Raw genomic sequence first — 286,449 nt, 5'->3', positions numbered from 1 at the left:
AAAAAAAAATCCAGATCCACCACGCCAAATATCAGTTTGCTCAATTATATAGATATTTCTGAGGAGGGAACCATTTTTGTCTTGAATTTTCTCATTGCTTTACTGATCTTGTAATGGGGATAATTATTTTAAGTGGTGGCAGCAAAGTCTTATCAAAGAAAAACCCATCTTGGGGTTGATGCCCTCTTGCACGGAACGGCAGTTTTCAGTGACTCCACCTCATCGAGGAGCCCCGGGTGCCATATGCTGTAACCAGAGATGCCAGTCTCCTATGTCCTCTCGTGTTGAATCCCTGGTGCTGCCCCACAGTGGTCGCAGGCTGCGTCGTGCCTGCTATGCTCACACTGTCCTCTGACATTCCTCGAGCTCCCTGAGGGTGCTGGATGCAGTGCGGAAGCTGCTTCCGGAAATAAAGGACCACGTGCTGACAGCTCTCCAGGTAGCGCTGTAGGGAACAGGTGCACACACCGTCGCCTCCACCTGGGAACCCCCGGGTGCTGTTACGTTCATAGTAAAGTTGCCTGATATCCAAGGGCAGAAGGGAGGGAGCTAATTCATTGGACATCTGCTTTGTGCCAGTTACTGTATGAGGCGTTTTAAGTGTCTTATCTGAAAGCTTAAATTAAATAGGTCATGGCAGTAAATTATCCTTACAGAATTTGTGTTTGTCCAAGTCTGTTTCCCGAGTTATCTTGTTTGGTCTTTTCTTATTCCGATGCTGGGAAGAAAGTGGAGTTGACGTCAGAAGATGAGGAGGCATGAGGTCCAGAGGAGGAAGCAGAGCTGGAATGCATGTTATTGTCAGAGTTATCAGAAGTTCATTCTCTTTCTCCCCTTTTCACACACACACACACACACACACACACACACACACACACACACACACACACGGCTATTCCTAGCTGAGGAATGGCTCTGAAGCGTTCTCTTAGTCTGTGGATGGTCTTGGAGAGGCTGAAACGTTCTCCCTCAAAGGAAAGACGGAGCCTGTGCTGCTCCGACCATGGCCCTCGCGTCCATCCTCACGAGAGGGAGGAGTGTGTGGTCCACGCTGCTCGGCTCCCGTGGGCAGCCGTGGCCTCACGGCTCCGTCGCTGCGTCCCGAGGTGACAGGTGACTGCCCAGGCATCGTGAGAAGGCTGTGACGGGGCACGACTGCCACAAGGGGCAGCGCCACGAGCTGGGGCGTCACCAGTGGAAGCGCGCTCACAGGAGGAGGGCGCGGCGGTGCAGGGGGAGAGCGGCAGGGCCCAACGCCAAGTCCGAAGGCAACGTGGAGGCGGGGCGTGGAGGGGCTGGGCTGGACACGACTGCCCGGGCGGCCTCTCCGCCCGCGGCATCCATGCCGCTGACGGCTCGACGTGGCAGCACATCCCGGTGACGTGCCCCGTGTGACGGCTTCCATGCACGTTGCACGCGGCTCCCGTTCCAGCTCTGTGATGGCCACTCTTGGCAGCCGCGGCGCCTACCGAGCCCAGGATGCCTGCGCCGGACAGCAGCGCTCCACCCAGCAAGAGGGAGCCTGCAAGAGTCTGACCAGCTTGTCTTTGGATGTTGAAGTGAGAATTATTCGAGGAAGTAACACGTTTTAACTTGGAAGAAAAACGAAGCCACGCTCCACAGCTCAGCCCAGGACCCAGCGCCTGATACACGTGGGCTGAATTTACCTGACACGTGGTCATTTTCACAAGTCTGGGATGGCAAGGTCTGGGGCATCAGTTTTCTCCACTGCCAGTCAAAGACAACCAAGTTCAAAGTGGCTTCAACAGGCATTGCTTGCTAGGAAATGGCCAAGCCCTGGCCAGGCAGGCTGCAGGCGCTCTGTCCACCTGCAGTCCTCCAGGCGCTCTGTCCACCTGTGGTGCTCTAGGTGCTCTGTCCACCCTGTGGTCCTGAGGACTCTGTCCCCCTTGCAGTCCTGAGGTGCTCTGTCCACCCTGTGGTCCTCCAGGCGCTCTGTCCACCTGTGGTCTTCTAGGCGCTCTGCCCAACCTGCAGTCCTGCAGGCACCCTGTTCCCCCTGTGGTCCTCCAGGAGCTCTGTCCACCCTGCGGTCCTGAGGACTCTGTCCCCCCTGTGGTCCTGAGGTGCTCTGTCCACCCTGTGGTCCTCCAGGCACTCTGTCCCCCCTGTGGTCCTCCAGGCGCTCTGTCCCCCCTGTGGTCCTCCAGGCACTTTGTCTCCCCTGTGGTCCTGGGCTGCAGCTCAAGGTCGCTGCCTCCACTACTGCGCCCAAACACGTCCTCGGTCACATCGAGGCCACTTCCCCCGCAATCCGACCAGATTCCTCAGCTCGCTCAGGGGCTTGGGGCCACCGGCTGTGGTGGGGAGGGGCCTGCCCCAGCTGCCCACGCCTGCCCCCATGTGCCCCGCAGGGCCAGCAGAGGGACGTCGATATGACAGGGCCCAGCCTGGAATTAGGCCAATTCCAAACGTACATCTCCAACACACAAAGAATGGGTGGACAACTGACACGCCCTACGTCCAGTCGCCATCCAGCCTGAAAAGCATGAGCCCTGGAACTTGCTTCCATATAAAAATCCTCACCAAATTTCTTTTTTTTTTTAAGTTTTATTATTTTTATTTTTTATTTTTAAAGATTTATTTTATTTATTTCTCCTCCTTACCAGTCATTGTTTGCTCTCTGTGTCAACTTGCCATGTGTTCTTTTGTGTCCGTTTGCACCCACGGGGGCACCGGCAAAATGCATCTCTTTCATTGTTGTTGCTACGTCCTCTTGCTGTGTCAGCTCTCCGTGTGTGGGGCCCCACTCCTGGTCATGCTGTGCTTTTTCAAGCAGGGCTGCTCTCCTTGCAGGGGGCACTCCTTGAGTGCAGGGCACTCCTTGCATGTGGCACCTCTGCGTGCGGGCCAGCTCATCACCTGGGTCAGGAGGCCCTGGGGATCGAACCCTGGACCTCCCATATGGTAGGCGGATGCTCTATCAGTTGAGCCACGTCTGCTTCCCCCTCACCAGAGTTTAAGACAGCACAGGGCATAGTCTACCTGCACCCACAAGATAACTACCGAGTTAATATTTAAGTAACATTAAATGAGGCAATAAAAAATTTGTTGCTTTTATACTTGTAATGATTAATCTTATTTGTATTAAGAGAATCATAGCAATACAACCGCACTGAGGTTTGGTGACATAATGTTCGACAAAGGGTGGCCTTCTCAGACATTGCTAATAGAGAAAATTGCTACAAAGTTTTGAAGGGAAATTGCCAATGTTTGTCAAAATTAAAACTGCATTCACCCACCCACCCCCTAACTTTTTCAGCAATTCCACCCCGTGGGGGGTCTGCATAGGTGTGAAAGAATGAAGGACCGACAGCAGGTGCCGTCATAGGGGCAGGTGGCTGAAGCGTGGAATCCCTGCCGAGCAGCGCTGTGAGATGCAGGCTGCGCGCTCTCTGCCCCGCTGCAGAGTATCTATCTCCCCAGGGAACACAAATCGCTGTGAGTTAGCACACCAGCCTTGGGGAAGGGGGGTGGTGTCTCAGCATTAGATGTTTTACGTCTTCCTACAGACTTTCCATGTATGAATCACATGAATATACTGCTGCTCCAAAATTAAGTCATAATAAAAAGCTACTACAAAACCAAAATATGTGTTTTCCTCAAACTTTCCTTAGGAAAGACTTCACGGAAAGATCTCTTAACCTGGCGTTTTACCCTCACCGGTTGTATGCGAAGTGTTGACTCGAGACCTCTGAAGCAGCAAACAGATAAGAGTCTTGTTCTTGTTGTTATTTGGTAATCAGAAAACACGCCGGGGTTCAATCTTCTTTCTCAATAAACATTTTGGAGTTGGTTCCTTACATCATTCTCGTCAGTTTGATATTTTGTTTGTGTGTGTGTGTGTTTGTTTTTTCTGTACTTTCCTCAGAACGAATTCCTTTTTTATTCCCATCTTTGAACCTTTCCCAAATGCTCTTCTTCCTTTCCCTTTTCACAGAAACCAGTATATCCCACTTACCACATTTAAAATTCTATCTTTTGTGTCATTTTATATTTGTTTTTCACACTATCTAGACTAAGCTTCATGAAGGCAGGCACGTATTTATTTGTTCAGAGACGGTTGAGCCCAATAAATATTTTCACGTTGAATGAATTACATAGCTGTTGACACAGTTTGAAAATTCCGAGTTATTACACTATAATCAGAAACAATAACCAAGTAAATATTTGCACTAAAGAGAACACCCCAATTTTAAGAATATGGGGAGCTGTTTTTGAGATGCTGAAGTGGATCTGCTATAACCATGCACTTGGTCCAAATTCTTTCCCCTGTAGTACGTCTGTACCTGAGCTTGACTTGGTCCAGTTGTCCACCCTTGAGCCAGCTGCAAGCCCACACTCACGGAGGCAGCTGCTGTTTTGGGGCAGCACCTTAGCTTGCTCCCCTCATCTCCATCAGCCTTCCCCATCTGAAATCACTCCAAATAAATATAAAACTATGTACTGAGTGTTTTCTAGGCAAGTGCAGCTTGCAGCTCCGTCTCTGAGTTCCCACTTCTGTGGATTGTTCTCCTAACCCTTCCTATGGGAAATTCTGGGCTGTCTATGCACACTCACTCCCCACTTGGCAGCAGGACTGATTTGAAAAATACATATATTAAAAAGCAAGAATTGCTGACCATTCTGGGAACCGGCCACTGAATTCAGTCAACTCCCTCCTTTACAAACGAAATCCGCTCATGGGGTGGGGCATATGTTCTTGCGAACTGGCCGTGTCCTTGCCCCCTTCTCTCCCACTGCCCATTTTTCATTTCACAAACACTTCTGGTGGTTTCTTTTATCAGTTCTCTCTGATCCATTGGTGCCACTACTTGATTCTTTTCTGGTTTATCTGCCTATGTAGTAATCATAAAAAATATCACATTATAGTAGTTCCATGGCTCAGTGAAAGTGTGACAAAAAGCAAGAGACTGGATGCAGGAAAAAAAACTATGATTGTCATAGAATGGGCGTTTGGCAGACCAATATGTCAAGCCCTCGATATTATTGCAAGTTATTCTAAATCTTATTCTTAAAAAATGAAAACTTAGTGGTTACCATAAGTTCCGAGGGGAGGGAGATGAAAGAATAGAATAGATGAAAATAGGGCATTTTTAGGGCATTAGAATTATTCTGCATTGTCTTGCAATAACGGATACAGGCCATATTAAATTTCATCCAAACCTATAAAAGTATATGATCCAAAATGTAAACCATAATATAAACCATTGACCATGGTTAGTAGCATCACTTCAATATTTGTCCATCGCTTGTAAAAAATGTACCATCTGCATGTAAATTGTTATTAATAAGGGAGAGAGGGAAATGGGGGAAGGTGTTGGGTATATGCGAGTCAGCTGTATTCTGTATGTGACTTTTCTGTATCCTAAAGCTCCTTTGAAGATACAATGTAAAAAATAAGACACTGGGGAATACATGGAAGAAAATGTCACTGTCCATACAAGATAACAGATCTTACAGTGATGAAAGACATAATGTCTAAAAATTTTTTTATATTATTTCAATTTTTTTGGTATTTTATTTATTTAAAAAATTATTTCATTTTCTTATTAATTTGATTATTTTTTTGGCACATTTTTAAAGAGGTTTTGCATCACAGAAGTGTCACAGCTGTAGCAGGGGAGGACCGCTGGTGTGGATGTCAGTGATGGGGGGATGCGTGGGGAAGGGTGCACCTGGGACACGCCTCTAATGCAGATGAATATGTTCAAGTGTTCATGCGGCATTGTCTCGGTGGGTGGAGACTCACACAATAGCCAAAAGAATATTGAATTCCCATCCTGGGGAGATGTAGCAGTTTCATATAATTGATGAATTCCAGAAAGAAATATTGGATTATACTTATAATCTGATCTGTACCTTGGCATGATTGAGTTATGATTAGGGCATTGAGTCCCCACTCCTTGGTGGGTGGGGACTCACAGAAAAAAGGCATGGTGAAGAACAGAACTGAGGGTTCTCTGATGTTGGAGTTTTGATGTTGGAGTTTGATGCTAAAGACTTAAGCTGGAGCCCTGGGAAGTCAGCACGTAGAGGAAAGAGAAGCCAGCACCAGGAAGGAAGGAACCTTGAACCCAGAGAAAAGCAAGCCCCAGGAACGTAGGAACCCAGGAAGCCTGAACCTTCACAGATGTCGGCAGCCATCTTGCTTCAAATAGACTTTGGTGAGGGAAGTAACTGATGCTTTATGGCCTGTATCTGTATCTGTAAGTGCCTACCCCAAATAAATACCTTTTATAAAAACCAACCAATTTTTGGTATTTTGCATCAGCACCCCTTTGGCTGACTAATAAAGAGACTTGCTACATTCTCTAATAGAGTGGCAAGAATCCCCCAAGTGCATGGGCAGTGCCTAGTGAAGGAAGACAGACCATTATGCCAGGCCCTTGATATTGATGATTGTACTTATGAACCTTTTCTTGTGAAATTGAAACTTAGCTAGCATTATATATTGCCTAAGAGTTACCTCCTGAAAACCTCTTTCATGCTCAAATGTAGCCTCTCTCTAAGCCAAACTTAGCATACAAACCCACAACCTTCCCCCCAGCATGGGACAAGACTCCCATGGATGAGCCTCCCTGGTACTATCAAACACCAACTAGCAATGCATTTGGAAAAAGACCTTGACCAAAAGGGAGAAATATTAAATACAAATGAGTTTTTATGGCTAAGAGAATTCAAAGTGAGTCAGAAGGTCATTCCAGAGGTTATGCTTATGCACGTCTCATCAGGAGCTCATTGATTGCCATAGTGAACAGTGCCTCAAACAGTGGGGCTCCTAAGGGCACTAGAAACATCCAGACACTATAAGCAGGGCAGACAAGCCAGGAATTCAGCACCCTATCAGTGGGTCTTACTTTGGGATTTATGCTCCCCAGTGTAATAGTTAGATTCATTTATAATTTCCCTATATATGGCTTTTCTGCCCCTTTTATTTGAACCTATAAGCACTATACTTATTAAATATATGTCCCAGAGACCTAAATCTTTGTTCTGTCCATGTGCCAATTGAGCCCTGAATTTCAGCAAAATTGCAACACATACCCTCCAATTCATTGGACTCACCCAGGACAACTAACAAGGAGATGATGATGGACAATGACCATCCCAAGGAACAGAAGAGTGTCTGCAACTGCAAGACAGCTCCATCCAACTGCTCCATGGGATCTAAGTCCCTTCTCAATCAGAAACAGAGTAGACATCACCATCCCCAAATCCTCATGATTGGGGAATGAACAAAGGACTAAAGTAGACTTATTATTATTCTGTATAAACTTTATTATTCTAACAATGGAAGAAATTTTATCAATGATAGAAAGTCAGTGGCCATGTGAGGTTCTGAGGGGAGGAAGAGGGAAGAATAGGTGTAATATGGGGCATGTTTGGGACATTGGAATTGTCCTGCTTGACATTGCAATGGTGAATACAGGCCATTATATATTTTGTCATAACCTGCAAAACTGTGCAGGACAGAGTGTAAACTATAATGTAAACTATAGTCCATGGTTCATAAAAATTCTTCAATACATGTTCATCAATTGTAACAAATGTACCACATTAACGAAGGATGTTGTTACTGTGGGAAAGTGGGGGATGGGGAGAGGGTAGAGGTGGGGCATATGAGAATCCCTTATATTTTTTATGTAACATTGATGTAATCTAAAACTTCTTTAAAAATAACAGAGTGGGAGTTTGGAAAAGGACAGTTTGTTTTCTTTTCGTATCTTCTTCTGATTTGTCAGTGCCTTGTTGTCGTTGCATCCTATGGAGGGAAATGACGGCGGTTTCTTCAGTGGAATCAAAGCCCCTTCCAGGGCACATTTGCTTTGCTCTCCATGGAGTCAAACCTCATCTGGTGCTCGTTCGGGATGCTTGAGTTTTCTCTAAAATCCAGTCCACGTACTCGATCACATTGGTGTAGACGCCGGGCCGTTCCCTTTCTGCACAGCCTTCACCCCAACTTGTGATGCCCACCAGATACCATACCTCGTTGTATTTACAGGACAGGGGCCCCCCAGAATCGCCCTAGGACGAGGGGAGGAAAGGAGAGGCATGCAGGTCAGTCACACACTTCTCATTCTGTGATGCAGAACCCGACTGACGGCTCTCACCCGCCTATTCACTTTAGTGCCTGTTCACTGCGCCTCTGCTCATTGGCAAAGGCTGTTTTTAAAAAAAATATCTCAAGCTTTCAAATCTGAATATGTTCAATTTGTTAAGAGTGCTCGGTACCTTACAGGCATCCTTGCCTCCTTCTTTATAGCCAGCACAGACCATCTTATTGGTTATTTTATGCCTTTGGTATCTTGTCTGGCATTCTTCATTTGGTACCAAAGGAATCTTGGCTTTCTGGAGAGTATTTTGTATCTTGTCTGGAAAGAAATCAAACGTTTGACATGTTACTGTAATAACACATGTATAGTTATGAATATCTATACACACAAAATACACATGTGTCTATACATACACACGTAATTGTATATGCACACATATATTTATTTCTACATAAAATCAAAATCATGTCTATAGAAAACCTAAAGAGAAAGAATATTAGGCTTACCTCATAGAAAGTTTATGAAGATTAAAGCGCATAAAGACATTTTTCCTACTATCGTGTGTGCCATTTTGTTAACATTAATTAAGATCAAGAATTACCTATGGGTCTAACTGGAATTACCTCCCAGAGAAAACAATTAGATAACAGGCTAGGACATTTACTGAGAAGCACTAGCTTTCACATTAAACCTCATTAAAAAGAATTACTTTTTAAAAGGATTCAGAGTCACATTTAAAGTTTGCACCAAGCAGACATGCTGTCATCCACACTTGGAGATCTGTATTTTTCCATCTTAAGAACACGCTTCCTGCAACTGCAGAAGCTCTTTTCCTGACATTTCAGTCATATGACTTGATCCAGCAGAACGTGTTGTAGTGAACTGTGTTCTTTATCTTTAGGAAATAGAGACAGAACTTTTACCTCTTAATTTTCTGTACCCCCATCCAGTCACCCAGCAATCAGTGTACACTGCATCTCTATCCCCTTTCGAAGGTAGACAGATGGGCCGTTGAGAATCTAGGTTTTAAAAATCATTGTCTAGTTATCAAAAGCACAACATCTCTCCTTCCCCAGGAGAGTCTCTTGTCCTTCACCTCACATTATTTAGTGTTTTCTCCACTTAGAGTCATTTTTGCTTCATTGTCATCACTGGACAAGAGAGGGCCCAGCCCAGCCCTCCCCTCCTAACTTTGTGACCCTGTACGAATCTCTAAAAGGGAGGCATTAGACTAGGGCATCTGTTGTCCTACCGTATTAAAAAACTGTGCATTCACAAGACACCAGCATTAAACTGATGACCTCTTAAACTTCCAAAGCAAGACTCAATAATCAGGAAAGAGTGTCGGTCCTAAGGAATGGGAAGTAGAGGTCTGAGAGCCCCTCCCTCTCCTGCCGAGGTGGACACGCACCGAGCAGCGTAAATATCCTAACGCTGGGGCCGCATTGCCCCAAGCTGCCCAGCGACAGGATACATACCAGTGTAGTTCATCGCCGTCTCGAGTTTCAGCAAGGCAATATCATACCCGCTCTCTGCCTTTTCATACTTATCATGAATTATTATTTCTTGAACTCCAAAGTAGGGCAGATCCTCTTTTATTTCTGACTGGTTTAAAATGCCTCCATAAACACGCAGAATTTTAGGCGAATCTACCCTAAGGAGGAAACAATAGAGGAAAACACATTCCCTTTTTCAAAATAATTCTCCAGCAGTTTGAGCTATATGTCATTTAACCAGCGATCACTAAATATCTTCCTCCCTCCCTCCCTCTCTTCCTTTTTTTTTTTTTGGCAGTGGTGGGCTTTTAGTGGAAAGAAGAGAGTTCATGAATTTTTCAGCCTTGTATTCCTCTTCTGTAGGAGAACCTGGCCAGCACCCATTGTGCACCGATGCGATGAATGCCCTGTCCACCCTCTCACACACATGTGCACACTGCCTGAAGCGCTCGGAGTTCCAGTCTCAGCCCTGCCAACGGCCAGCTGTGACCTTGGAATATCTGCTTGGAATTTCTGGTCCTCCATTTCCCATTTGTAAAAGTGACCAATTGACCATGAGGGATAGCTGCGATAATTAGGATGATGTGTCAACTAGGTCAGGTAATGGTGCTCAGGTGTCTGGTCAAGTAAGCACTGGGCGGATTGTGAAATAAGGTATTTATGGGCTATTATGTATCTGGAGACAGAGTTGAAGCAGACAAAGGGGTGGGGAGGGGAGGGAACTGGACTCGAGGTCGGGAAGGCTCTGGTCTAGGTCTGGGCCCGATGCAGGACGCTGCGCTTACGGGGAACATGGGGCGCCCTGGGTGTGTGCGCTGGGTGGGTGTTTGTTTGTGGACTGGGTGGCGCCAGCAGCCCCTGCTCTGCTCTGCGCACGCCTCCTCCCGTCACTGAGGACGTCTAGCTCAGTTAGCCGCTCGCAGGTACTCTGCGTGTTTAACACACACCTGGGCAGCCCCCCCCAGCCACCCACGGGGGGCGGTACTGACTCGTCAAAGCAGTGCGCGGCGCTGAGGACCCACTGCTGTCCAACGATGGCGCCTCCACACAGGTGCCTCTGGATGGGCGTCGTGACGTGCAGCGACACCTGCCACGGCCACTCGCCCGGCACAGATGCGGTTCCTCCCACGATCCTGGACTTTATTTTGGTGGCGCACACTAGAACAGAAGGTTTGCTGTGAGCGGCACCCCCATGTCTTCCTGTTCCTTCAGGCACAGGCTGCCTTGCTGTGGCCTGGGCCCTCCGTCCGTGGACAGACGTGCACAGACCTGCCCTGCTGATGTCCAGGTAAGCTCCCCACCCAGGCCCTGCTAAGCCCTGCACTCCCCCTCGTCCTGCAGGGACAACCCTGGAGCCTCCCGGGACCGCAGCTGGCGTGGCCCCTGCCCGCAGCGGCTCCTGGAGCTCCTTAGAAGTGCACCAGTGGCCTGGACCCTGGTGTGTGCCCGCAGCCTGCCGAGGCGGACCCCCCACCAGGGTGCAGCCGGCCCCCCTCCCCACCTGAGCGTGGGCTCCTGACCACGGCTGCTCACGGCAGCTCAGGGACTGGGCCGTTTGGGAACTGCCTCTGCCCCTCAGCCTCGCTGCCTTTGGGGTACTCTCGGGTCAACCCTGGGCCTCGCTGCCTTTGGGGTACTCTCGGGTCAACCCTGGGCCTCGCTGCCTTTGGGGTACTCTCGGTCAACCCTGGAGACTCTCCAAGGACTTTATTACACTCACAGCCCTGCTTCTCGCCTCGCTTGGCTGCCCGGGCAGGAGAGCCCACCCGACTTCCATTCCTCGCAAGAGCCCCCTCCTGGACACGTCCGTGAATCGGGGGGGGCACACAGTGCAGGGCTCCTCGGCCTTCAGCACAAACGCAGGCCCCCCCGGAGGCTCCTCAACGCCACCCCGAGGCCGCAGGCTGGCCGGCCTGAGCCTTCCTACTGACCGCCCACCTGAGCCAGCGCCCTGGCCCACACCGCAGACCCGAGTCCAGAGGCCAGCGGGGGTCACTGCCGGAGCTGGAGCAGAAGACGCGGAGTCAAAACCCAGGTCCTCTGGCGCTCTCCCTAGCTCTGGCTGTGACCCACTCTCCTCGCGAGGAACATGCGTGCATGATTCTGGGGCACGGCTTGACTAGAAGGAGGGACGGGGCGAGGGGCTGGAAGGAACCGGCACAGGACGCTCCCCGTGCTGTGGAAGCTGCACGGGGCGTGCTGAGAAGAGGGCTCATTGCAGAGCGAGGGGGAGGCTCCACTTCAGAAGGCCATTTCGAAGATTTTGACTATATTCTGGAATCATTGGGGAATGGTAATTTAGAAGCTAGGAAGTGGCATGGAAAGCAGTTTAAGAAAATTAATAGATCAGCAGAAACTAAAATACATTATCAATAACCCAATAAAGCTCTTATGGGGGATTAGTCAAAGGCATTAAAGTTCATTCTGTTTTGTTTCTCAGTGGAAACAAAATTCTGAACTCATCTGTATTTAGCATCACGTCTGTGGTGAGCAATGTTCCTTGGAAGGCATTCGTTGTTGTATCTTCAGAAAATTAAGTTATATTTATAGCAATGACAATACGAGCTGCAACAAACATCCCAGTTAGAGTCCTCTTCTTTTACTTCATCCAATAATCTGGTATAGTGCAGTAAAACCTGATTATCTAGTTTCACCTAGTTCAGAAGGTACACTAAAAAGCCCTAAGATTTCTTTTCCTTTATCTCCTATTTTCGGCTTCAGCTATCAATCTATACCTGATCTATTTTGTGAACCGCACAGGCCACAATCTAAAAATTTAACAGAAGGGAACTTACTGAAGAAGGGATGGTGGAAAATGGATTCTGCTATTTATCAAGGAATAAAGAAGTTCCCACATTTTAAACTGTGTCAGCCTCCCTAGCAACAGAAATTGCCACGTGTCTCCTCAGTTGCTGAGAAGCAGAGTTAAGGCGACAGAATCATTTTGAATGCCTCAATGCTTCTGCTTGTCTTAGGTAAATTTACTGTGGAAAAATCAGAGGATGTCAAAAATAAAACTTAATTGGCTGACTTCTGAAAGAGGATTGGGTCATCCAGAGTGTCCCGAAAAGAGCTCCTCAAAATGCTAGGAAGGCACTGATTCCCAGTTAGAGGATTAGCCTTGAACATGATGTGACATCTGCATGTTCTGTGAAAGGTCTCAGATTGGGTCACCTTCTCAGGACAACAAATTCTGAGACATTGAAAGATTTTTATGATTATAAAATTTGTGCAAAGTGTGATTATCACTTCCATTGTGTCCATCAATTCCCAGTTCCATCTTAATTTATAGTGTTACAATACAGGAATCAAGCAATAAAGTTACAGATTAAAAACGTGGAGATTTATGTACATCAATAAATACTAAAGCCATCCTAAGCCAGTTTGGTAATTCAGGGAGGGGTGTTGTGGCACCTTCTTTCCTTTTTGGGTAGTTCTATTTGCCTACAAACCATCCCTCGTTATAACTCTCAGAGAGTTGACACTGGGCTGGAAACACTGCTGACCTGACTTGACTGTACTTTTTATGTTATTTTAGGTTTTATCTAATCTCAGCAACTTTATTTCCACCCTACCACCCTTATTGTGACAAATAAAGGTGGTTTTTACACAATTTGGCCAACATTCACAGTAGAACGGTGGCAGAAAATCTGAGAGAATGAAAGCCTTTAAAAAGAGCTTGTCTAGTATTTCTCGAATAGGTTCATAATTTTTCAAACATTTGATGGTTATTTATGTTTCACCTAAGATCAAGGAACAGGCAATGGGAAGAAAATGAGTAAATTGATGAACCGAGATGCTGGCTGATATTTTAACTATAAAGGAGAGCATGAAATAAAGTTGCCCTTGAAAACAAACCAGATACAAGAGTGCCTCGGAGCACGCATCTCACCATGAACTGCCAGCTGTGCAAGTGCATAAAAACGAAAACATAGGTTCAGTTGATACTCATCAAATGAGAGTTTAATCAAGGCCCAATATCTTACCTTTAAAACATGACCGGCCTGGGTGATGGCAGTGAACACGACAAAATTGCATGGTAAAGTCTTCGTTACTAATTGCTTTCACCCGTGTGGCTAGTGCTGATTCTCTTAGTCATGCCACATGCAGTGTAGACCCCTTCCGATGCAATTGTTCACGTGACATTACACTCACCGTTATCCATTTTACATAACCGTAATGTGTATCCCGAGATGCCTCCTGTCCCGTGGAGTATTTTAGTTGGGGATCCGTTGGAAGAGAGCTTTAGGTAGCATCTACCCCTGCAGACAGGACAGAAGCGCATGAACATTTCACCCTTCCCTGGGAGCCGGGACATGGCGTAGCCGTTAGTGTCTTACTTCTCTTGAGAGGGGGCATAGGTGAAAAACTGGCAGCGGACGCTGTCCGTGCACGTTTTCTGGCAGGCTTCATGCCCTTCTGCATCGACAATGTCCAGCTCTTCGCCCAGGAAGTCGGTGTCGTGGTAAAATGAAGTGTGGCAAAGCACTGGGCGTAAACCACGGGTCGGATGTGAGACACGTGACCTGAGCCCCTCTCAAGCCCCCCAGGATCAAGCTCAGTCCCAGGAAAGTGCTTGCGCTGCTCACCTGGGACGCTGTGCCTGCAGGTTTGCAGCCCGAAACCCGACAGCGCGCCAGCCCTTCTAATGCGAGTACTCGGCAGTCCACTTTTAGATGTTTTGAGAAGACACAGATTTCTAGCAGAAAGCAAATTAAGGGCTGTACAGTGAAATATATCGAAGAGAAATACGCTAAAATATAAACTATAGATATACAGACAGCTGGTGGAGAAGCGCGGGTTGGCCCACACTGGCGTTACTAGTGGAGACTCGCCTGTGTGCTCGTCCTCTGACCAATCTCTGTCTCGGACTCCCTGATCGTAGGTCATGGACAAGCTCTCTAAGCTGAACCACCTGACTGCAAACGTACTCTGAGACAGATTTGCTTTTAGTGCTCCTGGTGTCACTTATTTCCTTCCTTCCCACACTCCCAGGCGAGCTCAGGGATTCAGTACTTTTCGTGCGACCCAGCAGTCTTCTATTTGGGCGTGAAGCCGAGGGAGTGAAATCCAGCCCGGGCGCCTCAGGAGCGTCTGTGCAACGGGGAGTCTCTGTTCCTCGTCAGCGCGAGGGCCAGGCCAGGGCAGTGGTGTCCAGCAGAAGCTTCTGCAGGGACGGAAACGTTCTATTTCTGCACCAGCCAATACAGTAGCCCTGAGCCACATGTGGCAACCGAGCATTTGAAATGAGGCTCGTACATCTGAGGAAGTGAATATTTTGCTTTATTTAAGGAACTTAAAACTAAATAGCCAAGTTTTGATGTACGGCAGCCATGTTCCGATCACACTCTGTGGTGAGGACCAAACATGTTATTCCTTTCAGAGGTAACGATTAATACTTTTATAAAAAGAAATAAGAGGAAAGTGATTGGTTGACCAAAAAAATAAGTTATAAAGACATCTTTATGTGGTTTGCAGCTTTGTACCCCAAAAAGCACATTCTCAGACTTGGTCCATTCCAGTGGACTTTGTAAATAGAACCTTCTGACGAGTTAGGTCAGCTGGGTGTGGCCCCGCTGCATCAGGATGTGTCTTTTTCTTCTTCTTCTTATTCGTTATTTTCTTTCAAACGTTACATTCAAAAAATATAAGGTCCCCAAATACCCTCCACCCCCCATACCCCACTCCTCCCACATCAACAACCTCCTCCATCATCGTGGCACATTCACTGCGCCTGGCGAATACCTTTTGGACAGTGGGATACACTGCCCCACATGGACAGTGGGATACACTGTAGTCTACACTCTTCCCCCAGTCCACCCTGTGGGCCATGGCAGGACACCCAAAGTCCAGCATCCTTCCCTGCAGCACCACCCAGGACAACTCCAAGTCCTGAAAGTGCCCCCACGTCACATCTCTTCTCCCTCCTGTCCCTGCAGGCCTGATGGGGAAGGTTACGGAGAGGAAGGCTGAGGGAGCAGCTGGAGCTCGCAGTCCATGGAGCCCAGAAGAGCAGGGAGAAGCCAGGAGAGGCCGCACGGCCCCTGCGCTGGAGAGCAGCCCAAGGCCAAGGAGCGCCCGCAGCAGCCCCGAGCCCCACCGCCCTCGGGGAGAAAGCATCACCTTGGTGACTCCTGGATTTCAGACTTCGAGCCTCAACACGGTGAGCCAGTAAATCCCCTGTGTAAGCCAGCCCACCGCGTGGTATTTGCTTGAGCGACAGGAAGCTAACATGGCCTCTCTCCAAGCCCGTGGCCGTGCTCCAAGACTCCGCTTTGTCTACACTCCTGCCTTGAGAGGCTCGGGATCCTCCCTGGCCTGGTTCAGGCTGGACAAGGTCGTGTTTTGGGTAACAGAGCACCCCGCTTTACAGGTTACGCTCCCCGGAACTGTCTGCATCCGCTCCCCTGCTTTATCTCTCCATGTCTTATCACCATCTCGTATACGACAGATGATATTTTTATATCTTAATTATTGTCTGTGTCCCCCACAGGAATGTAAACTCCACAAGGGCAGGGTTTTAAAATCCATTTAGTTGACTACTGGTTTCCCCAGTGGTTAGAACAGTGCATGGCATAGAGCAGGCACTAAACGAATTACCTGAAATTTGTTGAGTAAATACAAATAGCAGATGTGTTTTTGCTTGACAAACCTGAACCTCTGAAATCACAGCCTCACTCTTCAGAAAACCAGGCTTGTTCAATGGGCGAGGAGCTTAAGCTCTCATCTCGCCGGGATGGCTCTGCGGGACCCTCAGGGAGCACCCAGGACAAGCAAATGGCCCCTGATAGACAGAACTCCAGGCTGGAAGCCGACGTGGTCTCAGGATGCTTTGTGGCGCTTACTGAAGTGTGGCAATCGCCCTCGCAAGGGGCCTTGGGTGCACAGACATTTCCCACGCTTTGTCTTGGCTTTCTGTAGGGAAGCAGTCTCTGTTCCGAGTTCTCCCACCACCTCCCTGGATGGAGTCTTCCATTTCCTTCCTCCTCCACTTTGAAGTTGGCTTTTGGGGGAAGCAAACGTGGCTCAACTGATAGAGCATCCGTCTACCACATGGGAGGTCCAGGGTTCGGTCCCCAGGGCCTCCTGACCCGTGTGGAGTTAGCCCATGCTCAGTGCTGATGCGCGCAAGGAGTGCCTTGCCATGCAGGGGTGTCCCCCGCGTAGGGGAGCCCCACACGCAAGGAGTGCGCCCCGCAAGGAAAGCGGCTCCACGCGAAAAAAGCACAGCCCACCCCGGAGTGGCGCCACACACACAGAGAGCTGACACAACAAGATGACGCAACAAAAAGAGACACAGATTCCCGGTGCCGCCAAGAACGCAAGCGGACACGGAAGAAAACACAGAGAATGGACACAAGAGAGCAGAAAATGGGGGGAAGGGAGAGAAATAAATAAATCTTTAAAAAAAAAAGTTGCTTTTGGATCCCAGCTCCTGGCTCAGCACCTAGAACAGGGCGCTGGGCTTAGCCGCCCCTGATGGCCATCTGTTCCCCTTCATTCCATTCAAATTGGCCAAGCTCCTCCTTTGCCGGAGGCTGGGGCCTCCCTAGTGTAAGGAAAACAAGAGTCTTCAGTAACGACTGGTGATCCACAGTGGGGACTGGAAGGGCTAGGGCCTGGGGGTTCTTCTTCCCAGCTTTTATACTATACAGACTCCTGGGTTAAATTCTTATTTATTCTATTTTTAGAAGATAAACTTATCTTAATCTTAACACTTACCTCTGAGATTCTCCTGGCCATTCTTTGGAAAAGTAGGTAAAAAACAAACAGTTGGGGTGGTGGGTGCAGATGCGGCGGCAGACAAAGGCGTCTGGAGCAACGACGCTGTCGACGTTAAGGTCTTCGAACACCGTTTCGGGGAAAATGTCCCGAATGCAAGCTGTGAGAGAGGAAAGCACGGCATGAAATCGGCTTGCCAGCAGGGCCGGTAAAATCCCGGCCACGGCATTTGTAAATTCCAGATTAAAATTTTGTTTAGTCCGAGATCTTTATTGATTTTTTTAATTTAGAAAAACTGAAGTGATTATTTAAACAGGAAATGGAAAGATCAGCTCTAAAACGAAGTTTATTTCACGGAGCCGGGAAAGGATGGCTGGGCCCCACGTATCAGTGACCTAAAGCGGGCCCTTGGGCAGCCGGCTCCTTCCATTTCATGGCAAAACCTGCTTATTACGAGGACGGCCGTTACCCAGGTTGGAGAGCGCACAGGAGTTCAGGGAAAATCCAGACTCCACGTTTCTGAGCTCGGTTATCCTTGTGGGTGTCCCCGTTTGGGTGTGCTTCAACAGACAGATGTTACTGAAGGAAAACAGAAATGGGAGAGGTTTTCATTCTTCCAAGTGAAGGTAGAAAAACGTAGGTGACAACTAGGTCCCACGGGAAGAGACCGTTCCGGCGTTGCCGCTGAGGAATTACCCTGATAGCGCTGACCTGAGGGCTGGGCTGCAGTTCTGCTCCGCGCTAACGAGCACGGTTCGCACACGGGTGGGTTTTGTGGGATTTATTTCTTCCTCAGTAAACACGGCGGCTCTGCAGGGTGGTGGTGGAGAGTAGGAGCATACAGACGGGTAACTTCTCCAGCCCTTCACAGTTCTGACACTTAAATTTTTGCAAAGCCTGGAAATTTCCAATTTCCAGGCTCACAGTTCATATTGTGTTTTGCCTTAAACATAGCACAGGGAGTTCAAGCTGTGCTTTAAAAGACAAATCATGGAAAATCAATTATTAATTTGGGGATTTTGCTTTGTTTTGCCATTGTTTTTGCTGAAACAGATCTTTCATACTTTGCTTTCTATTTTTCTCCTTCCTCAGAATGTAGATAGTAGATTGTTAAAATCTTAACACTAGTAATTTGAGCTTTTCCACCTATTTTCTCTGGACTTCAAGTCAATGTAGTTGCCTGTAAGAATCACAGTTTTCAAAATATTTCTAAAAACAAAATTAAAGACATGCTCCCCTAGCAAAATTTTGCTAAGAGAACACAGATTAGTCATTTGAAATATTCGTCATATTCTTCCATAGTTGATTTCTCTCTGGAATGTTTCAAAATCCAGTATGCGGAAGGGTAAAACATTTCACATGGATTTCAGTATTTTGTGTTCATTAGAGAACAGCTATTCCGAGAGAGATGAAAAGGCTTTCATTTTTTATTCTATACATTTATACTGGGTAGCACAATCAGATCAAATTTAACTGTTTCAAAAATGCTAACTTAAAAGTGAAGCACTTTTTATACCTGTTTTTCCCTCTCCCTAGCCCCAGAACATGCTTGAGTTCATGCCTCCACAACGATGGTATTGGTTCTGTTGCTAGAATCACAATAAGGCTATAGTAGAACATAGTTTATTTTAGTCCATAGTTCATTTCCCAATCGTGAGGACTCTAGGGGGGCGTTTTTGGGACTTGGGAATTGTCCTGACTGACATAACAACGACAGACACAGGCCTGTATACATCCTGCTGTAACCTACAGAATTACGTGGGAGAGAATATAAACTACAACGTAAGCTATGACCCATGCTTGGTGTCAGTGCTCCAAAATGCATTCATCAATTGCAACGAACGTACCACACTGATGAAAGAAGCTGGTAATGTGGGAAAACGTGGGCGGTGTGGGGAGCGGGGGCATACGGGAGTCCCCTATATATTCTCTGTAACATTTATGTAATCGAAGTATTTTTTTAAAAATTAAAAAAGTGAAAAAATAAAAGTGAAGCACTTTTGAAGTTAACTGGTGATGGGTTCAGCCATAAATGAAATACATCCAAGAAGGAATCTGGGTTTTAAATGCACTTTTTATGAAGAAAACTATGAGTGGTTATTATAGAAATGTTCTTTAGGGGCTAAAAATAAATTTTGGCGTCAAGTGGATAGACGTGATGTGGGGGCATTTTTGGAGGTTGGAGTTGTCCTGGGTGGTGCTGCAGGGACAGTTACCGGACGTTGTATGTCCTCCCATGGCCCACTGGGTGGACTGGGGGAGAGCATAAGCTATAATGTGGTCCATTGACCATGTGGTGCAGCAGTGCTCAGAGATGTATTCACCAAGTGCAATGGATGCGTCATGATGATGGAGGAGGTTGTTGTTATGGGAGGAGTGGGGTGAGGGGGGTGGGGGTATATGGGACCTCCTATTTTTTGAATGTAACATTAAAATAATAAAGACCAAAAAAATTGGATAAAATGTTTCTGAGTCGCCCATTTCCTCTCCCGTGAAAACCTGCAGCGCCCGTGGGCTGCGCTGGGCCACCCACCGGTGCTCCCTGCTGGGAAACCTGCTGGTGGCGAACGTGAAGAAGTGGCAGTGGACGTGGTCGGTGCAGCGCTGCTGACACTCGCGCGCCGTCCTCGTGGTGGAGGCGTTGTAGTTCAGCCCCTTCATGTCCAGGTCCACGTAGATTTCTTTGTTGCAGGCTGGAGAGAACGTCAGGCACTGTGGCCACCTTCCAGAGGCTGCCCGGCCCCCAGACCCACCCTTCTTCCTCCTTCTCTCACTATCCCTCAGAAGTTCTTTGTTTTTTATTGTAAGCTGCTTAATTCCTACTCCCACAGGGAAGCAGTAAAACAGTGTCAAGGCCTTCTTTTTTGCAACAATGCTAGACTTGTAAATTCCTGTCTCAATGTTCTGACTTGGCCTCTCATCTCCTTAAATCCACCAATTGACTTGCTAGCTATTCTATTCAAGGATCAATTTCATTAAATCAAGTGTCACTTATATATGCTCCTTTTGATTAGTTTAATAAAGCCTTTCCTGTAAAATTCTCAAGTGGGAAGGAGAAAGAACATAAGTGGTTAAAACTGGGCACCTCCTTCTCTGAGGTGAGACGTTTTCAGCATTCCACAGCCTGTATGTCCTGTGGGGGGACAGTGACAGGTCCTGCTCTGTCCTCCACACTGAGAGAACGTCACGAGGGGAGTTGATTACAATACACCAGAGTTTTGTTTTATGGTCTTGAAACTTTGTCTGATCTAACTACTGTGTACATGGCAATAACCAGCGTTGCTGAATCCACACAAAACATCTTACCACTTATTTGGTGTAGGCATTGCTTGAAAGAATGTCCAGAAATTGCTCCTGTCATATTCACTTTTGGCAGTGTTTCTGTAACACTGTCTTTCAGGACACAGGTAAACCTGTTTTTAAAGAAAATAACATTACTGGGTGGGAATGTTCGTTTTGGTTTTACAAGAACGAGACTTAAAAGTCAGCACACAGAAAGCCCAAAAGGAGGAAATCAAGTGCTATATTTCATTCGAATACACATAGATGGAGAGTTTGTTTTTCATTCCAGCCCTCTGCCCTTTTACAGACCATGTATAATATGTTTTCTGAACAGGAATGGAACTTCTAGATGAGAGATCACCAGAGTATGATCTGTGGACCAAATGTACCTGCTGCCTGTTTTGGGTACAAACAACCTGAGAGCTAAGAATGCTGTTTGTATTTTTAAATGATTACATTTGAAATGGTTATGTAAGTACTTACATGATATCCTCAATTTTGCCTCTGGACCTGCAAAGCCTAAAATAAATATTTTCTGGTTCTTTAAGGAAAAGTTTGTTCTCCCCCATTCTTGATTCTAGAATGTAAGTTTTGTAAGTTCAGGGAACTATGAAAATTCTGCGAATGCAGCGATCACACACAAAGATGCTATAGCCTAATTCTTCAGCAAGGCTTTATTGAACTTTCAAGTACGAGCTTGTCCATCAAAAGCTTCTGTTGCTAGAAAACTAAAAGAAAATACAACACAAAGACTGAACTCCAATGTAAACTATGGACTGTAAGAGCGGTGGAGTATATGGGAACTCAGTATTTTCTGCATGATTTTTCTGTAAACCTATACTTCTCTAATTTTAAGGAAAAGCTTCCCAAAGATTAGGGCATTCAAGCAATGATAAACTCTCCTGCAGATTACCAGCCATTTGGAGCGTGAACGTTTACCTGTACAGCGGGGCTACCTTACTGGTACCTGCTGAACCAAGGGGGCTGACCGCACTGCTAAGACGGAGACAGCTTAGCAGGTGCAGGAGGAAGTTCGGGGCCTGTAAATGCTCTCCTGTGAAAGCACCTGTCCCAGAAGCTTTAATCTGAACCAATCACGCCTCTATCATGAATTCCAGTTTCTAGGAAATACAGTAGAGAGAGAGGAGTAAGTTAAATGACACTTTAAGAAAACAATCGGATGCATCCAAAAGGTAGGTCATTCTACAAGCAACTGGCCTGGTTCCTTGCAATGTCATTACCTGAAACAAAGTGGTATGTGGAGTGCTTTAAAAATTCTTAATATGACTCCAGAGAAAAAAGCAAATTCAATTTGTTAATAGCTAGAAATTATATTATGGTTATAAATCAATAGCTACAAACTACATTTTTTTTTTTTGGACAAATAAGATGATATAAGGAATTCTTGTTAAATTTCTTATTTCTTTTATGTAGGAATAGGCATGCTGAGCGGCAGGGTGGCATGATGGTTTCATGACACTAACATATATATATATATATATATATATATAGCTATCTTTAGAGAGCTAAAGACCCCGTGTGTGTGAGTATAAAACTATATATAAGTATATATGCAGTTAAACATTTAGGTCGATGAAGCTAAATGGCAAAGAACTTTGGTGGTGGTGGTGAATCATGGTACTGATCTTATGGATTATGCTTATGTCTAAAATTTCTCCTAACGAAACAGTTGGGAGGGAGGAAGTTCTTTAAATAATACCAACCCATTAATAAAGCAAAAGCAAAGTGATAAAGAGTCCCAGGAAGCATGAGATGAGCGAGAAAGTCCATCCCAGCATCAAAAGAGCCTGGGAGTCCGCACGGAGAAGGTAGCTGCTCCTTCTCAAGCTTTGGAAACACCTCTCGTTTCCTTCCGTACCATCAACATTGTTTTAAATTCAATCGAAGGACCGCGTGTTTTCCTGCTCTTCACACTGTATCTCACGAGTCGCCGTGTCCTCTGTGTGGCAATGTCGACACTCACCGTCTAGTGGGGTCTTCTAGAGACGACTCAGCCATGAAGGTGAAGAGCAGACACCTGGGGTGGTGGGTGCAGAGGACCTGGCAGTGCTCAGCGCTTGGCGCAAAGACGGTCGCCACGTCTCCTCCCTGGAACGAGGTGTCTTCAAACAGCGTCCTCACACACTCTGCCGTGCGACACACAGCACATGGGATTTGGGGTTTTAATGGACATATAAATCAGTTAATAATCACACAAAAGCCAGGCCAACAGGCCTACTTAGTGGGACATATGCCTGGGTTTGGAAATCAGGGCAATTATCACACGAGCAGTCCAGGTGGGAAAACCACAGGATGGGTGCGTTTGCCTCGGTGGAAGCTTCTGAGGCTTGGATTGCTTCGTAATTGAATGTACAACTCGGGTCTTGAGTAGGAAAAGAGGCCCCTCGGGCTGGCACCCAGCTCTAACTGGGCTTCTCCCTTCCCTCTGTCTGAGCCCCAGCTGATCTGCAGCCAGCGCTCCAGCGCAGCCGCTTTCCAGTACCATCCGGTGGCCCTGAGAGTGGTAAGAACTTACTATATTGCCTCACCATTTAAAACGGGCCAATTTACTATGAGGACATTTAATCTCTTGGAAAAATTATTGAATCTCCTTCACCTATAACTATAAGTTTTAAAAAATAAGATAACTTAGATGACACAACATTTTTTTTCTGGTTTTAGAAAGATATGCCTAATTTTACAATCACGGTTTTTTAGGTCCTATGTTCCTTCGTCACTAAATAAAAGGTTGTAGTTTTCAATTTCTGCATTTTATTATTAAGAGGTACTGCTATGTACTCTGGTTTTCTTAATGTTAAAAATGAATTTCTATACAGCAAAAACGTGGGCAGAATAAAATATAACTCAAATATCTATTGTTGTAACAACCAACATGCCAAGAAATATGCAGGAAAGCCTGTGGGTACAAAACATTCAAAGTTATCACCAGACGTTCTATACTGCACCGGGATGGAGAAGAGCCACATCTTTACTTTCACTCACTCAGACGTAAATGCGGCAGACCCTTCAGTTACTAACGGAGCAACAAACCACAACGGGATCGGTGCCACCTGTGGCCTGTCGCAGCGGATGCACAGGTGTGTTCACACCCAGCACAGGTGTTGCAGGTATCTCAAAACTGCGTCACCGCTCAGCTCAGCACATTGACAGAATGAAAAGCAGTTTTAGGTCCACTCTAGAGCCTGTTATTCAAGATTTTAATGAGAGCAACACCTATTTCTATATGGCTTATTCTACAATTTAACTAACTGCATTTAAATATAATTCATTTCCTCTGTAAAGCAAAGTATTCTCACTTTACGTATATGAAAGCCATTATCCTAAGAACAGGGTCCACAGTGTTCACTGGGCTGCCCAAGGGACCCAGGGGTCCCTCGACGATTGGATAATTAATTTTAAAGGACAGATTAATTCTCAAAATACAAATATAGCTTTGTAGTGCCAATAAAACCTGGTTAATATGTTGTTGCTTTGTTTTGTCAACCAGCGACTCTTATTTTTATATATTGACCTCGTATCTAGTAGCATCCTTGCCGATTTGATTGATTAGCTCAAATAATTTTTATATTGACTATTTGGGGTTCAAGGTACCCAATGATGTTATTTGTAAATGATGAGAGTTTATTTCCTTCTAACCCTTTACCTTTCATCTCCATTGCCTCCCTCACTGCGTTAGCTAGGACCTCCAGTACAGTGTTAAATGATGAATGTGCTTGTCTTATTCCCAACCCCTGTTAGAAAAGCTTTCAATACTACACTGCTAATTATGAGATTTCTAGGGAAATTTTGTTTGGTTTGTTTATTTAAGATACCCTTTAAAAGAAAGAAGGATGCTCTCTTCTATTCCCAAATTGCTAAAAGTTTTTATCATGAACTGAACTTCGTTAAATATTTTTGCCTCCATCTGTTTATATTGAAATAGTAAACCAAGTTTTCAATCCAGAATAAACCTAACTGGTCGCAACATTTCTTCTTCTTCTTCGTCTTCTTATATACTGTAGATTAAACTTGGTTTTGTTTATGATATTTGCATCTATGGTCATGAGAAAGAAAGGTCTGTGGGTTTTTCTTTCTTATAATGTCCCTCTCAGGTTTTTCTGTCAACATCACACTGACCTTATAAAATAGTGTGGAACGTGTCACTATGTTGATTCGCTTGAAAATGTGTTTGTTTCCTATTTTTATTAATATCTTATTTCTTAAAATGTTATTTTATTTTTTAAAGATTTATTTATTTATTTCTCTCCCCTTCTCCCCTGCGTCTTCTTTGTCTGCTTCTGTTGTTGTCAGCAGCACGGGAATCGGTGTTTCTTTTTGTTGCGTCATCCTGTTATGTCAGCTCTCCATGTGTGCGGCACCATTTCTGGGCAGGCTGTACTTTCTTTCGCGCTGGGCGGCTCTCCTTATGGGGTGCAATCCGTGCGTATGGTGTGCAATCCGTGCGTATGGTGCTCCCCTGCGTGGCAGGGCACTCCTTGCGCGCATCAGCACTGCGCATGGGCCAGCTCCACACGGGTCAAGGAGGACCCGGGGTTTGAACCGCAGACCTCCCATGTGGTAGATGGATGCCTTAACCACTGGGCCAAGTCCGCCACCCTATTTTTTACTTCATTCTAGTTTCTTTCCATTTAATTTGCTGTTTTCTATCTGCCTTCTAGAGCTCAATTTTTATATCATTAATTTTTACCTTTTCCTATTCTCATGTACGCATGTAAGTGTATACCTTTCGACATAAGCACTGCTTCAGCCTCACCCTACAAGTTTCTTGTTACATTTTCATTATCACTTGGTTCAATACATTTTCTAATTTCCATTGTGATTTCTTCTTTGTGCCATATTTATTTAAAATTATATTGCTTAATTTTTAAACATTTGGAGATTTCCCATTTTCTTTTGGTTATTGATTTTTAGCTCAATTGCACTATGATTGGAGAACCAATCTCTATGATTTAAAAATTTTTTAATTTGTTGAGACTTGATTTAGGGTCTCATGTGGTCAATTTTTGTAAATGTCCCATGTGTACTTAGATGAATGTGTATTCTGCAGTTGGGTTCAGTGTTGAAAATAAATCAATCAAGTTAGCACTGTCTTGTTTATAAATGCATTAACAATATGCCTTCATAGTAATGACAATGGAGAATGTAATAAACCAATAACAATCTTACTACAAAAGAAAAAAAATATGAGCAATATAGTTTAATACATTAAGAGAAATTTATTTTATTTTAACTTATTTTATTTTAATTATATTTACCTAGATTTGCCCTTTTCACATTTGCCAATAAATGCTAGCCAAAAGTAGCAAAATCAAATGTAATATATCAATACATATGTTTTTTCCCCCTTTTAAATAGAACATGCTTTCTTTTTAAAGAATAAAAGAGGTTGAAAATACTTGTAATGAAACATGCCCTACTTAAATTTTGAGCATTGACTACTGGTTAAGTAGTTTTAAGCAATTTTAGTGGATAGAAGCTGGGTATGGAGAACTAACAGCAGTAATTAAATTATTGAAATGCATAAGCTATGGATGATATTTCCATAAAACTTTTCAATAAAAATTTTATTATAGATATATATACACACACATTTTCAGTTCAACACATTTTCTAATTTCCATTGTGTGTGTCCCATTTTCTAATTTGCATGGTACACACACACACTTTATGAATACCTGACTAAGCAGTGAGGCAAATCAAGACTTCTGATTTTTATTATTGCCCTTGAATGTTTTAAATGTGCTACATGGACATAGAAGTAGATGTAGATAAAGGCATGGCTACAGACATAGCTTATCATTATGAACAATTCCTTTGCCTCAATTTCCTTGCGTGTTTTGAAAAGCCCTGGAGTCTTAAGGGGAAAATAAATGCAACCGCATTAAACAGAGTGGGCTGGTCCCACCCGTGAGAAGCACAGCGTGACGTCCCTCTCGGGGCTTAGCTTCCTACCTGTCTAATCTACAGCTTGGGGAAGCAAGCCATTTCCAGTCCATACTCGAGAGAAAACTACTTACCACCAGCAGCTGAAGCAAATAACACGAAAAGTATCATTTGATGTAATAAAACCATCCTACAAAAGAAAAACGTGGTATACTTTTAGAACATAAAATGTGAATTCATAATTCCTCTACTGACTAATTGACAAGAAATAGCAAGGAAGGGGAGTAGCTCATTCGAGAGCAATCACGGGTTCCTGTCACAAGGACGGAGCAATCACGGGGGTCCTGTCACAAGGACGGAGCAATCACGGGGTCCTGTCACAAGGACGGAGCAATCACGGGGCCCTGTCACAAGGACGGAGCAATCACGGGGTCCTGTCACAAGGACGGAGCAATCACGGGGGTCCTGTCACAAGGACGGAGCAATCACGGGGGTCCTGTCACAAGGACGGAATTTCTTTCCGAAACACAGGAACATTCCTCGGGAGGTTGAGTGCGCCCGTCCAACACGCTCATGGTTCTGGAGAACAGACCAGAGCCTGAAGGGGGCCGGAGGGGCTACCCCTCCCCACCTGCCCCCCCTTCCCTTCCACCCCGCCCAACCCCACCCCACCCCTGCAGCTCCCTGTTCATCTCCTTGCCCTCACCTGAGCCTCTCCCTCCCCACTTCTTCCACCTGCGTCCCCTCTTCCAGCTCTTTCCTTCTTTCCACCTCTGTGCCCTCTCTCTACTGAAGGCGTCTGAAGGACTCTCTGCTCGTGAGGATTTTGCAGATTCCGCTGCAGGTGGATTCCTGGGACGTCCGGGCACCTGTCAATGAACTTACCCCTCTCAGCATGGTACTGCTTAGCAAACCTGGCCCATCCGGAGGCAAACCAAGACTGCCGCTTCTGAGCAGCCCCCAGATGCCATTTAACTTTGTAAAATGCTTGTTCTTTAGTAGAAACTGTGACTTTTCTTTCACCTGGCAATCCTCTTAAATCAGCTATGGACACTAACCAAAAGCCTCAAAAACACTGTCTGACGAATTAAAAACAAAAATCCGTCTTGCTCTATTGTATTGATTAATGTTAGCAAGTAAAATTTCAAAGCCCACGATAGGAAAAGGCACTCCCCGGAGGAGCTGCTTGGGAGAGATGGTAAATAATTTCTGAAACCGTACCTGAAAACACCTTTCTGCCTATTTGCTGCTAGTAATTACTACTGAGGGTGTTTTTCTTTTCCAAAACGACCGTCACCCTCCTCGACCTGGGCCTGGGCAGGGCAAGTTCACTTAACGCCAGGACTTGCTTTGACTGGCTCCCAGGGTGACGTAACATCGTGCCTCTCGGCTCAGGCGTCTGTAAACCTCCTTCAATTCCTGCATTTCAAAAATACACCTAGGGAGAGTTGGTTGCTTATTCAGTACATTGAACCTCCTTGTCTTCCTTTGTTTTCCTGTGTATTCACACAAATGACATGCACACAGAGGGCTTGAGGTGGCCCGCGTGCCTCTGCAGTGGGCACCACGCCGGGCAGCGGCCGGCCGCGGCCACCAGGTCACCCCAGGCTGAGCACCAGGGTCTGAAGAACAATCACCGAGGCTGACGGATTTTCCAAGCCGAGCACAGCAGAGGTGGAGCTCAGCTGGGGAGGGCGGGGGCACGGTAGACAACAAAGGGCAGACTAAGCACCGTTTCTCTGTGCTTCCCAGTTTCCTTCCGTGAACTTCAACCTCCTGAGACCCATGCAGGGCAGGTTGGTATTAAAAAGACAAGTCCTTTCCCTTTTTAGCCTCCTGGTGCCCCTGAAAATCTAAAGCAAGGAAAAAACCAGAAAAGATGGGGATGCCCTTGGCCTGCTTCAGGTCTCGGAGACCCAGATGCAAATGGCGGTAGAAGGCCGAGTGCTAGCGGTTGCCTGACAATCCGTCCCCAAGCAGGCCAATCCCCTGGAGGACGAGAAGCCTGCCCTCCCAGGGCTAGAGCGGGTGCTGGCGGAGAAGGGAACACTGGTGCAGTGTTTTCCCGAGTTTCGTTTAATCACATTTCTGTTGAGAACGGAAGCTGAAGAAGGGTCGAAGCGCGATGAGGCCCGACGACACAGGCCTCTCTCTCGGGTCTGGCCGTTAGCTGGCTGGGGGCAGCTGTCCAGCAGCAGCCGGTGCGCCCCCCTGCAGACCAGCAAGGGTGGGGCGAGGCCAGGGGAGTTTACTCCTCTGGGCATCAAGGTCCTCGTTCTATAAAGTTAGACCCTCAGTAGCCCTAAGGATTTCTATGTGGTCCCTGAAAATACGTTTTAAAAACCTGATATGTATGATTTAAATAAATTAGGACCTTAGGGTTTACAAAAGGAATCATAATTTCAAAAATATTTCGATGACCAAGAGATAAAATGGCAAGTTTGTCCCAATTAGAGAGCTTGCTGTAGTTATGTAAATTAGAGGAAATATTGTACTTTGTTCAAGGACAGTTTGCTAGTGTGTTATCTTCTGAAAATGTCGCCAGGTTACCTTTAGCCCCTCGCATTCGGGCAAGTAAACAGCTTATACCATTTCCCGTCTGTCATAACTACATCGACTTTTATCTGGATGGTTTCTAAGGGGGTGGGGTGCCCAGTGGCCCAGTCCCTAAGCAGAAAAATGACTCAGGACTGGCAACACTGGGCAGCCCTTTCTAAATCACCTACAGAAAGGGGACCAGGAGGAGAAAGGAGAGGACCTGCTGAATAAGACAGCGAGGCGAGGCTTAGCAGACCCAAGGCAAACTGGAAGCTTAGCCACACGTAAACTGGGGAATTTCGGAAAAGAGAGGCAGAGTTAAATGGGGAAGAGATCTTTGTGTAGCACGCTAAGGAACTCTTGAGATTTTCTCTCTGAAAGGCAGTTATTCGGGTATTTTATCTGATCTCTTGCCAATGCATTGTGACCCATCTTGATGAAAAGAGTGCTTAGTTGCCTTCTTGAGTTTCCACTTAAAAGTAAGTACATTCCAGCTACACAAAGAAAGTGTACTTAGCATGCACTGCCTTTTGTGACGCCCAAACTCAGAATGAACAATCTATGCTGAGAAAGGCTTTCAGGGAAAACTGATAGGTGAGATTATAAAAGGTCCTTCCAGTCTGTATTATTCATCCAGGAAATTCCATCTTTATCCTAAAGCACCATCAAAAAGAAGATAATGATAACTTTCCAGTCTTGTTTGAGAGGAAAGGAAGACTAGGCGAGAGAATATTTTGTTTGAGAACCCAAACAATATTTTCCTAAATTTGGTTTAGCTAGCTAGTGGGATCACTAAAACCTTTGAAATAGAATAAAGATTTAAAAATATATTTTTCTATCTAAATCAAAAGGAATAAGTGTCTTAACTGCGTAGAAACTCTTTGCAATTAAGTAGAGGCCCCATTCAAACTGATGATGGGGGTTCTAACAACCCTGTCCAACTAACAGGACTGCACTCCAGGACTCTGACGGTGGAAATTTTTCTTAAAGCTGAAGTTTTGTTTTATTTTGCTTTTCCAGTGAAATAAAATGTTTGTGAAGTCTGATGAAAATGGGAAATTACTAGGCCAAAACTCAGAAAGAATCAGGTGTTTTTCTAGAGAGACCCAGGGCAAGTCCAAGCTGGGGTGGTTTTAGGGGGTGTGGGGTGTTAGGAGGTGTGGGGGGGTGGTAGGAGATGTGGGGGGTGTTAGGGGTGTGGGGTGTTGGGGATGTGGGGGTTACGGGGTGTGGGGTGTCAAGGGTGTGGGGTGTAGGGGGTGTGGGGTGTTAGGAGTTGTGGGGTGTTAGGGGTGTGGGTGGTGTTGGGGGTATGGGGTGTGTGGTAGGTGTGGGGTGTCAGGGGTGTGGGGTGTTGGGGTGTGGGGTGTGTGATGTTAGGGGTGTTGGGGTGTGGGGTGTCGGGGTGTGGGGTGTTGGGGTGTGGGGTGTTAGTGGGTGTGGGGTGTTAGGGGGTGTGGGGTGTTAGGGGGTGTGGGGTGTTAGGAGTGTGGGGTATTGGGAGGTGTGGGGTGTTAAGGGTGTGTGATGTTAGGGATGTGGGGTGTGGGGTGTCGGGGGTGTGGGGTGTTAGTGGGTATGGGGTGTCAGGGGTCTGGGGTGTTGGGGTCTGGGGTGTCGGGGTGTGGGGTGTCGGGGTGTGGGGTGTCGGGGTGTGGGGTGTTGAGGTGTGGGGTGTTGAGGTGTGGGGTGTGTGATGTTAGGGGTGTTGGGGTGTGGGGTGTTGGGGTGTGGGGTGTGTGATGTTAGGGGTGTTGGGGTGTGGGGTGTTGGGGTGTGGGGTGTTGGGGTGTGGGGTGTCAGGGGTGTGGGGTGTTGGGGTGTGGGGTGTTAGGAGTGTGGGGTATTGGGAGGTGTGGGGTGTTAATGGTGTGTGATATTAGGGGTGTGGGGTCTGGGGTGTTGGGGGTGTGGGGTGTCGGGGTTGTGGGGGATTAGGAGGTGTGGGGTGTTAGGGGTGAGGGGGGTTGAGGTGTGGGTTGTTAGGGGGTTTTAGGAGTTGTTAGGGGGTGTTGGGGGTGGTGGATGTTGGGGTGTTGGGGGCTGTGGGGGTGTTAAGGGTTGGAGGGTGTTAGGAGGTGTGGGAGGTGTTAGTGGGTGTGGGGTGTCGGGGGTGTGGGGTGTCGGGGTGTGGGGTGTTGGGGTGTGGGGGATTAGGAGGTATGGGGTGTCGGGGTGTGGGGGTGTTGGGGGTGTGTGATGTTAGGGGTGAGGCGTGTTGGGGTGGGGGTGTGGGGGTGTGGGGTGTTAGGGGGTGTGGGGTGTTAGGAGTGTGGGGTATTGGGAGGTGTGGGGTGTTAAGGGTGTGTGATGTTAGGGGTGTGGGGTGTGGGGTGTTGGGGTGTTGGGGTGTGTGATGTTAGGGGTGTTGGGGTGTGGGGTGTCGGGGTATGGGGTGTTGGGGTGTGGGGGATTAGGGGGTGTGGGGTGTCGGGGGTGTGGGGGTGTTGGGGGTGTGTGATGTTAGGGATGTGGGGTGTGGGGTGTTGGGGTGTTGGGGTGTGTGATGTTAGGGGTGTTGGGGTGTGGGGTGTCGGGGTATGGGGTGTTGGGGTGTGGGGGATTAGGGGGTGTGGGGCGTCGGGGGTGTGGGGTGTTGGGGTGTGGGGTGTTGGGGGTGTGTGATGTTAGGGATGTGGGGTGTGGGGTGTTGGGGTGTTGGGGTGTGTGATGTTAGGGGTGTCGGGGGTGTGGGGTGTTGGGGTATGGGGTGTTGGGGTGTGGGGGATTAGGAGGTATGGGGTGTCGGGGTGTGGGGGTGTTGGGAGTGTGTGATGTTAGGGGTGAGGCGTGTTGGGGTGGGGGTGTTGGGGTGTGGGGGGTGACAGGCGATGTGGGGTGTTGGGGGTGCTGGTCACACTTTCCTGGGGTCAGGGAAGACCCTCTCCGACCGCCCCTCAGACGCCCCGTCCCTCGCGCTCCTCGCCCCCGTCCAGCGTCTCTGGCGCAGGCGCCCTCGCCCCGCAGGCCCTTCCTGGCTCTGGCTGAGTGGCGCGCCCCTCCTCATTTCGAGGCTTTCTCGACTTTGATCGTTTCTCCCGCTCCGCAATATGGAGGTTTTGTCCAGTGCCCCCTCTGCTGGGGCGTGGAGAGGAGCTGTGCTGTGCGCTGCAGGCTTCTTAGCAGTGACTCTGGCCTGGACCCCCCAGGGGCCGGCCGCAGCCCCGGCCCCACTGCCCACACCCCTTTGGCCTCCAGAGGCTGTGCCCCGCCCCGCGAGGCACAGAGTCGCCTCGGCCTGGAGCTGCTGCCTCAGGTGATGGAGAGTCTGGTCACATCTCCTGCCGTCGCTCACGTGCCTCGTGTCCCCGAGACCAGGGGGGAGCAGGGGGGAGCAGGCGTCAGGCCGCCCCTGCGGGGGCTGCGGGGCCCATCCCAGGGCGGTGGATGGCAGGCCCTCCTCGGGAGCCACATAGACGACACTCAGAGGAGGCGCAGGCTGGCTCCGCGGGCGGTGTCCCCGCCTCGGTGAGGCGCGCCTGTGCGGTGAGCAGGCCACAGGGTCCTCGCTCTGGCCAGGGCAGGGCGGCACTGGACGCTGCCGCAGCCCCCCTGGGTGCTGCCTTCCCACCCCCACCCCACGCTCACAGCCTCTTACGCTCTCCCCATCCCGGGCCCTTCCTGTGGCAGGCTGCTCTGCACACCCTGTCCAGGAGGCGTGGTCAGTGGAAGAGCATTCCAGCACTGCTGGCCCCCAGGGTAGCCTGAAAACTGTCAGTCACACTCAGGGGATGCCGCATTCGGAAACTCTGCTCCATTTTGCCTGAACTATACCATCCGCTGCCAAGCAAAAGCTGGCGTTCGCCTTGACAGCATTCAAACACTACACACCTGTGATAACCTTTTTATTACAAACCATTTTTTCCCTTTTAGATATAAAACAACATCCACACAGAGCAAATACTGGTATCTTTATTGCATGCAAAGGCAAGAGCTGCAGCTTTTATTTGTTATGATGTCGTGGAAGCCAGCCAATTTACTTCTGGATTTCGTTTCTAACTCTCCAGTTTCCTTCTGTGTGGTTTGTGAATTACTCGAGCTCAGCTTTCCACCAGCTCTCTCCCTCGTTTAGCTCTTTCTACCATTCAGTGTGTCTTCAGGTGTGGAAGGAAAATCTCAATCTCCTTTAGAAAACTTCACTTTTCTGCTTTTGTATTGAACTATACCATGTCTTGTAAATGATCCTTTCTTTGTAAATGTTACCTTAACTAAAGGGAAGCAGTCTACCTGGTGTCACTTGTGGTAATCACGAGCATGTTTGGAATTTGTGTTGCACGAGAATTTATGTCATCCATTCCACAGCTACCTCCTACTCCTATGAATTTACAATATTTAATTTCATGAGCTCTCATATATCTACCAATACTCCTTGAATCACTATTTCAGGACCCCCAGCATCGGTGGCTTTGCAAAGCGTGTCCTCCACGGGGCACCGTGAAATGAATCTGCTGAAGGAGCCGCACCAGACAACTCGGCTCACAGGCCCCCGAGCACCAGCCTGGAGTCAACAAGACAAGAGGCTGTTGTGGAAGGTGCCCAGGTCAGCCAGGGCCGGACAAGCTGCCTCGCCCTTGCAAAACATGCCACACAAATCTCCCTCCTTCTGTTTTCAGAACAAAGCTCAAGCTCCTCTGCTCTTTACCCCAAGTGTGGCAGGCAGTAGTAGGTTTTAATGACCAAAAAGGTAAGACAGAGAAGAAAATATTATCTCTAAGCTGTACTGAGTTTCAGAGGAAGCAGTAAGATAAGAAAGTTTCCAGGCACCTGCTAGACTTTGGAATCCCTTATGCTCAGCTATGCTTTACAAGTAGAGGAAAACACTTTCCAGCCGTGCTATTTTGCCATTTTATTCATAACAGTTGTGAAGAGTCTCAATAGTTTTTGCCCAGTCTCGGCTCCCCACTCCTGGAGGCCGAAAGTGCAGCCCTTGCCCTCAGCCTCTTTGCATGCATTGCTTCTTTGATCGTACAAGGACGTGAGGTAGGTAGCACTTCCCTGAGTGGCGCTTGCAGACACCCAGGCTTTCGAACTGATCGCGGGTGTGCAAAGCTAGTGCTGCAAGCAGGGCTCTTTGCCACCACGACGTGGCCAGCTCACGCCGGTGACCTCGCCAGGGGGCGTCCATCGCCCTCCCGGGTTTTCTCTAAGATCCAGTTCACGTACTCGGCAACTTTGGTGTAGACGCCTGGCTGCTCTCTGCGGGCACAGCCTTCGCCCCAGCTGGTGATGCCAACCAGGTGCCAGATACCGTTGTGTTTGCAAACCAGGGGGCCGCCCGAGTCTCCCTGCGTCGGTGTCGGTGGGAAAATAAAGTGAGAGAAAGTCATGACAGCTACGATTCGGCGAGTAGTTGCCTTCAGAATTCTGAAGACACACGTAATTTCTTAAAGTACTTTCCATATCTGATGGGTCGCATTCACTATTGGGTTATTGGTTGTAATGAAAATGAGCTAGGGTTACGTTTTCTGGTTATTCTCTCTTCTATTCTGAGGTAAAGCCAACAAAACAATTTTGAGAGCTTCCTCCCAGTGTTAGAGCAGTCGTGTGTTCTTATATTTTAGTACAATTAGAGTTTTACGTCTTCCTCCCTTACACATACCCTGCCCATGCACAGCTCAAGGCTTTTACATATTCAATTTGTTAGAGGCTACCACCAGGTCTTTTGGCTCAGATTTTTAAAAATAGCTGTAATGAAAGATATTGTTGGGCAACAGTTTGAAGCGAGCTTTCCCAAGGAGCCTAAAGTGCGTTTTCATAATCTAATGCGTTACCTTACATGCATCTTTCCCTCCTTCTTTATAACCAGCACAGATCATATGTTCGGTTATTTCGTAATCTCTGTATTTTGTCTGGCATTCTTCATTTGTTACCAAAGGAATATTTGCTTTTTGTAGAATATTTTGAATTTCACCTACAAAGTAAACATTATAAAACCTCAGAGGGAGGACATGCAATAAATACAGAAATAAGGCATACCGAGGCCTCTTTTGCAGTGTTAGGACAGGGTCAGAATCCCAGCTGACCAGAGAACCGGCCGGCAAATTCTCCACCATCCCCTTGTCTCATTTTAGGTCCCTCAGAAATTCTCTTTCCTATTTATTGCCTGCAATCCAGGAGCCTGACAGTTCTCACATTTAAGCTTTTAGTTTTACATTTTCACATAATTTCAAAATAAATCATTTCTGAAAAAAAAAACAAAACCCAAACTCTGACAATAGAGTAACACTATGTTCTTTGGATAATATGAGTTTGCATTTCCCTTGAAGAACAATTTCTTTACGTGTAATTTATTTTCCACCAGTGCCCAGGTTCACCTTGGATAGATGCTGGGAGCTTTCTGTGTGTTTTAGAACAACTGCAATATCTTGCATGTATTACCATATCTTACATTATTTTTAAGTATTTTGACAGCTGCATTGCAATACAATTGGTTTCCTTGGCAGTCCTATGGATTTCGTTGTGGGCATGTACAAGCATTATTTGAGAGTGGTTCACAGGCTTCATCAGATAGCCAGAGCTACTTGAAATAAAGAAAGAGAGGAGAGGAAGCGCCTGCCACCGAGAGGCAGCGCCTGCACGTGGTCCTGGCTACCAAGGCCCCAGGAAAACGTGGTGCTGGGGACAGCCCACTGCTGACATTGAGGAAAAGCTGGGCTGAGCAGGTTGGTTAGCCCTGGGGGGGCCCAACCCTTTACACAAGCCAAGCACGTGACCTTTATAGAGGTCAGATTACTTAAAAGGTTACCTTATACATTTTTGCAGACCCAAGCAAAAATACATCTCAAGAATCACTGAATAAATATTTGCTAATATACAAATTGGAAAGACTGAGAGTTTAGATATAATTTTAGACAGAGGCTGATTAAACTGATCTACTCTATATAGTTTCATCTATTTTCACTTGTTTTAGGAATAACATTTAAAATGTCATACTGTACCATTTTCTTTTGTGAAGCCCCATCCAGTTACCCAACAGTTGGTGTAAATGGTATTTGTGTCATTTTTGGAAGGGAGGCAGATTGGTTTTTGGGATGCTGAAAGGTAATTTTGAAATGAGAGTTTAGTTAGACCAAGTTATGGACAATGACTTTAAAAATACATTCTTTTTCCCATATTTTCTTCCCATCTAGTAGCATCAAGAATAACCTTCTTGCTTTCTGCCCAGCTTCTAAGGTCAGCGATTCAGGGATATTTTTTGCCAGCAGTGTTCATTTGCACACCAGGTATTTGCAGTCAAAACGATCTGGATTAAATAAAAAGCTCAGAACCCAAATGCACTGTCCAAAGCATTTTGAGATTCTTGTTTCTTAAATCTTATTCAGGTCATGGTAACTTGATAATCCTAGCAGTCTCTGCAGGGTCCCAGACCTTATTTTAAGGACTTTAATAACTGGCTTATTTGTTATGTAAAATAAATCAATGGTGTAATTATCATGCCCATTTTACAGATGAGGAAATTGAGGTGCAAGGAGGCACAGCAGCTTGCCGGCAGTTACACGACAGTGAGGAGACACACGGCGCTTCACTTCCCATGGAGCTCTGTGCTTGCAACCACAGCTGTCCTCCCGGAGCTTCCTTCCGCACCAGCCAGGCCTGGACATTGGTCCCACTGGCCCTTGTGGAGCCCAAGGTCCCTCCCCAGTGGTGATTCTCCTACTCTTGTCCGAGGAAGTCCAGGGCTTCCCAGGCCACAAGGGCGTTCCCTACGTCCGCTATTTCAGTAACGGAGGGGCAGCTGCATTCCTACCTGAAGGAATTAATCCGAATTTCTTGCCCAGGTAAGTGGAAGAGATTCGGTGTCTAGTAAACAGTTTCTTCAGTTCCCGGCAATCCTCACCTGCCCCCAACGCGCCCGCCGCCTGCCCTGGCCCTGCCCTGGCCCTGCCCTCGTTCACAGACGTGGAAATGCACGCTGGGCAGCCGACATGCCACCTACCGGAGTAGTTGAGAGGAGCCTCGAGCTTCACCAAGGCGATATCATGGCCTCCCTGGGAGACTCTGTACTGTTGGTGAACAAGGATCTCTCTCACTCTTGAAAACGCGGTGTCTTTTGTTATCTCTGAGAGATTCAGAACGCCACCGTAGACGCGCCAAACGCTGGGCCAGCGAAGCCTGAGAGGAAAGCAAGCGCCTTTTGAAACTGGACAGCTCGGCCTCTCACGGCCGCTCTTTCCTCTCACTTTCTCCTTCCAGGAGGAAGTGGGAGGACGAGCCACACGCGCCGCGTGTCCTGCCCGGGCTCCTCCTGGCGACGTGTCGCCACAGCAGAACCAAGCCTCTGAAGACGCGAGGGACAGCGCCGGCCGCGGCCGTCGGCAGCTCTTTCACGAGCTCAGCAGTCGACACGCAGGAGCATCGCAGCCGGTCCCGAGAGAAACGGTGTGGCCGAGGCCGAGTCTGCACCGGGAGGCTTCCTCTGCCGCTGGCCGCTGAGGGCGACCGCTTCCCGGGGCCCACGACTGCCGCCCGCCGCCTGCGCGTCAGGCTGCTCAGGGGGCAGGGCAGGAGGCGCCGGAATTACACGGACGTGACACGCTGCGTGGGCACTGCCAGAGTAAGTTAACTTCGCGATGTGAGATACAAAGCAAATCCAAAACGTGATGGGAAACAAAGCCAACTCTGTGTCAGTATCTGGAAATCGTCACCAGCACTGAACGAGCTCCCGCGCAGAGCTCTGAAGGAAGGGGGCCACTTCGGGTGCAGCGGCCTTTCGAATCGGCCACAGCGCTCCAGGCGTTTTATCTCTGAGCCTTCAAGAAAGGAAAGGCTTTGTCCCAAGTCAGGGCGCATATAGGAAGAGAGGCCGCTACCTGCCGCCCGAGGCCGGTTCTCCTGGGCCACCACCTTCCCCTGCCAGGCCACTGCAGCAGAGGGGCTGACCGAGACCCCGACGGGGGCAGCTGTGAAGGAGCCGACTCTGCCCTGTCCAGCTCCACGTGGCTTTGTCCAGCCCTGCCCTGCCCTGCCCAGTCCAGTCCAGCTCCGCCCAGCCCTGCCCTGCCCAGCCCAGCTCCACCCAGCCCTGCCTGCTCTGTCCAGCTCTGCCCAGCCCTGCCCGCTCTGTCCAGCTCTGCCCAGCCCAGCTCTGCCCAGCCCGGCTCTGCCCAGCCCTGCCCGCTCTACCCAGCCTAGCCCTACCTGCTCTGCCCAGCCCTGCCCACTCGGTCCAGCTCTGCCCAGCCTAGCTCTGCCCAGCCCTACCTGCTCTGCCCAGCCCTGCCTGCTCTGCCCAGCCCTGCCCGCTCTGCCCAACTCTGCCCGCTCTGTCCAGCTTTGCCCTGCTTTGCTGCCCAGCCCTGCCCATTCTGTCCAGCTTTGCCCTGCTTCGCTGCCCAGCCCTGCCCGCTCTGTCCAGCTCTGCCCAGCCCTGCCTGCTCTGCCCAGCCCGCTCTGTCCAGCTCTGCCCTGCTGCTCTGCCCAGCCCTGCCCGCTCTGCCCAGCCCTGCCCGCTCTGCCCAGCCCTGCCCGCTCTGTCCAGCTGCTCTGCCCAGCCCTGCCTGCTCTGCCCAGCCCTGCCCGCTCTGTCCAGCTCTGCCCTGCTGCTCTGCCCAGCCCTGCCTGCCCTGCCTGCTATGCCCAGTGTTGCCCGTTCTGCCCAGCCTGGTGCTGTCTTCTGTATTTTGGCGACAAAACCCTCCATCCTGGAACACAGCAACCTGGGCCCTGGCCTTTTGGGGGAGGGAAAGGGGTGAATTTTGCTAAAACAGAAATACTTTGATTTTATTTTTGAGAAGTCAAGTGCCTTTTATTGGGGGGCTAGTAGAATCCCTTTTGGTTATTCTTATGCTTTATCCTTTTAGCCTTTTTACTGAGTATACTATTATTAACAAGGGTTTAAATTTTCATGTCCCGGTACAGCGCTAACTCTTTTAAGTGTGCCAATCTTTCCAGCAACCCTGTGACTTAGGTACTATCACATCCATATTTTACTGATAGAAAATTAAAGCAAAGAGAGATTTATAATTTGTCATGGTCATACTTCTAGCAAGGCGCAAGATTTATAACTTGATCATGGTCATACCTCTAGCAAGGCGCAGAGTTCTGTCTAACTACAGAGCCAGAATGTATTAAAATTTCAAAAGCTGTTATAGGTACTGTGTGCCCAAAGAGCTAGAAACACTATATCAGATCATATACATAGAAAGATAAAGGCCAATAAAACTATCTCTTTGGGGGCTTTTGTGATGATCTGATCTTGTGAATCAAAGCAGAAAGTGAACTTTCTGTGGGCCTAAACGTAAGTCTTTCGTGTCTTTGACGGATACATTTGGGGGCCGGGTGCATTTCTGAGTCCTGCTCTGAAGCAGGAGTGAACTCCTGGCCGGCACGGCCCCACGCCAGCCTCCATCTGTCCCGGTCAGTGCTCAGGCTCCACCCGTGGTTAAATGTTTTTAACGCCACCCTGCTCTAAAGCCCCTTTCCTAAAGGAGAGTAACTCTACTAGTAAGCTCAGGTGCGCGGAGACTGACGGTCGATTCTCCAGAGCACACAGGCTGGCCGAGACACTGCTCAAGGCTCGCGCAGCGCAGCACTTACCCGTCAAAGCAGTGGGCAGCAGTGAGCACCCACTGGGCCCCGATGATGGACCCCCCACACAGGTGGCTCTGCACTTTCTGTCTCACCTGCAGGCTGACCTGCCAGGGCCACTCTCTCCAAGAGGAGTCGGCCCCTCCGACAATGCGCGAGACCGTTTTCCTTGAGCAGACTGAAAAGAAGGTGTTGAGGGGAACAGTTGGACTTCAGAGTGATTGGGAGTCCCCTTCCATACAGCTCCCTTATGTAGGACATCCATCCAAGTTCTGTGGAAAATTGGGGTTCACTCACCAGAGCCCTCCTCTCTTTTGCACAACCTCAGAGAATATCCCGAGCTCCCTTGTGTACCATAAGTAATCTTAGTCGGGGAGCCGTCCAAAGATAATTTTAAGGAACACTTACATCTGGATAAAATAAACAGCATAACGATTAAACCTTTATAGAGGTGAGAAATACGTGAAATTGCTTTGCCAATTGCCTTTGAAAAATACATTTCCACTTACTTTCCTTCTCTGCAGTCTTTTGGGAGTAGAGAGTAAGTAAAAAACTGGCAGCGAATCTCCATTGTGCAAAGCTCTTGGCAAGTGTTCGCCCCTTGAACTAAAGTCACATTCAATTCTTCTCCTTCAAAATCAACTCCAGAGTAAATTTTGGGGTGGCAGGGTTCTGTGCCAATTATAGACATAAAGATATAAAATAAGCAAAGTAATAAACCCTATTAATGCAAATCTCTGGTACATAAGGTTTATTTCACCACTGTTACTTGTTAGTCATAAAATTTTTTATCGTATTGTACATGATAATATTTTTGAATTTATTACCAGGAAAAGTTCGTTTGCAGGTTAAAAGGCTATATCCAGATATGGCGTTTTCCTGGAAAATAGGGGAACTTGGAGCCCCACTTCTGGAAGTCTTAAGGAAACAAACATTTCTATTACAAACAGAGATGGGGGAGAGAAAGAATAGACATTAAATGCATGAGGCAAACACAGAAGCACTTAACATCAAAAAAGCTCCTCTGCAAATTTTATTCTTCTGAGAAACTCTCTGAAAGTAAGTCAGACTACAGGGCACTAATAAATTACAGAGATTAAATGAAAATCAAGCCAGCATCTCCCTGTGGGGAAAACCGGTGGGCACGGGTTACCTGAAAAGAGGAGTATGGTGAAGTTTCAAGTTCACTTTATAATTGAAAAAAGAGAAGAGAAAAGCTACCAATGCTGGGGATTTGTGCTGTCGATCCTATTATATAACAACATGCCCTCGCTCAACTGCATGTTGTGTGTGGAGAGAAGGTAGGAGACAGTTTTGCTAATTTCTTAAGCGGTCTGCACCTAGCAGAAAAGCCCATAGCTAACCTGTATGGGAAAGGAACAAAATTTTCTTGACACTAACTATAAAATGTAAGTGATGAAATCGTAGCAATAGGTTTAAAGACTAGAAATAGAAGACACTAATTTAGAAAAATCTAAAATAAAGTAAAAATAAAGTGGGGTATTAAAAATGAAAAATTTTGTAAAACTTTGTTTTTGATGTTTTGCCTTTCATCACTGTAATAGGTGTGCCCTTGTATGTACAGTAGCAAGGCAGTTTCTTTTCATTTCTTCCTCAGTGTCTACATCCTTTCTTTTTTTTTTCCCTAATTTTTAATTTTGTCTTCTGAAAAGTTTTAGATCACTGTAATTCACATATACAATATAGGGAACTCCCACATATCCAACATCAAACCCTTTCCCCCCTTCCCCAGCAATGATCCTTTTACATGTTCTTGTTATATTTGCTGCAGCTGATGTACAGATACTGAAACATATCTTTCAAACATGGTTTCATTTTGGTTCACATTAATGGTTTATATTTTAGACTGTACAATTTTCTAAATTTTTAGTTACCTTATGTTTTACATTATGGTTTACATTTTAGCCTATAGCCTTTTATACATTTTTGGTGTAATTTAACATGTTCTATATTCATCATTACATGATCTTGTGGAGCCTTCCATTGTCCCCCAGTTGCCCTGCTTCCGTCTACTCTATACCTCTCTCCCCTCCCCTCAGGGCCCACAGTGATTATCAGTCTTCACTACTTGAAGGACCAGATTCACAGATACTTGCAACAATGCTAAGGGCTTGATGTACTAGACTGCTCTACCCACTGGGAGCCACCAATTCTCTCGAGAGACACAATTCCCTCTGTTTGAGATCATCAGGCCTCCCCAGGATGGGGGTACAGCTTCACACTCATTGTATGGGTCTCCACCCAATGATATAACTCACTATGACAAAATGAGGATGCACATACTCCCTAGAAGCCTGCCCCTGTGCCAGATGCACCCACTTAAGTACCTTAAACAGGTAATCTTTCCTTATTATATTTTCTAAAGAATGTTCTCAACATTGTAGTTTCAACCACATACCTGACAATCTCCCATGTTCATCTGTTCTCCCTAACCTTCCCCCCAACTCTTTGGGCCATCTGACCCATCCTCCCATCCCTAGCCCCCCTCAAACCTGCAAAGCCCCACCCAAAGGTATCTCTATGCCCCCATCTTATCCCTTCCCTGTACAAATACTTACCTCCAGCTTTGGCAATATATTCTGTTTCATTTCTTAGAAGTTTTGGACCACAGAGAGGTTCAACTATGGCAGGGGAGGAATGCTGGTGTGGGGTGTTATTGATGGGGGGCACTTGGTAGAGAGGGAGTTCTCCAGGGCATGTATACAGGGTACATAAAAATGTTCAGATATATGTTGGGAATTTTCATAGTAGTTACAGTTACAAACGACATCTGAGGGAATGCTGAGTTCCTAGCCAGGGGAGCTCTGTCATATTCCCCAATGGGACAGCAACAATCCCCCAAGTGCAATGGCAAAGACCGATGAATAAGGATGGTCCAATGATGAGCCCTTGATACTGATGACTATGCTTATGAGCCTGTGTGCCTGAAATATGAACTAGGCCTAGAGCTGCAGGGTGCCTAAGAGTTACCTCCTGAGATCTTCCATGTTGCTCAAATGTGGCCACTCTCTAAGCCAAACTCATTATGTATATGCATTACCTTCCCTCCAGTGTGGGACATGACTCCCAGGGATGAGCTTCCCTGGTGCCAAGGGATTACTACCAATCACTAACTGGTGATGCAACTGGAAAGAGACCTCAAATAAAAGGGTCAACTCAGACCAGCAGAATATCTCAGCCTATATGTTGGATCATGTGTTAAAAACTGCTTTTTGACCTTGAATAAAAGGGGGAAATGGCAAAGACAAATGAATTTAAATGGTTAAGAGTCTTCCAAAAAGAGTCAGGAGGTCATCAGTGGGGTCGCACTTACACATACCTCAGCAGGATCCCAGAGATAGCCAAAGCAGATATGACCCCAGGTACTGGTGCTCCTGAGGGCTATGGAGACACACAGGTTCTATGGTCATGGCAGATGGCTCTGGAGTTCAGTTCCATGTCAGTGGGCCCTACTTTGGAATTCGTGTTCCTGAGTGTGATGGAGCTGGACTCAGAAGAATGCCTCTTCTGTCACTTTTACTGAACCTGTGGTTGGCGCTAGGGTTGGTGTATACTCAGAAGAGTATACACCAATCTCTGGATTGGCCATGTGCCAGCTGGGCCATGACCCTCAGCAGATTTGCAACTCCTACTCTCTGGTTTGTTGGACTTATCCAGATCAGGAGGGAAGATGGTCACCCACCACACCAGGGAACCGAGAGTGCCTACAACTGCAAGCAGGAGAATCGCATCCATCATCCATGTGGGATCTAAGCCCCCTCTTGATATAGAGGTAGATTGGACATCACCATCCCAGGGTCCACAGGATGGAGAAATAAAATATGGATTAGAGTAGACTTACTAATATTCTACTATAGAACTATTGTGACTAGTAATGGAAGAAATTTGTAGTGTTGATGTGGAGAAAGTAGCATGGTAGTTGCTGAGGTCAGGGAGAGGGAAGAAGAGATGTGATGTGGGGGCATTTTTGGGACTTGGAGTTGTCCTAAATGATATTGCAGGGACAGATGCTGAACATTATATATCCTGTCATAACTCGCCTAATGGACTGGGGAAGAGTGTAAACTACAATGTAAACTATTATTCATGTGGTGCAGTAGTGCTCCAAAATGTATTCACCAAATGCTGAATATGCCACAATGATGAAAGAGGTTGTTGATGTGGGAGGAGTGGGGTGTGGTGGGGTGGGGGGTATATGGGGACCTCTTACATTTTTTAATGAAACATTTTTTGTGATCTATGTATCTTCAAAAAAATACAATAAAAAAAAGATGGAGGTGGGGGTGTTGGGAGTGGGGTATATGGGAACCTCTCATGTTTTTTAATGTAACATTTTGTGTGATCTATTAACTTTAGAAAAGATAATTAAAAATAAAATAAAATAAATAAAATTTAAGTGATGAAATAGCAGCATCAAAGATTGCACATTCATACTCACCTTTGTGATTCTATATTCCATGCATTTGTGTAGAATGTAAAGAAGAGGCAGTTGGGGTGGTAGGTGCAAATGGTTTGACAGACTACAGCGTCTGGAGTGAGAACCCTGGCAACGTTCATGTCTGAAAATGCACGATGCTGGAAAATGTTCAACTGGCACCCTGCGAACTCAGAGAGAAGACACTGCTCAGTAAATGGCATGGTGCTCAGTTCATGAAGAGACTGTCATCATTGCTGAGGAAAGTCTTAGTACTTCATAGCAGTAGACTTCTAAGGTAAATAATGTGTGTTAAACTATCCTCAAACTTGCTGTTTGTCATTTGGAAGAGGGCACGATTGGCCTAAGTTTGCAGAAGGACAAACTCCTCTCTCCACCATGTTCTCCTAGCCCCTTCCTCCACCAATCTAGGACACTAGGTACCGCAGCCTCCACTCAGGTTTCCTTGGTATTTCCTGAATGTGAACCCCAGCCCTCAGGAACATGCGGCTTTTAAGCTATAGTTTCCTTAAAATAACAAAAGTGTTTTAATAAAAGGAAATGAACAAATTTTATTGGGTAACTAACAAATATGCCATGTGAACATGGAGATTAGAAGAAGAGAAAATCCATTTTCATTATCCTTATATAATCTTATTTCTTGATTTCATTTGTATTTGTGTTCAAATGATTTACTTGAAAGCTCCATTCCCAAGTAAGTATCATTGGTTGACCTGTCAGCAGTGCCCTGGAAATACCAATTGCAAGGCTTTTCTCCCCTTGCCTAGCTCAGCTTGCCTGCTACCCATAACTCAAATGCTTCCTTGGGAGCATTTGAGACACACGCGCGCACACACACACACACACACATCAGGGGCAATTAACATTGCAGCTGCTTGAGGCAGCAATAACAGTTAGGTCAAACAACAGGCTGATTAAAAAACTTAAAAGGAAAGCCTGGGAAGTAAGAATAAATCTGATGACTAAACTAACCAAGAGGAGATAGTCAGAGACTACACTCAACAAAATCTTTCACTTTAGAGAATTCATACAGGAAAAGCACTGAACAAAGAGCAACAACCACAATAGCAGAAATAATGACAAATCCTGGGGAGGAGAAATAATCTGATTTTAGAGTTGCCATATTAGAATATTCAAAGTGTCCAGTTTTTAACAAAAACTTACAAGGCATCCAAAGAAACAAAAAAGTATGACCTATACACAGAGAAAAAAGAAATCAATAGAAACTGTGCCTCATAAAGAGAAAGCCTAGATATTGGATTTTCTAGTCTAAGGTTTTAAATTAGTTATTTTTTAAATGCTCAATAACCTAAAGGGAGCTATGTCTAAACAACTAAAGGAAAGTATGAGAACAGTCACATCAAGTTGAAAAACAAATACTTATAAATTATTATAAGAAAAGATCAGATAGAAATTCCAGAGTTGAAAAGTTCAATAACTGAAATGAAAAAGTCACTAGAGAGGTTCAGCAGCAAATATGAGCTTACAGAAGAAATTAGAAAGATCAATCGAAATGATCCAGTCTGAGGAACAGAAAGAAAAAAAGAATGGAGAAAAGTGAACGGCACCGCAGAGACCTGTGGGCACCATCGAGTATACCAACATACACACAATGGAGACAGATAGGACACCATCAAGTACACCAACATACACACAATGGAGACAGATAGGACACCATCAAGTACACCAACATACACACAATGGAGACAGATAGGACACCACCAAGTACACCAACATACACACAATGGAGACAGATAGGACACCATCAAGTACACCAACATACACACAATGGAGACAGATAGGACACCATCAAGTGTACCAACAAATACACACAATGGAGACAGATAGGACACCACCAAGTGTACCAACAAATACACAATGGAGACATATGTAGCACCATCAAGTGTGCTAATATATACAATGGAGACTTGTGGAACCCTTACAAGTGTACAAATGTATACACAATGGAGATCTATGGGGCACCATTGAGTATACCAAGGTACACTATGGAGACACATGGGGCACCATCAAAATGTACCAACATATACACAATAGAGTTATGTAGGGTACTTACAAGTATACCAACATATATACAATGGAGACATTTGGGGCACCATCAAGTATACCAAAATGCACACAATGGAGACATATGGGGCACCATCAAATGTACCAAAATACACACAATGGAGACATATGGGGCACCAACAAGTGTACCAACATATACACAATGGAGACAGGTAGGACACCATCAAGTTTACCAACAAACACACAATGAAGACATGGGGCACCATCAAGTGTACAACATACACAAAGGAAGTGCAGAAGGAGAGAGGAACAAGGAAGTGAGAGAATGGGCATTTGAAGAAATACTGGTCAAGCCATTCACATTTAATGAAAATCATTAATCTGCACATTCAGGAAGCTCAACAAATGCCGCATAGGATAAATTCAGAGATTCACATCCAGATAGACTCACTTCACAATTAAACTGTTGAAAGACAAAGAGAGAACTTTGAAGTAGCAAGAGAGAAATGGAATTGTCACATGCAAAAGAGCCCCAATAAGAATAACAGCTGGTTTTTCATCTGAAACCATGGAGCAGTATCAAAATACTGAAAGAAAGGCTAAACAAAAATTTTATGCCCAGCAAATGTAACTTACAGATTTTAGTTAATGGTAGTATTGTAATGTTCTTGCATCCATGGCAAGGAAGGTACTATGTCAATGCTAAGGGTCAACAATGGGGGGAGAAAAGGGGATATGGGATTATTCCTTTTGTAGCTGATGAAAGCATTCTAGAAATGATAGCCTGATTCTGTGATGAAACTGAGAGCCAAGAGTATTCTTTGGATGGACTGTATAAGTCAGGAAACTGTATAACAAAGAGAACCATGTGGTGGATGAGGGACTGTGGTTAACAATACAACTATGAGAACACGCTCTCATGAACTATAACAAATGTGTAATACTAACATAGAGTTTTAATATTAGGATGGTTTATGGAAAAATACACCAAATATAAGTGCTGGACCAAAGGTAGCAGTAATATTATGATGATGCTCTTTCATAATTTACAATAAATGTACCACAAAAATGTAAGTTGCTGGTGGTGGGGCAATGTATGGGAGTCCTTTATGTTATGCATGATTGATTTGTAAGCTCACAACTTTTCTCACTAAAATAATAATAATTATTTTAAGAACATTATGCTAAGTCATGGAAACTAGACACAAAGTACCACCTATTGTAGGATTCTGTTTATATAAACTATAAATATCAATAAATCTATAGAGACATAAATAGACTAGTAGTTATAGGGCTGGGTATGGATAGATTGAGAGGTAACTGTGAAGGTGAATGGGTTTTACTTTTTTGAGTAACAAAATGTTCTAAAATTGATTACGGCAATGAATGTACAACTCTAAAAGCCACTGATTGTGCACTCTGGATGGATATATATGGTGTATGAATACATCTCAATAAAACTGCTAAAAACAAAAAGATTGGACCATGGTGAGAATATTTTAAAAATGGAAGAGTTAAGATATTCCTAGAAAACCAAAAACAGAAAATTGATCACTAGAAGAACTGACCTACAAGAAATACTAAAGGCTTCAATGAAGGGAAAATCTCCCCATCCCAAGAACCTCAAGAATCACGCCTTCAAAGCTCCCTTTGCCAAGTAAGGTAAGGGAGTTAGCACATGGACTGGGAGCTAGCACATGGACCGGCAATTAGCACATGGACTGGGAATTAGCGCATGGACCGGGAATTAGCGCATGGACCAGGGATCAGCACATGGAGCAGGGGCTCGCTCATGGAGCAGGAGTTAGCACATGGAGCAGGGGTAGCACATGAAGCAGGGCTAGCTCATGGAGCAGGGCTAGCTCATGGAGCAGGGGTTAGCACATGGAGCAGGAGTTAGCACATGGAGCAGGGCTAGCAAATGGAGCAGGGCTAGCACATGGAGCAGGGCTAGCACGTGGAGCAGGGGTTGCACATGGAGCAGGGTTAGCTCATGGAGCAGGGGTAGCACGTGGAGCAGGGCTAGCAAATGGAGCAGGGCTAGCACGTGGAGCAGGGGTTGCACATGGAGCAGGGGTAGCACGTGGAGCAGGGGCTAGCTCATGGAGCAGGGCTAGCTCATGGAGCAGGGCTAGCACGTGGAGCAGGGGTAGCACGTGGAGCAGGGCTAGCTCATGGAGCAGGGCTAGCTCATGGAGCAGGGGTAGCACGTGGAGCAGGGCTAGCACGTGGAGCAGGGCTAGCACATGGAGCAGGGGTAGCACGTGGAGCAGGGCTAGCACGTGGAGCAGGGGCTAGCTCATGGAGCAGGGCTAGCTCATGGAGCAGGGCTAGCACGTGGAGCAGGGGTTGCACATGGAGCAGGGGTAGCACGTGGAGCAGGGGTAGCACGTGGAGCAGGGCTAGCACGTGGAGCAGGGCTAGCACGTGGAGCAGGGGTAGCACGTGGAGCAGGGGCTAGCTCATGGAGCAGGGCTAGCTCATGGAGCAGGGGTAGCACGTGGAGCAGGGCTAGCACGTGGAGCAGGGCTAGCACGTGGAGCAGGGCTAGCACGTGGAGCAGGGGTAGCACGTGGAGCAGGGCTAGCACGTGGAGCAGGGCTAGCACGTGGAGCAGGGGCTAGCTCATGGAGCAGGGCTAGCTCATGGAGCAGGGCTAGCACGTGGAGCAGGGGTAGCACATGGAGCAGGGCTAGCTCATGGAGCAGGGGTAGCACGTGGAGCAGGGGTAGCACATGGAGCAGGGCTAGCACGTGGAGCAGGGGTAGCTCATGGAGCAGGGCTAGCACGTGGAGCAGGGCTAGCTCATGGAGCAGGGCTAGCACGTGGAGCAGGGGTTGCACATGGAGCAGGGCTAGCTCATGGAGCAGGGCTAGCACGTGGAGCAGGGCTAACACGTGGAGCAGGGCTAGCACGTGGAGCAGGGGTAGCTCATGGAGCAGGGCTAGCACGTGGAGCAGGGCTAGCTCATGGAGCAGGGGTAGCACGTGGAGCAGGGCTAGCTCATGGAGCAGGGCTAGCACGTGGAGCAGGGCTAGCACATGGAGCAGGGCTAGCACGTGGAGCAGGGGTAGCACGTGGAGCAGGGGCAGCTCATGGAGCAGGGCTAGCTCATGGAGCAGGGCTAGCACGTGGAGCAGGGGTAGCACGTGGAGCAGGGGCTCGCTCATGGAGCAGGGGTAGCACGTGGAGCAGGGGTAGCACGTGGAGCAGGGCTAGCACATGGAGCAGGGCTAGCACGTGGAGCAGGGGTAGCACGTGGAGCAGGGGCAGCTCATGGAGCAGGGCTAGCTCATGGAGCAGGGCTAGCAAATGGAGCAGGGGTAGCACGTGGAGCAGGGGCTCGCTCATGGAGCAGGGGTAGCACGTGGAGCAGGGCTAGCTCATGGAGCAGGGGTAGCTCATGGAGCAGGGCTAGCACGTGGAGCAGGGGTAGCACTTGGAGCAGGGGTAGCACGTGGAGCAGGGCTAGCACGTGAGCAGGGCTAGCACATGGAGCAGGGCTAGCACGTGGAGCAGGGGCTAGCTCATGGAGCAGGGCTAGCTCATGGAGCAGGGCTAGCACATGGAGCAGGGTTAGCACGTGGAGCAGGGCTAACACGTGGAGCAGGGGTTGCACATGGAGCAGGGCTAGCACATGGAGCAGGGGTAGCACGTGGAGCAGGGGTAGCACATGGAGCAGGGCTAGCACGTGGAGCAGGGCTAGCACGTGGAGCAGGGGTTGCACATGGAGCAGGGGTAGCACATGGAGCAGGGGTTGCACATGGAGCAGGGCTAGCACGTGGAGCAGGGCTAGCACGTGGAGCAGGGCTAGCACGTGGAGCAGGGGTAGCACGTGGAGCAGGGCTAGCACGTGGAGCAGGGGTAGCACATGGAGCAGGGGTAGCACGTGGAGCAGGGCTAGCTCATGGAGCAGGGGTTGCACATGGAGCAGGGCTAGCACATGGAGCAGGGCTAGCACATGGAGCAGGGGTAGCAATGGGAGCAGGGCTAGCTCATGGAGCAGGGGTAGCACGTGGAGCAGGGGTAGCTCATGGAGCAGGGGTTGCACGTGGAGCAGGGGTTGCACGTGGAGCAGGGCTAGCTCATGGAGCAGGGCTAGCACGTGGAGCAGGGGTAGCACATGGAGCAGGGGTAGCACATGGAGCAGGGGTAGCACGTGGAGCAGGGCTAGCTCATGGAACAGGGCTAGCACGTGGAGCAGGGCTAGCTCATGGAGCAGGGGTTGCACGTGGAGCAGGGCTAGCACGTGGAGCAGGGCTAGCTCGTGGAGCAGGGGTAGCACGTGGAGCAGGGCTAGCTCATGGAGCAGGGCTAGCACGTGGAGCAGGGGTCGCACATGGAGCAGGGGTAGCCCATGGAGCAGGGGTTGCACATGGAGCAGGGGCTAGCTCGTGGAGCAGGGGTAGCTCATGGAGCAGGGCTAGCACATGGAGCAGGGCTAGCTCATGGAGCAGGGCTAGCACGTGGAGCAGGGCTAGCACGTGGAGCAGGGCTAGCTCATGGAGCAGGGCTAGCACGTGGAGCAGGGCTAGCACGTGGAGCAGGGGTTGCACATGGAGCAGGGGTAGCACATGGAGCAGGGCTAGCATATGGAGCAGGGCTAGCACGTGGAGCAGGGGTTGCACATGGAGCAGGGCTAGCACGTGGAGCAGGGCTAGCACATGGAGCAGGGCTAGCACGTGGAGCAGGGGTTGCACATGGAGCAGGGGTAGCACGTGGAGCAGGGCTAGCACGTGGAGCAGGGCTAGCTCATGGAGCAGGGGTTGCACGTGGAGCAGGGGTAGCACATGGAGCAGGGCTAGCTCATGGAGCAGGGGTAGCTCATGGAGCAGGGCTAGCACGTGGAGCAGGGCTAGCATGTGGAGCAGGGGTTAGTACGTGGAGCAGGGCTAGCTCATGGAGCAGGGGTTAGTACGTGGAGCAGCGCTAGCTCATGGAGCATGCTGGTCCTCACCCTGCCCACCAGGCACGACATGACAGTAGCCTACGATTACCTAGTTCTGAAAGGGCACAGGGCTTCAGGGAGAATCCAGAGACCACGTTGTCCAGCACCTTGACGCTGGACGGGGTTCCTCCTGGGCTGTGCTTCAGCAGGCACTTGTTCCTGAACAGGAGAAGAAGGCGGAGGCACTTCCTGCACTGGGGCCACATGCAGCAGCGCACACCATATTTCAAGCTGAAATCACCAGTGGGCAGCGGGGAGCAAACAAGGCAGGGGCAAGGAGGAGCTGACAAGGCAACTGGAGCAGAGGGAGGAGAGCGGGGACCCTGTCAGGGTGGGATGAGTGGGGGCAGCGGTCAGGGTGGGAGTGAGTGGGGGCAGTTTCAGGGTGGGAGTGTGGGGGCACAGCACTCTACAACACTAACCTTTGATCACTCATTGCACAACCACAGCCAATCCAGGGACCAAATGGGACTTATTCTCTCCAGGAAAAATGACACCAAAATAATAAGCAATTATTAAGTAAGTAACAGTGGGGAGAGTGGGTAGAATAAAGTCCCATTTGGTTTTCAGCTGGAGAAAGAAGAGGTTAGGAAGATACAGTCAAATCCTAAAAGCAGCAGCCAAAAGCACAAGCCCTGTGTTCTCCTCACCGGAACTCTGCGTTGTGGAACGCCTGGGTGGCGTATGTGAAAAACTGGCAGTGAATGTCATTGGTGCACCTTTTTTGGCATTCATCAACACTTTTAACATGAGACACATTAAAATTGACGCCTCTCATATCAATTCCTTCATAAACGTCTCTTTGGCAGGCTGTGCAAATAGAAGATACAGGGCAAATTCAGTCAGTTTCCCTTAAAAATGCAGATCGGCAACAATTTATCCATCAGGCAGGAATTTTAAAGGAAAACATTCCATTTTGGGGAAATATCCTATTTTTGAGGGCGTTTACATGTTTTCACTTCCCTAAATTATCAAACTCTGCTTGGAATCAGCATAGTCCAGCCTGTGCTCTACCCACTCCCCAGGGAGCTGGTGCTGGCCTCTTCCCCTGAGGGACTCTCTCCATCTCTTTCCTCTTCATTCTATGGGTTTTTCAGGACTTTTCAACTATTCCTCCTGCTTGCACAGTTCCCTGAATTGGCATTGGTTTATCAAACATCATAAAATGTGGCAGTTGTTGTATGTGCATGATGAAAGCATTTCCATTCCCTTTGAAAGTAACATGTTAAAGTCTATTTCAGCACTCTTTTATGTAAGTTTTCTTAAACACAAAAGGAAGTACATAATGCTTAAATAGACAGCAAATGAAATTTGAGAGTTAGATTCCTATTTTTATTTACTTACAGTCTCAAATTTGTTACTTAGATTCTTTATTAAGTAGAGCAGGTAAACAGTACAAACTATAATCTAGTTACGTAATTTCCCTCTTCTAAGAAGTAGTGTTGAAGAAATCATAAAACTAAGTTTAATAATTTCCATGAAACTGTAGTATAAAAACTTGATTTTTATGAAATAGGAAATGTGCTTCCCACCAATAAACCATACCTGCTACATTTGCTAAGTCAGACCAGTGTTATAACAAAGGCCTCCCTTTGATAACTAGTTACTGTAATTTGCAGGTTCAAAGTCTGTGTGTGTTTTTGTGTTGAGCAAGGGTGACATTAATGGAGAAGGAAAGCATGATTTAAATGTGAAAATATCTGATATTTGAACCCACAAAATCAGCAGTATTTACAATAAAGATAAAATAGCAAAGATCCATAGTTGCAGCAGGGTTATTTTAAGACTCTGCTGGTTCTTAGATTGAGAGAATTTTTTCAGCACTTTTTAGTTTAGATCATGTTAGAGAAATTTGCATTAAGCCCTTTAGGGTAGAAAATCTATATTAGAGGGATGGAAACAGGAGGAAAGTTTCCTGGCAGCCTTGTTCTCTGAGTTCTAGGAAGCATCCTTCATTTTTTAAAGATTTATTTTTTATTTATTTCTCTTCCCTTCCCCCCCACCCACCCACCCCCGTTGTCTGTTCTCTGTTCTCTGTGTCATTTGCTGCGTGTTCTTCTGTGACCACTTCTATCCTTATCAGCGGCACCGGGAATCTGTGTTTCTTTCTGTTGTGTCATCTTGCTATATCAGCTCTCCATGTGTGCGGCACCATTCCTGGGCAGGCTGCACTTTCTTTCGCATTGGGCGGCTCTCCTTATGGGACACACTCTTTGCGCGTGGGGCTCCCCTATGTGGCAGACACCCCTGCATGGCACGGCACTCCTTGCGCGCATCAGCACTGTGCATGAGCCAGCTCCACACGGGTCAAGGAGGCCCGGGGTTTGAACCGCGGACCTCCCATGTGGCAGGTGGGCACCCTATCCACTGGGCCAAGTCCGCTTCCCTATGACAGGGTTTCTTAACCTTCCTATGAAGGTACAAAGTCCAGCCTTCCTTTGGCCTGGTAGTCAAATGTCGGCACTACTGACATTTGGCCCGGAACGTTCTTGCTCTGTGGGCTGCCCTGTGCATTGCAGGGTGTTTAGCAACGCCTCTGGCTCCTGCTCGCTAGATGCCATGATACCCCCAGACGTCACCAGTATCCCCTGGAGAGGGGCAAAATTGCCCCTGGCTGAGACGCTGGGACCCTCGGGTGTAGGGGTTACCCGCTAGTGAAACGGGGGGGCCTGCGTCCTCTTTGTTTTGGTGCACATTCACCCTCTATGGGTCTCGGGCTACTGAGCTAAGACCATAAACAGTCAAGGCCCATCGAGCTCGGGCTGGCTGAGAAAGGCGAGATGGAGCTGTCATGCCCAGGATCCTGTCCCGTCTGCTCGTGTCAGAGTGCTCCCTTCAGAGTGCTCCCTTCAGAGTGCTCCCTCCAGAGTGCTCTTCCCCAAGTCGAGACAGAGCAGACTGGAGCAGGGCTATTCTAAGACAGACACACTAGGGTTTGAGACGTAGCTAAACTCACAACTTACCACTTATTTGATGGCTACATTGCTTTAAGGAATGTCCAGAAACTGCATTCGCCTTCGGCATTCTCGGTAGGGTTCCAGTAACACTGTCTTTCAAGAAGCACCCAAACCTGTTTTGAAAAGCAGCTTCACTTAGAAAACAGAATAATATACACTGAGGAAATGCTGATATTTTCTGCAGGCTAATCAGTCAACTCAGGATTAAAGAAGAAACTCATAGCTTCCCTGACTCTTGGTGGGAAGTAGTTCTTAGAGGCAATTTCATCGGAGTGAAAGGTCTTTGTAACATCTAACTTTGTCATTGTTTTTCTCTATATTCACATTTTTAAGTACATAAAATTGATCAGACTAAAGTGTTAATGATTATTCCCATCCACCTCAGCTGTCGAGGAATTACGTTCCCACCTGATGATAGTTTTGTGAATGCTTCCGCTCACTTGAGAAATTACAACAGCAGGAGAGTTGAACTGGCATTAGCTCCTCGTGGCTGCACCTGACGGAAGACTCCTTTCTGTCTTTGATGTCAACCTAATAGTAGCTTCACTGTTCTCAAGCACTCTAGAACCTCTCAGCTTTTTGCACAAGTTCAACTTGTAAGATCAGGGGATGATTACACAATTCCTAGTTCTTACACTCAAATAGGGTGGACATAAAGAGGATATAGAAATGAGAACAAGGAAAGTTCATTTTGGATATTGATCACAGTCAAAGAAAATTAAGATAAACTATGACTCTACGTAGTTATCTTCATGACCTAATAAGGTTTTTAATTACCAACATTTTTTTTTTTTTACTTTTCCAAACTACCAGTCAATCCATACACATTTACAGCCAAACATACCTGCCGTAGGGGCCCAAATGGCCCCACAAATCAGACCTGCCCTCGCCTGAGGCCACAGTTCTGGATCTTACTAATATTCTCAGCCAAAAGCTTGTCTTAATGTTATGTCTTCTTTGGACTGTACTGTCTGCAACTGTGATAATAGGTAGACAGTAAGAATGTTTCCTTCTTTTGGTGAAATATTCACCAGTTATGAGACTTCTTTCGAGGCAATCTCTTAACCAAACGATTTTCAAGCATTTTCCTTGAGGCCTTGGAAAGAGAGGGAGTTGGTGGTTCTACCATAGGTGAATAAACTGATTGCACAAAATGCAGGTTCTCAGGCCCCAGAGACTGGTTTGGAAAGCCTGGGCTGTGGCCCGGGGCTCTGCATTTGTAGGAACCACTACAGGCAATTCTGATGCAGCCGGTCCGTAAACCCCGGTGGAGGAACTCGCCCCAGCACGCGCCACGCTTTGCACACAGCTGGTTGCGTTTTGATGGTTACCCGCGTTACCTTTTCTCCGCGTCGTTGGTTGAACTTGCAGGGAGGAAGCTGAAGAGCAGGCACCGCGGGTGGAAGGTGCACGTCAGGCGGCAGTGCTGGGCGCTGGGGCTGTACAGGGAGGCCACGTCCCCGCCGCGGAAGAAGGTGTCTGGGTACAGCTGAGTCACGCAGCCTGCGGCGAAGCGAAACGCACGTTGAGCTGAAAGGGATGCACGCAGCTACTGTACCAGGAATCCAGCTGCGTTCTGAGCCTTCTCTTCCACCGAAATCCAAAGGTCTCTACACTCTTGCTACAGACTAACGAGATCAAGCTGTTAAGGCAAGGAGTCCAACAATGTGTAATGCTATTTAAAGTTATTTTCTGGGCACTTCTGTCTGAGAAACTTGATGTTTCCTGATTATACAACAATCTGTACATAAATCATCCCCAAGAACATACAAACTACCTTGACTTCTCCCTGTCACCTAGCGTGCTATGAAGCCCTTGTGCCCTAAAAACAACGGGCTATGAGCTCTTTTCAAAACTCTCATAACGAGGATCCCCGCTAGATTCTCAGTTCTGTAAGGGAAGGGAGGGCAGGCTCTGCCCTCTGCTTCAGACCTCTTGTGGGGCGGGGAGGGCTAAGGAAGAGTCTAGTGGGGTGCAGAGCCCCAGGCACAGCTGAGGAACGCCCATGTGCAGAGCCCAGCTCTGAACCCCAAACTCTAAGGGCTTTTCCTCAGTCTCAGTTTAAAGTAACAGTTATAGGGTATTTGCTACTTGGAGATGAGTACAGACGGATTATCTGTGTTTGGTTTTTACATGTTAACTTTTTAGAGAGTTTAAGCAAATGGATGCTAATGACAAATTGAAGATACATTTTGAGCTATTTGCTGTTTGGGATTGATTATTCACAGCTCTAAAGTGCCCTCACCCCACATGTTATTAGAGAAGTGAGTATTCACTTTCCTGTCTCTAATAAATGAGTTTGAGTTTAGCTTGCAAGACCACCTCAGAGTCTGCTCAGTAAGCTTCCCGGTTCAGGCCGCACGTTCCCTTGAGTGAGTGGCTATCGTATTCCAACGACATCATCATCCGCGCGAGGCCTGTAGCCACAGTCCAGTTTTTATAATATTTACACTTGCATTGCCTTCCTGAGAATGCACAGTTTAGACACGTATTCCATTGGGCACAGCAGGTGAAAATTTTCCCCATGTAACCCCACCCGTCTCGGGACTCTGACCCTGAGCCCTTCGTGGCTCCCAAACACAGGGAGATGGCTCGTGGTGTCCCAGACGTGAGGCTGCGAAGACACCCTGGGGTAAGCTCTGCATTTGGGAAGAACACGATGGCCTCAGGACCCCTCTGGCCATACAGGCTCCCCAGGGCAGGGCCTGGATTTAAATCCAGACACCGAGGACTCGGTCACCCTAAGCAGCCTGCTTTCGAGACAACTGGAGTTTCATCAAGCGCTCTGCCCTCCCGTCCCAGCGCACTCACGAGTGTCGAGGCACGTGCAGGGGCTGCGGGTCCCCTCCACGGTCGGCCCTCGGGGCCTGCCACGTGACAGAGAAGCACAGGTCTGAGGAGGACTCCACCCACTGTAGCAATGAAGCCCAAAAACATTGGATTATGTTTGTAAACTCGTCTGTCCCTCTGGGCATATTAGATTGTACTGGATTCAGAGGTTTCACTTTTACTTGATTAAATTATGATCGAGGCTTTGATTGGGCCTCGTCAGTAGGATGCCCTTGGCAGGCGGGGACCCACAGAGAATCCGCACCGCAGAGAAGGGAGGTTGGAGTTTTGAGCTGGAGCCAGGGAAGTAAGCACACAGTGGAGCAGGTGTGTTAGACACGGCAGGTGCTCTGGGAAGAGATGAGCCGTTCACTTGAGAGTCTACAGCTGACCTTGTGGAGAGAAGAGAGCAGCTGAGCCCAGAGTGGAATGAGCCCTGGGAGAGAGACGAGACTTGTCCCAACCTACAGCTGATATTGGAAGAAGCTGGGGCCATGGAGACTTAAGAGGAAGAGGGAGGCTGGACCGTGACAGACGTCGGCAGCCATCTTGCTCCAACACGTGGCAACAGACTTTGGTGAGGGACGTAACTTACACTTCACAACCCAGTAACTGCAAGCTCCTACCCCAAATAAATACCCTTTAGAAAAACCAACCGATTTCTGGTATTTTGCATCAGCACCCCTTTGGCTGACTAATAAACTAACTTTGGGGCCACTAGAAGAAAATTTCAGAAGGTGTTCTTGTTTGTCTGCCTCCGTCGGTGATGGTCATAGCAGCCTCGTTCTGTGTTGCTCTAGAGTGAATGTAGAGCACCAGTATATAAATTAGCATGGTCCAGTGTCCATGGATTTGGGCAGATTGTTCTGTCTTGTTATAATTTTTTAACATCTAATTTTATATGATCAATAACAAGAAGAAAATCACTCTAGTTTTTTAATGGGCAAAGGACATAAAAAGATCATTTCTAAAAGAAATAGGAATGACTAGTATATACATGAAAGTTGGCAAATATCACAAGTGCCAGCAAATTAAAGCAACTAGATGCCATTTCAGCTCCAGATAACCCAAAAGAAAACATCGTGTAAATAACCGGTGATGTACTGATTTTGGTCATCAGTGACAGGAAACCAAGCTTAAAGTGGCTTAAACACAATTGAAATGTGCTGGTTCAGAGGCCAGCCGCGCCACGGCGCACCGGCCTTCAGGAAGGCCTGGACATCCCCCCATGCCGCCAGCACGCGGCTCGTCTCCATCTCTTTCCGCACCCGGCGTGCTGCTTGCCTCCAGCTCTACACATGGAAGACGGGGCGGCAGCTCAGGCCTCTGCGTTCCCTCTCAGCTCAGCTGGAGAAACACGGCATCGTTTCTAGACGTCCAGAAAACGTCTATGTTGCAAAGCTCTGACTGGCCCCTGGCCAGCGGGATGGCTGCCCTTCTCAGGCCTGACCTGGCTGGGTCAGCGGAGGAGGCAGCCTCAGCAGAGCCCCTGGGCCAGGCTGGGAGGCCGGCAGCACCTGGGGGGCTCTTTCCCCAAGGGCAATGTGTGCTGGCCACGGTCCTCGTTGCCGGGCTGCCTGAGCAAATGCCCTGCACGGGTCGGCTTGCACTATGGCGGCTTGTTGGCTCACAGTTTTGAGGCTGGAGGCCCAAAGTCAAGGCATCCTCACCGGGATGCTGTCCCCAGAAGACCGGGGGCTTGGGGGGCTGCCGGCGGCCCTCGGCCTCTCGTCACCTGGGATGCGCGTGGCGGCCTCCCCTGCCTTGTGCCCATGTTCCACTGGCTCCCCCTGTCGACAGCGCCCGCTCCTCTGCCTCCCTCCCTGCGGCCCCCCATAAGCACCCCCTCTGCCTCCCTGTGCCCCCCATATGCACTCCCTCTGCCTCCCTGTGCCCCCCATAAGCACCCCCTCTGCCTCCCTGTGCCCCCCATAAGCACCCCCTCTGCCCCTCTGTCTCCCTCGTTGTAAGCAGCCCCCCTCCGTCTCTGTCTCCCCCACTGTAAGCAGCCCCCCTCCCTCTGTCTCCTCCCCTGCAAGCAGCCCCCCTCCCTCTCTGTCTCCTCCCCTGTAAGCAGCCCCCTCTGCCCCTCTGTCTCCTCCCCTGTAAGCAGCCCCCTCTGCCCCTCTGTCTCCTCCCCTGCAAGCAGCCCCCCTCCCTCTCTGTCTTCTCCCCTGTAAGCAGCCCCCTCTGCCCCTCTGTCTCCTCCCCTGTAAGCAGCCCCCTCTGCCCCTCTGTCTCCTCCCCTATAAGCACCCCCTCTGCCCCTCTGTCTCCCCCGTTGTAAGCAGCCCCCCTCCCTCTCTGTCTCCTCCCCTGTAAGCAGCCCCCCTCCCTCTCTGTCTTCTCCCCTGTAAGCACCCCCTCTGCCCCTCTGTCTTCTCCCCTGTAAGCAGCCCCCTCTGCCCCTCTGTCTCCTCCCCTGTAAGCAGCCCCCTCTGCCCCTCTGTCTCCTCCCCTATAAGCACCCCCTCTGCCCCTCTGTCTCCCCCGTTGTAAGCAGCCCCCCTCCCTCTCTGTCTCCCCTGTAAGCACCCCCTCTGCCCCTCTGTCTCCTCCCCTGTAAGCAGCCCCCTCTGCCCCTCTGTCTCCTCCCCTATAAGCAGCCCCCTCTGCCCCTCTGTCTCCCCCGTTGTAAGCAGCCCCCCTCCCTCTCTGTCTCCCCTGTAAGCACCCCCTCTGCCCCTCTGTCTTCTCCCCTGTAAGCAGCCCCCTCTGCCCCTCTGTCTTCTCCCCTGTAAGCAGCCCCCTCTGCCCCTCTGTCTTCTCCCCTGTAAGCAGCTCCCTCTGCCTCTGTCGCCTCCCCTAAAAGGCTTTCAGTAATAGGATTAAGACCCATGCTAATTCCTTACATGAAGTAGCCTCATGGAAAGGTCCTGTAATAAGGGGTCACACCCACAGGAATGGGCTAAAATAAGAACATATTTTCTGGGGTACACAGCTCCAAACCACCACAAAGCAGCAGATGCCTTTAATTTTTAGGAGGTACCAGGGATTGAACCCAGAACTTTGTACATGGGAAGCAGGCACGCAACCACTGAGCCACATCTGCTCCTCGATGAGAGTTGGTTTTTTTTGTTTGTTTGTTTCATTTTTAGGAGGTACCAGGGATTGAACCCAGGACTTCATGCATGGGAAGCAGCTGCTCAACCACTTGAGGCACATCCTCTCCCCCAAATGCCTTTTAAAGTTGGTCTAAGTATGGATAAATGAATGTTTTATAAATGCAGCTGGAAAAAGTCAACTTTGGAATAACTTCTCTAGAAAATTTCATCCATACTTGTCATGAAACCTTAAAAAATATTTGTGCTTTGGTATCTAGCATTTTCATTTCCAAAAATTTATTCCAGAGATATGAATGAATGGATGTCACCCCAAAAGTGATATACATATCTGTGAATGGAAAGATAGCCATAACTGGAATGCAGAAGTAGGAAAGAGCCCCTGTAATTCATATCAGGTTTGTAATCTGTGGCATAGGTATATGTAGAAAAATATCTGAAAGACTAAGCAAGCATTTTTTTAACAAAGGCTATTTCTGCATATGTGTTTCTCATCTTTTCTGCTTATTTGCATACTCTAAATTTCCCAGCATGATCACATTTTTTTAGCCAAAGGGATGAAAAGCAAGTGGCCCTGGTCCACACATCCACACATCTCTGGCCTCAGTGGACTTGTACATGGCAATGATTTCGATTCAGAAGAACTGCGGTGAAGGGACAGAGGGAGAGGTGTTGTGATGTAGGACAAAAGCTTCAAAATGCTTCTTTCGGCAGAAATTATATATCTTTACAAACGTAAACCTTACCAAGAGGCGACTATCTTAGCTCTACACCTGAGAGTGACTGGAGAGCCATCGGGTCCGTGCTGAATCAGCCTGCACTCACAAGTCACCCAGGGTAGGGGCACAGCGCATCCCCCGCCCGCGGCGGCTCCTGGAAAGCAGGGCGTGGATCACCCTTCTTCCCTGGAAATCAGCGGCACGGACGAAGGGGGAAAGAAGGTGGAAACGTGGCGCTGAAGTGTATTTGACCAGAATTATCCAAGCGGATGGGTTACTAAGTTAAACTGAAATCAGCACTGTCATTCGGAAGCGGACTCCGCAGGGGCCTCCGAGAGTGGAAGAACGTGCCAGCTCGCCAGGACCCCTGGGGGGGCCCAGGCACGCTGCGGCACGCCCGGCCATCGGGTACGGCTGATTTGTTAAGAAAGAATGTGACAAAAGCTGGAGGACGCACGCACCGAGCTCTGCTCTGCAGAGTCCTGCCCACGACCGTCCCCGAGCGCACCCCTGGGACCCCCTGCCCTCTGGGGTCCCAGCCCCGTGTGTGATGCGCGTCTCACGCAGGACATCCGGACAGCGGCGTGCCTCGACCTCCCCGGGCTGCGCCTTCCCTCAGCTGTGCCTCCAGGAGCTGCCTAAGCGGGCGCCCCACCTGCCGCGCCTCCCTCACGCGCCCTGCGCCCTGCGCCCTGCAGCCCACTTACCCCACGACGCCGTGCCAAGCAGGCAAAGGAAAGAGGCTGCTCGCCAGAATGAAGTCATCCTGAAACGGAAACAGCACAGGTGTGACGCTGCTGGTTGCAGATCACATTTGACGTGAATCTTAATTTAAGATGTCTATAGAGTTTCTTACAAATGTCAGACTTGCCAACCTGAGCACACACTTGCCAGTAGGGAGAATGAGGACTTACTTATATATGCTGTGTCTAGGGACCTGGAAAATGTATAACGCTTCCCAAGATACAAATGGAAAACTCTAGACAACTACTGCATTTGTTGCTGATTTGCCACATGTTGTTAATCATTTTGGAAAAGGAATTGGGTGGAGAGGAAGTAATTTGCTGTGGGATTTCTTGCTTTAGCAAAAAGAAAATTACTGTAAAGAATAGCAATGATATAGCACAGAATCCCTAAGTAAAGGAAAGCTCTGAGAAGATCCAAGCCCATTTCTTATTTTAAAATCTGTCACATACTCTCTTTGATGTTAAAATATCTTACACTGAAATATTTCCACATGCAAGAACAGCAGTTCCTTCGACTTTCTAAACAGTCAGGAAATAGAACATAAACTAATAGCTTCTTCACACAGTAAAAATTATACTTAAAAGCACCACTTTATTTGGAAGCCATCCGAATAATAGAATTTCTCTACCTGAAAGCACAATTGCTTCCGTGTTCTGGAGGTGAGGGTGTCGTCTTGCCACTTAAAAATGGACGGTCCTCAAGCTCTCCTAAGGGCGCCACAGGCAATATTTGCTTGGCTCCAATATTGAAATTGGTTTCCTGCCACCAGTTTCCACATTTTGTCCTGTCAACAGGTCCCCATGCCCCAATGCTGTGTTCAGCAATCTTTTAAATAGATTAACTCTTTCATGGGAGGCTCACACACGGCATGCACAGGTGTCCATTCTTTGGAAGGCATTTGGCCTCCCCCTCTCCCACCCCTCTTCCCCCTCCCCCTACCCCTCCCGTCTTCCCCCTCCCTCTCCCCTTACCCTCTCCCCCTCCTCCCCCTCCCCCTCCCCCCTCCTCCTTCTACTTCTTCTTTAAAGGCTCCCTATATACTGAAAAGCCCCACCTCAACACTGCTATCATTTAGCCCTAGGTATAGAGTCCTACGTATTTAGTCCTAGGTGCTAGAACCACACGAAATAATTTATTCCTCTTCGTGTGCTTCTTTAAATATTTAGAGACCATAATCTCTGCCTACTAAATCTCCTGTTTTCTAGCCCTTCTTAAAATGTGTACATCATTATGTGTAATAAATTAGATCTCGAGGGAGCTGACTCTTCAATAAGTATTTTATATATAGTACCACAACACATAACTGTGTTTATTAGAAATACAAGATAATTTTGCAAATAAAATATCTTCTGGTGTGACGAAGTAGTATATTTCAAATTTGCCTGTGGGACAGCCTTTTAGATTCAGGGTATCAACTGGTGCACCAAAAATCAACAAAACAGCCTCCTCCGCTCTGTGCATTATGAAAGAATTTGAATTTTGGCTCCCATCTGCTACAAGCCTCAACAGGAGAAGAGGCAAATGGGACAAAAATTCCCCAGCTCCCCGTTACAGCAGGAGCCATCAGAGGTTTCTCCACAGGGCGAAATTACAGGCTTTTGCCTATATGAATATACTTCTGTGTTTGATTTGCATTTTTCTTGTAGTGAAATATAAATTATGTTCTGGTAGTACAATAGAAACCGAAAATTTGTGTGTGAGTCAGAATTAAGTCGAAAAGAGCAGTGTGGGTGGAATCTAACACGTTCACTTCGACTCCCTCCTGACCCTGGGCACTGAGCCTGAGCCGTCGCTTTGTGGCTGCGCTGTCCCCTGGCAAGCGGGATCTCCAGTCCTGACCAAGGCCCCTCTGGGATGGCCTCTGAGCTGACCCAGATGGTGAGCCCCAGTGGGCCGGCGGGGGGAGCCCCGGTGGAGGGAGCCCCGGGTGGGGGGAGCCCGCGGTGAAGGGAGCCCCATGGGGGGAGCCCCCAGTGGAAGGAGCCCCTGGTGAAGGAAGCCCCCAATGGAAGGAGCCGTCGGTGGAGGGAGCCCCTGGTGGGGGGAGCCCCCGGTGGGAGGGAGCCCCGGGTGGGGGGAGCCCGCGGTGAAGGGAGCCCCATGGGGGAGCCCCCAGTGGAAGGAGCCCCTGGTGAAGGAAGCCCCCAATGGAAGGAGCCGTCGGTGGAGGGAGCCCCTGGTGGGGGGAGACCCTGGGTGGAGGGAGCCCCGATGCGGGGAGCCCACGGTGGAGGGAGCCCTCGGTGGGGGGAGCCCCCGGTGGAGGGAGCCCCCGGTGGGAGGGAGGCCCTGGGTGGAGGGAGCCCCGATGGGGGGAGCCCCCGATGGAGGGAGGCCCCGGTGCGGGGAGCCCCCGGTGGAAGGAGCCCCCGGTGGGGGAAGCCCCCGCAGCAGAGCCTTTCAAAGAGGGAAGGTGACCATCGCCGGCCTTGAGCAGGACCAGCCTGAGGGCCCGGTGCCTCCAGCAGGCAGGGACCCCAGCCCCCTCAGGACCCCGATCTGCCGAGGCCCCGAGGGAGTCCAGGGGGCCTGGAAGGCGCCCGGGTGGACGGCCCGGCCGAGCGTCCCTCCCTGACCCAGGCAGCGGGGCAGCACGGGTGTCTCGGCGCCACGACTGCAGCTTCGTTTTGCAGAAGGGAAAATTGGCACGGAGGCCCCTGCCTCCTGGAGGGGCAGCGTCCTCGAGAGAGGGAGGGCCTTGGGGCGGACACCTCTTTGGGGTGGGGAGGACGGGGGTCCCTGAGGGACTCTGGGGGCCGAGGCAGAGCGGCGCCTGCCTGGCAGCTTCGTGGGAAGGTGTGAAGGACGGGAGAGCTGGGCCTGAGCGCCCTGTGAGGCTGCAGGGTGGCTGGAGACGAGCCTCCAGGAGAGCAGCCGAGCTCGCCATCGGGGTGCTGCCGGGCCCAGCGAGCAGGGGCTTCTGTGCTCGAGGGGCTTCTCTTCTGCTCGTGTCTCTAAGCAGCGTCAGATTTTAGGCCTTGCTCTTCCCAGGGCACCTCGGTGAGGATTAAAATGTATTTCTTAGCAGACAGCTGTCATTGTCCTGGTCGTAACGTAGTATCTGGACAGAGAGGACAGAACAAATCACTCTATGAAAGGAATTGGGAGGGCAGTGGAGAAGACGAAGTGGAGAGAGCCGAGCTGGAAGCTGGAGCCAAGGTCGTTGGAAAGGGCTGAGGGCTTTTTTTATTTGAGACATCACATTTCAATTTTAAGGTTGCTTCTAGCATTTCTGAAATGTAACCCTCCTCTATTCTCCAAGCCTTCCAAAAAGTCTCCTAATAAAGATTCTGCGTAAATGGAATTGTGTGTGTGTGCGTGTGTGTAAACTGAGAAGGAGTTCATTTGGTGGAAACGTGCTGGTTTGATGGTCAGCTTCATGCCAGGCGCCTCTGTCCCTGCCCGGCGCTGAGGATGCTGCTCTGAGCAGAGCGACGCTTGCTGAAGCGCTTATTTTTATTAGTTTTCCAGGTGATGGGGAGCCATGCGCTAAAGATCAGGGAGCAGGGGGAGCAGCTGCCGGTCTGGGCTGACCAGGAAGGGATGCTTTTAGCAGAAGCTGGATCTCGGGTCCAGAGTGGGCCAAGAGAGCAAGTGCCTCCCGTCCCCGGCACACCAAGAGACCACCCAACCTGGTGAAGGCGCTGCAGTGCCGTCGATCTCACGTCACTCTCAAGGAGGAGAGTGAGTCTTGAGGCTTGTTTGGCATTGATGGGGGATACCCCATGTGCTTGGTTCTGTGGGAGAGAAGAAAGATCAAGGGCTTACACCTCAATTCAAGAAGTAAGAATAATAATAGTTGAATAGCACTGACAATGCAGAGTATCTTTTTACTTACATTCCTAGTAACAGGACTTGGTCGCCAAATAGGAAAAAAAGGGAGGAAAATAGCACGGGACAACTAACTTTTCAGTGTTCCTATATGAATTCACATAAAATTGTTTTTATTTTGAAAAGGGGGAAATGGCAAGTTAAATTTGATAACTTTGTATGTGAACCATGTGGGAGTAATACAAATAAGTACTATAACAACCAAAACTTTCCACTCAATGAAAAATATTTATTTCTCGCTCAGTCCTGTGTGGGTTCTGGGTGCTCCTTGTTGACTCTCTTGCAGCAGTGACCCAGGGCCACCCAAGTTAACCCCAAATAGTCTTCTAAGAAAACCCAGTACTTTATCCTAAGAAGCACACGGGCTGGACCTCTCCCCCGCACACTCGAGCTGGTGCTTTGCCTTTCTTTCCTTGCTTTCCCCTCCCTTGCCCGGTGCAGCCTCACTGGCTTGCTTGCAGCTCTTTGAGTGCATCCCCTCCAGCCTCAGGTCCTTGCACTTTCCCTGCTGTAATGCTCTCATGCAGCGGGCCACACGGCCCGCTTCCGTCCCACCTCTGCCACGTCCCTCCTGAGGGACACTGTCTTGCAGTGCCACCTGGAAATGCATTTGCACCTCTCCTGCCTGCTCTCCACCTTGGCTTTCTTCAAGCACTCTCACTGCCTGCATCACCCACCTGCAGTTTGCCTGGGTGTTGTTTTTCTGCCCCCAGTTCTCCGGCCACCTTGCAGGAAGGTGAGCTCAGTGAGGGACTGTAGCGCGTTCTGCTTCCCCAGAGCCTGGAATAGCACTGGCCATCTATTCAAGGGATATGTGGACGGTGAATAAACGAGTGAGTAGTGCATTAGGTGTTCCTCCTGGGCACTGCCTCTAAGGAGATGCCCCCACCATTGTCACCCGAGGACAGGACAGTCCCTTTGTCACAGCTGTGGGCCATCGGACTCGCGAGCGTCATGACCCCCCTCGCAGGCTAAGATTAGCTGCTGGCCTTGGGGGACCCTGAAAGTGGCTGTGGGGAGCACACCACGCTGGCGGTGGCCCCGCCGGTGTCCTCCGGTGAAAACGGATGTCCTCCTGGCTCCGTCCAGTCGCGTCAATACTGTGTCACTGCAGTGCGTGGATTTCAGCGTCCTCATTGGTGGTCACAAGAGCCCAGAGCCCAGTCACGCCTACCGTGACGTGCCCTAAGAAAAATGAATCGTGCTAAGTGGTTTAAAAGGCGTCATGTGCTAAACCTCCAGTGGCACAGAACTGGACATTTGGCAGCGACTTTGGCAAGAAAGAGGCCACGCCTGCAAGTGAAGATGAGCTCCGTCTCCTTCCAGGGGCCCAGGGGATGCTCTTTCTGTGCCCACCTCTTCTTTACCGTCCAGCCAAATCAAGTATTGAAACTGTGTATGGCGTTTTAAAAAATAAGCTTAAACCATTATAGAAATAAGACAGTCATGTCTAAATACAGTGTTTGTTATTTTCTGGCTCATCACATCTATACTGTTGATATGGCTCTTCTTTTTTTTTTTTTTTTAAATCCGTCTGCTTTTCTTTTTTTTTTTAGATTTTATTTATTTATTTAAATCCCCCCCCCCCCGCCCCACCCCAGTTATCTGTTCTCTGTGTCTATTTTGCTGCGTCTTGTTGTCTTCTTTGTCCGCTTCTGTTATCGTCAGCGGCACGGGAAGTGTGGGCGGTGCCATTCCTGGGCAGGCTGCTCTTTCCTTCGTGCTGGGTGGCTCTCCTTACGGGGCGCACTCCTTGCGCGTGGGGCTCCCCTATGCGGGGGACACCCCTGCGTGGCACAGCACTCCTTGCATGCATCAGCACTGCGCATGGGCCAGCTCCACACGGGTCAAGGGGGCCCGGGGTTTGAACCGTGGACCTCCCATGTGGTAGACGGACGCCCTAACCACTGGGCCAAAGTCCGTTTCCCGATATGGCTCTTCTTGAAGGAAAAAAGTTGTTATGTAGAAATATAAGTTTAGTACAACCTTTATTTCCACCACCAAAGGGTAGAGATCAGTAAGTTTGAACCCTGAGGAAACTGAAGGTAAGACAAGACAGGCAGGAGAAAGGCAGTGCCAAATCAGGGCTTTCCAGGGTCAAAAGCGCGAGAGGAGGAAGAGCTAAAGTCTGGGACTTAACTTAGAGACTGAATTTGGCAAAATAGTCAAAAGAAATAACCCATCTGATGGATTTCTAGACAGGAAACTGTGGAAATAATGCCCCCAGTCAACTGCTGGGAATGACAGACAAGAGGTTTGTCCTTGCAGTTCTCAATACTGTCAGCCCAAAGGAAAACCAGGATGAGCTCGGTCATTGCAAAGCAGGAAAATCGACTAATTTGTCTGTGGACACAGCAGGATGGAGCGAAGGAACTAGACTGAGGTGTTAGGTGGCACCCGCGTATGCTAAGATGAAGCACTGTCCTCGTAGTACGCCTTCAGCGCTGCGTTTACTCGGACTCCCTGACTAGCAGACACATGCTTGCGCTGACACTGCAGCCTGGAGGAGAGGTGCGAAGAGCAAAGAGAGAAGAGGGTGGGGACGTTCGGACACGCCCCTGGCCCCACCCCACAGCAGACACAACCAACATTAATTTGGTTACACATGAAAGAATATGGCCATCAACCAGGCTAAGCAAAATGGCCGTGCACTGGCTCTTGGAGTCCAAGGCAGGAATTCCTCGTTAGGAGTGGACGGCGGACAGGGTGAGACGGCAGCCAACCTCAGGACCAGGGAGCATGGGACTCAGACCCCTCCAGGAGTCTCTCCATTTCTTGTTTCCACTTCTCATCAGCTTCATTCCAACTCCTTGTAGCTGCTCCAGAGCTGCAAAGTTCAGCCCAAGGTATCCACCATAGGGTAATTTTTTTTTAAGTTAATAGATCACAAAGAACATTACATTAAAAAACATAAAAAAACAAAAAACATAAGAGGTTCCCATATAACCCACTCCCCACCCCTCCTCCTCCTCATTTTTGTAAATTGTATTTTTTGAAGATATATACATCACACAAAAAAGTTACATTAAAAAATACGAGGTTCCTATATACCCCCACCTCCCACCCCACTCCTCCCACACCAACAAGCTCCTCCATCATTGTGGCATGCTCATCGCACTCGGAGAACACATTTTGGGGTGCTGTCGCACTACATAAATAATAGTTTACCCTGTAGTTCACACTCTCCCCCAGTACAATTCGGTGGTTTATGGCAGGATATATAAGTCCAGCATCTGACCCTGCAATATCATTTAGAACAACTCAAAGTCCCAAAAATGCCCCCACATCACATCTCTTCTTCTCTCTCCCTGCCCTCAGCAACTACTGTGGCCACTTTCTCCAACTCAATGCTAAAATTTCTTCTATTACTAGTCACAATAGTTTTATAGTAGATTATCAGTAAGTCCACTCTAATCCATATTTTATTCCTCCATTCTGTGGACCCTGACATGGTGATGTCCACTCCACCTCCAGATCAAGAGGGGGCTTAGATTCCACATGGATGATGGATGCAATTCCTCTGCTTACAGTTGTAGGCACTCTTGATTCCCTGGTATGGTGGTTGACCATCTTCACCTCCCTGTTAGCTGACCTGGGTAAGACCAACGAACCAGAGAGTAGGAGTCGCCACTCTGCTGAGGCTCAGGGCCCAGCTGGCACATGGACAGTCCAGAGATTCAAGTCTCCTGAATATGCACCATCCCTAGCGCCAACCACAGGTTCAGTAAAAGTGACAGAAGAGGCATGTGTAGAAAGGTCACATCTGAGTCCAACTCCATCACATTCAGGAGCACAAATTCCAAGTAGGGCCCACTGACATGGCCCTGAACTCCAGAGCCATCTGCCATGACCATAGAACCTGTGTGTCTCCATAGCCCTCAGGAGCACCAGTACCTGGGGTTGTATCTGTTTTGGCTATCTCTGGGATCCTGCTGAGGTATGTGTAAGTGTGACCCCTCTGATGACCTCCTGACTCTTTTTGGAAGACTCTTAACCATATAAACTCATTTGTCTTTGCCATTTCCCCCTTTTATTCAAGGTCAAAAAGCAGTTTTTAACACGATCCAACATATAGACTGAGATATTCTGCTGGTCTGAGTTGACTCTTTTATTTGAGGTCTCTTTCTAGTTGTATCACCAGTTAGTGATTGGTAGTAATCCCTCAGCACCAGAGAGGCTCATCCCCAGGAGTGATGTCCCATGCTGGGAGGAAGGTAATGCATTTATATGCTGGGTTTGGCTTAGAGAGTAGCCACATTTGAGCCACATGGAGGCTGTCAAGAGGTAACTCTTAGGCACCCTACAGCTCTAGGCCTAGTTCATATTTCAGGCACACAGGCACCTAAGCATAGTCACCAGTATCAAGTACTATCCTTCCTTGTTGGTCTTTGCCATTGCACTTGGGAGATTATTGTTGTTCCATTGGGGAATGTGACAGAGCTCCCCTGGCTAGGAACTCAGTTCTCCCTCAGTTAATGTTTGTAACTGTAACTATTATAAAAATACCCAACATACATCATAACATATTTATGCCCCTATGTACATGCCCTGGAGAACTCCCCCCCGACCCATGTGCCCCCCCATCAATAACACCGCACACCAGAGTTCCTCCCCTGCCATAGTTGAACCTCTTTGTGGTCCAAAACTTTGTCAACAATGAATCCTAAAATATTGCCAAATTCAATTAATAGGAAATTGAAATATAGTGATGGGTGTAAAGTTTAGAAATAGAGTATATAGTAATTTAGAAATACTAAAATAAAGTAAAAATAAAAATAAATTGGTGTATTAATAAAATGAAAAATATTATAAAGCTTTGTTTCTAACATTTTGCCTTTCATCACTGTAATAGGTGTTGCCCTGTATGTACAGTGGCAAGGCACTTTTTCATTTCTTCCTCAGTGTCTACATCCTTTTTTTTCTAATTTTAAATTTTGTCTTCAAAAAAGTTTTAGATCACAGTAATTCACATGCACAGTATAGGGGACTCCCAGATCTCCAACATCAAACCTTTTCCCCCTTTCTCCAGCAATGATCTTTTTACATGTTCATGTTATATTTGTTGCAGCCGATGTACCAATTTTGAAACATAGCTTTCGAACACAGTTCCTTTTGGGTTTACATTACTGTTTATATTTTAGACTGTACAAATTTCTAAATTTTTAGTTTCCTTATGTTTTATATTATGGTTTACATTTTAGCTTATAGACTTTTATACACCTTTGGTGTAAGTCAACATGTCCTATATCCATCATTACATGATCTTGTGGAGCACTTCCATTGCTCCCCAGTTGCCCTTCTACCATCCATGCTATACCTCTCTCCCCTCCCCCTCCCCTCAGGGCACACAGTGACAATCTATCTTCACTACTTGAGGGACCAGATTTACAGATACTGCAACAATGCCGAGGGCTTGAATACTAGACTGCCCTAACTAATTAAGAGCCATAGATTCTCTCTCGAGATACACAATTCCCTCTGTTTGGGAACATCAGGTCTCCCCAGGATGGGGGTACAACTTCACACTCATTGTATGGGTCTCCACCCAAATATATAACACACTGTGATGAAATGAGCACTCACACACTCCCTAGAAGCCTGCCCCTGTACCAGATGCCCCCCCTTGAGCACCTTAAACATGAGATCCTTCCTTATTGTATTTTCTAATGAGTTTTCTCAACATTATAGCTTCAACCATATATCTGACATTCTCCCGTGTTCATCTGGTCCCCCCAACCCTCCCTCCAATTCCTTGGGCCATCTGACCCATCCTCCCAGTCCTAGCCCCCTTCAAGCCCACAAAGCCCCACCCAAAGGTATCCCTATGCCCCCATCTTATCCCTTCCCTGTACAAACACTTACCTCCAGCTTGTCATAGACTTCACCCATGTAGGAGTCAGCTCACAACCTTCCTCTCCTCCCCCCACCCCAATTCCTTTCAGCCTATCTTCCAGTCTCTAGCTCTTTGAGACAGATCGGTTTGCTTATTTCATATCAGAGAGGTCATGTAGTATTTGTCCTTCAATGCCTGGCTTGCTTCACTCAGCATAAGGTCCTCAAGATTCATCCACATTTTCACATGTGTTTGTACTGTATTCCTTCTTATAGCTGAGTAGTAGTCCATTGTATGAATATACCACATTTTATTTATCCACTCATCTGTCAATGGGCATTTGGGTTGATTCCAACTTTTGGCAATTGTGAACAATGCTGCTATGAACATTGGTGTGCATATATCGGTTTGTGTCCTTATTTTCAGATCTTCTGGGTATATACCCAGCAGTGGAATTGCTGGGTCATATGGCAAATCTATATCTAACTTTTTGAGAAACTGCCAAACTGTCCTTGAGAGTGGCTGGATCCTTCTGCATTCCCACCTGTAGTAGATGAGTTTTCCTATTCCTCCACTTCCTCTCCAGCACTTGTAGTCTTCTGTTTTGTTGATAGCTACCAGTCTTATGGGAGTAAGATGGTATCTCATTGTGGTTTTGATTGCATTTCTCTAATAGCTAGTGATTTTGAGCATTCTTTCATGTGCTTTTTAGCCATTTGTATTTCTTCTTTGGATAAGTGTCTGTTTAAATCTTTTTTTCCATTTTTTAAATGGGTTTTTTGTCTTTTTATTTTCAAGATATAGGAGTTCTTTTTATATGTAGGATATAAGTCTCCTATCAGATATATGGTTACCAAATATTTTCTCCCATTGGGTAGGCTCTCTTTTCACTTTCTTTACAAACTCCTTTGAGGTGCAAAAGTCTTTAATTTTGAAGAAGTCCCATTTATCTATTTGTTCTTTTGCTTCTTGTGCTTTGGGTGTGAAGTTCATGAAGCCATTTCCTATTACAAGGTCCTGTAGATGCTTCCCTACATTGTTTTCATAGGTCTTTATGGTCTTGGCTCTTACATTTAGGTCTTTGATCCAGCTTGAGTAGATTTTTGTATAAGGTGTGAGATGGTAATCCTCTTTCCTTCTTTTGCATATGGATACCCAATTCTCCAGGCACCATTTGTTGAAGAGGCCATTCTCCCTAGGTGAGAGGGTTTGTTGGCCTCGTCAAATACCATATAGCTGTATATATGAGGATCTATATCAGAATTCTCAATTCAGTTCCATTGGTCAGTGTGTCTATCCTTGTGCCAATACCATGCCATTTTCACTACTTTAACTTTGTATGTAGAATGCTTCGAAATCCAGTAGTGTGATTCCTCCAGTTTCATTTTTCTTTTTCAATATGTCTTTGGCTATTCAGGAACTCTTTCCTTTCCAAATAAATTTCATAGTTTTCCTGGTTCAATAAAAAATGCTGTGTTGATTTTTATTGGGATTGCATTCAATCTGTAGATCAGTTTCGGTAGGATAGACATCTTAATAATATTTAGTCTTCCTATCCATGAACAGGGGATATTCTTCCATTTATTTAGGCCTTCTTTAATTTCCTTGAACAGTTTTGTGTAGTTTTCTGTGTATAAGTCTTTTACATCTTTGGTTAAATTTATTCCTAGGTATTTGATTTTTTAATTTACTATTGTAAATGGTATTTGTTTCTTGATTTCCTCCTCAGATTGCTCATCATCAGTGTACAGAAATGCTACTGATTTTTGTGCATTGATCTTATACTCTGCGACTTTACTGAACTCATAAGTTCTAGAAGCTTTGTTGCAGACTTCTCAGGGCTTTCCATGTATAGGATCATGTGATCTGCAAAGAGTGCAGTTTTGACTTCTTCCTTTCCTATTCACCATAGGGTATTAACTGCCCATTTTCAATACCAGCTGGAGAAAGTCAAGGGAGATCCTATCTGACCCTGCTCGGGTTAGTCAACTTAAGGCCAAATGGTGGGATCACGGAGAAACAAGGCAGCTCCAGGTTTAACCACCCACTTGCAGTGTGCATCTGCTGAGGGAGCAGTGGAAGTGGGGAGCAGGGGAAAGGGGGTTTAGATTGCCACAGCTTTATTGTGAGGGTGCTGCTCCGAGAAGGGTGGGCAGGTTTTCAAGGCAGACCCAAACTTTTAAAAATGTCTCTACCACAGGGATCTCAGTAGATGCTGGAGAGAAAGACATGTTGATCTTCTAGATACGTTCCAGGGGGAACACAGGAGAGAGGAGGCTCTTTTAGTGACGAGCATCTCTTCATTGTGAAGCACGGACACTCCCTGGTCGTCTGTGCCAACGAGCAGAGCCCGACTCAGCCGTGGTCACTGGGAGAGGTTTCCCCTGCAAGTACCTGGCCCCAGTGCTGATCCCCAGGTAGTGGAGAAGATTTCGCATGCCGCCATCAGCCGAGCAAATTGCTCCAGTGTTTCTCCTTCTCCTCGAGTTTATTCTTCAGAGTCGAGGAAACTTGAAATCAGTCGTGACAATGGTACAAGGAACATTTTGACAAAAACTGAGTATCACCGATGACATCAACTCAGAAGTGCTATTTCTTTTCTTACCCAAAAGAAATGAGCCACACACTAATTTATCTTTTAAAATGATCTGTATTTCAAAGTGACATAATTCTTAAAATACAATGTAGTACCCATGTCTAAATATAATTTTTCTTGAAATAGCCCTTTCAAGAAAGAGTAGCATAAGTAATAAGGAATACAAACAGGTATGTCATCATTGTCTTATTAAAAAAATCCATTTTCACACTGCAGAACATGAATAACTCTCCAATTACAACTTTGACATGATTTAAATTAATTACCAGTGAAAACCTATATCACACAGTATTCTGGGCCAAATGAAGATGTGAAGTCAGAGGTAAAATTAAGTACTGTCTTACTTCTCATTTAATTTTATGACTAATCACTATTTTTAAAAGGCCAGGGTTAAATTTAAATACATAAAACTGAGAATATCAATTCCCATGAATATAACTACGATTTTCCTAAATCATCTCAGAATAACATTTTCTACATATACCCATTTTCTAGATGACTAGGTTAAACATTTGGTGGATATCATGTTCAATTGCAGCATATACTTCCTTGACTTTTTCTCAGCAATTTAAGGCTCTTTGGGATATAAAGTGCATAAAACTGAAGTGCCTGCCTAGTGGCTTTTGTTTTCTAACCTTTCCTGATATCCACCAAAGAGTACTTATTTCACCTTCTTAATTTGTTGGGAAAACTGAAAAAACATTGTTGTCAAAATTTTTTCTCAAAAGGAGTTGTTAAAAGGCACTGAGTGAAGAAGAAGAGGTGTTATCTCTGGAATTCTCAGATTGCGAAGAAGGCTCTAGTGGATTAAATGGCCCAAATGGACCCTAAGTTAAGCAGACACTGCGAATTACTAAAAGTGAATGAACGGCTTCTCTCCTTAGAGACTGAAGGACGCCAGAATAAATATGGCCATGTCAGCAGCAGAAGACCGAGTTCTGATGGCATATCTAGACATGGACCTGATGCCCAGAGCATCAGCCCACGGGATAAGAAGTGCATCTGCCTCAGCATGGAGATGCGGTAGGCAGCCCTGTTCCCATCGAGCTTGACTTTGGGCAAAAATGTGGACCTTCTCGTTGATTTCGCTCCATTGCCTCTAATTAAGGATGTATAAACAGATAAGCCCTATGGTCCTTCCAGCTCCAGACATCATAAACCAAATTCCTGAGGCACTGAGGCAGTGGGGACACCAAGAAGAGTCTCTGCCAACACTATAGGGACTATACGGGTAACGATACCATGACGATGAGACAGGTGCTACACACACAGTTGAGAAAGAAATGCAGTGGGACCCATGAGTCAGCCTGAAAATGGTCTGCTCTGGACCATCAAATCGAAAGCTACCATAACAACTATTCTTCTAACTGATGCCACTGAGATAACTCAAAAACATAAGCCTTCTAAGTCTAAACACTTGATCAACCTGTTTAATGTGTATGTACATGTGTGCATATGTGTTTCTATGTCTACACAGTTATTTTTTTACAATCTAGAGCGTCAATGAAATTATATCCTCTGGATCTGTCGAGTGAAATTGAATTGGCCTGTTGTCCCCTGGTTGGGAGATTTACCTGCTTACTCATGCACTGACAGGAGCTAAATCAACTCTACTTATGGACCAAGAGCAGGGGCAACGCCTACGGCAAAACTCTTTCTTTGGTAAACTTGATTTACGGAACTCATGTTCTATAAACAGTAAGGGGCTGGTTTCTTTTAAAGCAAGCCCTTCTTCGTGATTAGGGCTCAGCACAGGACAATAAGAGTTAGGATTCATTTCCGTCTCTCTTCTTCAACTTGATCCAGATGCCGTTATTTGGACGAAGAATCAAGTCTCCCACCAGACCAAGCTCTTCTCTTTTCTGGTTGGATTCTACCCAAAACTGCCTCAGTAGACAGGAAAGAATGGTCTTTTCTTCCATCACTGCAAACTTTTGACCTTCAAATTAATAAAAATACCATCACTTTAATCACGGATAGTTCTTAAATGTGAGCAATAACAGGACCTATTACAGAAAGCAAGTAATTTCATATTTCCACAGTAGGCCCACAAGGATAGATTAACTTGGGGTGCTGAAAGTGCAGATTCGTAAGTGGCCCCACCCACCAACCCCGTTGTCTCTACAGAGCCAGGCTGTGGCCAGCGAATATTCATTTTAGCAATACCCCAGATGAATCCTGGTTCATTCAAGCTTCAGAATCCCTGTTCTAGATTGCTTTGTGGCCTTTAATTTACTCTGGAGGCACCTAGTATACTTCAGATTCACCCATTTAAATCTAGCCTCAAATTACTAATGCCTGTGGTTATGTAATTGACATTTTATGTAAAAGATCAAATTTACGTTGACAGAAACGGTACAGTCCTGGAGATACATGATGCACATAATGCATGAGGACGTGCAATCCTTAAGTATTTCAGCTGGCCAGCGGAGGCTTTCTTTGCTTCGGCTTTGTAAAATGCATTTAGTCAAACTTAAGTGATTATATAAGTAAGTTTTCCACCACAATAAATTATATTCTTTAATCCCTAAAATGTATAACACTTTAAAACTTGACCGTGAAACTGATTAAATTTTATGATGGGACTATTTGAAACCTACAGTGAATAGTAAAGTGGAAGAAAAGGGAAAACACTTTTTAAGACTGCCACATATGGGCAATGCCACCCGACATCTCCAAGGACTTCCTGGAGAAATCCGCCCCCGTGCGCCCGAGGCTGAAACCACTTCTGATGGTACAAACCTATACAGTTCCTGGGCCCAGCCGAGAAGGGCACGTACGCGTAGGGATGGCGGCCCTGCACGTTCTCAGGAAAGAACCTCTCTGGCTGGAATTCTTCAGGCTCTGGGAAGTACCTGGGATCTCGGTGCAGTGCGTAGGGGACAATGACTGCTTCCGAGCCTTTCGAAACCGTGAAACCTCCTGTCAAAAAGTAGTCCAAGCACCATGAGACCAGAGCAAGACAGACACTTAAGAAATCTCCTCTCCCTCATATCCCAGTAATAATATACCTACCAATTTCACAGTCTTCATTAAGAGTACGGCCAAAGAGAGGGACAGAAGGAAAAAGGCGAAGTGCTTCCTTAATCACGCAGTCCAGATATTTAAGTCTCTTCAGATCTTCTACCGTAACGGGACGATCAGACTTCCCTGATAAGCAAAGTATGTGGACAGTGACAATGAAAGACCTTCTTGGTGTGTGGGGGGGTGAGGACACCAAAGAGAATAATTAGTCAAAACACAGAATGCTAAGCGCCCACCGCTGGAGGAAAAGGTTCCGACATGTCATGCATAACCAGAATACCACGAGGCACAGCGCTGAACAGAAGGAGCCAGACCCAAAAGGTCTCGTGGGGATGCCCACGTCTGTCTGAAACGCACAGAACAGGTGCATCTGAGAGGAAGCTGGAGGGGAGGCGGGGAGTGACAGCTACGCGGCCACGGAGCTTCCTTTTGGAGTCGTGGAAACGTTTGGAAATGAGATAGATGCGATGGTTGTCCACACTGTGAATTACTAACTACCACTGCATCGTACACTTTTAAAAATGATTAACTTTATGCTATGGGAATTTTACCTCAATTTTAAATATAATGAGTCAGCAATACTCGCATCTCAATACTCTAAGATGAGCTGCTTCAAGAGGATTTAGAGTTGATATCGTGGTGAACAGAAAAGCGAGGCACAATAAACAGAAAACACAAGAAACATTCTAGCTGTTCACGGTCGTTACTCTTTATCTGGGATCCAAAAGCATTCGTGAGACCAAAAATAAGCTAGACATTTGGGGGGAAGTTATGAAAGATGCAAACCTGTCCAAACAAGCGTGTGAGCTCTTAGAAGATCACATTTACGCACCAGACCAAGAGAAATTAAAACCAATATGGAAACAATAAAATGGTTACCAAGAAGGAGCCCAAAATTCTCGCAGTCTCCATTCTACAGCATGAGGTCTTAGATCGTGATACGAAATTCCAGTTCTGATTTCCACCTGAACACCAAACTGACTTTCCACCCTCACGTCTCAGTACGTTCTGCCAAACGCCCTCAATTCCAGCTGTCCCGCACTACTCCCTGGCTCCCCCACCAAGGTTGAAAGTTTTCCCCTTCCGCGTCACTGTTCACCTGGTGTTGCAGGTGCCCCTCTGCTCCCCTTCTCTTCTCTGTGAAGCTGAGACGGAGACGTCATTTTTGGTTGGCCGTGACCACCTAAAACCCCTTCTTCCTACTCGCCTTTCAGTGACGCGGAGCTGGGTGGCCTGAGATTTTTTTAAAAGGTGAACTCGGGGGCACCGTGCATAACCTTTCTGCGGTCAGCTGATAACGCCTCCCCCAAATAGCTCATCTTAAGCCCTCGCACCTGTGAATGTTACCGTATTTGGAAAAAACACCTTTACGGATTTAATCCAGACCATGCTTGCAGGGCCCTGAATCCTTGCCGAGTGCTCTTATAAGACCCAGCCCCAAAGAGGGAGACGCCCCCGGGTGGTGCCCCGGGAGGCGGAGGAGCCAAGGGGGCCTCACGCCCAGGGCCTTGGAGGGAGCGCGGCTGCCGCCCCGCCCCCCCCGGCCCCCGGAGACCCTGATTTCAGACTTCTGGTCTCCAGAATTCCAGCTGCCCTGAGCCCCCCAGCGTGTGTAGTTAGAGCAGCCACAGGAGACTCAACTGCCCCTTGCCCCTGCCTCCTCCTCCAGCCTGGGTGGTGAGTGGGACAGCAGGGAGGACAGACAAGAAGAGACAAGCCCAGCCCGCAAAGGAGAGCAGGGTCGCTGGGGCCCACCGCCTTCCGTCAGCCCGCCGCGGCCGCGCCTGCTGCAGGAAAGCGCCCTCCTCGCACCTCCCACCAGCTCCGCCTGCTCCCTGCACCTCCCACCAGCTCCGCCTGCTCCCTGTGCCCGCTCCCCTTCTCCACACCCCCCAGCGCCCACCCGCCACACAGGCTGCGTGTCCTTGGGGATGGGTGCCTGGAGCACTTAAGCCACCATGAACCCCCGCGCCGGGCTCACGCACGCCTGGAGGGAGTGGGCGAGGTCCGCAAAGGGGGCGAGCTGCAGGGACCCGCGTGGGAGCGCCCCGCGTCCTGACCGTGTCCTTAGAGCAAGCCGGGCTGTGTCCTCCAGAGCAAGGGCCACGTCCACTTCTGTGGACTGTGGACCCACGGGGCAAGGGATGAAACATACCAAACACCGCATCCAGCTCACTGTCCACTCTTCGCTGGACTTCTGGGTAGGAGCCCAGAAGGTACAAGGACCAGTTTACGGCCGCCGCTGTCGTATCGTGACCCTTAAACGCAGAGAACAACAGCTTCAGAAGAAGATCAGGCGTGCTTAGAGCCTCTCCAGCGCGGCATCTTCAGCGTGTCTACAGGACGTCAAGGTAATTCAATACAGCATCTCACGTTGGTGAGGAAGGAGTCGGCGCCTTAGCCTGGAAGGCAGCGTTTACAGAGGACATTTCAATGTTCCAGAGCCGCGCACTTGGCCGGAAGTGGCTGTGGGCTGCTGAAGAGGGGGCGTCCCAACCCCTGGAGGAGCCGGCCCAGGTGCCGAGAGCACCCTGCCCTTCAGGGGCCAGCACCCCCGGACTTCTCCCTCCTCCCACACTCGAAACGTGGGCTTTATCTGTTGATGCGGACACCAGGAATTAGATGTTTAGACTGAATTGCTGTTTAGACGGATAAACGCCTCGTCTAACACTTGTTGAGTGTTGGGCAAAATACTAAGTGCTTTGCAGAGATGATCTCCATCGTCACAAAAACTCTGTAAAGTACTCATTATCATTAACCACAGTTTAGAGATTAAAATCTTAGGCCAAAAATAAGTTAAATAACTTTTCTGGACCGCGCAGCTTGGCAGAGGCTGAGGCAGGACGTGCGCTCCCGAGCGTGTGATGACAAAGCCAAGCCCCTGCTCTCCCCCCCACAGCTACGCCGTGGAGTGATGCTCACTAACCATAACGTCCTGGCCACCCCACCCACCCGTTCCACGCTTCGGCCCATTCAGCAGCCACCCTCGTCTTGCCGGGGCATCTCCATACAAGAGCCGTGAGCGCCTCATGAAGAGATGGATTTGGAAATCAATACTCAAGTTTCATGGCTCTTTGGATAAGACTTGGAAAGAAGGGCATGAAGTGGGCTGAATAGGAAACTTAAGGAAGTAGGGTCGTCTGCAGATGTAATCAGTTAAGCTGAAGCGTCCTGGCCCAGGACGGGTCCTGCACAAATCTCTGGTGTGCTGCGGAGAGGTGGCAGCTCCCACGGGCGACGGGCAGAAACTGGAGGGACGCAGCGACCGCCAAGGACCGCCGGCGGCCCGAAGCCGACACGGACCAGCTCAGCCCCAGCTCAGCGCCTCCAAGGGGCCGACGCCCTGACGTTTGCTGTGGACTCTGGTCACCTGAACTGCAAGAGGGGACGTTTCTGATTTAAGCCGCCAGGGTTGCGGTGACGTGCTGCGGGAACACCTGTGCTGACACGGAGAGGAAACAAGCCACCTCCTCTGAGGCAAGCGAGACCCGGCAACTGCTGTGAGAGTCCATGCTCAGAGGAGCTTGTTTTGTAAAGCAGTTCCTGAATTAAATGATTTGGGTTTATCCAACAGTTTTTTAACAAACATTTGACGAATCTCTGACATTGGCACCTCATGTATTTTCTCACACTTGAGGTTCCTTTACCGAAAACGACTTTGAACTCAAGGCAAGGTCTTTCCCATTTCGCTTAGTTGTCTGAGTCACATTAGAAAGTTCATTTGCTAAATAGTTTTTCTTGAACCTAAGAGTGGAAGCCTGATCCAAAAGTGTAAGACAGTAATTCTGTTGAAAATTACTACTTCTTTTGCCTGTTAGATGCAGAAAGCAAGAAGAGGCAAAACTCATGCCCAGAGCTGATGGAAACACACTGTGGACTAGTGGAGGGACAAAATCGTAATGCCTGAGGGCGAGGACTGAGCTGTGAAGGGGTGACATTAATATTAGCCTGTGTCCACCTCGTGAGGGAGGTCACAACATTATTGTCAAAACAGGACGTCTACCATTGATGTAAGGAAGAAAAAATTAGGACTTCAAAGAACGTGACAGTTGGAAGAAATAGATGATCTTGTCTGGATGTTTTCATGGAAGTGAGAGATCACTGCTGAGGATGGTGTGTGCGTGTGTACATGTGCATCCATATATGTGCGTCTATGCATGTGTACATATGTGCATCTATGTGTATAGGTGCGTGTGCATCTGTGTGCACACACACGTGCACCCACACAGGTGCATCTTGTATGTATGCATGCGTGCATCTATGTAAGTGCACATGTGTGCGCATCTATGTGTGTGAAGGTGTGCGCATCCATATGTGTGCATCTATGTCTATGTACACACATGTGCGGTTATACGTATATGCGTGTGCAGGTACGGTGTTGGTGTGTATGTTTGTACATATTGTGAACATGTCCGTGGGTGTGTATGTACATCTTTGGACGTGTGTGCACCCATACGAAAGTGTGCACGTGTAAGTGTGAGTGTGTGTGCACACACAGGCACGCAAGGTGGAGATGCAAGAAGTCCTCTTCACTTCAACGCCAAATAGCGGCCAGCATCTGCTGTGCACTTCCCAAGTGCCAGGCGCAATTCTCAGTTAATTTTGAAAACGATCTAATCTGATCGCCAGGACTATGCCACGAGACCTTTCACAAGGAGGGCACCAAATTCCAAAAGGCCTAGCCGAGGGGCCCGAGGGTGCACCTCCAGGACGCAGGGGAGCTAGGAGCTGGGCCCGCAGCCCACACACGTACTCTGCATCACCTCTTCACTTTTTAGCTAACTTAGGTATCTATTTCCTGCATAAAACTTCTTTTTAATAAAGTGTCTTCTCACAGTACAAGTTTAAAGCCACCGATCTAGCCCCTCTCTCTTCCACACACAGGAGAACCGTGGCAGAGACCTGGACAATTGGAGTCAGCCCAAAGCAAGACCTAGAATTCAGGTCTGCAGACCCACAGCACAGCTCTCTCCCCGCTGCGGGGCAGAGTCTCATTTCCCCGGGAAGGATGTGTGTGCCCTGGAATTACACACTAACTGCTGGAGGCAGGGCAGCTAACACGATGTCTAGCACGCGGTGGAAAATACAGAGGCTCTTCCTTTTCCTCCACTCTGAGAAGTACCACATGGCACTTTTAAAAAGCATTTCTTCATATTTATTTGGTAGCTCACGTCCAGAGAGATTGAAATAGCTCATGTAATATTTAGAGTTATCTTTATAAAAAGTACTTTTTAAGAAGAATTGGAAGATCAGAAATGCCTTTAGAATTGCAATCTCATTAAATTCTCTATTGGGGGTTCCTGTTAGCCTTTTAGCTAGAACAATTCATAGCAGCATTTGCTAAACCTTCGAAAGAGAGGTAGTGTGGAAATGGATTGTGGGTTTGGACGATTAAAAGGAAGAATGATCAATACAGAGAACTGAGAGCAATTTCTGACTGCTTCTCTGCTTGGGAAAAGTCCAACAGCATTTTTATTTCTTGAAAATCTGAGTGAAAAATGTGTCTATTAATGTACTCATCACTAATGACTAGACAAAATCTTTTTCTGAAGAAGAAATTTAATCGGGCACTTGTAACAATTTTCTTAAATTTTACTGTATTTCCCAATTATAATCAAAGAATCTTCCTCAGTTACATTAGGTTTCATTAAAAGTTTTAAATAATGCTAAAGATTCTTAAAATACCTGGAACTTGTTTACTCGTACCTGAAAATAACATAAAATACCTCAAACATGAAGGTATCCACTTCTTCTCGAATATCTTCATGACTTAGCTTGTTTCCTTCATCATCAGTTGCACATAAAAGCAAGTCAAGGAAAGCCCTGCGTTTATTTTGACCCCAACATCCTTCATTTGACTTCATTTCATTGGCCCGTTCAATGATGACCTGTTTGATTTAAAGGACAGGCACATGTCTTTGTTTGGAATATGATATAGCCTAACAACACATTTTCCAATTCTAAAATTTCCTGTTTCTCCTATCTCGACAATAATTTAAGCTCTGGCAAAAAATATAGTAAAGCTGGGAAGCGGCTGTGGCTCACTCAGCTGGGCTCCCGTCTACCATATGGGAGGCCCTGGGTTCGAGTCCTGGGGCCTCCTTGTGAAGGCAGGCTCGCCCGCAAGTGCCGCGGAGAGCTGGCTCAGCAAGGTGATGCAACAAAAAGGGAGACAAGCAACAACGCAGAAGAGCGCGCAGCAAACGGACACAGAGAGCAGAGAGCAAGCAAGCCGCAAGGGGGGGATAAACAAAAATAATGAATACAGACACAGAAGAGCGCACAGCAAATGGACACAGAGAGCAGACAGCTCACGCACACAAAAACCGTGGGGTGGGGGGGGATACAAAAATATGTATAGTAAAGCTTCCTGTTAACGTTTAGGGCACTAGGTGGTAAAACTTATAAAAACAAATTCAATGTCAGCTCTATTAGTAGTTTTCAAGTGCTATTTTTGCAGTCTCTCCAACATGGGAATACATTAGCAGTCTACTAATAGTGACCTAGAGATTAGTGAATGAGCTAATGAGAAAAAGTTGCGCTGCTGGAGAAAATGCAATCATTATAGACCAATTATAGATCACCCTAACTGCAGCCGTGAAGGACAACAGAAGCTGCAGGGCCGTTAGTCAGGGCCACCTTTATGCCGGCTCTTCTTCCTTTCTAGAAGCTCTTTCCTCAGGCCCTGCACGGCCAGCCCCGCCCCATCTTCCTGCTCTATTTTTCTTCAATTCCCCACCTGACATAGATTGTACTTGATATTTACTGTCTTTCTCCTCCAACTTGACTGTATAACCCATGTGCCAGGGAATTTGTCTTGTTCTCTGCTATATTCCAACCTCTCAAACACTGCATGGCATTTTAAGAATGCTCATTTGATATTTGCTGAATGAGGAAAAGAATTAAAAGTCATAAACGTAACTTGGTCACACATTTCAACTTTCTTCTTCTGTCAGGCATTGGTAAAACCTGCTGTTAAGTGGCTTGAATGAGCTTCTCCTAAGCAATACTTAGGGGAAAAGACCATGTCATCTTTTATTCTTGGTGGAATCCCCAAGCCTGGCACTCAGTATGCAATTACTCAATATTTATTAAAATGATAATATGGTCTATTCAATCTAGAATTCAGTAATTATTGATATTTAATGCATGAAACTTAAGGAAAAATGTAATTATGCTACAAAATACAAGTTGTTGGCTATTTACCTACTTCCAGGAGATTATTCTACACTCAATTATGACAAAGTCAAGTCAAGAACTCATTCATCTATCATCTGGTGACTGGCTAACAACTTGATCTGTCAGCACTTCAATGTACCTGACTGTATGGAAGTAATGACAATATATTGTAAACCAAAATTTATAACAAAGATAGAATGCATTTCAATAGGCACTTATATCAGTAAAATTAAGTTATCATTTGGAATATATTTCCAACTAAATCTTGCTTTTTTATAAACATACCTTTAATGCAAAGATTGACACTATCTGTCCAAACCAATGTCACTATTTTCTTGATATTTTGAATTAGAAATAAAATAGTAATTTCTAGTTAAAATTTTAATATTTTCCAAGTTAAGATCTTGCCACAAGAAAGTGTTGTGTAAGGGAAACTATGGGACGATGGCGGAGTAGGAGGATCCAGGAAAACATTCCTTCCACCAGAACAACCATTCAGTAGGCAGGACTTGTCTGAATGAACTATCTTGAAATTTCAGAGTCCAGTAGAAGAGCATCCAGGGAAAAGCAGAAGGAAGAGGCTGGTAAATTATGGTAAATAATAGTAAATTACTTTCTCCATGCAGTGGTTACTGTCATGGTAATCATAAGTAAAATATATGAAAAATATATCCAGATAGAAATGGAAAGATACATACTCAGTATTATATAATACAAAAAATAAATACAAAATTAGGCATTAATGGAAGAATTGAAGGACAAAAATATAAAACACATACAAAGACTAAATAGCAAAATGGCAGAAGGAAGTCTGGTATTATCAATAACGACTTTAAATGTAAACAGATTAAACTCTTCAGTCAAAATGCAGAAAGCAGAAGAATGGATAAGAAAGCAAGAACCAACTAATGCTGTCTGCAAAACATTCACCTTAAATTTAAAGACATAAGTAGTTTGAAAATGAAGGGATGAAAAAAACGTAGAGCATGCATGTAGTAACTAAAAGAGAGCTGGGGTAGTTACACTAATACCAGATAAAACAGACTTTAAGTAAAGAATTATTACAATATTGGCCATTATATATTGATAAAGGGGCGAATTCAACACAAAGGCAACACAATTATTAATATATATGTACCTAACAACAGAGCCCCAAATTTTATGAAGCAAATTCTAGCATATTACAAGGGAGAAATAGTTCTACATTAATAGGAGGAGACTTTTAATACACCACTTTAATGAATAGAACATCTAGACCGAAGATCAGTAAAGCAATACAAGACTTGAACAATACTCTAAACCAACTAGACTTAACAGACATATACATAGAACATATCATCAGCAACATTCTTTTTGAGTGCACATCAATCATTCTCCAGGATAGACTATACCTTAGGTCACGAAATAAGGCCCGAAATTAAAAAATACTGAATTATACAATGTTTCTTATCTGACCACAGTGGAATGAAGCTGGACATCAATAACAGAGGGAGAAATGGGAAAGATGTAAACATATAAATGAAACAACTTACCCTTAAACAACCAATGGGTTAAAGAGGAAATCACGAGGGAAATTAGGAAACATTTTTATGCAAATGCAAATGAAAATACAATATACAAAAACTTAGGGATGCAGGAAAGTCAGTGTAGGAGGGAAATTTATAGCTCTAAATGCTTACACTTAAAAAAAAAAAAAGATTTCAAATCAGAGCTCTAATCTCAAAACTGAAAAAATGAGAAAAAGTAGTAAAAACTAAATAAAAAATAAGCAGAAGAAAGGAAATAACAAAGATTAGAACAAGCATAAATGAAAAAGAGATTCAAAAGCATCAGCAAAACCAAAAATTAGTTATTTGAAAAGATGAACAAATTGACAAAATTTTTCTAGACTGACAAATAAAAAAGGGAGGACATGATTAGCTAAAATCAGAAATGAAAAGGTGCATATTACTACTGACCACATTGAAATCAAAAGGACTAGAAGAGGATACTATTAATATCTGTATGCCAAGAAATTAGATAACCTAGATGAAATGGGAAAATTCCTAGAAACACATAAAACACCTATACTGACCCAAGAAAAAAATAGAAGATCTCAATAATTAGTAAGAGACTGAATCAGTAATCAAAAACCTCTAAGAAAAACAAAAAAGCCTAAGAGCAAATGGCTACATAGGAGAATTTTACCAAATATTGCAAAAAGAATTAAGACCAATCCTGCTCAAACTCTTCCAAAACATTGAAAAGGAACATTCCCTAATTCATTCTATGAAGCCAACATTACCCTCACACCAAAGCCAGATAAAGATACCACAATAAAATAAAATTACAGACTAATTTCTCTTATGAATATAGATGTGAGAAAAAATACTCAACAAAATATTAGCAAACAGAATGTAATGGCACATTAAAAAAAATTATACACTATAATCAAGTGGGATTTATCCCAGGTATGTAATCATTGTTCAACATAAGGAAACCAAGTAATGTAATACAATACATTAACAGAATGAAGGAAAAAAAAACACATGATCATCTCAATTGACACAGAAAAGGCATTTGACAAAACACAGCACCCCTTCTTGAAAAAAATACTTAGAAAACTTGAAACAGAAGGAAACTTCCTCAACAGAATAAAGAATATATATGGAAATTTCTCAGCTACCATCATACCTAGTGGTGAATTACTGAAAGTTTCCCCTTTAAGCTCAGGAGGAAGATAGGATGCTCACGGTGACCACTGTTATTCAACATTATGCTGGAGGTTCTTGCCAGGGCAATTAGGCAAGAAAAATAAAAAGGCGCCCAAATTGGAAAGGAAGAAGTAAAGCTTTCCCTATTTGCAAATGCCATGATCCTATATATAAAAAGCCTGAAAAATCCACAACAAAGCTCCTAGAGCTAATAAATGAATTGAGCAAAAGGTGGTATACAAGATCAACACCCAAAAAATCAGCAGTTGTTCTAAATACTAGTCAGAAAAAATTGGAAGAAGACATCAAGATACAAATCATTTAAAAATAGCAACTAAAAGAACCAAATATCTAGGAATAAATCTAACCAAGGATGTGAAGGACTTGTTACAGAAAACTACAAAACATTGTTAAAAGTAACCAAAGAAGACTTAAATAAATGCAAAGCTTTCTGCATTCATAGATTGGAAGACTAAACATTGTTAAGATGTCAATTCTACCCAAAACAATTTACAGATTAAATGCAGTCCCAATCAAAACTCCAATAGCTTTCTTTGCAGGAAAGAAAAAAACCAATCATCAAATTTATATGGAAGGTAAAGGACCCCAAATAGCCAAACCCATCTTGAAAAAGAAGAATGAAGTTGGAGGACTTACACATACTGATCTTAAAACTTGTTAAAAATGCACAATAATCAAAACAGTGTTGTACTGTACAAGGACAGACATATAGACCAATGGAATCAAACTGAGAGTTCAGAAATCAACCCTCATATTTATGATCAACTGGTTTTTGACAAGGAGGCAAAGACCACTCAATTGGGAAAGAATAGTCTTCATCAACACATGGTGCTGGGAAAACTGGATCTTCATTTGCTGAAGATGGAAGGCAGACCCTTACCTCATACATTGTAGCAGTTTGATATGTTTGATATGTAGCAGTTTGATATGGTTATGCATTCCAAAAATAGATATTGGATTATGTTCGTAATCTGGTCTGTACCTGGGCATGATTAAGTTATGATAGGGCTTTGATTGAGCCACGTCATTAGGGCTTTAATGACACCTTTGTGGGTGGGAACTCACAGATAAAAGGCATGGAAAAGGACAGAGTTGAGGGTTTTTGATGTAATTAGCAGTGTTAATATATGCTTATGATAGTGATTGAAAGGGTAAGTCTAAGGTTATGTGTCTCACTAGACAGAAAGCTAAAAAATGCAACATGGGACTGTATAGCATAGCAAGCCCTTGTGAGAAATGAGTACGGTTACTAGTGCATTTATAAGAATGATTTTTTCTGAAACAGAAAAATGTACATTAATGTTACAAGATGTTAATATCAGGGTGATATGTGGACAAAAATACAATGGAAGCAAATTATGGACAGTAGTGCATAGTAATATATTAATATTTCATCAATGGTTAAAAAGGAAAAATGCTAAGTGAAAGAAACTTGACAAAAGCTACTATATATTGATTAACTCCATCTCTACAATATAAATACCAATAAATTAGAGAGATAGAAATAGATTAGTAGTTATGTAGAGAAGGAGAATGATAGAGGGATTGAGAGTTGACTACTAAAGCGTTGAGCTTTGTTATTTTTTAGTATTTTTGTTTTATTATTTTTGAAGTTAAAAAATGCTCTAATATTTATTGAAGTGATGAATTCACAATGCTATGATTATACCAAATGCCACTGATTGCACACTTCGGATATTTTTTGTTTCATGACTATGTTTCAATAAAATTGATCTTGAAAGAAGGACAAATATTGTATCATCTCAATGATATGAAATAATTGCATAAGCAAACTCAAAGAGTTGGAATCCAGAATATATAAGTTACCAGGGGATGGTGGTAATGGTAGCACAATGTTGTGAATGTAATTAACCAGCATGGATTACATATTTGAATGTTGTTAAAAGGGGAAATTTTAGGTTATATATATGTACTTAGCATAAAATATTTTTACAAATCTATGGAACCGCACAGCACAAATGGTAAACCCTAAGTTAAAACATGAGTGTAGGAAATAGTAAAATTATAAAAATGTGCTTTTCTCAATAGTAACAAATGTACCACATCAATGATAAGGTGTTAATAATAGGAGGTATATGGGAACCCTGCATTTTACACATGATTTTTCTATAAACCCACAGCTTCTATAATAAAGAAAAAAGGCAAAGTCCTTTTGCCTTTGAGAACTACTACCTAATTAGAACACTTGCAGAACATTCTTGTAGCCCATGTCCCTGTCTCTTTATTCTTTAGCACAAAACCCTGTTTGTTAATGTGTTTATAGCTTATACCACATTTTGCAGTTATTTACAGACAATCTCTTCGAAGAGATGAACCTCCTTTATGGTCAGAAAAATACCTATGTTAGTCATTATTGTTTTCCAACTTTTCCCCACCTATTTGGGCAGTGTTTTGCACTTAGTAAGTTCTTAATATTTGTTGAGGAAATACATTAAATTTTAAAAATTTGGTCACTTTTCTCCATTATCTCCAGTTCAATTCAACTTTTACTTTATGAGACATAGGTTCACAGTCCTACAATGGGTACGTTTGGTGTGCTGGCAAAACGTGAAAACCAAGGACTTACGTTGTTGGTGAAAGTATGTAGGATCTTCAGGCTCCTTTTGTGCTCCCTTCCTTCTTTAAACATGAGGTACAAAAGGTCGGGCCACAGCCAGGGCATCTTTATCCTTTGCATTATTACTTCGCTCATCCTATAAGGAAGGTAGAAATGTATCAGCTGTTCCAAGAAAGGTGTCTACTCCTTTTTTCTTAAACTTCTAATTTTGAATAATTTCACTTATATTACAATTGTAGAAACAATCCAAAACTTATATCGGGAATGCCAACACAACCCCCAACACAAAAGAAGATACCCAGATCCACCAATTTTACATTTTGCTATTTTTGCCGTATTGGACTAGCCATCCTTCCAGCCATCTGTCTATCCATATCTCTCTCTCTCCCCCCTTCCCTTCCCCCTTCTCCTCTCTATTTTCTAAACATTTGAAAGTAGGTTGTATACATCATGCTCTGTGAACACATAATACAGCCATATATATTTCCTAAGAAAAAGGATAATCACTGATATAACCTCCTTTAAGTAAATTATAATGTTCAAAAACTTTGACATTGATATAAAGCTTATGGTCTATATCCCAATTTTTTCATATGGTACAATAACATCCTTTTTAATGTTTTTATAATTAATAATTTATGTTTTTTAATTTTATCAATGTTACAAGTTACTCAGTTAACACAAATAATAACTACAATATCAACAAATCTACTTTACTCAGCAGTTACTCTCCCACCTTAGTTGTGTTCATTCTTCAATCTTGCGGCATTTGGGGTGATGTAAGAGTGGACATCATCCCCATAATGTCCTTTTGAGTCTTGTCTCCTCCATTATTAGATCTAGTCCTGGGTCACGTATATGTGATTGTCATTGTCTCTTTAGTTGCTCTTTTTTAAATTGTGGAAACACATATGCGGCATAACCTTTCCCATCTCAACCACTCCCAAGCACTCCACTCAATAGGATTAATCACATTCCTAATACTATGCTTTCATTACTACATTTCATTTCATCACCATCTTTCATCACCAAAACATTCTCACCACCCCAGCAGGAACCTACACCCAATGTAGCAGTTTGGTATTGCTGATGAATTCCAAAAGTAGATATTGGATTATGTTTGTAAACTGGCCTGTTCTCTGGGCATATTAGATTGTATTAACTTCAGAGATTTCACTTTTGCTTCATTAAATTATGGTAAAGGCTTTGATTGGGCCACGTCAGTAGGACGTTGAGTCCCCACACAGAGAAACTGCACAGCAGAGGAGGGAGGTTGTGGTTTCAGGACATACACAGAGAAGCAGATGTGTGAGGAGAGAAGGCTCCTTTAGATACAGAACAGGCCCTGGGAAGAGAGACGAGCTGTTCACCTGACAGTTCACAACTGGCCTTGTGGAGAGAGCACAGCAGCTGAACTCTGGAAGAAATGAGCCCCAGGAGAGAGACAAGCCTTGTCCCAGCCTCCAGCTGAGATTGTAAGAAGCTGGGGCCACAGAGCCTCAAGAGGAAGAGGAAGGCTGAACCCTCACAGATGTCACCCGCCATCTTGCATAAACACGTAGCAACAGACTCTGGGTGAGAAAGTACCTCTTAGGGTGCTGTGAGTTGGACTCTTTAGGACCGTGACTGTAAGCTTCTACCCCAAATAAATACACTTTATAAAAAAATAAATGATTTCTGGTATTTTGCATCATCAGCCCTTGGCTGACAGTATATTCATTATGTCCTATTCTCTCTCCTTCCATGTCCCTGTCGCCTTGTACTCTACTTTTAACCTCCATGATTTGCATATACTAGTGATTTCCCACGAGAAGAATCATATGTTTGTCCTCATGTGTCTTATTCCATTTAACATGATGCCTTCAAGGTTCACCCATGTAGTGGTATGTATCAGAGCTTCAATCTTTTTTAAGACTAAGCAATATTTGATTGTATGTATATACCATATTTTGTTTATCCATTCATCTGCTGATGGACATTTACATTGCTTCCATCTTTGAGATATTATGAATAATGCTACTAAGAACATAAGTGTACAAATATTTGTTCAAAACTCCTGCTTTTAATTCTTTGTGATATAAACCCAAAAGAGGGAATCCAGGATCACATGGCAATTCTATATTTAACTTTCTGAGGAACTATTTTCCACAGTGGCTGCACCATTTTCTACCCCTACCACAAAGGTACAAAGTTTCCTATTTCTACGCATCTTCATCAGCACTTGTTGTAAAAGGAAATTTCCATTACCTTTTATAATAATAGCCATTCTAGTGGGTGTGATGTGGTAGCTTACTGTGGTTTTGCTTTGCATTTCCCTAATGGCTACTGATGTTAAGCACATTTTCATGTGCTTATGCCCATTGGTATATCTTCTATTCAAGTCATTTGCCCATTACTTTAGTTGCTTCTTTTTTATTGTTGAATTGTAGGAGTTCTTCATAATTCTGGGTGTTAAAACCTTTTCAGATATATGGTTTCCAAATATTTTCTCCCATTCTCTTGGTTGTCTTTCACTTTCTTGATAATGTCCTTAGAAGGATAAAACTTTTAAATTAGTTTTAAAAAGATTCTCAAAATCATTAACCATTAGGTAAGTGGAAATCACCCAAAACAATGGAAAGCAGGGACTCAAACAGGTATTTCCACATTAATGTTCATAACAGCATTATTCACAATTGCCAAAAGGTAGAAGCAACCCAAGTGTCCATCAACCAATAAAGAGATTAACAAAACGTGGTATATACGCACAATGGAATATTATTCAGCTGTAAAAAGAATGAAGTTCTGGTACATGCAACAACACGGATGAACCTTGAAGACATCATGCTGAGTGAAATAAGCCAGACACAAAAAGACAAGTATTGTATCATCTTATTGACATTAAATAATGAGAATATGCAAACTCATAGTGTCAGAATCTAGAATATAAGTTACCAGGGGAAGGGTTGGAGATAGGGAATAGGGAAGTAAGGCTTAAATTTTTCAGAGTTTCTATTTGGGACTTTGGGAAAATTTGGTAATAGATGGCAGGGATGGTCACTCAACATTGGGTACATAAATTATATATTTGAATGTGTCTAAAAGGGGAAAATTTAGGTTGTATATATGTTACTAATATAATTTTTTAAAAAATCTATGGAATTGCACATCACAAATAATGAACACTAAATTAAAACTTTTAGTATAGTTAGTTAATGGTACATTTATAAAAATGTGCTTTCATTAATGGCAACCAATGTACCCAGGTAATGAATTGTAATAATGGGGAGGGGGTGTAGCAGTTTGACATAGTTATGAATTCCAAAAATAAATATTGGATTATGTTTGTAAACTGGTCTGAACCTGGGCATGATTGGGTTATGATTAGGGCTTTGATTGGGCCACATCATTAGGGTGCTGAGTCCCCACCCCTTGGTTGGTAGGGACTCACAGATAAAAGGCATGGCAGAGGACAGAGTTGAGGGTTTTTGATGTTGGGGTTTGATGCTGAAGTCTTAGGCTGGAGCCCCAGGAAGTCAGCAGGCAGAGGAAAGAGACGGAAGCCCCGGCAAGAGAGGACCTGAGCCTTGAGAAGAACACAGAGGAATGGAGACAGCTCCTTAGACACGGCAGAAACCCTGAGGAGAGAGACAGAGCCGTTCGTCTGATAGTCTACAGCTGACCTTGTGGAGAGAGGCAAAGCCTAGAGAGCCTCATAGTCTACAGCTGACTTCATGGGGAAAATAGAGGAGCTGAGCCAAGAAAGAAGCAGGACCTGGGAAGAGAGGAACCCAGGAAGCCTGAACCCTCGCAGACGTCGGCAGCCATCTTGCTCCAAATAGACCTTGGTGAGGGAAGGAACTTATGCTTATGGCCTCGTATCTGTAAGCTCCTACCCCAAATAAATACCCTTTATGAAAACCAACCAATTTCTGGTATTTTGCATCAGCACCCCTTTGACTGACTAATACAGGGGGTATACAGGAAGGCTATCTTTTCTTCATGACTTTTCTGTAAATTTACCACTTCTGTTATAAAAATATTTAAAACATCAAAGACTTGATTACCACAGGTTGGGGGTAGGGGGGGAATGAAGAGTTATTGCTTAATGGGTATGGAGCATCAGCTTGGGATGATAAAAAAGAATTTCTGAAAATAGTGGTTATGGTTATACTTTTTAAATTGGTTAATGTGGTAGGTTTTAATAAAGGGATGCATATCTTAGGGTAAAAAAGGGAAAAAATCAAGTGGCCACAGATGTGTGAAGAGTGTATTTCTTAATCCCCTGTTTGTGCCTGGCCTCGATGACGGTAATGAAAGGGAATAAGGCCAGCAGTCTCAGAGGTGGCTAAGAGCTCCATGCTCCACGTCCACAAGGAGGGCACGTGCTGCTCCTTCTCCAACAAAGGCTGAAAACGCTCTAGAAATGAGGAATTCTGGAATGCCCCTATGAATTAGCCGTCTGGCCTCTGCTCCCTCCTCCAGTGAGTGCCGGCAGCTCCCCAGGCTGCCTGGGGTTCCTGTGCAGGCTGACGGGGTATTGGCCTCTTTGAAAGTCCACTCACTTGTTTCGGTCACTCTCGTGGACAGAGAAAACAACTGTCCCGGGGGTGTCCACTGTGCCACCGAATCATTCTCCACATGGGCAGAAAGACTACCTCTCCTGCCGGCGGCCTAGACGCCGGTTCTCTACCCGGCCTCTTCTTTCTAAGCAGTTTTCACAGTTTATAAGTTTATGTTTATTTCTTCAATGTCTGTCTCCCAGTTATCCTGTCTGGTTTTCGTATCACTACAAAACTAGTAAGTGCCTCGTGCAATGATTGGCACGTTGGAGATGTCTGATGAATATTAAAATGAAGTGAAATGAGAAAGAAACTTAAAGGTAGGACACCTGGAATCAATCCTAGCCTCGATTCTTGATAAATGAGTAATTGCAAGGAAATTTACAAGTAGACTTGATTGTTTCCATTACAAAGACAAAACACACTCAATATAGAAATTATAGACAAGTAGGACGAGGAATAATAAAAACAAAAAGCACAGACACAAAAATGATAACTGAAGCTGACATTTTCATATAGTATCTTCAGGTCCCTTTTATGAATAATTTTTCATACATCATGATTAGCAACTATATCAAATTGCTCTTATCCTTCTTTTATCACTCAGTACCATAATGTACATGATAATGCAATTTCTCAGCATATTATAAAATTTTTTAAAATTACCGCATAATCTTGATATGCCATAATTTATACAACTATTCCTCGATCGTTAAAATATACTTAAATGATTAGGTTAATTTTAGTACGTTTTTCATTTTGAAACAATAAAGTTACAATACACACAAAAATTGTTAGCAAAAACCTTTTAAAGCCCAAATGAACAATAATTTGTAAAATAATTGAAAGGACTCCATTTACCTATAAACTGCACGGACGTACTCTGAATCACCGTTATTTTGAGCATTGATATTCTTTCCCATAGCAGTTTCTATAAAATAGATATGAAAGGCAGTCATTTGATTTGTATACTTTTCACCTGGTGTTAATTTCCCAGGGGCAGGCACTGTTCCGTTTGTTGTATTTTAGAAGTGTTCTTTCCCCTTTTTCCTCTATTCTTGTACCTTCTGCTTCCCCTTCCTCTCCTTTCCTCTCTGAACTTTCAACACTTTGGCCCTGCTCACCTCTCCAGGAGTGGGTGCTGCTTCATGGTAAGCTAATTTAGCACTAGGTTCCCACATTCTTCCACGTCCCCTCATTGGCCTTGCCAACAGAATGTTTTCTTCCACTTCATTTTCCACCACAACTTTAGAAACAAAGCAATAAGACTTACCACAGATTATATCCAAGGTACAAAGAGTAACATCAAAAAAGCAGTCAAATGCTTCTTGGTTAACATGTTTCTCAAACTTTTTAACCAATACATTCGCTTGTTCATTCATGACATCTAAGAAATTTTCCAGAATTGTAAAGTGGAAGGTAGGTGTTAGCATTTTTCTCCTGGTACGCCACTTGTTTCCTGTGCTGGAAATACAATACATGGTACAAATCAAGGGGAACCCGCATCCAAAACTAACAAAGTATAAACCCTGCCATGTCAACGAAATTCTTCAGAAACAACTTAATCTACAGGTTCTCCAGTACCTTGACAAAGCACATATCTATTCATAAAGAGTGACAGGACATGGGTGTTTTAGACATTGTCCTATATTACTAATATCTAAAATAGCCCTCCTAACAGCTGACGGTTTAAGACTTGAAGATGCTATATGAAAATGTCAGCTTCAGTTATCATTTTTGTGTATGTGCTATTTGTTTTTATTATTCCTTGTCCTACTTGTCTATATTTTCTATATTGAGTATGTTTTGTCCGTGTAATGGACAAAAGTGGGAATTGTCTTCTCCCCTCTGTCGAGACCTTAGCCTCTGATTTCCCACACGCTCCACTACTCCGCCCGGGTGAGCTCTTCAAAGTCCCTACAAAGACCTGCTAGGCGCTCTCTCCGCCCAGGGCCCTGTCTCTGGAGAGCACTCTGCTTATTAAACATCTCTTGCTGGTGCCCTTTGCTTGGATTTCCAAGACTCCCCCGCTGAAAAGCCTCTTCTGCTCCCCTCTGCTCACCATCAGAGCTCCCCAGCTCTCCCAGGAAACCTGGTGCGAATGCAGCAGCTGAGGACCCCTGCCCCAGATTCTGTCGCAGCTCCCCGTGAGCCACCGCTCTCCTTCCACCTCTCCCCGCTCCCTGATTAAAGTCCTGCTACAGGAAAACAACCCGTGCACACTACCCCTGTCAACTCCAGAAAGAGCAGGTTACACTGTGAAGTAACTTTTCCAAGAGACTGCCTTCCCAATTCTCCCTGGCATACCTTGTCAGAAGTCCTAAGCCAAGCCACGGCTGTAAGAACTGGTACATGGAGGACTTGTCGATTTGCTTTGAACTAGTTAAAATTACCTTAGAAGCAGGGAAAAAAATGAGAGATACATAGACATTAAAATAACCTCAACTATAAGAATACCTGGCTAAATTACAGCTATTTTTTAAGGCCACATTATCATATTAAGCTTTAAGACTTTATTTTCTCTGTGATTCATTTTCATTTTTGCATCTAAAAGAAATTCAAGTTTTTTTAAACATATGACTGTAATTCAGTTTGGGGGACTAAAGGGAGATGAAAGAAAGAAAAATATTGAAATGACTTCCAGGTTTCAGACAGAAACTAGGAACCAAGAAGCAGCATTGCCTAAGACGGAAGTGAATCTGTGGCGACAGAAACCACAAGTTCATCATCGGAGATGTTGACTTTGAGGCATTCACGCTGATACGGCATGAAAGCAGGTTTGAGGCTCAGAATAAAGACCTGAGCTGGACAATCTGAGTGTCACACACATATGGATGACATTGGAAGCCATGGGTATTTTCTTTATTTCCTGGCTACTAAAACAAATACCACTCGATGGGTTGACTTAACAAGAGGAATTCACTGGCCTGTGGTCTCAGAGGCTAGAAGGCTTGCTTCCCCTCCGCATCAGCATCTTCTGGCTGGTCAGCAATCTTTGGGCTCGTTGGCGTTTCAATCACATGGCAAGGCAGGTGACAGCTTCTACTCCTTTCTCTTCTGGGTTCCACTAGCTTCCAGCTTCTGGCTGCTCTGAGGCTTCTCCTCCATGTCCAGCTCCCTTTGCCCACAGGACTTCACCATGGTGGGCCACGGCCCCTCCTTCGGGGCGGGCACCTCATCTCACAGCATCTTCAGGGGTCCTGTTGACAGGCGGGTCACAGCACGCGGCCAGGGCTGGGTCTGAGCGCACCTCTCCTGAGGTCACGATTCAGTCCCGGCAGGTAGGCTGGGGTCACGCGAAGTCAGAGCGAAGTAGGAAAAGCGACAAGGGGCCAGGACTGATGAGGGAACGCTCCCAGGCCTGTTGTGCCAGTCCCCTGGTCTGCACAGATCTCCACCTACATGCACCAAACCTACCTATGCCATGTCGGCAAGGGCTGACCGCTCTCACCTCAGCCCACCATTATCTTCTCTGAACCAGGATTCCGGAGACAAGAGGAAAGAGAAACCCAATGCTTCACAATAACACCATAGCTAAGAAGAGCAAGAAAATCCAATAATTAAGACGTGCATGGGCAGCACCCCGCCCCAGGAAACTCTGTTTCTAATTTTCTTCCATGAAGAGAAGGTCTTTTTATGGCCTGAGTCAAGTTGCTTTTTCATCATATCACAAGATAATTTCCCTAGTGTCAGGATAATCCAAATTAGAAGTGTTTCTTCTTAGGAAAAACCTGCTATAATGAAGATGAAGAGGACAGAAGTATTTCTTCTTTTTCTCAATTGTCTAACATTCCAATTCATATTTCAAAAATATTTTCAAGTCATTGTAAACTTAGAAAATAAGGTTTTCTCCAAGTTGGGAAAATATGCATGTTATGTATTAAAATCATATTCTAGAGCATACTGTAAGATATGCAATATTTTTGAGGAGTAACTTCAAAAGCACGGACTAGCAATATATCTACCCTATCAACATCAGATTAGTATTCTCTTTTAGGCAAAATTAATTTCACAAACAATACATTTATGACAGATATAGTCAGGCCCTGGGAACCTTGCAGGAAAACACCCACATCATAGTAGTGTCATGTTTTTGGAACCTTAAAACAGAGCCTAAAAACAAAAAGAAAAAAAATGAACAACAACAACAAAAAAGGAAAAGCAAAACAAAGAGCCTACAAGATAACATGTGCTCGCCTTGTAGCACAATCTATTTATGATTCTGTGAAGGATATTCTTCAGCAAATTATCTGAGAAGGAAAACCCATATATCAGCAGCTGATCAGGAAGGTGCTCAGACACCTGTAGGAAGCAAGTTCCCTCAGGACCTGGAGAGAATTAAATGGCACCTGCAGAGCTAAGATATGTGACGGAACGGTCTGTGGACGGAATCCAGCCCAGCGAAGACACTGTTACTCTCTTCCTTCTGGTGGGTCCCCCTCATCAGACACCAGCGAGGTGCTGAGGCTACTGCCCGCAGACCCACCTCCACGTTCTCGGCGTGGTAAAGCGCCACCATCGGCAGGGTCCCGATCCACAGCTTCAGCAGGGGCCTGTGCCGGTATTCCTCACTGTACTGAATTATCTGCTGAAAAAATTCTGGAAGAAAAAGATCTGATTTTAAATTCAATCAAGTCGGGAATTTGGTAAGACACTCCTTACGGTCGGCTTCCACGTGTTTTTAAAAACAAACTACTCTTACTTGGGGCAAGTCGTGTACTCTCCCCCGGGCTTCTCCTCTCCTAAAGGTTAGCCGCACCGCCCCATCCACGGGTCAGGGGTTTAGCCACGGGAACGACACACGCGAAACGGCCTGCTGAGCCGTGGAGGGCCAAAGGGAGGCCGTGGTGAGCGGACAGCGGTCGTGAGCCTCTGAGGAACCCCGGGAGGCGCTTGACTCCTCTGTGCCTCATGCCCCCCTTTTAGGAAAGCAGTACCTGCTCCCCACGGCTCACCTGACAGGCACCAAACGGTTTCTAAATCCTGGCTCCGGCCCGCGCCTCTGTCCTCCGGTACCACCTCCCCTCTGCCCACACCAGCCCCGTGCAGCTTTCCAGCCCGTCACTTGTAAGCGCAATGACACTGGTTCTCCAGGCTTATCTCCTGTGGCCCCGCGTCATGACCCCCGCCTTCCTTTCCAGTCTGAGTCCATGTTTCCCTCACACCTTTCCTGTCCCTGACTCAACTTCCCCAAACTTCTACCTCGTCTAATACAGGTGCTCATCTCTTCTCGGGAAACGATTCCTCCTGGTTTTAGCCCAATCACACGTACTCTTCGAGGGTCTTTCTCAACGGGCTCTCTCCAGGGAAGCCTCCCGGTCACGTGGTAACGTAACCCCCATAACCTCCTGGAGTTCTCCTTGGTAACACTCAACATATCTGCACACGTTTCCTCTGTTTTTCTTCCCAACAGAGCGTGTTCCTCTGCTCACCTCCATTTGCACACGGAGTGCCTGCTGAAGGCCCGGTGCTGCCCGCAGGTCCCAGCCATGGCCGCCTGCTTGGGCAGAGGCCACCTCTCGTCCCACCTGGTCTGGCCGACCCAGCATCCCTGCGGCGGCGGGAGGGGAGCCTGGTGCTGTTGGGTGCTGCCTTGCCCTCTGGGCGTGTAACACTTTGGGGCCCTCACACAAGGGCAGGTAACCAGTGTGCATGCTAGCGGAGAACGAGAGTGGCAATTTTTCCCAACAAAACATTTTTAAAACTTTCCAACCCGATTCTGTGCCTCAGGAGTTGTTAGTGTTAAAGGAATGATAATTTTTCAATAGCAAAGACCCGGCTGATCAGTGCCGTAAGCACACAAAGGTGATTTATCACCACGGTCGAACGTCTACGGGCTTCTTCCTATGCACACACGGAGCTCTCCACGCACCCACCGCTGCACCCTCAAAACCACCTTCTGATACTGGTGGCAGAGCCATCCCAGCTCGCCGCCAGCGAGGACAGAGCTCCCAAAGGGCCACTGGCCGCAGACATCCTCGCTCCAGGGGAGACTCTGGGAAGCATGGACGGGAAAACTGAACAAGACACGGGAGAGCATGACGCAGCAGTGGGAGCCAGCGGTGGGACCAGAGCGGGGTGAGGCCGCACGTTGAGAGAACGTGAGATGGCAGTGTGCTCGGATTCCAGCCCTACCTGGCCCTCATCATCACGCTTCCTTGACTTATTTGCTGTTTGTTCAGTCCTAACACACACATAAAATAGTTTCAGAATTGCTCATCCACACTCATGTGAGAAACAGATGTGCTAACCACGGAATCTGTGCACATTATTATTTTGATTTTAGCCTTTGCCGTACAGAAGCCAAAGCACCTTTTTGCAAAGTCTCTTAGGTTAAGTAGTACTTTTGTTTCCTTTCTCATCTCCGTCAGTGTTAACGTTTTTCATTTGTAATAGACTTAGGTCCATTTACTATTCCTTTCTGCAATCTCCCCAGGTCCTGGTTGATTTTAATTGTTTATTTAATTGGCGGGTATATGACGTGTGAAATGCATTATGGTGGAAGCTGTATGAAGAGGAGTACTTCGGGAAGGGCTGTCCCGCCTCACCCCAAGCCCCATTCTCCCTTCTTTACACCAGTCTACCTGTGCACCCGTCCAGAGGCGCACAGACGAGCGGTTCATGTACGCCAGCCTGGCGGCTAAGCCCGCGTCTCAGCATCATGGTTATGGTACCTGGTTTTTGGGTCGAGGAAAACCCTGTTACCAGGCGGCATTTCCTAAGTAGACTTGCACCTGCAATCGGCAGTCTCCTCGTCCAATCCGCTGGAGGTCTTAAAGGGCAGAGGATTTCAGAATCAGAACGAAGAATGTCTGCCTGTACTTCAGCCTGGAGAATTCAACTTTACCTTCACTGCAGTTTCCTGCTGTATGGAATTTGAATGTGCCCTGTTTCAGACTCACCCTGATCAGAGTCTCCAGGCTTGGACGCCCTACGGAATGTGGACAGGCCGACTTTCAGAATCACACTTATCAGGGTTTCCAGCTTGTGACCGGCTCTGTGGAATTCAGACTTGCCGATTCCCACGGTGACATGAACCAATTCCTACAACACATAGCTGTATCTGTATCTGTCAGTATCTAGCCCATCAGTCCTGCTCCTCTGGACGGCCCTGATGAGTCCAGCCTTCCTTACCCCTCTGTCTCACCTGGGGGCGGTACTGCACTTTGCTTTTTAAACTGAGCCTATCCTGGAATGGAAAATCCATTCATAGAGCTCCCCTCATGCTTTTCTACAGCTACATAGTACTTCATTGTAATGGACCATGATTTATTCAACCACTCTCATATGTGTGGGCATTACGTGGTTTCCAGTATTTTGCAATTATAAACAATGCTGCAATGAGTAACCTTGTGCACATGTAGAGCAGATCCTTAAAAGTGGGATAAATGGGTCAAATGTAGGTGCATACATGGTTTTGTTAGGCATTGCCAAATTCCTCTCCAGAGGGTTGTATCAAGTTTGCATTTCCACTGTAAAGTGTGAGAGTACGTGTTTCACCACAGACCCTCCAATAGCACGTGTGAATGTCTGCCTTTCTGAGACATCATTTCAACTTTACTTTCTCTAAGTAGGAGAGAATCTGAACATTCTTTCCCTATGTTCAAGGACCATTTTTATATCCATTTTGTGTCTATTTTTTCATTTTTTTAAATCAAGTTTTGATCCTCTGTCTCTCAGTCTTTATCAGTTCTCCGTAAATTGGGGATATTCTACCTTGTCTGTGGCTATAAGGAGATAGATACTGAAACACAGTTGTGCACACCTGTGTATGATTCCCAGCCCCGTCCACTGAGAGCCTGGCGTAGCTACGTGCAGCAGCAACGCACACGCCCGGCAGCCAGATCCACGTCTAAACCCTGTTCTTCAAAAAGAGGAACCAGATCTACTTGAAAAGTGGTGCAGGAAAAATACAAGATGAGTGGAATGTCTCATGGTGCCAAAAATGGTGGCAGAGCACCCAGGAAGTGCTCAAGGAAAGACGGGGCCATGCTGGAAGGACAAGAAGCTAGCAAGAAAAAGGTTCCAATGGCCCAGCTGGAGCGATCCGAAAAACAAAATAAATGAGGAGAGTACTAGTGATAACACATCAAAGAAAACAAACATACTAGTCCCACACTAGCATGCTGACACACACACGAAAGGCATTCCTTACAGAAGAACCCCTATTAATGAATGCAGAAGAAATAATTTAAATACAAAATTACCGTCAGGCAAACACCTCAGCAAAAACTGCTGCCAGCAACATCTGCAGGTGGATGCTACCCATCAGTGGATGTTAAAGCTTGAACAGAATATTTGCACAGCCTCAAAGTAGCTCTGAAGAGACTGATGAGTCAGGAATGGACAAGAGCAACTTCAGAGTGAAGAGCCTAACGGCAGCACCGCCACAGGGTCTTAGAGCTCCCGGTCCTACCACCGCGCGCCGCCCTGTGCCCTTGCGCAGCGCCGAGCAGGACCCGTCGCTTCTACAGCATTCACGCCCGAAATGCAGGACCTCAACCTGATTGTGAGAAAACATCGGACAAATTCAAATGGAGGGATGTCCTGCAAAATAACCGGCCAGCTCTCAGCAAAGGCGTCAAGGCCACGGAAGACAAGGAAAGACGGACGCAGCGCCAAAGGCTGGAGAGGCCAAGGTGACGAGCAGCTAAAGCAGAAGACTGAGACAGGGCCACAGACTGGAGAGACCGAGGGGACGCACAGCCAGATGCAACATGGATGGAGTCCTAGAACAGAACACAAACATTAGAAAGTTGTTCAATTCAAGGAAGGGCTGTGGTTTAGTTAAGGGTTTCGCACATGCTGCTTTTCTCCTCATAATCGTACTAGGGTGTCCTACATCATTAGATGAGCTGGGCAAAGGGTGTATGTGACCCCTGTCCTAATTCTACAACTTTTCTGTAAGTCACAAATTATTTCAAATAAAAGCTATAAAGGAAGAAGGGAGTTGTGCTTTTCTTAATGCTGGAGTGTAGAAAGAAAGCCGGGAAAAGGTTAAAAACTATTTTGTGAGTTGGAGAGGAACACACACACACACACATAAATAATAGGCTCGTTACTATAACCTCTTCAGTGCAGAGAAAAGCTCTTAGCTCTAGAGTCCAGGAGGTGAAACTGGGCCCTGGAGACAGGATACGAGCGTGGAAGAGGTGACGTCAGAGGGTACTGCAGGCAGCGCCGTGGAGACGCGGGGCTAGCTGGGGAGGAGACCTCGGAGTCAGGGCAGGAGGAGAGCCTGGAGCAAGGTGGTGAGGGAGAGGGGCTGCACACTAGAGCAGAGCAGGATTTGGGAAGGCAGGGAGAGGGAGGTGGGGGTGGGTGGGAGAAGGCAGGTCCAGCAGGAAGAGCAGAGGGCCTGCTGAGTCTGGAAAGCCCCCAAGGGCTCGGGGGAGGCGTGGGGTGACCCATGGGAGGTGCAGCTGCAGTGCTGGACAGGCCAGTGCAAGCTTCCCTTCTAGGCAGGCTGGGGAGGAGCTGTAGGTTTGTGGTGAAGATGGCACCCTGGAGGCGTTTAGCAGGGTAACACTGGCGCGTGGGCAACGGTGCACCAGCTGAGCACCCGGGGCCACTCCAGGGAGCTTTGGGGGCAGGCAGAGGGCCACCCTGTGTTGGGTGTGGGGACACGGTGGCCATCGATCCCCGCAGAGCTCGGAACTCAGAGGTCAGCTCTTCCTGGGCTGACGCACGGGCCCCGAGGGGCGTGTGGTGTGCCACAGAGCGCCCAGGCAGAGAAGGGTCAGCCAGGACTGCGCAGTGGCCATGCCACCGCGGGGCCAGCACAGGACAGCAGTCGGAGGTCAGCATGCTAGGGGCCAAGACCAGAGCCCAGAGAGCCTGGCCCGCAGGTCAGCCCAAGTCAGAGAAGCTGAGGTCAAGGGGGTTTGAGTCCTGGCTGGGGGTGGGGGGGTGTCACACATCAGGGAACTGGGAGGAGGCTGGGACTCCAGGGAGGGAGGGCGAGGCGGCTGGTGGCCGCGGGGGCCAGCCGTGCCCAGGCCAGGAGGGCGCCAGCCGGTCCAAGCGGGACGGGGCCCAGCCCAGCACGCTCCGCCCGTTCTGGGTTCCACACTCGGGGTGCAGAGCGCCAGCCGAGGCTCCCGCCGCCCGACAGCGGCTCTCGGGACACGTCAAGACGCCACGCGGGGGCTGTGGCAGGGACCGGCGCGGGCGTGCAGGGCTCAGACCACCCGCCTCTTCTGCCTTCCTAGCCAGGCGAGAGGTCCTGTGGCTGTCGTCCTAAACCCACAGACCTCGCGCGGGATCGCAGGGATGGGGATGGGGAGCCTGGCTTGGTCGCGGGTAGCTGGACGCCAGAACTTGCACCTTAACCATTATCGAACCATTCTGTGACTCCTGGCCGAAACTGCCGCAGGTCTAGCAGCTCAAGCTGCCAGGCCAAGACAACCTGCTTCAAGCTCACGCACTGCCTGCCGCAGCCTGGCCCGACAGCAGGGCAGATGGGAAATCGCCTGAATCTGTGGTTTGGGTGCCAGAGCTGGGAGCATCTGGGAAGCGGTGCCGACACAGCGGGCTGGGGAAGGAAGAGTTCGGGCTGGCCTGGTGGAAATCGACTGCATTATCCCAGGAGATAACATGCCAGAATGTGGACAGATCCACAGGCTAAAAGGCACCACCTCTTCTGGAAGAGACAAGTTTACTGAGGACAGGGAATATATCTTATTGTATTCTGATAACCCCTGAAAACTCTGTAATATTGTTACTTAAACACATGCAGGGAAAAAAAAAACCTCTTTGCCTTAGAGAATTTTAAGCAATTTGCTGAAAGCCAAATAATTTGTTGGTTGCAAAGTTGGAAATTGTGCAAAGGTTAGTCTGATGCCAAAATGCCATATTTGTTGTTGGATGAAAGTAGAAAACAGCATATTGTCATTCTCTTCACTCAGAAAGTAACTGCAAAGAGCTTGCTCTAGATATTCCAACCAACTCACAGTTTGTTTTGAAACAGGTCTTATTCACTAGGGATTTCAGTTCTTGGAAAAGTTCCCCCAAAGAATAAGATGAGACTTCTCAAGCATATTGCTTCCCAGAGGAAAAAGATTTTTTTCCACATAGCCATTTTTAAAAAACCGTAGTGTCTTAAGATCAGAAAGGAGATTAGCTCTGATTTTAGTGTTAACCACGATGATTTTTACAAATATGTTTTTTGCCTATTATGTTAATGTTTGGTTAGTAAAAAGTTCACTTGGATTTATTCTGCCAGAAAACTTTCTCAAATATTCTTGTAAACACGTCCTCGTAAGCCCTCATCTTATTCCTGTGAAGGTGAAATGATAGGACATTATTTTTATTTGGGGCAACAGAAGTGACAAATAATCCTCCAAACTTTCACCTTAATGCTAGGCCTGTGAAAACCATTAATAATTAAAGTGAGGGGAAAGTGGGTTCTAGCCCTGAAACTATTTTAAAATACGGTCATTTGGGGCAAATATTTTCCGCTTCAGTATCTCCACTTAGACATCCATGACAATGAAGTGTTAAAATCTGACTCCCTTTCCTAACCGGAACGGCAAATGCCAGGCACTTTTGACAGCTTTCTAAGCTCAAGTGATTTTTTTTTACATTTAATGTCTTCTGTTAAAAACAACAACAACAATTCACTCGATAACAATTGTTCAATGTTCAAAATAAAAAACAACTTGCTCGTTAATAAGTAAGACTTTGGGCACTAGCTGTGTAATTTCGCTGGAACTCCCTGTGGATACATTTTATTACGCTGGCTCCTTAAACGGCCTAACGTGTATGGGCTGGGAAGAGCCAGGGCATTTGGTCAAGACTTGGATGGCTAAAAACAAAAGCCCCAAGCAATCCCTGGCCTCGTTTTCCCCAGGGGAGAGGAGGCTGCAGTTCCAGGGCTGTTTCTGAGACCAGAGCAGCTACAAGGGGGAAAAGGAGAGAAAAGGAGGGCACGAGCTGGAACCTGCACTCCGTTGTGAATAACCACAGGGCTCTTGATGGGAGGCCAGAGGAGCTGATGGCAGTTTTGCTGGCATCAGGGGGAGCCTGGGTGGCCCGGGGAACCTGTCCCCAGCGGGCAGGGCCCCTAGAGGGCAGAGCCCCCAGCGGGCAGGGTCCCAGTGGGCAGAGTCCCCAGAGACCCCAGTGGGCAGGGTCCCCAGCAGACAGGGTCCCCAGAGACCCCAGCGGGCAGGGCCCCTAGAGGGTAGAGCCCCCAGTGGGCAGAGTCCCCGAGCCCCCAGAGGGCGGGGTCCTGGGAGCCCCAGAGCCCCAGCAGGCAGGGCCCCCGAGCCCCCATGCCCCCAACTGGCAGGGCCCCCAGCAGGCAGAGTCCCCAGCAGGCAGGGTCCCCAGAGCCCCCCAAACCCCCAGCCGGCAGGGCCCCTAGAGGGTAGAGCACCCAGTGGGCAGAGTCCCCGAGCCCCCAGAGCCCCCAGAGCCCCAGCAGGCAGGGCCCCCAGCCCCCACGCCCCCAGAGCCCCCAGGGCCCCCAGCGGGCAGGGCCCCCGAGCCCCCACGCCCCCAGGGCCCCCAAGGCCCCCAGCGGGCAGGGCCCCAGCAGGCAGAGCTCCCAGCGGGCAGGGCCCCGGGAGCCTCTAGCGGGCAGGCTCCCCGCGGGCAGGGCTCCAGAGCCCGCAGGGCCCCCCGCGCGGCCCACAGGGATGTGCGTGGCCGGCTGCGCCGTCGTGGCCCTACCTTGCCGGTCCGGCTTGAAGAGCAGCGAGTGTCCCACTAGGGGGAGGGCGGTCTCGACCGTCGGGATGCCCCACATCTGCCGCCACCTCCGCGCGTAGGTCACGAGCATCTGCAGCAGGCTTAGCAGCAGCGTGGCCCCGGCCAGGGACGCGGCGCTGGCCGCGCCCCACAGCAGCAGCTTGTGCCCGACGGGCGCCAGCCAGGCCTCGGCCATCGCGCCGGCCTCTCGGCAGTGGCCTCTCGACAGTGGCCTCTCGGCAGTGGCCTCTCGGCAGTGGCCGCCCGCAGTGGCCTCTCGGGAGTGACTGCGACGCGCGCGGGGCCCGGGGGCGGTCCGGTTTCCGTGCGCGGGCCCTGAGAGCTCCCGGACCGCCCTGCAGCTCCCACCCTCGGCGCGGGGAAGGCACAGTCCCCGGGACACCTCCCGAGAGGACGAGGCTGCCGCGGGGCCGCCCCGCGCTCTGCGCGCTGGAGCTGAAAGCGAAAGACCGGAAAAGGGCGTGGGGCGCCGCGGGGTGCTGGGAGCGCAGCGCAGGCCCGGGGCGGGGCCGGGAGGCAAAGGACGGCTCGTGTGGGGGCAGATTTGGGAGGGGACAGGAGGAGACCCCAGCGTCCCGCCGACCGCCCTGGGGCCCGGGGGCGGGGCGCGAGGCGGAGCTCTGGGTACTGGACCGTGCGCTGCGCGGGGCCTCCGCCCCCTGCGAGGACACCTGCCGCCCCTCCCTGGCGCAGCCCGCCCTGCGGGGACCCTCTGCGGGGACCCTCTGCCGGATCCCGCAGCCCCGGGCTCTCAGCCGCGCCCACGGCCCAGCGCCCGTGGGGTCCGGCGGGCTTGGGCCACAAACTCGGGGACCCCGAGCGCTCAGGTAGACTGTGGTCCAGACACTTCAGGATCTCCTCCCGACCGAGGAGAGCCAGCGCTCAGGCAGGCGGGGCTGGAGAGGAGCGCGGTAAGGGACAGTGGGGACAGGGGGCTCCCAACGGGGTCCAGACCCCGCCGAGCGTGGCGGGGACGCGGCGCGCGGGGTTGCCGGGCGCTTCCTCCGCTTTCTGCACTGCGGCGCCCTGAGCTCGACCCCAAGTGGCACCGGCGGCCCATCCTCAGCAGGCCCCAAGTCGTGGCCAGTGCAGCAGAAGAGTGACCTTGCGGAAGGCAGACCGCTGCTTGGGGACATCGCTCACTCCAGCCGCGCCAGGGCCTGGCCGCGGAGAGCAAACGGGCACAACCAAGGCGCTCCTCCATCCCAGAGTCTCCCTCATCTGGAGGTTCTGGCCTGGAAATAAATTCCTGGGCTATTAAGTGAAAAAGTTAAGCAAGTTGCAAAATAGGGCCACGATGTAATTCCATCTTTGGAGAAAAGTTTCTTTTTTTACAGCTGCACTGATTCTGGAAAGAAACTGCTGGACTCTCTACATTGTTCACTTCTATATTGCTTAAACACTTCACACAAACGCTTTTAAAATAAACGTGTTTAATACTCGTAGCATGTCTTTCATTTTCTCCTCTCTGGTCCCTTACCAGGCCCCTCACAGCTTTACCAAAGCACAGGTTTGGCGGGATCTGACTCTTGCTACTCCTGGTAAAGAGGACAAAGGAGAAGACAGAAAGCCACTGCCCTCAGAAAGCATCAGAGGGGACTGCTCCGGCCACAGCAGGTGAGCGAGCCAGCAGCCCGTCCCCGCAGGCTGGACTAAGGTGGGGTCTCAGGCAGTGGGGGCCCCTGCTTGGAGCGCAGGGTGTCTAACAGTCACAAGTGCAGGGTCACATGGCCGGGAGGCCGAGCCGCTCGAGGACCCCGGGCTGCGGCTGTGGATGCTTTCTCTCTATTTCGAAGCCATCGGTGAGTGAGGAGGAGAGGCGCTGATGGCTTTGTTGTCCACGGTCATCTTTCCGGCTTTCCTTGTTACCAGACAGCGCCCTGCCCACGCGGCCGTTTCAGGCTAAACCAGATGGTAAGACGGCCAGCACTGCCAGAAAGCAGCAGGCACCGCCTGGCAGGAGACAAGGAGCGCGCAGTGCCACCCTCAGAGGGACGATGGCTCTGTGCTTAGCAGTGGACGACTGCGCGGCGCAGCGAAGGCAGGCGGGAGACCCTGGCCGCCCCTGCGGGTTGTCATGGACGGAGCCGCCTGCTGCCCAAGGCTGTCCCTTCCTGCCTCTGCTGGCCTTCCCTCCTGGAAGACCTCTTTTTGGTCAAGGTCTTTGCTGCTCTCGCCTGCTTGAAATCGGTGCTTTTGAAACTCACGGTCACGGCTAGGATATGTTCTAAGCTACAGAAAGGTTTTGCAGATGTTAACACTTTTTTCTTAAATCTTCAGTCATTTAGAATTATTCCCGATATAAAACATTTAATTTAAGTTATAAAAAGAGATCCCCGGCCCAGTATAGAACTATATTGTCTACCTACTTTCACATTCATAAGGGTAAAGAGGAAATTCATCTCCAAATTTTGAACCACAGGCACCAAGATCCAAGATCAAATCCACTTTTAACCTTTCAAGGGTCACATGCACACAGCAAGGCGTGCAATACTTAAATATATGGTTTTATGAACAAACATCACACGTCGAGGTAACCACCACTGCATCACAGCAGAGTGTGGTATCACACAGCAGGCACGTGCTTTGTTTCTGCTTTTTAAACCATGCAGGATACCTGTGAAATGCATCCATGTGGCACTTTCCCTTCCCACTTTCCCACTTTCCCACAAGTTGTGGGAAGAAATAAAACTTACTATCCATTTTACTGGTGATGGAAGCTCCGGTTGTTCCAATTTTTGTTAAGTTATGAATAATCCCACTATACACCATTCTTGTACGTGTCTTTTGATTCACATATATGTATACATATTGAATACCGGCCAGGAGTGTAACTACCTGGTCATATGATGTGCATATGTTCAGTTTTCATGACTACTGCCAGCATTCCAGAGTTTGTACCAATGCAGACACCATTCAACCTTTCTCTGTACTTATCTTCAAAGTCTCTTATAATCAGCACATAGTTTTATTTAGCTTTTTTAAAAATTTGGCCTGACAATTCCAGTCCTTTAATTGGACTATCAGTCAATTTTTATTTCATCTTTTACTGATAAATTTTACCATTTGTTTTTGTCTTATTTTTGTTCTTTTCCCAATTCTTGCTTTATTTTGGAACAAATATTTTCTGTACAATTCCATTTGGTCCTCTTAGTTTGTAGTTACCTATTTTTATTACTGTCCTAATGGTTAAACTAGAATATGCAACATATACCCTTCTTTATAAAAAATCTACCTTACAGTACTTTTACAACCTCCTGGGCAAAACAATTAATTTATAACATTTTAGTAACAGTTGAACCCCTTCTAGCTTTATGCTATTATCACATATTTTAATCCCAAATGCATGTTAAACTTTACAATATATTTTCTTAATATTTCATACAGAAAATATTCCTTTATATTTTCACATATATTTATCCTTTCTGATATTTCTATCCCTTCCTGCATCATTCTGCTTCCCTCTGGGATAATTTTCCTTTTATATGAAGAAATCTGTCTAGTTTTTCCTTTAGAAAAGATTGGATGGTGATAAATACTCTGTTTCTGTTTGAAAAATTGCTATTATGCCTTAATTTTAAAAATTTTACTATTTCTGTCACTGTTACTCCATTAACTCAAGCTAGCAACTGCCGTAACAATAAATCTGCTTTCGTCCAGGTTACACGCCCCCTTATTTTTGCTCGTTCCTGAGTCTGAGGGATTTGGGGCGATGTCCACTCAGCTTCAGGCTGAGAAGGGGTGCAGACATTATGGGGAGAGGAGGGATTGTTTTCCTTGCAGTTGAAGCCACTCCTTGCTTTGGGGTTGCCTGGTCCTTCCTCAGGCCTTAATTTTTAATACATGCTTGCTGTGTATAAAATTCTGGGCAGCAGGCATTTTCACTCCTCCTGTTCACTCGTTCACCTATTTCACTGGTTCTATTGCCTCTGGAATTCAACACTTTATGAAACGCAGTTGTGAGTCTTCGCAGTCTCCTTTGAAGAGTCTCCCCGCTCTGACTGCTTTCACATCTTTCGTTGTAGCAGGTTCACGTCTTTTTTGTTGTTTATTTGACCTTGAGAATGCACACATCCTTGATTCTTCCTCGCACTTTCTCAGGTGGCTTTGCTGGCTTCCTTCACCCACAGACCTCTACCTTCTAGAAAGTCCACGGCTCAGAGCTCTATTTCCTTCCTTTTCTGCACACTCTCGTGGTGCTCTCACCCATCTCAGGACTTAAATTGCCAAATTATCTTTACTCTACCGGACCGCGGTGGGTCGAATCTGCGTTGCTTTGGTGTGAAGCCCTTGTGGACGGCACCTGCTGGGTGCGTTACTCAGCTGAGCCGCGGCCCAAGTGGACGAGGCCCAGCCCCTGTGGGCTGCAGGAGTCCAGCACCGGCAGGAGAGAGTCAGACACAGCGAGAGCCATGGGAGGCCAGCCCAGGTGTTAGGTGTATGGGGGGGCTTGGAAGAGAAGACGGAGGCCAGCGTCGGCATCAGGGGGCTCGGAAGAGAAGGTGTAGGACAGCCTCAGTGTTAGGAGGGCTCAGAAGAGAAGGCCACGGGAAAGGCCAGCGCCATGTGCAAGAAAGCCCAGGTGTCCGTGGCTGGACGGGGCAGCAGGCTTTGCGTCACCCGCGCTGAAAGCCGCACATTCCTGCAGTGTAAGCCAAACCCGCGTGGCCTGTGCCCACGGGCAGCAGACTGACGTCCTCTCTTCTATGCCCGGGCCAGCCACCCAAGCCCTCCACACCTCCGCCTGGGCACCTCCTCCTAGACATCTGCACTTGGGCACCTCCTCCTGGGCACCTCCTCCTGGGCACCTCCACCTGGGCACCTCCTCCTGGGCTCCTCCTCCTAGACATCTGCACCTGGGCACCTCCTCCTGGGTACCTCCTCCTGGGCACCTCCTCCTGGGCACCTCCACCTGGGTACCTCCACCTGGGCACCTCCTCCTGGGCACCTCCATCTGGGCACCTCCTCCTGGGCACCTCCTCCTAGACATCTGCACCTGGGCACCTCCTCCTGGGCACCTCCATCTGGGCACCTCCTCCTGGGCACCTCCTCCTGGGCACCTCCACCTGGGCACCTCCTCCTAGACATCTGCACCTGGGCACCTCCTCCTGGGCACCTCCTCCTGGGCACCTCCACCTGGGCACCTCCACCTGGACACCTCCTCCTGGGCACCTCCTCCTGGGCACCTCCACCTGGGTACCTCCACCTGGGCACCTCCTCCTGGGCACCTCCATCTGGGCACCTCCTCCTGGGCACCTCCTCCTAGACATCTGCACCTGGGCACCTCCACCTGGGCACCTCCTCCTGGGTACCTCCTCCTGGGCACCTCCACCTGGGCACCTCCTCCTGGGCACCTCCTCCTGGGCACCTCCACCTGGGTACCTCCTCCTGGGCTCCTCCTCCTCCTAGACATCTGCACCTGGGCACCTCCTCCTGGGCACCTCCTCCTGGGCACCTCCTCCTGGGCACCTCCTCCTGGGCACCTCCACCTGGGTACCTCCTCCTGGGCTCCTCCTCCTCCTAGACATCTGCACCTGGGCACCTCCTCCTGGGCACCTCCTCCTGGGCACCTCCTCCTGGGCACCTCCACTTGGGCACCTCCTCCTGGGCACCTCCATCTGGGCACCTCCTCCTGGGCACCTCCTCCTGGGCACCTCCTCCTGGGTATCTCCACCTGGGCACCTCCTCCTGGGCACCTCCTCCTGGGCACCTCCATCTGGGCACCTCCTCCTGGGCACCTCCATCTGGGCACCTCCTCCTGGGCACCTCCTTCTGGGTATCTCTGCCTGGGCACCTCCTCCTGGGCACCTCCACGTCCTCTCAAGCCTGCTCCGGCCTGGCCCGGCCCCTCAGCAGCCCCCAGGTGAGTGACCCAGCCCAGCCTCAGAGCCTGGGGGTCACATCTGACCCCACTTACTCCCGCTCCACGACTAATGCCATGGCAGCTCTGATCTCAAGAGAGTGGCCACGGGTGGGGACGCGCCCGTGTCAGAGGACTCACTTCCCAAACTCTCCAGCGCTTTCCGGTCCCTATGGCAGGGTCCCGGGCCGGCCTCCCTGACCTCCGCTGCCATCACCCTGGCGAGCCCCACGCCAACCCCCAGCCTCCTCGCTGCTCTGCAGACCCCGGAGCCCGCAGGGCCGCAGCAGCGCTCCACACTGCCTGGTCACAGCTCTGCCCTCTGCCCTCCTCTTTCCCACAGCACTTCTCCCTGCACGGAGCTCCATTTATTGTTACTTGTTTACAGTCTGTCTCCTCCACTAAGATCTAAGTTCCTCTAAGACATTCCCCCAGTGCACAGCAGAATCTTATACAGAGAAAAAGCTTAGTAAATATTTGAATGAGGAATCCATGACGATGAACATACATTACATTGAAACCAGCATTACACTGGGAAGTTCATAAACGAGGTAAAAGCCTCACATTTATATACTGAAAAACATATTTTGAATTCACTAAATTTGCTATGTAGTTAGAAATAAATGAATAACTTGTGTGTTAAAACATGCACTGTAGAGTGATAAATATGTAAAAATTGATAATTTAAGGAAGTTTTTTACCAATGTAATTAGTATTGAAAACTCATCTGACACTTTTATATTTTATTAAAAATCTTTAAAAAATTAAACCCAAACAATGATCTCCAGTCACGAGGAAACACTGACAACGAAATACGCAACAGCCAAATAGCTCAGGATGAGCGGCACACCTTCACGGGGACGGAGCCCAGCGAGTTCCGCACCACAGCGAGACCGAGGCGCCCCTTAGATTTTACATGTTTCCCAAGACACTTCACATTTTCTTAGATTATTTTCAAATTATGTCATTGTTTCTTTGGCTTTGGAATAACTAAACAGATATTCTAATTTATGTAGTCACTAACCCTAATTCAAAAATTGGTCTCAGATGTAATTCAATTTGCCTTTTTCCATTTTCAACCAAGAAATTCCATAAGACTCATTTTAGCAAAGTAGATTATTTACAAAAACACAACCCTTTTACCTAACCAGTTTAAAAGCCACCATTCTTGCTATAAACTTTATTCACCAAAGTCTCAATCTCATGTAAACTATAAAATATTACTTGTAAAACAGGTGTGAAAATATGTGCCATGGGAGGTCATTTTTAAACTCAGTGTGTTCTCTAAAATAGTCTTTTGTCTTCCAATCAATAATGTTTAGAAGATATTATTAAAGATCATTGTTCTTTGTTCTAATTTTATTAGAAAAGGATCCATTTTACCAATGTACAAATGACATGTTCATATTTGCAAAACGTTGACGTCAAGCAGGGTAAGGCTGTCATAAAATGTATTCAGAACAAATGGATTTTATCCTGGGCGGGTACCATGGCGTCGCTCCAGGCTGCAAAGCCACTGTCCCTGCTAAGACCTGGGCTAATTAGGGGAAGTGTTGGGGGCCTTGAAAATTGATGAAGACCAGGGTGGCTGGACTGACACCTTCAACGGCAGGTCTGAGAGCACCTAGCCAGGGACGCTTAGGGCTGGGCCCCGCGCTGCTCCCAAGTCTAGGAAGCTGCTCAATTCATTCCTCCTAGAGGATGCTGTGGAATAATTTATGCATCTCTCACGTGCTGGGGCCTGCGTGGTGCGAGTCGATAAGCATAAGGAAGATTCCCTAGTCTTGTGGGTTGTGTCCATCGTTCTCACTTCCACTCCCTAAAATGTCCCATCAGTATGGAAAATGGGGTACAGAATCCAGAGGCTAAATTGTCAGTTGGAGGCAAGGCTCTAGGGTCATTTTTGTTTTGCCACTCTGTGACCGAGAATAGCACCAATTCTAGTCCCCACACGCTTTTACATTTCCAGACATCTAAATGTAGGTAACAGTCTTCTTTTCCTACAACCAGAAAAATGCCTGAAAATAATTTATTATACATTTACATGATACCTTATAAGTGTCACTTTGGATTAATGAAACTGGATTGATCAAGGATAATAAATTATCTGACCAAAAAGGAGAAGTAATGTTGCGTTGATGACCTGAGAATATCAAAATGAGCCTAAGGACTTAACTCACCATAACGGAGAACTGGGGGAGGTGAGAGAGGATGACAACAGCCATCACCTGATGCAACCTTTACACTTTCTATTCCAATTTTCCATATCCACGACACAGAGGAAGAAAAGTAAAGCAGGGAAAGAGGACAGAAGGTAAAGAGGGTGGTTCTTTAGATGGAGAAGGAAAGGCTTATTCCAGAGATGTCGTGGAGCCAAGATCAGCTGGGGATACAGGGGGCGGGTCGCTGCCAAGCCTTCCCTCCAGCAACGGACACATCAGTTTTAAACGGTAAGGATGAAACCATTTGCAGTAGACTTTAATTATAACATTTATATTCAGTTTGAACATCAATCACTTTGAGGTGCTTTTAAATGGGCAGCCTGGATTTGAAAGTGAAAACTAGTAAAACCAAACTGACTTGGGAAAATTAGTCACTGACATTCCTCAAAGAGGTTCTTGCCTGCAGAGCTTTTTATTTTTATTTTTAAAAGATTTATTTATTTCCCCCTCCCCTTGTTGTTTTGTACTCGCTGTCTCCTGCAGAGCTTTTTAAAAGAGGTATGGGAGGCAGCATAATGATGCAAATGATCCGAATTCTTGTTCAAATGGACATAACCAACTTCAATTGGTGTAGTCTTTTAGAAAAGGAAGTGATATATATTAGTATCTAGGATTTTGACAGAATTACTCGTGGGAATGTATCAAGACACCAAGTTAAAACCCGATGTATTCCCCGATACTGTATCACTATGCATTAATTAGTGTGTGGATACACTTACACGTGTGTGTGCAGCTGATACAATGATGGGCTATAAACCAAAGTCCCAAGACCCTCGGTGCTTCCTGGCAGAAGAAACCTGGCCTGCTGGATTTATTCTCCTCTGACAGTGCAAAGCCAGTGCCTTCTCAGCTCAAAATAAAGGAGTTTATATGTCTGCATTTTTCCCAGCGAGTCGAATATTTCCAACTGTCAGGGAAGCTAACACGAGCATTAATACTTGTTCTTCCAATTTGCAAGCGCTGTGGCTCTGAATGCTCCAACAAATGCTCTGGTTCTGCTGAAGCAAGAATCAAGACGCCACTTGGAATCTCTTTCTTGCAGTCAAGGTTGTCCTCTGAAAAGATTTAGGCAGATACGGTGAACCTGGAATATCAATCAAAAAGTAATTCTCATGAAAATGGTAAAAATGCAAGTTCTCCAAAGGTTTGTTTCATAAATCCCATGCAGATGATACTTTTTAAAGAGAGAAAAAGTTATTTCTTTAAGTGTTATTTTTATACAAGCCACAGACCAGGAAATCTTCATTTGCAAACGCTGCCATTTTAGGTCTGGAGGAGAAGTAGGGGCGTGCCCCCACGCCTGGGCTGTCTGCGTGCTCTCCCAGCAGTGAGGCTGTCAAGGGTCCCCTGTGCAGACCCCTAAGCTCGGCCAGCCCGCCCCCCAGGCAGGAGCTGCGAGCTTCCCACTGCCAGGCACCACAGCCTCGCCAGCTTGTCTCTCTGCCACAGAACAAATGGCAATAAGTTAATCAGTACTGGTGCTTTCTGGCCCAGAAGCAAAGAGAGGACAGAAGCACGTGCCTGCGTGCCAGAGGAAAAGGGAACAAACCCTTCAGACGCTGCGCCCATGGCCATTTCTACAGAAACGAGAAAGGAAAGGCCCCTGGCCGTCAGGAATGCTCACAGTCATTCCCAGGAGAGCACGCTGACTTAGCATCTGGTTCAAAAGGGGGCAGATCAATGTCTGTCACAAAAACATATTTTAAGAAAAAATAGTGTGGGATGGGGGAAAAACACCAAATGTAAGGTAAGGACTATAGTTGGTAGTAATATTTTGACAATGCTCTTGCATAGTTCATAATGAATGTTTCACACCAATGCAAAGAGTTGGTGGAGGGGCGATGTCTGAGACCCCTGGGTGATGTTATGTATGTTTATTTTGTAAGTTTGCAATCTTTACTACACACTTATTGTTTATGTGTCTTCATGTATGATTGATATACTTCAATTAAAAAAAAAAAGAATGCAGATTATGTTGCATTTGGAGCTGAGTGACCCCTCCTGTGCATTTGGAGCTGAGTGACCCCTCCCGTGCATTTGGAGCTGAGTGACCCCTCCTGTGCATTTGGAGCTGAGCCCCCTCCTGTGCATTTGGAGCTGAGTGACCCCTCCTGTGCACTTGGAGCTGAGTGACCCCTCCTGTGCATTTGGAGCTGAGCCCCCTCCCGTGCACTTGGAGCTGAGCCCCCTCCTCACCTCCACCTCAGTTCGGCAGGCCTGAGCCTCGCGGTTGGATTCCGCAGCCCTGAGGGGTCCCAAAGGCCCCGGAGCCCCTGCAGGAGGCCATCCCTGCCCGTCCAGGCACATTCTGCAGCCTCTGCTCCTCGCCGTCTTCCGTGAGATGCTCACCTGGCCTGGGTGGTCCGTGCTCCCCGGGAACCCCTCTGCCCCCTCACCCACCTGACTGCCAAGCCAGGCGCTGTGGCACAGGCCCCACGCACGGCCCTGCACCCCCCGCAGCCCAGGAGCTCCTGCAGGCCGCGGCCGCCCTGCCCCTGAACCCCGGCTCTGAGCCCTGAGCCCATCTATTAAACCAGCAAGCTCGGTGCCTACTAACTGCACAGGGACGTCCCAGCAGCCCCAGGACCTAGCATGCCACCTTTCAGAGAAAGAATGTTGCCATGGAGATGCTAACACGCTGCGGGCTTCCGAGAGAGCAAGAGAAGGCACAGCCGCTGGAAGTGTTAGCACGAGGGCAGACCATGGAGGTTTTCTGAAAACCTCCAGACTAAAGAACTAGAGAAGGGCTGACACACAGGGTGATAAGCTTGAGTTATCACAGTGTTTAAGTCTCACTAAAATTTATTAAAAGTAGAAAAATGCTAAACATTTCCATTAAAGCAGAAAGCACCCTTTAAATTTCAGGTCATCTCTAATACAAAAGGCTCGCAATTTTTGAGCAACATATGCCCGGCACAAAACTAGATCCTTTTCACACATTTTCCCGTAATTATTTTACCCGCCTACTCTGTCATTAAAGAGGAAATAGATGCGCAGAGAGGTTAAGGCGTCCTTAACACCGTGCGGGCAGCAGCTGCAGGGCCAGGGTGCGTCCCAGGTGGCTGACACCAGGGCCAGCAGCTCACGAAGGCGCTCTGTCCTCTTTGGAAAATACATGTTGGTAACAGTTTTGAAAATTGAAACATCACTCCTTGTATTTAAACTGGAACTTTATCAAAGAGCAACTAGGCTAAGAACAAATATTTATCTGTAAGTAAATATGCTACAGTTAGCAAATTTCTATTAACTTTCTCAAGCATTTTTATAATTCTCTTTGAAGAGAATCTATGATTAGAATTTAATTTATCAGAAAAGCAGGAAAACTCTATAGCAGGAAGATACAAGTCCATAACTCAGCAATATTCCTTTTTCATGAGAGCCAGCCCCCAGGTTGAAAAAAGAAAACAACAACAAAAAATTAAACGTTTTCCCCATTACAGCCTAACAACAGGTAAGTGCTTATCAGCGCAGTTTTGGTCTTTATATTGGTTTCTAAAGTCTAGCCATACACCGTAAATACCGCTATTTCCTCCTCCATGGGTAAAACAGGCCTACCAAGATAGATCGTCTTCAATTTCTCTTTCAGGGACTTGATTTCAAAAAAGACATTTTATTTACATGTGAAAAAATGCTGACCTGTCAAGAAACTTTGACCTGTCCACGTGTGGCCAGCAAACTCCACTGGTGTCAATGAACTTTTTCGTGGCGTATCTGACTGTTAAAGGAAAATGAAATGAAGGATGAGTCCCATTTTTTAAAACATTTAAAGAAATCACATTTAGGGTTAACAGAGAGCCTACCCGGAAGGCGTGTGTCGTGCTGGGCCTGGAAAACTGGTCCAAGGTGACGGTTCTCTCCCGGAGAGGCGACCTCTCTGGTCTGTCAGATATGGCACTGAGCACTCGGCTCTGCGGATGCCTCCCTCTGCACTAAAGGAAGGACAACACGTTCTCCTCAGAAATAAAGGCAGTCCTTCAAGAGACTAAAGAATATCTGAACGTGCCTCACTCACTCATTTACCCATTCAGTCACTTATTTAAAAACATTTCTTTAGATATTGCTAAGGTAAGGCCTTCTAAGATGCATAGCAAAATATATTTCAATTATGTAACTGCATGATCAAATCTCTGTAAAACTGTCATAAATATGCAAATAGTGAACGTATTAACGACATGAAATTCTCAACATTAAATTATAATAGAAATATAATTTCACATTTGTGACTCATCAGGCTCTTCTGATGTGACGTTTGCCTTCCTTTATGGTTTCACTCCCAAGTTACAATTTTCTAAAGTTACACAGTAAAGCTCTGCAACTCGTGTCTTCTGGAGAGGGCTCTGCTGCTGTCAGCAGGGATTTCAAGTCTGCTCAAGGAGCGCCAGAGAAAACCGTGCCTCAGGGCCTTTATCATTGAGGTCTTTCTGCTCCCAAAACTGGGGCCCTTCTATGTTTTAAAAGGTGCCTGTGGGGGTGGGGAGTGGGGTATATAGGAACATCCTATGTTTTTTAATGTAACGTTTTGTGTGACCTACTGACTTAAAAAAAAAAGATAATTAAGAAATAAAATAAAATTTAAAAAATAAATAAATAAAAGGTGCTTGTGGGGAGCAAGGGTAGCTCAGCTGAGCACCTGCTTCCCATGCACAAGGTCATGGGTTTGATTTCTGGTACCTCCTAAAAACAAATACATAAACATAATTTAAAAAACAAAAAGATACTTGCCAGGTACTTGTATCAGAGTGAACCCAGGGCCACTGCACCCTACTTTCCTGAGACCTTCTACGACTGCGGTGGAGCTGAGCTTGGGTGAAGGTGTCACCTCTACGTGGCAGTGAACCTAGCAAGGGCTGAGAGCTAACGAAGACGACAGTGATGATGCTCTGTGCTCTTAATTTATGCCAGACTTTATTCAACTTCTATTAATTAGTTCCCATAGTCCTCCCAATAATTCTATGGGGTAAAAACCATTCTTTCCATTTTATAGATGAGAAAACCACGCGATTAAAAGTGGTGCACAGCAACTCCCATGCGGAGTGCATGTGACAGATTTCAGCGTGTGACAGATTCCGTCCCCTGCCTAACCGTGCTCTTTCTTCACTGCCACAGCCCAACCCGAGAGATTTCCTTGACACGCGGCCCTCCTGATTCACCGCCAGCTCTGATTTTGTTCGACAAAGCAGTGAGCCGACCCCTAACTCCCTCTAAGGTCAGGTAAGTCATCTGTTTACAGGCGGCTGCTGCTGAAGGCAGTTGAGGACAGCTAACCAGACTGCACGCTCGAGTCCCTGGCGTCACCGACTTGCCGAGGTCACGCTCTGGCTTGTAACCCTGAAGTGGAACGAAGTGTGCCTTACGGAAGCGGGGTGGGTTCTGGCAGCTGCTGCGTCCTGCTCTCCAGGCTCGGGGAATATGGGGGGTAACTTGCTCCGCCAGGTTTGACCGGAGGGTGAGGCCGCGTGGTCCGAGCCGGTCTGCCTGGAAGCACAAAGGCAGGTGAGGGGGTGCAGGGCAGGGGCGCAGGGGGACCTGCCACGCGCTGTGCTGTCAACTAAGATCTGCTCCAGAGCAACGAGCTGCCTCTCGGAGGACAAGGGAGGTGGGGCCTGCCGTGCCAGGCGCCTGCTCCTGGGGAAGGACCCGTCCCCCGTCTCCACCTGCCGAGGGCCCTGCGCCTGTGCTGCTTACAGCACAGTGGGCACAAAGGCCGCGTTCTCACCCTTAACGAGGTTACAGGTTATTGAAAACGAGATGGAAGCGCATGAAGTAAGGAGGGAGCAGCAAGCCACACACTGCAGGACTTTTTGTAGGGTCTTAAGAAGGAGATGGAAATAATTGAGGCAAAATGTGGGGTTTGACGACAGAAGTAAATGCTGTAAAGTGGTCAAATCTTCCTACATTTCTACAGCCTCAAGCTGTGAAGTCCAATATGATTCTTTTTTCTTTCTTGAATTTGTCAAGTGGATTGGTTGTAAATTTTGTAGAGATAAGTGAATAAATTTTAATTAAAAAAACAGTAAAGATAGGAGTCCTTTCCTACCAGATATTAAGATGCAAAATTAAATTGCTTGTTCCTGTACAAGATAGATATTCTAGAAACATTCTAACTCATTTATCCATTAGTAATAAACATATGAAAGTTAAAATATGGCCACTTTTAACCTATAAAACTGACAAGGCTTTGGGATATACATTGTATCCAATATTTAGAGGTTACAAGGAAGAGACAGTGTCACATGTTGACAGTGAGGCAGAAACATGGTATCATATTCTGGGAAGCAATTTGGCAAAATACACCAAGAGCCTTAAAAATACTCATAACCTCTCCCTGATGGTTTTACCTCTAGGACTGCACTACCAGGAAACAATGTAAAGGGTTCCTTAAGATTTATATACTATGATGTTTATATATCATAGTGAAATGATAGGACAGAAAGGAAAGTTTCACTGATTGGCAAATACCTAATAAATTATCATATACCCATATGATTACTCTGTGGTTGTTAAAAATCATGCTTTCAAAATTTTTAATAACAATAATGTGAGTGATCTAATGTTAAGTGAAAAAGTATATAAAAAAGTGCTACACTGTACAATAGTAAGAATGTCAGCATTAGAAAAAGAAAATGGAAAGAAGAGAAAACATACAGTCATGGAGAACACTGATAAGAAATACATGAACAGTTGTCATTTCTATATTTCTATGTGATAGACACAGAGGTGACCAAATAACGCATATGAAAATGCTAATAACTGCATCTTTCCTAAGGGCCCTAGAAAGGATGCAGGTATTAGCATCACTGTCACTAGGCCCCTGAAGGCCTCTTCCAGCTACAATAAAGGAAGAGTCAAATTATCTTCACTTCGGCAGTGATCTGACATTGAGCCATAACGTCAAAGCTTGTCTGAAACTCCCTATGTGGCGTAAAATACATTCTTAGACATAAATAAAAACTAGTGGTGATAGGTCTTTTATTTTTACAAGCATTTTCACATACATTATTTTACTTAAACCTCTGAACACAAAGTACTCACTAGTTAACCTCTAAGTGTTCTTAGTCCACTGACAAGCTAGGGTCTCGGGCTAACGAGCAGCCAAGGCCACGCGGCCCAGTGCCCTCCCCTGCAGCCTAAGTTGCACCCAGTGGCCTCCTGTGGCCACACCAATGCCCAGCACCCCCGCTAGGCACCCATCAAGTGGTCAGGCAGGTCTGTCAGAGCCCGGCCCGGGAGGTTCACCGGCTGGTGCACACTGCTGCCTGCGTGGCCGCTGGCCTGCCTGCGGGGGCAGGACTTACCATTTTGAGCGCCTGAGCGTTTCCTCGCCGTGCACGGTGGGGGTCTGGATCCGCTGCCAGCCAGGGGCGAGAGCAGGCAGTGACCTGCGCGCCGGACTCTTCTTGGCCGGTGCTTGGGGCCCTCGAGGGGCGGCGGCGCGGGCCGGGCGGCGGCGGGCTGCAGGCCGGGTGCCGGCGCCCCCTGCTCCCAGCGCCCTGTCCTCGGGCTCACTCCTGGGGGGAGACCGAGTTGCTTACCCAGGTGTGCGCGCTGGGCGGCTATGCCCCGCCGGGTGCTGTGTAAGCAGCACACCCGAACACCTGCTGAGTGGACAGGCAGGTGGGCATTTCAGTTCAGGCAGGAAGTCAAGGGCAGCAAGGAAGAGCCAGGCCACTGGTCACCACCCACTCAGCCCACAGGCCCAGAGGCCACGGCCATGTCCTCCCACCTCCCCAGCCCCGAGGTGGACAGTGATTCTGCGGTAGACGTTAGAATCACACGTTTTCACTCTAACACGCGCCGAGCCTGGCCTCGTCTGGTGCGTGGGATTCAGGGGATCCATTACCCATGCCCCGTCCTCCTCAGGGGGAAGGGGTCCCGCCTGGGAAGGGGCCAGCAGTTCCTCCTACGTACTGGGCTCTGGCTGCAGGACAGCTGGGCCTCTGCTGAAGCGGCTTGGCCTGGACTGTCATCACACCATCCAAATCACTGCAAAAATTGTTGGAGAAGCAATGGATCTGAGGAAGGGAAAGAGTGGAAGTTAAAACCCATCGGGGCCGTTCCCAGCGCTGAGGCCGGTGGAGCCAGCAGGGAGCAGGGCACACTCGGCCGGCCGATGGGGCGAACGGTCAATGAACACTAAAAAGATCAGCAAGCGGCTCCAACGGAGAAATAGCCTAATTCTTCCAGGGCTTGACCGGGGGCCATCCCCACGCCCAGCCCAGAGCACGAGGGGGGCCCTGGAGCCTGGAGGCGCACGAGCCCCTCCCTGCACCCGGCGCCCCCACGGCAGGGGCCTCCGGGCACGCCCTGGGGAAGGAGTTGGGGCAGATCTGGAGGGGCAAAGAGAAGGTGTCCCGGCTCCTAACCAAGGGCTCCAGCCCGGCCGCGCACCGCCGCCTGCCGACGCCACCCCGAGCAGCGGGCGGGACGCTGGGAGGCTCACGCCTGGGCCCAGGGCTAACTGCTCCCGAGGCGGCTTTGTTCTGGGAACCTCAATCTCCTCATCTTTAAAAGAGGGACCGTGATCCCTACTTCGTTTAGCTATTGTGAGAATTAGATTACATAACAGAACACATGGGAGAGCATGAAGGAGAAGCGCAATAATTACTAATTACCATTTCAGTCCCAGAACATGGCCAATTAGGATGTAAAATAATATTTAGATTCAGATGAACAAGACTTCTGAAACTAGATCGCTATTCTAGTTGAATAATAGATGTAACAACCACATATCCCATCTTTCCCATATTTAAGCTATGTGAAAAGAAATGCTAGAGGAACAATTTGGCTTACTAGAGTAACCACTAAAAAGTTTTGACTATTTGAAAATAGGCTCTATTATTATTTTATTTTTACTTTCAACTCCACATTTCATTCACTTTCCTTTGTTTTCCAAATGAAATAGTTAAAAGACAAGAAAAATACTCTAGATACTGTCCTGTTAAAAATTCCAAATTTTCAAGAGTTATTTTGCCTAATATTTAAAGGTTCTTTTTTATATATTCATCAACTGTTCTTTTTATGAAAATCATACTGCATATTACACAAAGTGGGGAATACATATTAAACTGACCAAAAAAATGCAGTAAGCAGGTAGCCATGGCGAAGCTCCTTCTGCACAGCGAAGTCCCACTGCGCCGGGCGAGCAGGAGTAATGCCCTCCTCCTCTGCTCCCCACCCGGGGGGCTGCGCGAAACCAAAACACGGCAGCCCTCCACCCAGGGTCCCTCCCATCGCCGGACCCCCCCCCATCATCGGAACCCTCCCACCCAGGAGCCCCTCCCATCGCCGGACCCCTCCCATCACGGCACCCCTCCCGTCATCAAAACCCTCCCACCCACGCACCCCTCCCACCCACGCACCCCTCCTCCTTTCCGAGTCCTGTCTCTGCTCGAGGTCCATGCCGCCCAAGCGCGCAGGCTTGCCGCTGCAGCCCCACGCCCCGCCGCGCTCCGGAACACCGTCTGCGCCTCTGGGAGAACGCTCGGCGCCCCTCTGGTACCAGACATCCCGCCTGAGGAGCAGGGGCCGGTATCGCCTCGCCTGAAGAGTTCACTTGTACAAACCACCCACGGCCCAGGACCGCCGGGTGCTCACGCGCTGCTTCCTTCAACTGGTGCAAGGAGAGGGCAGCGCGCTCTTCGGATTGGGCGGGGGATTTTTTTTTCTCTCCCAAAGTGTGGAAACAGCTTTACATGTCCAAGCGGGTGGAAAGGCTCACGCTGATTGTCCTGCTCCGTTTATGAATACAGTGATTCCACTGAACTCAATGAAAGAACCTTTACATTTTGGCCTTCCTGGCCAAGAGGCCAAAGACCTTCCTAACAGGATTAGGAGAATGGCGCTCAGGTCAAGTGGGCCAGAGGATGTGAAGGTCAAGGCGAGAGAGACCAGCAGACAAGCGTTTACCTGAGGGAGAATGAGATGAGCAGCCAGAGCCAGGCCGCGCGCCTCAGAGCTTCTCGGTGGGGGAGCACTGGACGTACCGGCGCTAATACGAGAAACCGGCACCTGCGGAGACTTATTTTCAGCTACTTTGAATTTTTCTTTCTGTTTTTTCCCTTCTGTGTCAACATAAAATAGACATTAGGGGAAACATCTGGTTATCCAACACATATACTTAAACTTCACTGCTAGAAAATATTTGTTTTGCATTACTGGGGCCCATGGAGGCAGGTGGCCTTTCCCACCCCTCATTGTGAAATCTCATTACAGAAGACAGAGATGAGATCCTGCACGATGACCTTTCTCATTGGTTTATGAGAGCCCAGTGGAGCCCTTTGGTTGGTAAGAGAAGAGAGTTGCAATTGACATGATTATTACCCTGTTGTACAAACTAATTACATAAAACTAGCCTTTAACATCCACTTCTGATATTTCTGTGATTTGTTTCTGCTCGATTTTAAGTAATTTAGAGAGCATTTTTTAAAGTTGGAATGTAGACTCATGAAGTGATCATTAAATTAAGCACATTTATTTTCACTTGAAAAATAATTTCTTTATATTATTAACAGCAATATTAAAGATCATAAACAATTAAAATGAATGTCCCATTATTAGACATTAGTTAGGTAAGTTACAGTGTGACTTTATATGATATACTTTATAGTCATTTTAAAAATCCTGTTTCAGAACATTTAATAAATAATATATTCTTAAAGGAGAGTAGGTCACAAAATGGTATGTACAATTTAAAAAGCATGGAGGATATATAACATTAATAGGATTCTATGTAGGAATCAGAAGTAAATTGTCTTCTTCCTTGTGAATTTGTACTTTTCAAATTTTCCAGAGTGAACATGTATTATTCTTATAACTAAAAGATGTGATAATACCCTTTTGAAAATGGTTAAAGCTCACTTTTTTAGAGGGCAGGAAATCCATTTCCCTTCTCACCCCAGTCATGTCCTGGAAACAGTCAAGCTCGCAGGGCAGAGCTTGAGGAGAAAGGGCCTTGTCCCTTCCTGTCAGGTCAGATTCTACAAATAGGCACCTACCTGTGAGTGCCGTTTCCCAGTGCTTTCTAATAAGCCCTTCCAACGTGGCTACCACGTCTGTCCAGGCGCGGTCAAACACGTCCGCAACCACCGCGTCCTTGATGCAGTCATGAGGGGAAATGGGGGGCAGCCCGAGCTTCCTCCACTTTCTCCCACGAGGAGCTGTTTTGTGTTCAAGACATTCATCGCCACTAAAGATGAAAATTCATTCTAATTAATAAAACTGCAGAGGTCAGGGTTAACATAGTGCTATCTGTCTCATCTATGTATCATCTACCTGTGCATCATCTATGTAGCAACTATGTATCTATCTCTACATCATCTATATAGCATCTATGTAGCATCTATGTATCATCTATATATCATCTATGTAGCATCTATGTAGCTTCTATGTATCACCTATCTCTGCAACATCTATGCAGCATCTATCTATGTATCATCTATCTCTGCATCATCCATGTAGCATCTACCCATGTAGCATCTACCTGTGCATCATCCATGTAGCATCTATGTAGCATCTGTGTTTCATCATGTGTATCACCTATGTATCTAATGTGAATGCATTTACATATATGTTTATATAAAGAAACATGGCATTCTTTTTTAAATCAGCAATTGTTATTTTTTAATATAACAAAAGAATGGAAAAGCTTTTGAATAAGTAAGAGATACAAAACACACTAAAGATGCACACAGTAAAAATAAATGTCAAATTAATATTATATTAATTTATATTATCTTAGTGCCAAATAAAATTCTATTTACTCTTGTTTTTGGTCAAAAGCAAAATACTCTTCAATCTGTCCATCCACATCATAAATCTCCTCCAGGGTTGGACATGCCATTGGGTCAGCGATCCCCATGGAATCAGTGCTGAGCAGGGCAGGGGCTGTGGGCGTCACCGGGGCTATCTGAGAGCCGAAGATGCACAATCTATGAGGAAAAACAAGAGTCTACGTGGGAATGTGTAGAACGTCAAGAAAATGATTTTTGCATGATCATGGTTGTTTCTGAAAGTATACATAAAGTATGGGATTCCAAATTTTAAAATCAGATTAAATATTACATTTACAAACCTCATATCCTTGGGGAAAAAAAAGCATTTCAGCCCATGCATCACTAAAAAAACCCTGGCACTTCTTAGAAGCCTAATTTGTCCTATGAGTTTGTATCATCCTTTCAATAATGAAAGGTTGGGGCTGAAGTCTAAACTTCAGACCCCCTCAGTTGGGAGAGCTTCCCAATAAACTCCTGCCTGCCTGCAAAAAAAACAAGAAACAAAACAAATAATGAGAGGTTATCAGAGAACAGCTCCCAAATGAGTGCGAATGGTTTACAGAAAGTTAATGAAATCTGGTAGTGAGTAAAGAAAACAGGACGGAGCTTTCCTTCTCCTGCTACTATGCCCTAAGGCTTCGGTCCGTCATGCAGAGGCAGGTCTGGACTCTAGACCAGCTCACCTTTCACGTGCCTTTATTTATACAAGTATATTTGAAATCAACATATAATCAGAAGCCGTTGGTGAAAAAAGTGCTCTGTACATGCTCTTTGTTCAAATCTAATTTGAGTAGGTGGAGCCAAGACTTACGGGTGAAATAAACCTGAGAAAGTACAACTAAAACATAGTTAAAAGTACTTTTCAAAGATTATTTGTACAGCCGTACTTCCTGATGTGGCTGCTGCGTTCGCAGGCATCAAGGAAGGGTCTGTGGGCTGCAGAGCTAAACTCACTACCCTGGAAGTGCTGGAAGCCTTCGTCAGCTGGCAGGATGAGCTGTCTTCCCAGCACTCTGCAAGGTAAAAAAAAACAATAACAATAACAACATATATGTATATGTATATACATATATACATACACATACACATATACACACATACACATACATATGCACATGTATGTACACACATAAATATAAACATACACATATAAACATATACATAAATATATAAATGCATACGCAAATACACAGCCATATACCTAAACCTAAACAAACATATAAACATACATATACATATATATATAATAAGATGCTCCTGCTCGTTGCTTATCAGCAAAGGAGAAAATGTTTAAATGTAGGATATGAGGGACCTCTAAGGAGCAGGCATGCAGTGACAAGGTGCCTCTAGCTCGGGGGGAGCTGAAAATTGGTGTCACCGAGAACGCACAAGCCCAGGCACCACCAGGGGCCACACTGTCCTCTCACTGATTAAACAAGTGACCTCAGGCAAAATTCTCAACTTCTCTAAGCCACTCATCTCATTGATGGTTTTTAGTCTGCAAAATGGAACAACTATAATAAATTTGTAGGACTGATGAGTAGCTTAGAGAGGATGTATATTATATGTCTAGGCCAATGCTGGGCTCTATAAAAATTAGCTAATATTATGAATAATGAAAAAATATATAAAAAATGCACTGAGCCTACATACCTTGTGGTCTTTTCTTTTTCCACCCTCTCCCCACTTCGTTTCTTTTCTTAGCTACGTGAGACAACACTGACAGGGGCAGGGCTAAGCACCTGTCTTTTTGGCAAGTGTTACTATCCCTCAAAGAGCAAGCATCCATAATTAATATCCGGTGGATAACTTATGGACATAGGGGATCTTTAAGGCTATGGCTTATGGCAGGAATTAAAAAAGGAACTACTTGGTTAATAGATAAGAGTAATGGTTATGATAATGTGTCAACTCAGCTGAGTAAAGGTGCCCAGTTGTTTGGTCAAGCAAACACTGAGCTGATTGTAATACAAGGGCATTTCATGTTCTTTAATCATGAGCATAGACGGCTGGTTACATCTACAATCAACTGAGGAGATTGCCGTCAGCAATGAATCTCATCCAAGCAGTTAAAGGCCTTTAAAGAAGTAATTTCACATTCAGGGAGAGAATTTCCATCTCTACTAGAGACAGCCAGTGTCTCCTGGGGCCTTCAGTGAACACCGTCATCTGAGCCCCTGGTTGCAGCCTGCACTGTGGAATCTGGACTTGTGCATCCCCATGGTTGCATGAGACAATCTTATAAAGTCTCATACTATTTACAGATATCACCTGTCAGTTCTGTTTCCCTAGAGAACCCTGACTAATACAGCTTTGTAGCAAGAGGGGGATGGTTCTTTGGAAACAGAATCTTAAACATGGGATTTCTGAATTGGTTCTGAGATTTTTACAATTGGTTTTCTACTCTGATTAGATTCAAGAGCACTAATGACTCTGTTTCCAAATAATCAAGAGGCCAGTGACAGTCCATAGCATGAACTGGCACTAGAGATAAACAAAATATCACCACTGGATATGACTACTTTCATGTTTATAAGAGGAAATATCTGGGTGGCAGCATTTTTAACACTTTAACAGAGTTTTGTGGAGTTAAAAGGTACAATGATGTTGGCTGGCTGTTCCTGAATACAATAGATACAGTTACAAAAGAAAGGGATAAGTTGAAGTCTTCAAAACTGCAACTTAAGTGCCCTATGAATGACATAAAAGTGTCTACGTGTGCCCTGAAAAAAAAATCTTGTTTCGTACAGCTGCAGGCTTGAGATCTCTGAAAACCAGACCCAGAGTCTCATTTTACTAGTAGCACATTACAACAGAAACTAATATCTTGACCTTGCAGGGTGTCTGCTGGTAAAGTGAGGGCAATGATTAGAAAGGAGTAGAATCCTGAGGACTGAGATGGAGACATATAGGTTTATAATGATATAGGTGGGGACATTGAAACCCTAAATTCTGCTCAGACTTTGCCAGTTAAACCTCTAATGGTCTGTCCTGAGGAGACCACCCAATGCCAAGCTTGCATCACCCAGCCTCCAGGCTGCCCCAGGAAGTCCAGATGTCCTCCCAGCCCTGAGGCAGGAACTCCCCAACCTCAAGCCTGCAACAAGGAGTCCATTCTCCTCCCTGCCCTGAAGAAACTATCTCCCAACCTCCATCCTGCCTTGGGGAGAGAGCCACCCCACAGCCAGCCTGCAACAAGGAGGCAGGCTGCTCCATACTATTCAGGTATCTCCTGTTGGTTCTGTCTCCCTACATACGCACATATAGTTATATATGTATATATGTATAACCTAGTTGAGGAAACCAACTTGAAAATCCATCCACATTTGGATGAGTATTCGAATTTATTCTCCCAAATAAAATATAGAAGAACATCAGATAACTGAGAGGGATTTTCTCCTTAAAAAAATGGTGGGCTGAGTGACTGATAGAGTCACTTCACAGCAAATCATATTCTCCATCTTTGGATTTAAAAAAATGGATCCTCCCCGAATGAATGCTAATATTCCTCTATCTGATCACTCAACAAATACTTGCTCCCCCATCCCCAGCACTGTTCTCAGCAATGAGGAAGAAGCAGGACACAAGAGAGATACATGTTGCTTGTGTTGGTGAACTGAAGGTAAATGACTACCCCATCATGCTTGTATTTGTTATTTACAAAGTACCTTTCATTAAAAGTGCACTAGATTATTGGCTTTTTTCAGACACCATGACAAAGGGTATGATTTCTCTGTAAAGAGCATGTGTTCTGGATACATATTTTGCTGGGCAACGGCCTTTAGTCAAAATGAAGTGACTGCATTAAACCAAGTGAGGAGTAGGTGTTTCAAAACCTGTAGAGAACTTCCTACCTCAGATGGAGGGATCTTCTGGCCCACTCGCTGCATTCAGCCAGTAGGTTCTGGGTCTGAGGGCTTACTTTCCCTTCAAATAACATCTCCTCGACCTCCCAGAATAACTGCTGCACTTTCTGTGCGCTGGCTCTGTCAAACTCCTGTAACAGAAAGGCAAACGGACTCACAGGACAAAAAGCTAAGGACATATGGGCTTCTCAATCAACGATACTCACAAATTTAAAATAACCCAGTATGTAGGAGGGAGGAGGATGGCCAAAAGGAGGCTTTGTAGCCAGGCATGCCCGTTCCCCAAGTTTTACTCAATAAATTGCATCCCAGTCTGAGCTTCGGGTACTTTGTTAAATAGGTTCTTCCTACCACATGAGCCTGACCATTTGAGGCTGTATTTAGACAAGATCTGGTGCAGGTACACCTGTTCTCAGGGATCCTGATGCAGGGACACACATACCTATGCGCACACACCTGCACCCAAGCCCTTCATATGGCTGGGCCTGACGCATCTGCAAAACACAAGGCCTTTTTTTTCTAATGATGATACCACCACAAAGAAAATTATTTTTGTAGAAAGGCCAACGTTTTAAACTTTTTGTAATCAACAAAACAAAAAGCCAAAATCCTTAGGTGTGAAGAGGCATGGCCACCGGCTGAGGCCAGAGCATGCCCTCTTCCTGACTGGCCTCAGAGCCCGGTGCTGTGGCTCAGTGGACCGCGATGAGAAACTTTTCGCCTTCCTAGATGTTCTGGGTGAGAAGCAACAGCCCCTGAGGAGCCTCAAACCTTAGCACTGCGACCCAGAAGCACCCTCCAGGCCAGCTCGGGGAAGAGCTCCTGAGCCTCAGGGCTGCGAGGCTGTGAAACCAACATGCAACTCACAGCAACAAAGTGCGTGTTCAGGTGATACCCCTGACCTAAAAGGGCTATTTTCAGGTTGAAACTGCTTTGACAAAGAGCATAAAAAAGAGCACAAGCAAGGAAAAAGCAGGTGGTAAACAACACAAAAAGTGCCGCCGAGAGGCAGGACACACTGGGGTTCCTGAAGGAAGGATGACTTGTAGACTAAATGTCACTTCCGGAGAACAGAAGCAGTTAGGTCGCTACCTCCACTAGGGGTAGAAGGTGGAAGTAAGATATCTGACAGAATATTGGGGTGGAAATCCCTATCCAACAGCGATTTTTCAGTTTTGACCTTTCCAAAGTTTGTCTCTTATTTGTGTTTTTAATTGTCAGGGTCTGCCCTCAATTTGTAGCCATAGATACTAGGCAAGATATCAAGTGTACAATACAGGGGTGGGAGTAGAGGGAAAAAGCAAAATTATCAACAGTTAAAACACTCGGTTACAGAATTATTTTCCCTTATATTTTCTAAATTAAGAAAACCACTAAACATGCCTTGATTTTATAATTGGTTAAAAGGATATTTTCAAAAATAAGAAAGGGATTTTTTTCATGCAAAGTTGTAATCACGGGATGATCTAAAACATTCTGGGACGTACGTCATCTCTCCACGAGTAGACCGAGCTCCTCTCTGTAGAACTCTGTGTCCCAGACCAGGAGCCCTGTGCTTCCGCAGGCGTCGTGCGTCCGCTGGATGAAAACGACGATACGGACTTGCTGCAAGGACAAACGTAAGTGCACACAGTAACGCAGCTGGGAAGAGCGTCACTTCTGAGTCTAGTCGCTTTTCGGTCTTTAAATACGCTTGTTAATCTCACAGCAACTCTTTAGGCAGTGACATTTTCACTAGGCTAAGACTAAAATTGCTCTTCACTTTTAGAAAACCATGGTCAATCACTGATTTTCTTTCCCATAATTGTTCTGGGCACTTTCAAACTTTGATTTTATATCAGGAGCATTTAACAGGCTTCCTCTTACCAGGTGTATTTATCAATGGCTTTCTGCACAGTTCTTGTAAAGTGAGCAGGTAAGGGATCTTTCTTTTTCACAGCGAAACTTTGCTTTTCAGATCCTTCTGATAGTCCTCTTCTGAAAAAGAAAACAAATTGGGATGAGCCTCTCTAATATAAGAATACAATTTTAATCTTTAAGAGTTTTTGAAGTTTTCCTTTTGTATAAGGTTCCTCTTGCTGTGTATCCTTCAAGCACACACTCACTCACACTCTTGCACACACCACTCTCATACCTCAAGAGAAAGAGGCCTGGGGTCTTGACATTTGCATTTTTCTCAGAATCAGAGGTATCATCAACCTAAGAGCCTTTTTGTGAATTTGGAAAAACAAAAACAAAAGTACTTTTTGTGAAATTGTGCATGACTTAGCCAAAGAAGTCAGAAGTGATCAGATGCCTAGATGGACCCAGTCTCCTTCCAGGGCAGAGAGCTCGGATCTCTAGACGGAAATGGTCTCCCCAGGACATAGAGCTTGGATCTCTAGATGGACAGTCTCTTTTCAGGGCAGAGAGCTCAGATCTCTAGATGGACATTCTCCTTCCAGGACACAGAGCTCGGATCTCTAGATGGACACAGTCTCCTTCCAGGACACAGAGCCTGGCAACTGAAACACGCACTGCATTCCAGCTCTCATTTGCCCCTCATCTCAGCACCCTTGAGCCTGGAAAACCCAATCTGCTCTCCAGTAACAAAAAAAACTGTCATTTCCAGATTAATTCGGAAAGATATGAAATTCTTTTGCATCACTGAATGCACATAAATAAATGACAGAAGCCATGCCAACATTTAGCTCACTGTAGTTTGGTATTGCTTTTTGTTGTGTAGCCCAGTTTTTAGAGATTTAAAATATTAAAATTCATGAAGAACTAAAGCAGAAAAAATCTCTAAATTAAAAAAAAACTATTAAATCTGGCTGGGGTAGCACTTAATGTTAATCATTAAAATGTCCTTTCGATGAACCTCTTAAAAATTTTCCATCTAGGCAAAGTACTTCTCTAATGTTTAACTGTAAACAATTCCTATTCTTTTCACAGAAATCACATTTCCCACACAAAATGCATATTAAGTGACAATATATAGTGAATTAAGAAAAAAAAGAAAACAATATATGTCTTAAACTTTCAATATTTCTAACAAGGATACTGCTCTAACATTTGCTTTTCTAAAAAAGCTTTATTTTGTTCATACTTAATTTTAAACATCTGTATTTTGCATCTAAATGGAGTTTTTAAAAATATTAGTATCAGGGAATAATTTCTGCCCTTCATTCTGTACCTTCGTCTAGTACACAGCAACAAAGGGAATTTTGGAAAAGAAATTACAGAGGGAGGTTAGCAAGGACTTCTGCCTCCACAGACATGTTCTGTACAAGAAAGAGTTGAACTACCTGACTTTTCCTCTCCTTATGTCTTAAGAACAATCAAGCAATTCTGAAGATAAAGGTGTTAAAGAATACCAGAGAAAAAATACAAGGTAAGCTTTTATGCTAATAAGTTGCTTTAATTTTGACCCTATTTAGTTTTCTTTAATTATCATTTCTATGTGACACAATAGAACTGCTTTAAGTGATAAAAAGACTTACTACATAGAAGAAGGAATCAACTAAAAAATATCTCAAGCAGATCAGCTTTGATCATTAAGAAATACACACTGGTATGTGAGTTAATTCACATGTTCCTGGGAAGTAATTTTATAAAATTCAAGGAGGGGATTTAACTAAAATATTATTCCTTCCAAATGTGTGTATAGTGACAGTGGATTCGAATCATGACGCACGCCTGTCCCGCTTTCCTGGAGCAAGTTTCCCCTCCAGAAAACTCAGCTTATCCTAAGGAGAGGGTTGGCCTTCCATTTATGAAAGGCATTTCCAAGTGGCATTTCCACCTGGCATTTCCAAGTGGCATTTCCATGTGGCATTTCCAAGGCCCTCCTCTCTGAGCCCAGCGTTCCTGCCCTTGAGGTGAGACGAGGTCCTGGGGATGCGGACGGCACAGGGCTGCGCTGTGGCACAGGCCCCCGCCCCGGCCAGGACTCCAGCTCCTCCCTAGGTCTCCAGCCTTTCCCCCTTTGCAACCCCCTCCCCTGCTTTAAACGTCTATTTCCATGGAACTCAGTTAACCTCAGGGTTCAGTGTGACACCTCAGAAATGGGCCCAGAGGGTCAGCAGAGGAAGCTGAGCCCACAGCCCACTGACACCCAAGGACGCGGCGGAGCTGGGGAGCTGAGCTGGGGTGGGGACAAGGGGCCTCTCCAAGCGCCGGCTGGCCCCAGCTGACCCCGGCGGATCCCCCACCTGCAGCAGCTGTCAGGCCACCCAGGCGCAGCGCTCTCTAGCACTTTTGTCCAGAAAGCTTGAAATTATTTCAAAATTAAAAGGCTTGTTTTTTTTTTAAAAACCAAAACCTATAAAATTTGCTTTAAAAAATCTTTTTGGCCCTTTGGTTTTTCCTACTAAGGATTCTACTGTCATTTTATTCACAATACTGAACATTTTCAGTCGTTTGTAAACTGAAAACTGCTCTCTATAAGTACCTTGTTAAAACCTGAATGTGGTGGAAGGACTGCTCAGCTTATCTGTCCTGACAGCTGGACATAAAACATTTTGCTGGCTTCTGTCTACACTCTAGCTGTTGGAGGACCCATTGACACGTTCCCGGGCGCAGCCTCGGGTCCCTTGCTGGTCTCGCTGGCTCTGCCCCGCGGTCTCCCCAGGCCCGCGCAGCCAGCGCCCCGCAGAGGAGCCGGCCGCCTCTGTGCCGCGGCTGGTGACCGGGAGCCCTGCCCTTCTGCCTGCACAAGTTCAAATGCCCAGCGGCTTCCCAGCGGGCCGAGGCGCTCAGGCCTGCCGAGGGCTGGGCTCCCGGGCGCGCCCACGCCAGGGGCCGGCCCGCTGCCCCCGCCAAGCCCCCGCGGCCTCCCTAAAGCTTCCCCGCGCAAGGGAGAGGCGGGGGGTGCCGCCGACACGCGGGGTCACGGGTGGGCCGTGGGGACGCGGCTTCGCAGGCAGGAAGGGAATCACAGACACGCCACCGAAAGCCGAAGCCTTGCGACTTACCCAATCACGGCCAGCGCCGGGGCTCGGCTCTCGCGCAGCGGCCCCGCGTCACAGGGCCTGGGCGCCGCGGGCCGCGGACACGCTGTGCGGGCCCCGCGCGGGCAGCGGGCGGCCAGGCGGCCCCGCGCCCCCGGGCTCTCGGCTCCTCGCCGGCCCAGGCCTGCGCCCCAGGCCGCTCACGCCGCACGCCGCCCGGACGGCCGGGTCAGCGCGGCAGGGGCGCGCAGCCCGCACTGCCCCGCTCGGCTCCTCCCCCGCGCGCCCCTGCCTCGCCCGGCCTCCCCCGGCCTGCCCGCGCGCGCCCCCCTCCAGATCCGGCGCTCCCGCCCACCTTCCCCGGCCCCCGCTGCTTTCCGGCCTTCCCAGGACCGCCTCCGCCCTCCCCAGCCAGCGGCGGCTTTCACAGCCCAGTGGCCGCAGCGGCCTCAGCGCTCGGCCTGTCCCCCTGTCCCCGGCTGCAGGGTCCGGCCGCCCCTCCCGGGTCCGTCTGTCCAGAAGGCGTTCGCTGCGCTTGAGTCTTCTGTTCGGATTTTAATTCACAGAGAAAAGGTAGAGAACTACGGAAGGGTTCACCTGCTTCCCCTCCCCACACGAGTCTGGGGTCGGGGTAGCGAGGAGAAAAGCAAAGCAGAGCCCCAGATCTGGCCAGTGCAAGTGCGAATCTGACCCACGAGAACCCTCATTCTGCACCAGTTAGGTCCTTTTCTGACCTGGCTCTCCGCTGACTTCAAGTAGACACACCGTCTCCTGCTGCCCCGTAGCCTTCAACCAGCCCCGCGGCGACTTGGTTTAAACATTTCTTGTTTTACTAGCAGGTGCTTGTTTCCATTTGGAGTCACACTGTATAGCAGGACCAGCATCATTAAACTCGGTGATAGACCAAAATCACCAAGCCGTTTTCATGAACAGAATAAAATAGGAAGGAAGAGCGGGCGCGACTGAGCCTCCAGCCAAGGAGCGGACGGTGGACACCCACGGAGCCTGCGGGAGGCCAGGTCCGTGCCCCCAAGGGCCAGCTCGAGGAGAAGGAGCTTTGAGGGGGAGCCCGGCTGCCTCCTGGCTGGTGTCCTCAGGAGAGGCACGTGGACGGGCCAGCAGGGCCGAGAGGAGGCCACGGGTGAAGGCAGAGGGAGCCACGCCGGCGGGGGCGGGCCACTGCGGGCCCTGCGGCGCGGGGCAGGCTGGCGCCGGTTCAGACTCGCGGTCTCCAAGACGGGACAGTCAGCCCCGCTTGCTGGAGTCTGCCAGGGCAGGGCTGGCGGCCAAGGCACGCGCCTTTCCCCCTCGCGGGTTTAGTAATTTCAGCAGCTGCAGCCGCGCAGGTGCTTTCCTCGCCCTCCCCTCCACACCTTCTCGAGGCCCGAGGCCCTCTACACCCAGCCGTTCAGAGAGGCCCACCGTCCACCTGCCGCTTCCAGCCTCTAGGGCCAGAGTGGCTGATCGGGAAAGTGGCTTTTAGTGGACACACTAAATTCACTAATTTAGTGAATTTCAGCCGCCAAAATGATGTAAATACCCAGTACCAACAGCAAAAACAGTCATCTCTTCCTGAACTAAGAAGAGCAGGCTCTCAACATCCTTTACAAATAATATTTAAAGTATTAAAATGGTTGTAAATCATATCATTTATAGATAATATACAAGTAAAACAATAATAATGAAATAATGAACATTTCATTCCTCTCTTCCACGCGGTTCTCAAGGCCCCTCCAGATCGTCTCGCTAATGGGTCGTCAGACGCCCACACGGCAGCTCTGGGTCCCATGGGGCCAGGCAGAAGCGTCCAGGCCAACTGGAACCTGGCCTGGAACTGGCCCAGGGTCATCTTCACTGCACTCTACGCAGATCAGCCACCCCAGAAGCCAAGGGGTGCAAAGAGACCCCACCTCCACCGAGAAGAGTGTGCGGGGACTGCAGCCTCCTTTCTAAGCACTTTTGTTACAATCTATCCACATGCCATATGATCTGTCCGAAGTGTATGGTCAGTGGATATTAGTATAATCACCATTCGCTCATCACCACAGATTTTAGAGCAATTTCATTACTCCAGGAAAAAACCCACAGTTTAGCCATCACCTCTCAATGCCTCTATCCTTCCCCAGCCCTACACAACCACTGATCTAATTTCATCTTTATAAATTGATTTATATTTACATTTTATATAAATGGAATCATAAAATATGTAGCACTTTTAGTTTCTTTCACTTAGCACAATGGTTCTTTTGGTCTGATAACATCTTGTAGTATTAATATATATTAGCTCAGTTTCAAAGAAAAATGGCCTTATATATGCAATTTTATGGTATTCATATTTCACATGTGGTGCTATACAACCCCATGTTGTATTTTTTTAGCTTCTATTCATTTCCAAAGATTAACAAACATCCTTTTTACCATTTCTGCACCAGTTAACCTCAGTCGTCTAACCCATTCTGTTTTCTGGTGACCTATATTCTAGTGAATAACTCTGTGACTTTATACAACGTATTTAGTTCAAAGTAGCTCAGCCATGCAGTATTTGTCCTCTTGTGTCTGGCTTGCTTCACTCAACATAATGTCTTCCAGGTTCATCCAAGTTGTCACATGCTTCACGACTTCATTTCTTCTTACATCTACATAATACTCCATCGTGTGAATACACCACAGTTTGTTTATCCATTCATTGGTTGACCAGCACCTGGGGTGTTTCCAACTTTTGTCAATAGTGAATAATGCCGTTATGAACATCAGTGTGCAGATACCTGTTCGTGTCACTGCTCTCAGTTCTTCTGGGTGATTGCCCAGTAGTGGTATTGCAGGGTCACATGGCAAGTCTATATGCAACTTCTTTGGGAACTGCCGAACGGTCCTCCACAGTGGCTGCACCATTCTGCATTCCCACCAACAGTGAATAAGCGTTCCTATCTCTCCACATCTTCTCCAACACTTGTAGATCTCCGTCTTTTTAATAGTGGCCATTCTAATAGGTGCAAAATGATATCTCATTGTAGCTTTGATTGGCATTCCTACAATCGTTAGTGAAGAACATTTTTTCATAGTTTTTTTTCTTTTTTTGCCATTTGTATTTTTTTTTTTTTTGGACAGATGTCTATTTAAGTCTTTTACCCATTTTTTTAATTGGATGATTTGTCTTTTTTTGTTGACTTGTAGCACCCCTTCATATATCATGGATATTAAACCTTTATCGGATATGTAATTTCCAAATATTTTCTCCCATTGTGTTGGCTGCCTTTTCACCCTTTTGACAAAATCCTGTGAGGTGCAAAAGTGTTTAATTTTGAGGAGGTCCCATTTATCTATTTTTTTTCTTTTGTTGCACGTACTTTGAATGTAAGGTCCAAGAAATCACCACCAACCACAAGGTCTTTAAAATGTTTCCCTATATTTTTTCTAGTAATTTTATGGTCCTGGCTTTTATATTTAGGTCTGTGATCAATTTGGTCCTCTTTCATTCTTTTGGTTGTGGATATCCAGTTGTCTCAGCACCATTTGTTGAAGAGACTGTTTTGTCCTGTTAACATGGACTTGGTATGTTTGTCTAAAACTAGTTGGCCATCTAGGTGATGGTTTATTTCTGGACTCTCAATTCTATTCCACTGATCAATGTGTGTATCTTCATGCCAAACCATGTTGCTTTGACCATTGCAACTTTGTAATATTTCAAGGTCAGGCAGTGAAATTCTTCCCAAGTCACTCCTCTTTTTTAGAATGCTTTTGGCTATTTGGGTACACTTTCCCTGCCAAATGAATTTAGTAATTGCCTTTTCTATTTCTGTAAAGTAAGCTGTTGGAATTTTGATTGGTATTGCATTGAATCTATAAATCAGTTCGGGTAGGATTGATGTCTTCACAATATTTTGTCTTCCAATCCATGAACACAAAATGTCTTTCTATTTGTTTAGGTCTTCAGTAATTTCCTTTAGCATTGTTTTGTAGTTTTCTGCATGTAGATCCTGTACTTCATTGGTTAAATTGATTCCTAAGTATTTGAGTCTTTTTGTTGCTGTTGTAAATGGAATTTTTTCTCTGATTTCCTCCTCAGATTGTTCAGTACTAGCATACACTAACATTACTGATTTTTGCATGTTGATCTTGTATCCTGCCACTTTGCTGAACATGTTTATTAGCTCAAATAGCTTTGTCATAGACATTTCAGAGTTTCCTAAATATAGGATCATGTCATCCACAAATGGTGAGAGGTTTACTTTCTCTTTTCCTATTTGGATGCCTTTTTTTTCCTTGCTTAATTGCTCTAGCTAGAACTTCTAGGACAGTGTTGAAAACAATGGTGTCAGTGGGCATCCTTGTCTTGTTTCCAATCTTAGAGGGAAAGCTTTCAGCCTTTTCTCTTGAGTATGATGTTGGCTCTGAGTTTTTCATATATGCTTTTTATCATATTGAGGAATTTTTCCTCCTATTCCTATCTTTCCAATTTTTTTTTTAATCAAGAAAGGATGCTGGATTTTGTCAAATGCCTTTTCTGTATTAGTCAAGATGATCATATGTTTTTTTCCCTTCAATTTGTTAATGTGGTATATTACATTAATTGATTACTGTATATTGAACCATCCTTGCATACCTGGAATAAATCCCACTTGGTCATGATATATAAGTTTTTTCATATGCTATTGGATTCTATTTGCAAGTCTTTTGTTGAGAATTTTTGCATCTATACTCATAAGAGAGATAGGTCTGTACTTTTCTTTTCTTGTAGTGTCTTTATCTGATTTTGATATTAGGGAGATGTTGGCTTTATAAAATGTGTTGCATGATTTTCCCGCTTCAATTTTTTGGAAGAGTTTAACAGGATTAGTGTTAATTCTCAAAATGCTTGGTAGAATTCACCTGTGAAGCCATCTAGCCTATACTTTTCTTTGTTGGGAGATTTTTAATGAGGGATTCAATTTCTTTAAATGTGATTAGTTTGCTAGGTATTTTTTGTAGAGCCAATGTATGTTGTTTGTGCTGTTCTAGGAATTTCTCCATTTCTTCTAGGCTGCCTAATTTGTTGGCATACAATTTCTCATAATATCCTCTTATGATCCTTTTTATTTCTGTGGGACCAGTCATAACTTCACCCCTTTCATTTCTAATTTTTTGTTCTCAATTTCATTTATTTCTGCTCTAATTTTTATTATTTCTTTCCTTCTGCTTGCTTTGGGAATGGTTTGCTGTTCTTTTTCCAGTTTCCCCAGTTGTTCAGTTAGATCTTTGATTTTAGCTCTTTCTTCTTGTATAATATAGGTGTTTAGGGCTATACATTTCCTTCTCAGGACTGATTTGCTGTATCCTATAAGTTTTGATAAGCTGTGTTTGTGTTTTCATTCATCTCAATATATTTACTAATTTCTCTTACAATTTCTTCTTGGACTCACTGATTACTTAGAAGTGTTTTTCAGCTTCCACACATTTGTGAATTTATCTGCTTTCCTTCTATTATTAATTTTCAGTTTCATTCCATTATGATCAGAGAAGGTGCTCTGTATAATTTCAACTTTTTATATTTATTGAGAGCTGCATTGTGCCCTAATATGTGATCTATCCTTGAGCACTTGAAAAGACTGTATAACTTGCTGAGTTTGGATGCAGTGTTCTATATACGTCTGTTAGGCCTAACTTGTTTATCATATTGTTCAAGTTCTATTTCCTTGTTGATCTTCTGTCCAGTTGTTCTGTCTAATGATGTGAGTGGTGTGTTGAAGTCTCCAACTATTATTGTAAAGATGTCTATTTTTCCCTTCAGTTTTGCCAGATTTGGTTAGGTGCCTTATACCATGGTTAGGTGCATAGATATTTATGATGGTTATTATTTTCCTGGTGGATAGTCCCTTTCATGAATATAAAATGTCCTTCTCTATCTCTTTTAACTTTTTAGCATTCAAAGGCTAAAGCATCCAATATTAGTATAGCTACCCCTGCTCTTTTTTGGTACTGTTTATGTTGAGTATCTTTTTTCCAATCTTTCACTTTCAGCCAATTTATATCCCTGGGTCTAAGGTGAGTATCTTGCAGGCAGTATATGGATGGTTCATGTTTTTTTATTCTTCTTTCAGCCTATATCTTTTTTTTTTAAGATTTTTATTTTTATTTATCCTCCACCCCCCCCCCCCAACATGGCTTGCTTGCTCTCTGCTCCCTGTCCATTTGCTGCACATTCTTCTTTGTCTGCTTGTTTTCCTTTGTAGCGTCATCTTGCTGTGCTAGCTCTCTGTGGTCTGGGCAGTCAGCTCTCTGCATGTGCAGGCGAGCCTGCCTTCACAAGGAGGCCCCAGGAAGTGAACCCAGGGCCTCCCATATGGTAGAGGGGAGCCCAATTGGTTGCGCCACATCTGCTTTCCTGTATCTTTTTTTTAACAAATCAATTTTATTGACACATATTAATAAAGCATACAGTTCATCCAAGTGTACAAATCAGTGTTATTTGGTATAATCATATAGTTGTGCATTCTTCACCTCAATCATCATTAGTGCATTTTCATGATTTCAATAATAATAATAACGAACTAACAAGAAGTCCTTACCCCTCAATCTTTCTATGCTTCCCCTGCTGTACATAGCCACTATTTGCTTATATCTTTTGATTGGGGAGTTTAATCCAGCCACACTCTATGATATTACTGAAAATGCATTCTTTACTTCCACCATTTTATTCTTTGTTCTCATATGTCATACCTTATTTTCATCTTTTTACTCTTTTGGTTATTCTTTCTGCTCTTCTTTCTTCTAGTCTCTCCTCTAAGCCTCTCTCCTATCTATTTCTTTCAGGTTATAAGTCTTCCTTTAATATTTCCTGCAAAGTTGGATTCTTCCTTATGAACTCTCTTAGTTTCTGTTTGTTTGTGAATATTTTAGACTCACCTTCATATGTGAAGGACAGTTTTGCTGGATAAAGAATTCTCAGCAGTTTTTCTTTTCCAGTACCCTAATTGTATGATACCACTGTCTTCTTGCCTCCATGGTTTAAGGTGAGAAATCTGCTCTAAGTCTTACTGGGCATCCCTTGAATGTGATGGTTTGCTTCTCCCTTTCTGCCCTCCGAATTTTCTCTATCTTTGATATTTGACATTCTGAGTAGTATGTGTCTTGTGGTAGGTCTACTCAGATTTATTCTCATTGGGGTACGGTGCACTTCTTGGACAAGTAAGTTCATTTCTTTCATGAGAGTAGGGAAAGTTTCAGCTATTATTTCCTCAAATACTTTTTTTGCCCCTTCTCCCTTCTCTTCTCCTTCTGGAACACCATGACACATAAATTGTTGCATTTCATGTTATCATTCAACTGTCTGAGAACTTGCTAATTTTTTTCCATTCTTTTCTTTCTCTGTTCTTTTTTCTCTTCAATTTCACTTATTTTTTCTTTTATAATTTCGAGTCTGGTGTTGTCTACCTCTAATGTGTTTTTTAATCTCCTCTATCATGTCTTTCGTTCCCATGAGCTCTGTTACTTTTCTATTTAGTTTTTCAAGTTCTTCTTTGTGCTTGCTCAGTGTCTTCTTGATGTCCTTTATCTCTTTAGTAATTGTCTTTCACCTCATTATTTTGATTTTGGAAATTTATGTGCATCTCATAGATTAGTTGTCTCAAATCTTATGTCTCTTCTGGGGCTTTGATATCGTCCTTTTCTTGGGTTATTTCTTCAGTTTCTTAGTGTGGCTTGTAATTTTTTGCTGATTTCTAGGCTTTTGGCTATAATAGTGAGTTTATTCAGATGCTGAATTTCTTTCTCTTTCGTAGTGATTTAGTGGTTGGAGGCTGTGTGTTACTGCTGCTCTTTGATTCTTTTTCAACCTTGTCTGGGATTGACCCTGTTAGTTGCTCAATACTGGGCTCTGGACCTAGTAATAGGTTGCAAACCCACTTTCTAGGGCCTTGGGGAGGAGGCTATAAAGGCTGGAAAAAGCTTCTCTTATTTATGCTTCATTTCCTCACATGACTTCCTTTGTCTGCCAGCAGATGGTGCTCTTTGCAGCCCTCTCAGTCTGGTGCCTGGTGGAGTTTGTTTGCTGTGACTGGACTGGATCAGTGTGGTAGAGGGTCCTGCCTGGAGGCTGAGAGCCTCATATTCAGACTTCCCCAGGGGCAGCTCTCCAGCCTTTGCCGACAGTTCCCTCCTTTTTCCCAGGTAGGAAGTAATTCCACTCCCCTCTGCATCCTCAACAACAGTCCCGGTCAGTGCAGAGGGAGATTGAGAGGGTCAGACCTTTTAGTCCATAGCCGGCTCCAAGGCAAACAATGTCGCATCCCACCTGGCTGGACGGGCTCCTGGGCACAGCAGGTCAAACCTGTGGGTCAGAAGCTGAGTCAGCCTTAGGTGTGTCCCCCTCTCTCCCCTTTCCTGGAGGGGGATCCCTGGGGCCCCCTTGGTCAGTAGCCAGCAGCCCTGAGGTCTGAGAATTCAAAATTGTCTATAGGGTGGGGAAGTGCTAGCAGTTGCACCTGCAGCTTTTAACTCAGTTTGGCCATCAAAATTCTTTTCCTTGTTCCCCTCTCCTCTGGGCGGTGTCCAGCCTTCACCTGGTGTCCTAAACCCTAGAAGGTTTTTTCCAGGCCCTTTCTGTCTGTCCTCTAGCTATTTTTCTAGAAGAGAAGAGAGCCCAGTGTCTTTCTAGTCTGCCATCTTCCCAGAAGTTCTGTCGCCATCTTTCATCCACCATAATCTGCCTTCCGGCCACCAAACATCCCTATTCCCCCAAATTCCTAACACAGTTCAGTCCTCTCAGGACCCCCGAAGGTGTCGTCATCTCAATCCCATCCAGGTCCAGTGAGGCTCCTGTGTGGGCAGTTCCTCTGGACTGAAGAGCAGTGGACTAGAGAGAAGCCAGGACAATGGGGAGGTGGACGGATCCCACATCGTGCTGTTCCACAAAGGGCAGAGAAGACACCATGGGTGAGCCCTGGTGAGCTCCTGGTGAAGGTCCGCTGCCTGCTGGCCTCAGTACTGGCTCTGCCGTCCGGCTCTGGGTCCACCTCTGCCCTCCCCTGGGTTCAAAGCGGCCCCTGTTGGCCAGCGAGTGGGCTCCGCCTGCTGCCTTCTGGGGCCTGGGGAGGCCGAGCACGGGCCCGTGCCCCGTCGGTCCTCACTGACTTGCTCCCACCGCTCCACCACCGTCATCCTCTAGTAAACTCTGTGGTCTTCCTCGGAGTTGGCCGGCGTTCACTCCCCTACCTCACCTGCCTGTCTAAGACAGGCCCTCTACCTAGATGGAGCTTTGACGCTGCTGCGACAAACCCTCAAGATCTGGAAAAGGCCCTTGCTTAATGCAGAGGGTCTATGAGGCACACCCTCGAGTCCTTCTGAGTTTCAGCCAAACCTTTGATTGTGCCTTTACCACTGCCAAGGAGTTGGTCTTTGCCTGGAAGCCGTTTCTTAGTTTTCTCCGGAAAGGCTGTGAGGTGTAACAAGTTTATTTTCAAACCCAGCAAGTCTTGACTCCTTTATATTTCCTATAAATTCTGCTTATAAAATGCAGAACAGTTCCTTGTCTAGTTCATCTCTTTATTCTCTCTTCAAAACTAAAGCAATATAGAGTATAAACTGATGCACACATATAAAGCGATAAAGAGTAACATCACAGAATCTTCCCACTGGATTCGTCTCGATCAGCATTGCCCAGTAGAAACGCAATGAGCCATGCATGGAATTTTTAATTTTCCAGTAGCCACATTTGACAAAGTAAAAAGAAACATAAAATTAATGTTAATGTATTTTATTTAAGCCAATATATCCCAAATATTATCATTTCAACATGTATTCAATATATTAAAATTACTGATATGTTAAATTCTCACCTTTGTACTAAGTCTTTGAATTCTAGTATGTATTTTACACTTACAGCAAGTCTCAATTTGGACTGGCCACATTTCAAGCTCATTTGGCACATGTGGCCAGTGGCTGCTGGAGGGACAATCTAGATGATAAGATGCCTCATCCTTTATTTTTATTAACACAGACATTTTAAGACTCCATCATTTTTAGACCAGCCAAATGTTGTAGGGCTGTATGTGTGCAAAAGGTAGATAGATAGATGATAGGTAGACACAATTAGATGAGATAGATAGATAGATGATAGATTAGATACATAGATGATAGATTGATGATAGACCGATACAGATAGATGAGATAGATGATGGATGGATAGACAGACAGACATTCCTCTCTAAATACACACCCACTCTGAGCAGTGGTCACAGATACCACCATACACTGTTAAATGATTAATTATCAGAACCAAAGCTACTGATCCTGCCAGCTTATCCTCAGAGATACAAAGAAATTTTTTAGGCACACAATTTTTTTCCAAAGAAAATGAATTACTTAATATTTTATATTAGAATGATTTATGAAAAGAAAACATTTTTCTTAATTTTATTTGTACTTTCTGCAGACATATAATTTTTCATCTTTATTAACTATTTAAACCTTAATTGAGAACTGAAAGGTAAGGAATGATTCCATATTCTTACTTGAGTGTTTTACACTCTGATGGGAAGGGTCCTGGGACCAGCAATCAAGTAATTAATTGGGAGACCTTAATCGCAATCCTTGAAATAAGGATAAAAGATTCTGCCTTCCCCTATATTGGAGAATTCATTAGGCTAAAGTACAATGGTACATGTGATTGTGTTCTAATCTATTAGCATTATATAAATAAACCAAACTTACAAGTAGCATTTTAACTTCTCTAAAGTTGGCCTGATTTCCAGTCCTGACTCTCTTACTGTAGCCATGTAATCTTAAACTACTGACTTAACTCTCTGAGTGTAAATTATCTAAAAAGAGATGAATATTAATACCTTCCTTGTAGAGTTGTGTGAATTAGAGATGATTTCTGGAATGTGCCTGGTGCACATAGGTACATAATGAATTGTAACAATTATTCTCCTCTCAAGCTTTTAGAACAGTTGAATTACTTTAAGTGAGAGTTTCTCCCAAAAAGAGTTGGGTGGAGCATCCCCCAGTGTTTATTTTATCACTGTGCATCCTAACACATAAATGCCACACATTATCTTTTACAGTTATGCAATAAAGGCATACTTTTCATGGGTACCATGTAAAGTGAAACTTGAGCATAGCAGAACTGCGTTCTTGCTTTGCAAATATCTACACACAGGCACATATTTTCTAGCTCTGCCACTGAGCTGTCCCCGGTAGCAACGAGCACGCCCAGCACCCAGATCTTAGTTTCTAACACCATTCTCCAAGAAGAGGATATAGGGTTCCATGGCTAAATGGCCAGTTCTAAGGCCGAGGCAGGGAGCACACAAGATGAGCTGGGAACACCTTCAAGTGCCAGGCATGGAAAACAGCAGGAGAGGACATGTCAAAGGGACGAAGCAGCCAACCTGAAAGAACTCACAGTGGCCAAAGGGGGCACACATTGAGACGCGCAGTAAATAACGTAGTGCGGGCTCCTGACCCAAAGAGCAAAATGAGTACGTATGAGTCCATACTGAGGAATAAATGTGTGAATAAATGAACGAAGGGGGGCCAGTTTCCTACAGAAGATTCCAGATGAACTCTGGAGGTCCTTCTCCCTAGAGGAAGTGGAGACAACGTCCCCTTCCCCAAGCCTTGCGTTTCCAAGGAGCAGAGGGGACGGAAGGGCAGAGAAAGGAGACGCCGCAGGAGCGGCCAGGCCAGGCAGCAGCCACTGGCCGGTCATGGCCTTGATACGATGCAGTGAGCACGGCCCTTCGCCTCTGTGGACTTCCTCTCAAAAGCCCAGGACCCCAGTCTAATCATGATTTTAAAAAGCACACAATAAACCGAGCTGAGAGACATTCTGAAAAACCAGGGCCAGCGCTCCTAAAATTGTCAAGGTGACCAGAGCTAGGGAAGTCTGAGAAGCCACCTGAGGCCAGAGGAGATGAAGCAGGCACAAGGGGTCAGGGCAGTGGACCCTGGGCACAGCATCAGGGAAAGGACGCCGGAAACTGATGGAATCAGAGCGCAACGTGGACAGGTGTGCCGACGCTGGCTCACTGGTCGTGACAAATGGATCATGGAAATATGACATGCTAATAACAGGAAATCGGCTGAGTGCTATATGGAGGCTCTCTGTACTATCTTATCCAATTTTATTTTATCTACAACTATGCTAAGAGAAAAAGTCTATTTAAGATGCTTGATTTAAATTCTTTACATGGTTAAACATATTAAGAGTTAGAAACTACTTTCAGAGAACAAAAGAGCAATAGCGTGCTTTAGTATTTTAAAGTGAAGGGTACAAAAAAGTTAGCAAATGCTAGGTAAACTATGAAGTCCAAGCTTACTTAAAATTATAGAAAACTATAGAATTATATTATTTAACATAAACTGGAAATATTTTCTCTAAGTGTTGAAATCTATAAGGGAATTATTTTAAAAGATTATAAGAAATTATAATAAGTAATATCTGGCATATTAATAACAGAAAGTTGCATTATATGACATTTTTCTTTCTTGCCTACGTAAAGCAAGATACAACTACATACTTCATTCACTTGGGGATTGGAACGTTCACATGCAATATTGCCAGAAAACCATGAGATGTCACCCTTTACTATGTTTTGTCACTTTGAAAAATCATGCTCAATTAGACTTTAATACTATTTCTCTCACTCGTAAGATTCAGAATTTATTGAATTTTCAGTCCAGCTGCAGGGGTAGAGTTCTGTTTCGATCAGAAGGCACTATTTCATGAGCAGTAACTGGGATGTAGCCAGCGGGGATTGCCCTGACACTAACTGACTAACTGCTTCCAAGACTGAGGATGGCAGCTCTGCCCCGCAAACAGGCGGGGACCTGCACAGCTCACCACTAAGCGTCACCTGAAGTGGCCACCATTCCAAACAGGGAAGAAAGCCAAGGCTGAGCCACGTTCACTTACCCAAGGATAGTCAGGTTTACATGGAGCCGACTGCAAAACCCCAGCTTACCTCCGCAAGATGCATCTCAAAGCCAACGTGCTGATTCCTTTCGTTATAAAGATGTATGGACACCTGTTTTAGGAGTATCTAAGAACTTTTACCAACATGTCTTGAATACTTACCACCTCTCAGGTCCCATTTCAAGCATTAATGTCTATATTAGTATGTTTCACCTTCAAAATAACTCTGAAGTGGGGACTCCTGTTAGCAGCTTCCTGCAGATTAGGAAACTCAGGCACAGATGCTGGTGGGCTGGCGCGCCACACTCTGACCGGGATGCCAGGGGCAGGCTACTCTACCCACTGCACCACACTGCCACCTATGCTGGCATAACCCTCTACAGCCACCCCCCCCCCCTTCCCCCACATGACAGGGGAAGCCAGAGCTCGCTATGTAGCAAAGAAGAGAAAGGCATTTCTAAATTGCTAGGAAAACTATCAAAATAGAGATTGTGGGAGTTGGGAACTGGATGTACCCCAGAAAGCCATGTCCTTAAAGCTAGTCCCTTCCCGTAGAGGGCGCGAGCCCCTGTGAGTGAGGTGAGCCGCGGCCACGGGAGTCGTTTATTAATGGGACGAATACATAAGAGAGAAGGAGGGAGGAAGTCAAGGAGACGGGGCTGAAGGCAGCGAAATGCGGAAGAGCGGGGGACCCGGCACACGTGCCTCGTGCCCTGCACGTGGCGGGGAACCAGGGCCGCTGCAGCCCGTCTCGGGGGAAAGCATCACCTTGATGATGCCGTGATTTGGACGTTTTTCTCAACCTCAAAATGGTAAGCTAATAAATTTCCAGTTTAAGCCAACCCATTTCATGGTATCTGCTTTCAGCAGCCTGGCAAACTAAAACAAAGATGGAAATGAAAAATTATAAGACTTTTAATATGAAGAGTATAAAAACTTAGAAAGTGCTAGGTAGACTATGATGGCCACAAGCTTATAAGAAATTATATAAAAATACAGAGTTAGAATATTATTTAATAAAAATAACCTAAGGAGTAAAAACCAAAAAAAATTAAATATGTGCTAAAATTGACAGAGGCCGATATACATTAGGTAGAATCATATGAAATTACCAATATTATTCCATTTTGAACCAGAGAAGTTTCAAATGGTCCAACCTAATACATTCAATAATTGGGTTCAATGACAGTCCTTTATAGCCAATATTTTTCCCTTACTTTTAAGGATTTATTTTACTATCAGTAGAAAGAGTAAAAGAACAATCTAAATAGTATTTTATAAACATTTTTACAAAGAGTTCATCAGGCTTTCCAAATAAAGACAACTATTTAACCTATTTTACAAAGAGTTCATTTTCCCAAACTGTAATATTAATATGGTCAAAATTTACAAAAAAAAGTATTTTTTAATGTTTGAGTTGATTCATTCTTTTCCTTAGTAGAGCAGAAAACAAAGATTTCATACTAATTGTTAGAGCATAGTATACATTTGTTTCATTTTATGTAATTGAAAATTTAAAATATTACTTTTACTATCATTCATATTTATAAAATATTACCATAAGCCGCATCTACATTTCCATTATGTCATTTCAAAACTCCTTTAGAATAGCACAAACACCAAGAGAATTCTAGAACACTAGACTTGGGGACAGCGTTAGTTTTCTATTTGTCCTAAGTCCAAGGTCTAAAATCTAGGTGGGGCTAGCCATTCTTGCTCCAGTTCCACAGCCTTCTGGTCACCCCGCATTTTGCTTATCAGATCACAGCTTCCTTCAGGGGTTCTCCAAGTTTAACAGGCCCAGAATCGCCTGAGTGCCCTTGAAGCTCAGGTGACTGGCCCCCCAGTTTCTGACTCAGCAGGTGTGATGTGGGAATTTGGATTTCTTACCATCGGGGAGCGCTGGGGCAGTGGCCCCGAATGTCACTCAGAACAGCCCGGATTCACCTGCCCTGCACCTCTGTCCCCTTCTCACCCATCCCTCATGCCCCAAAGCTTCTTGCGGCCAGGAACTTGACCTCTTCAGCCTTGGCTCTCCAGCCCCAGCACACGCTAAATATTTAACGTCTGAAGGAGACGGAGGAAGCAGGGCCCTGGAGAGGGCCCAAGGCTGCTCTTGGCACCTGAGCAGAGCTCGGTTTCCTGCAGAGCAGCAGCTCCTGCAGCCTGAGTCAGGCTTTCCCCTGCAATGTTTACTTGTTGTTGTGAGGGGAAATCCAACATTGCAGAGGAGTGCTCTTTCCCAGTGCATAACAATAGACTGTTTCTGTTGCATGCAGGATTCCTGTGGAAAGCCTAAATCCAGCTAGAGGAAACACTTGGGAGAAAACACAAAAGCGGTCCCTCTTTCCTTCCCGCTCAGGGCACCCCTCTGGCTACAGAGAGAGCTCTTAGCACAGTCAGGCGTGCATGCAACTAGACCCAGGAGGATGCCCAGCTAGACCCAGGAAAATGCCATCTTAACAGCTGCAAGCGAAAAAATTTAAGACCGTAATTTTTTATGTTTCAATCTCCAAGGCTGGGACGTGTTCATCACTGACGACATTTCCCAATCGTGCTGGCCAGGCAGAAATCACAAGGCATTTTTTGTAAAACATAGAAAAGTGACTCAGAGGGAAGTGCTGGGACGCAGCAGCTTAACTCCCGCAGCCCCAGGCTCCAGCGAGCGGGCCCTAGACAGGGCGAGGCCGAGGCTGGCCCTCTGGAGGGGAGCGCAGAGCAGCTCAAGGTTCCAGCACCAGCTGTCCCTTCCTTGGTGTGTTCTTCAAAGTGCTCCTTACAGAAGACGATGTGGAAAAGCTAAGGCCTCAGCTCTGCTGATGAAGAGGGCTCAGAGGAGTCAGCGTGAACACCAAGAAATGGCAGGAACTTACTTAGCCTGTATGCTTCCTTTTTACATGGACAGTAGAGTGATTTGTGATGTTTAAAAATGCCTGATTATGTCTAAGAGGGCTCTTCCAATAAGAGTAAAACTAAAAGTCTGAAATATGAGACGGCTAAGTCTCATAGTTTGGTGACATTTTTATTTTTAGTGAGTTAAAAAATAATTAGTATGTCTTAAAATAATAGCATTTTAGACTTGATCAAATTCAGTAACTCCTTATTTTCAAATAAATGTCTTTTCAACACTGATGGCTGGATTTGCTGAAATGGTTACTATGTCTTTAAAGATTTGCCCTTTGTTAAAAAAACAATTTAAACTGGAACCTGATATTGTACCAATTTGTCAGATGAGCTCCCTGCTATGGAAATGCTATTTTTTTAATCCGAGTTTTTAAGTGCTTTCAGGTTTTTGCCTCCAAACCTTTTCCAGAGATAATAGATTAAGCCAGACAGAAACTAAACCCAACTCAACAAAAAATTTCAAAAGACCTCCTTTCCAAAAATTAACTACAAGGCTAGCTGGCCTTGCAAAGCCTGCTCGGGGTAATTATAAACCTTGCAGAAAATGACCTCTTTTGAGTAACAGAAGTTCTAAATTTTTATGTAGTGTAAGTCAACCTTTCTTTTCCTGGTAAGCACTTTTTTTTCCGGTCCTGTTTAAGAGATCACAGTCTAGCCCACGGCTTAAAGATAGCCCTCTGTGTTTTCTTCTAGAGGCATCTTCGATTTATCCTTCATATTTAGCTTAGAATCCACTTGAAATTGAGTTTTGTGTATGACGTGACATGGCTGATTGCGTTTCTTTTATTTCTTTGTGGATAAACGATTGATTCCGCACCATCTCTTCACAGTATCCACGATGCAGTCCTCGTATCAATCAAGTGCTCACATACTTAGAATTCGGTCCCTGCCTGCTCCATTCGCTCCACTGGCCTCACCGTCTATCACTGCTTCTGTAACATACTGCTTTACTTACTGTCGTTTTATAATAAATGTTGATATCCATTAGAATAATTACTGTGCTATTCAAATTTTTCTGGATGTCTTCTATCAGGTACTGTGAAAGATAGGTTAAAATCTCCGCTATGATTTTGGATTTGTTTATTTCTCCTTTTAGTTCTATCAATTGTCACTTTACATATTTTTGAGACTATGATATTGGTGCATATACATTTAGAATTTTTCTTTCTTCTAATACATTGGCCTTTTTCATCTCTTTGAAAGCATTGTTTATGCCCTCCTAAAGCTTCTTAAAGTCTAGTCTGTCTGATATTTAAAACGCTACACCAGTGTTCTTTTGATTCATAAATTTTAAAAATGGTAAGTCACTAATTGAAAGAATTCACTAATTAAAATTAGTGCATGTCCTGATTTGCATGCATAAATTACTTTTTCATTATTTTATTTACAACATTTCTATATACTTATCTTTAAAGTACGTCTTTGGTAAACAACACCTAGTTGTTTACAGCTTAAATTCAGAGAGGATTAAATTTCCTTCTGACAGCAAACTGGGCTGGGGGCTTGAGCAATCCCAGGCGACCTTAATCCAATCAAGAAATGAGGCAGATTTAAAACTGGGTTTCGGTCCCCGAGAGGGCTCGTCTATTTCTGGTTCACTCTAACTCCGGGGTGGGTTTTCATTGACTACGCAGATTTTCTAGTTGCTCTCTGTTGGTGGTTGGTCTGAAACAAAGAGATCCACCACTGGCGAAAGAAGAACTAAAGGGACTTCCGTAGTGAAACATTGTACAGTGTGTGCTATAAATGTCCCCGTTCATCTCCCAGAGAACCTTCAGTAAAATTCACGTTTTTTTTGAATGCTTTAATGCAATAATAATTCACTAGTTCTTTATGGTGAAAGCCAGTTTGCATCCTGCTTCACGGTCAGCTTGGGGCAAAAACAGAGGCTTCCAACAGGGAAAGCAGATACGGGGATCAGAAGTGTGTTTGGAGGACACGTGCACGCACACCACCCTAAATGCTAGTCTCCAAGTGTGCGTGTTGACCAGATGAGCAATTTAAGCCTGTTCAATCATTGAGACGAACAGCCTGACCCTGTCCTGAATTCAATCCCAACCGAGAGTTCACAGAAATCACGAACTCTGCAACACAATCGACATACTTGCTCATAATAAAAAGAAAAACATGCTTATAGGAGAAATAGAGCATTGCACAAGCTAAACTGTTCTGTGGAGGTTTGGGGGGATGTTGGTTGTTATTTTTCATATAACATTTTGCTGAGACTCTCTCCAAGACAAAAGCAAAGACGCCCCTGGGTGCCCTCCTGCGGGCACAGCTGAGGCTCAGCTGTGCGCTCGTTCCTTGTGCTCCTCACGTGGATTCCTACACGGTTCCTTGTGGGGAGCGGGGGCATCACACTGAGATCACAGCAGTGTCTCCCACGTTAGCATCCCCCTCTGAAGACTACCGGAGGGAAGGAGGCTGCCAGGCACACAGACCCGCTCCTGCTCCAGCTGTGCGACTGCCCCTTTTAACTCAAGTGACAAAACAATTTTCAATAATTCCATCCACATCTGTCAAAAACCTGTCATGTCCAGGATGGCCTTGGAAGTGAACATATTTCCTACACTTAGTAGCTTGTATTTTATGCATGACTTTTCTGTAAATCTACAATTTCTCTAATGAAAAAATATGATGGCAAACACTACAGAACATAATCACTCTCATGTTTCTTTAGTCTATTTTAACTAGGAAAAAAATTGTCGTCCACCATCCCCAACCCTCCGAAGGCGCTGGTCGGAAGCGCCCAGGGCAGCTGCGGGGCAGTATGCGCCACACCCTGGATTCGCCTTATGTTTTCTTACCAACGAGGGATGATCCGCTTTGTTCCCTCTATTACGACACCTTCCTTTCATCTACAGATATTTTATCAGAAACGTCTCACTTCTATGGAGATGTAATCGGGGTGGGCGAGCACTGAGTGGACGCTGCTCCCATCCGCCCGGGGGCAGGGCAGGCGTGGGGCAGCCAGCCAGTGTGGGCGCAGTCCTGGGAGCTGGCCCTGGGCTGGCCCTCAGCACCCAGGACGAGGCATCGTGGGCACCGGCGGGGAGGCCGGGCAGGTCCCGGGGCTTTCGAGGGTTAAGGCAAGCCCCGAACTTTGCCCCACGGCCGGGTTCATGCTGTAGCCCTGGGTCAGGACAGGACGGCGGAGTCAGAAGCAGAGGCTCAGCGGAGCAAGGGGGGAGCAGGGCAGGGGGCCTGAGGGGCCAGGGATGCTGGGAGGGTCAGCCCGGACGTTTCTCAGCCGAAGGCTGTGTGCGCTTATATGGTCACGACGTGTGTGTGCACGCGTTGGAATTCAGCGGCTGCCAGCACATTTCTTGTACAGCTTAACTAGGGGGCCATTATATTTTTCAATTTAATGTTGATATATTCTACTAAAATAAATTTCATTGTTAGGCATTGAGGCTAATGATTAATTTAAAAGCTAGCACCTTAACAAAACATTAAAATAACATCTCATTACTAGATTTTTTTATTTTTAAAATTGTATCCTTTGTGTTAGAAATAAATACGCAATAAAGGCCCAAAATTTTAAATGTCCTGTGAAAGAAATGGACTCTTTGGATAAAGCTGAATCTTATTGCCTGGCCAGAATTATAGTTGTCAATATTTAATTATAAGGCTTCTTCTGAGCCCTCTTAAGTGGAAACCTCTAATTAAGAAAATGCTAATGTGCAGGTATAGCCTTTCCCCCAGCAAGAGCCATATCTAATTGCTTCTTCTCCATTTTTTTCTAGCAAGACAATGCTTGCTCATTATCTGTCTTACTAGTATTAATAAAATATTTGATTTGCTATTAAACATACACAAAATAATTTATAAGTAAGACTATCATAGAGTAATACTAGAAGCTATTTGGCAAAACTTGTGCTTTATTTAAAAAGTTATGATTTTGCTGTTCATTTCTTATATCACAAAATGAACAAAATTATGCTTTAAGTACAATCTCCTTATCAGGGTTAATAGGAATATTGGTTTTTTCCTTCTTTTGTTAGAGAAGTTGCAAGCTTACAAAACAATTATACATAATGTGCAGAATTCCCGTACATCACCCCTCCACCAGCACCTCACACTGTTGTGGAACATTTGTTACAGAGTGTGAAAGAGCAAGAGCAGATTATCACCACTAACTCCATAGCTTACACTTGGTATATTTTTTCCATACACACCCTCTTATTAACACTATGTATCGGTATTGTATATTTGTTACAGTTCATGAGAGAACACTCTCCTATTTGTACTTTTAACCGCCATCCATCATCCACCGCCTGGTTCACTGTGTTGTAAGTCCCATGCCTTGAGTGTTATTTTGAGGAAGATACTTTTCAGTTACTTATTAACATGACAACCTTTTGTTTTCAAATTTGTTTCTATTGGAAGGAGTGCAATTCCTAAGAGTCAGTGTGCTCCATTAAAAATAACACTAATTAACTTAGCAGATTTTAATATTCATTACCATCTTAACTCATTAAAGATACTTGGTTACACATACGTGTGGACAATATACATGGACTGTCCTGGAATTGAATTTTATATTAGCTGTGTGGATTTAGACAAATTCTTATCCTTTCTGACTCTCAGTCTCCTAGTCTGTAAAATGGAAATAAAATTCCTACTCTGTATGATTGTTTGGGAATTGATGATAATGCCTATAAAGCACCCATGTAATGTTTGGTACATAGAATAGACCTTGAAAAAATACACCGTTATTTTAAATGCTGAAATGTTGGCTGTATAGTGATATATATTTGTGCAATGCTCACTTCAATCAGGGAAAATATTTACAAAAATGTTTCAACTAGTAAGTAAAACAAAGATTTGAGAAAGGTTGACCTTATTGTAAGAATGTATTAACTATTTCTTTAAATGGTACTTCATATACCAAAATTAAGGTTCCCTGGGATTTATTTTTTAAGTGTTAATTTGCAATGACACTACTCTTTTTTTGGAGGGGGGGTCATCTTTGTCAATGTATACTCTTTTCAAATGAATTGTGAAGAGTATCACATATACACAATGGTTTTTAAATCTTTACTCTATAATATTGGGCATTTGAATTAAATACTGTATTTTAAAAATAAATCCCCATTTTAGCCTTCTATGAGACATTCTCTGAAATGTAACTTTTAGTAGTAAAAGCCTGATGCTCCCAGCGGGTCTCCATGCAGGTTTGTCCTCTTCCTCGTCACTGCCATTGTAAAGAACTTCCATATTGCCTGGAAATACTTTGAGGGTTATTAGAAGAAAATGATTCTAAGAATATAGAATCAGTGTACAGCTATCTATAAATCTGTGTATCTATCTATGTATCTATCTACCTATCACCTGTCTACCTGTCTATCTCTCTGTATAAGCTTACAAGAATGTTTTACTTAGTTCAACTTACCTTAATAATCTGTTCACTAAGTAACATTATGGGAAGTCTTAGCTCTACTGTTTTTCTGTCATTCTTTTTACAAAGTCACTTAAAAGGGGGGCATAAGCTGGATATTTAATCATTACAAAGGCTTTATTTAGTGTTTTGCTTTATGACACACATTGTCTTCCTTCACTATTTCTACCTTTCAGGAAGAATGGGACAATGTTTGTATACTTTTGTCCTGTATTTATAATCCTAGTGTAATAAATGTGTCCTATAAATACATGTTTGCATAATACTGCACACTCCCAGGATCCTGAGGTGTTTAGGTCATTTTTGGAAATACTGCCCAGGGGTTGTAAAATTATGCCCATCCAAACAAGCACGTGATTTAGCTGTTGTTACATGAAGCAGATATCCACACTGTGCTCATGAGGGGAAAAAGAGTGCTCAATATGCAAAGGATATGTGGCAAGGTACTTTTAAATGATAACTGATGCTTTTCCCAGGTGCCTTAATTTTCCTTTGTACCTTTCCACATTTGTAATCCAAAACTTTTTAATTTATTTTATTTATCTCTCCCCACCCCCTTGTTGTTTGCACTTGCTGTGTCTGTTCATCTCCCTTGTTTCTTTGGGAGGCACTGGGAACCTAACCTGGGACCTCTGATATGGGAGGGAGGTACATAAGTGCTTGAGCCACCTCTGTTCCCTGCTTTGCTGGGTCTCTCATTATGTTTTTCTCCTCTCTTGTTGCATCATCTTGTTTGTCAGTTTGCCTTGCCTGCCCACCATGCCAGCTCGCTTTCTTCTTTCGGAGGTACTGGGAACCAAACCATGGACCTCCCATGTGGCAGGTGGGCGCTCAGTCACTTGAGCCACATCCACTTCCTAGTAACCCAAAACTTGTTTCAGAAAACGCAGAAAGCAGTTTTCCTCCTGGTTTTATGTAAAAAAAAAAAAAAAAAAAAAAGGCTACACTGACAGGATTGATAGGGATATAGGGCACAGATCAAAAGTTTGGGTGGGGCAGGGGCATCAGGGATAGTCTTACAACACTCGGAAGAGACAGTCTCCTGGAGAGGTGGGCCTTTGTGGGCTCAGACTTCCCTGCTCTTAGAAAGGACTCTGGGCTCTGCAGGTTGAACCGAGGGCCTTGGAGGTGAGGGCGTAGGTGGGTGGGCTGTGCCTTGAGCAGCAACTGCAAGGAACACTGTTCTCTCACAATCTGCCATACACCCTGTCAAGGTGGACATCCACCCCAGCCTCCATGTGCTCTTCACCCCATCAAGAACTCAATAGGGCTGACAACTAGCAAGGCCTCCCCATGCCATACACCCTGTCAAGGTGGACATCCACCCCAGCCTCCACGTGCCCTTCACCCCATCAAGAACTCAGTAGGTTCACATCTAGCAAGGCCTCCACATGCCCTACACCTCGTAAGAAGTCAGTAGGGTTGACACCTAGTAAGGCCTCCACGTGCCCTTCACTCCATCAAGAACTCAGTAGGGTCGACATCTAGCAAGGCCTCCATGTGTCCTACACCCTGTCAAGGTGGACATCCACCCCGGCCTCCACGGGCCCTTCACCCCATCAAGACCTCAGCAGGGTTGACATCCACCCAGGCCTCCATGTTCCCTACACCCTGTCAAGGTGGACATCCACCCCGCCCTCCATGGGCCCTTCATTCCATCAAGAACTCAGCAGGGCTGACATCCACCCAGGCCTCCATGTTCCCTACACCCTGTAAGAACTCAGTAGGGCTGACATCTACCCAGGCTCAGCGCTGGGCCTCCTGTAGGAGGACGGAGATCCTTTTCACTTCCCAGAAACTGTCCTGCTGGGCTCACAAGGCTCAGTGTCAGGCCTCCTCCATCAAGGAATTCCCTGAGCATCTCTTTTAGGAAACTGTCATTCAGGGGTAGAAAATCCAGTCGTCGGTGAGCGGGGTCCTCGCCAGCTGGAGGCCGCCTGAGATATGCTTGTGGGATAAGGGATCAGGGGGACTTGTGCCTTGATCCCAGGCAGAGCCGGGGCCCAGGGAAGAGAAAGGCTCTGGGCGGGGAGGCAGGCAGTGCCGTGGGCGTCCGCTGGAATCCCGAGACCAGCATGATGGTGAGTGAGCAGCAGCAGGTACCAGGCTCCCCTGAGCAACGCAGGAGGAAGGGAAAGAGCCCCTAATTTGAAAGGCCTTTGTGGTGTGCACAAGAGACTTAGTTATAAAGACGTAGGACACGCGGGGATGGTGGGGCTACCAAGGACAAGTGGGCTTTCCCTACCCCTGAACAGCCTCTTCTGGGTAAGCCCACTAGAACGAGAAGAGGGCAAAAATCCCCAGTCACTGAGTTTTCCATTTTATATTTTCCACCACTGCAAAAGATTGGGAGTTTGAAAGGAAATTAAATTTGAAAATGGGAAAACATCCTCATGAGTTTTGAAAATCCATGATGTGATTCCTTCCTGTGGGAGGCAGAAGGAATGAATAAATTATGATCTAGTCATCTTAAGCAGGGACCCTTCCCCCAAACAGATTATAGATTGGCAGCAAGAGAGAAAGCCTGGCTCGTCCTTGGAAATGGCCCTTGTTTGTAAGTTATGCTTCACGAGATAAACTGCCGTGCAGAGTGTGAATGAATTATTCGAGTTCTGACGGGATACTGCCAATGGTTTACAGTTTCAGCTCTGAGAAAAGCAATAGTAGAAACCAGAAACCTCCTTCTTCACATCTGTGGATGCTTGGCCCCAGGATGACGTCCACGGCCGAACTCAAAAGACTTTGAATTGAACTGGTCACCAGCTCTGGATCATTTAGAGAAGTTATGAATCTTACGTTCAGTCAAAGAATACTATTTGAATATTGCTTGGCCCTGTATTTAAGGACAGGAATAAAGAAGTATAATCATTTGTCTTCTGTCTTCTCCCTTTGTGCCCTAAAATGTCTTGCTTCTTGTGGTCAAAAGACATCTAAGTAATGTATACCTCAGTGCCTCACAAACTATAATGTCAGACCCTTTTTTTTTTTTAGCATTTATTTATTTTTATTATATATTTTTGCAGATATATAGATGACAAAAAATGTTATATTAAAAAATACAAGAGGTTCCCACATACCCCACCCCCACTCCTCCCACATCAACAACCTCTTTCATCATTGGGGCACACTCACTGCATTTGGTAAATACATCTTGGAGCACTGCTGCCCTGCGTGGATTAACATTGTAGTTTACACTCTGCCCACTATATTCAGTGGGCTATGGCAGAATATATAATGTGCCAGACCGTTTTTTAAAATTCCCAACCCAGATTGGACAAATAGTTTAAAAATACAATAAAAATAAAACTAGGAAAACAATATGGAGAAAAAAGATATACAAAATGCAAACTTAATGTTTTATTATAAGATTCAATAGGCATGAAGTCAATCCATCAATTGCTAAACAGGTTTCTAAATGCTTTTCTCTGTACTTATCTCAGCATGAACTGTCAGCAAGGAACTAGCTGGTAACTGGTAACAATTAACTAGGAAAACACATTTTGAGAAGCATTCGTCTAGTCCAGAGAAAGGAAAGACCTCTAACATTTGCAAATCTTAAAATACCCAGTGCACAAAAAATTAGAGCTCCATGTATCTTGCACACTCAAATTTATTATTGGAATTTGTAATGGCTACATATGTTCACCATCGTTTGTGCCTGGAAGGTTGCCAAATATATCTCCAGCCCCCATCTTTCTCCCAAGTTTCATTCATGAATGTCCAGCTCCCTGACTGACATCTTCTCCAGTGTTTTCTTAAGACTTCAACACAGTGTGTCCCAGAGAGAATTCCTCGACTACCTGACAAACCCACTTCTCCTGTGCCTCCATTTATTAAAGCCATTCCCCTCCCAGGCACAGGACTCTAACGGAAATCAAATCCAGCTCTCTTCCTTCTTCCCTTCAGTCATCCCATATCCTGTTTCCATCATCTTTGTTCAGAGACCTGGTAACTGTCCCTGGTTTGTCGCTAGGGCCTAATTTCTGTCTTCCTCTTCCCCATGCATTAGTTTAGCCTTTCTTAGGCTCAGACCTGCCATGCTACCCTCTTGTTTCCACAGTTTACTAAACAGAGCCTGGCATCCAAGGCTCTTTCCACTTTTCTCTCCACCCATTTTGACAAGCGCTGTGCTCCTAAGGAATTCTCCTGGAGGCATGGACTTTGGTACCTCTGTGCTTTCACTCACACAACTTTATTCTCCTAGAAGGTCCTCCCAAACTCCAACCTCAAAGTCTACACATGTCCCGATTTCACATGTACTTTAGGAGCAAATCCCTCTAGGGCAGCTTCATCTGAAACATTTCCTGAGCCCTTCATCTGGTTTCTACTCTTCAATGAAAAGGTCTACTACATCCAAGCCTTCCTCCGATCACTCAAGACGCCTAGCTCCCTATCTTAGGATGGATATTTGTTAAATACAAGTTGGCAATCATTGGGGGGAAAATAACATTGACCATCACTGCAGATCATAGCAACAAATGGCACTTTATACAAAGGATGCTGATTGTGGGTGATATATGTAAGCTATATTTAGAATATTGCGTATTATAAACTAAGAGTAATAGGTATTATTTAGAAGTGCTTATGTATCAGGCACCATCGGGAGAAATTTACACACATAGTTTTGGAAGGAGCATAGCAGGCAGGGGAGGTAAATCCATATCCAGAGTATGTGTCTGTTCCAGTTAGAACAAATCACTACCCCTTCCATGGTGGAAGTGGTCCAATGCAGTCAACCTGCCTCCAGGTAGCAGGCTGGTCACCCCGGGGAATGGTGCCATATCAGGAGCTGAGTGTGGGTCTCTGCTGCTGGGCACTCAGCAGTGGCTGTAGCCAGGTCAGCCTTGGTGAGGGGAAGTCCGTGTTGCTGAGCCCATGAATGACCTCCGTCCCCGCCTCCATGGCCACTTTGTTCATGAGCCCACTGGGCAATGACAGGAGGGGCTGGGGAAAGAGGCTGAGTGCCAGCCACAAGCAACCTTATCCACTTAATTACTAAAATCTTCCTCTGCTGAAGTCACCCTCTGGTAAGCATTCATGTGGGACACAAATATTTTCATGTTTTTTGTTCACTCAGAAAGTCTATTCATATATCTCTTCCCCAGACCTCTTTGTCACCAATTTTCCAATCATGTCCCTTTCAAGTCCCTGGACATCCAGCCAAACCATTGGCAACAGCCCACGAATCAGTGCACAAATGCGTCTCTGGCCATTGCTTCTCCCAAGCAAAACAAACAACCAGGTGCCACTGCTCGACGTTCTGCCCACTGGGAGGATTTGCCCTCACCACTGTCCTTCAGGGATGTCCCAGAAAGGGGCTGCAGTGCTGCAGCTGTCCACTTTCAGATGGTACCTGCATATTGTGCAGAACCATCTGTAAACCAGATCCAAGTTTTCTCTTCCTCAATCAACTGATTTCAAGGGACTCCCCAAGAGGGCAAAGCTGTGGGCTGGGAAAGAGCAGGTAACATGGCAGGGGTGGTGACATGGGCATTTGGGCCACTTCCTCAAGTAACTTACTCGTGCCTTCAGGATCCGCTCGAGCCCTGTCCCATATACACCACTTCCGCTTTATTGTGGAGTGATGCTGTGCTCGCCCAACTGTATGGTTTGGTGGGTGAGACAATACCCAGCTCATGAGAGGCAGCTCAGGTCGCATGGTGACTTGATGGCCCATGGCTAAGCATTCAGGCTCTACTAAGGCCCAGTAGCAGGCCAAAAGCTGTTTTCAAAAAAGGGGAGTCGTTATCTGCAGAGGATGGCAGGGCGTTGCTCCAAAATCTAAGTTTCTGTGTTGTGATTCTCCTACAGGGACATGCCAAAGGCTGCAGATGGCATCTCTGTTTGCCACGGAAACTTCCAGCACATTGGATCTGCTGGATCATTTGGCCCACGTGGCAGTGCAGCTGGCACAGCAGCCTGGACCTGTCACACAGACTCCTCTTGTTCTGGACCCCACTCAAAATTAACTGCTTTTTTAAAATTCCCATTTTATGGGTGAGAAAGTAAGTCTTAAAGAGATTAAATAAGATACCCAAGGTAATAGCTAACAGGCATTCTTAATATTCTATTGCCTCAAGAAAAATTATTCAGTGAGATTTCAATCACAGTCAATATAACTCCAAATCTAGGCTCTAAAAACCATGCTAATTTAAATTAGCTATTGCAATTGCAGAATTATAAAGGACTCAAATCCCAGCTGTACTGCTTTCAAAGACTATTTCCTTGGGAAATTCAATCTCCATGAGTCTCAATTTCTTAATCTGCAATATAAGGAGAATAATATCACCTCATAAGATTGTCATTATGTAGCAGGCTCTTATATTAGAAAAAATTTAAATGTGTTCTTATTTAAATACACAGCAGAAAAATGTAACTACTAGTTCAAGTACAAGTTTTGAGATTTTAAATAAAACAAAGAAGATAATTTAAAGCTAAAAAGGAATACATTGAACAGTAAGAACAAAAACGTTTTCTGGCATTTAAGCAAGAGCTGGACATGTGTGGTCAAGTCAAATGCATTACTGTTTTTAATTAAGGTAACAGTCACATGACTGTAACACAAAGAGTCAGATGACACTTGTATCCTGAGCTCAGCATTCATCCTGGAGGAATCGAGAATCCCAGCAGGAAGCCTTATTAACTCTGGGAAAACTCCAAGACAACAAAACAAAAAAAAAATTATTTTCAAAGAAGAGACTTTGAATTGTGTCTAGATTTTTATAGAATTAGGAAGCCAGGATGGTAGGTTTTGGGAAGAAGAAAAGAATTCCACTTGTCTATTCATTTAATAAATATTTGTTGAATGTCTTTTTTGAACACATACTGCTATAAGGGCTACAGGACAAGCAAAGAGCATACAGCGCTGCAAAGGAACATATGAGATGTGAGTATAAATCACAGAATTAAGGGCAGGAATGGCTCTAGCTATGCAAAGGGCCAGCTCTGTGTGTTTATGATATGACTGATAATTCTGAACTATCTCAAAAAATTAAAAGCTATGCCCAGGGGTGTAGACAGAGTTCCCTCCACTCACTGGTGATGCTAATTAAGCTCACTTATCTTAGGCAAATCGTGCAGGGAGAATAATAATGAAGGATGAGAATGTACTGTAGCTTGTTCTCTCAAATAACTGAAAAAAGATAGCATTTATTATAACCACATTATAAACACAAATGAATCCTTTTTTCTCCCACTCTTTCTTTCTCCAGGAATGCATGCTTTAAGAAAGAAGCTCCTAATTTTCATTTCTGTGCCAAGAAGCACATAATCATAGTTAACTTTTTTCTTTTTTAGCATTTTTTTAGTATGTTAGGTACTTCGTACATTATTTCACTTAATTTTTGAAACATCCCTATGAGGAAAGTATTATTATCTCCATTTCATCGAGGAGGAGAATCCACAGTTCAGAAGATCTGAATAACTTGTGCAGATTTCCATAGCTAGCAAGATTGAGGTTGGGATACAACTTGTTTGATTTCCAGGATCCATAGGCTTAACAGCTCCGCCATGCTGCCTCATGATGGGCGAATGGAGGTGAGTCCCTCCAGGTGGTTTCACTGACAAAGCTGCAGACAGCTGCTTAACGTTTCCACACCAGCATGTCTTACCAATGGAACTCAACCATTCAAAAAAGCAACCACTGTGTACTATCAGCTATAACTTACAAAACATATAGGATGCTTACAGTCTACCAACTTGCATGTACAGCATGTATCTATCCTTCTATCCCTCTAGCTACCTACTACTAGGAATTCTTACAGAACAGAATATGACCTTTGTACAAGGTGATCATCACGTGGTTAAAAACCAGAAGTACAAAAGGACGTGATGAAGAGATGAGTGTGGCTGAAACACAGTGTAAGTGAGGAGCCACACAGCAATAAGATACACAGGGGAGAGGAGAAGGGGAAAACACTGTAGCCCTATCTGGGGGTGCCAGAGATGGGCTGGGAAGGAGCGCTCGGCCTTCTTGGCCTCTGGTTCAGGTGTGGCCGCCAGTACACCTGTGGTATGAAAAAGACCGTGACCTCTTCCTTGGGGGCCACACATGGCTTTATCTCACCCAGAGTTCACAGATCAAAACTCACGCTGCTCCACAGCATCTTTGGAAAAACAGCCCCTGAACTGGAAGGAGGTTTGCACATTTCACACTCAAATTGACTTTATAGTTAAGTTTTAAAAAGAGCAAAGTATGAAATCAGGTCAAATGCAGAGTGCTTGGGTTATCTTTTAAAATGTTTAAACTGCAAAGGAGGATTTTCCATTATCACTGACTTGAATGGCTCTACCATTGGATCACATTTCTTCAGGATTTGTTCACATTTTAAACACGTGTGTGCATTTTCTCTGGAAACTATTTTCCCCCATCCTACTGCTCTCACCACCGTTTCCTTCTGAGACCCCAGGCTTTTGAAAACTAAGTACTTGATTTTAATCTTAGCCAAAAATGCTAACATTCAGCAGCAGCTGCCTGCTGACTAGCAGATGAGATGGTAGGGACATCATCTAAATACATTTTCTTATAATGTTTGCTTATTCAGTGTTATAAATAGCCACAGCAGAAATCCAGGAGAGAAAAAATATATATACATCAAGGTGTGAAAGGTGTATAGTATTAAAGGACAAAATCACCTTGATTCTTTCTTCCTTCTCTTTTACTCCTTTATAAATTGCAGGGATTTAAAAAGAAATGGGATATAAGGAAAGAAAGAAAATATGAGTAGTTGTATATTTAAAAAGCAAAATGCTATGCCTAGGGGGTTTGGCAAGTATCTAAAATTTAAAGCCTTCCCTCTCAGTAAAATAGGATCATTTGTTAATACAGCATTGTATCTTCCGAAAATAATGCCAAGTACAGTGTCATTCCAAAAAACATCTATTAAAATCTTGAATAATAGAAACATGGGCTAAAATGCTGAAGAAGTGAAACCAACAGCAGTTCTTTCAGCAGCCTTGCTGTGTAATCCAGTCCTATTTGTAAAAAGCACCAAGACTACGTTTTAAGGTCAGCCTGTAGATCTGTTTTCTCATGAAACATTAATTGCATAAATGTTAAGGACCAGTAGCCAAAAACAAAGGTCTAATTCCTTAGACATTTATTTTCTAGCCACTTACTAAAAACACAGTAGATTTTTAACTAAGGAAAATAATTGATCAATTGATTAATTGATCATTAATCGGTTGATTACTACAGTTCGTAATAAAATAGTCTCAGTGAAAAGAAACAATAATATTACTTAACTGTTTATTTCAACCTCGAGATTAATGTCATGCAGTTTTGCAAAAATGCAATCATTTAAATTGTGAATGGGCTTGGGTCAGTCTTATTGCGAGAATTCCAGTGGGGATTTCTTTTCCGTGGGTGGCTGAGGAAGCAGCTGCGCTATTAGGCCTCACTCTCCTTCCCTCACTGGATGAAAGGGAGAGCCGCCATCGGCGAGGGGCTCCTTCTGGTCCCCAGAATTCTGAAGGGTAAAACGGCTTGTGCACATTTAGGACTAGCTGTGCGCACTGCTCATTAGAACAGAATCCACTTTAGTTCTGAAGTTCCCACTACAAGGCTGGTGCTTTCATGCCCTCTCTTGGTGGGAGAGAGCGAAGAGGTGTGTGCCTAAGGAAGGGCTCCCGACCCGGAGGTCGTTCCCGCAGGGTCAGCGAGGTTTCCAGCCCCGCAGGCCGGAGGAGCGCGAGGCCCCGAGCGTGTGTGAGCACAAGTGGCCTCGGCGTCACCGAGTCCACGCGTGGCCTGACGTTAGACGAGATGACGCATAAGGGAACGCGGCCCCTGCACTAAGGACAGGACGGTGGGCCGTTTCGGGGCCTCTTGACCGGGCGCTGCCCGCGTGCCGCGAGTGCCTGCACCTGCCCGGTTTCCAGGCTCGCAGGGGGGCTCTGCGCTCGTTTAGTCCCGGCTGACGCGTCTACGCGGTCCAGACGCGGCCTCCAGCTTCCTTCGCCCGCCCTCTCCGCGGATAACAGCAGGGGCTTAGCCCCGGGAAGGCTGAGCTGGACCACGTCCCGGGGTAAGTCGGCGCAGACCCGAAAGCCACGAGGGAGGACGCGGGAGAGGCGCGGGCGGCGGCAGGGGGGCCGGGAGCGCGGGGCAGGCGCTGCGGCGGGGGCGTCCGGGGAGTCCGCGCGCCCAGGGGTACTCACGCGGCCGCGCCGTCCTCGGAGTCGCTGTCCGAAGCCCACTCCTCGCCGATGTCGGGCAGGGTGAAGAGCAGGGTTTTGGGCCCCGGCCCAGGGGCGAGTCGAGCGCCGGGCTCCCGCTGCGCGGGGCCGGGAGGCTGGGGGTCCCTCGGGCTCGCGGCCACGCTGCCGCGGGTGGTCGCCGCGCCCCCAGACGGAGGGGCGGCCCGAACCCCGCCAGGGCCGGGGGGCGGCCGCGCCGGGGCCTCGAGGTGGGCGGGCGAGCCCGCAGCGCAGCCGGGGGGCGGCGGGGGCTGCGGCCGGGGCGGCGCGGGGGCTGCCCGCGGGCTACCGGGCGAGCCGGGGGGCCTGGCAGCTGCGGGCGCGCGGCTCGCGGCGGGGACCCTCGGGTGGCCGGCGCCGAGCGCAGGGTGGAGAGGGGCGGGCGCCGGGGGCGGCAGGGCGCCGGCACCCCGCCAGGCGGAGGGCGAGGCGGGCGCCAGGGCGGGGAGGAGCGTCGGGGCCGGGGTCGGGGCTGTGCCGGGGCCGCCGCCCGCGTCCGAGTCCGCGGGCCCTGCAGAGGCGACGCCCCCCGACAGGCTGGAGGGGGCGCGGGGCGCAGGGACGGCCAGGGGCGCCGAGGAGGTCTTGAAGATTTTGGCAAAGAGGGACCCAAGGTCCCAGGCGGCCACCTTCATGCCCCGGCCTGGGAGGGGTCCCCGCTGCGGCCCCGACGCCAAGGCCGCGGCCCGCCGGGCGCCGCGGCTCCATCCACCGCCGGGCGCCCGGCGCGGCGGCGGGCGGGGATCCCGGGACCCCGCACGCCGCGGAGCCGAGGCGCGGCGCGCTCTGGTGGGACCTCAAGCCCTCTCTTCCCGCAGGGCCTCGCGGACCCGCCTCCTGGTCGCCGGCTCTGCCCCGGGGTCGATGCGGCTGCGGGCGGCGGCCCCTTCCCTTCCCGCGCCTGGCGAGATGCCCTCGCCGAGGGCCTGGCAGCTAGGCGAGCGCACGGTGCAGACTGCGCGCTCGGCCCGCGCCCCCGCGGCCCCGGGACGCGCCGGCGGTTGCTAAGCTAAACAAACCCCGCCGGGCGCCCGCTAATTGGGCCCAGCGGCCGCGGGCTGCGTCCGGGGAGGCTCGCGGGCTCCCGGCGCGGCGCACGCTCTCAGGAGCGGGCTCGTTTCCCCTTCGCCCCCCGAGGTGAGCGCTGGGCGGGGAGAGGAATTTGGCCATGTCCCTGGGAAGGATGACCCTGGATACAAAAGGTCTGAAAGAATATCAACTATGGGACTCTTGTGACTAGTAATGGAAGAAATTGTAGCACCGATGTGGAGAAAGTGGCCACGGTAGCTGCTGAGGGTAGGGAGAGGGAAGAAGAGACGTGTTGTGGGGGCATTTTCAGGACTTGGAGTTGTCCTGGGTGGTGCTGCAGGGACAGATGCTGGACATTGTATGTCCTGCCATAATCCACTGGATGGACTGGGGGAGAGTGTAAACTATAATCCATGCAGTGCAGCAGTGCTCCAAAATGTATTCACCAAATGCAGTGAGTGTGCCACTGTGATGAAAGAGGCTGTTGATGAGGGAAAAGTGGCAGGGCGTGGGGTATATGGGAACCTCTTGTAATTTTTAATGTAACATTAAAAAAAATAGGATAAAGGTCTGAAAGGCCAAACGGGCCGGAGTGAGGGCGCAGGTCAGCTTTCTGAGGTGAGGGGAGAAGGTCGAAGCTGCGCTCAGGTGAGGCGGTGGAAGCAGCTGCCTCCCCCCCCACCTCTCGGTGCCATGCTCAGGAGGTGGGCGCAGCGGGAGGGAACTCGCCCAGGACCGTGGAGGGGAGGGCGCTGCGAGCCGCACCTGGGAGCCCACATACCCCGTCTACTGGAGGGCGCTTGGGAACTCAGACTAGGGTCACACCGGCCAGATACGAACTCAAAGGAGATACAGTGCTGAGATTTTTAAAATTATTAAGTAGACTAAATTGCACTTTATTTCATCTGGGGAAATTTATGTAGAGGGACAATCTGAGAGCCGGAGGTGGCACCACTGGTGCTCCAGGGGTGGCCTTTGGACCGCAGGAGATGTGCACTCCTATTTGGGGCAGGGAGAAGAGAAACAAATCCAGTGGAGAATCAGTAAAGTAACATGTAGGACGAGGTGCTCCAGTCTTTTGTGAGACATCAGGCTGGATTCTGAGCAGTGGTGCATTTGCACAGTGAGGCCACCCACATCCCGCCATGGCCACCATGCTCGTCTCCTGGACCTCTTCCACGTCAAGACTGTGTGAAGGACTGAGATGCCACATGAAGGTTCTCCTGCGCGTGGAGTGAGTCCACGCCAGAGGTGGCCAGCGCCCAGGGCACTGGTGGGGGAGGTGGAGGGAAGCAGGGCCCTGGGCACTGGGCGCTGGGGGGCGGTGCACACTGGGCACCAGGGGGGGAAGGTGGAGGGGAGCAGGGCCCTGGGCGCTGGGGGGCGGTGCACACTGGGCACCGGGGGGAAGGTGGAGGGGAGCAGGGCCCTGGGCGCTGGGGGGCGGTGCACACTGGGCACCAGGGGGGGAAGGTGGAGGGGAGCAGGGCCCTGGGCGCTGGGGGGCGGTGCACACTGGGCACCAGGGGGGGAAGGTGGAGGGGAGCAGGGCCCTGGGCACTGGGCGCTGGGGGCGGTGCACACTGGGCACCAGGGGGGGAAGGTGGAGGGGAGCAGGGCCCTGGGCACTGGGCGCTGGGGGGCGGTGCACACTGGGCACCAGGGGGGGAAGGTGGAGGGGAGCAGGGCCCTGGGCACTGGGGGGGGGGGGGGGGGGGTGTGCACTAGGCACCAGGGGGCCAGGTGGAGGGAAGCAGGGCCCCGAGCCCTGGCGCTGGGGAGGAGGTGCGAGCCGGCAGAACTCAGGCCTCGAGCAGGTTCTAGTTCAGAGTCTGCAACTTCTGTGGATTTGGACAAGGGCTTATTTGAACCAAATGGGCCTTAGGTCTTCCGCTTGAAAGTGTGAATACTGATGGTGATTAGATTACACGAGACAGCAGGGAAAGCGCCAGGACAGTGGAGGATCGGATTCAGGGAGAAAGACAAGGAGCAGACACGCCCGAGACTAGAGACCAGTGTCAGGGTCACGGCGAAGTCCTGCTGCTTGGCCAGGCAGGACACAGGGGCCAAGGGGAGCGCCGCCTCCCGTGCTCTCACGCCCTTCCCGGCACTTCTCTCGTTCTCGGTGTCCTTTTTTGGCACGTCTCGTGTTCTCACTGCTTTTTGGGCACCGCTCGTGATCTCGGTGTCCTTTTTGGGCACTTCTTGTGTTATCAGCGTCCTTTTGGGGCACCTCTCGTGTTCTCACTGTGCTTTTGTGTGCACCTCTCGTGTTCTCGGTGTCATTTTTGGGCCCCTCTCATGTTCTCGGTTTCCTTTTTGGGGCACCTCTCGTGTTCTCGGTGTCCAGTTTGGGCACTGCTCATGTTCTCGGTATCATTTTTTGGGCGCGTCTCGTGTTCTCTGTGTCCTTTTTGGGCGCCGCTCGTGTCCTCGGTGTCCTCGTTGGGGCATTTTCCCTCTTGGCAGTGCTCCTTTCTTGCAGCTCTTCCCGAGGTCGCTTCACGATGTGGAAGATGGGCCAGAAGGCGTGATTATTTTCCTGCAGCCCTCGCTCGGATTGCCAAGCGAGTCCTAGAGATTTTCGTGTATGTCCTAAAGTCTCAATTCTCCTTCACAGATGTTAAGTCCTTGCTCTCTGGGGTCGCTCTCAGTACAGGACGCGTCTTCCCTGGAGTGAACCCCGTGTGCCGGCAGCCTGAGCCCGTCCTGACGGCGCACACCTCGGGCCGGCGCTGAGCCTGGCTGCTTCTCCTGCCTTCCTGGGGACGGAGCTTGTTTGATTCCACAACGCAGCATTCTGAGTTCTCAGGCCCAGAAGCCGAGCGCCCTTGCAGCTGAGCAAATCCAGGAGGAGACTCTCTGATCTCACGCAGCAACAGCGACCGAAGCCCCAGGTGGGCTGACCAGCAGGTCTGGGCTGTGGAGCCTCGGCTCTCACCCTGGGAGAGACGTTTAGGACCAAAGTGACCTGGAAGCCCGCGGGGAAGGGGGCGGCCCGCGGCGGGGAAGGGGGCGGCCCACGGCGAGCACTCACGGAGCAGCCAGCCCTCGCCCGGCGCCCTCGGCGCTGACCTTGGAAACGTCTGTGCTTCCTGACCGGCCGCTCCCCTTCCGTGGCCGTGCCTTTCTTCAGATACGTGAAGACTGCTGGTAAACTCCAGGAGGGCGCCGTTCTCTTCCAGGTCCAGCCTTGCATGAGTTCTCTAACACGTATTTTCACAAATCACCTCTATTAACTGGGGTACTTCAGCACCCCATGCAAACCCTCAGTGGGTGTCTTTGCTCTGATGAGTCGGCTGCAAAGCAAACTGGTAATAAGGCTCTCAGATTTACAGGGGAACCTCGGAAATCAGGAAGGGCTGGTGGTTGGTTAAGACGGGGAGCTAGTGTCCCACCGGCCAGCCTCACGGAGAAGCAGCAGAACGGATCCTTTTTTTCTGCATCACCAAAATCACTATATTATACAATCCCTAATTATTCTCTACCTTCCTTTCTTTTTTTTATTATCTTAATTTTTTTAAAGATACGTAGATCACACAAAATGTTATATTAACAAATATAAGCGGTTCCCGTATAACCCCCCCCCCCAATGGACTGGGAGAGAGTGTAAATTACAACATAACATAATGCGTGCTGTGTAAAAAGGATCCTTTTGCTGAAAGGTCCTTGGAAAGGCCTGATAATTGCAAACATAATGAACAAGTCTTAGCAGGATGCTAAGCTTTCACTCCTGTGGTAGATCTGTCAGCAGTCTTTCAGGCACTTATTAAACGCTCTCAGGCTTCTTAGTTAATTATCAGTGGTTGTTCTCACAGCAGGAGCTTCAGGTGACATATCATAACCATCTGGCTCAAGCAGGACAATGAGGTTCAAGAAAACACAGCAACTTGTTTCCAACTGCGACTGTGTTTATTTTAGATAGATTTTATTAGAGATGTGAAGGCAGTTTTTACGTGATAAAATTCTCCTGCTTATCTTGGTTCTTTAACAATTTGATTGCTTTTCTAATGTATGTTTAAAAAAAGCCTATGACATCATTGAGCAAGTATTAGGCAGTTAAGGCCACGTTGCTATGAAGAAATGTTATGTTGTGGAAACATGGGAGTTAAAACAATAACTGTGTAATTAATCTGTTTAAGAAGCCAAAGGACCTCATTTAGCAGGATGCCAAAGCCAGAATCTACAAAGAAAGACTATCGAATTTGATTATAAAAATCTTTAAACCTTCTGAGCAGGGAGAGGCGTTCATTGAGTCAGCCTGCATTTACTAAGCACCGCAGGGGAGGGGGCGATACCGTGGCTCTGGAGCCAACGGGTTCAGTTTCTGTTTTGCGGAGACCTCAACTCTCCTCCTCACCGGGAGTGCAGGGATAACTGCATGCGCCTCCATAGCAGTACCTTTTGAGAGCTGAACTAACGAGTCCGTGCAAGGTAATTAGAGCACAGCCTGGCACACGGGCAGCTTGCAGTGGGTGGCAGCTTTCACCACGTGCAACGCTGAGGAGTTGACAGAGGAGAAAGTCTGGTTGGAAATAAGAGCCACGTTTACTTCCAGCTTTATCCATTTTGTACTGTTTGAATATGTTCAAATACCTATGTGTTAAAACACAACAGAATCGAACAGAACAACCCCAAATTTATATGTCACTTCGGGCAAATTTTCTTGCTATTCAATTAAGAGCTCTGGGTTCTAAAGAGGGAAGAGCATTAAGACGAGAAGAACAGATGTTAAACAGATCAGTGAGCAGCCTTAGATCACAGCGAGGACGGGCAGGCGATGGCTGGGAGAGCAGCAGCCGTGGTGAAGTGGAGAGGGCAGAGACCACCCCAGGGCGCAGCTGAGGGCGCCCAGCGCCTGGGGACAGAGCTCGCCCTCACCGCAGCAGCTTCGCCCTCGAGACCCTTCACGATCTCAGAGCAGGGAGTGCCAGTTTGCTGCGTCTAGGACTGAGGCCAGGAATTACCAGTACCACTGAGGACTCAAGACGTTTTCTCTCTTTTCATTCACTCGTTGTCAGCGTGTTTCCTCGTGGTCCCAAGAGGTCACCTTCAAAGAACTGTATCCACAGCAAGAAGAAAGGTGCTCGCCTCGTCCACTGCTCCTCACAGCAAGGAGAGAAGTCCTCCGGCCGGCTGTTAGGCCGCCGTGCCGCGGGAGCTCATGGACAGGCACTAACTCAGGAGCCCACCCCGAAACCGTCGGCAGCGAGGGACGTGGTTCTCCAAGAGCCAGCTCTTACTGCTGTTGGCTGTCTCTCCTGTTTTTCTCTCCATTTCCTTTATTTCTGCTCTGATCTTTATTATTTCTTTGTTTCTGCTTGCTTTGGGATTGGTTTGCTGTTCTTTTTTTAGTCCCTTCAAGTGTGTATTTATATCTTTGATTCTAGTCCTTTCTTCTTTTTCAATATAAGGATTGAGAGCTATAAATTTCCCCTAAGCATCACCCTGCTATCTCCCATATGCTTTGTATTTACTGATTTCTTTTGTAATTTCTTCAAGCCACTGATTAAGAATGTATTGCTTAATCTCCATGTATTTGCAGCTATCCCCTTTATATGCCTGTTATTAATTTCCAACTTAATTCCATTATGATCAGAGGAAGTGTTTTCTATAATTTCAGTGTTTTTAAATTTATTGAGATCTGACTTGTGTCCACCATGTGGCCTGTCCTGGAGGAAGCTCTGTGAGTACTTGAGAAGAATGCAGAGCCTGCTGTTTGGAGTGTAATGCTCGATAAATGTCTGATAGGCCAAGTTCATTTATGATATTACTCAAGCTCACAGTTTCCTTACTTAGCCTCTGTCCAGATGTTCTATCTAATGCTGAGAATGGAGAGTTGAATCTCCAACTATTATTGTATAGACATTTATTTCTCCCTCCCATTTTACCAGTGTTTGTCTTATGTATTTTTGTGTACCTATATTAGGTGCATTAATATTTATTATTGTTACTTCTTCTTGGTAAATTGTCCTTTTTATTAATATATAGTGGCCTACTTCATCTCTCATAACAACTTTGCATTTAAAATTTATTTCATCCCATATTCCTAGTTGAGTTATGATTAGGGGCCTGACTGAGTTATGATTAGGGCTTTAATTGGGCCATGTCATTAGGGCATTGAGTCCCTGCCCCTTGGTGGGTGGATATTCACAGATAAAAGGCATGGCAAAGGACAGAGTTGTGGGTTTCTGATGTTAGAGTCTGATGCTAAAGACCCAGGAAGTCAGCACCCAGAGGAAAGAGAAGCCAGCCCCAGGAAGGAAGGAAACATGAACCCAGAGAAAAGCAAGCCCCAGGAATGTAGGAACCCAGGAAGCCTGAACCCTCGCAGCTGTTGGCAGCCATCTTGCTCCAAATAGGCTTTGGTGAGGGAAGTGACTTATGCTTCATGGCCTGGTATCTGTAAGCTCCTGCCCCAACTAAATACCCTTTACAAAAACCATCCAATTTCTGGTATTTTGCATCAGCACCCCTTCAGCTGACTAATACAGCACATAATATCTTTTCCCAACCTTTCACATTCAGCCTAGTTGTGTCCTTGCAGCTAAGATAAGTCTCTAGTAGACAACACATAGATGGCTGCTGTTTTTTTATCCATTCTATCAGTCTATGCCTTTTAATTGGGGGAGCTCAATTCACACATTCAGTGTTAATACTGTAAAGGCATTTCTTACTTCATCCATTTTATCCCTTGGCATTCTGTTGTCATATCTTACTATTGTCTCTCTTTTCACCCTTTCAGTTTCTTTTATGTGTAATCTTCATTTCTACACTCTTCTCCAGGCCTCTCACTCTTGTCTTTTCTTTTCAGGAAATTTTTAATATCTCTTGTAGATCTGAACTCTTGGTAACATAATCTCAGTTTTGGTTTGTCTGTAAAGACTTTAAACTCACTTTCAGTTTTGAAGGATAGTTTGTTGGATAAAGCGTCCTTGGCTGGCAGATTTTCTCTTTCAGTGTCTTCAGTATATTGTACCTCTGCCTTCCTGCCTCCACGGTTTCTAAGGAGAGATCGGCACTTAGCCTTACTAAGTCTCTCTTGTAAGTAAAACATTTCTCTTCTCTTGCTGCTTTCAAAACCTTCTCTTTCTTTTTGGACTGTGACAGTCTGATGTCTCGGAGCAGGTCTATTAGGATTTAGTTGTTTGAGGTGTGTTGTCCTTCCTGAATATTGATAATATTCATGTCTTTCATACGGGTTGAAAAATTTTAAGTCAGTATTTTCTCAAATACTCTCTCTACTCCTTTTCCATTCTCTTCGCCATCTGGGATATCTATAATGCGTATGTTTATGCGTTTCATGTTGTCATTCAGTTTCCTGAGACCCTGTTTAATTTTTTCCATTCCTTTCTCTATTTCTTCTGTCTTTTCCATTTCAAATGTGCTATCTTCAAATTCACTTATTCCTTCTTCTCACATGTCAGATCTGCTATTATGTGCCTATAATATATTTTTACTCTCAGCCATTGTGACTTGCATTCCCATAAGCTCTGCTGCTTTTTTTTTTTTGGAGACTTTCAAGTTGTTCTTTATGCTTACACAGAGTCATCTTTGTTAGATGTCAGGGTGAGACAATTGGGACGTGGAGACCAGCGATTGCAGGCAAGGATTTATTGGGAAGCTCTGCGGACGGAGGAGGTCTGAAGAATAAACCTCGGCCCCCCCAACAGCACGGCAGAGATCTGAAGAGGAACTTCAGCCCGCCCCTGGCAGAGGCTGTCATGAATTTATGCAGTTCGTCTTCAGGCGGGAACACGTTTAGTCAGTGGGCGTGGGTTGGGGCTTGGGTAAGACCCGAGGGCCCGTAGGTATGGCTGGGTGCGGTGGGCTAGGGGCAGTGCCTGCACTGGCAGGGTGACCAGTGGGTTCTCGGGATGCGGGACGGGTCGGTGGGCCATGTGGCTCCTTTGTCTATTCTTGGGAGGAAATGAACTGTATCTGGACACGTGGGCTCTGGACAGGGGCTGTTCTATGTCACGGGACGTGGCTCCTTCTGAGTAAACGCTGGTCGCCCTTCCACAATGGGGCAGGTTAATAATAAACTTGCAGCTTCTGCAGGTCATGGCTGTTATGGGGACGAGGGATGGGGCCTCGTCCTGGCAATCTTAATATCCTTTATCTCTTCAGCTGCATTTCCCTTCATCTCCTTAAATTGTTTGAGGAGGTTTGGTTGCACATCGGTTACCGGTTGTCTTGAATCCTGAGCCTCGTCGGGATCCTTGCCCCTTGGCTGGGCCAAGGCTGCCGTTCCTTAGTGTAGGCTGTTGTCGTCTCCTGACACCCCGGCACCTGCCTGTGTTGGCGATTTGCTCTGCTGATCCCTTTCTCTCACTTGCCTGGGGCTTTATAGCACAGCTCTTCTTTGGCTTTTAGTATACATTTTTCTAAACTTCAATACTGCCCTCTAGAAGCCGGCAGGGCTGTGCAGGTCGACCAGGACTACGGCGCTTGGGAGAGACCCGGGAGCCGCCTTGTCCCAGCCGGCCAGCAGGCGGCGCTCCTCAGCCGGCCTGCCCTGGAGCTGCACCTTCAGCGTCCACGGCTCGTCCAGCCAGCGCGTTCGGGAAGTGACATTCGCTGAAGAGAAACCCCACTCGGCCCTCTGCTGCAGCCCCCCTCTTCCCGGGGGACGCTGTCCTTGCCCCTCTTGTTGGCCTCTCAGCCGCAGGCTCCACCGGCTCTCCTCCAGGTGGGAGATGGCAGCGTCCCCAGGCATCAGGGCTGGACTCAGCGGTGGCCCCGGAGTCCCCAGCCCCTGGACGGCGCCTGTGGCACTTCCCTGGCCTGCAGGGGCCCCCAGGATTGCTCCCTCGGTGGCTTCTGCGCCACCTCCCTGGGGTGGACCCCTCCAACGGGGTCTCGCATCCTCTGCCCAGATGGTGCTTGTTGTGTCCACACACCTGGCCGTCCTCCAGGTCAGCCTGGACAGGAAGCCGGGAAACGCCTTCTCCCCCGGGTCCCTGGCCCTTCCCCGCCTCTTCTCCCCGATTGTGCCCATTGGTGTTCACAGAACGGGGTGACCCCAAGTGCCCATGCAGTGCTCAAGGCATAAGTTGGGGTCTTCGTAAAATTTCCCCAAACACGGCTCTTTTTAGTGTTAGTGTTTTTCTGGTAAGTAAGCCTCCACTTTGGGATATAGCTTAAGGAGAATATAGCAATAAAAATAAATTTAAGGTGCATCCAGGGAAATAAAAGGGGCAGAAGGAAGATGGAGGCACGGTCTGCAACGGCTGATCTGCCTTTAAAGTTAATAATGTGCCCTGGGCACCCCGGCAAGCATTCCCGGGAATCCGCCCTGCCCAGACGCATGGGCACTCCAGGTGGCCGCCCCCAGGCCGGGCCGGGTCTGATCCTCCCCCCCTTTCTGCCATTGTTGGCTCCCAGGGGGGCGCGTGGGGGCTGGCGAGGGGCAGGGCCGCGGGCTCCTTTCTGGCAGCACCTGGAAACGGGGAGCACACCCAGGTGTCGGACCACGACGCCCCCCGAGCTCCCCTCGGAAGAGGCTGTGCGTGGCCGGCTGCCAGGCCGGGGAGCTGGGCTGTGTGGAGGGAGCCGCTCTCCCCGGGCCGGGCAGCGTGTCCCGGGAAGGAGGCCTCCCTGACCCACTTCGGCCACGGCTGTGGTTGCCGCCCACCCAGACCAGCCGCAGCAGCGCCTGAGACCCCTTCCCGCCAGGAGGCAAAGTGAGCGCAGAGGCTGACAGGGGCCCCTCGGAGGTCACTCGGCAGGACCGAGGCCCTCGTCGGGCGGATTCTGCACCTGCAGCTAGACGTCCGGCTACACCTGCTTGGGCTCCTCACAGCCACTCCCACTGCTTAAGAGAGGATGTTCCTCGCCAGGAGCACGAGGCACCCCAAGGCGCGGCTCCCCAGCTCGGCCCGAGGAGGAGCTGGCACCGTCCTAACCCTGGCGTGGTGCAAGGGTCAGCCAAGGGAAGGAGCAGGGCAGTGGACACAGCTGTGTCTGCACAGGGATGGGAGTGTCACAGGTCGAGCTGAGCTTGGGAACCCAGAGGTATTTCTGGACGGTGGAGTTCAAAATGTAGCCATTAATCCTTTATTCATTCATCCAACACATATTTTGTGGCTCCATAAGTACAAGGGACTGGCTAGAGCTGAGGCAAGAGGAGAGAGAGAGCACGAGATCACGAGAGCCTTAGACTGTAGACCGAGGCCGTCAGCAGGGACGGGGCACTTCTCTTTTGTTGGTTTGTTTTCTCTCCCAGAAACAAAACAGCTGGATATGAAATTTACTGGTCTCGTGTACCGATTTCCGTTGCCGCAGCTGCAGTCTGCCATTTCCTTTTTCAACAGCCTCTTCTTTGGAAAATGACCGGGTCTGCTCACCTGCTCTTCCGGATACTGAGAAGACCGAGATGAATACGATGGCACCCGAGCCGCAGGCGCCCATGTCCCGGGTGGCGAGAAGGACCAGGCCTACGCAGTGCGCCCCGCGCGTGGCTAAGCCCGAGGCTGAGCGCAGTGCTGGGAGGGGCTTTGCTCTGCAGGGAGGGGGTCTCCACAGGACTCGGCTCCTTCCTGCTGGGAGGGTCAGGCTCGAGCGGGCACCAAGCGGGCGCATGATCATTCAGCGCCAGCGGCCCAGGAGAGGGGGCAGAAGACGAAGCTGGCGAGACGGTCCGACCTGCCGGGGAAAGGTCTGGGATTCCTACTAAGAAATGTGAATTTTGTCCCCTGTAAGTGCTTCAGCCTTCACCCAGCGCCTCCCCTTGCGCACTCTCCCCGAAGCGTGGTGCTCCCGTGGAAGCATCTCTCATGCCCCCACATTCTCCAGGGACCGACCTTGCGGCTGGTGTTTAGTCCTTCCAGGGACGGGCGTCGGTCCTTCCTAAAGGCAGGGCGCACACACCGAAGGGCCAGTGTGAGGGACAGCGCGCTCCTGGAGTTCTACTGAAGAGCTCTGCTGCAGGCACGGTTCCGATGGAGACTTCAAATGGGTGCAAGGACTGAGGGGCGCCGTGGGGGATGCGACGCAAGGCCTAGGATGGGTGAAGCAGTGAGAAGGTCTCCTGGGAGGAACAGGAGACCAGCAAAGCGGGCTGGCCTAGAGAGTTACGCAGAACACATCCTCAGGGACGTTGATCATGGTGACGCGGCAAGAAAGGTCCTTCAATCACATTAGTTTAGTAAATGCCTCAGAAATAAAAGAAAACAGCCTTTTTGATATCAGGTTCCACAGGTCTTTTAATATGCTGATTTGCATTATGTATTGCTGAGAGACGCAAAGCTGTACAACGCTTCCCACACTTACTATTGGAGGAAGCCCTTCTATGGGGAATCATCTTGCAAGACTGGTATTTTACACAACGCGGTTCAGGTAATAGTAATCACCTTAGGTGACCAGGGCGACGGTGGGAGATGAGTTTGGAAAGCCAGGTAGACGGGTGAGGGGAGCCCAAATTCATTTCCTTAGGTACGAGGCATTCGCGAGGGAATGTGCCAGGGAACGGATGACCCCAGGGTGTGGGCTGGGCCACGGGGAAGGCGCTGGGGCTCTGAAGAGCCCCCAAACCCCCCTGGAAGGGGAGCCGCTGGTCACTGGGCCCCCCTAGCCCTGAGGCCGGGCTGTTCCCGTCCAGTGACGCTGCCCCCGTCCTCTTCTTCTCGCTCCTCTTGCTGTGCACAGGCCATCAGCTGGCGAGCGGAAGGCCAGGTCGAGGAGAGAGGATGAAGCTGTCACCCCCTCTGCAGGCTGGGTGCCACAGGCCCCAGCGGGGAAGGGGAAAGGTAACTGGTAAGATTCTGGACTTGGGTGACCACCAGTGGAATCGTGGGCCAGGAGGCTGGACCCAGCTCCACCGCCTCAGTGTGTTTGAAAAGCTCCAGGATAAGCCTGAGGCTCCCCCGAGGGCTGTGGGAGCAGGAAGGACGAGCACAGCTCCCTTTTGAGTCTTACCCATCCAGCGTGCTCGACAGGCCCGTTACCGACGCCCCTCGGGGTGAGCGGACCCCGTGCTGTGCCCGGCTCCCCTTTTCCTTGGGAAGTGCGCGCCCTGCCAGTTTAGGTCGGGAATACGCCCCGAGCTGGGTCAGTCAGAACCTTTCCTGAGATCTTCCCAACCCGGGCTGAGAGAGCCGGCCGGTCCTGGTCGGGCCAGGTGGAGCCTGGGCTACCTGGGAGGCCCTGAGCACAGCGGCAAGGACGGGCGGCCGCAGGCGGAGGCAGGACGTGCCCGAGCGCGTCCTCGCCCCTTCTCGCCTCGTGGCAGCCCTGCTCGGTCTGGTCAGAGCCCCAAAGCACCCTTCCTTTCGGCAAAGCAAGTCTGAGTTCCTATCGCTTGTACCCAAGTGCTCACTGAGATAAAAGATACCTTTGTAAGGAGCCAAAAAGGCATCTTTGTGAGAGCGCTGAGCAGTTAGAAGAGAGCAGGGCCTGCTGTCACTCACACGGAGGCTGTCCTATTGGGGCCACCAACCCAGCAGTGTCACCTTGGCACACAGAGCGAGAGAGCCAAGGCCACCTCCGGAAACAAGGGCGCTGTGCACCCACAAAACCCATAAGCCCTCCTCTCTCGGCTAAAATAAGTGCCCCGATTTCTTTAGTAATTACTATTTCATTCTCACACTGGTCTCCCCTCCACATATATGTAAATGCATATGATTAATTGAGATACCCAGTCGCAGAACTGGCTCCCACTTTCCGACAGCCTGCAGTCTAGAGTGAATCTCTGCTTCCTTAAGTCCTACCCCAAATCACCCAACCAAAGTCCAAATCCCATAAAACAGTTTCTTTCAACCTCTGTTTTACTGGACACTGTTTCCCAGTGTGTGTGCTCTTACGGAAACAAATAATAAACTCACCCGCTCAGGGGCAGGTGCACCTGTGGCCTTGAGAGGCGCACCTGTGGCCTTGAGAGGCGCACCTGTGGCCTTTGAGAGGCGCACCTGTGGCCTTTGAGAGGCGCACCTGTGGCCTTGAGAGGCGCACCTGTGGCCTTTGAGAGGCGCACCTGTGGCCTTTGAGAGGCGCACCTGTGGCCTTGAGAGGTGCACCTGTGGCCTTGAGAGGCGCACCTGTGGCCTTGAGAGGTGCACCTGTGGCCTTGAGAGACGCACCTGTGGCCTTTGAGAGACGCACCTGTGGCCTTGAGAGGTGCACCTGTGGCCTTGAGAGGCGCACCTGTGGCCTTTGAGAGGCGCACCTGTGGCCTTGAGAGGCGCACCTGTGGCCTTTGAGAGGCGCACCTGTGGCCTTGAGAGGTGCACCTGTGGCCTTGAGAGACGCACCTGTGGCCTTTGAGAGGCGCACCTGTGGCCTTGAGAGGCGCACCTGTGGCCTTTGAGAGGCGCACCTGTGGCCTTGAGAGGCGCACCTGTGGCCTTGAGAGGCGCACCTGTGGCCTTTGAGAGGCGCACCTGTGGCCTTGAGAGGCGCACCTGTGGCCTTGAGAGGCGCACCTGTGGCCTTTGAGAGGCGCACCTGTGGCCTTGAGAGGCGCACCTGTGGCCTTGAGAGGCGCACCTGTGGCCTTTGAGAGGCGCACCTGTGGCCTTGAGAGGCGCACCTGTGGCCTTGAGAGGCGCACCTGTGGCCTTTGAGAGGCGCACCTGTGGCCTTGAGAGGCGCACCTGTGGCCTTTGAGAGGCGCACCTGTGGCCTTGAGAGGCGCACCTGTGGCCTTGAGAGGCGCACCTGTGGCCTTTGAGAGGCGCACCTGTGGCCTTGAGAGGCGCACCTGTGGCCTTGAGAGGCGCACCTGTGGCCTTTGAGAGGCGCACCTGTGGCCTTGAGAGGCGCACCTGTGGCCTTGAGAGGCGCACCTGTGGCCTTGAGAGGCGCACCTGTGGCCTTTGAGAGGCGCACCTGTGGCCTTGAGAGGCGCACCTGTGGCCTTTGAGAGGCGCACCTGTGGCCTTGAGAGGTGCACCTGTGGCCTTGAGAGGCGGTATTGGCAGCGGGGAAGCGTCCTTGTTTAAGCAAAGACCTTGGCCTCCTCCGAAGCTGTTTGCTCCCCAGAGTTTCTGGAAGAGAATTTGTTTCAAATAAAAGTGCTTGAAGAGCAGCTGAGCTGCGCGTACTTTAATTTGCAAACCTTAGATGTGCAGTGGGTGCTGTGCGAGCCGCTGAGAGCCTCGTGCCCGCAGTGCTTGGAGGCTTACTCCTGCTGTCCACAGCTGAGCCTCGGGCTCACTTCCCACCAGAGGGGGCTGCCGTGTTCTAGGATCACTCACCCCGGGACTGCTGGTGCCCCGTGACTGCGTGAGCCGCCCCTTTGTCTGGCTCTGCGTCACCTCCGTAGGGCCATTCCGGCTCCACGGCTCCCCAGGGAACCCCCAAGGCCTCCTCGGCAATTGCGGGTCCTTCCCAGCTCGTCCTCCCCTCGGGCTCAGGCCACTGCCTTTCCAGGTTTTGTACATCAGACTCTCCCCAAATACCCCCTGCGTGTAAACCTCCATCCCAGAGTGTGCTTCCTGGGAACCGGCCTAAGTGAAGGGAGCTAAAAGAATTAAAAACCTGCTGGCCGGAAAGTCTCACGCAGACCTTGACATTTTCCGTCGTGGGGATGCCGTGCCCTGCTCAGTGTAGCAAACGGTGGTTCCTGAAACTGGTGGAAGGAAAGGTCAGATGGCAGCACAAGCTTCTCCTTTGGAGAGGACGGAGAACAGAGGCTGCAAGAGTTGAGAAGGCTAACGCAGTTAGTAGCCAGCAAGCAATTGGCTGTCATGCTTTGTCATTTGAAATCAGACTTAGGTGTCAATAGGAAAGAGTGCGTGCTTCAGAGCCCTGCAGTCACGGGAGGTTCAGTTGTGAGCCCCGCTGGTTGGATTACGCAGCTGTGCACACCTCGATTTAGCTGTCTTACCCCGATCTAAGTCATACAGGCCAGGGGGGGCTTTTATTGTAACTCTGTTTGTACCAGTTCAAATCCATAAGCTCACAGCTGCAAAATACCCAACTCCTTAACCCTAAACGCCCGGCCAGGCTCTCTGCAGCACGGCTCCACCCCTCCAGCGTCTGCACCGCCCACCACGGGGTCGTGTCCCTCCCCGCCATCTCGCTGCTCCTTCTGCCACCCCACTCTCCACTCACCGAGACCCACAGTCTCTGAAGGGCGTCCTCTGCTGTGGCCCTCTCCCGTCTTTGCTAATCCTTTCCTTGGCTGTCCTAACGCCCGTTGCCCGGTTCCTACACCTCATCTCAGGTTCTGTTGTAGCCATAGAACCGAGCCCGTGTGGTGGTCAGCGGATCACTTCAGTCCTTCCCCATCCCCACCTCTAGCCCAAGAAAAATACCAACCCATGCTGCCTATAGATCTTACGTAAGCATCACCTACCGTGGAATCCCTCTTGGAAACCATCTAAGCCAGGTATTTGAATAATCAGGCATTGCTAAATAAATGGCATTGCTCACAAGGTAAGCTGATTGCATCTGCTTTTACTACAATCCAATAGCTGTCATTCAGGTAAAATCTAAGTATTTAGATTTATTGTCAACTCAGTGTTAATGACTCAGCTGGGCTTTGCTTCACAAAGAGAAAAACAGGAAGGAGCTGGGGTGAACAGATTAGAAGATGGCACCTGAGACGATTCAAACAATCGAAGCTAAACAGGAAGTCAGACAAACATCCTCTCTGCACATCCTTCTCCTGAAGCCAGGGGAGAAGGCTTCTCCAGAGAGCAATTATCCAGGCCAGGCAGGGGCTCAGGATGCGGCTTCCTGCGCCTCCAGGCCCCCAGGGCTCACACTTTTTATTAGTTTACTTGTATTGGGGTCAAACAGGTCATCTCGTCTGTCCTCACCTCTTACAAAGTATGGAACTTTATTACATTTGAACTCAGTTTAAATTGTAGCCATTTGTCTAGTAAACAAGGGAGTGAAAGCGCAGTTATTTCCTGGCTTGTTAAAAATTGATGATATGTTGATAATTTATTTATAAATATCTTAATGAGGAGTTGAAAATATTGGTATGTAACATACAAAGCACATCAAGAAAAAGAAATGGTCATGATTTTTATAATATGATGCCAAAAGAAAGGAGGATTATTTCACTGTTTGAAAACAAATCTTAACAAAAACACTGTGAAACAAACTTCTCCTGTTAGTGGGGCATAATAAGTAAAACTGAAAGTCCGTCCTCTATAACTTCACGCTGTCTCGAGACTGTAGATCCTTTCACAACCAGTCGGAGAGGGGCTATTACTTTTTCCAAGATTATTGGCTCTTTGTTCTGCAAATATCTAACTATTTAAGTAAAAGTTCTAAAACGTGACATCTCAAATGCTTCCTAAATTCATTAGACAAATGAGCACAAGGACAGAAGTTAACTCAGCATTTTAATTTCAACTCTTATATTTGAATACCAAAACTGCACATATTGAAAGAATGTCATGTCTATTTCCCATGATTAGGCTATTTTTATTGTAAAGCAAATATTATACTTAGAGTAATAGTCTTCCTTGAAAAGAACTAGCTTACATTTGGCATATTACATCATGGCACAATAATATACAGCATGCGAATATATTATTTATTATATCCTATGAACTGAGTTGAAACACTTAGGATCTCACAGCTGTGTTGTACGATTCATGAATCAGGCAGCATCTTGCTCAGAAGGTGGAGGACGGCTCCACCGAGGGGGTAAAAGCGGAACCCCACATCAGACCGATCTAAATGTGGAAGTCGGCGAGGACGTGCCCTGACCCGCTTCCCTTTCGCTTACGGGGTCTTGCCAAGTGGAGCAGGTGCTTGGGAATGAGGAAGCGAGCTGGTGAGGAACCAGGAGTGAGGTGGCCCAAGAACGAGGAAACTAGCTGCCAACCGCTGACGGGCTCTATTTAAATTGGGATTTCCGGGCTAGCCAGGCATTTGCAGGGAATAAAAACTAGCTTAGGTTTTTAGTTTGGCCTCCATGCCGGGCCCACTAGATTTTATTTATCCATCATCCTCCCTGATTATTCAGGAATATTACAGAGGTTGTTCCCCATCATAATTTTGAAGAGCAGTAGTGAGAGAACCCCAGGGCCACGAGGTGAGCCGTTCCGCTCAGCTCTTGAGGCTGTGGTTGGGGAAGTCGTATTGTCCCTGCAAAGCCGATCTTGTAATTGACCTTTAGAAAGCAAGATTTTCTGCACTCCTTATAAGATAATTGTTTCTTTTAACTACTCTTATAACAGAAAGCCAGATATCAAGAAAATATAAGTAATTATTAAAATATTTATTTCATTAAGTGAAAAAAAATGAATTGCATGTATTTTATGCCCTTGAGTATGTACATCAAAAGGTATTTAACATTTACCCAAATCAACCCTTGGATAGGAAGCACCAAACTAAAAATCTTCTCACTTGAAGAAAAAATGCTGTATTAAAAAAAATCTTAGAGTCTGTATTTTACTCTTTTATAATTAAAATAGAATTACACACATTAAAAGTTATCTCTCACTCTAGGTGCGCCAAAAAAAATCAAAGATAATTGTAAGAAACCCTCATATGGCTTTCACTGTTCTTTAAACAAGGAATGTTTTAAAAGCTCTCTCAAGTTGTCAAAGGCCTGGATGACTAAGTGTATATTCAGTAGCACAGGGTAATCTTATGTGCTTACGTGTTTATTACGCGTTAGTCAAATTATGTCAATTGGCAATAAGGGCCTTTCCACTGAAGAGATGTAATTCTTATAAAATACTGTCACTTACAAATAAGAACAAGCAGATGTAAATTATTTTCAAGTAAAACTGAAATTTACTGTGGAACTTTTAAAACTGAAAAAGTCACTGCTAATTTAGTCTTTAATAAATTTAATGTAAAGTATTTCTGGATCCAAGTGCTACTTGCAATTTATGATGAAATGCATTCATCCGTTCTTTTTGAACCGGCCAGTTCAAGACGCAGCGAGATTTAAACATTCCTCTTCGCAAACAGAGTGCATGATTCAATTTGTAATCTGGAATCTCTTCAAGAAAGATCAATATAATAGAATCCAGGTTTTGTTCAATGGCTTGCTGAACTGCATGGTGCACCTTGAATCTAAGTGAAAAAAAAATTGAGTTAATCAATATGCAGCTTAGGTTCTAAAATCTAAAATCCTTTTTAGAATTAGAATTCAATCTGTCACTCTCAAATCGAGTCATATTTTTTCTTAATTATTTTTTATTTTATTATGAGTTGTTAGTAATCCGTTCCTGACATTTGAAATTTCAATGGAAAAAATAAGTAGATATATAAAGTTTTTCAGGGTTCACCTACCTTTTGCACAGTGGCTCTTTTAACAGATGCTGCGTTATAACAAAAATAATTTTTCTGCTCCTTTTGATGCTGTTAACTATCGCTTCAAGTTCAAGGGCCCCTGCCTCAAAGTCCCTTTCCTCCAGGCAAAATTTCAGAGATGGGTCTTGCTCTTCCATTGGGGCCAAGTGGTCCCAGACCCAGTCGCCGTCTTTGCGGGAGTGAATGATGTACGCGGCGTACTCGAAGTGCTCGGCCTGCCTGTCTATTTCTTTGAAGCCCAGCACTCGGTGCACCGACACGTTCCAGTAGAAGGAGATCCTCCACCCCTCCAAGTGGACGAGCACGGCAGAGACGGTGAAGGTCAGCAGGACGCTGGAACTGAGGATGAAGAGGAGCTCGAAGGGTGCGCTGTCCTTGCAGGAGGCCGTATCGAAGCGCGTCACCGGGGAGCCGTGGTACTGGGGGGGCGTGTTGCACACGTAATGCTCTGCCAGCTCCGGGACGTTTGTGAGGGTCGCGTTGATCCAGTTGACGAACCAGGCAATACTCTCGCACGTGCAGTCGAAGGGGTTAAAGCGCATATCGAGAAGAGCCAGGTTCTGGAAAGCGGGTCCAAACACACGCTTGTCCACGGACGTGATAAGGTTCTTCTGAAGGTTCAATGATCTCAGAGACAGCTGGTTATCAAATAAAGAGGGTGGAAGTACGTTTAAATTATTCAACCCCAAATCGAGGCTCTTGAGCTCCAGCAAGCCCCTGAAAGCCTCTGCTGGGACCTCGTCAAAGCCGTTGGACTCCAGGTTAAGGGCGCGGAGGCGGGCGAGGCCCTTCAGGAAGCGCACGGGGCCCCCGGGGTTTGCCCGCTTCCAGAGCCGCGCCAGGTTGTTGTGCTGCAGGTCCAGCACTTGCAGCCCGCCGAGGCCCTCCAGCACGTCCTCGTTGAGGTTGGCGATGTTGTTGTTGCTAAGGTCCAGGACCGTGAGGTTCCGAAGAGGCCGGAAGGGCGACGGCGCGCTGTCCGCACCTTTGCAGGCCGTCCTCCGGAGCAGCAGGCGCTGGAGGCTGGGGGCCGAGGCGAAGGAGTCGCTGCTCAGCTGCAGGTATCTGTTATAGGACAGGTAGATTTCAGCCACGCTCTCCAGGCCCCGCCACTCCTGGCCTGTGAGCTCCTGCGCAATTTCGTTAAGCCCGAGGTCGAGCACCTCCAGGCGGCCCAGCCACGAGAAGGCGCCGCTCTCTATTTTGGAGATTTTATTTCTGGTGAGGTTGAGGACGCGTAAAGGGGAATGAGCGAGCGATAAGAAGGTCTCGTTTGTTAAAGTTCGCAAATTTGTGAAGGAACTCGACAGACTCAGGTATTTCAGATTTACCAACCCCATGAACGTATTGCTTTTCAGGCCTGAGAAATGATTGTCTTCCATGTTAAGGTACTCTAGACCTTTCAGCCACTGAAAAGACAAATCGTCGATCTGGGGGAGCGAAGCAAGGGGAATACTTGGCTTGATAAAAGATCGTTTCAAATGCAGGTATCGCACATTGAAAAGGCCATAAAAGGAGCGGGAAAACAAGCGCTCTAGATTATTATACTCCAGAATGAGGCACTCCAAATGTGGGAGCCAAGCGAAGGTGTCGTTAGCGATCTCGTTTAAGCTGTTGTGCGAAAGGTCGAGCCTGGTGAGGCTGGTCTGGTTTAGGCCGAGGAAGGTCGAGTTGCTGGTCTTGAAGAGATGCGCGTTGCTCAGAGACAGGCTGCGCACGCTCGTGTGTGACAGCTCCCAGCAGAGCCGCTCCACGAGCCCGGGGCCCAGCTGGGCACCGTTCAGGGACAGGCCGGACAGCTTTCCAATCGCGTGGAAACAGCCTGGAGAGAACTAAGGGGAGGTTAGGGGCCGCTTGCACCTGCCTGTGTCCTTGTGGCTCGTCTCCCCCAGCCCCCCTGGCCACGGCATTGCCCCGTCCTCTAGGCCTGAGTCTCCAGCTGAGTTCCAGCCCCCACCCAGCTGCTTTTGCTCCTTCTCCCCTGCCACATCTTCAGGGCCTTCCCTGCCCTCCCGGCCCAGGTGAGGCCCCTGGCACTGTTACTCATCACTCCGGGGGTAGATGTGGCCAATGGCCCTGTGGGGTCACTCTGGGTGGGGCCCTCCAGCCTGAAGGGGCCATGCCTGTCCCCCTTCCCGTAACGCGATGCTCCTGCCGCCCCTTCCCATCCATTAGGGTTTTCCTTACAGGTTTGGGGCTCCCTCAGCTTCCCTTGCAGAGCTGCATGGTTCTGGGGCTCAGGGCAGAGCCCGGGGACAAAAGGAGGGATCCGGAGACAATCCAGGGATGGGCGAGAAGCCTCCGTCCTCAGGGAGCAGAGGCTCAGCTCGAAGGTGCCACTTGCCAGAAGCTAGGACTCGCCGACCGGCAGAGGGGAGAGTACGAAACTGACCACGGCCAGTCTACATGGTGGGACACCTGCTGCCCCTGAAATGACGGTCGTGATGTGGCATTCATTTTAAAAGGCCTCCCATCTCCACTGCCAGAGACCCAGCTCTGCCGCCACGGGGAAGATACATAATCCTTCTCCAGCTCAATTTACGCGCGTGCAAACGGACAAGAATAACTTGGCTAAAAGGGCTGCGCAATAAAATATCAGAAAGGAACTCCTACCACCCGCACATGAGAATTTAGTTAAGTGCTCTGAATTTTAGTTGGTGGTGGTAGATTTGTTTTCATCATTTGGAGCAAAGCTAGAAGGAATCAAATCCAAATGACAGTGCTTGTCTCTAGCTTTGGGGTAGTTTCATTTCCCCCCTCACATTTTGCATATTTTATAAGATGTCTACCATAAATATTCTAATCAGAAATAAATGTTGCTTAAAAAATAGGATGAGTAGCATCCACAAATATTTCATTATGTCAGGAAAATTTTGTACACAGCTGAACTTTACATCTGAAAAATATACCAACTTTTAAAATCCTGATTTAGGTAAGACTTTCAAACATCCTTAACAGCCTGCAAAAAATAGGAAGTGGGTAGAATGCAGGCATATGTGGATTATGAAAGGAGCAAGCCGGGATGACGACGAGATGGTTAAGGGACGCCAGCACTCTCCGTTAAAGGGAGGGTTTGGAATAATATCCCTTCCTCAGCGTTTACTGAGAGCCGATGGTACTCCCAGCGCTGCCGCCTCCTCGCCCTCCTGCCTGAGGTCGTCTTACTATTATCACACTTTCAGAACCGGGGTCTGGGGCAGAGAGCGCTTGAAGACCAGCTAAACAAACTGGAAAGACCGTCTCTAAGCACCACGCTCTTTCCACTTTTCAGCCACTTGGTGAGATAGATACCATGACTTCTATTTCACAAGTGAGAAAGCTAAGACTCAGACAGGTTAAGTAGATTTCCAAGGTCAAAGAACTGGCAGGTGCTGTAACGGGGATTTTAACCCACTTCGTCTGACGCAGAGCTTCTACCCACTGCCAATTCTCCCTCCCCTGAGGCTGGCTCCAGGGCTGGAAGTGTGAAGGATTTCTCACAGACATGAAAAAGCAATTTTAGATTCCTATCTGGATGATACAGGGGCTGCCCACATTACAGGTAGAACAAAATAATTTGGCTCATATCTTACCTCTTTAATTTGATTTGATGATAAGTCCAAGGTTTTTAAAGAAGAATTGCCAAGGAAATCAAGTTCTTCATGTGTTAAGGCATAAATTTTATTATTTGATAAAAGAAGCTCTTGGAGATTTTCCAGTTGGAGTTGAGTTCCTAATTTTGTAGATGATAAACTATTATGAGATAGATCTAATGTGATTAAATTCTGAGGGAAAAAATGATATGTATATGTTAGAAAATAATTCCTCTAAATATACATTAATCTTAGAAATAGCCCACAGCAAATTATTATTCTACAGAAACTGACAGTGAGGGTAATAATCTTTATTGACAAAAATACCATCACTGCAAGGATGTAGTTTCTTACTTCAAGAATCACTTTATTTCTCTTACCAAAATAAAACAATTTCAGCTTATTTATTTATGCTGTAAAGAATATCCATAATAAGCATTTACTTATCTATAATACACATTTATTTATGATGTAAGGAATGTCTGTGTGGCTTATCCAACACATAGTGTCATGAATTAGTCTTGAAACACTAAAAATTCAAGAACAGGGAAAAAAAAAGAAGAAAAATCATTTCTGTGTAAAAGCAAGAATAGAATTCTGCTGTCTATGCAATTCTAAAAATAATTATACTGAGGAAGACATTGCTACATAAATTTTAGAACATGACTAGTAAAGCATATTCACTCTTGTTTGTTTTATCTATATTGTAGATTGGTTTATTACCTTATGTTACTTTTGAACATATAAATTTCAATCTCCAGTAAAAGTTAAGGAAAAGCTGATATCTAGAACAGTAAAACCTTAGGTAATCTCTATTAAAGAAAGCAAGACTTTTATTTATATTTTTGGAAGAAAACTAATATTTTGCCAACAATTTTTTAACCAAATGTTGAGGTCTTTGGGTCCAAAGACAGTTAGACAGTTCTTCTACATGAAAATCTAAGAAGGTAAAAGAAAGAATTAAAAATTGTTAATACCAAAGCATTTTATTAAATGTTTTGAGGCAGTTTTAATTTTCCACTTTATTCTTGACATCTGGAACCAAGAATTCTTAACTTTTAACAAGGCCGTAAATGAAGAAAAGACAGACTTGAGGTTAGAAAATACTTGTCTAAGTTTTAGAGACAAAAGCATACCATTTTCCTAATTTAAAATCCAAGTAGTGCTACAAAGGAAAACGTGTTCGCCATTGGAAAACAGTTTTTTAAAACCGAGAATAAGCCACTTTTAGCTGCATAATTTGCTTTATCATTCTATCAATTTGCTAGCTTTATTTGAAATCAGTTCAGAAACTACCAGGATTCTTGAAATTTTTTTCTTGACTCTAGGGAAAAGCAGCATTGGAGCTTTTTTCCATACTCCTAAGGAGATATTCTGATCACTCTCTGATCGTGACATTTATTTCTCATATGTGTTTCGGTGCTAATTTGGGAAGCAAGAGAGGCAGATTCCTTTAAAATTAAGGTTGAAACTGATTTAGATTATATTTTCTCATTTGAAAGCATTTTCAATCATAATAGCAATATGTGTGCATGCGTGTGTCTTCCATTGGAGTAGATCAGATTTCTTATTCTTTTCCTTGAATTTAGGTATTAGGTCTAAGGATAGATAAGTAACTTGAAAACATAACCTTTAATGGCATTTTTCATTTCATTTATGGAAAGGCCCGCTTTCATCTTACCTTCAGGTTTTTAAAGGGATTACTCTGAATTTTCTGGATTGAGTTAGACATCAGATGGAGTTCAGTCAAACTCAGGCAGAAGATAAAGGTTTTGTCAGAAAGCTGAGATAGCTCATTGTGCTGGAGGTTCAAAACTTTCAGTAAGGGGAGGTTTTGGCACAGTTCTGGCTCCAGCTTTGAGATGGAGTTAAACCCTCCATCCAAGATGGTAAGTTGGCTGTATCTTGTAAAATTGGCAGGTGGTAATCGTCTGAGTTGGTTGTGAGTGAGGTTCAGTGCCGTGATGTTTGCTGGGAGGTCGTCCGGTACTTGTGTCAACTTCAGGTGGCTGCAGTCAGCCACTTCATGTCTAACAGAACATTTGTTGGTAGAGGAAGTACACAGCTTCCAAAAGGGCAGCAGCCCCCAGAATAGGTAGGCAAGAACAGGCAAACGCTGTTCCATGGTTCTACCCTATGAGAGAAACATAAAAATGTAGTGGGCGACATTAATAACATGTTTTCATAATGTGTTAGTACATTCCTTATAAAATATATAACCAGAATAGATGTTTGTGTGTTGTGTGCTCTTTTTACTCACACTTTTTGCATTATAAAAATGTATATTGTAGAAGCAATAGAGCAAATGGAAATAATTCAAACTGCACAGGAGGGTTAAAAAATGGAACCTGCCAATCTCTCTTCATCCTCCACCTCCACCTTGAAGGGAGGATCTCTTGCCAGTTTCCATTTTTAATTCTCCTGGTTTCCTCTATAACCACAAGTGATTTGTTGTGGTTTCACTTCTTAATTGAAACATCTCATTGAATGTAAGCATTTTCTTTCCACTATGAAGATAAGGATCTTAATTTTACTACACCCTCTTCCTTTGGTTATTTCTTATTTGAATCTCTTGATTAAAGACCACACCTAAAGCTCTATTTCTTGGTTTACCAACTTTATGGTGAATTAGGAAATGCACCCCTGCCTCCCTCCACACTTTTTACCAGTCTCACTTTTCTTAAAATCTGTCCATTTTGCTAAGGTACAAAGGGTAAGCATTTTATCCAGAAACTACAATTAAGTCTGGCATGCCAAGTCTAGATTAATTCAGAAACTCTAAAGTTGAATGGCATTTCCAGGTTCTTACTTCTGGAAATATTCCTGCAGAACTGGTGAGGCTTGGGGGAGCAGAGTGGCTGCAAGTACAGGCCACGGAGCCGCAGGTCCAGCTGCTGCCCTGGTCACCTGCTGAGAGCCTGCGGCAGGGGCTGACCCATCAGAGAGCTAGAGGAGCTCCTCCACAGGCTGCTGAGAGATGCAAGGAGGAAAGCCACGTAGCAGCTTATGGTACTTGATGCAAAGCAATAGTAAATGCTACTAACGATTACTAGTAATCAGTACAATGATCCCATGATTTTTTTAAAAATTTCTTTGTCTTTATTTTTTTTAATGTTACATTCAAAAAATATGAGGTCCCCATATACCCCCCCACCCCTCTCACCCCACTCCTCCCATAACAACAACCTCCTCCATCATCATGGGACTTTCATTGCCCTTGGTGAATACATCTCTCAGCACTGCTGCACCACATGGTCGATGGTCCACATTATAGTTTACACTCTCCCCCAGTCCACCCAGTGGGCCATGGGAGGACATACAATGTCCAGCATCTGTCCCTGCAGTACCACCCAGGACAACTCCAAGTCCTGAAAATGCCCCCACATCATATCTCTTCTTTCCACTCCCCACCCTCAGCAGCTACCGTGGCCACTTTCTCCACATCAGTGCTACATTTACTTCCATTACTAATCACAGTAGTTTCAGAGTAGAAGATAAGTAAGTCTACTCTAATCCATACTCTATTCCTCCTTCCTGTGGACCTTAGGATGGTTATGTCCACTCCACCTCTATCTCAAGAGGGGGCTTAGATTCCACATGGATGATGGATGCAATTCTCCTGCTTGCAGTTGTAGGCACTCTTGGCTCCCTGGTGTGGTGGTTGACCTTCTTCACCTCCTTGTTAGCTGGCTGGGGTAAGTCCAATAAACCAGAGGGTAGGAGTTGCAAGTCTACTGAGGCTCAGGGACTGGCTATCACATGAACAGTCCAGAAATTCAGGTTTCCTGAGTATACACTAAACCCCAGTGCCAAATGGATAATTATAACTATTTCCTATTCATGTAAATTTTTTACCTGATAGAAAATCTACAAGATAAGGACATATTATCATGAGACATTCACAGCTGCCCACTCCACAAGAAGGCAGTCTTAAGTCATTGGAATTCTAGGAAATGCACGGAGTGTTGGAAGGATCCGAGAAGCCCCTCACTGTCTCGGGGAGGGGAGGAGCCGTGGTCTGGACCACTGGTGCCTCCCCACCCTGCCACCACCCGCGTCTCCCCCCTGCAGCTGCAGACGATCCTCGAGTAAGGCAGTCAGAATCCTTCATACTGCTGCTTTCCAATTTCAGTTTAAATCATGAAAATTAAGTCCTGGGCTATGAGGTATTGGTGGGTCACTTTGCCCCAGTGCTTGGTCTAAAGACTGAAATTAACAAGTTTAAGCATTTGCTCTTACATCATTTACAAAATCCAAAGGCCTTTACAATTTTAATAAGAATCCGCTCTATATATTGTATAAACAAAAATACTTGTGAAACATTGCTTGAACTACTTTAAGTTTTGTATGGACAATTCTTATAAAGTAAACATAATTATATTTGATGTCATGAAAGGGTGTTTTGGGGAGCTGTAAGCAACCATGACAGCTTCACAATAAAAATAAAGGTTTTAATTTATGGAAATTTTACATTAAATTGAGTTTTTAAGGAATTACTTTTGCCCACAGTTGAAGCATGAGTGCAGCTGAATGCAGTGAGGGAGGAAGATATGTACAACCTTGTGTCTCTAGCCGATGACCCTTGAGTATTCAAGGCAATAATGAACTTTTCTCCCTTACACTACACCTATTGTTAAGAACTATTCTTGCTCAGTTTGCTGTCGATTTGGGCATGTGCGTTCCTGAAGTTTATAATCCCTCTTTTCCATTCTTGCTGAAAGAAGAGCTGTGTATGTATGACTTCCTTCCATAACATTAGGTCATGCAGCTCCTCCATCAGACCTTTTTAAACGGCCCATTTGGATGGATGCCCCCAAGACTCGCTGCTTGGTTATCATCATGGAATCCATTTCACAGCCCTCCTGGTTAATGCTGCTACTTTATGGATTCTAGCAGCTCTTTGAAATATTTTATTTTGGTTGGAATACTTCCTTGAGTAGTGTATTAGTAAGCTAAAGGGGTGCTGATGCTGAATACCAGAAATGGGTTGGTTTCTATATTTATTTGGGGTAAGAGCTTCCTGTTACTAGACCATAAAGCATAAGTTACTTCCCTCACCGAAGTCCATTTCCACGTGTTGGAGCAAGATGGCTGCCAACATCTGCCCGGGTTCAGGCTTCCTGGGTTCCTCTCTTCCTGGGGTTCTTTCTCTCCAGGCTCAGCTCCTCTAGTTTCTCCACAAGGTCAGCTGTAGACTATCAGGCGAACGACTCTGTCTCTCCCTGGGGTTTTTGCCGTGTCTAAGGAGCTGTCTCTATTCTTCTGTGTTCTTCTCCTATGTGCTCACTTCCCAGGCTCCACCTCAGGACTCCAGCATCAAAACTCCAACACCAAAACTCCAAGTCTATCCTTTACCATGTCTTTTATCTGTAGCCCCCTCCACCAATGGGGCAGGGATGCAATGTCCTACTGATGTGGCCCAAACAAAGCCTTAATCATTATTTAATCAAGTAAACCTCTGAATCCAATATAATCTGATATTCTCTGAGCAAAAGACCAGTTTACAAGTATAATCCAATATCTATTTTTGGAATTCATAACTATATCAAACTGCTACACGTAGTTTTTATTTTCAAAAAAAATTTACATAGGAAGTTATCTTTCTAAGTTCTTGTATGTCTGTTTTGACTTTTTTTTTTCCATTTTGTCTTCACATAGTTTTAATGTGTAGATAATTTTATGTAAAACTCATAAAAGCATTATTCTATTGTCTTCAGTTCTCCACTGTTGCTAAAATGATATCTGATGCCAATCTGATTTTCCTTTCTTTATAGACAAACTTCTTTTTTGTTTGGAAGATTTCAGTATCATTTCTTTTCCCTTGATAATGTAAAATCTGACAAGGATATTTCTATCTATGTTTTCCTTTTAAAATCTGGATTTATATTCTATGGTATTTTCCATCTGAAGGAGAATTCAAATTAAACTTTAACATTTTTTTTTCTATTATTACTTGGATCCTTTCCTTTGTCCTCTTTCCTATGCTCTCTTTTGAAGGCATTTTCAGGTAGCTCTTGGTCCTCCTGTCTAATTCTTCCTATATCTAAAGCTTCCTTTCATATTTTTCATTTTTTGTTATATTCTTATTTTATGTTCCTAGATATAATCTTACCATTTTGTACCATGTATTTTTATATTTTTATCATATATATGTGGGGGGTGAGATAGGGATATACATATATCTATACGTATATCATTTTAATTTGAGCAATTATGTTTTAATAAACTTGTATCAGTATAACAAACATACGGAACATTGCACTTATTGTGAACATACAGCTTGCTGAATTTTCATAAAGCAAACACGTGACTGTAAGAAACAGAGCCTACCAGATCTAGAAAGAGAGTTCCATGCCTGACTTCCCAGGTGCCGTGGCCTTTCTCCCGGAGAGAGCACATCCGGATTCCTCATAGGAAGTGCTGATTTACCTTCTTGTGTGTTACGTATTAACGGATTCACACATTGTGAATAGTTTTGTGCCCTGTTCTCCCCCATTAGGTTCATGAGAGTTGTCCACATCCTGTCGTGCACCAGCAATTGTTCATTTTTACAAGTAGAATCATCCGTTGTATAGGTATACCACGGTTAATTTCTCCCAAAACTTTTTATGAAAGATTGAAAATAGAGGACAGTTAAAAACTTTTACAGTGCACTCCCTTGTGCTGTCATAAATCTACCCCTCTAGTTACCCTCTGGCCACCAGTTCATCAAAGTGAAACGTTAGACCCTCCGGCAAAATGGCATTCACATGCTTACTGCCAGTTCCGTGTTTATTTTTAGGGTTTTCTTTGGGATGTAAATTTGCATTCAATGAAATGCACGATTCTAAAGTGCGCTTCCGAGTTTTGACAGATGCATGCACCTGAGTAAGCTCACACCAAGGGCCCCACCCCTGCCCAGTTACTTCTCATCCCCCCTCACAGGGCAACCACTGCTCTGACTTTTATCCCCTAAACATTAGTTTTGTGCGTTTATGATTTCATAGAAGTGAAATCACACAGCATTGACTCTTTAATATGCGGTTTCTTTCACTCAGAACACTGTTTTTAGATCCACCCGATTTGCATATTCCAGTAGCTTGTCCCTTTGTTTGAACTGACTGTTACTCCACGGTAAGAATTTGCCACATTGATTTATGGAGCCCAGCCTGGGACGCCTCAGTTGCGGGGACTGTATTTTGATACGTTGAGCAAAGCTGCGGTGCACATTCCTCTGCCTGATTTAATGGACATATACATTTGATTTCTTTTGTGCAGATATATAGGATTGGAATCGCAGAGCCACTGGGTAGGTGCAGAGTTAATTTTATAAGAAGCCGTCAGATATTTTGGCAAGGTGTTGTACTGTTTTATACTCCCAGCAGCCTCCTTGTCAACATCCTTTTATTGTGAGTCCTTCTGGTGAGTGTGTACTGCTATCTCATTGTGATTTTTAAAAATTTCTCTCCTCTCCCCCCCCCCAAGTTGTCTGCTCTCTGTGTCCATTTGCAGTGTGTTCTTCTGTGTCTGCTTCTATTCTTGTCAGCAGCACCGGGAATCTGTGTCTCTTTTGTTGTGTCATCTTGCTGTGTGTGCGATGCCACTCCTGGGCAGGCCAGACTTTCTTTGGTGCTGGGCAGCTCTCCTTGAGGGGCGCACTCCTCGCGTTTGGGGCTCCCCTACGTGGGGGACACCCCTGCATGGCACAGCACTCCTTACGCACATCAGCACTGTGCAATGGCCAGCTCCACACGGGTCAAGGAGGTCCTGGGTTTGAACCATAGACCTCCCATATGAGCCAAGTCTGCTTCCCTCATTGTGATTTTAATTTGCGTTTCCCTGGTGACCAATTATATTTAACAATTTTCATGTGGTTACTGTCCAATTGCATATCTTCCCTTGCATGTTCAAATATTTTACTCATTTAAAAATGGAATGGTCTTTTTCCTATTTTATTGTAGCAATTCTTTATATATCTGGGTGTCAGTTCTTTGTCAGATATTTTGGAATATTTTCTCCCAGTTTGTGGGTTGACTGTTTATTTTCTTAATGATGTCATCTTGACTTTGATGAAGTCTAATTTACCATTTTCTTTACTTCTTTTATTATTGCTTTCTGTGTCCTAAGAAATGCCTATTCCGAAGTTCCTTAGATATTCTCGTTTATATTTTTAGCTTTTATGTTAAGGTCTATGATCCATCTTAAATTAATTTTTGTGTACAGTGTGAAGTGAAGTCAAGATTCACTTTTCCAAAGTACATCCAATTGTTCAGACCATTTTAAAAAAAGACTTTCCTTTCCCACGCTGCTGCTTCTGTGGCCGTCTTGAAAACTCAGTGTGTGAGGGGGGCCTATTTCAGGGTCATCTGTTCTCTTCCACTGAATATTTGTTGATTTTTTAGCGCGATGCCACACCGTCTGATTCCTTAGCTGATAATCAGTCATGGATAAAGCCTTCTTTCGTTCTTCTTTACACGGTTGCTTTTTCCATACTATGTTGACGGGCCTCACCTGCGATCGTTGCGCTTATTATTTACTTATTAAAGGCCCTTCTCCCTGGACTTAAAGCTGTGAAAATAGACCCCCTTGCTGTGCCCAGAGCAACGCCGGGAGCAGAGCCGATGCTCAGGGGACAGAGGCTCAGGAATGGCTTTCCACGGGCCGTGACTCAGCGCGCGGAAACCGCCCCTAAGTCCACACACGGTGAGTTTCGTTGTGGTGGAATGCGTACCTGATGTGCTGCTCTCCGGCATGAGCATATATCTGGTTTCAAAGATCAAATCATCCTCAAAGTTCGACGATGCATTACGAAGAACGATATTTAAAAAGTTTTGCCGTAAGATCTAAAACTCATTATACAAGGAAAATTCCACACAAGTGTTAGAGAACAGCGCCACTTAAGAGGATTAATTCTAAGCTGAACATTTAGAATTATCCTAACACACTTAAACGTTATTGGGTTCACTTATACTCTAATCCAGTTCTCAGAAAGAGAGAAGGCCAGCTGCCCTCAAGTAGCTTTGCCTCTTAGGGCCTCTGCTTGATATCCAGAAGGTATGAAAGACACCCTGGCACAGCCAGAGGGGGATGCTCAGACACAGGAGAGCGGCGCTCTGCATCCCGCCTTCTTCCTTCAGGGAGTGGGAAAACCCTACAGGCGATCAAGCTTTCAACTGTCTGGAAGACGTTTTAAACTGGAGATTTCATGTCGGGTTTTATTTTGCCAGCTAGGAGCAGGAGTGGGGGCTCCAGAACCTGCCACAGTGAGTTCAGTCATAGAAAATAAAGTGACATTTGTTTAATTCAGATTTTAACAGGTACCAATACGTGGAAGTGAAATTTTCTTTATATTCTGCTTGTATATCACATGCACTGGGGAGACCTCTGTGAGTATGGGGGTGTCTAGACAATTTTCCTCAGCCATCCTTTCATCTATATTCCTGGAATTACCAAATTGCTTAATATGCCAAATGTGGAACTGGAAAGGATGCCCTCCAGAAATGGGGGGTGGGCTCCCTCCACCGAGAGTACCTCATTTTCTAGGGCTGCCCTTGCTGGGCAGTGCTCCTTAGGGAGGGTGGCGCCAGGACATTCCCAGCTGCCACGTGCCCTGTGTGCACTCGTTTCCTCCTCCTGTACCCTACAGGACGTTCCCAGCTGCCACGTGCCCTGTGTGCACTCGTTTCCTCCTCCTGTATACCCTGCAGGATGTTCCCAGCTGCCACGTGCCCTGTGTGCATTTGTTTCCTCCTCCTGTATACCCTGCAGGATGTTCCCAGCTGCCACACGCCCTGTGTGCATTTGTTTCCTCCTCCTGTATACCCTGCAGGATGTTCCCAGCTGCCACGTGCCCTGTGTGCATTTGTTTCCTCCTCCTGTATACCCTGCAGGATGTTCCCAGCTGCCACGTGCCCTGTGTGCATTTGTTTCCTCCTCCTGTACCCTGTGGGGCATTCTCAGCTGCCACGTGCCCTGTGTGCATTTGTTTCCTCCTCCTGTATACCCTGCAGGATGTTCCCAGCTGCCACACGCCCTGTGTGCATTTGTTTCCTCCTCCTGTACCCTGTGGGGCGTTCCCAGCTGCCACGTGCCCTGTGTGCACTCTTGTTTCCTCCTCCTGTACCCTGCGGGGCATTCTCAGCTGCCATGTGCCCTGTGTGCACTCTTGTTTCCTCCTCCTGTACCCTACAGGAAGGACGTTCCCAGCTGCCGCGTGCCCTGTGTGCACTCTTGTTTCCTCCTCCTGTAACCTACAGGATGTTCCCAGCTGCCACGTGCCCTGTGTACACTCTTGTTTCCTCCTCCTGTAACCTACAGTATGTTCCCAGCTGCCACATGCCCTGTGTGCATTTGTTTCCTCCTCCTGTACCCTGTGGGGCGTTCCCAGCTGCCACGTGCCCTGTGTGCACTCTTGTTTCCTCCTCCTGTACCCTGCGGGGCATTCTCAGCTGCCACGTGCCCTGTGTGCACTCTTGTTTCCTCCTCCTGTACCCTACAGGAAGGACGTTCCCAGCTGCCACGTGCCCTGTGTGCACTCTTGTTTCCTCCTCCTGTACCCTACAGGACATTCCCAGGTGCCACGTGCCCTGTGTGCACTCTTGTTTCCTCCTCCTGTACCCTACAGGACGTTCCCAGCTGCCACGTGCCCTGTGTGCATTCTCGTTTCCTCCTCCTGTACCCTGTGGGACGTTCCCAGCTGCCACGTGCCCTGTGTACACTCTTGTTTCCTCCTCCTGTAACCTACAGGACGTTCCCAGCTGCCACGTGCCCTGTGTGCATTTGTTTCCTCCTCCTGTACCCTGCAGGCTTCCTTCCTCCATCTCCAGCTCGCAGATGCTGCCCGACAACACATTCTCCTCCTTTGCTAGGTGACACTCTTCTTCCTCTGGAAGGGCTGCAGGTAGGATCAGAATTATTGAGAAGGACTAATCTACTTATCTCAGAAAGGACTGGAAGGCATTCCCAGCTCTGAATGGGAAAGACCCAACCAGGGCCAATCAGGAAGTGTGAGAAAGGAAAAATTTCTCATGAAATTTCAGAATTGTGAGCATTCACAAAATTCCTAAAAACTTCCACAGAGAACATCAGTTCCTTCCAAAGGAAAGCTGTATAAAAGTTCTCGTTAACAACATTAGCCCCTAGAAAACAATGGAGTTAGGCTTCCAAAACATTCAGGGGAGGTACTTTGAACTTCTAATTTCATAGGCAGCTTGACTACTAAAGATGAGGGAGAAAGCATTTTAGATATGCAAGAATTCAGTAAGTTTACTGACCATGGTGTGAAAAATAGATTCTAGGAGATAGTTCAGTAAAACAGACAAAGATAAAAGAGGATGAAATAGGATTGAAGAAAAGGTTGCAATTAAATGAGACCTAACAAAAAAGCAAAGAAAGCTGAAAAGAGCTGGAAGATAGATTCTCTGGGCTTTGCAATTTTGGAAAACCTTGTAGAGGCGCATAGGATTATGTTTTTGTCCCAGTGAGGGACAATTGCATCATGGCTGGGCAAGGGACCTGGTGCAGGTACCCTGGGTTATGGTTTGGTTTGGAAACTTCTCCACGGTTTTTTCCTAAATGAATACAGATATAACTCCACGCAGGCACACTCCAGCACATAATCACATTATGAAACTGGGAATCGACTTCCGGGAGCTTTAGGAGGCCCAGGCTTGCCAGGGCCAATTTCTGACCTCCTGCTCCTCCTTTTCCCTTACGGAGGCAAGGAAAGCTGTCTGCTCGCGCCAGCACCTGACACACTCCTTTTTTGAGTGCATGACCATAAAATGCCAGCCCCTGTCTCCCCCTCCAACCAGGCTGAGGAAAGGAGGTAAGAGCTTTTTACACGCACGGGGTTTCATATCTTTAAGGCAAAGGTAGTTTTTTATTTCCATAGCTTCCCTAATGTTTTCCAGGTATACAACTGTACAAAGGAAACATTTTAAAATTGTTGCATAAATATTCTATCCTGTTACTTAGAAGTGTTTGCTCTTACTTGCACTGTTACCTTACATTTTCCCATCCCTGTCCCTGTGCCTATTGCGTGGCCCTGACAACAGCTCAAGTGGCTGAGCAAGCTCTAGAAACACGAAAGAATGATCAAACCAAAGTGCATGTATCTCTACTCGGCTTGAGTAATACTCTCTCAGTAGGAATTTAAAGCACTTACCTTCACGTATTCTGCTCAGAGCTGCTCTTCTCCTTTGTCCAAATCCAGGCGTTTTCATCAGGGAAGTGTGGCAAGCTTGCTGCAATCTTGAAAGTGAAACTAAAGTTAAAAAAAAAAAAGAAAAAAAGTCTTTATATTTGGTGCTTTGTATGGAGGGCTAAGAATAAAAACGCCCAATCTCAGCAAGATGTATTTTAAACAGCTTTCACAGACGCCTGCTTTTGTCTTCTTCAGCTAAAGCCCTCCTGAGTGCCTCTGAAAGGGTCACAGATGAACAGAAGTGAGCAGGGTGGGACCTCACCCTTGGCGTGGGAGGGGCTGGACTCTAAGGGTTAATGAATATTTAACAGAATGAATTCCTCTATATTTTGCCAAAGATTGATGCAAAGCTGTCAGGGTAGAGCAGAAGGACAGAAGAAATCCCAAACCCACAATTCCCAAGCAAAGCTAAGGTACTTTCACATCTTTACCTTGTTTTAACTTTTTTGGTACCTGTAAGATAAGCAAGTCAGAAATTAACCCTTTGATCAAAGAGACCAAGTCTGCCAGGGAGAAAGAGCTGCCAGAGCCCAGAACATGGCCAGTCCTGACCCGTGCCTCTCTCCTTCACAACCGGAGCCTGCTGGGAACAAGCAGGTGTGCCCAGAGAAAGCGCAGCTCTCAGGTAGCTGGTAGACTCCAGTTTATTCAATGGGGTGTGCTTGTTGGGACATAAATGCACACTTTTGCATTATTGCTTTATGATATAATATAATAACTATATTGTTAAATAGTAAACTATACTGATTGGAAGGAATTCCAGGGATCCCCTAGTCCAACTCCCTTACTTTAGACATGAGGAAAAGGAAACCTAGAGAAGCAATAGCCCTAAGGACACATCATGAGTTGCTACGATATTGCTTTGTACAAGTAAGTAAAATACTAAAAGAGCCAAAGACAGGTGAAAACTATCACTGATGTATCTTTATTGAGGAATTGAGAGGAGGAAGTAAGTTTGTATCTCCGCATGAAAGCAAGTGGCTTTTCCTGAGCCTCAGCTTTAGCTGGGTGCGGGTTCCTGGACACATTTTTGGTTTTCATTCCTCACATATGCAATATAATAATACTATGAACAAATGCAAATGTACGACCTGAGGGAGAATTGGCCCCATATCTACCCACTGGGGTGTGCGTAAGCCATCGGTACTGTCAAGAGGTTTCTTGTGCAGCTTCTTGAGTTGGGCTTGGCATGGTCTTTGTTTATGGCTTTGCACCCACCCTTTTGAGGGAGAAGCTGCAGAGGTCAGACCTTTGAGTGGCCCCTGCCATTGACTCTGAGCCCTGAGAGCAGCCTTGGCCCACTGGCCTACTGCATTTCAGCAGGTGGGGAGCGAGCAGGGCCTGGATAAGCACTTGGAACTTACCCTTTGGGCACGGGGCTCCCGGAGGCTTCCTCCAGGACCTGCAGGTGGTGAGGGGCAAGCAGCCACCAAGGGGGAGGATGGGGCACTGGCAGCAGGTCAGCGTGGTGCCTGCAAGGTGTCAGGTCCATTCTCCAGCCAAGTGAGGCTGTGTAGGAAGTGGATCCTCCGTCCCCACGGAGCCATCTCAGCCGATGCCACGTGGAGCAGAGAGGAGCTGCCCATCCAGCCCTGCCACGGCTCCAGAGGTGAGAGCAAAAAAACGGTGGTTGCTCTAGACCACAGAGGTTTGGGATGGGGAGTTTTGCAGCATGAATGGCCGAAACACGCTCCCTTCATCACCCCCCACTGTGTCTTATGGTTTACAAGTCCTTGCACAAATTAGATTTTCCATGATGCTGGTTGAGCCAGTGAAGGGATTTCAATAAATAATTTTTGGACAGTCTGTCTCATAATGCAGTAATCAGTTTAGGCTTAATTCCAGTTCCCATCCAAACTCCTTCATGTTGATAGTCTTCAGGACTTGCTAGCTTCTGAATACAGTGCCGCTTGGTGTCCCTCCACTGCGCATGGCTTGAACATGCATTGACTTAGTTATTACGTTGATGGGGGTCACAGTGGAAAAGGTCGTTTTCCTTTTCAAGAAAATTAAATCAAAACTACTTATGATAAAGTTTCAAAAATGTAAAATAACAAATCCAGTATTTACGGAACTTCGTCTGTATGCTATAACAACCAATCTCCAAATACGGGTGTAGCTGCATTATTCCCAGGAGAGCTGAGATCTACAGAATTCTAGAAGCCTAAATCCCTTAAATTTGTTAAATTTATTTAAAAATCTAACAAGTGTTCTCCTTCAACCTGAATGGGTACATATTTTAAGATAAATGATTGAGGTCATATATGAAAAGAGTCTGAAAGAAAGGCTTGAGGGAAAAAAAATTCAAGTTAGAGAGGCTAGAAGCAATAAGCAAATAATATTATAGTATATTGGAATTTATTCATTTACATATTTATTAAACTGTGGACACACTGTCCTTCTCTGCCTGCTCCTAATAACTCTTAATAAACTAGTTATTGTTTTTATATGATAATTACAGCTATTTTAATCAATGGCAAAGATTATTTCTGATGATTGAGGATAATCTGTAGTCACTAGGAAATCTAGTCATTTCATTATAAGATTTTTAAGGGAAGGCAATATCCTTTATGGGTTAATTTAGACTTAAAGATTGCATCATTGCACCTTTTGACCACACACACAGAGTGTTGAAATTGTGGGGAAAATACTCCTCAATGCATTCATATGAAAAGGCAGATTAATATTGAACAACACAGTAATTACACACGCCAAATTCTGTGAGGGTCAAATAAAGGAAGAACTATGCTAAGGAATGCTAAAACTTGTGGCAGCCCTGAATGTCCAATTACAGATGAGGCATTGGGTATTTAAGAGTCAATCTCATGCACAGGTTCAATTTGGAAAGTCTCTTAAGGAATTTCAGAAGTGAGCCTTTATTAGTGGGAACAAGGAGACTGGACTAACCGGTCTTCCTTGTGCCAGTAGGAAAGCAAAGCCAGGCCGTTCCTTTAATCCTCACAGCTTCCCATCGGTATTAACGGGATGATCTGTTACTGAGCCAGCACTTCACTTTCCCCGCAGCATTAGACAGACGGTTCGTGGTCCCTTCACAGCACCTTCCAGACAGGACAAGACCTGCATCTGCACGCCCTGAGAGTCTAGCAGGCAGTTCTGTTTCCTTGCTGAGCTCTTCCTCTAAAGTGACAGTACAGTTCCCCTTAGCAGCGTCCGTTTGTCTCGCTCGCTGAGCTGCAGCTGCTGACCTTAATCTCCACCAGAGGCAGGTCTCAGCAAGGACCGGACGAGGGAGGAAATCACACCAAGTCCCTCCACCGCTCTCACTCGAGTCTGCTCAGCAGTACTGAATTCCAACTTCCCTCTGAAAAAGAAACTAACGTCGGCCTCACAGAGCTGTGATTTAAACTGAACTTTGAGAAAAACATCGTTTGTAATCTTCAAGGCAGTTGCGCCGTGGTAGTTGTAAATCTCAGTGTGCTGGCACACACAGCCTCGCTCTTTATTGACAGCCCATGATGTGGAGAAGGGCTCTTCAAACCTGATGCCCTGAGTCTGACACCTGTTTATTAGAATGAAAAGAAAAACCAGCCTACATGTTTAGCATCCTAATTAAATTTGAAGAAACTGGTGTCCATGTGGGCAGCCAATGAATGAAGCCATAAAGTTCAGACTGAGCCACTATGTAATAATTTACCATAATTACACTGACTTGGTCATTGGTGAGAGCTAATGATTCTGCAAATTGACACCTGCTTTATAATATAAATTTTGACTCAACAAGGGAAATTAAGAGAGAGGCTGGAGTCAGAGCGGATGGGTAGCTGAGCTGCTTTTGTATTCTTCACCTAAGAAGGAGCTTACCTGCCTCTTATGAGAATGTGAGAACTGCTCCTTAAAAGCTGAGAAGAAAAGTAGAAGGAAAGTGAGGAGAGGAAAGGCTTATTATAAAGATTTGGAGATAAAATAGGTAAACATAACAAAAACCAGAAAGTCCAATATCTAGGTCATACCTGTTTAAAACACTAGTCTTATTCCTTACTTTATGTAGGAATATGCCTATATAAGAATTGAGTATGCACTTTAACATAATCAAAAGTATAACATTTATTTTTCTTTAAATTACCCTGCTTATGCCATCTGTCCAATTTCCTAGTGGACTTTCAAGTTTCTATTATGTATTTGGAAGGGCAATTTGGCCTATTCTGGAATATAGAATTTAACCGTATGTGTGATATAATTTGCTTAGTATGTTGTTTGCCTTTGTTTTTTTTTAAGTGATTGTTTTAACCACACAGAGTTTCATCAAATGATGTCCATGCAGTGCTGATCATAACAGAATCGAGGCTCCGTTTTCAGAAGTTTTACCTAGAGCCTTAAAATGTCATTGTTCTCCCAGCTTGGAAATGTATTTGCCCAGCCTGGAGCTCAGTGTGTAAGAATATCATGTTTCACTCTCTTCAGTAGTATTCACTGCAGTAAAATCACAATGTTCGGAAGATGAGAGGAGATCCCGTCCTGTGCGCGAGCTGTAAGGAAAGACTCCTAACAGCCGAGGAAGCCAGGTGTGGTGACAGAAACACAGAGCTCTGGCGCTGCAGGAACCCGGGTGGTCTGAGGACCTTGTGAGGGTTGCAGCGCGTCTGCCCAGTCCTGCGGGGAGCCGTTTGTAACCACCATCTCAGCAGACGTCGTGCGTGGCAGTGAGGCCAGCTGAGTGCGGCGGGCCTTCGCCCAGTAGGCTTCGGAGGCCGGGGCCCGCGGGCACTGGACACGGCTGGCACGTGGCGGGGGCAGGCTGAGCGGTGGCCTCCCAACAGCCCCGCCGCAGCACCTGACTTCAGGCACCCAGTTTTTGTGCTTCTAACACCAAAAGTGTGAGACAATAAATTCCCATGGTTTAGGCCAGCTAGTCTGTGGTATTTGGTTACAGCAGCCTGGGAAAACTAAGACAGATATGGGAGAAGGTCTTTGCAAGCAAGATACATGATCCAGAAAACACAGATAGATAAAATATGAATCAATTAAAATTTTAACTTTTATAAGTTTAAAAATAAGCATTGATTTTTTATTTTTCTGAAGTCAAAAGGCAAATAATAAACCAGGCAAAGATGGCAAACAATATGACAAAAGGTTAATTTCCTTAATATCCAAAAATCTCTTACAGATAATAAGAAAAATTATGAAAACACAGTAGAGCAAGCACATTAGTGAAAAAGAAATATACTTGAACAACTAATAAAAAGAAAAAATGCTCAGCTTTACTCATGGCATTTAAGATACACGAAGAGCAAGAAATGATTTTCCACTTATCAAATTGTCAACATTTAAGTAGCCTTGCAAGTATATATGAGCAGACACTCTCAAGAACTATTTGATGGTAAAGTAATGTGCTAATTGGTATAATTTTTGAGATAATTGCACATAATTATCCCAATGTTAAAAGTATAGCCGTATTTTTAAAACATGTATTTTTAAAGTTTCTTAAAATCTTCAAATTATGCCTATGTCAATGATACTGTTTTAACCAGCTCCTCCTCCAGCCAAGGAAGGGCTTGTCCTGGGACATATGTCACCTGCTGTAAAGGGTATCTGGGAGCCACCAGATGGTGATTTCAAAGATAAAACCAGGCACTATTTGCCTGCATCTGTGGTTACTCCTCGAGAAGCAGCACACTGTTAATCTGATGCAATTCTTTTTTACATGCTAACAAGTTTTGTGCACAGTGGATTTGTTTGCTTAGAGTATCCAAAGCTCAGATACTGCCTATCTCATTTTCTTACAAGAATTGCTTAATTTATCTTTACAGGAATAATAATAACTATATTTACTGAGTACTTTGTATATGTCAAACCTTTAGTTTACATCATCCTAATCTTCGCAGCAATTCTGGAAAGTGGATGCATTGTCTCCCATTGACAGAGGTGGAAATTCACACCAGAGAGATTAAATAATTTGCCAAAAGTCATAAATTTAGTAATTGGCTGAGTCACGATTTTAAAGCATACCCATCTCAGGAAATTCGTCTGATAGATACACTCTCCAAAATGGGTAAAAATATTATGCTCAAGGATTGTTATGGCGCCAGTAGGGACTTGGTCGACACTGTATGGTAACACAGTAGACAGAATACCACGTAAGGTAGTTAAAAAATAAGGAAGACACCATGTACTATTTTTTAGAAGGAATTTCAGGTATATTATTAAATCAAATAATCCAGTTACAAAACCATGTATGGTACGACTTCGTTTATGCAAACAGGAAGACCTCTACATAATCATGTGCTTTATTGTGCTCAGATACCCCCGACTCTGTCAGTAGCACTTCCAAGGAGCTGGACTCTGGAAACTGCAGGTGTATTAGTCAGAATTTTCCAGAGAAGCCGAACCGACAAGAAATACGTGTGTGAATATTAAGAGATGAATGAACGTTAATATTTATTATAGGAGCTGGCTCGTGTGACAGTGGGGTGAAACGTTCACATTCTGCAGGGAAGGCTGCAAGCTGGAAACTTGATGAAGAATTTTCAGGAGAGGCTGGTCACTGATGTAAAGGTAGACATTTTTCCTTCTGACTTCTGGAAACTTCTGAAATCCCCAGTTCTTGCATTAAGGCCTCTGTCTGGTTGCATGAGGAGACTCCCTCGTTGCTGAAGGCAATCTCCTTTGCTGATTGTAGAGGCAATTGGCAATAGGCACATTCAGTTGACTGATGGTTTTAATCCAGTAAATGCTCACAATAACAATCAGGCCAGCACTTTTTGACCAAACAAGTGGACACCACAGCCTAGCCAAGTTAACACACACAATTAACCATCCTTCAGATAAGTGTGGGAAGGAAGGTGGATTTAACATTTGTTGTCACTTCTTATATATAGCTTTAATTATTTCTGTGCTCATGTGCTGTTTTTATAATAAACTAATATTAGGTACTAAATACAATTGTAAACTTTGATGATGTGACATTGGCAGCAGATAGTCACAGAAGCCCCTAAGTCACCACATAAAAAACAGACAGAGCAACTTAAATAGCAAAACTGAAATTCCATGGATCTCATCAAAAGGCAGATGGCAAAGTATCCTTCTGTAATTCAGAATTCCAGAAGCAGGGGACAAACGGCCACCAGGCATGAGGCCAGCCCTGCATCCACATCTGAGGAGGAGAAAGTAGAGGGGGGCAGTGTTGGGAACCACAGGGCAGGTGTTCCGTAGAAAGCTTGAGGGTCCACCTGAGAAGGGCATGCAATGGCAAGGTTTGCTAGTCCAGCGGTGGATGAACGTGAGCTCTGAAAGGGCCAACTTCACCACTAGGACCTGTCAAAGGCGACCAGTAAGGGCTCATTTACAGACCAGGACCCCACACTGAGGAGAAATTGCTGGAAATAAAATCAAAATAGAAGTGAAATAAAGATAAAAGTAAGAGAGGAACAGCACCAAGTAATCTCAGAAAACAAGCCATGAATTTTTTTAACCTTACATGAAAACAATAGAAGAAAGAACTTTGTGTATTTAGAAAAATTATCCTGAACCAAGCATCTTTCCAAGGTTCAAGAAAACTAATTTCACATAAAACTGACCAACATAAAGTATTGAGATTAAATCCCATCTGAAGATGTTTTAAGAACAAAAATTATAAAGAAATGATAGTATTTCTATAGACAATGAAACATGCCAGAAAGACATGACAACCAGAAAGATCAGAACTGTCAACATCTGTCTTAAACTTAACTTTAAAACGTTAAGAAAATAGTAATAAAACATGACAAACAATAACATTAGAAATGGAGAAATTCAGAAATGAGGTGACAGAACTCGGGGAGAAATTAGAATCAAAAGAAAAAAGCATTTCAGAAATGAAGACTAAACTAGAAAGAGCAACAGAGTAAATAGACACATAGATAATGCCTTAAGAGAATAGAAGATGAAAAGGAGGAAAACAAAAATACTGAAGATATGTTGAAAGAGATTAAAAAAAGACTCAAGAGAGAGTAAAAATTACTGAAGACAGGAGAATGAGCAAGGTGGCAGTGGAGTAAGGAGCTCCTAGAGTCAGCTCCTGCTACAGGGCAGTCAGCAAACACCAGAGCTCTCTGGAGCTAGCTGAAGCACCTGTATGGGGAACCCAGGAGACCAGAAGAGCATCCTGCAATGTCCTTGAAGGAGTGGAAGGAGGAGACAGCCTCCATCTGCAAAGAAGACTCAAAGTAGAGGCTCCAAGCCCCAGAGGCCGGTGCCCATCCTCCACTGGAGGCACAAGCCACCTCGGGAGCTGTTCTGCGGCTGGAATTGAAAGCTCCACTTCCCTAAAACCAGGGAGGAAGAGACGGTTGGGCACCAACTTCAGCTCCTGATGAGTAATTTCAGCGGGCTACAGTATAATCCTGAGAACAACTAAAGCTTGAACCTGTCCAAGTCAGAAAGGGGCCGGGAGCTGCCATCTTAACTCTGTGCCTGGCACGAGGGGAGGCAGGGCAGACTGAGGATCCCAGGGCTGGTGGGGACCGGCTTCTTTCCATCCAGGTCAGATTGCAGCTCTAGCCTGGGCCCAGTGCCACCTCCAGCAGGGAGGAAGCTGCGGGGACCTGCGCCAGCTTCTCTAGGAAGTTACCAGTCACGCTGCAGAGGCCAGTGATTGTCCTTCTCTGGTGGCACAAGCCACCCCAGGAGCTATTCTGTTGCTGGAATTGGAAGCTCCATTTCCGAAAAACAGGAGAGGAGGAGATGGTTGGCTGACGATTTCAGCTACTGATTGGTAGACTCAGCTGGCTAAGATATAACCTTGGGAACAGCTGGGGTGTGAATCTGCTCAGGTTGGAAGGAGGCCGGTGGCTGCCATTTTGACTCCACCCCCAGCCTGAGGGGAAGCCAGGAGGGAAAATCACAGTGACGGTAGGAACCAGTTTCTTTCACCCAGATGAGCCTGCAGCCCTAGCCTGGGCTTCAGCCCTGCCTCTGACAGGAAGGAGGCTCAGGAGCCCTGCACCAGCCTATATGGGTAACTGCAGGTAACTTTGGTGGGCACAGACTGAAAACTGGAAGTCTACCAGGGCAACTGCAGTCATCTTGGACCCCCACTGCATAGATTGCTGCCCACACCTGCAGCTCCATCCCTGCACCAGGCAGGTAAGAAGGGGGCATGAAGCTTCATCAGTGTCTCTGGACAACTATAGTCTAGGCCTGCACAACTTGGATGATTTCACACAGCTGTGACTGTCCCTACCCTTGGCAAAGGAGAAAGTTGGGAGAGGCTTTTCGGTCCCTGGAGCAATGAGGGCAGATTGAGCCTCCACAGCTTACAGCACCAACTACATGCTTGGCTCCTACTGCACAACCAGCAAGGGAGAAAGGGCAGGAAGACCTAAACTAAAGAGAAAAACTGCACCCAGAATAAATATTCTAGTAAGCCACATGCCAAGACAGCAACAAAAAATTACAATCCACCCAAAAAACAAAACAAAACAGGAAGCTATGGCCCAGTTGAAGGAACAAGATAAACCTCCAAATGACATAAAGGACTTGAGACAACTAATCACAGATGTTCAAACAAATCTTCTTAGGCAAGTCAATGAGATGGCTAAAGAGATTAAGGATATTAAGAAGACACTGGATGAGCACAATGAAGAATTTGAAAGCATACATAGAAAAATAGCAGATCTTATGGGAATGAAAGGTACAATGCATGAAATTAAAAACACATTGGAATCATATAATAGGAGATTTGAGGAGGCAGAAGAAAGGATTGGTGAGCTTGAAGAAATGGCCTCTGAAAGATGAACCTACAAAAGAACAGATGAGGAAAAGAATGGAAAAAATTGAACAAGGTCTCAGGGAAATAAATGACAGCAAAAGACATGCAAACATACATGTCATGGGTATCCCAGAAGGAGAAGAGAAGGGAAAGGGGCAGAAGGAATATTTGAAGAAATAGTGTAGAAAATTTCCCAATGCTATTGAAGGTCGTAGATATCCGTGTCCAAGAAGCACAACATACTCCCATCCAAAAAATCCAAATAGACCAGCTCCAAGACACATACTCACCAGAATGTCAAATGCCAAAGACGAAGAGAGAATTCTGAGAACAGCAAGAGAAAAGCAATGCATAACACATAAGGGATACCCAATAAGATTAAGTGCTGATTTCTCATGAGAAACCATGGAGGCAAGAAGACAGTGGTCTGATATGTTAAAGACACTACAAGAGAAAAACTTCCAGCCAAGAATCTTGTATCCAGCAAGACTCTCTTTCAAAAATGAGGGTGAGATTAGAATATTCACAGATAAAAAGAAACTGAGAGAATTTCTAAGCAAGAGACCAGATTTTCAGGAAACACTAAAGGGTGTGCTAGAGCCTGAAAAGATAGACAGGAGAGACAGGCCCGGAAGAGAGTCTAGAAATGAAGATTATATCAATGAAAGTAACTGGAAGTGTCAAAAGAGTGATGAAAATAAAATACAACAGATAAAACACAAATAGTCAGGAATAAACTTAACCAATGACGTAAAGTACTTGTATTCAGAAAACTGCAACTCAATGTTAAAAGAAATCAAAAAAGGCCGAAATAACTGGAAGAACATTCCACGCTCATGGATTGGAAGACTAAGTATCATTAAGATGTCAATTCTACTCAAAATGATATACAGATTCAATGCAATCCCAATAAAAAGTCCACCAGCATTAAAAAATAATTGAGAACATGGTCATAAAATTATTTGGAAGGGTAAGGGGTCCTGAATAGACAGAGTCATCATAAAAAGGAAGAGCGAACCCTCATCTCCAAACTTTAAATCATATTACCTAGCTATAGTGGTAAAAGCAGCATGTTACTGGCCTAAAGACAGACACATAGATTAATGGAACCAAATTGATGGTTCAGAAACAGACCCTCACATGTAAGATCAAGTGATTTTTGACTGCCTGTCAAACTCACACAGCTCGGGCAGGACAGTCCATTTAACAAATGGTGCTGAAAGTATTGGATATCCATCTATAGCCGAAAGAAGGAAAAAGTACCCCTGTCTCACACCTTATCCAAAAGTTAACTCAAAATGGATCAAAAACCTAAGAATAAAAGCAAGAACCATAAATCTTCTAGTAGGAAAATATCTTCAAGGCCTAGTGGTAGGTGGTGGATTCTTAAAGGAGATAAGAGGGGAACTGGAATGGACTGATGATGGTTAATGTATGTAGAAGTTTTAATTAGCTTTACTATTAAAGTGTGGAAATGTATAGGGTGGATGGTAATACATAGTGAGTACAGCTAGTTAAAAAATGGGGATGTGGCTGAAAATGGTAGTCTACATATGTGAACAACAACTGACAGAATGCTAGAGAATAATCTAGGAACTGAACAGCACAGTAAACTAAGAGGTGGATGAGAATTGTGGTTGATGGTACAGATGCAAGAGTGCCCTTTCTGAGCTAGAACAAATGTACATCATTACTGCAGGGTGTTGGGAAGGTGGAGAAGCATAGGAAAAATACAGCTGGAGTGAACTATGGACTGTGGTTAGTAGTAATAATATAATATTCTTGCATCTATGTGAAAGATGTATTGTGTTGATAATGAGGCAGAATGAAAAATGTGAGCCAAATATGTACTATGGACATGGTAGCAATCAGATGATATTATATTGTCTGTAGCAAATGTTCCACCACGGTGTGGTGTGTTGATGGAGGGGTGTTGTTTGAGAATTCTGTACATGTGCATGGATTGTTTTATAAGTTTATAACTTCTGTCATAAAAAAATGTATTTAAAAAATAATAATAGGGTGGGTTGGGGGAAAAACACATGTAAGATAAGGACTGATTAGTAGTATGGTTTTGACAATATTCTTTCATAATTGTAACAAACATCTCACAAAAATGCAAGGCATTGGTAGAGGGTTGATGTATGGGACCCCTGTATGATGTTATGCATATTTGCTTTGTAAGTTCACAACTTTTACTATACACTTGTTTATGTATGTTCATATATAAATGATATAAAGATAATAATAATAGGGTTGGTTGGGGGAAAATACTTTGACAATATTTTGACAATACCCTTTAATCATTACTTAAAAAAGTTTAAAAACAAGTTATTGGTGGTAGGGTGAGTTATGAGAGTCCTGTAAGATGTTATATATGTTTTGTAAGCTCACAACTATTATTATATACTTATTATTTATGAACATTTGCTCTAGCTCACAAAGGATGCTCTTGCATCTGTATCATCAACCACAATTCTCATCCACTTCTTGGTTTACCACGCTCTTCAGTTCCTAGATTACTCTCTAGCATTCTGTCAGTTGGCATTTACATACCTAGACTACCATTTTCAGTCACATTCCCATTCATAAACTAGCTGTTACTCACTTTGTGTTACCATCCACTCTATACATTTCCACACTTTAACAGTAAAGCTAATTAAACTTCTACATACATTAAATGTCAGTAGTCCATCTCAGTCCTCCTCTTATCAACTTTAAGAATCCACCATCTACCATCAGGTCCTGTAGATATTTTCCTACAATTTGTTCTAGAAGATTTATGGTTCTTGCTTTTATTCTTAGGTTTTTGATCCATTTTGAGTTAACTTTTGGATAAGGTGTGAGACAGGGGTACTTTTTCCTTCTTTCGGCTATAGATGGATATCCAATACTTTCAGCACCATTTGTTAAATGGACTGTCCTGCCCGAGCTGTGTGAGTTTGACAGGCAGTCAAAAATCACTTGATCTTACATGTGAGGGTCTGTTTCTGAACCATCAATTTGGTTCCATTAATCTATGTGTCTGTCTTTAGGCCAGTAACATGCTGCTTTTACCACTATAGCTAGGTAATATGATTTAAAGTTTGGAGATGAGGGTTCGCTCTTCCTTTTTATGATGACTCTGTCTATTCAGGACCCCTTACCCTTCCAAATAATTTTATGACCATGTTCTCAATTATTTTTTAATGCTGGTGGACTTTTTATTGGGATTGCATTGAATCTGTATATCATTTTGAGTAGAATTGACATCTTAATGATACTTAGTCTTCCAATCCATGAGCGTGGAATGTTCTTCCAGTTATTTCGGCCTTTTTTGATTTCTTTTAACATTGAGTTGCAGTTTTCTGAATACAAGTACTTTACGTCATTGGTTAAGTTTATTCCTGACTATTTGTGTTTTATCTGTTGTATTTTATTTTCATCACTCTTTTGACACTTCCAGTTACTTTCATTGATATAATCTTCATTTCTAGACTCTCTTCCGGGCCTGTCTCTCCTGTCTATCTTTTCAGGCTCTAGCACACCCTTTAGTGTTTCCTGAAAATCTGGTCTCTTGCTTAGAAATTCTCTCAGTTTCTTTTTATCTGTGAATATTCTAATCTCACCCTCATTTTTGAAAGAGAGTCTTGCTGGATACAAGATTCTTGGCTGGAAGTTTTTCTCTTGTAGTGTCTTTAACATATCAGACCACTGTCTTCTTGCCTCCATGGTTTCTCATGAGAAATCAGCACTTAATCTTATTGGGTATCCCTTATGTGTTATGCATTGCTTTTCTCTTGCTGTTCTCAGAATTCTCTCTTCGTCTTTGGCATTTGACATTCTGGTGAGTATGTGTCTTGGAGCTGGTCTATTTGGATTTTTTGGATGGGAGTATGTTGTGCTTCTTGGACACGGATATCTACGACCTTCAATAGCATTGGGAAATTTTCTACACTATTTCTTCAAATATTCCTTCTGCCCCTTTCCCTTCTCTTCTCCTTCTGGGATACCCATGACATGTATGTTTGCATGTCTTTTGCTGTCATTTATTTCCCTGAGACCTTGTTCAATTTTTTCCATTCTTTTCCTCATCTGTTCTTTTGTAGGTTCATCTTTCAGAGGCCATTTCTTCAAGCTCACCAATCCTTTCTTCTGCCTCCTCAAATCTCCTATTATATGATTCCAATGTGTTTTTAATTTCATGCATTGTACCTTTCATTCCCATAAGATCTGCTATTTTTCTATGTATGCTTTCAAATTCTTCATTGTGCTCATCCAGTGTCTTCTTAATATCCTTAATCTCTTTAGCCATCTCATTGACTTGCCTAAGAAGATTTGTTTGAACATCTGTGATTAGTTGTCTCAAGTCCTTTATGTCATTTGGAGGTTTATCTTGTTCCTTCAACTGGGCCATAGCTTCCTGTTTTGTTTTGTTTTTTGGGTGGATTGTAATTTTTTGTTGCTGTCTTGGCATGTGGCTTACTAGAATATTTATTCTGGGTGCAGTTTTTCTCTTTAGTTTAGGTCTTCCTGCCCTTTCTCCCTTGCTGGTTGTGCAGTAGGAGCCAAGCATGTAGTTGGTGCTGTAAGCTGTGGAGGCTCAATCTGCCCTCATTGCTCCAGGGACCGAAAAGCCTCTCCCAACTTTCTCCTTTGCCAAGGGTAGGGACAGTCACAGCTGTGTGAAATCATCCAAGTTGTGCAGGCCTAGACTATAGTTGTCCAGAGACACTGATGAAGCTTCATGCCCCCTTCTTACCTGCCTGGTGCAGGGATGGAGCTGCAGGTGTGGGCAGCAATCTATGCAGTGGGGGTCCAAGATGACTGCAGTTGCCCTGGTAGACTTCCAGTTTTCAGTCTGTGCCCACCAAAGTTACCTGCAGTTACCCATATAGGCTGGTGCAGGGCTCCTGAGCCTCCTTCCTGTCAGAGGCAGGGCTGAAGCCCAGGCTAGGGCTGCAGGCTCATCTGGGTGAAAGAAACTGGTTCCTACCGTCACTGTGATTTTCCCTCCTGGCTTCCCCTCAGGCTGGGGGTGGAGTCAAAATGGCAGCCACCGGCCTCCTTCCAACCTGAGCAGATTCACACCCCAGCTGTTCCCAAGGTTATATCTTAGCCAGCTGAGTCTACCAATCAGTAGCTGAAATCGTCAGCCAACCATCTCCTCCTCTCCTGTTTTTCGGAAATGGAGCTTCCAATTCCAGCAACAGAATAGCTCCTGGGGTGGCTTGTGCCACCAGAAAAGGACAATCACTGGCCTCTGCAGCGTGACTGGTAACTTCCTAGAGAAGCTGGCGCAGGTCCCCGCAGCTTCCTCCCTGCTGGAGGTGGCACTGGGCCCAGGCTAGAGCTACAATCTGACCTGGATGGAAAGAAGCCGGTCCCCACCAGCCCTGGGATCCTCAGTCTGCCCTGCCTCCCCTCGTGCCAGGCGCAGAGTTAAGATGGCAGCTCCCGGCCCCTTTCTGACTTGGACAGGTTCAAGCTTTAGTTGTTCTCAGGATTATACTGTAGCCCACTGAAATTACTCATCAGGAGCTGAAGTTGGTGCCCAACCGTCTCTTCCTCCCTGGTTTTAGGGAAGTGGAGCTTTCAATTCCAGCCGCAGAACAGCTCCTGAGGCGGCTTGTGCCTCCAGTGGAGGATGGGACTGGCCTCCAGGGCATGGAGCCTCTACTTACGAGTCTTCTCTGGAGACATGCATCTCCTCCTTCCATTCCTTCAAGGATGTGGCAGGATGGTCTTCTGACCTCCTGGAGCCCCCAACAGGTGCTTCAGTAGCTCCAGAGGGCTCTGGGAGTTTACTAACTGCCCTGTAGCAGCAGTTGACTCTAGGCGCTCCTTATTCTGCTGCCATCTTGCTCTCCTATATTTTTTATGTAACATTTATGTAATCTAAAGTTTTATTAAAAATAAGAAAGTAAAAGAAACCTGTAAGAAAGCTGTATGTTTGCATTACAATGGCCAATACTGCTCACGCCATGTTTTAAAGGTAACCACTGCTTTCATCAGTTTAATTGGAAATACATATTCAGAGTCTCAAACAACTAATTTATAATTTAACTTGTGTGGTACAGGGCACCTAAAATCTGGTCAATTCCTGTCTTCAATTTTGGGGACGTGAGTTGTTGTTCCAATTTCTACCACAAGATGGACACCTAGAATAATTTACAAGTGACGGCTTCTAACGATAATCACCATCTCTTTTAAAAGTGAAATTTTAAATTTTTCTAATTTCCAGTTAGAAGTGCAAAAACCACAATTATCATGTGTGCAAACGTGCAAATGCATTGCCTAAGTACTCCCCAGGAACTGTGGACAGCTGCTTCCAGAGCAGGCCAGCAGGGAGGGGTCCGGGAGGAGGACAGTGCAAGTGGGGAGGGGTCTCCTGACACCGCACAGCTACCTCCACCCCAGCCATGCCGAGTTTCCCCGGCATCTGCAGGTTGGCAGGCAGGGCTGACACCAACTAGCAGCAGGGAAGACACCCACCTTGTCAGGGCACACAGGGACGTGCTCAAACCTGGCGTTCAACCTGGCGAAGGGGGTGCAAACTGACCTGGAGGAACCCCGCCCGGCAAGATGCAGCCCACCGCCCCCACCAGCTTCCCTCCCGCCCTCCGCAGGCAGCCCCAGCCATGCCCCGCCCAGAGGCAGCTGCTCTGACTTCCTTTCACCACATATGACTTTCATTCCCCTTACGAGGGTTCTGCTGATAGGATTAAGGCTCTTGCGATGGTGCTGCTCACACTGTCACTGAAGAAACCTCCCAGGGGTCCTGCTTACAGCGGTTCACACCCGGGGAACGGGAGGCTTAAGAACCCACAAGCAGTTGCCTTTTGGTGTGGTCAGCACGATTCTGTTGCATGATTGATCATCCAGTCGCCTGTTGCAGAGCGCAGTGCCGTTTCCAGGTTTGGCTTATGAGTAAAGTGGCCATGAGCCTTCTTACGTAAGTCTTTTGGGGACATCCGTTTCTCTCTCTCTTTTTTAGACTGGTGTTGCTGGCTGCTGAACCTGCCGTCTTCCACTCCACTGTGTGTCCAGTTGCCCCAGCAACCATTTCTTGAAAAGACTTTCTTTCCCCCATTGATTTGTTTTGGTGCCTTTGATAAAACCAAGTAACTGCCCGAGCTTCCTGCCTCTGCATGAACCTGCTTCTTCATTTTATATCAGTACCATTTGTTCTAATAAAAGTAGCTTCGTGGTGAGTCTTGGAGTCTACACTGACCATTTCCTCAGGCCTTTTCCTGCATCCAGCTGTTTCATATTTGAGGCCTAAGTTTTAAAAGCAACCCAGTGGTTTCCTTAGGCATTGCATCTTATCTTCTACTTAGAAGGGCGCATTTGGTGACAGCTTACGGAGGCAGTGGCACTGCTGATCGGTCCACTGCTCTGAACCCTGCGGCCATGCTCCAGGGCTGCAGGTCAGCAGAGCCGCGCCCCTCTGCTGGAAGGGACTCGGGCGCTCTCCGTGGAGGCCTAGCTCAGATTCAGTTCTGCAGACCGAGTTTCTTTCTGTTAGCCGCCCATGGCAGGAACAGGGCACCCTGGTTCCAGCCCCTAACACCCTGCCCCCAGCGGGGGCTGCTTCCTCTTCGCACATGTCAGGACCTAACATGTCTGCCCATGACATGGCGCTCGCTCCACGTAGAGTTTGTGTCTAACTTGATCTCCACGAATCCCCGGTGCCCAAAAGCGCCTGGCTCATAGTAGACCCTCAACAAATGTCCATCGCATGCCACCTAATGGCATAAAAAAATAACTGTCAAGAAGGTAAAAGCGTGGCCTTCAGGAAAATATAAAATAAACATTCATCAAAGATTTTAGTCATTTCAGTGGTTAGTGAGGGAATTGGTAAAATAGTGAGACTGTCTCAAAGCTAGGATTTTGAGCCAATTTAATTAAGGAATATTAATATAAAATTGCTGGGTCAAACACAAAACTGATTCAGGCCAACAGGTAATATATCATAACTTGTGTGGCTACCTTTTCCCCTGGAAGGAAATTATTTCCTTCTGTATTAACTGAAAAAATCTACAAGCTAACTCCTCTGGAGTTGTAAAAGATTTTTATAGGAAAATCAGTTAAGTTGCAGACCAGCCTTACATTGAAAAAATGGCCAATAATTAATCTCTTGTGCCTGTGCCCAATGTTTTGATAATTCTCCAACAACCTAGACCAGTCAGAGTGAGGTTAATGTAACCTGAAAAGAGAAGAACGACTTAGATGGTAGAAAGCAAAGCAGTGTTGTGTGTTTACATTTCTCTGTGTGTGAGCATGCCGTCGTGACTCTGGGCTGGATTCATTTTTAAAAACCAATAGGGCTCCCAGATCACGACCCCATGTGGCCGCGCGCGAGGAAATGCGCTTGGTGAGAGGGGTCCCGAGCCCCTTCCTCCAGCCTGCGGTGCAGCCCGGCAGCTCTCCAAACACGGCTCCTTCCCCATCACCTTTTCCAAACATCTTTAGTTCCTGCTGACATCCTCTTGGATTTTTCATATGCCCTCACTTTTCCCAATAGTCACCCCATTCTACTTCCACCCACTGACTCTTTAATCTTGAAATCTGACTCCTGTTCCCATTATTTTACTAAAATTACTCTCGAAAGTTACCAAAGGCTAACTCAACAGCACACGCCATTTTCACTTGCTTCTCCTCGCAGCAGCCCTTGTCGCAGCAGAGCTCTGTCTCTGGAAATTGTGTCTCTGCAACACTGCCCCTATCTCACTGCCGGGACCTTTCCACATAATACTCAGCACTGAACAGGAACGCTGACTTCGTTTCCTGCCTTAGGTGCCACGCTTCTCAGTTTGGCACAGTTTTAGTAGAGGAGTAGCGCCTGACCAGATTGGACACGACGCTTCCATTGCGGCGGTTGCTTGTATCACCAGCCAAATCCAGAAACAAGAAATGGCAAAAGTTCCGTCTGTATCACCTGCTGCACACACACGATGCACATACTCACACACGTGTGCACATACACACACGCATGCACAGACACACACATGCACGTGCACAGACACGCGCATGCTCATGCATGCACATGCACACATATGCATAGTTACACATGCACATGCACATACACGCACTCATGCACATACACACACGTGCAATACACGCATACACAGGCAAGCACACACATGCACATACACACGCATGCACACACATGCACATGCACACACGCACACTCGTGTGTGTGCCGCCCCGGCAGGGAGGATGCACACAGCACCGCGGCAGTGGGGCAAACCTCGCCAACCTCGGCCGAGCGGCTCTGAGAAAGGCACCAGGACATGCCCGTCTTCCCAGGCCCGGAGGCTGGCGGAGGAGGGAGAGGCCACAGCGACAGCCCGTGGCCCTGGAGGAGCCTGGAGCCGGCCTTGGGAGTTCTGTTCGAATCTCGTCTCCCCCCCGCCCCCCGCAGAACCCATTATTGTTTCCTCAGGGGTTCTTGGCCTCCCTGGGCGCGAGCTCCGCGGGTCTCCAGTGCGGGGTCCCGCGAGGCCCCTCAGGGGGGCCCCTGGCCCTCAGGACGCCGCTGTCCCTGCCGAGAGCCCGGGGAAGGGGCACCGCGCGGTGCTCCGTGCTGCGCTTCCTGCTCTCGGATGTGGATGTTTATATGCAGCAAGATTCCTAAAATATTGCCCACGTCAACTTGGTGGACTAAAGACTTTTTTCTCTGTTTCGGGGTTTATGCAAGGTTGTCTTTAAAGTGGGAGAATCAGTCATAAAGTTCAGGAAGAGGCAGCTGAGAACTTTTAACGTTTCCTTCCATAATTGTTATAATTGTTCTGATAGCAAGCATAGCTACTTTGCCACAAAACATACTTTAGCCCTAAATCAAAATATTCATGTGTACCTTAAAGACCAGAAAAAAATGCTACTTTGGCTCAACCCTCCTTTATGTCTATTCATATTGCCACCAGATTTTGTTTAGGCTCTTGGCTGTGCTGCAGAAATGAATTCCAAGAGCACGTCAGTGTTGAGTTAGGCCAGCAGTTTATTCAGGTAGGAAGGGACGAGAAATGGGAGAAAAAAACAGAGCAGGGGTCCCAGGTGGAGAGGAAGGGGGTGAAAAGGGATAAAGGGGGCTGATTTACAGGCTACAACTCCCCATTATAGGTTGTAAATGCGCAGGTTTACTTATGTGGCCACATGGCAGAGGAAAAATGGTGAGAACAGAGCACAGAGGGCAGGAGCGGGTCCAGAGATGAGAGGGGGCAGCGAGAGCGAGAGCTCGCTCAGGCCTCGTGGCTTTTTGAGCTGTTAATTATTCCGCCCCTTTGCTAATGGCAGGGGAGGGGCTCCAGCTGTTGGCTGTTTTGATTGGTTATCCCACCTGTCAATCCCCCATGAGGGACCAATGGTAAAGTCCTTGGGGAATGCCCAGGCTTCTCCTGGCTGCAGGGGGAGTCTTTGTTCCGATGGCAGGGTCTGGGGGGTGGGGTCCTCCAGCAGCATCTTGGGGTTCCTGACGTCCACGTGGACTCTGCAGGCTCCAGATCCGTCCATTGATTCCCTGTCTTACTAGTCGGCCTTAGTGGGAAAAGGATCTTGTTTCTGTTCTAAACTTGAAGAGCATTGTGGAATGGGTTGGGCCTTATGTAGAATAGAATTTATTTCAGCAGTAATGCATTTCAACAATTCTGGGACCGTTTAAGAGCTGTGTAAAAATGAAAAGCCACTTGAGAGAAGAGCCTCCCCTGCACTCTTGAGTTTACGATTTGGAAGTCCTCGCCATGGGCAGAGGTTGCCTCTGAGCCGAGCGAGGAGAGAGCCTGACACGCCGCCTTCACTCTGAGCCTGTGGACTTGCCGCTGCCAGGTGACACTGAGCCCGGGCCTCTGCAGGGGACGACCCCGCCCCCACACGGTCAGCCTCCTGGGAAAGGCAGGCCTGGCCGCGAGCTCCTCAGGTGTCGCGGAGCGGAGAAGCTGCAGGAAGCTAAGCGCGTCCTCCTGTCCTCTCCGCCTGGGGCTCTGCGTTCTAGAAGACCCCTTCAGCCTTGTGGGCTTCCACTGGCGTCCTGGTGGAAACGTTAGGACAGAGGGGCCAGCGTCCAGCGTGGGTGGCCACCCACAAAGGGCAGCTCAGCACTGCCGAGAAGCAGGCTTTTCAGATCAGAAAAAGAGCAAGGCCGTGACCACGTGTGAGGCCGGGCAGGACGAGCGTGTTTTGTGCCTCAGTTTCCCATCTTAACAGTGGTGTTAGTGACCCTTACGGGGCTTTTGTGAGGATTAAACGTGATGAGTTTGCCTGTGCATTCGGTTGAAGGTTATTCCTCTTGGTGTCTTTCAGGGATAATTTTGCTTTGTTGCTCTGTATGTTTTGTCAAAGTGCTTCTTACAGTCAGATAAGCTGACAGAGGCACATTTTACTTAATGTTCGGTCCATTTCCCCAGGTGGGATTCTGTGGGTGTGATTACGTGCTTTGTTTTCAGTGAGATGTGCTTATCTTCCTCCTCCCTCTCCCTCCCTCCCTCTCCCTCCCTCCCTCCCTCCCTCGCTCCCTCTCTCCCTCCCTCCCCCTCCCTCTGTCCCTCCTCCCTCCCTCCCTGCGCCTTACAGTCTTGCTTAGGTACCCTGTGGCCCTGAGCCTGGAGTTGTGTCCTGAACCTGAACTTCAGGCTCCAATGGGTCAGAGTTCCTGCCCTAGACCTGGGGACGTCCACGAAGACCACGGAGAACGTCCGCGGGGTCTTCGGCCTGGGAACCCTTCCCGTGGCTGAGCCACGAGCGCCAACCCCGCGTGTCCTCGCCCAGCGTCTGTGTGGGTGGCTGCTGCCTGCGGGCTGGACTCAGCGGGCCACGGAGAGACGAAGCCCCAGATGGCGCCTGGCCGCGTCTCTCCATTAAACCCCGCACTCTAAGCCCAGGGCTGAGAAATGAAGCCCAGGGCTGCGGGAGGGGCAGGGGCGCCAAGGTGGACGGGAGCGGCCTGGGGCTCCTGCCGTCCCTTGCTCTCCCCGCTCGCTGGCCCTGCACCTGCCCTAGGCGCCCCCCGCCCGGGCACTTTTCCTGGGGGCTGTACCTGGGTGGGTGAGGGCCATAGGGGGCCTTGTCTGTGGGCGGTGGGGGCGGCCGGCACGGGCTCCTGCTGCCCTCGGGCTCTGAGGCCGGCGCTGGCCATGGACCTGGAGCCCAGGGAGCCTGCACCCCGCCGGCCCCGCTCCCCCACCCCGGGCTTCGACTCTCCCCTTTTCCAAGACCTCGTTCTCACCGTCCCTGCCTGGAGCAGCCTCTCATCAGGCCCCTGGTGCGTGCGGCCGACGGGTGGGTCAGGTTCCCCATCTGCAGGGGGCTCCGCTGAGGGCCAGCTTGCCCCTGCCCCCCCTCTTCTGGCCCCTGCCCCCCTGCAGCACCACCGCCACCAAGCTCACCCGAAGGACCCTGCTCGTGAGAGGAGGAGGGCTGCCTCCCCGCCGCATCCACGCCCTCAACAGCCGCCCCTGCTCTCCCTCCCTCCCTTCAACTTACTCGTTCTGACTCTTTAATTGTCCTTTGTTGGGAGCTGAGCTGAGAACTGGCTCAGAGTCCTTCCAAGCCAGCTGCCTCCTGCGCTCGCTCTCTGTTGCCCGCTAATTGCTTCCCTGCTGAGTCATCTTAATCACTATTGTTTTGTGTTTTGTTTGCCACATTTTCCTCTGGTTTGCATGCATTATATTTCTGCTTCACTAAAATAGATCAACTGAGGTGTTTATCAAAGTGACAGATTTAGATTCATGTCGGCTTGCAAATGAAATTTGAGTCTGAATAGCAAGGTTATAAAAATAAACCTGAAGTGGTGGCAGTAAGAGTATGGAGAATGAGGCCAACAGAAGAAATGAATGAGCTTTAGTTCCCTGGAGGACTCTTAGATGCCTGTGCACACAATTATGGAGTCGTAACCCAGCTCAGGACTACCTAGTCAGCTCCCAGCCTTTACCAATCAATACGCGGCGCTCTGCAATGCAGAGAACTCATCTCTGTTTCTCATTACTTGTAATAAATGTCAGTAGCAAACCTCTTCTGACATGTGTCAGAACCATTACGATAGCTATGGAATATTGAAAAAAACCCTTCACATTTCAAAATAAGAATAATCGAACTCTTGATGGATAATATGTATACGCACGAATCAATTATCAGAAATTGCGGAAAGTGAAAATAAAAGTATTTTTCACACTATAAAGTGTTTCATAATATTTTTATTGTAGTAACACTCAAGAATAGATAAATGTTTATGTACTAATTAGGAAAAATAGCTGGAAACATTTCTTTCCAAAATACCATTTAAATCTTCAAAAGTACCTCTCGACTTCTGGGGCACAGGGAGAAAGGGGATGTACCCCAAAGTTATTGCAAGGGGCCTGGAGGCCATGTGTGCAGTGAGAATTATCTGCACACTGAATAAAATTAACTTTTGGGTATAAATATTAACAATTTTTATGAATGCAGATGCTGCTTTGTGAATGAAATAAAGTTTATTTTACAGGAATGATTTTGCCTGGTCAAGCAGAGGCAGGTTTCTCTGCTTTCTTCACTATCGTTTACGGTCTTTAGAGAGTGCAAGAGCTCTCCAGATGGTTGTCTCCATTTCCCTCATCGAATGCTTATTGCCTTTTTGAATTTCTTGTTCTTGCTTTCTTAAATACCTTCCAGTCTTTATACCATTCTGCAAGTCATGGCAAAGAAGTCAGTTTCAAGCTGGATGCTGATTGGTTAACATAAATCTTGGAGTTCTCAAAAGAGAGATCAGGGGAAGTGGATGTGGCTCAAGTGATGGGGCTTCTGCCTGCCACATGGAGGACTCAGGTTCCATCCCTGGGGCCTCCTGGCTAAAAAAAAAAAGCATGCCTGTGTGGCCAGCCAGTGCCTGTGTGGTGAGCCAGTGCCCACACGGTGAGCCAGCGCCCACACGGTGAGCAAGTGCCCCTGCGGTGAGCCAGTGCCCCCGCGGTGAGCCAGTGCCTGTGTGAGAGCCCGCGCGGTGAGCCAGCAACTGCACGGTGAGCAGAGTGTCTGCGCAAGTGCCTGTGTGGTGAGCCAGTGCCCACACAGTGAGCCAAGTGCCCACATGGTGAGCCAGTGCCCACGCAGTGAGCCAGTGCCTATGCAAGTGCCCGCAGGTGAGCCAAGCCCCCGTGTGAGCCAAGTGCCTGTGTGAGCCAAATGCCCACACAGTGAGCCCGTGCCCACATGGTGAGCCAGTGCCCACGCAGTGAGCCAAGTGCCCACATGGTGAGCCAGTGCCCACGCAGGGAGCCAGTGCCTGTGCAAGTGCCCGCAGGTGAGCCAAGCCCCCGTGTGAGCCAAGTGCCTGTGTGAGCCAAATGCCCACACAGTGAGCCCGTGCCCACATGGCGAGCCAGTGCCCACGCAGTGAGCCAAGTGCCCACATGGTGAGCCAGTGCCCACGCAGGGAGCCAGTGCCTGTGCAAGTGCCCGCAGGTGAGCCAAGCCCCTGTGTGAGCCAAGTGCCTGTGTGAGCCAAATGCCCACACAGTGAGCCCGTGCCCACATGGTGAGCCGAGTGCCTGTGTGAGCCAAGTGCCTGCGCGGTGAGCCAGTGCCTGTGCAAGTGCCCACACAGTGAGCAGAGTGCCTGTGTGAGAGCCCGCACGGTGAGCCAGCACCCGCACGGTGAGCAGAGTGTCTGCGCAAGTGCCTGCACGGTGCGCCAGTGCCCACATAGTGAGCCAAGTGCCCACGCAGGGAGCCAGTGCCTGTGCAAGTGCCCATGAGGTGAGCCAGCGCCTGCACGGTGAGCAGAGTGCCCGTGCGAGTACCCACGCGGTGAGCCAGTGCCCGTGTGAGCCGAGTGCCCACATGGTGAGCCGGTGCCTGTGTGAGTGAGTCATGCAGCAAGATGATGATGCAACAAAAGAGAGACAAGGGGAGAGTGAAGACGAGGTGCAACAGAAACCAGGAGCTGAGGTGGCGCAGCTGACAGGGAACCTCTCTCCACACATAGGTCTCCAGGATGGCATCCCGGTGAATACCAGAGAGAGCAACGAGAGACAAATAGAGGAAGACTCAGAAGATCACAGAGCGAATGGACACAGACAGCAAAACCCAGGGTGGGGGAGGGAAGAAGAGAGAAACGGGGAGTCGACTGGCTGCTCTTCTAGAGCCGGGTCTTTTCGGAGGACCTGAGCGGGCTCGCCCGCGGCCAGGGGAGCTGCTCTGCTCGGCGCAGGGCCTGTGGGGACTGGCGAGCCCGGGGCACACGTCCAGGTTTCCGCTCAGCGCCCGAGCCGGGAGCAGGACGAGGCCGAGAGTTTCCCTTGGGGAAGGATTGCGGCCTTAGTGCGAGCTCCGTGTCCTTTCTCGCCTCCTCCTGCCGCATCAGGAGCCGTGAGCCGCGAGCCCCACGTCCAGCTTGGGGCTGGGCACGGCCGAACCCGGCACGAGGCTGCGGGTGTCGGGAGGAAGCTGGTCTCCACCCTCCCGCACCTGCCAGGCGGAGCGTCGAGGCGGCGCTCAGCCCAGCGTCTTCCTGAGCCCTTCAGTGCACGCCCGACTCCCCACGCTTTTCTCCCGGTGCTCGTCTCACCAGTGCTCACCTCCCCAGTGCTCATCTCCTGGGTGTTCATCTCCCCAGGGCTCGGTCTCCCCAGTGATCATTGACCTGGTGCTCAGTCTCCCCGGTGCTTGGTTTCTCTGGTGCTCAGTCTCCCCAGTGCTCGTCTCCCCGGTGCTTGTCCACCCAGGGCTTGGTCTCCCCGGTGCTCATCTCCCCGATGCTCATCTCCCCAGTGCTCGTCTCCCCCTCCCGCTCACCCCCAGCTGGGGAACGGGGCCCTCACACCCTCCCTCACCCGGAGCAAGCCGGCCTCTGCCGCAGCCCTGGGGGCACGAGGGGCACCTGCTCCTCCCGACAGAAGCTCTGTGATAAGTTACGAGCCATGCAGGTCTGTCTAATTCTCTCTTCTCGTTCTCTCTCCCTGGTTTAGCCTTGAGCTTATTGTCTTGTGGCAGACGCAGCAAAACTTGACTTGCTTGTGAAGGCGCAAGGCCGGCCGTGGAACCCACTTTTGCTGGAAGCCCTGGGACCTACCACTTGGGTGGCCACCAGGCCCCAGAATTTGGCTTTTCAGGAAATGGAGAGAAGTTTGAAAACCCTATTCAAACAGTCCTGTGCCCATTAGTAGCCACTCATAATATAAAGATCACGAATGCAAGGAACTTTCTTTTCTCTCCTCTTCCTTCGTCATGGCAATCCTCGTATTCTATATGGGAAAATGAGTTTAAGTGTCGGTTAATGTGGCTGAATTTGACAGCTTTCCAGGGGGAGGCTGGAAAGATGAATACTTGGAAAAGGAAGAAAAGAAAGCAGAAAGCTGATAGCTATCCAGGGGTTTAGAATAACAGTATTAATTTGATGCACGTTGGTTTACTCATTGCTGTCTTTCCTTTGAAATGCGGGACTTGAAGAGAGCACGCCTGCATGCCGGCTCTGGGGCTGTCCGTGGGGGTCAGGGACGGCGGAGCCGGCCTCCTCCCTGGTCCCCAGGCTGCAGAGGCCAGCACCAAGCGCGCCCTGCCTCCGCTTCCAGGGTGTGCGGGCGGTGGACGATGCCTGGCCTCCAACCACCCTTTATGGCCAAGGAAACGGAGGGGGAGCGGCTCCTGAGCTATTGCAAGAGCAAACTAGGAAGTGGAATGCATGGAGCACTGAATTCTTCCCATACCCAAACCAGAAGCTCATGTCCTCCTCTCTTGTGGATCTCCTTTCAACTCCTGCTGGTCCCTTCAGCCTCCTTTAAGCTGAGGAAAAAGAATGACAAAAATGTGCTCTAAGACCTTGGCTTTTTTCCCTTCCTTTTCTGTTGCTAGTGAATCCACTTGAAAGGCGAACTGGCACAGATTCCAGGAATTCGCGTAATGCCGGGAAGACACACGGTGCTAAGTCCAGGCGCTTCCAAACATGGTCCTGGTGAAGGCCGTGCTGTCAGGGGGCCAAGGACCCGCGCTTTAAACCTGCAGGGAGGCTTGGCACGGTCTAGAGCTTTCCTTTCTACTTTTATTTTGGTGGGGGGAAAGGACACTTATAGTTTAATAGTTTCATGATCAAAACTGCTGCTTTTTGCCACTGCCAAACCTCTCTCTGAATCATCTCATCCCGTGAAAGATTTGCTTTTTGACAGAGCTTAGTTATTGTCTTTTTAGGGTATGATTCATTTCTTCTGTGTTCCATTAGACTGGAATCTCCATGATGCATGTATATACATATGTACAGATGTATGCCTTTGAAATTTTATTTGAGCAGAAGTAAAGGAAAATTACCAGTTCAATAGAACAAACAGAATGTAATTGATTGATCATGTGCTTAATTTTAAAAATAGAGGATAGGTTGTTAATCTAGAAAAAATTTCCGGCTCTTTAAGCCAGTTAACTAGAACACACTTTCGTCCCAGGGATAGTTACCTTGGAAGGTGGATGCCAATGCATGTCACTGACCTGTACATATGCTGTTTTTCTGTGGAAAATGCTATCATTGCTGTTTTGTTTTATCCGATCATCAAATGATGTGCTCGTTACTCAGCACTTTTCCTGACTGTGAACCATGGCTGGGTTGCAGTTGTAACAGAACACGGCAAAGCACGCGGTGGACGAGGTCCCGGCGTGAGTGGACTCTGTAAGTCAGCGGGGCGGCGGGGGCATTGAATGAATCATCATAAACACTCGTGTAATTTACGTCCGGGTGTATGTGCCCTGGCGCTAGGGAAGAAATAAGCAGGGCGATGCCACGCTGTGTTTAGGAGGGACCGCTTGTCCGTCTCCTGCTGCTTCCCCTTCTAGGATTCCTTCCTGGACTGCAAACGCAGAAGAGCAATAAGTGAACGAACGAGTGAACGGTCCGATGGGAACCAACCTCTGCCTTATGTCTGTGGAGAGTCTTGGGTGGAATGGAGTTTTGCCTGCCTTTTTCCTAGTGCTAACTGACCATGCAAGATAAGGAACCTGAGAGTTTTCCAGCCCCTCTCCCAGGGACAAATAGCTTCTGCTTCTACTCCTTCCTCAGCAGCAATGTACCTTTGTCAGGGACTGATGGGTGGAGGATTTCCTGTCATGCCCAAACTTTTTTACGGGGACACAGTGGAAGCCCATGGAAGAAAGCCAGCAACTGGGATGGGTCCTCCTTTGTCTGAAGTTTCCAGGCATTCTAAACTGCCTCTCTAGCCTGAACTCGACTTTTAAGAATATGTTAAAGTTTTAGCTGTTTCCTTCCAATCTGCTCTTATGGTGGCTATATCATTCCCCACCCAAGCTCTGCTGGAGAAATAGCCCATGTTTCCTGCCTCTCCTCCAGGGGATTCTCACTTATCAGAATTCAGTTCACTTGGTTACCTTGCAGCTCAGTTTTCAACATGCTTAGGAAAACTTATAATTTTGTAGATTAAATGGCCTTTTCTTGTTGTTAATATTGGAAGGGATAGCCTTTTGAATCTATCTACATCCTAATTGGAAGCAGAGCGCATTGTTTCTGTTTACAGACCCAACATTGGTGGTTTGGAATTTGTTCTCTCGCTGGCAAGTAATCAAAGCTCCCACACTATTAGAAGTTTCAGACCTGCCTGAAACATTTGTAAATTTCCAAACATGTATTTATCATCTACTATTTGTACGTCACTATTTAAAATGCTGAATATACAAAGATTAAAGAGATACAGTCTTTGCTCTTCAGTTCACAATGAGAGGGAGGGAATCGACGTAAACAAATGGTATGGAACAATGTGGTGAATGTTATAAGAGGAGGGGAACAAAATGCCACTAGAACATGGACTGGATAAGTAGGACGTGGGGGTTGTGACAGTTGAAGCTGAGTTAATTCCCGAAGACATGCTCTGAAAAGCTGCCTCATTCCTGGGGGTCGAAACCACTGTGGGTGGGACCTTTGGAATAGATTTAGTTAAGGAACCTTCGTTTTGATTAGATCACTTCAGTAGGGCATGGTGAGTCCTTCACAAATGGAGGAATAAAAAGCTACAGACACAGGAAAAGGCAGTGTGCACAGAGAGAAGCCACCAGAAGTTGAAATTGATGAACCTGAGAGAAAGAGAAGCCACGGACAGAGCAGCCCGACGCTGAACAAGGCCTGCAGGAGTGGGGCGAGGAGAGGGCGGCGCCATGTGCCTGATCCCCCGCAGGTGAACTCAGGGAGAAAGACAGCCTGCAGGAGAAGGCAGGGCGGGAGAGCCTCCGTCGTGCCTGGCCATGCGCAGGAGCCCAGGATCGCCACCAGCCAACCTTCAGGGAGGCAGCGTCACCTGATGCCTTGAGTTGGGTGTTTTTCCAACCCTCAGAACTGCAAGCTTTTAACCTAATACATTCCCATTATAAAAGCCAGCACATTTCTTATATATTTCTTTGGCAGCCGTTAGCAAACTAAAACAGAAATTTGTACCAAGAAATTGGAGGGTTGCTATATAAATACCAAAAATGTGGAAATGGTTAATTGATTGTATATGTGGGAAGAATTGTGAGGTGCTTGGTAGAAGAGGCCTAGCTTGCTTTGAAGAGGTTGCTGGCAGGGACATGGACACTGAAGATCCTTCTGACGAGGTCTTGGACAAAGACGATGAGCGTGTCATTGCAAACTGGAGGGAAGATGTCCCGTGTTTTAAACGTGGCAGAACACTTTCCAGAATTGTTTCTGATGTTGGATGTAGGGCAGAATTTGAAAGTGATGATCTTGCATATTTAGCTGAGGAGATTTCCTAACTAAATTTGGAAAGCACAGTCTGGCATCAACTTACAGCTTGTAGTAAAAGGATAGAGGAAAGGGTAAGCTGAGAGCTGAATGCCTGGCACAAAGAAATCAGGAATTGATGGTTTGGGAAATTCGGGGATTCCAGAAAGCAAGTCCCCAGAGAATAGCGCCCCATGGGAGACTTCACTGAATGCAGAAACAGTCAATCATTTCAGTGTCGGCCAGGACTGGAAATGCAATTATCCAGGAGGGATTTGTGGAAAGTCCTATTGTCTGATGGTTGGGACCCCTGTGAGCTGCAGGCCAAACCAACAAGCTTTTTGTGAGAGCTGTATGAACAAAATCACTGCCTGCCTGGACTAGAAGGGACAGGAAAGGGGGAGATTGAAGGGAAAATGACTTAAGGCCAGAACCCTGGAAGCTGATGCCTGGACTTAAGATGTCTTCTCAGGCCAAGTGAGGGGCCCCACCCATGGGGACAAAGAGGGTACGGATGCCCTGGGGAGGCGGGCCTTCTGCCCAGGTGTTCAGGAAAGGTGTGGCTGCCTCAGGTTCCAGAGAGGACGGGGCACATTCCCGGGGCATTGGAGAGTTTGGCTGTCACCCAGTGTTCCCAGAGGGTGGGCAGAGAGCTCGGTGTCACCCAGATGCTTGATGACGATGGAGTGAGGACGTGGGCCTTGGGCAAGGGTGGAGCTGGCACCCCAAAACCACGGTTCCATGGTGACTCGCAGGCTCCGAAATCTAACGGAGTTTGCCCTGCAGGTTTTTGGAACTGTTTGGGGCCTGCGAGCCCTGGTTTCCTTCCAATTTCTCCCTACGGCAATGGAAATGTTTATTCTAAGACTGTCCTACCTCTGTATATTGGAAGAAGGTAACTTGTTTTATAAGTTTCACCCCCCAGCCTGAGGGGAAATATTCCCCAAGACAGATGGTATGCCTGTAGCTGATTTTGATGAGATTTTTGAACTTAGCATTTTTACTGAAATGATTTAAAACTTTTAAATATTGGTTATGGAATGAATGTATTTTGCGTGTGGAAGGACCCTGCATATTTGGGGTCCAGAATGCTTGAGTCTTTGATGTGGATTCCAGAAAATGATGTTCTTAAACTGAACCTGTTGTGAACCTTTGATTAGATCAGATCAGTTAAGGACCATTTGGTTAAGCCACTCCAGCAGGGCATAGTCCGGGGTGGACCTTAGTCCTCGTACTGGAGTCCTTCATATACAGAGGAATAAAAGCCACAGACACACAAGAAAATCTGCCGAGACAGAGAAGAATCTAGACGCAGAAGGAGATGAGGCCTGGAGGAGAGGGGCGAGGAGCAGGCACTGCCACGGGCCTGATCTACATGGCTAAGCTCAGGGAAAGCACCTGCAGATGACGTCTCCACGTGTCTGATCACCCACAGCTGCAGCCTGGCGAGACGGCGTCTCTGATGATGCCTTGATCTGGACACTTTTGACCTAACAAATCCCTATTCTAAAAGCCAACTCATTTCTGGTATACTGATTGGCATCCTTTAGCACACGAAAGCAGAGGCACTGAGGAGATGATAATTAATAGTTACTTTTGGAATTTTAAGGAAGAGTTTTCCGGATGGAAAGAGTGAGGAGACAGCAACAGAAAATCAGTCCGTCTAGTCCTCATCAACTCATAAGATTTCCATTTCCCGACTGCATGTGCCGGCGTCAGAACCCTCCGTCCTCAGTCTAGGGGCGGCCCTGGCTGACTCGTGGTCAGGTCCCAGAACAACTCAGGAATTCTGAAAGGTCAGCAGGTTCTGGAGGGACAGGCTAATCACAGCGCCTCTAATTCGTTGTCTTTGGCAGCACTTTCTCCTAAACCCGGACGTTTCTCGCCAACATCTGTCCCCCATACTTGCCTGCTCTATGTTCTCAGTGGCCTCTGGATTTGCTGTACCCCAAGGGATTGGGTGTCTGGATATTTGAGCCCTGGCATGTTCATCAACATTGCTCTGAGAAGAAAAGAGATGCTGTGCAGTTGCCAAAGCCTTCCCCTTTGGGCCCGTTAGCCTGGCCAGGGCCGGGCCGCCCCTCAGCACCAAGACAGGAATAGCGTCGCCAAAACAGGAACTTGCTGGAGTCAGATGCCCAGAGAGCAGGGAACATGGTGCAGCCAAAATGTGGCTTCGATATGAGCGTTGAGTGAGGCTGAGCTTAGGACACGAGCAGGGCAGAAGTTTTCAAGTCCCAGGCAGGCGAGCCCAGGGATGAGCCTGTGGGCAGAGCCAAGAACGGAAGCTGGCAAGGTGGACAGGAAGCTGGCAAGGTGGACAGGAGTTCAGCTGCACAGGTGACCGCACCAGGACCACCAGACGTGGCAGCCCCGCCTTCCCTCTCCACCGGCCATTTAAATATAATTCCCAAAAGACACGCACATTGTGCACGCAGAAAGCACAGGTGTTCTTTTTTTTTTTAAATACTGCCGCAAGTGTATTGGTTTTTGTTGTTGTTGTTGTTTATTTATTTCTCTCCCCTTCCCCTCAGTTATCTGTTCTCTGTGTCCATTTTGCTCCATGTTCTTTTTGTCCGCTTCTCTTGTTGTCAGTGGCACGGGAATCTGTGTTTCTTTTTTGTTGTTGTTGTGTCATCTTGCTGCGTCAGGTCTCAGACATTCTTCTTTTTTTTTTTAGACTTATTTATTTATTTATTTCTCTCCCCCACCCCCGTCATGGTTGTCTGTTCTCTGTGTCTATTTGCTGTGTCGTCTTCTTTGTCCACTTGTGTTGTTGTCAGTGGCACAGGAATCTGTGTCTCTTTTTGTTGCGTCATCTTGCTGTGTCAGCTCTCTGTGTGTGCAGCACCATTCCTGGGCAGGCTGCACTTTCTTTCTTGCTGGGCGGCTCTCCTTATGGGCGCACTCCTTGCGCGTGGGGCTCCCCTATGCGGGGGACACCCCTGCGTGGCACGGCACTCCTTGCACGCATCAGCACTGCGCATGGCCAGCTCCACACGGGTCAAGGAGACCTGGGGTTTGAACCATGGACCTCCCATGTGGTAGGCGGACGCCCTATCCACTGGGCCAAGTCCACTTCCCTCAGACATTCTTTAAAAGCAAAGCAACACCAAGTATGAAGAAGTACAGTCAGTGTGTGCAAGGCTGGATGCTCACGACAATGTCGGCTTCACTTGAAGAGTTGAGACTTGATGGCAAAGGACTCAGCGTTGACTCCTAAGGTAAAAACATTCATGTCGAAGACAGAAATCTCATTACTTTTAGAAATGGAGAAAAATCTTTCAGTGGATCAAAGTTTCCCCTGTAACTACTGACTAGTGAAACAGGTGGATGAGGAAAGAAGCTATCCAAATGGAGAAGAGATGGAAAAGAATTGATGTCGTGGAAATGCCACAGTTTGGCATTGCACATACGGATACATTGTTGTCTCCATTCTTTGAGGGTCCCCCTGGCACAGGGGTGGGGGTGCTGTGAAAGTTAATTTTACATGCAAACTAAACAGCTGGCCCTTTTTTGTCACCTCGACATTCCTTCTATCTCCTTTGCTATAATTTTGACCTTTCGAATGACGTTAAAATGGCTGTGCTCATTAGTCAGACACGGCCTGCAATAACTCAAGGGTCATTATGAAAGAACTGAAAAAAAACTTGCTCTAAGTAAATGTTTCTCTTATTGGAAATGTTCTTTAATATTCCATCTTCGGTGTATGAGACTATTTCCTCTTTGTTTTGCTTCCAAATCTGAGATTTCACTGAAAATATTTTCCTGGCCTAGGAGAAAAAATTACCATCACGTTTTTAGAATTTGAACCCAAGTATCACCACCCAGGTTTTCACCTAACATAGTGAAAAATGCGGCAGTCTTGCATTTACGTGTGGTCATCCCCTTCCTCTGTTTTAACGACTTGACTTGGAATGACTGAAAGCCAGAGCAGTGGGTGGCGACACCTGGCAGGACTTTGCCCCTGGCGTGGGGCGAGCCCCTCCACTGCTGCCCTCCATCGGCACTGGACATGTGCTCGGAGTCACGCTGGAAAGAGGGAGCTGGGCCCTGCGAAGCCGTGGAGAAGCGGGTGATGCAGCCCGTGACGAGAACCCCCGCGGGAGATCCGTGAGCAGGAGGGAGTTTGGTTTCCAAGATTGAAAGCCACACAGAAAGCATTTCTTCACGATGAGAGTCTTTCGGTAGGGCTAGAAGGAAGTAATTAATTAATTAGATGTAATTAATTTTTTATTTCTCGTGTCTATATTTTTGTTCATTCTCATGCTGTATGTCTAGGTGAAATTCCTAAAACACAAAGTTCAACTAGAGGAGAATTCTAGATAGCAGCTAGATGTGCCTTTCCCTCAACAGCAACACACTTGTCAGAGCTTTATACCTTTAAACTGTCTTCACACACTGTTGTTTGGCCCTCATACATCTATGAGGTGGACAAGGGGATATTATTTCCTTCCTTAATTGATGAAAATTCCGTACATATTTAATACAGATAGAACCATCCTGAATTTGCTATTAGAGATGCTGAATTGTGAACAGACCAGCTGCTGACTCCCTGCCCCGGGCAGCTGTCAGCACCCGGACAATTTGGACAAAAGCAGGATTATTGGGGCCTGGAATCTCTCCAGGAAGCCGCATCAGTCCCGTCGGCGCTGTGGGGTGGGCGGTGCCCTGGACTCCCCGGGCGGCCACTTCTGGCCTGACCACTGGAGGGCACTCTTGCCCCTGCACATCTCGCCCAGCCAATGCTCTACGGAAAGGAGCGGCAGCTCTGGGCAAGCGCGGGAACCCACACCGTCGCAGGTGTGCCTTGTGAAATTATCAGGCCCTGCAGCATCGTTCCCGCACCTTCGCAGGTGTGCCTTGTGGAATTATCAGGCCCTGCATCTGGGCTCTCGCCTCTGAGCTGCTGCCAGCCCTGTGCAGCTGTGCTCTCTGGCACTTTCTCTCTCACTCAGGTCAATTCCAGGGAGTCTAGATAACTCATTGCGACTCCGTGAACTTTTACTCAACTACTGACAAATGTGTTAAAATATATTTACACATGACAGAGCTAACCGGCCTGTGAGCTCCACAACATCCCACTCTCAACAGGGATCTGATTCCTGGTCTTGCTTTTCCCAGCCATACACCCTCTCCGGGGAGGCCCTGCGTGCGCTGCCGGGCTTTGCTCAGCTGCTGCCGGGGCCCGGGGGACGTGTGCCGGCACCCTCAGTGGTAGGTGGGATTGTGTACCCCATGAAGGACGTTCTTCATCTTGACTCGTGTTCCTGAGGATGGGAAATCAGTTGTAAACAGGACCTTTGGCAGATGTTATTTGTAGTTACGTTGTAGCCACCTGGACCAAGGTGGGCCCAAATCCATATTACTGAGGCCCTATAAAGAGAAGAAGCTGGAGGTCAGAGAAGGCCACAAGGAAGAAGCCCGAAGCCAGTGGAGACTGGGCGAGCAGCCTCAGGAGATCACGATTTCACCACGTGGGCAGAAAGGCAAACCATGGGCCTGGGCCGCAGTACATGCTGCCGCTGCAGGGAGAAGGTGTGGCCTTCGGCGCCTTGACCGGGCCTGCGGGCCGCTGACACATGGGTGGTTGCAGCCTGCCCCGCCTGGTGGCCGTCACAGCAGCCAGGCCAAGCACGGCTGCCCACCTCACACGTCTGCTTCCCTCAGGTCCCCAGGGCAGGGCCTCGGGTGGCGCTGGGTGCCCTACCCAGGGGTCGGGGCTGCTCCTGGCTCTGGGGTCCCCCTCGGCCGCGGCCGCCGCCCACGATCTCTTCACTCGCACCCACAGCTTCAATTAAAGACCAACAGAGCAAACCCAGACGCTGCCGTGCCCCCTCGGATCTGCAAAGACGCCTGCTCGCCCTCCTTGGGCACCCACGGGTGCCCTGTCCTAGAGGGTCTCGGCACCTCTGGGCTCCAGGACAGCGGCGTGTGGCGCTCCCGTAGCGGGTAAGGTCGCACCGCATGCCCTGCGCAGGGCCCCCTGCCCAGCCTTGGCTGCTCCCACACACAGCACAGGCAGCTCCCACGTGGGCGGTGAGCAAGGCTGGGGACTGCCGTGGGGCGTACGGGAATTTGCCTTAATTTTTAAGGTGATCAAAGCTGCCATCTGGTTAACATTCAGTTTTGTGAGCGCCAAGAGAAATACCATTCAGTCATTTTAACGCCGAATCTGCTTGCTCGTCTGAAGCGTGCAACCAGATCCACTGCTAATGACATTTTCCCAATGATTCCGTGTCTTAAATGTCATCTCCCTAATGAGAACTGAGGGTCTCGATGTCAGGGAACAGAGCTTGTTTGTCTTTTTCTCTCATGATACGCTCTCTCCTTAAGTCTCAGTTTCAAGCATCCAAGTTCTTAGACCTTTGGTCTTAGAGAACAAGAGCAGCGGAGGTGTTAGAAAATGTGAGCAGAGCCAGCACAAACTGCAGGGATGGTGAAAATATTCTTGGGCCTAAAGGCTTGAAGAGCTAGTAAGTCATTTTCATGAATTGTGAAAAAAAATGTTTTATCTCTTTTCAAGGACCTGCTCATACCCACAAGTTTCCCAGCTCCCACAGTTCTTTCTCAAACACCTCCAGCAACTCTTAGCTAAATTGTCACCTACACAGAGACCTTTTCTTACTACCTTCTTTAGAATTGCTGCCCTGCTTTCCCTCGCCCTGCTTCATTGTGCTCCGCAGCACTTATCGCAGTGCGACATGCTGTATATGCTACTGTGTTTACTGCTGGTTTTCTGCCAAAAAATAGGCTCCACAAGGGAGCTTTTGTCCATGTCGTTCACTACTGTATCCTTGATGCCTACAAAACTGTCTGACACATAACCAACACTCAATAAACGCGTGTTAAATAAATTAATAAATCAAGCATTTAACATAGCATTTTTTCCCAGAATGGGCAGTTAAGAAATACTTGTTTATTTGATTTAACACAGTTGTGCTTACATCCATTCAAGAGAATGGAGGGACAAGGGTCACTTACAGCTGGTGTTACCAGAGCCAAAGCAGCCAGCCAGCTGTTCCCTCTCCAGAGACTATTTAAATGGGATTTTCCTGGCAAGCAAAATAAGCAAAAATGCTTAGATGTGAAGTCTTTGGAATCGGAGTCTGAGAAAGCCCTGCAACTGGTTATGCTTCTGGGATGATCAACTTAAGGATTCCAGAACAGTTTTCAGAGCAGTGTTCCTTTGGTGGTGTCAAAGTGACAACACTTTTACAAGTGCAGACAGAATAGTATTCAAAGGGGCTGCTCTGACAAAAACCCTATCAGTAACTGTGATGATCATGAGTATAAAAAAATTCTTGCTACAAAATATGGAGAGAATTTAGTGGCTAGATACATTGTTTCATTAGCTGTTCCTAATATTTCCCTTTGTGTACAATTGTGACACTCTTCTGATCAAGGAGACTAAATATGAATTATCAGTTGTCCCTGGTGTTGACACTGAGCAATACAGGAAATGAAAGCAGTTAATTCGTGGCTCTTATGGGATTCCATAGCTGTGATCCTACAAGAAATACATAAACAACAAAGTAAGTCTGAAAGAACAGAAGCTCAGTAATTTGAAGAAGGGTAGAATTGGAGCGGACATTAGACGTTAACAAGATGTGGGTATTGGAAGGAATGGCCCAAACCATACCTTCCAAGCCCACCATCCCTTCCCTAGCTCTGATTTGAATATCTGCATTCCAGAACTCATTTGACCTTAGCTGGCTGAAGATGACCTTTAGCAAGTCACTTTATTATAGTCTTTACTATCCTGTCTGCAAATAATGGAGTTGACAAGGTGATGTCCTAATCACTCTAATTTTAAAAGTCTATGGTTCTGCAATAGTTTAGATATGTAAGATGTAAGAGAAAGGGATTTTTGCATGCTGATCAAATCAGATAACTGGGGAATAGTGAGTTTAAATTTTTAAAAAGACTGCCATGTTATTTTTTGTCAATAAAGGAGAGCAAAAAATTCTAGAAATTTAGTACATTTAAATAGTTGCTCTCAGTTAAATTCTTATTGATTATAGAGTGATATTTTCAATTATGGTACAATTGTACCTTTATCATGATCAGTGATCAATGAGCTATTTCATGAAATCAAAGACTCTCAGAGTTAGGAGGGATTCTAAATAAAGTTTGGTGTAGTCCTTATATCTTTATGTACAAGAAAAAAATGAGCTGTATGGGAGAGAGAAAGAGACAGAGAAAGAGAGAAGAAAATAAAAGCCCTCCCCACACACACATTTTAAATCTTAGAATTAATCTAATGCACAGCTATTCAAACTAGCATGTGTTCCATGTCCCTAGATTCCCAAAAGAATGAATCCAGGAAAAACAAAACCAAAGCTGAAGAAAATCAGGTTCTTCTGCTGTACCAGTTGGGTAGATTCACGTGAACTATTCACATGTAACCTTTGGCCTTAGAGAAGAAGGGAAGTGGAGGTGTTAGGAAATCTGAGTGGAGCCAGCACAAACTGCAGGGATGGTGAAAATATTCTTGGGCCTGAAGACTTGAAGAGCTAGTAAGTCATTTTCATGAATTGTGAAGAAAATGTTTTATCTGTTTTCAAGGACCTGCAATCAATACCAAGTTCTGTGTAGTAAAACAGGAAACAGAGGGAGGGTCAGTTCGTAAGACAACACAAGGTAAATCAATTTCCTTCATCCTTTGAAATTATTTTCTGAAAGTGCTTAGGTTGCTTCTTTAATCAACAAAATCTCATGAATAAAAATGATGCAGTAATCAAGACAGTTTGGTATTGGAGAAAGAATAGGCACACAAATCAATGGAACAGAATAAAATCCAGAAACAGACCCATACAAATATGATCCACTACCTGGAACAAAGGAGCAAAGGCTACTCAATGGAGAAATAATAGCCACCAACAAAGGTGCTGGGGGCACCAGACATCCACGTGGAAAAACCCCCGAGTCTAGCCTTTCCACTGGGTCGGAGCAAGAAAGCAAGTGGCAGCCACCTTAGCATCACAAGGGCCTTCAAAGAGGAAGGATTTCACCTTTGAGGATGACCAGTTAAGTGAATTCAATGAGAAACAAAATCAAGCAATAAAATAGTAGAAGATTATCTAGGAGATAGGTCTATGTTTATATAAAGTTAAACATGTATTTATGGCAAAGGTGTTCTAAACAAGGTAAAAAGAAAAATAAGGTTTTGGGGGAAGACTTGTGATACAATGACAAAGATTCTAATTTTGTAATATATAAAGTGTTTTTATAAATTGGGAATAAAAAGTCAATGAACAGGATCAAACTGGTGGAGCAAGATGCTTCACAGAGCCTTCCCTCGAGAGAAGCTTTGAACAACCAGCAAGAACTTGCAGAAACACCTTTCTCAAAGCTCCAGAAAATAGTGAACGGACCAAGGTAGCAGGTGAGTGCTGAATAGAGGGACAGGTAACTGGAAAGCAGTGGGTTTTGTGGCCCCCGGGTGGCCCCCACCCTCTCTGGCCCAGCACAGTTGGAGCCTGCTCCTGGTTCTGGAGGGAGCAGTCGCCTTGTGCTCATGCCGGCAGCTGGGATGTCGGGTCCGGTCTGTCTGGTGGCAGCCAGACCACCACTGGAACCTGCCCTGCGTGTAGAAGGCAGTGCACCAAGTTCGCAGGATGCTATGGGGAGCGTCCTTGACAGGTGGGCAAGGGACTGGTGGCTGCGGGACACGCAGCGCAGGGTCTAGGGCTGGAAGACGCTGCTTGCTAGTGTAGAGGGGAAGTCTGTATCAGTGTAAACCAGGAAATTCCTATCTGTGCCAATCAGGGAAATCCTGGGACCATATGTGCATACCCCAAAAAAGGACGGATGCACAGAAAGGATCAGGGAGGCCATACGCTACGGCCTGGAGCTATTTTCTAAGCTCTCTGTGAGAATAAACTCTGAGGGAGAGCACTCACATGGATTAATCTGCTAAGACTGGGAAAAGTGTTGTCTTTTCTTTTTCTTTTTGTTGGCTCCTGGCATTTCAGGATAATGCTGTTATAACACTAGCTGGATACACCCGTAAGGAAAAGATACCTCAGAGCCTAAATTCCAATGACAACAAAATAAAATATCAAAATGTCTGGGATGAAACAAAAGATTGCAAAACTTACAAAGAAACAGGAAGCAAGGGGCCCAGGCAGAGGAGCAGGGTAAAGCATTAGGAACCATCAGTGACACATCAGGCAAACACTTTTTTAAAAAATGGCCCTAAATATTATCGAATAAATAAAGGAAATCAGGAACATGATATGTAAACACAAAGAGTATAGCAATAAGAGGTGGAAATTATGAAAAGGAACCAAACAGAACTGAGGACCACAGTTACAGAAATTAAAATTTCCCTAGAGGGCTTAACCAGTAGATTGGAGCTGGCAGAAGAAAGAACACTAGACCAGCTCTACAAGCACTGCTAAGGGGAAGTGCTTCAGTCTGTAAGGGAAGGACGCCTGACAGTAGATGGAAGCACAGGAATAAATAAGGATCTCCAGGGAGGTTATCGGTGTAGGTCCAATTAATGCCAGTACTATAGTAGCTTTGATTTGTAACTCCATATTTCACTTCTTACAAGATTTGAAAGGCATAGCATAAAATGTAATGACAAAACTGGATTTTGGACTAATAATGTATATACTTGTATACTTTATATGACAAGAATTACGTAAAGGTGGGAGGTTGTATTCCATTGAAACTCGGCATCTAAGCAAATGAGAGTGTTGTAGATTTTGGATGTTAAATGTAATCTGCTGCCTTCACTGTGTATGTGTACGTGCCAGTGCTGCACTTGCAGAATTAATGCTTTAGCTTAATTTAGTTGGCTAGGTGATCAGGCAGATGTTCCTTCAAAACCGTGACTGTAGGTATGACCTTCCAAATAGACTGGGGAGTGTTTTTAAGGCATGCTGGCAGGAGGAAGGGAGGTGAAATAAAGTGCAGGGTGTTCTATTATAATATGCCAACGAGACAAAGATGGGGCTGGTGATGTGTGCCTGCTCCGTCAGGACTATCGGAGGGGTGATTCCACGTTAAACAGGTGCGAGAAGATAAAATGGTAGAATGCAGGTCCCAGAGGACGGTGGGAGACGGGAAACACAGACAGCACTTTCCCTGCCGATCCGTCAGCCGGGGGCTTTCAGAAGACAGTTGTAGGGAGAGCAAACCTCTCAGGGGCAGGTTTGTACTTAGAGGAGGTTTTGTAATTACCAGTGGGGAGAAGGAGAATCTTCTGCAAATGCCATCTCTAAAGACATTCCGTTGTACACCAGTACAGATGAGGACCCAGAATATAAACCAGATAATAAGTGGAATTTGGGCAAAGACACACAATGAGGAATAGTGGCCAAACCAGAATCGAGGCTACTCACTTCATCAAATTTGGCTAAAGTTTAAAAAAGATTCCCTAATATGGAAATTTTTTAAATTTAAATTTAAACCTCACAGGATTAGCCTTTGATGCTATTAGAAGTAAATTGTATGGCAAATTGAAGCTGGTTCTTATTCTGAAGTGTGGTTTGAGCAATTTTCACAAATCTGTCTCTTGGCTTAATAAAGCAATGCCCTAAAGACCTTCTGGTAATTGCTAATGTGATACATCTGGACTGGAAAAACTCCCCATGCCCATCAGTTACAATTCTAGTGGATGTAGTGGGAAGTCTATGAAACCCTTTTCTCTTCCGGAAGCATCCTTACTCAGGTTTGTTTTCGTCTGACCACAATCCTACTATATTAAAAAATACAAACGTATTCCTCACTTTCTTTGTGCTAAAGCCCTCCCAGGCGAATGTTATTGCTCACACTACACCTAACTCCGGGGCGAATCACCCTCGCTCTCGAGGCTTTCCAGGCCACTAGCCCGGGAGTCTGTGCCGCACATCGGCTCTCACTCGTTCCCCCGCAGACCCAGGACTTCCGCTGGGAGCGGCGAGGAGCCTGCCGTGAGAACAGAAGCTCGCCCTCTAAACTCGCTCTTACCAAAGCGAGAGGACAAGCTGCCGTCTGAAGAGTCTCGTTCTCAAATACAGAGGCTTCAAAATTATCTGAAGAAACCGCTTCAGGTGCTTTGAGAGAACTGACCTGGAGGGTCATCCCCAAAGTGGCTGGTGCCTAAATGAGGAATTTTCAAGAGACGTTCCGGGATCATGGGTCATGTACAAGTGACAGGAGAGCAGTGTGGCAAAGACTGAAGCAAGTACTGGAATGAAGAGATAAACTGCCAGGGTCGTGTGTGAGCCCAGCTCCAGAGGAAGCAGGGAGCCCCCAGATACTTTCACTTTTTTCCCCAAAGATTTATTTATTTTTATTTATTTCTTTCCCTTCCCCCCCCCCCAGTTGTCTGCTCTCTGTGTCCATTCTCTGTGTGTTCCTCTGTGACTGCTTCTATCCTTATCAGTGGCACCTGAAATCTGTGTTTCTTTTTGTTGTGTCATCTTGCTGTGTCAGCTCTCCGTGTGTGCGGTGCCATTCCTGGGCAGGCTGCACTTTCTTTCGTGCTGGGCGGCTCTCCTTACGGGGCGCACTCCTTGCTCGTGGGGCTCCCCTACGCAGGGACACCCCTGCGTGGCACGGCACTTCTTGCGCACATCAGCACTGCGCGTGAGCCAGCTCCACACGGGTCAAGGAGGCCCGGGGTTTGACCCTTGGACCTCCCATGTGGTAGACAGACGCCCTAACCACTGGGCCAAGTCCACCTCCCTACCTTCACTTTTCATGTGGACTCCTGGCTTGTCGCTCAGGCTCTATGTGACCCTCCACCCTTTACATTATAGATGGGGAGGTTGAAAAGGCAAGCGTTGAATGTGTGAAAATGAGATGACAGTCAGGATGGCTCGAAGTTTCTGATTTTTATATGTATATCTCTTTATTATAGCATTTTAACATTTCAAAAATAAATGGCATTTTGGGAATCAGGATAGATTGTGACTTAGAGAGATTATAATTTGGCTCATATGTTGTATTTATTTATTTGAAATGAGAGTACCAGTGGAGATGTCATTTTCAGATTTATAGGTGGGGAGGTTTGGGTGGGGAGCATTGCCCCTCAGTGAGCTTCTGTGGGGATTGGGTTCACGGGACAACTTGGCCAGGTTTTGGGGTCCAGTTGTTTGATCAAACCAGCACTGCCCTAATTGTTACTATGAGGATAGTTTGTGGATTTAAATCATCAGTACGTTTATTGCGTATACTATAGCTGATTAAACCTACAAAACACTAAGGAGGTTGTCGTCGGCAATGAGAGACATCTCACCCACTCAGGGAAGGCCTTAAAAGGAGTGATGCTTTCAGCAGTCAGAAGGGAGACTTTCGTTTCTACTTCAGCCAGCCAGCTTCTCCTGGGAAATTCATCACAAGCCATCACTGGAGTTCCCAGCTTGTGGCCTGCCCTATGGAATTCAGACTTGTCCATCCCCACAGCCGCATGAGCCAATTCCTGGAATAAATCTCCCAATATTCGCACTGTCAGTTCTGTCTCCTGGAGACTCCTGACTAGTGCACCTTCCAAGGAACCCAGGGGCTTGAGGGCACGCATCCCACCTGGTCACTGTCGTCCGAGGGCTGGAGGCCAGCCCCACTCAGGGCCACGGCGTCCCCTTCAAAGGAAATGCTGGGAGCACCACAGTCCACCCAGTACTCAAGAGCAGCACCAAGATAGCATCTGATTCTAAGAGAGGAAACTGTCATGCTTCATCCAACATGGATCTCATGAAAACAGAGCGTATCTACTTAGTAATATGCCATTAAAGGCTGCTCCTCGAAATCCAGCTACTATTTATGGCATTCGTGAGCAGTGGTTCTGGGGAAAAGATTTTGAAAACGACCAAGATTTGGAGTGAGAGGCTGAACTAGTCCAGGATTTCAGGGTAGAGCAAGTTTAAACAAGAAAGATGTAATAAGTAGAGTATTTTATGAGGAAATGATTATTGACTATTTTTGTGCACCAAGAGTTGGGCTGGGTGCCGGGAAGGCAGTGGTAAGCAAGCAACCAGAAAACCCTGGCCTCATGCAGCACACAATCTAGGAGAGAAGACAAACACTGGATGAATAATTAAAAATGAAGCATGAATATGCAAAGCACTGAGAAGGAGAGGAACTAGTTTCTCCCAGGGGGCATAATCAAATCCAGGGGCTGGGGGCTGACCCTTGCAGCTGCCCTGCAAAGGACACACATGAGCTAATTAGGTGGAAAGTAGAGCCTGAGCGTGCGTGGGGGAAGGAAGAGCAAGTGAAGGCCGCCAGTGGGGAGAAGATGCACGTGCGGGGCAAGGCCCAGCAGCCTGGGGAAGGAGCCTCCCCCCGGTCAGCTCCGTGCCCTCACTTCTGTTCATGAAACACCTGAGTTACAAGCATCTTAAATTTGGCACTGGTTTAAACTGTCTTAGAGTGTCTTAGCCTAACTTAAATATATAAGCATATACGTATGTTCTGAAGAAGGGTATTGTATTGGTACCTCTTCATTCCATGGTGGGAGACGGGCAGAGTAGGCTGGGTCAAGGGCATTTTAGGGAGATTGCACAGCAAGGCAGAAATTACATTACTATGATTTTTAAATATTATTGTTGATCTCTGCTAGAGGTGCTGAAGAATTCAGCTTCTTTCGGGTTTCTTAAGACTGTGATTTTGATCAGGATTATCCTGGTTGCAAGTGACTGAAATTTGCTATAACCAACCAAATGAAGAAGGAGTATGTTGTCTCACATATTTGCAAAATCCAGGGGTATGTGTTACTTCAGGCAAGCCAGGTTAAATGCTGTTGCGAGGAAGCTGTCTCTGAACTCTGCTGTTTTTAGCTGCGGGCTTCATTCCGGAGAAGGTCTCCCAAGCAGGTGGAAGGAAGTCTCTCCCACCCCCAGGCGGTGTTACAGAGGTTCCACTGGCTTCCCTTTCTCCAGGGTCCGTGGAAAAGTGTGGCCAGCTTTCCTCAGCTCCACCTGAGTCACGTGGCCGTCCTTAGCCCCCACTGCAGCCACGTGACGGTCCTCGTGATGGTCCACCACTAGAGTCTGGAGAAGCCTAAAGAGCCCCAAGCCCCGTGAACCGAGCGGGAAGAGGGGTGCCTCTGCCCTCCAGAAAACATCAGGGCGCTGCTGCCAAAGACAGGGTGTGACGCTGGGCAGCAGAGCCTGCAGGTCTTCTCAGTCCAGCTTAAGTCTCCTTCAAGGGAGAAGGCAGGCTGTTAGGATGTCCAGATTTAGTCTCACTTCACCCACAGTTAATCATACTTGAGAAATCCAAAATGTCTCATAAATGATTGCATGCTGTTTTGTTGTTGTTTATTAGAGAAGGTGTAGTTTTATAGAAAAATCATGCATAAAATGTGTCCTTTTTGCCATACCATGCCCCATCAAGACGTGTTAAGCACTTTTTTGGTTGTAATTCTTCACAAAAAGGAAACTTGTTTGTCTTTGTTGATATGCATTAGTGTGTACATAACTATAGATACTGTGCTACTTTTTCCATCTATATATAGATGCTTTAAACTCATTTGTAACACTTTGTGTCTGTCTGTCTTTAACAGCAGTGAAATATTCGGATAAATCGACCTATTTAGTTTGAAAATTCTGATCCAATTTTGTAGGAGACATTACAGGCTTAACCCTATTACAATGGAGGCATTATGTTATTACAGGCTATTGCAGGATACAATTTATTCTAGCCTTTTAAAGAAGTCAATATATTGGTGGAGTTTGGGGAGTTTGTTTTATCTGTGTTATTATTGAAAATTCACTGCAAATATATTCGGGTAGAATACTGTGTAAGTCTTATGTATAGTGCATAGTTCTGTGCCACATTTAGAAGGCCTTTTTATGAGAAATTTGATTTACATAAATTAAGTTGATTTGGTTTGGAGCCCATCACATGTAACACTTCTCCATTTGATAATAAAATTTTCTAGTCAATCCCCTGGAACTACCCCACTTGTTAATTGATCCAACAAAGGGATGCCAAAATCACTGTAACAGCTTCTCTGACTCACAGTCTCTGTATTTTCCTTTCCTCTCAAGCCATTTCCATTTTGCAGAATTCAATTTCTGGCTTAAGCTGATGTTTCAGAGGAATGAGGTCACTCAAATATTTGCCAGATCTCTTCATCGAAGGACAATAACCAAGGACCAAATGGAAAATCTCACACAAAGCCCGATTAGAATTTGCACTGATGAGATTCTGGTATTGGTTACAAGGACACTATCTCTCAAAAGCAACCTAGTTTCGTAAATGCTGCGGTCATCTCCTCCCCATCAAGCTAGCTTGGGCAGACCCAGAGGCTGCAAGGCTAGATTTGACCTTGTTTTCCAAGAGCTTTGTTTACTTTTCCATTCAAAGTGGCAAGTGTAGGTTCTGAGCAATCAAGGCAAAACATTAGGAAAAAAGTGGAGGATTCTTGCTGTTGTTACTTTATTGCAACCCAGTTTTTTCATATTAGTTTTATTACAGTAGTGGTATATTGTAGTAGAATTTCAGTACAAAGAACAAAAATTGGGGCTCAGAATCAAAGAACTGACTTTTAATGCACCATTTCCTTGCTATGTATTTTGGTTGAGTTAACTTACATTCTGAGCTTCAATTTTATCATTGGTGAAAATTGGAAAATAAATAATACTTACAAAACTTAACTTGGACATGTGGAAGTTCTACATAAACATAAATGATAAAGACTTTATGCAAATGCAAATTATTATGTCTAAGTGAAATGAGAAACACTTCAACCTCGGACAAGAGCAAACAAACGCTGCAGTAATGCCATTGATAATATAAATGTGTGATAAACCAAACTCCTCTTCTAGGTGTGCACAGCAGGACAAGAGTACAAAGGAGGTGTTTTTTGTACACATCTGGACAGGCATAACTCCCATGAAATTATGCTTTTCATGGAAACTTTGACCATATTAATCTTGGCAGAGTTTGTGTAATATTTTTGGAACTCTGAAAAGACTCTTTCATTTTAATTCCCATGAAAGACTTCCTTTTTATACATGGCATTAGAGAAATTCAAAAAGGAAAAAAGCACCATCCTGCTTCTGATAATATTTCATGGAAATAAAACGGCAGGGTCAGAGGGCACCTCAGAAGCCACTTTACCGTAGCTACGATCTACATGTTAAATTTGAGCTCTCAGCCTTCATTCAGTATTTGCTCGTTTCATACCGTTATTCATAAATTCATTTCACAGAATATATCAATACACTGACAAAACTTCGAGCAGTTTTAGGTGAAATGATTTTATGTCTCTGTATGACAGTGAGTCAGATTCCTTCAGCTGTGTTCTACTTCTGGAACTTCGAACTTCTACAAAGCTCAGTGACTTTCTCAGGTTCCTGCAGTGGTGCCTGAACGCGCTACACGAGCTCCCCAGAACTGCTAACTGACATCGAGGCTAAATGATGTGCCCCCAGAGAAGCTGAGCCACTTGGTAAAAGCATCTAAATGTACAAGATTGCTTCACACTTTCTGTTCACTAATAGAGGCTTTCAGGAGGCAGTGGGTGCCTGTCTATTCTTAATAGTACAACTGAAGTTGGAATGCTGAAGAATTACGAATAATAAGAAATTGAGACCACTACACTCTGATTCTGATGAGAGCATCAGTTATCCTACTTCTGTGAACACTGCTTCTAAATGGTTTGCCAAACTGAGTCTCTCTAACAGTAGGAGATTGTCAAGGCTCCAATTAGTAAATCCCCAAGCCCCAAAGTTAATTATGAGAGTAGTAAAAAGTGGTGGAGAATTCTCACTCCCAGGAAAGTGAAGAACCAGATCAGGCATTAGCTCCACTGGATGCACAGAGAACTAGAGGCCCCCAAAAAGAAATGTCTGTGCTGCACCCCCCAAATGGAATAAACTACTTAATGATTTTTAATATTATTAAGCAAGTTTCAGTACTTTTTGAAAGCAAGAAAAGACAGCAAAGGACACCATCCACTTTGATATACAGTAAAAGAAAATATAAATACAGTCAAGGCATTAGGGAAAAAAGAAGGACGAAGGGGAAAAAATGGCTCTCCTTGGGTAGGCAAAGCCAGGAATCTCCTACTAGCATGACAATAAAGATCGTGGTGTTCAATAACTGAGCATAATGTCTACCCGCCAAAGGGCCACAGTCCAGAAGGCACGAGCACTTCTCGGCTCACTCAGAAACGTTCCTGCACCAACCATGGCATCTTCGTGGAACTCTGTACCAAAGCCCAGAGACCCACGGTGGGACTTGTCACCCAGAAGTCTGTCCCAGGCAAAGTCAAAGAGGCTGGGAAGGGAGCGGCTGACGTAGGAGATCGTCACAGCAACTGCGCCTGTGCTCGAGAATGAGCTGGAGGATGGGGAAGCCGTCCCAAGTAAGAGCAAGAGAAGGCTGTTAAGCGGGAGGACCACTTCATCGTTAGCAACTGATGGCCTACCTTCTTCGAGAGACCGCTTGTGAAAGAAGCCTTCAGAAGACCCTCAAAGCTCCAGAACTGAACTATGTGGACATCTGTCTTATTCACCTTCCACAAGGATTACAGGATGGGAAGGACTGGTACCCCGAAGATGAGAAAGGCAACATTCTCTCCAGTAAACCTATGTTCTTGGATGCTTGGGGGTTCATGGAGGAGCTGGTGGATGAGGGCTGGTGAAAGCCATTCTGATCTCCAACTTCAACCACTTCCAGATCAAAAGGCTTTTGAGCAAACCTGGCCTGAAACAAACCAGTGACCAACAGGTCGAGTGTCAGTCACACCCCATGTGGGAGAAAGTGATCCAGGACTGCCATTCCCAGGGCATCATAATCACCACCAACAGCCTCCTGGGTTCTCCAGATAGAACATGGCCCAACCCGGAGAACCCTTCACTACTGGCCCCCGCACGGCTGGCTTTTCCTGCTGCCCTCACTTCCTCACAGATTTCTCCTTCCAGCACCCCCTTCTCAGGCTCCAGCTAGGGACCCCACATAAGAAGTCTTCCCCATTTTTTTCTTACCTCCCTTCTGTTTTGTCCAATCTCTGTAACTTGATTTTGTTTTAATTTCAATGACTGTAAGTTTTTTTTTTGTTCTAGAAGTTCTATTAGGTTCTTTCTCAAAACTGTTCTTTTTACACAGTTACATACTTTCAAAATCATTTCTATTTGATATTTTATGCCTTTGATAATTTTAAGCATTTATTTTATAGTTTCTTTCAGATAAAAATAGGAATGTTTTCAGATTTTGTCATGAACTTATTTTAGCTTCTGGCTCTTCTTGATAAACTTCTCCCCTCATGTTGCTTATAATTTTTAGAGCTCATTTTAGTCGGTGTTTATTCTTCTGTGGGAGCATCAGATGTCCTGTGTCATATTTGCTTCCAGAGCAGGATCCAGCTTACTTTTGCAGAGCCTCAAGGACTTTCAGTGGTCTTAGTCCAATTTCTGCCAGTTTCTTGGATTACGATTCCCAAACCATACAACCAGTAGGAATTCACCCGACGGCCCTGTGCTTGACCTAACTTTTTCGTGAGTGGCTTTTATGCCAACCAAGACCTCAGGATGGTGTTTCCCCAGTATGACAGGTTAACAATTTCCAGCCTCCTCTTTAAGGGAAGGAGGACTCTTGGTGGTTATGAAGTTTGTACAGAGAAATTTGCTTTACTTCCCACTTCCTTATCTTACATAGATCCCAGGGCACACTGCCACTCCCTGGGTGGGCACTAAAATGGTACTCTGCTTGGCATCAGCTCCCGCTGGACACTGGCTCTGAGCTCTCTTTTGTTTAGAGGCCATCTCTGAGCTGCTTTCCTTCTCAGTTATGTGTTCAAAAACAGGGGTGGTTTACTTTGTCCAAACAATTATAATTTATGCAGTTGATTTAGGAATCAACATCACTTTCTAGAGTAACAGTGTATCTTTTACAGGATCCATGATGACAAGCCATGTTTCAAAAGCAAGTTTCTGCACTCAAAACAGAAGCAATGAAAGGAAACACATGGGAAGAGCATGCCACCTCCATTCTCTGACAACTTACTAAATACACCTGTGAGTCCTAAACTGGGGGTCCTGAGACCACCAAGTATGATCATGGCAGGCCCTTAGCTCACTCTTCCAAAAACTTAAAATTCATGTCTCTGGCATTCGAAAGCACTTGCAAAAGGCAGCAAGGGCATGGGTTTTGATTGCAAATGTTGTAGACCTGGTAGGTTGGGTGCGTGAGGAGGAGATTGGTGACAGGCATCTCAGGCAGGGAATCAGTATACTCTTATGCAGTGACAGCTTTTTATGCACCAAGGATTGGTTATACTTTAATGTTGCAAAGGAATACTCAATGACATGATGTACTCAACTTTCAAAATGACATTAAAAGTAGTGTAAATTGTACCTCAATAAACACACTCACATAGATCCCTGGTCACTAATGTTAATAGAAACTCCCAGTCCTCTCCCATTGAGTAAATGGTTTGTTCATTAGTTATATTCCTCACTGATCTATTAAAGATAAAGGGAAGTGGATTTTAATTTAATAAATAAATAAAATAAAATGCCAAATTATTTTGGTATCAAAATCTTTAAGTCCTGGCATCTATCTGGAGCAACAGTAAGAGGCTATAGGTAATAAAGAAGCACTGGTCTTCAAAAAGAATTTTGCTGAGTTTGGGTCTTCACCAGCTTTTCCCAGAACGTACACTGAGTCTTCCCTCCCTCTTGGCTTCCACTGTGTGGCTCTGACTTCCTTATGCTTCTTTTTTTATTTTATTTTATTTTTTTTTATTTGTAAGGTTAGCTAACAAGTCGCCTTCTTTTTTCCTTGTCTTTATTTTTTAATGTTACATTAAAAAAATATGAGGTTCCCATATACCCCCCATCCCCCTCACCCCACTCCTCCCCCCCATAACAACAACCTCCTCAATCATCATGAGACATTCATTGCATTTGGTGAATACATCTCTGAGCACCGCTGCACCTCATAGTCAATGGGCCACACCATAGCCCACACTCTCCCACAGTCCACCCAGTGGGCCATGGGAGGACATAAAGTGTCCAGTAACTGTCCCTGCAGCACCACCCAGGACAACTTCAAGTCCCGAAAATGCCCCCACATCACATCTCTTCCTCTCACTCCCTACCCCCAGCAGCCACCATGGCCACTTTCTCCACATTTTCTTCAATTACTAATCACAATAGTTCATGAATAGAATATCAGTAAGTCCACTCTAATCCATACTCTATTCCTCCGTTCTGTGGACCTTAGAATGGTATGAAAGCAGGAGAATTGCATCCAGCATCCATGTGGAATCTAAGCCCCTCCTTATGCTTCTTGAGACAACTTCTGTCTACTCCCTTAAACTTGAACTAAAGTAGAAGGAAGTGGAAGGAAGACGTTTTGAATAAAATGAATTCAGTTCAATTTCTTCCCTTCTCCTCATCTTCCTTAACTTTAATTGGGGCCAAGTAGCAACAGTGTTAAGTTCTAATTTAATTGTGTCTGACGGAGATGGAGACAATAGGAATTTTGATTGATGGATGGTTTCTTTTTGTCGGGGATTAAAGCAGCACATGTCACAACCTTTGTGCTCCCAAAAATTACATATAAACATCTAAGTATTTTTCCCTTTGTTGGTTGTCAAAGAATGCTACTGTGAATGGAGCCATGTATTTATTTTTATCTGCACTCGAGGCTAATGGATGCCTTCCATGTGGATCAGCATCAGTCTCGGCTCTCAGTAAATTAAATGAATGAAGAAGGGAAGGTGGTAAATCTAGACAAACAAGGTCAGCTGTCGAGGCAGCCCTGAAGCAGCACTTCTAGCTCTGGTCAGCAGCCCAGCGTGCTGCACTGTGCAGGCGGCTTGCAGAGGCTGGCTTTGAAGTGACCGAAGGCGTGGAGGTTCTGAAGACGGTGACCACGTACACAGGGCTAAGGGAGGAAGGGGCTGCCTTTTTATTCCCTTGGCTCACGACCAAAGCTGTGTTTTGTATCTCTGCTTTGGGGATTGGCATTGGCAGTTAACATCTGTATTCCAAAACTTTAGAGAGTCCCCTATTTTATAGGAAATTTCTGCTAGCAATGTTCAAATTCAATTACTCCAATAGGCAGGCTGCCATTTTAAACTAGCCATTTTCCTTTCCGTACAGCAGAAGTCACATTACTATTGACTTTCTTGCTAAAAACAAAGATATGAGGACAAATCTGTAATCAGTTATAGCATACCCAAATTAAAGCTAATTAAAGCGTCTGCTGGGGTGGAGGAAGAGGAAGATTAGAGAGCAACCCTCTGGGCGGTGGGAGTGGGAGGGTGGAATGGCCCACCCCGCAGGCGGACTGTTTCTTCCTCCTAATTCTTGCACCCCACACTTTCTCTTTCTGCACCTTGAAACCCACTGTTTCCCGCAAATCTGGTTACCAAAAGGAATGAAATATTCAAGGTTTGATGGATCATAATTTAAGGGAATAAACAATTGAATAGAAATATCAGCTTTGAAAAACTATCTTTTATAGCAAGTCAGTCTTGCAGATTACATTCTGAATATACAGGTACATGCTAAGGGAAAACAACTTTATTTCCTAATCAAAAAGATTTTTCTAAAAGGTTGCTGTTGTAGAGACCAAATCCTATTAGAACCCTAAAATTGGATTACCCAGTAGCAATTGGTGAACTATCATTCACCTCAAAATTCCTCAGTAGGCATTCAAGGACTACTTAAAAAATTCTGATCTACTTTGCCCTCATTTGTTTAAAATTCATCAAGAAGTAAAATTCATACCTGTTTTATAAGTTTACATAATGCTTCTGGGGCTAAAGCAGTAAGGATACTTTATTTTACAGGCTCTTTTATACCTAAAATGAGCTTTTAATTTATTTCTATTTTAACTAATATAAATATCATGGAGAAAAATATGCTGAACACATTTGTGTATTCCTCCTCAATGTTATTTTATTTTTATTTCACTTTTTCAGCACTTCAGAGTTTTGAATATTGCTATATGCTCTTCTAGCTTTGTTTTTATTTATTTTTTTTAAAAAAATTATTTTTTATTCAAGTATATCATTCATACAGGATTCTAGCTCCGTTTTTAAGATTTGTTTTCTCTGAAGTGCTTCTAACAAGAAAGTGACTGAAATCAATGGGTCAAAAAGAGAACATATATGCAGTGGAAGACTTCAGGAAAATTCAAAATTTTACCATTGGAGCTGGAATTTATCTAATTTAAGCTGAAACTGAGCTTAATAAAAAACTCATAATCTGGGGACTTTTATTACTTTCCATAATTTGCAATATTAGGCAAAGCATTCTACAAAAATGATTACAGAACAAATTATCACCATTACATGAGATATTAAAAAGAAATACTTGAAGCTACAGTTTGAGAACAAAAGAACTGCAAAGTATTTTTAAAGAGAGTTTTCTCTAGCATAAGATTTTTTTTAGATTTGCTTAGCACTAGAATTTTTTTAAGGGTTTACAGGCATAGCTTTTGTAGTGAGGTAGCAAGTTACAAAGCTTGGGATTCTTAGTGTTTAAGTGACTTACCTAACTTACTCAGTTCACAAATGCTGGAGTGAGCATATAATCTAGGTTTTGGTATGTCATTTTATACCAGGTCCGCCGTCTCCACGTGCAGCCTGGAAGGCAGCTGGGCAGCCCTTGGCTGTGAGTACAAGTCCACGCTGCGTGGCGGCCAAGCACGTCCTGCGCTCTCCACGTCCCTGGAACTCCTGCTCTCTGCTCGAGCCTCCAGCCCCCGAGTGCCCTCTGTTCTTCCATCCAGCGCCTACAGGAAGCCTGCCCTCTGCACTTCCCGAGGACTGTCTCCGCAAGCGTCAGAGGTGGTGACTTTGTCGCAATTTGGGGGAAGCTGGTAGCCACCTCGTCGCCTTCTCTTCCTCCTCCGCAGACTGACAGCAAACCACGCTCACTCCACAAGGAGCCCTGCCTGGAGTCGAGCACCAAGGGAAGCTTTTCAAGCAGTTTCTTTGAACCACGGAGCTGGTGAGGCTCAGTGGTTGAGGACCTGCTTCCCACATGGAGGTCCCAGTTCGGTTCCTGGTGCCTCCTGAGAACAAAAACAAGCAACAAGCAAAACAAACTAAAAAACCCACTCAGGGGAGCTGATGTGACTCAGTGGTCCTGTTCTGGCTTCCCACATACAAGGTCTCGGGTTCAGTCCCCGCCCTTGTACCACAAACAAAACAAAACAAAACAAAACAAAACAAAAACCACTTAACTTGCAAGGAATTCTGGTGGACAATTTACATGTTATTGAAATACATTATACATACCTCTTTAGACTGGCATATTCTCTAATTTTAATTGCTTTCAAAGTCTTATTTTTTTTTAAGTAGAAAACAAATTCCACATAAAGAACAAATTAGTAAGATTATTGTAGAAGTAGAGAAACTTAAATGGCAAAAGAGCATTTTTTTCTCTCTTGGATAAGAAGTTTTGCCATTCAAAAATTACTTTTTAAAAAAAAATTTATGATAAAAATTTTAACTGCATATAAAATTATATAGTAAAGAAGTTCCCACCCCCACCAACCCAGACCCTCCAATTCTGCTCTCTCGAGGTGATCACCATTAACGGATTATTTTCTTATTCATCTTTCCAAAATGTAGAAATACTTCCTGGAGGGTTTTTTTGTTTTTCATTGTTTTAAACACAAATGGGACCTTTCTTTTCACATTGCTATAAACCCTGCATTTTTCTTCTTAGGAAGTAAATACTTACATATCTACCCTGGTTTTTAATATTGTCTTATAATTTTTATTTTGATTAAAGTTTATAGAGTCAAATTCAGTGAATACAAACGAACAATCCCTACCATTGGCTGTCCTCCAGGTGCAATCATGCTAACCTTTTAGGTTAATTTTTTTTGGTATTTATTTCCTTATCTCTAAAGAGCATGTTTATTTTTCTACTTTTTTGATATTTACATTTTATGCATTTTACATTCACTTCTCCATTTGGAAGGTGAGGATTTATTTCTCTTTCACCCATACTCCCCTGCGTACTACACACTCACCCTCCCAGTTGACTCTTCTTCAAATAGCGTGATTTTGCTCACGTGAGTATTGTGTTTGCATTACTGAGCTCTGTAAACACTACTCAAGTCAGAACCATTTTTTGCACTAGGATTAATTTTATTTCCCTATTCAATGAAATTTTCTTTTGTTGTTGTTATTACTCAGTTATGTCCTTACAATTAATGAATCTAAATCACTCTCAGGTGTATAACTTCTCTCAAAACATCAGATGCATCCATATCCTTTCATTTTTATCTTCCTGGAACTCTCTCCCCTGGAAACTCTTCTGCTCAATCTGGACTCCTAGGTCCCTCCGTCTGCTGCTCAGACCCTTTATTTTGATATTTCCTCCAACACCGTTCAAGGGTGGGTATTTATTACATCTTCGTTGTGCTGAATCTCCAGCTTTTTGCATTCTTTTTGGATTCTGTGGCTTGCTCTTTATTGTTTTGCTCTCTTATTTTGGTGGAGCATATACTTCAGTAGAATCCTGAGAAAAGATTTAAAGACCATTGATAATTTTAAGAAATGCCTTTATTTTATCTTCACTCTTGGATAAAATTTGTCTGGGAATATAATTCTAAGTTGAAAATCATTTCCCTCAACATTTGAAAGACATTTTTCCAGTGCCTTCCTCTTCTAGTGGTGCTATTGAGAAGAATAATACCATCCTAAATTTTTTTTGTTTGAAATTCATGGCTTTCTTACTAAAAGTTTGTAGAACCTTCTTTGTCCTCAATGTTTTGAAATTCCACAATCATGTGCCAGTTGTGTGTCTTAATGGCACTCTTCCAATGAATTATTTTTTGATAGTTTCCTTCCTTTTGTTCCTTCATTCTCTCTTGCTATATCTCCTATTTTCAGGTGTTGGATTTTGTAGGTTCCACATCTAATTTGTTTTTCCTGATGATTTTTCTCTCTTTGTCTTTTTGCTCTCCTTTCTGGATATTTCCAATGCTTGTAATTGAATTTTTCCAGGGCTTTTTATGTTTCATACATTTCTTTCTTATAGATGTCTGTTTCTGTTTCATAGATACAATGCAGCTAGTCTTCCCTACACATGCAGTGCAGAAACACAGAAATGGCTACACAAGCCAAAATCATGCAGGCAATTTTAATTATCATTGGAGAAAATTACAATTGTTCTGTGAATGTTAATAAGTTTGTCAAAACATTCAAAAATTTCATACTATCCATTATAGATATATAGGGCAATGAAAAAATAGTAAAGCTAAAACTTATATAGTACACTGTACTTTAAAACAATAAAATATTGAAAATTAAACTGTTTATTTTCTTTGTCAAAATTTATCAAGAGTAGTTGGAACAGTGCTTGCCATCTTCTATGGTACAGGCACACCTTTGAGATACTGCAGGCTGATGGTTGAAGCTGTTTATACCCTAGAAAAACATTCTTAAATCTAATCCTTTCCTGTGGGTGTGGACCCACTGTAAGTAGGATCTTTCAATGAGGCTATTTCAGTTAAGGTGTGACCCACCTGATTCAGGATGGGTCTTTATCCAATTACTGGAGTCCTGTATAAGCAGAATGAAATTCAGACAGAGAGAATGAGTCATGGAGCAAGAAGCTGAAATTCAATGGAAATGGAAAGAGAGAGGAGAGGCCAGGAGCAGCCGCCATATGCATTGCCACATGTCTGAGGAGCCCAGCACCAAAGATGGCGGCAGCCAGCCCTAGAACGCCAGTCTTGGAAGAAAGCATTGCCTGATGACACCTGCATTTGGACTTTCTTTCAGCCTGAAAACCATGAGCAAATAGATCCCCATTCTTTAACCCAATCCAATTCCTGTATATGTTTGAGCAGACAAAGAAACTGAAACATCAGTCTTGTTTCCAGACCCTGCAATAAAGGGATTTAGCAATAAAGCTGGTCATATGAATTTTTTGGTTTCCTAATGCACATGAAAGTTATATTTACACTATACTGTTGTCTATTAAGTGTACAATGGCATTATTTCTTTAAAAAAACAATGTACGCACCTTAATTTAATATGTTTTATTGCTAAAAAGTGCTAACCATCATTTGAACCTTCTGTGAGTTGTAATCTTTTGCCTCAGTGTTGAAGACTTTTGACTAATCAGGGTAGTGGTTGCTGAAGGTGGGGTGGCTGTGGCAATTTCTTAAAATAAGGTTATTAGTCAACCAAAGGGGTGCTGATGCAAAATACCAGAAATCTGTTGGTTTTTATAAAGGGTATTTATTTGGGGTAGTAGCTTACAGATACCAGGTCATAAAGCTTAAGTTACTTCCCTCACCAAAGTCTGTTTCCACATGTTGGGGCAAGATGTCTGCCAATGTCTGTCAGGGTTCAGGCTTCCTGGGCTCCTCTCCTCCTGGGGCTCATTTCTCTTCAAGGTCAGCTTCTCTGCTCTCTCCATAAGGCCAGCTGTAGAGTATCAGGCAAATGGCTCGACTCTCTTCCCCAGGCCTCTGCCTGAATTTAATGGAGACTTCTCTCCTTCCTCACGTTTCTGCTTCTCTGTTGTATTTACTTCCTGGGCTCCAGGATCAAAACTCCCAGCTCTGTCCTTTGCCATTTCTTTTCTCTGTGAGTCCCCACCCCTGTAGTTTTGGCCCAATCAAAGTCCTAATCATAAATAAATCAATTGAAAGTGATACCTCTGACAGACCAGTTTCTAAACATAATCTAAGAACTATTTTTGGAATTCGCAAACAATGCCAAACTGCTGCATTAGGCAATAATCAAGTTTGCCCCATTGATTGTTCCTTTCCTGAAAGATTTCTCTGTAGCATATGATGCTGTTTGATATCATTTTACCTGCAGTAGAACTTCCTTCAAAATTGGAATCAATCCTCTCATACTCTGCTGCTGTGTTATCAACTAAGTTTATGTTATATTCTAAGTCCTTTACTGTCATTTCAACAATGTTCACAGCATCTTCACCAGGAGTAGATTCCATCTTGAGAAACCACTTTCTTTGCTCACCCATAAAAAGCAACTCCTCATTTGTTCACGATTTATCATGAGATTGCAGAAATTCAGTAATGTCTTCTGGCTTCACTTGTAATTCGAATTCTCTTGCTATTTCCACCAATTCCTCAGTTTCCTCCACTGAAGTCTTGAACTCCTCAAATTCATCAAAAACAGTTGAAATAAACCTCTTCCCAACTCCTGTTAATGCTGATATTTTTACTGCTCCCATGGACCACGAATGCTTTTAATGGCATCAAGAACGATGAATCCCGTCCAGAAGGTTTTCAATTGGCTTTGCCTAATTCATCAGAGGAATCACTATCCATGGCAGCTGTATCCTTACAAAAATACATTTCTTAAATAATACAACTTGAAAGTTCAAATTACTCCTTGACCCATGGGCTGCAGAATGAATTTTTGCCAGCAGGCAAAAAAACAACATGAATCTCATTGCACACTTCCATCAGCATCTGGGTTAACCAGTTCCATTACCTATGAACAGTAATATTTTGAAAGGAATATTTTTTTCTGAGCAGTAGGTCTGAACACTGGGCTTAAAATATTCCGTAAACCACATTGTAAAGAGCGCTGCTGTCACCCAGGCTTTCTTGTTCCATCCATAGAGTAGAGGCAGAGTCGATTTGGCATGATTCTTAAGGGCCAAGGGTTTTCTAAATGGTAGACGAACATTAGCTTCAACGTAAAGTCGCCAGCTGCGTTAGCCCCTAACGAGGGATCAAGCTATCCTTTGAAGCTCTGAAGGCAGACATGGCCTCTTCCTCTTCAGTTAGGAAAGTCCTACAAGGCCTCTTCTTCCAGGGGAAGTCTGTTTCATCTACATCAGGGGTTCTTAACCTTTATTGTTCCACAGACCCCTTTGCTGGCCAGGTGAAAACCATGGACCCCTTACTAAGTTCACAATATACTGTATATTCTTTAATAATTATATCACGCCCACACCAATACAAGAAGATATTTTTTTTGAACTTTCAATTCAAGCTCACAGACCCCCTGAACTCTCTCCATGGGGGTCCATGGACCCTGGTTAAGGACCCCTAGTCTACAGTGAAAATCTGTTTTTTACTGTATCCACCTTCCTCAACTCTCTTAGCTCCATCTTCTAGATAACTTGCTGCAGCTTCTACAGCACACTTCCAGCTTCATTTGGCATTCTGATGCTACGGAGATGGCTTCTTTTCTTAAAGCTCATGAATCAACCTCAACTACCTTCAAACTTTTCTTCTTCAGCTTCCTCACCTTTCTCAGCCTTCAAAGGTTTGAGGAGAGTTAGGGGCTTTCTCTAACTGATTTGATTTTCTATCCAGACCACTACTTACTCCATGTCAGCGATAAGACTGCTTCACGTTCATATCATTTGTGTGTTCACTGGAGCACACTTGCCCTCTGCATTCTCAACTTGGCTAACTCTTTGGTTCAAGAAGTCCAGCTTTCAGCCTGTTTCAGCTCTAGACATGCCTCCCTCACAAAGCCTTATCATTTCTAGCTTTTGATTTAGAGTGAGAGAAGTGTGACTCTTCATTTCTCTTGAACACTTAGAGGCCATTGTAGTTGACCTAATTCCAATGTTGTTGTGTTTCAGGGAATTGAGAGGCCCAAGGGGTGGGGTTCAGCCAGGAGGTGGAACATGGGTAGACAGGCAGCCCAAACAAGTACAGTAGTAATGCCAATCATCGCAGAGAACATGACAGATGTAACAAGAAAGAGTGAGCTTGAAATACTCTGGTGATTACCAAAACGTGACACAGAGACACAAAGTGAGCACATGCTGTTGGAACAATTGAGCCAAGATACTTGCTCAATGCAGGGTTTTCACAAGCCTTCAGTTTGTAAAAATGCAGTATTTGCAAAGCGCAATAAAACGAGGCATGGCTGTTTAAATTGCAAGCATCTTTTCTGCGTCTTGATGAATTGTCATATGCCTTTCTAAATTTGGACCAGCTTCCAAGCAAGTATCCCTTGTGCCAATGTCATGAAGGATCTCCAAGAGTTCCTATAATGTGAATTATTTTTCTGGTGTTCTTCTGGGACATCTTCATCTTTTTCATCCCAAATGTTTTTAGTGGGATTTCATGGGAGCGGGAAGGCTGGATGTTTGCAGGTATTTCACCCTCTTTAACTCGAACCCCTTCATTTTAAAAAAGATAATGCATCAATGGCTATTTTTAATACCGTTATAAACCCTTGAACAAAGTAGTCAAGATTCTAGAACACGGATGAGATTGATATTTTGCTTACTTTCACAGAATAAAAGGTTTTTTTTCTTTGTTGCTTTTCTTCTAGAGCTTTAAATGCTTCACAGCTTTCCCGCCCTAGACCTTTACGTTTGCAATCTCTTGGCTGTATCAAATCAGCCCTGAGTGTCCTAAGCGTTTGTGTGAGTGGTTCACCGCTCTTCCTCGGGATGGCCTCGCCTTCTTCAGCAGCGGCTGCTGGCGTTTCTAATTACCTCTGCTGTGTGCCGTCACCCCGTCCGCTTTGATTTAGGGCTGATTGTGCAGACCTGCGGAGGCGCAGGAGCCGCCTCACCGCTGAGAGCGCGCCCTGCGTGCGCTGAGCGCAGGGCTCTTGCCGGGAGCACCCGGCCCTGCGCTGTTAAATTCCACTCGTTTCCCCGCCAGGTGCCTAGACTTCCGGGAAGTGAGCACCGGGCGAGTCCCCAGCACCCGCCCGGCTCCCACCCTGCAGCCCCCGCCTGCGCCCCGGGACGGCGCGGACCCCGCGCACGGAGCGCACAGCGCGGGCGCAGCCAGGCGCGGCGGGCCCGGGGCGCGCGGCTGAGCGCAGGCGGCGGCTCCGCGCTGGCGAGGCGGCCGCCGGGGGGACGCGAGCCGAGGAGCCCTCCGCACGCAGGAGTCCCAGGTGCGCTCGTCCACAGGTACGGCTCCGCGCGTCGAGGACCGCGGGCAGAAGCGCCCGCGGGGCAGGTGCCCGGCTCGGCGGCGCGGCTTTGTCCCTCCCGCCTGCGCGCCAGCTCCCGGGCGGGGAGGGCGGCGCGGGAGCCCGGGGTGGTGCTTTGTCAGCGCTGCTTTTGTCGGGGCGAGCGGGCCCCGGGGCGCTCTAACGCCAGCCCGGAGAGGGCGCGAGGGCGCGAGGGCGCGGGGCAGGGGCTGGTTCAGGGCCGGTGCCCCCACCGAGCGCCTACAGCCCGACCCGCGGCAGGCAGGGGCTGCTGTCAGGGTGACTCCTCTGTGCTGAGGATGCAAGTTTTACATAAAAACAGTGTTGTGCACGTACCGTCGTGGCTGAGACGCCGTGGTTATCGCTCATCCTGACACTTGGTGTGACTGCCTGGTGTCGTGAGCATATTAAGGCCTGTCTCAGCTGCCAGGGTACTTGGGAAGATCATTGAATATGGTTCGGAGGAAGATAAGAGCCAAGAAAAGCCTCTTGCCGAGGCGAGGCGGGAGGTCGCCGTGTGCAGCCTTGTGGCTCAGCCAGGGCTCTCTTTTGTCTCCTCTGCATCAGCAATCTCTCTGCTAGAAGGTGACAGTCCGGCATGTGCCGCACATTTAAACCAAAACCGCTGTTTAATCTACACGTCAGGCAAGGTGTGACCGGTGCCAGCCGTGTCAGGGGGCTGCTGGCTGATCCCTGGGGGGTGTCTGAAACCACATCCTGGGGTCTGAGTGGGTCACCGCCGAGGTGGAGGCTGCGCTTCAGTGTCCACGGCCCTCTAAAAGGACGGCCCCCTGAGACTTCAACCTGGTGCCCAACTAGCTGGGCTAACGTTTTACCTTACATCTCTGAAAGCCCTAATAAGTCATACAGATTCTTTGTGTAGTGGTGTGAAAAAAAGAGGAGAAATATTAGGCATTGTTTATAGTTTCTAAATTGATTCTCCTTATTCCTTTATTCCTTTTCATGATCTGTGGAGCTAACTGTACTTGCCTCTGTCACGTAATCCATTATGCTATTATGGTACACTTTGCGATTTTTCTGTTTCTAAATGTTTATCATGTGCATGATTTTGTTTTATGCAATATTACATAAGCAAGTAAAACATATATATATATATATAGGTCCTATTTAAATTTCACTATATAGCTATATATGGAACATACAACTCATTGTAATAAAATATAAAATTAAAGTTTTAAGATTTAAAAAGTAACTATAAAAACAATTCTTCCTTTATGTGAAATTACTGCTTATTTATTTCCATGTTTAGAAGACACAGATTTTAAGAACATAAAATTAGATGGCCATTGGTGTCTGTTGGCAACTTTGATGGATGGTTTAGGAATCGGCACTATTCTGAGGCAGAGAATCCAGAATGGTAATATGTTGTGCTTGAACTACAAGAAGCATTCTTACCTCTGAGATAATGAAAAAGTCTATTTTCTACTAAAGGAAAAATAAGGACAGGCAAACGTAGTCTTAGAAAACAGGGTTAAAGTCAATAAAGTACTTTGTAGCAGAATGAGGCAGATAAAGGCAAGGGATTAAGCAAAGAGACAGGCGTTTCCTTGTGAGACCCTCTGGGGCTAAAGGCACGGGCTCAGGTAGGGCTTTGGCCTCAGGTGCTCCTGGCCCGTGCGCTGCCCAGCGGCCTCTGCCGCGGCGTCTCGGAGTTCCCGTAACGATGACCGGTGGCCTGAGTGTTCAGGGGTTTCCTGTGTGGAGATGTGATAACATAGAGCCCACCTGTTCCTGAGCGGCAGACAAGGAAGGGTGGACAGAGTGGGCACAGTGGACCGGCCTTTTAGCTTCCGCACCTCTCCTCCACCCCTGCCCCCGTTCTCTTTCTAGCTTTCAAATAATATCAAAACGTCTACCTTTCCAGAGCATTACCCTCGGTTTAAAGCCTGAGTCCTATTTAAATGCAAATAGACTTGGGAAGAATGCTTCAAGATGTTATTACACCTTGGTGTGCTGGGAGGACCTGAGAGCAGATGTTGAGTGGGGAAGGCTGGGCAGGAGAGCGATTAAAAAATACACAAAACCCAAACAAACGGGTGGTAGCAGGTAAAAGGAATGCTGTTGAGAGAGGACTAGCTAAAGGGAGAGTCTGGGGACTGGGAAAGCTGTGCTATTGTGCCACGGTAACTTAACACATGCCTACGGGGGGACCAGCCTAACAGGAACATAAAATCAGGCCGTGGGTCTAAACCAGCTTTGAAACCCCGGGTAGGTAGCAGCCTGGTTGAGAAACAGGATACATCGCCTTTGTTTCTCTTGGTCCTGCGGGGATGGTTGGTGCATGCAGAGCCTTTTATACTCTTTGCAGGAAGAGCCTGTCCATGACTTGAAGGGGAGTAAACAAGGGTAAATGAAATCTAAGAGACGGGGCGACAAGTTTATTCTCACAGCATAATATAATAAATTTTTCATTGGTCAATAGAGCTATGTGACAAGGCGAGACCTGGCGCCAGCGCAGCTCTGAGCGACGTGGTGTCCAGACCTGCGGAGCCCCCAACCCTTCCCGCTCACGGGGCTTGGCTCCGCCACCTTGTTTCTCCCACAGGGGGAGTTAATCCCGTTTGGCGCTGTCCGTCCACCCTTTGGGGCGTCGTAGGTCTAGAGTTGCCACTCGAGGGCACCGCCCAGCCCGGGGGTAGCAGGAGGCCCCACCGTGCCGGGCTCGTCCCCACCCCTGGCCGGTGCCTGCAGTTCTCCGTTTAATCTGTCCTATGGAGTGCTGACCCCTCTGGGGGAAGTAGCGTTTTAAGTGGCTACTTTAGCTTTGCCTCTCCTACCACATGCTATCCCCCTTCTTTTGAAGGATTGGGTGTGTGTTTGTTTCCTTCCCCTGGTTGGCGTTCTTCCAGGAAGAGGGGAGAGGTGGACTTCAGATCTGCCGCTGCCCAGCACGAGGCCCGCCGCGTTGTGAATAGTACGGAAGAATCACTGCGACGCACTGACCCTGTTCATTCCCTGAGAATTTCACCAATGTATGCACATCGGACTACCAAGCCACCTCATTTCATAATCTAAATTGTGAGGATGAAGTGGCCAAATCAATAGCCTCCGTTCAATTTCACGATAAAAATCTGAGAATCAGGAAAAATTGACCCTTATCAACGTCCCTTAGCAACCTCGGGTATGTGCTCCGACAATCTTACAGTGCTGCTGATGTCATGTTGCGTGTGTGCTCACGGGATGGGATAAACCTCTCTGATAAAGGAGTAAGTCACTCTCATCCGTGCAGGAGCAAGCCCAGGAGGGCAGGGTGAGGACGGCCTGGGAGCGGGGGCACGGGGCACGGGACACCTGCCACCACCGCTGCTAAGGGGGCTTCTGGGCTTCCGAGTGGGTGCAGGACCCAAGTGGGCGGTGTGGGCAGCCCCCCTCTGATCGTAAGGCAACGTGTACAGCCACTTTTGAATCTTGCGTGGTCTGAGGAAGGAAGTCAGGTTGATTTTTCCATAAATAGCCTGAAGTGATTCTGTGAGGGCCCACCCCTGCTTAGACCAGAGCCTTACAAAATCCCTTCAAGGCCAGCATGGAAAGCGAGGACGCTCCTCTGCTAGATGCTGCCAGGGGGGCCTTGCTCTGAGTCGACGTGATGTTGATCAGGGACTGCTCGAGGGTGGCCTGAGGCCTTGGGACCTGGGAGGTGACCCCTTGCAGATGTCCTCCTCTTCCTGTTTAAACTCTAGCCTGGGCATCTTCCCCCGTTTACTGGCACGCATACGGAGGACCTTCGCACAGGCTCTTTGATGGGCCCTGGCTCCTCCTCAGCCCTCCTGGGCCTCCCGTCCATTCCTCTTCTGTGCTCAGGGACGCTTAAGCTCTTCCCCAGCGTCACGAGACGAGGCGGTCCACGTCATGCAGGTCACTGCAGCTTTTCTACGGAGTCTCCAGAGCACTTTCGGCCTGTCCACGGAGGGAAAGCAGGCGGCGATAATGAAAACCAGACTCCCAATAAGCCAAAATGTATTTTGAAAATGTAAAATATTGCATCCAGTGCGGTCTTGTATTCTTGGAGACTCCAAACATGCATTTAGAAAGCATTGCTGGGACCCTAGAAACCGCCTTTCTCAGTGCTGGGTACATGCTGGCGCTAGGCCAGTTTTTTAATTGATTAAAGAATCTCCCTGAAGTAAATAAGAATTTCCTCCAAACTCCCCACCTGTGCGCTGACACAGAGCTTCTGTAGCCCAGCGTGTCTCCCCTTCTTCTAACTTTGTCAAAACTTAAACCTAGCCCTTGCAAGCGTTTACACTTGATCTGCTTCTAATATCTTGTTATGCATCTGTTCTGGAATTGCTTCCTAATCACTTTCTAAAATAGATTGAGTTTTGCAACTGATGTTATTTTTATAATCTTATTCTTGAAATATTCTTGTTAGGTCCAATTACCAGTTGTAGCAAAAAAACAAACAAACAAAAACAAAACTGCCCTACCCTTCCTCTTTTCTTGTTCCCCAACCACTATGATGAGATGGTGGGCCCCTGATAACTTGCATTTCATGTGATAATGTGACAGCAGGCACTTTGGAAATGATGATGATGTCAGTTATATTTCCAGCATTTCTCTGAATGTCACATTGTCTTGTTTAGACTCCTATAACTCTGACTAGAGTCTCACCATGGGTTTTAACAGGCTTTTCTGCTTCTGGACCCTTCTTCAATCTGTTCTTCATGCTGATGCAAAGGTATGATTTTGAAAAGTCAATTTGATCACAATAATTCTCTGCTTAATACATTTCAGAGTACCATCCCCCATCCCCTGCCACTCCCTCCAAAGTGTAGAATGGTGGAATATAACTCTACCATCACATGGCCCTTAGTGAAAATCCCGGCTGCACTATTTTAATAGTTGACACTCTGTGTTTTGGTTGCCATTTTCCATTCCAGAGACGTAAGCTGGAGTCAGAATATAAGTGTTTCAGTGAAGACCCTGGTTAAAAAATTAGACTCTTCTCTTTATGTATTGAGACACCTTTAGGCTTAAGATGGATTTAGGATATTATGAATTGACTTCATCTTTATGAAATTTACTCTTGGGCTGCAGAAGAACTGTAGTGGAACTCAGAAGACAAGTGAAGAGGTGAGTTCATAGTCAGATGAAAGACGAGGCACTGGGACAGGGGCACAGAAGAGCTCTGGTCATGGAGATAGTGAGCTGTAGAAGAGTTTAAAGACCAGGTGATTGGTTGGGACCTGAGGCGTGTGGGAGCCACCAGTGTGGAAATGGTATTGAAACCACAGGACCAGCTGGAATCCCCAAAGGGGAGAGCAAGGGGAAATGCCAAGGACCAGATCCTGCAGCATTCCTACCTTTACAGGTAGGGAAGGAAGTAATGGCCAACATTGTAGTAGGAAAAACCAGATAAGAAAATTAACGTGGTCATCTCAGTCAAATGCTACCCAGATGCTGTGACAGTTTGAAATTATTTATGAATTCCAAAAAGAAATATTATGTTTGTAAACGTGTCTGGTTCCTCTGGGCATAACCCTTTGATTGTATTACATTCAGCAGAGATGTCTGATTAAATTATTTTAAGATTAGGTCATTGGAGTGCAACTCAGTGAGAGTCCCCACTGCCTTGGTGGACTGATCAAACAGACTTTCACAGGAGGTGGAAACACAGAGAAGAAGAATACAGAGGAAGAGACATAACTCCTTAGACAGGATCCTGGGGATTTAGCTTAATTAAGTGTCTGGTTTGTGTCCAGTCCTTGCTGCTCCGGGAAGAGAGATGAGCCTGAGAGTCTACAGCTGACCTTGGAGAGAGCAGAGCAGCTGAGCCCAGGAAGAAACAAGCCCTGGGGGAGAGAAGAGCCTTATGCCAGCCTACAGCTGAGATCAGAAGAAGCTGGGACCACGGAGCCTTAGGAGGAAGAGGAAGGCTGAACCCGCCCAGTGACCAGCAGCCATCTTGCTCCAACATGTGGCAACAGACTTTGGGTGAGAAAGTTTCTCCTGTGGTACCTTGGGTAGCTGGACTCCTTAGGGCCTTGGGACTGTAAGCTTTCACCCCAAATAAATACCCTTTGTGAAAGCCAACAGATTTCTGGTACTTTGCATCAGCGCCCTTTGGCCGACTCTTGGAGATGCCAGGCAGGAAGAGGGCTTTGAGCTCACGTTTGAGTTTGGCAAGGTGGAGAGTCCTGGTGGCACTGACAAGAACGAGGTCATTGAAGTGATAAGAAGAAAGGCACACTGGCGTGTACTATGAAGAGAATGAGAGGTAGAAAGTTGAGATGGCACACGTGGAAGTTCTTTGGAGAAATGGTGCTGAGAAGGGGAACTAGAGAAATGGAGCAGTGGTGAAGTGAGAGCCAAGGCAAACACTATCTTATTGATGAGATGGGAAATATTATACTTTACCTGAATGCTGGTGGACTGCTCCAGTGGGGAGGAAGACACTGATGACGCTAGGGACTATTAGAAAGTACTCACAAGGGAGAATTTATTCAGTAGTGGAGGAGGCGAAGTGCCCAATGCACAGACAGACCGTTTGAACTTCTCCAGAAGGAAGGAGGGGGCAGCTCATCATAAAGAGAGAGAAGGGAAATTCAGGTAAAGTTTGGGGTAGAAAATGAAGTAATTCTCATCAGTATACTTCTCTTATCTCCACAAAGTATGAAGCGAGATCAGTAGCTGGGAATGTGTGGCCAGAGAGGGGAGGATGAACAGTTGGGAAAAGAAGATGAAAAGGAATCAAGCAGTCTTTTAGGAGAGTGAAGACAAATGTTTATTAAGGATTCTATTAGAATTCTGGGGCAATATTAAGTACCTATTTGAAATGTGTGGTCATATATTTAAAGTAAGACCCACTGGCATATTTCTGTGTTTTCCGCTAGCAGTGTTCACACTTTCAAGCAGATATAAATCAATTAAAGAATTAGGTTTAACCAGTTAACCAGACTGGTGTATCATCAGACAAGAGTTTAGAGAAAATTGAGGAGGTTAAGGAAGAATACAAGGGGTGATTACGGAATCCTTTCTGACTAGGTAGGAACGTAGCAATTGGGGAGCAGCGCTGAGGAGTGGTGAGATATTTAGCATCAGTGCTGAAATTCTCAGTGATATGAAAAGTTCCTGGAGTAGAAGTACAGGAATAAATGGCTTGAAATGATAAGATATTGTATTAATCAGGATCCTCTAGGGAAACAGAACCAACAAGCAATATCTGTAAATAGTATGAAATTTTATAAAAATTGTCTCACACAACTGTGGGATGTACAAGTCCAAATTCCATAGGGCAGGCTACAAGCTGGAAGCTCTGATGCAGATTTTTGATGAATTCTTCAGGAAAGTCTGGTTGTCTGAGAGATGGGAAATCTCTCTTCTGACTCCTGAAGTTATCACTTCTCCTTTTAAAGCCTTCACCTGATTGGGTGAGATTTCTCTCAGCGCTGACTCAGTCTCCTCAGTTGAGGGTAGATGTCGTCAGTCATAGATGCAGTCAACTCACTGATGACTGAAGCCCATGGAATGTCCTCACAGTGACAATCAGGCCAGTGCTTGCGTGACCCAACAACTAGGCACCGTAACCTGGGCAAGCTGACACATGACCCTAACCATCACAGATACAATTATCAGAGTGGACGCTCACCATAGAGTTCAGAACTGGTCAAGCTATTGCTAATGAATGGTAAAATTATAGGGAGCTTTGACTTTTAGAACAAAGAGTTTGAGCTCAACTTGAGCATGGAGTTCATGGCCCAGTTTAGAGCACTCAACCAGAATGACAGATTGTGTGTGTGTGTGTACATTTTTCTGGATGAGAGGGTCCTAGGCTCCCTTAGATTTACCAAGGAACACCTAAGCCTCCTCTCTAGAATCTAGGAAGTAGGCAGCCTTTGAAAATAACTGAACAGGAGTAATGTTTTGGGCTCATCATTTAGAAAAATTAAACTGAGTTTAAGGGCCAGAGAGGAGAGGAGGTATTCTAAGAAGAGCTGGACAAGTCTCTATCTGCACCGCACAGAAAGGAGCAAAGGGGGAGCTGGCTCTGCAGCTCGGTCTCCTCTGGGACTGAGCCCCCCCGCCCCACGCCTCTGAGGCAGTACCCCGCTGTGACGTCACTGCAGCATCTCCCTGCCCCCCATTTCTGCCTCCGCTCCCCTTCTTTCTGGAATAAAGCAGTGGTTTGTGTTTCATGGTTTTAATCAGGCATCAGTTGGCGAGCTCTTGAATCTGGAGCCTTTTGGAAGACTTAACCTCGGATGTAAAGTCCTGCTAAATCCATCCCTGACCAACCCGGAGGAGGACAGAACTAAAGGGACTTTTCAGCAATGGATTTAGAATGTTTGTTTTTGCCCTCAGAAGGTAAGGAGTTGTCCACTTCTGAGGGAAGTTTTAGGCAAGGTAATTTCTAAGGGCCCATCCAACCCTGAGATTAAGGCATTATGGTATAGCAGAAGAGTAAAAGGTTTGGATTCAGGCATATTGTAATCCTTACAATATCACCGTTTTAAAAAATTGTATCAACCCCACTATGAATGAGTACACAGAATTTTAGAAAAATTATTTTGCCCATGAGAGTTAGTAACTTGTAGAGTTTGATGTGCTTGAGGAAAACAGGCAATATCTTGCTTAAAAGTTTAAGAAGCACTTTCATCTAATTCTTTTAAAGTTTTCACTCTTACACTATTGCAAGACTAGTGAGTTTTCCTTAAAATTGGATTAAAGTAGCAAGCATACAGTAAACTGTGTGATATAAAATAAGTAGATGCCATGCTGAAATAGAATAACTCGTCATTGAAGACAATTCAGAGTGTAATTTAAATTAAGTTTAGGAGTAAAATTATCATGCTGTGGAATCTTTTAAAAATATAGTCCCATTACTCTCTTAGAAGCTGAATTCATTTTTTAAACCATTCTGCTTAGGCATTCCTAAGGAATTTCTACTTTTGGTAAAATTGATACAAGTACCATGCTGTGTGATTAGCAACCAAGAGCAGAAAATGGATAATCAAAGAGACAAAAGAAAACTCCCGTATAATCTGGGACCTAGAGAGCAAGGGAAATCTGCTATAAATTGCATATCTAATATCCATGCTGACCATATTTTCCAACCTCCAAATTGGGACATGTGACCTGACCAAAAAGACAGAATGTTGAAAACCATAGAACCCTGGGGCTTAACGGGTTGACTTGGAAGATTCAGGTTTAAGATTTAGCCAGGTTTGAGTAAATTGATTTAAAATATTAATTTCCGAATTGCACCCTTGGTATAGGCACCGAATGCAATGAACGTGCCTTACTGATGAAAGGGGAGATTGATGTGGGAGGAATGGGGTGGGATATATGGGAACCTCTTAGGTTTTTTAATGTAATGTTTTGTGCGATTTATCTGTAAAAAAAAAAAAAAGACAATAAAATTTGCTAAAGAAATAAAAAAGAACTACACCCTTGTGAACATTTAATTCTGTCTTGAAAGCCGGGTCACTCCCTCCCAAATCTCCCCTTTCTGAGTTCCGTTATCACCCAGGTGTCCATCTGGTGGCTTTGTAACGTGATGCTTGTGGTTTAAAGGCCCATTGCCCAAGGCAAACTGTCTGCAGTCTTTCAAGTCCCGTTCCTGTGGAGTGGCTGCCGGTGGAGCCCTCCGTAAATGTTTGTGGAAGGCGAGGAGGCTGGAGCTGGGCCAGAATCCCCTCCGCTCTGGAGCTTTTCCTCGGAAACCTTCATGCTTCCTTCTTGTGTTGCATTTAATCTGGGACTGACGTTCCCTTGCAGATGCCCCCTCATTGAAAACCTACCTGTGCACCACCGCTGAAGCTTCAGAGGAACCCGCGGCTCTTCTCTATGTTCTTCCACAGTACTTTGCACTCATTCCGTTATATCTCAGTTTGATTGTGGGTGTCTATGGAGAATAAAGTACATTTTCCACCTATACACATATTGAAAAAACATCACACCTCACTAGGTTTTATCTGGATAGTTTCAAGTTGATGATGACTAACCTATCAATAGCCTAGTTAAAGCTAGCATGCCTGAAGAACTAGTTCTTGGGTCCTAACAGTAGCTACTTGGAGTCTGAAAGGGCTCCTCCTCCTTTTTAGGGCTTGTTTGGATGACTGAATGTGTTAATGTAGGTCATTTGGGAGAGTGTCAGTGCATGGTGTGCATTTAAGAGCTTGCTCTTAATTCTTAAGAATTGTTACTCTTTTGTTGTCTCTCCATGTCAAGGAGCATGTGAGAGTAAGGCAAGCTGGTGCAGAAGCCGAGGGATTTCCTAACCACGTACTCTCCCATTGCCTGCGTTTGAGCTCCCCGTTACAGACAAATGGTGTTTAAGAAGAAATAACTAGTGGAAAAATTAGACCGTACCGAGGAAACTCAGGCTCTGTAAGGTGGAAAGATGTATCTGGAAATAAGGAATAATTTTGCTTAAACCCCCTGTGCCCTAAAGGCCAAAATAGCTTCTGGTTATTGAATTTGGCTCGAGTCCTATTACATGACCCACTGGACAGCTAGTGCACGGCCCATCAATTTATGAGACTAGAGAAAATGCTACAGCAGTCCTTAGTTGGCTTATTTTGATAGCTTCAGCAGTTTGATCTGAGGTAGACAGATATAACATCTCACATACATAGAGGGCACTGCCAAAACATTTAAAATGCACATGATTCCAGAGTGCCTGGCTGTACTGAGCTACGTGCAGAGCCGCAGCCAAGACCGTCCTCCTCAGAGCACCTACCGTGGCCCATGGGATTGCCAGACAGCTTCCGGGAAAAGCGACCTGGTTTTGAGTGTCTGGACTAAATTGAATGTCACCACCTCCTGCTCGCTCTCGTATTTTGATGCAGTTTACCATATAAAACCTGGCATGGCTACGTGGGAGGGCGAAGGCTCTCTAGATTAAAGCAGTGGTCACCTTTAGTCTGCACGGGCCCCGTTGACTTCACAGGGCACTCATCACGCCTCTCCCGTGAGCTGCGGAGGCCATCGCGAGGAGGCACCGAAAGCCATTCCTGGACTGAATGAATGAACGAAGGCAGAGGCCTCTTGTCCTCCAGCCTTCACTCAAACAGCTTTTGAGTTGTTACATTATCCCATGAGGTCATGAAGGAAAGCACACAAGGGTGAGAGGACAATCAGTCAACCAAATTTCCAACTAGAGAGGGAGCCTCAAACACAACCTACTGGGCAAAGTTGGAGGACGTGTCTTCCCTGAAGCTTTTATTCTTTTCCTGTGAGGAAAAGTGCTTGATTTAGAACACAGCAAGGGTCTCTGGAAAGTGTGCTGCCTAGCAGGACAAACAGAGCAAGAGCTCAGCCAGCCAGAGCTGGTGTCTCAGCGTCCCAGTCCTTGCCACGTGCCCACCTCTCATCTACCACCACTCCTGCCCACTGTGCTCTGTCACTGGCCGGCGTCAGCCACTGCCGACCACCACGGTACACGCCATTCCCATCCTGGAGATGGGCTGCCACTTTAAGGAGCCGTAGGGTCCTGGGTGGCCGGTGCTCTTTCCAGGACACGGACGGTCACCCCTGAGCACTGTGCGGTGCTCCTGACTGTCCTGGGGGAGACCCGTCTTGGCTGGTCACGGTGGCCGCTGGTCAGGTTTGTCTTTCTAAAAACACTCATCGTCGCGTGGGGTGTCTGGGATCGACATGTCTTCTCCTTGCTGCAATTATAAGAAATACCTCATTAGCAGAGGAAGGTTTTGTAGAAGAAGCACTGGGGACCAAAGTCTTGAGAACAATTCTGCTTTCCCATGAGTGCCAGGTAGCTGGACATAGAGAGTTGAAAATGTCATGGGAGGACAACTGGCAGAGTGGCCCTTCAAACATCTGCGTTTATAGTGGGGTGGCAAAGCCTAGAGAAGATTTTTATTGGCTGCCAGAGAAAGCTGTGTTTCCTTCAGAGATAAGTTATAGAAAAAGACCACGGCTGTGCCACAGGTCCACCAGGGCGGACGCTCAGCTCAGCGGCCTCAGCTGCGGTTCCCGCGGATGCTGCTTAGATGCAGCAGGGAAGGCAGCTCTGCATGAGACCAGACCTTCAGCCCTTAACAATTCTTTTTAACAGATTAATTTTATTGATACATATCATCCAAAGTGTACAGTCAATGGCATTTCATATAATTATGTAGTTGTGCATTCATCACTTCGGTTATTACTAGAGCATTTTTGTTATTTCAATAATAACAAAAAAACAAAGAAAATTCTTCACCTTTCAGTCTCTCTCTGTTCCCCTGCTGTCCATAGCTGCTGTTTCTGGCTGGTCTTGCACAATTATTTATTAAGTAGGTTTATTGAGATGTAGTCACATACCACACAATCTATATAAAGTGTATAATCAATGGCTTTAGTGTAATCACAATGTTGTGCATTCATCATCACAAAAAGTTTTAGAATTAGTTCACTCCAGAAAGAAAATCTCCACACCCCTTAATGTGTCTTCCCTAGCCCTGCATAACGACTAGTCAAATTTCATCTCTATAAGTTGATTTGTATTTACATTTTGTATAAATGGAATTATACAGTATGTTACACAATGTATTTAGTTCTTAGTAATGCCATCATACAGTATTTGTCCTTGTGTGCCTGGCTTGCTTCACTCATTGTCCTCCAGGTTCATTCATGCTGTCTTATGCTTTATGACTTCACTTCTTCTTACAACTGCATAATATTCCATTGTGTGAATACACCACAGTTTGTTTATACATTCATTCATTAATAGACACCTGGGTTGTTTCCAGCTTTTGGAAATCGTGAATAATGCTGCCATGAACATCAGTGTGCAGATGTCTGTTTATGTCACTGCTCTCAGTTCTTCTGGGTATATACTCAGTAGTGGTATTGCAGGGTCACATGGCAAATCTATTTTCAGCTTCCTTAGGAATTGCAAAATAGTCCTCCCCAGTGGTTGTACCATTCTGAATTCCCACTAACAGTGAATAAATGTCCCTGTCTCTCTACATCCTCTCCAATATTTGCAGTTCTCTGTCTTTTTAATGGTGACTATTCTGGTGAGTGTGAAATGATATCTCATTGTACCTTGATTTGCACTTTCCTAATCATGAGTGATGTTGAACATTTTTCATGTTTTTTTGCCATTTGTATTTTTTCTTTGGACAAAATTCTATTCGAGTCTTTTGCCCATTTTTAAATCAGGTTGTTTGTCTTTTTATTGTAGAGTTGTAACATCAATTTATGTATTGCAGATTAAACCCTATTCAGATATGTGATTTCCAAATATTTTCTCCCATTGAATTTTGATTGGTATTGTATTGAATTTATAAATCAGTTTGGGTAGGATTGACGTCTTTATATTTAGTCTTCCAATCCATGAACATGGAATGCTTTCCATTTGCTTAGGTCTTCATTTTTTTAGCATTGTTTTGAGGTTTTCTGCATACAGGTCCTGTACTTCTTTGGTTAAATTAATTCCTAAGTATTTGAGTCTTTTTGTTGCTATTGAAAATAGAATGGTTTCCCTAATTTCCTCCTTAGATTATTTAGTACTAGTGTACAAATATATTACTGATTTTTGTTGCTCTTGTATTCTGCCACTTTGCTGAACTCATTTATTACTCAGATAGCTCTGTCCTAGACACTTCAAAGTTTCCTTAATATAGGATCATATCATCCTCAGATAGAGTTTTACTTCCTCTTTTCTTATTTGGATGCTTTAATTTTTTTTTTTTTTTGTCTGATTATTCTAGCTAGAACTTCTAGTACAATGTTGAATAACAATGGTGACAGTGGGCGTCCTTGTCTTTTTCCCGATCTTAAAGGATAGCTTTGAACCTTTTCCCATGGAGTGTGCTGTTGGCTGTGGGTTTTTCATATATGCCTTTTATAGTATCATGGAATTTTCCTTCTATTTTTATCAAGAAAGAATGCTGGATTTTGTTGAATGCCTTTTCTGCTTTGTTTGAAATGATCATGTGTTTTTTTCCCCTTTGCTTTGTTTATGTGCCATATTACATTGATTTTCTTATGTTGAACCAGCCTTGCATACCAGGAATAAATCCCACTTACTTGTGATGTATGTCTTTTCACATGCTGTTAGATTCTATTTGCAAGTATTTTGATTAGAATTTTTGCATCTATATTCAGAGTTAGGTCTGTAATTTTCTTTTCTTGTAGTGTCTTTATCTGACTTTGGTATTAGGGTGATGCTGACTTCAAAATGTGTTGGGTAATTTTCCCTCCTCTTTAACTTTTTGGAAGAGTTTGAACAGGATTGCTGTTAATGTTTTCTAAATGCTTGGTAGAATTCACCTATAAAGCCATCTGGTCCTGGACTTTTCTTTGTGAGATATTTTTGATGATGACTTTGATGTCTTTAAATGTATTTGGTTTGTTAAGTTCTTGTAGTGTCAGTGTAGGTTGTTTGTGCATTTCTAGGAATTTGTCCATTTCCTCTAGGTTGTCTAGTTGTTGGCATATACAGTTTCTCGTAATATCCTCTTATGATCCTTTCTATTTCTGTAGGATCATTCATAATACCCCTCCCCCTTGAATTTCTGATTGTATTTATTTACAACTTCACTCTTTTTTTCTTTGTTAGGCTAGCTAGGGATTTGCCAATTTTATTGATCTTCTCTAAGAACCAGCTTTTGGTTTTTCTTGATTTTCTCTATTTTTTTGTTGTTGTTATTGTTGTTCTCAGTATTATTTATTTCTGCTCTAATCTTTTTTATTTCTTTCCCTCTGCTTGCTTTGAGAATGGTTTGTTGTTCTTTTTCTAGTGTCTTCAGTTGTTCAGTTAAATATTTTGAGTTTAGCTCTTTCTTCTGTTTAAATATATTAATAGGTGTTTAGGATATAAATTTCCCTCTCAAGACTACCTTCAATGTATCTCATGAATTGGTAAGTTGTATTCTCATCCTTATTTGTCTCAATGTATTTACTGATTTCACTTGCAATTTCTTCTTTGACCCACTGATCATTTAGGAGTGTGTTGTTTAGTCTCCACACATTTGCAATTTTACCTTTCCTGTCTATTGTTGATCTCCAGTTTCATTCCATTATGATCTGAGAAGGTGCTTTGTATGATTTCAATCTTTTTATATTTATTGAGAACTGCATTGTTCCCTAACACGTGGTCTATCCTAGAGTAAGATCCTTGGATACCTGGGGAGAATGTATAACCCACTGAGTTTGCATGCAGTGTTCTGCATATGTCTGTTATATCTAACTCATTAATCATATTGTTCAAGTTCTTTGTTTCCTTGTTGATCTTCTGTCTAGTTCTTTTACCTAATGATTGAGTAGTGTCTTAATGTCTCCAGTGATTATTATGGAGATGTCTATTCCTCCCTTCAGTTTTGCCAGAGTTTGCCTCATGTATTTTGGGGCACTCTGGTTATATGCATAGATCTTCATGACTGTTATATCTTCCTGGTGGATTGTCCCATTTATTAATATATAATGGTCTTCTGTATCTCATCACTTTTTGCATTTAAAGTCTGTTTTGTCTGATGTTACTATACCTACCCTTCTCCTTTTTGGTTACTATTTGCATGGAGTATCTTTTTCCAACCTGTCACTTTCAGCTGGTTTGTATCCCTGGGTCTAAGGTGAATCTCTTGCAGGCAGCATATGGATGGCTCATGTTTTTTTAATCCATTCTGTCAACCTATATCTTGATTAGGGAGTTTAATCCATTCACATTCAGTGATATTACTGTAAGACGTTATTTACTTCCATCATTTTATTCTTTGGTTTTCATATGTCATATCGTCTTTTTGTCTGTCTTTTTACTCTTTTGGTTATCCTTCCTGCTATTCTTTCTTCTATACTCTCCTCACGGCCTCTCTCTCCTGTCTTTTTCTTTCACGCTCTAAGGCTTCCTTTAATATTTCCTGCAAAGGTGGATTATTTTTTATGAACTCTTAGTTTCCGTTTGTTTTTGAATATTTTATGCTCACCTTCATATCTGAAGGACTTTGCTGCATAAAGAATTCTCAGCTGGCAGTTTTTCTCTTTTACTGTCCTAATTTTATCATACCATTGTCTTCTCATCTCCATGGCTTCTGATGAGAAATCTATACTAAATCTTACTGAGTATCTCTTGTATGTGATGGTTTGCTTCTCCCTTGCTGCTCTCAGAATTTTCTCTTTATCTTTGAGATTTGACATTCTGAGTTGCATGTGTCTTGGAATAGGTCTATTCGCATTTATTCTGATTGAGGTATGCTGAGCTTCTTGGACCTGTATGTTTATTTCTTTCATGATAGATAGGAAATTTTCAGCTCTTACTTCCTCAGATACTCTTTCTGCCCCTTTCCCTTTTTCTCCTTCTGGAACTCCATGACACGTATGCTGTTGCATTTCATTTTGTCATTTAATTTCCTGAGCCCCTGCTCAAATTTTTCCATTCTTTTCTCTCTGTGTTCTTTTCCCTCTTTAATTTCAGCTCTTCTTTCTTTGGTATCACTTATTCTTTTTTCTGTAATTTTGAGTTGGCTGTTGTATGCCCCTAACTTATTTTTTATCTCACCTATTGAGTCTTTCATTCCCATGAGCTCTGTTACTTTTTTATTCAGGATTTCAAATTCTTTGTACTTGCTCCTTGTCCTCTTGATGTCATTTATCTCTTTATCCATATTGTCATTAAACTCATTAATTTGATTATGGAAATGTATATGAATCTCATTGATTAGTTGTCTCAAATCCTGCATCTCTTCTGGGCTTTGATATATTCCTTTTCTTGGGCCAGATATTCCAGGTTCTTAGTATGACTCACAATTTTTTATTGATTTCTAAGCATCTGATTAGGATGGTGAGTTTACTCAGATGTTTAGTTTCTCATCCCTGGAGAAGGAGGTGGGAGGCTGTGTTACTGCTGCTTTTTGATTCTTCGTTCAGTCTGGATCATTAGGATTTCCCCTGTTAGTTGCTCAAAACTGGGGTTTGGATGCAGTAATGGGTCATAGTCTGCTTCCTGGGACCTTGGCTAGGGAAGCTATAGAGGCTGGAAAAATTCTCTTACTTTATTTTCTCATGTGCACATCCCTGCCCTGCCAGCAGGTGGTGCTCTTTGGAAGCGCTCAGTTCAAAGCCTGGTCAGTGTGTTTGTTGCAACACAGATGGGATCAGTGTGATAGAAGATTCTGCCTGGAGACCAAGAGCCTCCTAATTCAGTCTTTCTGAGAGGCAGTTCTCCAGCCTTTGTTGGCAGCCCCCTCCGTTTTCCAGGTAGGAAATATTTCCACTCCCCACTGAGTCCCTGTTAGAGATTGGGAGGGTCCTCTATCTTTAGCCCCTTGGTGGCTCCCAAGCAGTGGCACAGCCCCACCCGGCCTGGACGGGCTCCCGGTCACAGCAGACCAAGTGTGTGGGCCAGAAGCTGAGTCAGCCTTAGGTGTATCCCTCTCCCTCCCCTTTCCTGGGAAGGGGGATCCCTGGAGCCCCCTTTGTCTGTAGCTGCAGGCTCAGAGGCCTGAGAATTCAAAGTGTCTTGAGTGTGGGGTGGGGGCTGGCCCCAGCAGCTGCTGGTTCCAACTCACAGTTTTGCGGTCGGGATTCTTTTCCCGGGTCCCTCTCTCTTCTGGGCACTGTCCAGCCTTCCCCTGGTGTCCTAAACCCTAGAAGATTCTTCCAGGCCGTTTCATCCTGTCCTCCAGCTATTTTTTAGAGTCCTGTGTCTTTCTAGCCCACCAAATTCCCAGAAGCTGAACATTTTCTAATAAAAATTTGGCTCTGGAGCAGGAGAAAAGGCCACGAGTTTTGCTTAGATCCTTCATAGAGAGGTGTTGATGTAGTATAGGTTTATAGGTCTATTTTGAGCCAACCTAGTTTTTAAAATTTGGGGATTTCTTATATTTTTAGGCAACGATAGTCTAAAGTATATGTCATCATCCTTACCATCCAAAACGAAGGAGTTCCTAGAGTCACAGCTGCTCCCACTTGCTGGCAAGTGGCAGTCACCCCTGAGGACTGTGGGCCGTGGTGTTGAATGAGGGTTAACACCCAGGCGTCTGAAGCCCTCTGCAGGTTCCCCAGTGCTCAGGGGAGCAGCCCCCTCACCCCCACAGCCCATGGCTGCTTCTCTGTTCTCCTGCAGGCAAATCCCTTTTTGTCCCTTAAACAAGAGTGGTTCAGCTACTTCTAAGCTGTTTATTTCTTCATGATTTGGGACCCCATGCATCAGTTGGTTTACGAAGGTGTTTGCTTGTTAGTTTGTTTTTTAATGCATAAAGTTGTTTCCTCCCTAAGAGGCACTCTTCACATATGACTTTTTTCACCCCCTTTTGCTTCCTTTAAGCTCCAACTCTTCTAAACCTACAGGAAGCACTATTTATTTACACATACTCATTTTTATTCTTTTCTCTTTTCCTTTCTTTCTTTTTTCCCTCCCTCCCTCTTTATTAGGCAGCCAAAGGGGTACTGATGCAAAATACCAGAAATCTGTTGGTTTTATAAAGGGTATTTGTTTGGGGTAGAAGCTTACAATTACCGGGTCATAAAGCATAAGTTACTTCCCTCACCAAGTCTATTTTTATGTGCTGGAGCAAGATGGCTGCCGACGTCTGCCAGGGCTCAGGCTTCCTGGGCTCCTCTCTTCCAGGGGCTTGTTGCTCTCTGGGCTCAGCTTCTATGCTTTTTCCACAAGGTCAGCTGTAGACTATCAGGCAAAAGGCTCTGTTTCTCTCCCTGGGGCTTCTGCCACATCTAAGGAGCTGTCTCTATTTTTCTGTGTTCTTCTCCTATGTGCTCACTTCCCAGGCTCCAGCTCAAAACTCCCAACTCTGTCCTTTGCCATGTCTTTCATCTGTGAGTCCCCACTCACCAGTCAAAGACCTAATCATAATTTAATCAAGTAAAAGTGAAACCTCAGACCAGTTTATAAACATAATCCAATATCTATTTTTGGAATTCATAAACAATGCCAAACTGGTACATTCACTCCCTCTCTCCATCCTTTCTTTTTCTATAAGTCTTATCACAACCAGACTATAAGCTTCTCTAAGACAAAAAATTTCCCCTCACCTCTTGACATAGTGTTGGGTAGACAGTAGTTGCTCAACAAGCATTTGTTAGTGTAGTGGCAGTGATTATTTTTTCCCTTTGTGCTCCCCCCACTCTTTCCTCCAAACCTCTTTCCACCTTTTTTCCCTCAATTGTGAATGAAAATAAAATAGCATAATTATACATTCTTTAATGTGTTAATAATTCATGTAATTCTGCATAGAATCACACAGTTAGGTCATAAAATCTGAAGTTGCCTTTGTCAGCTCAAATGCATCTAGGTCTTTTTCTTCATTTAATTAATATGTCTAACATCACTATTAAAGAAGTTATCTACTTGAATAGGTTAGACATCAATATCTAGAGATTTTAGAGGGTCCTTTATTTCTCAGGCACAGGAACTTTTATCACACTATGTCACATTAATTAATGCAGGGATAGAGTTACTGATAACTCTGGCACTTTCTACCATAAAATGCTGCTGCTGCTTATTTTGGAGGAAGACCATAGCAACTATGATTTTTCATATTGTTTGAAAATGAATAACAAGTCCAGGAATAAATCATATTTCATTACTTGTACCTTCAGAATAATGTATGGAAGTGATTAGGAGTATTTATTGAAACAGAGAACAAAAGAAACTTGAAATCCACCTGTTTACAACTATATCAGTGTCAGAGTAGAGCTCCACTTATTTTCCACTGACACAAAATAATAACTACAATTGTGTTTTATTTTGTAATGTATGAGGAAGTGGAATCTTAAACCACACAGTAAATAAGACAAAATTTTATCAGTTTCATAAGTTTTTAGCATAATGTATTGATTCTTTTTTTCTTAAACTTTTTATTTTGGAATAATTTAAAAATGATTTCAGGGCAGTTTCAAAAAATAATACAAAACACGTACAGAGAACTATAACATACCCCCCAACAGACACTCAGATCCATCAATTTTAATATCTTGCCACCTTTCTCATATCATTCTATCTATCTATCTATCTATCTATCTATCTATCTATCTATAATCATTTGAGAGTAGATTGTGTACATTATACTTCTTTTTTTTTTTTTTTTTAAAGAATGTGTTTTTTAATTTTTATTTTATTTATTTTTTTAAGGTCCTGGGGCCAGGGATTGAACCCAGGACCTCGTATATGGGAAGCCAAGGCTCAACCACTGAGCCACACGGGCTTCCCACATTATACTTCTTGAACAGATAATATATCCACTACATTTCCTAAGAACAAGGTTTCTTGCTTATGCAACCACCTGTTTGCCATAATTGCTATCACAAATACCACACAGTAGGGTAGCTCAAACATGGGTATGCGTGGACTCGCCATTTTGAGATGAGCAGAAGTCCACACTCCAGGCACTGGAAGACCTTGCTTCATCCCGAGGGCGGTGGCAGTTGGTGCCAGCGTGCAGCGTCCTTGGGGCTCCTTGGCTGGCTTATCTGCTTCTATCACGTGGCGAGCTCTCCATATGCCTTCTCCAACTTCTGGATTCTGATTTCCACTCTTTATACAGTCTCCAATAATATATATGAAAACCAGCCCTTACATGTGGACCACATCTTAACTACAATAGACACATCTTCAAAAGGAACTGTTTAAATGGATTTACACCCCCAGGGGCAGGGATCGAGATTAAGGCATGTATTTGTTGGGATACGTAATTCAATCTATCACAACACCTTAAGTACAGTTACCAAGGTCAAGAAATTTAATGTTGATAAAAAGTTTAGAGTCTAGGTTCTAATTTTTTTCATATGTCCCAGTAATGCCCTTTTGTCCTCTTGAAACTTTTTTCTTCCATTCTGTTTTTTTTGTAAACTGTGGAAACATGTATGCAGCATAAGCTTTCCCATCTCAGTCACTCCCAAGCAGCACCCTTCAGCGTGATTAAGCACATTGACGGTGTTGCCCTGCCATCACCATCCTCCATTACCAGAGCTTTCTCATCACTCCAACCAGAAACCCTACCCCATTATGCTTAACATCCTAAATCTATAAAGTCTTATTTGCTTTTGATATCAACTAAACTTCAATGACATGCACAAACTATGTTCCTATACACCTCTGCCCCAACCTTTATGTAGTTTTTGTTGCAGATGAAATCTGTATACATTTTGAGTCCAAAATGATTTATTGATGTGTCATTATTTTTTGTGCATTTGCTTTATGGATCCTGTGGGAAGTAAAAAGTGGATTTGCAAACCAAAAATGTTAGAGTACTTGAATTTATATTTACCAGTGTTCTTACTTTTACTGTAGATCTTTATTTCTTCATGTGGCTTTGCTCTGTTGTCTAGTGCCCTTTACTTTCAGCATTTCATGTAGGGATGGGTTGGTGGTGACAAACTCCCTCAACTTTTGTTTATCTGAGAATGTCTTAATCTCTCCCTTATTTTTGAAAGACATTGATGGATATAGAATTCTTGGTTGTCAGTCTGTTCCTTTTATGACTATAGATATAGTATCCCACTGCTTTATTGCCTCCCTGTTTTCTTATGAGAAATAAGCACTTAGTCTTACTGAGGCTGCCTTGCATGTGACTCATTGCTTCTCTCTTGTAGATTGCAGAATATTCTCTGTATTGATTATAATGTGTCTTAGTGCTTATCTATTTGGGTTTATTTTCTCTGGAGTTTATTGAGCTTCCTGGATGTGTATATTCATGTCTTTCATTCCCTTTTGGCATTTTTTAGACATTATTTCTTAGAATATTCTCTTTGGCCCTTTCACTCTTCTTCTGGGCTTCCACAATATGTATATTGGTTTGCTTGATGGAGTCCTACAGGTTTCTCTGGCTCTGTTTGCTTTTCCTCATTCATTTTCTGCTCAGTTCTCTTATCTTCAAGTTCACTGATTCTTTCTCCCACCAACTCCAATCTGCTGTTACACAAATCTAGGGAATTTTTATTGCAGTTATTGTGATCTGAAGCTCTGCTTGATTCCTTTTTAAGATTTATAGCTCTCTGTTGATATTCTCTTTGTGTTCGTCTATCATTTTCCTTATGTTCTTTAGTTCTTATGTTTTCCTTTAGCTCTTTGAGCATGTTTAGGACCATTTTCTAAAAAGGTCTGTGTCTAGTATATCCCAGGTCTGGTCCTCCTCATTGATGATTTCTCCTTTTTCTCTTGTTCCTTTGCCTGGGCAATGATGTCTTGTGTATTTGTGTGTTTTGTTATCTTTTGTTGCAACCGAGGCATTTTGTAGTTTTTATGTTATTTCTGGAAATTAAACCCTGGCTTGCTTTTTCCTTAAGCTTATATCCAGTTAGTGTTATGACAGAGATTTAAAAGCAGAAAATACCTTTCCCAGGCTTTGGTGATTGGCCTGTGTGATTGTTTTCCTTCAGACCTTAGCTGTCATAATAATAAGAATATGGAGTTTTAGATGAAAGCGTAGGACCCTCCTTGGTCTTTTCTGCACATGCATCTTCTCGAGGGCACACACACATGCCCCTAGGTATTCCTCCAAGTACCTGGATACCAGCATTCTCATTCTCATAGGCAACTGTTTCTCAAGGTGCCAGGTACTTCACCATATGTCCTACAGTTTGCTCTCCTTTGCCTCAGGCAGCTGGGATTTAATTACTCTCTCATGTTGTTCTGTAGGAGAGTTCTGTGAGCTGCCTCTGGGAACCACCTAATTCTGGGACAGTGAGCCTGTGATGTACATTCTGATTCAGTCTTCAGGATGCCTGCACACAGATTGGCACAGACATACTCGTACCCTAGTATGGGCATCACGGTTAGCCTTGTCCCTCCAGAGCTGCGGCCAAGGATGCATGCTAGATGCACAGGCTGGTTCTGCAGCAGGCCAGTGAGGACATAGAAGAGAGGCCAGCGTGATGCCTTTAAGGTTAGCACTTGCCCTGCTACTGCATCCATTTAATTATTTTCAGCAGTTTTGAGAAAGATGTTTCTGATAATTCTTGCTGGTTTTTCAAATCTTCTCTGTGGGGATGAGCCCTGAGGCATCTCACTCACCATCTTGGTCGTGGTGAGGCCCCTCTTAGACTATAATGTGTTGATTTTTATAGAAAAAAGTGGCAATAACAGCAACAAACATTTATGCACTTCTATGTACCAGCTGCTGTGCTAAGTGCCTTATGTACATTATCTCACTCTTCACAACCATGAGGTAGATTGTGTTAAGATCTCTATTTTACAGATGGCTAAAATGAGACTTGGGGGATTAAGTAATTTATCCATCCTTAAATGGCAGGTGTGGGACTCAAACTTCAAGTTGTCTGCCTCCAAAGGCCAGGCTTTGAAAATTCTCCTTGCTGTCTTACAAAAAAAAGTAGGATGATCTTTGACAGAACACAAAGATGAGATGTTTGCATTTTGCTTCAAATTCAATCAGTTATGAAAGATTTTGGAGACAGAAAGGTCAATGGCTTTGAAGTTGAGCTTTCTGCATCAAGTGAGACTGATTCCTGGATTCTCTCAGAACTGGATTCATGCTCACTGAATGTTAAGTAGTTGAATGCATCCACGATAATCCGTGGATCACTTGTGTAAACCTTGTGCATGGGACCTTTACCTTCAGATCTGTAAAACCAGAAATCTCCAGAGGTTTGCCTTGGATCCTACATTTGTAACAAGGTCCTCTGATGATTTTTATGTAAACCGGAATTTTAAAACCACTGGTTTAAGCATTTCTTTCTTTGTGCATGTAGGAAAGGATTTCATTCAAATGTTTAAGTTTAAAAGAAAATAACTGTAATTATGATAAATCAGGAGTTAAAAACTAGTGGCCTGAAGGGCAGTTTTTCCTTTGGTCAGTACAGTTTGTTGTTGTTTTTTCTTAAATAAACATTGAATGTCTTTCCACAGGGCATGCCCTCTCTATTTCACTGCACTGCCCATGACCTCCTATCACATTACACTTTTAAGAGACCTGCCTGATCCCTGAAGAGAGCTGGAAAGGATAACATTCTTTTTAACTGAATGAGGAGGTACTGGGATAAATGATGTCCTTTCTGCGGTCATCTATGACTAACTCCACAGTGCTCTTGCTGTGTCTAGACGTGTTCACGTCTAGTGGACGGGTTCACGGATATAACAAGGAAGGGATTTTTTTCTCTGCTGCTGCTTCTCCCCATCAAATGGCTCAAAGGGCATTGTGATGTACCATTTCAGAGCCAAACCCCTTTTTGCTAAAGTAGAAGAGAAATATTGGAGTAGAAAATCTTTAATGAAAATGAACTAGAAGTATAAATATTTTCAGAAACTAGGGAAAGAGAAACAAAATTTAAATTAAATTGAAAAGATGGCATGTGAGTAAAATGCATCCTACATCAGTATGATTTGGTGATAAAAGTGATGGGAATTATGTATCCCTCAAATGTTCAGAATATAAAAACAGTACCCACAATGCTTTGGAAAGGAGAGCTGCATCGAAATTAATTAAGCTATTTGACCTATTTGATTAAAAAAAGCCTACAGAAAAATATTAGAAATGGCACATACCCTTAACTTTATTCAGTATATGTAAGTAATTAGAAATGATTAGGGCTTACTCCCCAACAAATGCATGCATTTTCAAAAGAAGATCTAGTGGATTTTGACTAATATTTTATATGTATTTAATTTGTAGAACTGAATGCTTGCAAATGTTTTTTAAATAAGTCAAGAACACAAAAGAAGAAATAATCCAAACTGAAACAAACTTGCACAGACACCAATAGACATCAATTAACACAAGCTTATAATAGCATGACAGCTTCAATAGGAAGGTAAGAAAGTGTGCAACCCCCTACAAGGCTTGTCCTTGACTTGCAGACTTGCATAGAACTGTCCCCAAGGCCCTCGGCTAAAGGGTGATCTATCACTGATTAGGATTTATGGCAGAGGTAAACTCAGGGCACTGATGGATGAGGCTTCAAGCAGAGCTCATGTTATAGCCAAAATGACTGGAAAATTCAGTCCCTTAGAATTACCTAAAGAAAAAT

The 286,449-nt window shown here is 46.1% G+C and overlaps 5 protein-coding genes, 2 long non-coding RNA genes and 1 pseudogene across 16 annotated transcripts; 3 read left to right on the top strand and 5 right to left on the bottom strand.

The window, feature by feature from the left end:
- Positions 1 to 7,278: 7,278 nt before the first annotated feature.
- Positions 7,279 to 28,177, bottom strand: F11 (coagulation factor XI). 5 transcript variants are annotated; one of them, XM_071212608.1, is made up of 16 exons: positions 27,704 to 28,125; positions 27,189 to 27,351; positions 26,617 to 26,672; positions 22,563 to 22,725; positions 20,603 to 20,709; positions 19,830 to 19,989; positions 17,766 to 17,875; positions 17,297 to 17,456; positions 14,164 to 14,273; positions 13,915 to 14,062; positions 13,730 to 13,836; positions 10,564 to 10,732; positions 9,557 to 9,732; positions 9,002 to 9,097; positions 8,257 to 8,396; positions 7,279 to 8,049 (listed from the first exon to the last, which is right to left on the bottom strand). In XM_071212608.1, the coding sequence occupies exons 3-16, from the start codon at positions 26,669 to 26,671 to the stop codon at positions 7,873 to 7,875; spliced, it is 1,878 nt and encodes a 625-aa protein (XP_071068709.1). In that variant the 5' UTR covers position 26,672; positions 27,189 to 27,351; positions 27,704 to 28,125; the 3' UTR covers positions 7,279 to 7,872. The 5 variants fall into 5 exon arrangements, with proteins under 5 accessions (XP_071068709.1, XP_058145766.1, XP_058145767.1 ...); XM_058289783.2 differs by lacking the exon at positions 27,189 to 27,351 and having other exon boundaries at positions 27,704 to 28,124; XM_058289784.2 differs by lacking the exon at positions 27,704 to 28,125 and having other exon boundaries at positions 27,189 to 27,633.
- A 5,674-nt stretch (positions 28,178 to 33,851) lies between these two features.
- Positions 33,852 to 62,022, bottom strand: KLKB1 (kallikrein B1). 3 transcript variants are annotated; one of them, XM_004457766.4, is made up of 15 exons: positions 61,919 to 62,022; positions 61,251 to 61,309; positions 55,274 to 55,463; positions 53,940 to 54,046; positions 51,627 to 51,786; positions 51,026 to 51,135; positions 44,007 to 44,166; positions 40,375 to 40,484; positions 40,057 to 40,219; positions 39,845 to 39,957; positions 39,557 to 39,725; positions 36,957 to 37,132; positions 35,959 to 36,054; positions 34,792 to 34,931; positions 33,852 to 34,305 (listed from the first exon to the last, which is right to left on the bottom strand). In XM_004457766.4, the coding sequence occupies exons 2-15, from the start codon at positions 61,306 to 61,308 to the stop codon at positions 34,114 to 34,116; spliced, it is 1,944 nt and encodes a 647-aa protein (XP_004457823.1). In that variant the 5' UTR covers position 61,309; positions 61,919 to 62,022; the 3' UTR covers positions 33,852 to 34,113. The 3 variants fall into 3 exon arrangements, with proteins under 3 accessions (XP_004457823.1, XP_023444322.1, XP_023444323.1); XM_023588554.2 differs by having other exon boundaries at positions 34,797 to 34,931; XM_023588555.2 differs by having other exon boundaries at positions 34,797 to 34,931; positions 55,274 to 55,436.
- An 11,562-nt stretch (positions 62,023 to 73,584) lies between these two features.
- Positions 73,585 to 106,957, bottom strand: CYP4V2 (cytochrome P450 family 4 subfamily V member 2). The gene is made up of 11 exons (XM_058290011.1): positions 106,262 to 106,957; positions 98,073 to 98,185; positions 95,894 to 95,979; positions 94,860 to 95,050; positions 94,448 to 94,517; positions 89,055 to 89,181; positions 82,301 to 82,462; positions 78,730 to 78,832; positions 76,566 to 76,700; positions 76,293 to 76,472; positions 73,585 to 75,489 (listed from the first exon to the last, which is right to left on the bottom strand). Exons 1-11 carry the CDS (start codon positions 106,473 to 106,475, stop codon positions 75,317 to 75,319), a joined length of 1,554 nt encoding a protein of 517 aa, XP_058145994.1. The 5' UTR covers positions 106,476 to 106,957; the 3' UTR covers positions 73,585 to 75,316.
- Positions 106,958 to 112,888: 5,931 nt separating this feature from the next.
- FAM149A (family with sequence similarity 149 member A) lies at positions 112,889 to 166,994 on the bottom strand. Of its 2 annotated transcripts, none has more exons than XR_011647740.1 (14): positions 166,306 to 166,994; positions 131,886 to 131,996; positions 131,507 to 131,624; positions 130,008 to 130,150; positions 127,041 to 127,166; positions 126,142 to 126,309; positions 125,377 to 125,567; positions 124,289 to 124,443; positions 122,291 to 122,394; positions 121,678 to 121,890; positions 119,105 to 119,857; positions 118,183 to 118,311; positions 118,019 to 118,097; positions 112,889 to 115,466 (listed from the first exon to the last, which is right to left on the bottom strand). XR_011647740.1 is itself a non-coding variant. In XM_058289910.1 (14 exons), exons 1-14 carry the CDS (start codon positions 166,977 to 166,979, stop codon positions 115,393 to 115,395), a joined length of 2,406 nt encoding a protein of 801 aa, XP_058145893.1. In that variant the 5' UTR covers positions 166,980 to 166,994; the 3' UTR covers positions 112,889 to 115,392. The 2 variants fall into 2 exon arrangements, 1 of the variants encoding a protein (XP_058145893.1); XM_058289910.1 differs by having other exon boundaries at positions 119,737 to 119,857.
- LOC139437834 (uncharacterized) lies at positions 165,437 to 178,560 on the top strand. The gene is made up of 2 exons (XR_011647742.1): positions 165,437 to 166,172; positions 177,690 to 178,560. It is a non-coding gene; the product is annotated as an uncharacterized lncRNA (long non-coding RNA).
- Positions 178,561 to 183,654: 5,094 nt separating this feature from the next.
- TLR3 (toll like receptor 3) lies at positions 183,655 to 204,628 on the bottom strand. Of its 3 annotated transcripts, XM_058289909.2 has the most exons (7): positions 204,265 to 204,628; positions 202,722 to 203,353; positions 201,319 to 201,417; positions 190,855 to 191,307; positions 189,174 to 189,365; positions 185,581 to 187,433; positions 183,655 to 185,361 (listed from the first exon to the last, which is right to left on the bottom strand). In XM_058289909.2, exons 4-7 carry the CDS (start codon positions 191,296 to 191,298, stop codon positions 185,133 to 185,135), a joined length of 2,718 nt encoding a protein of 905 aa, XP_058145892.1. In that variant the 5' UTR covers positions 191,299 to 191,307; positions 201,319 to 201,417; positions 202,722 to 203,353; positions 204,265 to 204,628; the 3' UTR covers positions 183,655 to 185,132. The 3 variants fall into 3 exon arrangements, with proteins under 3 accessions (XP_058145892.1, XP_023444326.1, XP_004457834.1); XM_023588558.3 differs by lacking the exon at positions 202,722 to 203,353 and having other exon boundaries at positions 204,265 to 204,560; XM_004457777.5 differs by lacking the exons at positions 202,722 to 203,353; positions 204,265 to 204,628 and adding an exon at positions 201,789 to 201,966.
- On the top strand, positions 200,817 to 218,256 carry LOC111763975 (uncharacterized). Its single transcript, XR_011647741.1, has 3 exons — positions 200,817 to 200,979; positions 207,763 to 207,870; positions 218,040 to 218,256. It is a non-coding gene; the product is annotated as an uncharacterized lncRNA (long non-coding RNA).
- Positions 218,257 to 223,173: 4,917 nt separating this feature from the next.
- LOC101437106 (aldo-keto reductase family 1 member B10-like) lies at positions 223,174 to 249,617 on the top strand (annotated as a pseudogene).
- The last annotated feature ends 36,832 nt before the right edge of the window (positions 249,618 to 286,449 follow it).

The sequence above is a fragment of the Dasypus novemcinctus genome, chromosome 29 (genome assembly GCF_030445035.2).
Source record: "Dasypus novemcinctus isolate mDasNov1 chromosome 29, mDasNov1.1.hap2, whole genome shotgun sequence".
Lineage (NCBI taxonomy): Eukaryota > Metazoa > Chordata > Mammalia > Cingulata > Dasypodidae > Dasypus > Dasypus novemcinctus.
Note: the sequence above shows the minus strand (reverse complement) of the source record. Positions and strands in the feature narration are given on the sequence as shown.

What these genes read in the sequence shown, in the direction of transcription:
- FAM149A (XM_058289910.1), bottom strand. Translation starts at nt 166,979, where the DNA reads ATGAAGGTGGCCGCCTGGGACCTTGGGTCCCTCTTTGCCAAAATCTTC. An exon ending in CTCATCTCATTCTCCCTCAG is followed by an intron (nt 122,395 to 124,288) that starts GTAAACGCTTGT and finishes TCCCTTCCTCAG; the next exon opens with ATCCATTGCTTCTCCAACAA. An exon ending in ACGCTCAGGCGCTCAAAATG is followed by an intron (nt 119,858 to 121,677) that starts GTAAGTCCTGCC and finishes TTGTGCTTCCAG; the next exon opens with GCAGACCGGCTCGGACCACG.
- TLR3 (XM_058289909.2), bottom strand. Translation starts at nt 191,298, where the DNA reads ATGGAACAGCGTTTGCCTGTTCTTGCCTACCTATTCTGGGGGCTGCTG. An exon ending in CATCAAATCAAATTAAAGAG is followed by an intron (nt 187,434 to 189,173) that starts GTAAGATATGAG and finishes ACCTCCCCTTAG; the next exon opens with TTCTCTCCAGGCTGTTTCCA. An exon ending in AAAGAGCCACTGTGCAAAAG is followed by an intron (nt 185,362 to 185,580) that starts GTAGGTGAACCC and finishes TTTTTCACTTAG; the next exon opens with ATTCAAGGTGCACCATGCAG.
- KLKB1 (XM_023588554.2), bottom strand. Translation starts at nt 61,308, where the DNA reads ATGACTTCATTCTGGCGAGCAGCCTCTTTCCTTTGCCTGCTTGGCACG. An exon ending in ATGTAGCCATCAAATAAGTG is followed by an intron (nt 51,787 to 53,939) that starts GTAAGTTGTGAG and finishes CTATTTGCACAG; the next exon opens with CCTGCCAAAGAGACGTTTAT. An exon ending in AAAGACTGCAGAGAAGGAAA is followed by an intron (nt 39,958 to 40,056) that starts GTAAGTGGAAAT and finishes TATTTTATCCAG; the next exon opens with ATGTAAGTGTTCCTTAAAAT.
- CYP4V2 (XM_058290011.1), bottom strand. Translation starts at nt 106,475, where the DNA reads ATGGCCGAGGCCTGGCTGGCGCCCGTCGGGCACAAGCTGCTGCTGTGG. An exon ending in TGGATACCTTCATGTTTGAG is followed by an intron (nt 78,833 to 82,300) that starts GTATTTTATGTT and finishes TCTGCGTTTAAG; the next exon opens with GGTCACGATACGACAGCGGC. An exon ending in TGAGCTGGATGCGGTGTTTG is followed by an intron (nt 76,701 to 78,729) that starts GTATGTTTCATC and finishes TTTGCTTATCAG; the next exon opens with GGAAGTCTGATCGTCCCGTT.
- F11 (XM_071212608.1), bottom strand. Translation starts at nt 26,671, where the DNA reads ATGGTTTTATTACATCAAATGATACTTTTCGTGTTATTTGCTTCAGCT. An exon ending in GTTATGTAAAATGGATAACG is followed by an intron (nt 10,733 to 13,729) that starts GTGAGTGTAATG and finishes CTTCTGTTCTAG; the next exon opens with TGTGCGCCACCAAAATAAAG. An exon ending in GCCGCGCACTGCTTTGACGA is followed by an intron (nt 9,733 to 10,563) that starts GTCAGTACCGCC and finishes TTTCCTCCTTAG; the next exon opens with GGTAGATTCGCCTAAAATTC.